The 288,358-nt window shown below is 32.9% G+C and overlaps 12 protein-coding genes and 1 long non-coding RNA gene across 20 annotated transcripts; 6 read left to right on the top strand and 7 right to left on the bottom strand.

The window, feature by feature from the left end:
- Positions 1–106: 106 nt before the first annotated feature.
- Positions 107–57,013, bottom strand: LOC134719048 (aminopeptidase N-like). Of its 4 annotated transcripts, none has more exons than XM_063581983.1 (21): positions 56,512–57,013; positions 34,849–35,328; positions 32,489–32,644; positions 30,925–31,042; positions 29,858–29,978; positions 28,039–28,193; positions 26,169–26,282; positions 25,452–25,586; positions 25,050–25,115; positions 23,830–23,895; positions 22,957–23,135; positions 21,264–21,364; positions 20,542–20,681; positions 19,973–20,028; positions 19,312–19,459; positions 18,637–18,713; positions 18,035–18,148; positions 16,800–16,967; positions 16,043–16,183; positions 2,923–3,004; positions 107–2,004 (listed from the first exon to the last, which is right to left on the bottom strand). In XM_063581983.1, exons 1-21 carry the CDS (start codon positions 56,835–56,837, stop codon positions 1,861–1,863), a joined length of 3,087 nt encoding a protein of 1,028 aa, XP_063438053.1. In that variant the 5' UTR covers positions 56,838–57,013; the 3' UTR covers positions 107–1,860. The 4 variants fall into 4 exon arrangements, with proteins under 4 accessions (XP_063438053.1, XP_063438052.1, XP_063438055.1 ...); XM_063581982.1 differs by having other exon boundaries at positions 34,849–35,332; positions 56,516–57,012; XM_063581985.1 differs by lacking the exon at positions 56,512–57,013 and adding an exon at positions 49,088–49,217.
- LOC134719051 (zinc finger BED domain-containing protein 4-like) lies at positions 11,470–14,095 on the top strand. The gene is made up of 2 exons (XM_063581990.1): positions 11,470–11,620; positions 12,114–14,095. The coding sequence occupies exons 1-2, from the start codon at positions 11,486–11,488 to the stop codon at positions 13,809–13,811; spliced, it is 1,833 nt and encodes a 610-aa protein (XP_063438060.1). The 5' UTR covers positions 11,470–11,485; the 3' UTR covers positions 13,812–14,095.
- Positions 57,014–77,699: 20,686 nt separating the features above from the next.
- LOC134719050 (putative leucine-rich repeat-containing protein DDB_G0290503) lies at positions 77,700–98,806 on the top strand. Of its 2 annotated transcripts, XM_063581987.1 has the most exons (13): positions 77,700–77,813; positions 80,268–80,368; positions 80,608–80,793; positions 81,585–81,647; positions 85,727–85,918; positions 87,586–87,783; positions 88,761–88,835; positions 91,168–91,224; positions 92,026–92,106; positions 93,734–93,799; positions 95,122–95,217; positions 95,544–95,612; positions 97,133–98,806. In XM_063581987.1, the coding sequence occupies exons 2-13, from the start codon at positions 80,275–80,277 to the stop codon at positions 98,446–98,448; spliced, it is 2,493 nt and encodes an 830-aa protein (XP_063438057.1). In that variant the 5' UTR covers positions 77,700–77,813; positions 80,268–80,274; the 3' UTR covers positions 98,449–98,806. The 2 variants fall into 2 exon arrangements, with proteins under 2 accessions (XP_063438057.1, XP_063438058.1); XM_063581988.1 differs by lacking the exon at positions 80,608–80,793.
- A 758-nt stretch (positions 98,807–99,564) lies between these two features.
- Positions 99,565–138,135, bottom strand: LOC134719049 (aminopeptidase N-like). The gene is made up of 21 exons (XM_063581986.1): positions 137,875–138,135; positions 133,874–134,309; positions 131,189–131,344; positions 129,714–129,831; positions 128,361–128,481; positions 127,339–127,493; positions 123,614–123,727; positions 122,888–123,019; positions 121,659–121,724; positions 119,859–119,924; positions 118,995–119,182; positions 117,042–117,142; positions 116,231–116,370; positions 115,285–115,340; positions 114,136–114,283; positions 109,536–109,612; positions 108,176–108,286; positions 105,205–105,372; positions 103,430–103,570; positions 101,310–101,391; positions 99,565–99,899 (listed from the first exon to the last, which is right to left on the bottom strand). The coding sequence occupies exons 1-21, from the start codon at positions 138,023–138,025 to the stop codon at positions 99,759–99,761; spliced, it is 2,868 nt and encodes a 955-aa protein (XP_063438056.1). The 5' UTR covers positions 138,026–138,135; the 3' UTR covers positions 99,565–99,758.
- A 966-nt stretch (positions 138,136–139,101) lies between these two features.
- LOC134719804 (putative cuticle collagen 75) lies at positions 139,102–148,506 on the top strand. The gene is made up of 8 exons (XM_063582762.1): positions 139,102–139,317; positions 141,398–141,469; positions 141,796–141,847; positions 142,155–142,190; positions 142,724–142,938; positions 143,472–143,658; positions 146,499–146,711; positions 148,212–148,506. The coding sequence occupies exons 1-8, from the start codon at positions 139,147–139,149 to the stop codon at positions 148,481–148,483; spliced, it is 1,218 nt and encodes a 405-aa protein (XP_063438832.1). The 5' UTR covers positions 139,102–139,146; the 3' UTR covers positions 148,484–148,506.
- Positions 148,507–150,266: 1,760 nt separating this feature from the next.
- Positions 150,267–200,700, bottom strand: LOC134719046 (mucin-2-like). 4 transcript variants are annotated; one of them, XM_063581978.1, is made up of 10 exons: positions 200,166–200,699; positions 173,479–173,597; positions 172,328–172,535; positions 171,173–171,484; positions 161,398–165,086; positions 160,973–161,040; positions 159,052–159,200; positions 158,393–158,559; positions 157,759–157,965; positions 150,267–152,999 (listed from the first exon to the last, which is right to left on the bottom strand). In XM_063581978.1, exons 1-10 carry the CDS (start codon positions 200,245–200,247, stop codon positions 152,859–152,861), a joined length of 5,142 nt encoding a protein of 1,713 aa, XP_063438048.1. In that variant the 5' UTR covers positions 200,248–200,699; the 3' UTR covers positions 150,267–152,858. The 4 variants fall into 4 exon arrangements, with proteins under 4 accessions (XP_063438048.1, XP_063438049.1, XP_063438047.1 ...); XM_063581979.1 differs by lacking the exon at positions 171,173–171,484 and having other exon boundaries at positions 200,166–200,700; XM_063581977.1 differs by lacking the exons at positions 171,173–171,484; positions 172,328–172,535; positions 173,479–173,597; positions 200,166–200,699 and adding exons at positions 156,861–156,916; positions 166,940–168,198.
- Positions 200,701–206,538: 5,838 nt separating this feature from the next.
- LOC134719803 (shootin-1-like) lies at positions 206,539–209,101 on the bottom strand. Its single transcript, XM_063582761.1, has 2 exons — positions 209,034–209,101; positions 206,539–207,812 (listed from the first exon to the last, which is right to left on the bottom strand). The coding sequence occupies exon 2, from the start codon at positions 207,796–207,798 to the stop codon at positions 206,659–206,661; it is 1,140 nt and encodes a 379-aa protein (XP_063438831.1). The 5' UTR covers positions 207,799–207,812; positions 209,034–209,101; the 3' UTR covers positions 206,539–206,658.
- Positions 209,102–213,118: 4,017 nt separating this feature from the next.
- LOC134719044 (neuronal acetylcholine receptor subunit alpha-3-like) lies at positions 213,119–218,143 on the bottom strand. Its single transcript, XM_063581975.1, has 4 exons — positions 217,976–218,143; positions 214,937–215,070; positions 214,359–214,495; positions 213,119–214,000 (listed from the first exon to the last, which is right to left on the bottom strand). The coding sequence occupies exons 1-4, from the start codon at positions 218,028–218,030 to the stop codon at positions 213,670–213,672; spliced, it is 657 nt and encodes a 218-aa protein (XP_063438045.1). The 5' UTR covers positions 218,031–218,143; the 3' UTR covers positions 213,119–213,669.
- Positions 218,144–234,616: 16,473 nt separating this feature from the next.
- On the top strand, positions 234,617–235,348 carry LOC134718197 (piggyBac transposable element-derived protein 4-like). Its single transcript, XM_063580690.1, has 2 exons — positions 234,617–235,081; positions 235,228–235,348. The coding sequence occupies exons 1-2, from the start codon at positions 234,654–234,656 to the stop codon at positions 235,346–235,348; spliced, it is 549 nt and encodes a 182-aa protein (XP_063436760.1). The 5' UTR covers positions 234,617–234,653.
- An 11,209-nt stretch (positions 235,349–246,557) lies between these two features.
- LOC134719043 (uncharacterized) lies at positions 246,558–256,512 on the top strand. The gene is made up of 4 exons (XM_063581974.1): positions 246,558–247,001; positions 249,259–249,432; positions 252,230–252,520; positions 255,232–256,512. The coding sequence occupies exons 2-4, from the start codon at positions 249,284–249,286 to the stop codon at positions 255,992–255,994; spliced, it is 1,203 nt and encodes a 400-aa protein (XP_063438044.1). The 5' UTR covers positions 246,558–247,001; positions 249,259–249,283; the 3' UTR covers positions 255,995–256,512.
- Positions 256,513–258,465: 1,953 nt separating this feature from the next.
- Positions 258,466–264,653, bottom strand: LOC134719802 (uncharacterized). Its single transcript, XM_063582760.1, has 4 exons — positions 264,455–264,653; positions 263,076–263,262; positions 261,810–262,019; positions 258,466–261,193 (listed from the first exon to the last, which is right to left on the bottom strand). Exons 1-4 carry the CDS (start codon positions 264,626–264,628, stop codon positions 260,922–260,924), a joined length of 843 nt encoding a protein of 280 aa, XP_063438830.1. The 5' UTR covers positions 264,629–264,653; the 3' UTR covers positions 258,466–260,921.
- Positions 264,654–265,191: 538 nt separating this feature from the next.
- Positions 265,192–288,141, bottom strand: LOC134718196 (uncharacterized). Its single transcript, XM_063580689.1, has 13 exons — positions 288,062–288,141; positions 286,256–286,555; positions 276,910–277,184; positions 276,403–276,504; positions 275,616–275,699; positions 274,383–274,442; positions 273,774–273,896; positions 272,698–272,862; positions 271,230–271,271; positions 269,167–269,268; positions 268,861–268,979; positions 267,344–267,439; positions 265,192–265,465 (listed from the first exon to the last, which is right to left on the bottom strand). Exons 1-13 carry the CDS (start codon positions 288,108–288,110, stop codon positions 265,192–265,194), a joined length of 1,791 nt encoding a protein of 596 aa, XP_063436759.1. The 5' UTR covers positions 288,111–288,141.
- LOC134719801 (uncharacterized) lies at positions 284,795–286,061 on the top strand. The gene is made up of 2 exons (XR_010107704.1): positions 284,795–285,701; positions 285,979–286,061. It is a non-coding gene; the product is annotated as an uncharacterized LOC134719801 (long non-coding RNA).
- Positions 288,142–288,358: the final 217 nt, after the last annotated feature.

Below are 288,358 nucleotides of genomic sequence, written 5' to 3'. Positions count from 1 at the left end.
TAGCAACACAAACAGTCAAGTCACAAAAAATGTTTTAAAGTGACTATTACAACGTTTACATTTTGACTTTCAGAAATGTTAATGTTTTAAGAACCAATGCATACTCAATAAATAAAAATGTATTTTTGTTTATTGTATCATGATTATTACAAACATCAACAGTTAGAATTTGGATATAAAAAGATTTTATACAATAAAAATACACAAATTGCTTAAATATTTCAAATAAATGAACAATAAAATAAAATACTAATATATTTACTTTATTTTTAAGATTTGATTAAGATAATTAATTTCAATCATAAAAACTTACTTATTATACCGATAACACATTCATTCTAAGTCTTATATTTTAACAGAGATTGATACTTGCATATTTCTGGTTTGATTATAATGTAGGTTATAGCTATATCCTCAAAGTGCTGATTGCTTTTACTTAACATAAATCGTAGTTTAAAGTTGATTGATTATGCTACGTAATTGCAAGTCTAGTTCAACAGGATAATTTAATTTTGAACAGTATTCGTGCAATTGCAACATTAGTGAATGAAAAGCACTAAAAACATGTACAAAACATTATGTTTAAATAAATTAAAGTAAATATCATCAATTCAAAACGACGTGGTTGTATAATGGCGCTAATATTCCAATAAGGAACGTTAAATAATTCATTTAAACGGCTTGTATGTCGTTTTGTCGATGTAAATAAACGCATAATATTCGATATAGATCATAATTATAAAAAGAAAAATGATGAGAGATTTTTCTTGAATATATACTTGATAAGTTTATGTGACAAATGCAATTTGCAATAATTATAACCGCCCAAACCTCTTATTATTCTTCAGTCAAATATATACCAATGAAAGCAAATTATTTACATTTAGCTCAAAGTATATAAATATCACAACCAAAGTGTATCTCTCTCTATATATATATAACTTTGAAAGTAAACAATGGTCTTTTCATCTTCAAATAATTTCACATGAGACAATTTTAAATGCTTTGAAACAAACAATATACTATCATATAATGGGATCAAAAAACATGATGGATATTTCTTATATATGTTGTGTACAAATTATAATGTTTATAAGGTTTATAAGGTTTTTGAATAATATATCAGTAGTTTGGTACTAGAACCGTACTATCTATTCACCAAACAAGTTTTAATATAGATTGGATTTTCGGAATTATCCAATCGAGATCAGAGTTAAATTATCATTTTTGAAGTCCGAGCTTCGACAATTTAACTATCGAGATTGGATAAATCCTATGTGATAATCTGTTTCTCTAATGATATGAAGATAAATTTCCTTCTTTCCTAAACCAAATCCCCCTCGAGTGCCTTCCACTTTCCATGAAGTTGTCAATGTCATTAACACCTGTTAGAACATTTTGATCATTTTAGTGAGCTGAGAAAGGTTATCACACTTTGACGCTGCCAATCATCTTCTGAGATCACTGGCAACCACAAGTTGATTAAATTGTTTAATACAATGGGTTGTGAAAGGGATATGTTTCCATATAATTAGGGAAGAATTCTTACATGAATTACAATAAACCTTAACCTCATTCTGTTCAGAGTAATACGGATAATTTATACAAAAAATTAGAACAAATGATAATGCGTACAGCATTATAATGAGGTCACAATATATAGTATTATAAAAAATAATACTTAAAATCATATACATCTGTCGCTGGAAAAAGAAATGTCAAATTTATATTGCATGTACATGTAATTCATTTATGATTGTTTTATAAATGTTATCACTAAGTAACGTGATAAAATACATTATTTCTCCCTCTGAGTCCAAGTTTCTAACTGATCCACTTTCTAACATCTATCAGTTTTCTCTATGTAAGTGTCTCTAACCAGTCTTGTACTATCTTAGAGTTTGTAGACATCCATTTTATATTCAGGTTTATTTTCTCAATAGACTGTTGAAAAGCTCTTGCTCCTGATCCAAGATTTGAAATACTATCTTTAAAAGTGTTGACCTGCAACATAATAATGTCTTATATTTATCAGAATTATTAATGTTATATAGACTGTCATTAGTATAGAAATTAAATCTATATAAACATTGATAAAAGAAATCATCACAGATACCAAAATCGACATTTCGTAATTGCGTCAGAGGCGCATTACGTCCACATTTTGTATTTATGTTCCTTAGTCTTTGCAATTTTCTTTATAGCTAATTCACACATTGTTTGTCCATTATCGGGCAATTGGGTATTGTTGTCGTCGAACAGGTAACTAAATATCACTTTAAAAAAATGCTGAGCATATGTTAATGTGGTGCTTATACCGTTCTCAATTTGTACAGACGTTTAAAAATTGAAAACCGTGTCTAAATTTAATCATGTGACACACTGAATCGTTTTCAGGTCATAATTTGGATAACTGCTACTCACTTCTAACAGTTGACATTTTATATGTATTTCTCAGAGTTGATGAATCTTCAAATTCGTTTAAAAACTCTTTTTTTGAATATTTTGTGGAGATGTCTTATCGGCATATATCATACATCTCCTGTTTATATATACAACAATCTTTTGTTCTAGAAATTTATGATTAATCAGATGAACGCTGATAATTCAGAAATTTAATCTTAAATAGAATTATCATTGCTGTAAGTTGTTATACCATTATACTAAGAATGATAATGGTTTGTTTTCTTATATATCCACTATTACTTTCTTATAATTTCATTACTTGCAGTCAGCTAAATGTTGTGATTTAAAACTAACTTAGATTGCAGTTGACCAAAGTCACACTTGGCAGTTCATGTTAGCTTATTAACATCAAAGTACTTTCTAGTTATGACATGTAATGCTATAATGTCACTCATTACTAGATAACAGTAATACATATTTATATTATTAGATATAACATTAATAATATTGACGTACCGATTTTAGGTCGAATTCGGTGTTGAAGTTAGCTGTAATACCAGTTATAAGACGCGAAAAGGAAAACGCACCACCACCATATCTACAAAAAAAAAGGTTTATAAACTATGACATTGTTGCATTTTACAGCCGAAAACAAATTCTGATTGAAAATATAAATATTGCATAACTTCAATTGTTAGCATACAAATAATAAAAAAATATTTGCAGAAGTCGAAACTTTTCGAAAAGATGACTGAGATATAATAATATGACCGTCATTAAAACCCCTGCTGGATGCACAAATTCGCAGGAATGATCTGTCAGAATAAGGATGTGAAATCCAATACCTTGTGTAGAGAGTGTATATTGTCATATTTTTGACACGTTAAGAATCATTGCAACATGTTTTTCAAGGGTTCGTAGGTGGCAGTTAAATTTCTGTTCATGATTCATACATTCTCCGTTTTGGGTTGTCCAAATTGCCCTACTGTTTTTCCAGTTGAACCCTTACCTATTTCAATAAATGTTAAGTTGTTCTCGTTCTGGTGATATATGACCATTGACCGTTAACCAAATAACATTAAGTTTGCATACAATGGATTATTCTACAAAATGTCTACGAGAGGTTTATCGCTATACAACCAGCTTCAATCCACCATTGTCTACACAAGAAGATGCCTGTACCAAGTCAGGAATATAACAGGTGTTCTCCATTCGTTTGATGTGTTTTAGCTTTTGATTAGACATTTGCTTAAGACACATATCTAGAAATTGACTATTACTTAAACATGTTAAAACCTTTACTAAATTTTGTCATAGATATAAAGATTTGGTTTTGAAGTTTAGTTGAACCTGTAGAAACATCATTATTACGGAAATGTTGTAAACAGTTATCAAAAGTACCAGGGTTATAATTTAACACGCCAGACTCGCGTTTCGTCTCCATATGACTCATCAGTTACGCTCTGACTAAAGTTATAAAGCCAAACAAATACAAAGGTGAAGAGCATTGAAGATCGAAAATTCCCCCAAAATGTGCCAAATACGGCTATGGTTAACCGTGCACGAACATTTAGAAACGATCCCAGTAAACCTGTCGATGCTTTGAATAAACTAATTCTAAAAAGTTACCAATTCAACACTGTAATAAGATCATTGAATATTGTTTTTATTGGTATAAATATAGATGTTGTTATCTTTAAATTAAAAGCTAACTAAATATAACTTGTACGTTATATACATATACACATTCATGAATTTACAATCTGTCGATACTTGTATCTTGGCATTGCACAAGGTCATGTTTATCTCTGACTGTTTATGACGTCTTTTCACGAAATCCATTGGACGTTGGATGTGTAAGGATTGATAGCTTTACACTAGCTGTTTATTAACTGCGAGTACTCTCATATATGTATCTAGTGTAATTTTGTTGGTGAACAAGTACCCGTCTACGTCCACTTGTATTTTTATCCATCTGATGAGTTAGGCCTTTTTCATTTGATTGTTATAGTTCGTTCTTATTTTGTATTTTTATACCACTTTCACAGGTAAGGGGAGGGTTGAGATCCCGCTAACATATTTAACCCCGCCACATTCTGTATACATGTGCCTGTTCCAAGTCAGGAGGTCGTAGCTCAGTGGTTGGCGGGTTTTTTTATACGTAAATTAGGCCGTTAGTTTTCTCGTTAGAATTATTTTATATTGTCATTTCGGGGCTTTTTATAGCTGACTATGCAGTATTGGATTTGTTCATTGCTGAAGGCCGTACGGTGACTTATAATTATTAATTTCTGTTTCATTTTGGTCTCTTGAGGAGAGTTGTCTCATCAGCAACCCTATCACATCTACTTTTTTATATGAGGGTCGGTTAAATTAAAATTTTACGACTAAATAGATGATTTCAGCTTCCCAATTGTGATCTTTTGCGTTTTTAGACTAAGAATTCCATTTTGTGAAGTTAAAATTATCAAAACGTACATTTTACGGATACCATAACGAGTTGGTTGACCGTTGACCGCCTTTGTATTAATATTCGCAACACGATGGGTGCCAGATGTGGAGCAGGTTCTTCTTAAACTCCCCTTGTGGGGTTCGTGTTGCTTTTGTGTCCCTAATGTGTCTTTGTTTTGTTCACGCTTTGTTGTCAATATAGTGGAATTTGGTGCGACTGTCATACAACTGAGAGGTTTAGTGCTATAAAACACTGTTCAATCTAACATTTTCAACATTTGATAATGACTGTATTAAGTCAGGAATATGACAGTTGTTACCCATCGGTTTGATTTGTTTTATCATTTAATTTTACCGTTTGATTAGGGACTTTCCGTTTTGAATATTCCTCGGAGTTCAGTATTTATGCGATTTTACTTTATACATTGAATATCAACACAATATATGGTGTGGAAATGTTTTTTGTGTATTTACATTTTTATCACAACCTACTTGGATAAGTAGCTGTTCCGAAAACTGTTAACATTGTCTAATGAGGCAATGTGTAACATACTTCTTCCTTTCATTTTTTTTTTATTTAAACGTTGTAATAATCACTGTATGGAGACTTATAAATTTTTGAAAAATATCTTAAATTGATCACTTCGAATGTTGCTGTTTTTTTAATAACATTGTTATTTTTGCTCTTCTTATATAAGTAAGCATGATGCATTTACAAATGGATTACACGAAATACTTGGACAATTTTATCAATATACACTCTCTACATTGATTTTCCTTCTCATAAAATACAGTTATTTGAATTATTTCATCTCATAGACTTTAAATTATAGTTGACTAAATTAATAGATTTTGCTAATTACTGTTGCCAAAACATCAGCGTTTTTTACTCTTGTAAATAGTTGTAAGATTAGCTTATACTGCGTCTTTTAATTTTTAAGATGAAGCGAAACATTTTATATAAGTTCAGTAACACCGTTAATTAAAATGGAAATGCATCAACATGAACCTAAATGGGTAAACGTAAATATCATATTACAAAACGGCAGTTGCGAGTACAAAGTAACAACCCCAAGTTAGAGAAAATTTGCATATGAGGTATCAGCATACGGACTGTTGAATTATTCTAGGGTTAGTTAGGTTTTTGGAAAATCAAAGATGATCGTTGATAAATGTATTGCAAATAAAGTGCATTTGCTTGATTCTCATTCATCAAGAACACTCATTCCAACACACATTAAAAACAAATATGTGTGTAATGTACGTTATTTACAAAAACTATATGTTATGTTTGATTACTTTGCCAAGGGTTTGCTCAATTTTCTATGATTGTTGATTATCTTTTTATTTCATTTTGATATTTCCATACATCAATATGTATACAAGATATGAACACCACGATAGTAAACTGGGGCCTTTTATACCTGGATATGATTTATTCGTTTTGTTCCAAGGTCGTGCGATGACATATAGGTGCTACTTCAAATGGTAGGGAGTTTTTTTAATTGTCATTTATTGTCATCATTTGATTTAATGTCAAATTACTAGAATACTCAGTTGTCTGGAATGAACATTCCCGAACTTCAACATGTCTTTAGACTTTTGATTGCCTATCTCAAATTTGTTCAGATAATATGGAAGGACACATACAAATCTACTTTTTCATATTTTTATAAAATACACCTTAAGCTGTTCTTGCACCAATATGTATGTTTCTCCTACAGTTTGTACAGTGTTTTTTGTTGAACATGTTTAAGAAACTAGATCGAAATTTACATGATAGTTATCTAAAAAATGTGTGGTAACAACTTAATTTAAAAAAAATGCTTTGTGATAGTAACATACGCATAGAAGCCGAAGCTAAAGATAATATAACAAAAACTCCGAAATCGAGGGATAATTTCAATCGATTATCAAATAAAAAAAAGCAAATCCTCAAATACGTAAAATGCATGGAAAAACTGTCATATTCCTGACTTGGGACAGGCATATCTTAATAAAACACTGATTAAACATGGTAGACATCTCACTTGTATGACAGTCTCAATTATTCAATTATATTGACAAAAATGCGTGAATAATGAAAAGACGAGATCTATATATGATACAAACATGACATTTCAAATATTTTGATGGTACATCATAATGCAGATATACTGACAATTTGTATGTGCATTACGAATAAAGCAAAACTGTAATATCTCTTTTTATTAAAAACTATTTTGTTGAATAATAATACATACAAGACATGTTACATATTTCTATAAGAGTCATTCAATCAATAATTGTTTCTTAAAAGGTAGAAGGACACAAATAATTCAATGAATACGCAGACGAACAGAAGGAAACACTACCTTCTAATCCAACGAAACAATCATAAAAAAACTACACAACTACCTTTAATTTGAGCAAATCGAATTCCACCGAAAACCGAATGTGAACTCATGGGGGAAAACGCAATAATATCGAATGTATTTCCATTTGCTTTTATGCATAGTATACACCTTTATAAAGACAATATAACAAACCCGTACAAAGAGCCAAACTGTTGCTCTCACTGTCGATATTCCATACACATGGCATAACCATTCCGTTATATAGATTGGCCAATTAATATTTAATTAGCGAGGGGAATTAGATAGAACTATTTGTACCATAATAGGACAAGAACTTGATTAGAGGTTATTTCTAAAAATACCAAAAGGGTGAATAATAAAACAGTATGGAAATGTTAGTTTATATGAAAATGTTGAAACAGGAAAAAGGCGGTGATATCATTATTGATCCAACCAATACAACTTCGATGTGTTGCACTAAAAGCTATATCATCTATATTACAAATATAAGGTACATCTGATACCTTGATATATAATAACAGAATGGCGAAAGATACCAAGAGGGATAGCCTAACTTATAATAAAAAAACAGACAGTGCCATAGTAAAAAAACTACCAAAAGACAAACCACAGTCTTCATACACAACATAGAAAACTAAACCACAAACTTGCAATCAACCACCTCATTGGAACTCTGGTGGGTAGTTATCTGAAGGGCAATCATAACACATCTCCTCATTTAAAAATTAAAGACTGAGAAACATGGCCCTCAAAAATCCGTACTCATTATCACTTGTAAAACTCGTCGTAATACTACATTGCTAAGGTATGTAGCTTGTAAAGTCGATTATATTCAACACAATTTTTTTTGTTAAATGTAAGATTTTCAAATTAGCATTTTAACTGTTAGCAATTAGGTACATGTATTTTGGGCGTCTTCACATTATCTGCATAAATGTCTAAGTAGATTCGTTCCATTCATTAAAACGTGAATACTTAACAATTTCGGATGAAAAACAACTAACAAAAAAATAACGGTAAACTACAGATCGCCTCATAATATATCAGAAAAGGCAATGTATATAAAAATATCGGCAGAATATCTCAAGTTGCATCTGATTTATCGTATTTTGATGAAACCATCATTTTGAACGCTCGGCTGGATTACAAATACTTCCACCATGGTACGGATTATACAATAACCCCAATCAATGGTTATTAGCAATTAGCCATTTCTTAATTATATTATAGTTCATGTCCATCCAGCGTATATTACTCTTTGTTTTCTCTATTGCCTGGTAGAACGCTCTGGTTCCTGTCCCAAGATCTGGGTACACACTGACAAAAGAATGCATCTGAAAAAAATATTGTCTCACTGTGTAAACGCATTGGTTTGTACATTTGTAATTCTATATAACAACTTTCATGGAATGTAACGTGAATCAAATATTGCAAGTTAATTTACCTTCAACTATTATTCTTAACACACATAAAATGAAGCAGATGGTTGTCTTCAAATTTAAATATCATAAATAAATACATTCGGTGAACGTCTTTTTTTTTCTTTTATATATTAAAAAAACCAAAAAGGACAACGTAGTGTTTTACTAAGAACGAATTTTTATTATTAAAAAACTATCAATGAAACTAAAACAATGCATTTGCAATTATGTAATTTTTTAAACAAGTTAGACCATAGAAAACAAATCTTTTAAAAAAAAAAAAGGGAAAAAGGAGTAGGTCCAGTAAGAACACTTTTTGGCTCCAAAATATAGCAGTTTACAAAATTGTTAAAATGTAAACTTATAGTTATTTATTGGAAAATAAAATGCTTCTGCTACATACATATGGGCTGTTTTTGATAATGTTATGCACATATATCGGGTACTAGCATCATTAAGTCATGCTAAATTACTGAAATCTTCACAATTTTAGCATTTTAGTTAGATTTTAGACGGTTTCCGTCTTAAATGAAAGTGGCCGCATTTGTGTTCATTCTTAATATTGAAATGTAAGTTGTATTTGATAATAACATATAACATATATAAAGTTTGAGGATGAACACGGATGCGGCCACTTTCATTTTTTACAAAATCCATCTAAAATGTGACATATTTTGGCATATTTGATAGATTTGTCAGATTTAAGCTTGAATCTGAGCGTTTTTTAATGTCTTAAACGTTAAAATCTTTCACTTAAACTAATTGAATCAACTGAAATAGACACTTAAGTGTTTAAAAAGGGTCCAAGATATTTCGTCAAATGAACTTGAAATTTGAGGCCAAAATCGGCCCTTGTCGGACCTACTCCTTTAGTATAAAAGATATATTGAGAAAAATAAAACATGAAAAGACAGAGATTATCTAAAACAATAAATAATTGCTATTATTTGGGTGCTGAAATATATAGAAAAGATAATAATGGGAAAACAATAAGTATAGACAAATATTCTATGAATTTATTTTTTGGGATTTAATGTCAAACATCAGATCCTAAAAAACTATGGAATTTATAAAAAGAAAAAGTAGTACGTCTGTTCTAGGTAGGAGGTTATTCTGCATGAGATGTTTTATCTACATTTATTTCAAAGTGTCCGCTTTTAATTTTTCTCTCATTGGCTTTTAGAACCAAATTTATTAACAAACAAAAAATTATCAATAGTTAATAGAATAACCATAACGAAAATACAATCTCTAAACGTGCAACGTGCAACATTCAACATCAACAAATGAAATTAGTATACATGCAACCACAAATTATTATAGTATTGAAAATGTTGAAAGAAATTTATAAGAAAGTAGATTATTCATATCCATGTAATTTGATGATATCTTATATAATACAATATGCTTACCAAATTTACTAGTAGTTAGAAGATGTAAAATTGAATTGTATCGTCCATCTGTTCTATCGATAAGCGCAATCCCATCGACTTGGATCATACAAAATATGTCACGTTTGAAAAGTCTTGTTCTGTTAATTGTTCCCGAGATATTTTGATACTTCAAATTTACGAATGAACTGATGAATAGGTGTCACATTTTATGAGATTGTGTTTGACTATTAACGTACCCCTACGCTAATGTACATGTAAAAAAGAAATTTAAGAATGAGTTGAAAGTTGAATCGGTGAATTTTCTGTTTATCTAATAAAAGTGAAAATTGGTAAATATAAGTTCGAAGATTTCGATATTATAAAACTGTAAAATACTAAGCAAATTTTGGGACTTTTTGCAAACTTGGTACGATTATTTTAACAAGACAAACACATGTATTTAAAGGCATGTTTAAATGTAATGCTTCTCTTTTTAACTTAATTTATATACCAAAAGATGGTTTTGTAACAGGGGTGGAGTAAAATTTTTAATAAATCTTAGTTTTGTGTGGTTAAGGTAATCAATAAACTCATCACAGATAACACGACTAATTTTAATATATACGCCAGACGCGCGTTCCGTCTACAAAAGACTCATCAGTGACGCTCAAATCATAAAAAGTTAAAAAGGCCAAATAAAGTACGAAGTTGAAGAACTTTGAGGACCAAAATTTCTAAAAGGTATGTCAAATACAGCTCAGGTAATATATGTCTGAGGTAATAAAGCCTTAGTACTTCAAAAATAAAAAAATTGTAAACAGTAAATTTATAAATATAACCATATCAATGACAATTCATGACTACTGGGCTTGTGATCAGACATGGGGTAATCGTAATCAGTAATCGTAATCAGCTGTAATCGATTACATTTTGTCATGTAATCACATGTAATCAGTAATCATTCATTTTCTGATTACAAGTAATCGGAATGTAATCGATTACATTGCAAAAAACAGGTGTAATCATGATTACTTTTAGATTACTTCTAGATTACATTTATATGATTACTTGATGATTACAAATTTTAGAGACATAATTTATTTTTAAAATAAATCATGCTTGCACATTAAACTTAGGTTTACAATGTTTTACATTGTCCAATTGTCATTGATCTTTATTACTGTTTGAAAAAGTTTTGTATAACTATGGTTAAGATTTGAGATTGATTTAAGATTTAAACTATTTAATTAGAAAAAAGTGAAACATGTTTATTTTCTATACTTCAGTGATCACACTGGTTTAAACTAGAATTTCTTAGTATTAACTCTTGCATTGAAATCTACTCACTAGTTATTTTCACTCTTTTTATTGGATATTTAAATTTTCTTTGTTGAAAGATTTTATTTATATTATAAGTCTATAACTAAGCTTTTATCTTTAATTTTTGAATTGGATGTTATGTTGAAATTAATATAAAATGTCTGCTTTGAAACACTTTGTGTTTCCCGATCATGCACCAAATTCTGGGACTGTGAAGGCAAAGTGCAAATATTGTCCAACATACATCTCTGGCAATGCCAAAACAACATCAAACTTTGTGACACATTTAAAGGTAAGTTAGTTTAAATAATTATTGAAATGTTGAAATATTATCATGATTATTATCATTTCTTGAGAGACCAAAATTTAGAGCAAGGGTATCAGGTCTACAATTTGTACTTTATAAATATTACAATATTTTATGTTTTCATTGTTTAAACATCTATATAAACTTTGAAAATACTTCCAATTTTTAGTTTACACAAAATGTTTTTTTTAAATGTTCAATATTAAAATATGTTATATAATTGTGCATGCAATTAATATTAGCAATTCATAACATTATTTAATAATGCAATTAACACAACACATTTTTCTTACACCTATTGATTGTCATAAAATTTTAAATGGGGATTAACACCTGTAAAAACATGTATACATGTCAATTATGTCCTCAGGTCAAACACAATAAGACTACAATGTACTTGATCATTAATTAGTCACTGTCTGTTTAATTCTTTTTATAAATAATAAATAAATAACCATGTTTTTGTTTTCTTTTACAGAGAAAGCACAGAGACATTTTCATTCAAAGTAAATCTGAGGATGGTACACAAATATCGCAAACAAATATAAGCAACTTTACAAAATCTACATCAGTTTCAAAATACTCTGCCAATGATGCTTCTCAAATGCAGATTACAGATGCTTTGGTTTCATTTGTAGCTGGAAATTTAACACCACTCTCAGTTGTAGAGAGTCCCGAATTCAAGACCTTTGTCGAATCATTGAATCCAAAATATCAACTTCCTAGCAGGAAACATCTTTCTACCAAACTATTACATCAGAAAGCAAGCAATATTCAATCAAATATAAAGGAAAAATTACGCTCAGCAGAAAGTGTGTGTCTGACTATCGATTTATGGTCTAATCGTCAGATGAAGGGATTCTTAGGAATCACAGGTCATTTCATACTTGATTGGTGCATGAAGTCTATCATGGTATCTTGTAAACGTTTTAAGGGGAAACACTGTGCTGAGAATATACGCCAGGAATATGAAGAGGCAGTTGCTTGTTACAATATTGCAGACAAAATTACAAACATTATAACTGACAATGCTTCAAACATGACCAAAGCATTTGACTTCAGTCTCCCGGGATATACATGTAATAATGAGGAAAAAAATTCTAAATCAGACAGTGAAGATGAAAATGACGAATCTGAATTGGAACCTATTAATATTGACTTTCCTGAAGATGATTTACCAAAACATGGAAGATGTTATGCTCATACCCTACAACTGGTGGTAAGAGATGGATTAAAGGATGCTAGTCCACATTTAAAAACAGTTATCAGTAAAGCATCAAATATTGTAAGATATGTGCGAAAGTCCATAAATGCATCTGACATCCTAGAAGGGGAGAAAAGGCTACAAGCTGAAAACGCAACACGGTGGAATTCACAAATAACTATGATTCGCTCTGTTCTTGAAGTGTCTGAAGAAAAGTTGAATAAACTAGATACAATTAAACTCACTGGATATGAGCGTAAACTATTACAAGAACTATGCTTAGTGCTTAAGCCTTTTGAGGATGCCACAATAATGGTACAAAAGGAAATTAATGTGTCAGGAAGTTTAGCTGTTCCAGTTACACTAGGACTCGAACACAAACTTGCAGAACTGTCTACCACATACAACAACAAAATGGTTTCAACACTGATGTCCTCAATGACAAAACGACTATTATGCTTTAAATCTGAAGATGTATATCTGATTTCAGCAATATTGGATCCTAGGTTCAAACTAAGATGGTCAAAAGATCCAGTTGCAATGGAGGAGAAGCTTCTAACATATGCAAGGAAGCAAAAAGTTGATTGTGAAAATTACAGTGATGAAAGTTCTCCCCCAAGGAAGATGTCCAAATCTGATGACACAGGATTGTTCAGTTTCATGACACCAACAAAGGGGAGGAAAAAGCATATCTCAGGTGATATTGTTAAAATGGAAATTTCGCAATACCTTCTTGAGCCATGTGATGATGCATGTGATCCATTAAAGTACTGGAATGATCATACTGAGATATACCCAATACTGACAAAACTTGCAAAAACTTATCTCACAATTCCTGCTACTTCTGCTCCAGTTGAACGACTTTTTAGTGTTGCTGGAAAATTCTTTAGGCCAGATAGATGCAGACTTAGTGATTCAACCTTTCAAATGCTGATGATGATAAAATGCAATGAAAAATTTGCAATTGCATAAAGGACTTATGGCTGCATTATCAAACAGTACAAGTATCACTTTACTTAACTTGTATATATTTATGATATTAAAAAAATTCTATAGATTTAGTTTGTTGATGTTAAGTAAAATATACAATGTAATCATAAGTAATCACAAGTAATCATGATTACAATGGAGAAAAGTAATCTAATGTAATCAATTACATTTGAAATTGGGTGTAATCATAATGTAATCGATTACATAAAATAAGCAAAGTAATTGTAATGTAATCGATTACATTTCAAAGTAATCGACCCCATCCCTGCTTGTGATACCCTCGGGGGGGGGGGGGAATCTCCACCAGCCGTGGCATCGACCCAGTGGTTGTAAATAAACTTATCATAGATACCAGGACTAAATTAGTATATACAAAAGACTCATTTGTGCGGCTTAAATCTAAAAAGGTAAAAAAGCCAAATAAAGTACGAAGTTGAAGAGCATTGAATACATAGAAGAGACAGACACATGTGACGAAACAGCCTATACCGGAGATGTCATACATATACATTTGTCTCCGTGACCGCCTACAGTGTATACCGATCCTTAAATACATTCTAAAGTCTTAATAACGTCAATAATATAACCACGGCTTTACTTTGTCTGAAGGTTTAATCACAAAAATATTTGCTGATATTTGCCGGCTACATTGAATTAAATAAGAAATATGGCCATTTAAATTAATCGGAATGTTTTGACCAATACATACTTAGGTAGCTCAAAGTTCAATGCCTTATCATAGTAAGTTTATTTTTATGCCCCACCTACGATAGTAGAGGGACATTATGTTTTCTGGTCTGTGGCTCCGTTCGTTCGTCCGTTATTCCGTCTGTGCGTCCGTTCGTTACCAGGTTAAAGTTTTTGGTCAAGGTAGTTTTTAATGAAGCTGAAGTCCAATCGACTTGAAACTTAGTACACTTGTTGCTTATGATATGTTCTTTCTAATTTTCAAGCCAAATTAGACTTTTGATCCCAATTTCACGGTCCACTGAACATAGAATATGAAAGTCAGAGTTTTTCAGGTTAAAGTTTTTGGTCAAGGTCTATGATTTAGTTTTTGATGAAGCTGAAGTCCAATCAACTTGAAACTTTATACACTTGTCGCTTATGATATGATCTTTATAATTTTTAAGCCAAATTAGACTTTTGACCCCAATTTCACGGTCCAATTAACATAAAAAATGAAAGTGGGAATTTCAGGTTAAAGTTTTTGGTCAAGGTTGTTTTTGATAAAATTGAAGTCCAATCAACTTGAAACTTAGTGCATATGTTCCCTATAGTATAATCTTTCTTATTTTAATGCCAAATTATATTATTACCCAATTCACGGTCCATGGAACATGGAAAAGGATAGTACGAGTGGTGCATCCGTGTACTTTGGACACATTCTTGTTTTCTCAATTACTTTAGCCGTTTAATGTTCTAAAGTTTGAATAAAGAAGCTAATCAACATGCTATTCGGAGCTAACTAAAAACCACAAACTAACAAAAGCAACATAAAAACTTAGAGCACAACATTTACTATTCAACACAAATATAACAACACCATATTACCTGTTTGATATCATAAACAGTATTGAAACTGGAAGTTATTCCACTGAATAATTTCTCAAATTTCAAAACACCTTGACTGAAACTAAGAGTTGTACAAAATGTTGAATATCAATTATTTATGGTTTTTTTTTGTAAAAATCATACAATTACCTATGAGTAATATTCGCATATGTGTAATGCGAACCCGGTGATATCACTCACAAATTCTTTCGAAAAAAATTCGATGTATACCAGGTTAAAATTCTGTTAATGAATTAATTAACTGTTATTAAAGATACGCTTTTGTAAAAATCAAACTGTTCCTAAACACATTGTTATTTAAATTTTTTTTAAATAGCTGTTGTGCAAATTAAACATTTTGAATGCCTCCAATTTTGGCCATGACAGTTTAAATCTATACAAATCGACCGTGCAAGACTCTCAGTGTTTGTAAAGGTCGTTATAAACCACCCACGTCGTTCTATAAAACATCGATATTTTGTATCATACGAATCTTTAGAAGACATAAACTAGTTTTATGTCGATGAAGTGTAGTGTATACTATACAAACGATAAATGGCTAAGTTAATGGTGTAGCCACGGTATTTTATGTTCCCTTATACTCAAGGTATACCGTAGATTGAAGCCACAAGATCAATTATTAAATATTCTGCACTTACTCATTGAAAATAAAATCCCAGTTTCCTCGAACAAAATCCCATACTAAAGATCTACCAATGGTATTTCTAGATATATAAACTATAGTACTAACTGCATCCTGTTTCCGAATTTCCTCGGGTATCAATGTATATTTGAGATATCTATATTGTATATAAAATAGACAAAAACATAAGTTTAAACATTATTTAGGCGTGTCCTGTATTTGTTTTACGTCTTGATTACACGTTAACAGATTTAATAAACTCATTCACACTAGAAGAATTCTAACAATGTTTGAAATTTGTTTATCATGTTTATAGCAAGAAGTTTATTTCGTTATTTTGTTTATAAAAAGTTTTAAATCATTCAAAATCAACATTTTGATTGGCTAATTGAGTGTACGTTTTAACGCCACTTCAGCTTTATTATCTATATTGTTGAGATGGATTTGTATTTATAGCCACAGCCGGGTAACCATAATTATCAAGCGTATTTAGGCAAAAGAAAATGACAATCGAATGTATTAAAGATTTGATTCGGACGTTTCTGTCATGTGCTGGTTTCGAAGTTGCAAGTCAGTCATGACGGGTAAGTAATATAATAGATAAAATAATTAAAACAATCTGCCAGTGGAGTATCCCTGACATTTTTCCAAGTAAATCATTTGATTAAAAATAATTGTTGGTTGATGCCTTCAAAAGTGAGCACATATACATGTATATAAAAAGTAGTCACAATTGTTCAAAATGTAAACTCTATTTTCCTTTCAATACACACCTGCTCAAAACCCAAACATCCCGGCTGCAGGACATCGACAATAACAAAACAGCTTTCTCAGTGGCAACATTCGATGTCTTATATTTTTTATATGCAAAGTCCCATTCTTCTACACCTCCGTAACGTATGGCTGTGCAGTACACAGTGGATCGCAGATTAACATCGATTCTGAAAATATATACGGATTAAGGAAGTTTGCATAACGTACAGTTAAACCTGTTTGAGGGCACACGATACAGTTACAGGGGAAGTAATGGCGTTGCTTACGTAAAATGTTATTTTCGCGACGTCAAACTGTGACATATTGGGAAAAGATGCATTTTACGACTGATTTTTATCATTCAAACGTCGTTTTTTATGTAATTTATACGTGTAGCTCGTTTCTCGTTTTTTTATAGATTATACCGTTGGTTTTCCCGTTTGAATGGTTTTATTCTAGTAGTTTTGGGGTCCTTTATAGCTTGTTGTTCGGTTTTGGTCGGGGCTCCGTGATGGAGGCCGTACATTGACCTACAATGGTTTACTTTTTTTTTTAAATTGTTATTTAGATGGAAAGTTGTCTCATTGGCACTCACACCACATCTTCCTATATATAGTAATTAACTTGAAAACGAGTTCATGGACGCCTCTTTTTTTATAAATTACATTGGTTTGATTAAGTATAGAGATTATTTGAACCAATCTTCATGAAAACGTCAATAGTGCTAAATGTACACCAAAAACAATTTTTTTTCTACACAAATGAACATTTGATAAATATGAGTTGTAAGTAAAAATAAACTGCAAGAATTTATAGGCATTTTATATGAAACAGAAATTACAAATAATTTAACAAAAAACAGCTTGTGTATTTTGTACGGATTTTAAAGATGCTAAGTTTAATTAGATTACCAACGCATACATTATGATATGACTAAACCTAAAAAAGATGCTTGGTTTAGACAAGTTTCGGTTAATGCAAGATTCATATTAAGGGCATACGATACAGTTTTGATCACGTATTTAAATGTTGATAAAAATTCTATATATGATATTTTTACCTGATTCAGTAAACACTAATTAACGTTTCTTTAAAGTTTTCAGTATTACGAAAAGGCAAATACGATTGTAAAGGAAAAGGAATGATGTTTAATTTAAAAGTTTGCTAGAAAAATGCCATACATAATTAGTATGCAATTTGTTTTCTCGTAGAATTTTGTAAACAATTGTAGTATATAAGTGCTTGTTGTACTCACGGGTTAGGTCCGTCGGTCGTGTCCATAAGCTCCCTATATAATTTTGTTGCATTTCCTATACAATCTGTGTTACCATATTTACATGCTAGAGCAACAACAATCCTTCTTACATATCTAAAAATATATAAAAGACTAACTCATATCTCTGATTCTGTATTGTTATCCAACGATGATGTGAGAAATAATTTTTTTATCACGAACTCATCAAGTATGTGGATGCTTTCGTAAATCTTACACACATCAGCTCTTGGAAAGTTTGGATACAAACGGGTTATGTCAAATCCCTTAAACATGAATCATCTTCATCTGGAAAATTGTTTTTTAAACTCAGAAATGTTTATCTTTTTTATTGTTTGATACACCATAAATTTAGGTGCATACATTTGTACTTTGTTTCCTATGTTTCACGTTGTCATCATTTCAAAAAACATTTAAAATAATGCCATCGTTTTTATTTCCCTGTATAATTGGATTAAACGTTTTGTTGATTAGTGTGTTGCTTTTTTGCTCAAGCAATTTTGCAGTTAAGATCACAGTGTGTTCTTTTCAGCTGTAAAACATTTTTACTGTATGTAAAAAGACCAAACATTAGAATCACTTACGTTTCTAAATGAGCCGATCCCGAGTTGTCCATCCCAAACTTATTGAAGGGAATTGTGAACGTTGCTTTCATGAATTTCTGTTAGTATACGAAAGAATAAAATCATTAAAGAACAATTAACAATTACTATGCTCAGTATATCAAACACTTTTACATCACCTCATCTTTTAAACAGAGGTCATTATCATTATGCAAACAGAAATTTAAAAACTTCAAACGATTAACATCAATAAAAATAATCCTTACAGAGAAGGCACAAAAAACGTTAAGAATGTCTTGTTTTAATGCTCTTCATCTTCTTGCTTTTTTTGGCCAAAATAACTTATTTGATTCGAGAGTTACTGGCTCAAATACAAAATATCAATCCTGGTATAAACGATGAATTTATAGAAGGGATCATAAAAGGAAACATCGGAAATAGATAAGGACAGCTTAGACTTATTTTCACCTGAGCACCTGATTTCACTCCCGGTTTTTAGTCGATTTCGTGTTGTTTCTTATTTATTATTTGTAACAGTTGATGTAAATGTCTTTTGGTATCATGAGTTTTTGTTAACTCCTCGGTTTTGATTGTTATTGTCTTTTTCATTTGTTTTGTGTGTGCAAATTTGGCATTTTCAAGTAACAGTGCTAATGTCATTGTTTTATAACGATGTAGATATACATTCGTACTTACAGAGAAGGCTCCAAACAATGCCGTTCTTTCGAGCATGTCTTCAACATAAAGAAGTTCGCCTGAAGCTGCTGAATACGGTAAAAAGTTGTCCTCTGTCGACATGTATTCAACTGTTTGAAGGGCTATGCTCATCTTAAGGTCGCCGGATCTATAAATGAAAAACAACCATTTGAAATAAGTCGACTGACTCAAAGAAACAAAGTGATAATAAGTCGATTCAACCTAAAAAATACAAAATAAAATGAAAATTTACAAAAATGTACTTATTTTGAAATCCCTGATACTTGAAAAGTTATATTTTTCATAAGCAGTAAAGAGTAAATTTTCAAAGAAGGTGTCATACGCTAAAAACAAAAACTAAGGTGCCACATTCCTCGTGCAAAGATGGCCATAGATGAATGTGGTTATCAATTTAATATTTTTGTTAGTTGTATACATGCGTACGTTTTTTCACATCCTTAGCTTTTCAATGCATTATTTGAACGTGTTCGGGGAAAGTGCGTCAGTGCTGCGGGTGCATGCAATTCATAAAATAACACTTTAATAGTATTTAAAAATGATGAAAAACATAATTGTGTTGACCTATCATTATTTTATCAATTGTGTTAGAACCGGGTATTAATGTAACATTACGTCATAGTTTTATATGTAAACGACTTACTTTGCTAAGTTCCAAGCATCGTTTATTATTTGAGCTCTATTTATTGGATGAATTTTCTGGAAAAGAAACAATCGTGAATCAGTATTCCCAGGAATCTTTTGAAAATTCAATATACAAAAGATATAGATTAAAAATAAAGGAAAATAAATGAACACCGGATTGACAATAGGCATTACATGTTTCTGTTTCCATAAAATTGGATGCTTATTATGTGGATGCAAAAAGTTTCACAAAAGAGCTTCCCAACAGGCTTTCGGTCCGATTGATGGGTATGTTATCTTTTGTTGTATATTCACACATGTGTGCTTCAGATAGATTCATATCTGTCATTTTGTTTTGATTTCATTTGTTCAATACAAGACGTTACAGATTGTTGTACACTTCTTTAGATGCTCTGAAATCTTTATGATGTTTAGTTTACAGTCCATTTGATATATGTTTTGAATGAGCCTTCCGAGTGATTTTTGATTCAAGTGCCTCTGATGAGACTCATGTATGCAGCAGGTTTATTTGGCGTACTTATTTTGACATAATGATCACGCAAATGTCTGATATAATGTGTACAATACCGTCAGATCAGTCTTCAGTTGCTGAATCAGTTTCTGCCAATTGCTCTCTGGATAATTAACCCTATAGTAACCATACTGCATAACGTTCCCTATATACCAGCTATCCATTGATCCACCGGACATTGCATCACTAATAACAACTGAAGAAAAAAGTGGATACAGTAGTGTACTTACTGTAATAATACATGTGAAGCTTTATCATCGTGAGGTTTAGTAATGATTCAAAGACGTAACCAGATTGTAAAAGTGCATAAAAAATTAAAATTCAATCTAAAAGCTCCTTATCAAATTGCAAAATCAAACGGCTGAAAACAAATGTCATATTGCTGACTAGGTACATATTTTATATGTATGACGTCGACAGTCCCATAAAATACCATCATATTAACAACAATGCAGGAAAATAGATGACACTTATCATCCCTAAGTAACATGTGTAAGATCAAAATAGTTTTATTTTGTCCAATTATTATTTTCGAAATTCTTCTAAAGTATCGTTTTTTTCTCAATTAAATATTTTTATTTAGGGCTTCATTATATTTAGTTTAGTTAAATGCTCTGACGAAAATAAAACATTTCTTATACATGTATATTTGACAACGAAACAATAATATAATCAACAAAGAAAACACTCGATACACGCACAACACAAGCATTACGTATCAATTCGATTACATACAGTACAAGTTAGAGGAAACTTGAAGAAACAATATCATAGTTACCATCGGTTCCATCTCTCATCATCCAAATGATATCATTGTCTGTTTGGTTGAAATTAGAAATTGATTGAGTGGTGAATGTCACTGGAATTTCCCATTTATATCTATAAAAAGGCAATAATAAAATACAAAAAAAGTCATTAAAACATGTGGTAAAAAACACATGTCCATATATTCTAGTACTTACTGGTATATAAAAATCAAACGCAGGCTACCGTAGTTTACCAGTGGTTTAATCACAAAAAAATGATTTGAAGACCAAATGATTGTTGAAAAACAAACTATACAACTGAGGGAATCAAATTAATTCTATCGCGAATTGCGATTAATATTATCATTCTTCAAACTTTTTTTTCTCCTTTGACATTTTGTTTTACAAGAAAGTTGCTCCTTCTGTTATAACTTGTGTTTCCGTTAATCATCTCATTTAACTGTTATAAGTTTCTCCGTCAAATTGTTATATAACTGTTTCTCTGTTAATAATAATTGAGTATATCTGTAAATTGTTTCGGCAACTAATTTCATTGCAACTTTACATTCACTAATATCTTGTGTTTTTATGCTTTATTTGTTCCTTTAAAAAAAAGTAGGAAAAAAGATTGATTACTTTAGAATCGGACTGGAATATGTGAATTGTATGACTGTATGATGTTTTACAAAGGCAAAAATAAATGTTAAATGGGTAATGTGTTTTTCGTAAACAATTACGTACGCAATAAACTATAAAAGGATCGATGGCATGATAAAAAAAACTCATCATAGATACCAGGACTAAATTTTATATATACGCCAGACGCGCGTTTCGTCTACAAAAGACTCATCAGTGACGCTCGAATCCAAAACAGTTAAAAAGGCCAAATAAAGTACGAAGTTGAAGAGCATTGAGGACCAAAGTTCCTAAAAGTTTTGCCAATTACAGCTAAGGTAATATATGCCTGAGGTAGAAAAGCCTTTGTATTTCAAAACATTCAAAATTTTTTAGACAGTTAATTTATAAATATAACAATATCAATGATAATTCATGTCAGCACAAAAAGTGCTGTCTACTGGGCTTGTGATACCCTCGGAGAAATAAATCTCCACCAGCAGTGACATCGACCGAGTGGTTGTAAATAAACTTATCATAGATACCAGGACTAAATTTATATATATACGCCAGACGCGCGTTTCGTCTACAAGAGACTCATCAGTGACGCTCGAATCTAAAAAAGTTTAAAAGGCCAAATAAAGTACGAAAGTGCTGACGATTGGGCTTGTGATACCCTCGGGGTAAATTGAATTAGTATGTTATGGTCTATTGAAGGAATCATAAATATATAAACAACATAGTAATGCGAGCATACGATGAATATTATAAAACCGTCTCTTAGAGCCTCATCTTAAACGGAAGTAGTTTACTTTAATGTTATTCTCTTGTCGAAATGTAGTAATATATATGCATTGTGAACCTATTTTCAAAAGGTCAATTCTATGTTAAGGTCAACAGTTGGCCAGAGGATGAACTTTATTCGGAGGATAAGAACAGCAATATGAATACCACAACAAAACCTTCTTTCCAGAAACACGTGTCTTTCATATAAAGCATTTGTTTAATTAGGTGTATAGTGCAATTCGGTAAAACCTAAAAAAAAAAAAAAAAAGACACCAGTTTAATAATTATTTGATTGAATTTTTGTTACAATATAAAAACACTTACCCAAACGGTGAAGTATATGTTCCTGGATCTGTGGCATTTTTATCAAGTAAGTATCTTGACTGGCTAAGTCTTAAATTTTGTCCTGTTCTTTCTATGAACACAGTTGGGAAATTCATCTGCAGGGTCCAAGTATCCATGATGTGTTTGACATCATGAGCACTACCATCTATATTGCTTTGCTGAAATAAATCTTTTATTGAAAAGTATACACCTCTTCCGGATAACATCCATATCATATTTGTGCATATACAAGACCGTTTAAACCCTATCAGGGTGTATCTTAACTTTTTTTCGGAACAGAAATCATTGATTCCACAGTCAGGTAGAACAATTCTTGATCATGTTAATATTTATATAGCTGTGTTCATTTTTCAGTTAAATTTGTGGCGAAAGAACCCAAACTTGCAAAATGTATTCAAGTCAATACAAGTTGTGAAAAAAGGAAAATATTTACATATAACACATTGCACATATAAGGTAAACAAATACATACTTTAAAAAAATGGAACATTGAACAAAAATTAGAACGAAATGGTATATATCTTATACTTATCAAATATATTGAAAGATTTGTCTATTATCTGTGTTCATTTTTATAAATTTTCTATTTACCAAAATTTGAATTTTTCAAAAAAAATAAGGATTTTCTAATCCCAGACATAGATTATTTACCTTAGCCGTATTGGCCTAACTTTTTTAGAATTTTGGATCCTCAATGCTCTTCAATTTTGTACTTGTTTGGCTTTATAAATATTTTGATAAGAGCGTCACTGATGAATCTTATGCACAAGAAACGCACGTGTGGCGTACTAAATTATAATCCCTGGTACCTTTGATTACTACTTAAGTATTAAAAAAGTTAAATATTCATACCTCTGACAAAGCTTTCCATAAATCGTCATGAAAGGCAGCTCCGTATGCTTGTTCTTTAAGATATCTCTGTAACAGTTTCAAATAGGATGTTTATTGTTGAATCAATGAATTTGTCCGATTAAAACTGCAACACCAATTTACTCAACTACGAATTTAAGGTCAGGAACATAACAATGCCATTACAAGAGTGTCATGGTATACTGTGACTACATTATTAAAATAGAATTACGCGATGTAGATGAACACATATTTGCATTGAAAATATTCATATATGTCTACTTGCTGAATGCTGGTTCAGCCATGTAAAGCTTTCCAAACAAAATCTGGCTTTGACAATTTGCGGTTTAATATAAAAAAGATGTGGTATTATTGCCAATGACACAACTATACACAAAAGACCAAAAATGACACAAACATTAAGAACTATAGGTAACCGTACGGCCTTCAACAATGAGCAAAGCCCATACCGCATAGTCAGCTATAAAAGTCTTCGATAAGACAATATAAAACAATTTAAACGAGAAAACTAACGGCCTTATTTATGTAAAGAAAAATGAACGAAAAACAAATATGTAACACATAAACAAACGACAACCACTGAATTACAGGCTCCTGACTTCGGACAAGGAATACATAAATAATGTGGCGGGATTAAACATGTTAGCGGGATCCCAAACCTCCCCCTAACCTGGTACAGTGGTATAACAGTACAAAAAGAATGATTGTCGAGATTTCCAAACCACTCACAAAAACGTTTTGTTCAGCTAAAAATGTTATAAACATTGGATTTACAACCAATTTCATGATTGTTATCAATCCATACCCAACGTTCTTTCGAGTCTGAAAAAAGCGGATTTCAAGTTGGTATGAGGAATCGTACATAACGGTTGATTCATTTATGAAGAGGAATACCTAATAATACGATGTAACTTTGTTTGGCTTTAAACTTGTTTTGACTATCATGACGAGATTATGATTCCTTTTACTTATCAAAGGAAGTTGTACTTTTAACTGGTAAGATTTTCTACCAGTGACCCAACCCTTTAATCCTAAGTCCGGTCTATATATAGGGTGTATCAAGTGTTAACTAAAGACTCGAGTGCTGCCGATTTGAAGCGTGACATTTTGTTACGTACTGTTTATTGGTCTATCGTGATTATTTTTGTGATACTGTCGCATTGAAGCAAATCCCGTTACTCCTTTCTTAAAAAAAAACTTACTTGAAGTCCCTTTTGAAATGTTTCTTCTCCTAGAAAGAACCTCATCATTCTTATAATAGTAGCTCCCTGAAATACAGTGATATGTTATAACAGTGTTACAACAGTGTTGCATCAACTGTGCTATTTAATTATAATCGACAATTCTAAAGAAAACTATGTCATTTAAAGATAGACATAAGCGAGATATACTTTCTTTTATCATTAATGCTCCTTGAGTATATGTATGTATTCGTTAACAACTCATTGCCTTTCAGATCATTTTGTTTGAGCGTTTTTTATCAAGGGTCGTATCATTTCAAATTGATGTGAGTCTCGTATGAGATTTCCGTATCAAATATTAAGTTACACTCACACACAACCGTACCCTTTCTCTATAAGATAGGAAGTTAATATTGACCATACCTTTCCGTATGAAATTCGATCAAATATTTCATTAATTTGACTTGGATGAGACACTGGTACATAAACAGGGTGCGAGGTAACCAGACCATCAAAGTTAAAAACGTCTTGTAAATCTTCAACCACAATTTGTTCAAACTAAATAAAGTAGAAAACAAAGTTTATAACAGCATATACATTTGTTACACATAAAATAATGCATCTGATATGTATATATACAAAGCATAAACAAATCCTTTTTGTTAACTTGCATTGTTTGTCTTTTTTCAAATTCCTTATTTTCTTACATTCATCTATGACGAGTTTATTTTCAACCACTAGATCAATGCCACTGTCAGGGAGCGTGTTTATTCCGGGGGTATCATCAGCCCAGTAGTCAGCAAGTCAGTGTTGACATGAATTATAATTGATATGGTCATACTTATAAATAAACTTTGAATATTTTAAATACTTAAGCTTTTTCTACCTCATGAATAGATTACCTTATCTGTGTTTGGCAAAACTTTTAGGGATATTTGGTCCGCAATGGACTTCAACTTTGACCCAAATTTTGCCTTTTAGACTGTTCTTGATTCGAGCGTCACTGATTATACTAGGGGAGTCAATACAAAATTTCAATCCTGGTATCTATGATGAGTTTATTTATAATAATATTCTTTAAAAATTATGAGGCAAAAGGTGAAAAAGATATTATTGGTGTTATATCATCAAACAGCATACCATCAGCCAGTCTGGGTGAACGTGGTCGACTCCCATGTATTCTACAAAGCTTGCAAATCCTTCATTCAGCCATAAATCATCCCACCAAGATGGCGTCACTAAGTTTCCAAACCACTAGAAAAGAAGATTTATTTACAAACTGAAATACAGATAAAAGGACGACTTAAACCAATCGACTTGCATGTAAAGTTCAGCCTTCTAAATATATGATTTACAATAACTGTTACCAATTTTCTAATGTATGTGGCGTTTTTAAAACTACGGGTAAAATAACAAAATACACTTGCACGTTTAACGACGCTCTGTGCTCTGTACATTAATATTTCCAATAGCCTTCCTGTGCTACATTTTTGTCGAACCCATAATATAATAAGAAATCATTACACGTTCGTGTTTAAACATAATAACCAAATATGTCGTAAGTCCATATGTATAAAAGCTCTGCAGCCTTACGTTAGGTAAAATTTACAAAATTCACTTTTGAAACATGCAAGTATTTACACAATGTCTGTTTAACAGATTATATCAATAGGGACTGATACTATACATGTTACGCTACCGTAAAAATGCAACAAGTTTACACCGCTGTTTCAATAGTCACAAATCCGGGTAACAAACTGAAATCTAGGGTAACACAAGTATAAGAAGAAAACAATGGTACAACAGAAAACTGATTTGCAACAAAACAAACAAAAAACCAGAAAAATCGAATTGATACAACCGACATACATAGAAATTGACAGGTCAAATAGGTCAAAACAAGGTAATATTCAGTTATATTTAGATGCTTTTAGCAATACACCATGCAGTAATAGATATACCGTGGTTAGAGATACAATGTTCACGTAAAGATGCTGTCTAGTATGTATTTTAGTTATCAATTGCAAAGTGGTTTAAAAATGAACCGGGTTGACATCAATACAAGGAAAATTGACCAAGCATTTTTATAATCGTGCATACACAAATTATAAGCGCTTATGCAGAAATTCTAAATGAAGACGGGTTAACCTGAATCTTTCCCCCATAAAAGTGAAAACTTAGTGCAGTAAATTGAAATAACCGCACAATTAATATAAAAATAATATAAACACACGCAGAACGGATGCATTTTATGAGAAACCAGATATTTTAAAGATGAGGGATATCCGTGTCATTACTGACTATGTTATTACTATAGAAACCCGGATGTGTGTACTGATTTGCGCACGTTACCTTAAGATTCTGGCAAAAATGATTTGTTTTGAAATATTTGTGGTTGTCAGTGTTTTTTTACATTTTAATAAATATGTTTACGAATTTACATAGGTGTTTTTTTGTTGTTTAAAAGTATACTATTGTAATATGTAATAGGTGCACCCGTAGACTTCCCAATTTAAAGTATTTATTAAGTTTTCTTGTTTAATTTCTTTGGTTGTGAATTGTTTCTAATATTTTGTAATTATATTTTGTAGATTATGCAAGCTGTTGATCATATTTCTAGAGAAAACAATGTGATAAGGACTGGGTTTTTTGGGGGGTAATACCTGGCATTCTAAAGTTGTGTTCAAATGTTGTTATTATGTATCGAATGTATTATTTAATGACTGGAGACTGCAAACCTTCATCCCATAGAATATTTGTGTTTTGTGTCATTGCCTTTTTATAGAAAAAAGAAATGCTTTTTGTGTTCGGTTGAACCCGAGAAAAAAGAACGTAACGCGTTACATTTTTGGTGTTTAGTAAACTGTAGCCTATAATTTATCGGAGACATTCACTCTTGAAAAAGAAAGTATTTAAGTTTGACATATTTAGGAGAATTGAAATGCGGGTGCTCTTTTTCTAAAAATCCTTCAAAGAAATATGTTTGCATACGAAATCTAATATTTCTCACTTGATGTGCCAATTCATGCGAAACGACTACAGCTACTCTCTGTTTGTTTGTCTCTGCTGACTCCATTGGGTCATACAACATGGCCGTTTCTCTGTAGGTGATAAGTCCCCAATTCTCCATAGCACCGGCAGCAAAATCTGGTACAGCTATCATGTCTGTTTATAAACAAATTGTGTATATACGAAACAAAGAAATATAATAAGATGGTTACTGACGTAAAGCGATAGAAACAACATGGTGACGCTAGTCTCATCATAGATTTGGCACATTCGAGTTTAACCCTCCTGTTATTGGTAAAATTATATCCGTGTTAACAAATATCTTAGAATTTTTAAATAAGATTACAGATTTTGGTTGCAGTTTTTGACACTCGTTCAGAAGGTCTAACTGAATGCACAAGTTAAAGTGTGAGCTACTGCTCACTGATAATACCCCCGTCCAAATATTTCGGTACACTGGAAGTTGTTGAGTGATTAATCTGAACACACATCACACGGTACAGCTGACTTTTATAAATCCTTTAACCATCTTTTTTTTTAAATCCTTGATTTGTATTTCCTTGGGAAAATGTGACGAAAATTTTTAAATTTGGCTATCTTGTGTAAAGAAATGTTCTGTAAACAAGAAGTTGTTGAGTGTTGACTCTAAAAATGTATCACATGGTATAACTGACTTATATAAACCCTGAAAAGAACTTTCAAAAATTCTTTATTGTAGTTCCTGAAAAAAATGTAATGAACATTTTCAACTTGGCTATTATTAGAAAAATGATACAAGTGTTCGGTAAACAGGAAGTTGTTAAGTGGTGAATCTGAAAAGCATCACACGGTATAACTTAATATAAAGACCCTGAAACCAAATTTCAGACATCCTTGTCATGTAGCTTCTGAGAAAGATGCAACAATAATATTCATGGGACGTCCGGATGGATGGACTGACGGACAGACAGAGATAAAACAGCATACCCAAATTTTGTTTAAAGCGGGGATATAATTATAAAGTGTGTTAGTTGTTGACATATGTTTTACCGATATTTAATTTATAATTATGACATTATTGACCGTGCGAATTCGGGAGAACGAGTGGCTCATTAACAGTGTCCTTGTAATTTGGTATGGACTCAGTTACTTATGTATTGATAGTGGATTAGGAAACATGTTCATTTGCAACTTTTATAAATCCCATTCCACTTTTCGGGTGCGATCGCTGCCTTGTAGCGGCATTAACCTGCTCTAAAGGAGAGTCTCTTTTACGTGTTAGAGATATGGCTTTCTCTTTAAACGGGTACATCCGTGTGTCGTCCACTTCCGACAGACTATAATCGTTTTTCCAGAACATACTTGCAGATGGTGTCACGGGAGAGCCAAAAATTCAGTCCCTGAAATTTTCTCCCAGGACCAGGGATCGAACCAGGAACCTTTGTGTTAGGAGTCCGATGCGCAAAACACTACACCACGGCTCTCCTTGAAATACTTGCTGTTATTGAAAGATAGTTCAAGACAAACACCAACTAATAAATAAATGACAAAGCAGGCTATCAGTTCGGTGATTAAAATAAATAATCAAAAATACCGAATTACAAGGGAAATTCCAAAAGGGTAAATTCATAAAAACAGACGTCAAACGTTATCGACCGACCGAAAGAATGAAAACAACTGTCATATTCCTGACTTGTGAGTTATTACGACGTCCAGTACGTTTATGTTTAAAATATTAAACGCGTGCCATGGGTATCATTTAGAACAATAATTATTATTTTGAAAAACTAAGTGCGTACAATAAATAAAAAAAACAATGCATAAGATATAAGCTATCATACCTGACTTTGGTAGAGGGAATGAAATATTAAAATATTCTTCAAAATATGTCAGGACTTTTACTCCGACATCTAAGGAGTACGGTGTTTGATCAACCGCTTCTGGACGTGCCCAGGCTCGATACTAGAAAATATATCATATGGCGATACTAGAAAATATATCATATGGCGATACTAGAAAATATATCATATGGCGATACTAGAAAATATATCATATGGCGATACCAGAAAATATATCATATGGCATTAGATCTTTAAAATCTCTAGTTTTACTAGACACACAATCTCTTCAAATAGAGGTTTATGGAAATGCAATGTTTTCTGTTTTGTGTATGCTTATATACAATAAAACGTTCAATACACCAACCAAGAGTGTTTAACAATTGTATTATAGTTCGTATATGTTATTAGTATTTACACACTTTTGATATGATTTTTCATTCTCGACAGACTATGTTTCAGGACCTACTTTCGTGACCTATGGAACAACATTCAAATGAGTATAAATAAAGGCAACAATAGTAGTAGTTCGAAAATCGAGAGAAAAAATCCGGGTTACAAACTGAAACTGAGGGAAACACATGAAATATAAGAGAAGAACTACGATACAACCGAAACACAACACTAAAACGTAACACACTCAGAAAAGAACTACAATTTAACAATGGCCATTTTTCTGACTTGGTACAGAAAATAAAAAAAAATGGTGGGTTGAACCTGGTTTTGTGGCTAGCCAAACCTCCCGCTTTTATGGCAATGTTAATATAATATTAAAATGACAAAATTACATGATAAGACGGGAGAACATATAGGACAGAGAAACACACGAATAATAAATTATTGATGTAAATTGAGCTGAAGATGTTAACTGAATAATAGCCATTTAGGAGCTGTCATTTCGTCTGTTCTTTCATACATTGATGAATTTAAATGCATGCATATAGTTTTACAATCAATAGAAGTTAGAATACTTGAGGTTCGGCATTTTTTTAATTAAAAAAAATATGATATACGCCTATAGAGTATCTTCTTACTTTTGTTAATTATCTGTAACCGGATTACATACTAACCTCTACGTTATTTTTAGTTGTGTTTACTGTGTATTCAAAATCACAGATTATAAAAGCCAATAAATAGGTTGACATCTTTGGTGTAACTGCATAGTTATCAGCAATCCAGCCATTTGCCCTAAAATACGAGTGGTATTGTTATTGAGGCTCAAATGTTTTATATGATTACAGCAATTGAATATTTCAAATATATGTAATACTTATTGTGTTATTGTATAGCAATATCACCTCATCAAGAACGTGACAAAAAGTTAGCTTGCAAAATTGTATCGTAGTACAAAAGTTAAAATAAAGCTTTGTTTGTGACGACATTAGCGGCATCAGAATGTTTTAAACAGCTAACTAGCTTTTGTAGTATGAACATCTAGTCGGACCAATGTTCTCTTAATATTCCTTTAGTGTTACTTATCATGATGCTTATAGACTAAGAACATTTATCATGTTCTTAGCTTTCATTTGCATTTCATTCTAAAAAAAAATGCTGGTAAAAACCTTTGATAGAGAATGTATTTCCAAAGAGGCTACATACGGTTCAAGGGTCTTATTGGTAACGCTTTAAAAGCTAGAAAATATTATTTGATATATCTGTCTATTTGTATAAAAGATTTTAATAAATTCTAAAATACATATACTCTCTACATGTATATGCAAGTAGCAAAGTTCTCAAAATACATTCATGATAATGTCACATCACAACATATATAAAGAAAGAACCGAGTAGCATAATACAGTAAGCGCTGATTATATAAGATATAATATACAAGTTAACAAAGACTAATGTTCAGTTCTCTTATGTGTAGCATTTGTATCAAAGGTAACAGCGGAGAAACAAAAAGAGTCAAGGGGACCTTATTATTTGGAATTTTGCATATGAAGTAATGAAAATGTGTTGTGGCCCAAACTTATCGCTGCTTTAAACTCATCATAGATACCAGGATTGAAATTTTATTTTATATCATACTAATTAAAAGATCATCAAATTATCTTGACTATATAAGTTGATTTTACTCTTGGCCCTACAATCCCTACATACATGTATGCATATTGGTCATGAAACATCTAAAACTATCTGCTAATCCAACATATTAAGCAATTCGCCGTTTAAAATTATAATTAATGCATCCATTGGAAATTGGTTCACGGCGTCATAAACTATAGATATCTTTCATCGTTGGTGTACAAGAAATGAAATTACCCACAAGGCTATAGATTCAGAAACAGATGAATTTGTTAATAAGGTTTTCTTGTTCTAGCTTGATTTTCTCTTATTGCATAACCATAATATTAGAAGTTCAAATCAGGAAAGTCTTTGAGAAGATAATACTTGTATATTCTGATTATGTAGCATTGCACCTATCGGTTTACCTTTCTGTGCTATTAGTAAGAGCTGTATTTGAAATTGAGGTCACGTTAAGCTGTCGAACCAAAGTTACGTTGAAACGAGCCTTCACTGCAGGTTCGTCAAAGCAGGGGAAAACCTTTCGAGCGTATGTTGGTGCAAGAAAGGAGGTAGCCAGATAACTGGAATATTGAAAAGAAATTTACATTATTTATTCTTTCTCACCTCGTCATATTATTAGTAATGGGTGTGTTTGACAGTGAAACCATGTGTTGTTTTCTAACAAGTGTAATTTTAAATTTCGCTTTGACGGCCGGCTCATCAAAACATGGAAATGTTTTCCTTGCGTCTGTTGGCTGCATCTGGGACGTGGTAATATATCTAATAACATAAAACAAATCAATTATAGTAAAACAATTTCTAAAATAGTTCATCAACCTTCATGTATCACGTGTTTATAAACTTATACCTATACATTGATGAGTTCATTTACAACCACTGGGTAGTATAAAAAAGAAGATGTGGTATGATTGCCAATGAGACAAAAGACCAAAATGACACAAACATTAACAACTATAGGTTACTGTACGGCCTTCAACAATGAGCAAAGCCCATACCGCATAGTCAGCTATAAAAAGCCCCGATAAGACAATGTAACACAATTCAAACGAAAAAACTAACGGCCTTATTTCGGTTAAAAAAATGAACGAAAAACAAATATGTAACACATAAACAAACGACAACCACTGAATTACAGGCTCCTGACTTGAGACAGGCACATACATAAATAAAGTGGCGGGGTTAAACATGTTAGCGGGATCCCAACCCTCCCCCTAACATGGGACAGTGGTATAACAGTACAGCATAAGAACGAACAATAAAAATCAGTTGAAAAGGCTTAACTCATCAGGTAGACAAAAAATACAAGTGGACGTGGCCGGGTACTTGTACATCCCGACACAAAAAGACACAATGAACAGATCTGAGAGTACTCGCAGTTTTCTGACAGCTAGTTCAAAGCCACTAACAACTAATAAAAAATATGCCTCTAAGACTAAACACTCGATCCTTACACATCTAACATACAATAGATTTAGTGTAAAGACGTCATAAACAGCCAGAGAAAAACATGACCTTGTGCAATGCCAAGTTACAGGTATCAACAGATTGTAGATCCATGAAAATGTATATGTATATAACATACCAGTAATATTTAATTAGCGTTTAATCTACTGTTAACAAAATCAATATTTATACAAATAAAAACAATATTCAATGATCTTATTACAGTGTTGAATAGGTAACTTTTTAGAATAAGTTTATTTAAAGGAACAACAAGTTTATATGGATCATTTCTAAATTTCCGGACACGGTTAACTACATTTCCGTAAAAATGAGGATGTGCTATCCCGTTTGAAATAAGTTTTCTCAGGTACAACTAAACTTCAAAACCAAATCTATGGAAAAAATTAGTAAAGGTTTTAAGTAATTTATGGTAACGATATCCCTGGTTTAATAATTTACCAGTAATACATAGATTGCGTTCGTTAAAGCCAAAAACGTCACCACAGACACGGGCATAGAGAACAAGCTGTGAAATATAAACACCGTAAGATGGTGCCAAAGGAACATCACCCTCCAAAAATGGAAAATTAACAATAAGGAACGAAAAATCGTCTCTTTTGTCGTAAATTTTAGTGTGAAGTGTCCCGTTTAAAAACCGAAATATATAAATCCAGGAAAGGACAGCTATTACCGAGTACATTTGATTTATTTAAAGTAAGTTCCTTGGGGTAAATTTCAGCAGTATATTGAGAAAATTCTGGATTATTTAACGAAAAATATCATCAAGATAACGGTAAGTGTTGTTGAATTTATCAATTAAATGCAATTTCGCCGGGTCTATACTGAGTTTAGTCATACATTGTGATTCGTAACAGTACAAAAACAAGTCTGCTATTAAAGGGGCACAAGTTTACTCATCGAGTATATCAGCAGCCCAGGAGTCAGCACTTTTGAGTTGACATGAATAATCTTTGATATGTTCATTATTGTAAATAAGCTGAAATTTCTGTTTTTCGAAATACAAAGAAAATAGTACCCTAGCTATAATATTAGGCATAAGCTTTTAGAATTTCTTGTCTTCAATGCTCTTCTATCGTTTGCCTTTTCAACTTTTGTATTCGAGCTTCACTGATGAATCTTTTGGCGACAGAGTGCCCGTTCTCGAGTACAACATTTAGATCCTAGTAAAAATGATGTGTTTGAGCCAGCAATAAGATTCAACAGAGTCCACATTACAGAAAACCCTAAATTAAGAACTCATGAAATTTTCAAAAACATTTCTGTTTAGTTCATTCGCAATTATGCAAGTTTTGAATGCGATCTTTCGGTATTTGACGCTAAACATAACAAAAAATTAAACGATTTGTTAAACAATTATATATAATAAATATATGGGGCTCTTCTCTTTATAAATACAAGCACTTTTTGCTGTTCTCGTTTGTTCTCTGGTGATCAAATTTATATTGGTTTGCCTATAATCTGTGTATGGTATGTGCAGGAAATAGGAAACTTTAACTTACATTGTATTGTTGCCACGTTTATAAGAACTCAAATAAAGTCCTGCTAGATCACCAGTCAAAGGTCCACGAAACTCAATATACACCGAGTAGTTAGACCCCATCATAAACTGAGTATTAGATTTCAGTATCAAAAACTGATTAACTTTGTCAAATTCTACGGAATGAGATATTTGACTACTGCTTCCCATTTGCATAACCTTAATAGTTTGTTCCGTAATGTTGAGCTTATTGCTATGTAGAACGATTTCATTGGTCGATTTAACGCACTGCATCTCAATCGTAACTTTTCCTGTGAAATAAAAGTCTTTGGCATCTCCTTCGTACATGTAGGGTTGAAGTTCGACATCGTATAATGTTGGATACAAGTTAAGTGGCAGCCGAACATTTCTAGTACTTCCTGGTGTGGTCGTCTGTTGGGCTACGGTTGTTGTCGCTAGCAGTGAACTGGAGGGACTAGGTGAAGACGGTCCAGCGCATAGGCTACCTGTAACATAAAATAAATATGGCTTAAAATAGGATTATATTGAAAAAAAAGACTATAGCTAGGAGAATTTTTCTACCAGTGACCGAAAGATGTAGAAGTGAGCAACTAACGATAACATGTATCATATGGTATTCAATAATGAGCGAAATATTAACACATATCAAGCTGAGATAATGAAACCACAATTAATCGTTCATTCATTCATCAATTAATAGATAGAAAGCTACCAGAGGTCCAGCAACGAGTATTGTTCTTTTTTTTTGTATATACTATCGATGAGATATAAAACAACCGGTTTCGCACTTTAGATTTTCATAGTGCATGCGGACAATGGATAGGCCTATAGGAGATATACTATGTGCATATGTTCCAGACCATATAAGTATTTGGACCGTACGCGTACGGTCCGGACCGTATACTCATACGGTCCGACCATACGCGTACGGTCGGACCGTACGAGTATACGCGTACGGTCCAGTACGAGCTGACCATACATGTTATTTGATCATATGGGTTAAATTGAAACAATCTTTATTTTTAGCTTTACAAATTGTTATTGATAATTAATTACAATAAGATAGATAAAACGAACAAACAAACAATTGAAATTAGATATTTGTTTAATTGTATATCTGAATCCTATTTTGGTACTCTTGCCCAAGGTGACACAATTCAAGTAACGTAATATATTTAGCATTTTCATGTATGCAGTTCATGCATGTTCTTTCGCATTTGCATTTTTTTGTAAATTTGCAAAATATTCTAAAATAATTGAACTCCAACATTATATTTACTTCCGATATCTTCAATTTCAGTGTTCATAATACAATTAATGTATTACTGATCGACATGCTTAAAGTCATAAGAAACCTCAAATAAAAAAATAATAATGCATATGTTTTTTATAACTCAATGGATAGTTTTCATTGTAAAACTTATGTACATATACTTTTTTCTGAAGAAAATTCTTTAATTTATTCATATTTAGAAGAAGTTTACTTTATTTGAATTGCTTCCTTCCAGCAAGCAATTCCCCCGATATATTTTCCGTATGCAAGGTGACCTCAGTGTGACCCATCTCGTAAAAATCCGGTGACCACAATACGCATGGATGTCCTTAAAATAAACTATTATCTGAATTTACATGTTAAACACGTCACTGGGGTAAAGCTGATGACCGTAACTGCATTCACGGTCATCCCAAGATGTCAGCTGGAATATTAGGTCAGTATTTTTATTGTCTGTTAAGGTGTTTCTACATCATTTTCTTTACAAAGCATACCTTGATACGATGTAAATTTATAAAAGATTCACACGGAAGTCGCAAATCTCTACCGAGGAACGTGTATAAAACGGGAATTTGGATTTGAAAAATTCGCTAGGATGACCGTAAATCGTAATCGAGATGACCGTAACAGGATTAGCGATTCATAACAAGGCTGACCGTAATTGGTTAAAAGATGACCGTAAATTGTTAAGGATGACCGTAATTTATAGAGAATGACTAAATTTAAAAGGATGACCGTCAATTGAAAGAAATATCCATATTTGTATGCATTGTTTTTGTTGAGTTTGTCGCAATAGGGGCTCGGTTAGTTCTTTTTAACTATTTGGCGTATTTTGATTTTATATGAAAATGATAGTAAATAGTATAATCGATGTTGTGAGTAGTTTTGATTTAAATGGACACTAGAGACAATAAACACTGCAAACAATAGGTGATTTTAACAGTGTAACTGAGTGGACCGTATCAAATGAAACTCGTATGTCTGTTTATTTTGCTATCTTCTGCATATTTAAAAAAAATGCAACTAAAAAACCAGGTTAGTTAGTTTTTTTTCTCGAACATAGACTTTATATAACTTTTACATATCTAAAGGTCCTGCCATGCTTTAAGGTTTATGTACCCTTCTGTAGCCATTTTTGTACGATTTGTTTTTTAAAACATCAATTGTATCAAAACTACAGATATAATGAATAATAGATAGTCCATTTTAAACATATACTTGATGCAAAGCAATATTATTTACTGTTGCATTGCATTTAATTGAAAAAGAGTACTTTGTGACAAATTAATCAAGATTTTTATAGAAAATTCACAGCCTTTAATAAAGAGATTTTTGTTATAAAATTTGAAACATAGATTACTCACTTGCTTTTCTATGATGTGCTAGTGTTTATTTTTTACCAAAAGTTCTAACCAACCTGTAAATTTCAAAATACCTCGTGCAGAGTAACTAAAGTCGAGCGCACCCAAAAAGCTGTACTTGATTTGGTCCATATTTTTATTTGTTCTACCCAATAACTACACTAATAAACTTGTTTTAAGGAAATCAATGCTAGCACTGCATGCAATAATCCTATATATATCGGTCATCAAATTGCCAAATATGATAGAACAAGGAATTTCTATAAAATTTCCATATGTTTAATAGCATTGAATCAACACAAGGGTACATAATCCTTAATCAGTCAGGATCCTACTTCGTCAAAATTATCTCCCCATTACGCCAGTTCGTTTTCACAATCGTAAAAATGGAAGCCATTGTAGCGATGACGCGCTACCAATTTTGCTCTTGGAAACCGATAAATTTATCCACATTGCACCAATACGATCCTTATATGTCAGTTATATTTTAAAAGACAAATGTATCAACTAGCTAATGAGCATCAGTTAATGATCTTGTCTGTATTGATTCAACTTAAAACTATTGTCTGATCGGTTGTTAGGTGGAATTTTCGAAAAATCATAAACATTTAAAAAAAATCTAATTAAATTTTCGTTGAAGGGCAGACTAGATTTTTTTAGTGGTTGAAGACTATAAACCCTAGTTATCACACACAAAAAAATAGATTTTTTCGAAGATATGCATTTTCATCATCCAACTTGTAAGACTGTCGTCAAGTACTTTCAGTAAAAAAATAGCTATTCGAACACACCTTCCCTGTTTTTGTGACTCATTAGATAGGTATTTCACTTGACCCATATATTTCATCTTTTAGTACTGTTATTTTTTTGTGTTATAAAGTCAACCTGTAGCTTTAATATATAAAAATGATAGAATCTGAAGCGAGACGATGTATGAAATATTCTTACTTTGAACGATATCAAGACAAAATATTCAACTCAAACTAACATAAAAAGGTGCACTCGATTTTCTCTTTTCGATACAATTGTAACCTATTTTTTGGATTTTTTTCTTCAGTCACATAATGGAAGGGCAGACACGAAAATTACTGAACTAATAGATTGATATCTTTTCCGTCCGTGGTAATTTTTTCAAAAAAATCGGAGGTTATGCATTTTTGTCATCCAACTTGAAAGATACCCATGTCGTCGACTTGATATCTAATCGTTCTGCTTAACTATGTACTAGATAAATTGAAAACTTATGCAAATGGTGTTTTTGAAATAAAACACCTCGTAATTGAGAAGAAAATTGCAGTTTTGTTTGTTTCTATTAACTTTTTAAAAATTTGTCACTATAGTAAACAATACAGTAAACATTTATCGCCTTCTCTAATAGAGAGCTTCGATTCTTTTGTTCTATTTCAACCTGGTTTCCGACTGTAATACGTTCCTAGATGCATCAGTTTGTCTGTTCTCTTAATAGATGTGTGTGTGTGTGTGAAAATGGCCATATTTTTCAATTCCCTCAGATGAACCTTTAACATTATGAATATCCGGTAATTGAGCCCATCCCAGTGTATGGTTCTAGAGGAGCAGAATAAAATCTTGATATGTCTACATTAGATGAGATGAACTTGCAAGTGGAAAATTGATAACACATGAAATTAAAAATAAACTAACATCTGCAATGGTAGTTGAAACGATACAATATAAATGGGCCATTTGGCTGTACATCCATTGTCTTTTTTGGCATTTTTAAAAAGCTGTATTTATTATATAAAGTTAATAGGAATCTCAGAAATAAAAAAAATATTTTGGCTTGTAGTTGGATGCTACACATGACGAACCATGTATTTGAAGCACGTCTTATTTTTGTCTACCTTTATGATAATGTTGTCTTATAAATACGTCTTACACCAACACGATTAATTATTTGATACAAAAAAGGTAATACAAATACGGATATTTCTTAGAAATGACGGTTATACTATGAAAGTTACTGTCATCCTTTATAAATTACGGTCATCCTTTCGAAATTAGGGTCATCATTTCACCAATCACGGTCATCCTTATTATATGTTACGGTCATCTTGAAAATATTTTAAAGATGATTTACGGTCATCTTAGCGAATTTTTCAAATCCAATTTCCCGTTCTATACACGTTCCTCGGTAGAGATTTGTGACTTCCGTGTGAATCTTTTATAAATTTACATCGTACTAATGTATGCTTTGTAAAGAAAATGATGTAGAAACACCTTAAAAGACAATGCAAATACTGACCTAATTTTTCTCGTCCGACATCTTGGGATGACCGTGAATGCAGTTACGGTCATCAGCTTTACCCCAGTGCACGTGCTCAATTTCCATGCTTTTTTGTTTATTTTTCGTCAATTGTTGACAAACAGGTGACAATCGTTAAACTTCGGCTTCAAAACACGAACTTTAATTACCTGCCATATTTTCACAACAACACTGACCGATTGAAAAAAAAAATTGACGATTATACGAAATTTACACGAAAAAAATGATAAATTTGAGCACAGAAGACTAAGTTTATGATGTTTGTATGCATTGGTTTAATAATTGGAAGAACATTATTTTTCACCGGTCACTCGTTTCTTATGACTTTAACATATTTCATTAGTGTGAATTAAAAAAAGTTAAAATATAAAGTTTATGTTTCAATTACAATTGAACTTTTTTATATTGATTTAATAGTTAAGTTCTGTTGATCTGCTATATGCATTTGTATCTAATAAACTGGACCAACGTTTTAATATTAGTCAGACCGTATGCGTACGGTCCGACCGTATGAGTATTTTGAAAAAGTACGCATACTGTCCAGACCGTACGCGTACGGTCCAAATACTCATACGGTCTGGAACATATACACTATATTGCTTTCTGGCTAAAATCTACAAGTCAAACGATTTGGTAGTTATATAAAAAAAAAAGGGAGATGTGGTATGATTTCCAATGAGACAACTATCCACCAAAGTTCAATGAAATTGGTGTAAATAATTACAGGCGACCTGATGGCATTGAACGACGAGAAAAATATCCTCTATGTTTATTTGTAAAACAGAATGCCAAACAATATTGATATCATATTAAAATATATAACACTTATAGATAGAGCTTCTGTGTAAATGTTTTGTGAACTTTAATCCACTTCATTTTTGTCATAACAATTCTGCAATAAATTATGTTTTTAAAAATGATCAGTTGAAGGAGGCTATTTATATAAAGGTGAACAATGGTCGCTTAGTACAAAGCCTTTCATGTGACAAATGGACCCTTTTCTATGAATAATTTAATGCATGCTATTCACGAATTTGTATATGTACAAGAAGTATGTGTAAATCACTTGTTTCTACTTCAATCTATGCTGAGTTTTGTTACATTTACAAATTTACAAATTTACAAAAAAAATTTAAGTATAACTCGGTCGGTATAAAAGTTCTTGTGAGTAAACAATCTGGTTTAAAGTTATTACCTTGTTTACAATATGACGATTTATCATAATGCCCTTACTATACTACTAAGGAAGAGGTCGACCGATTCCTCTGAAACTGTACAAAGTCAGAAATATTTGTGATATGGCTAATTTATGAAGTGTTTTGAGCTTCAAAGATTTGTCCTTGGAACAATCTTTATTTCCACCAAAAATGCCAATTTTTGAGAAAAATATCAAAATTCGGAGACCGTGCTGGATCCGTGTTAATTTGGATTAGAAAGTAAATGCAATATTTCTATTTCTTGACAGTGTTGGCGCAAGGCACAAACCAAGTTAAGCACAGTACATTTATTTTTAATTCTGGATCGTGTTGGTGCAAAACCAGATCTTTATCAAGCACATGTCTAACAGGGTCAAAGTTAAATTAACATACAAATGTCAATCACTACCAATAATGTTATCATGACCTTTACATAAAGATGACCCAAAGTGACCCATGTCCTTAGATCTATAGTTTGTGTCATAAAGGTGCGTTAATATTTCACCTGCTGTATAGTAGTTAGTTTTAAAAATAATAAATTTCATTGTATTTTAAGAAGAATCTCAGTAATGTATTTTTACATCATTAAAAATAATGTTTTTTTTAAATCACTATCTATTTTACAATAATGATGATAATAATCCATGTGACTTTATGAATTGAGCGATGTATTACACGTACCAATGTTTGGTTAGAATGACGTAAACACCCCATCTTGTTATACTTGTAAACAACTACATTATATGTGTCATTCTCTGATCAATGAACTGTTTGTAGTGTATGTAATTCGATGAGTACGCTACTTGCACTAGTACTGCTACTTACATTAACTATATTGTTCAATGGGAATACTTATGACTAATTATAACAGCAATTATCAAAAATATTGTTTAACAGACACATCGACTATTCCAGAAAAGAAACATTTTAATGTAATACTATGTTTGCCTATAATTGCTTACATCCACTTCATTTGAACTCTCAGAGGTAGTTGTCGTTCTCTCATTAGCAATCATATACCACCTAACTGTTATAAAAACAACATCAACAAACAACACATGGTGCAAATAGCCTGACTTGGTACAAGTGCACTATGCGGTAGGATCTGATAAGTTTTAAGTGTGCACCCTCAACCCAAATATATCATTATATCTAGACTACATGGTGTAAACGTAAAGCACAGTATTAAGGAAATTAGAACAAGATGGCCCTTATTTAAGAAAAGAAATAAAAGACAGAACAGCAGTAGAAAATTAAAGCAGTGTCAAACTGTGCTCGATAGGTGTACTACATGTAGCTAACCTTTGATCGATAACAAGTGCAAGTATGGCTAAATGTCAATCAGTCAAATCTGCAGACCTTATCACAAAGACGACCATGAAAGACTGGATGGAGTTTACATTTTTAGAACAGAGATACAAGGGTAAAAATGGTAGAAAAAATATCTATGCATTTTGTCTTTATGTGTCGGAATGTATAAGTACCCTGCCACGTCCACTTGTCTTATCGGGGCCTTTTATAGCTGACTATGCGGTATTGGCTTTACTCATTGTTGAAGGCCGTACGGTGACCTATAGTTGTTAATGTCTGTGTCATTTTGGTCTTTTGTTGATAGTTGTCTCATTGGCAATCATATCACATCTTCTTTTTATAGGCTCCATCCGGGCCGCCTCTTATGATAAGTAGCCAATAAACATTTAAATATATTTTCGTCTCATACATAGTAGGTTTTCATTATCTTATAATAACCGCTTGTTTTGATAATCAGCTAATGAAACACTATCCATTTCTGTTCATACATATTAGGTTTCATGATCTATCTGTATAAATGACAAATGACCATGCTTAAACATAAAACTAGAGTAACCTCGTGAAATATGCAAGTACTGAACCGATTTAGGACTTCGTTAATAGTATGACACGACATTTTTCTAGTATTCAGAGAATTTGCATTGATGGCAAGTTTTCAAAAGTGTTTGATTAATTTATTTACAATTTTATAAAAACGCTTACAAATACAAGTCATGGCATAAATCCCACTGAAAAACCAATCCATCAAAGAAAATTAAGCAAGGACTTAAACCACTACGAATGAACGTATTGCCTACAATGATAGATTAATACCCTACCGTAAATAGAAAGCCATCTCGATCCTGGAACATCAAAATGTATACCGTTTTAAGGGAGAAAACTACGATTAGATTTTTAAGCTCTTGGTCATATGCAAAATCTAGTTATTGCAGATAAAAAAAAACAACGAAAATTAGACGTTTCAGAACTTGACACGTTAAACAGAAACATGACTATTAGCAAAAACTTTTAAGATAAGTCGAACAAACCTTAACTCAAGGCATAAAGTCTTAATTGGTGTTATGTATATGTCCTTAAGGTGGTATGGGAGTCTAAAATAAAAATGATAGAATTTGTTCATACTTTGCCAAAATGTAGTATCTATTGATACATGTTAAAAAATATTATAAAAATGATAGGTCACCGTGCATTTTATCAAGCTACGGGTCGTGACAAAATGACACATTTTGTATGGATTATACAGGAAAAAACACCATTTTGTGAATAGAAACTAAACGAAATGATAGAATTGTAAAATAAATTAGGAAAATATAGCTTTCAAACAATGCTTTGATAATATCAAAATAAAAGATAGGGTCACCGTGCGTTTTTTCCGGCTAAAATACAAAGTAGGAAAATTCCATGAACAATCCAACAGAAAATGCACTGATTTAGAGTTACCTCCCCTTAAAATGACAATTTCAAAATATTTAAAAACAACCAAAAAAAATCTACACTTGTACATATATTTATATTTATAAGTTATATTCTTATAAATTGGATCTTTTAAATGTAAAAACACATGAAATATCTGCATTCTTGCATCAAATTGTGCTAATTTGATAGAAAATATGGACCTTAGATTCTCTGTTTTTTACAATCCAAGATGGCGAAAGACACCCATACCACCTTAAAGTGAAGATACCAGTCAAAACATGGAGGGGAATAAAACAGTTAATTTTTTTCTGATTTTTTTTCTTTTCTTAATATTTTTTGTGTGATTAAAAGTGTATGCTGAATTGAAACATGTAAAAAAATCTTGATTTATTTGAATATCAATGCAGGAAAGTGAAAGTTATCATGTTTACTGGAAGTGATGCGGCCTAGTAACCAGCAAATAGAAAGTAGAAAACAATTGTTTTAACTTCAGGGTTACGTAACTTTTTGTTCTTCGTGACATGACTCACTTTTTTATCTGTCAAAAAATTACAATTTCAAATCAGTACAAAAAGTCATACAGGATATGAACATGGACATTTTTTTCTATGTAGCACTTTAAGTTTTATTCTCAAAGATCAGCTGTTTAGTATGTAAGTCAATTACAAGACTGCAACCTGAGCATTGCAATAAGAAGGCGACAATTGTATATACAGGGGGAGATGGCAGGAGGATATTTGCCGCGCAAAAAAATGTTTTGCCCTTTTGTACACGATTGGTTTCTGCATTCTGTGTTGCAAACAATCCATTTTTATGTTTGAATTTAATTTGAACTGTTTTACAATAGTCTCAAAATTTTGCTTTAACTTGAAATTTTGACTTTTGAATTTTTGAAAGTTTGATTTGTGTTAATAAAAATATGTTTAAAAATAATTATGAATTAATGACCCTGTGTCTCTTTCGCCAAAAAAATCTTCAGCATTTTATTGAATGCAATTTAGTCCTTTCAGTATATCTTGTTATCGATTTGGTCATAACATATTTTGTGAAAATACCCCTTAATACTACTTCATACTTACAGCCAGTATTATTTAAAAACTTATCAATATTGGTTTACAAGATGCTTGTAAAACTGAATAATAAATGTTTCACTGTTTGTTAAAGTCATTCATGTAACATGAAGCTTGATAAAAATTGTACTTAACTGTGCAAAAACAGAATATTAAAACCGTAAATGAGGTTTAAACTATTTATACTCTCAGCCTTTTATGTCAGAGAAACCTTATAGAACTTTATAAAATTATGTGCATATAAAATAACAAATAAAATGTATAATGGGTTTCATAATAGTGAAATAATACGGAGTTTTTAAACAGGAAAGATCGCTAAAGAGAGATAAGAGGATGTACATGGGGGTCTACTGAATAGAGAATAATGGGCAAAAAAAATAAAGAATAGAGAAAAATAACCTAAACATCAGAGAATTAGAAATCTAGACCCTGGAATGGTGTTTAGTTTCGCTGTCACTAAACCTCATTCGAATTAGTTTATTTTGATCAGCGAAGGAAGACAACTTTATTCTTTGTGTGTTTCTTTGTGTGTTTCTTTATTGGGAGGGGTATTTTCGACAAGAGACATTTGTTTAATCTTTAAATTTTTAATCCCCGTAATATATACATGTAGCCTTTTTGTTCTGATTAAGAAAAAAATGATGCTACATGTAGCTATACTTTATTGTAGTTTTAACATGGATAGCCATTATATTCGTGATTATTTTTGCCACAGCGAAAGTGTTAAAACTACAATAAAGTATAGCGTGCATCAATTATTTCGATTCTGAATACAGGACAATTAAAGTAATTTCTTTGTCCGATAAGTATAAGTGTAAAAGCGTTTGTGTAGGCTCTTCCATGAACCTCCCTTTTTTGTTTGTAAAGAAGCAAACGGCTGGCACTTCGATTTTTCAGAGGATGAGTTTGAACAGCGAGCATGGACGGTTGTCGTATCTAGGTCAAATATGTCAATTTCGGAATGCAACACATTTTAGTCATAATAAATGAATAAGTAACATCGTGTGCACCATTTCAGAGTTAATTAAAAGTGTTTTAAATTAGGGAAATATATTAAGTGCATGATAATTTGATAATATTCATTATTCTGAAGAAGTCAATATAGGCATGCGCAAACAAATGTTATTTGGAATTAATGCATGGGTTTGTTCTCAAAGCAAAAGAAGCACGTCATATTAGAATGCGACGCAAAGCAATTCTTAATCAATCAAACTTTTTACAACTAAAACTTACATTTTAACCTGAATATTCACTAGCTGTTTATGTATATGCTATTGGCATGAAAAATAAAGTGATACATTATTAAAGCACACTAACTTTCAAGATGATGTTTGCATTTCGGAAGGGGCTGTTGACCTCCTCTGTGCCAATTATCAAGTTCAACAGCGTACATGTACAAATCAGCCTGACATATTTCTGATCACCTGCTAAAACCATTCATACAAACCCGACCAAACGTCATTGTTTATATACCACTTGCCTACAATACTTATTGTTTCTAACATTGTAAGCACTTGTTTGTTTAATGATTTACTTTTCCTCGGCATCCCTAATGACGAGGTGATTAACTTCATTACGGGGGTATCTAAAGTTCTTATACGATTTCTAAACAGAAACGAATCTATACTAATGGTAATCTGTATGTCTTCAGAGTTAATCAGTCACTAAACAAGATCATGCAGTTGTATTCTCATTAACTCACGACAGAATGTAAATGTAGCTTAACTTTTAAATCGCATTAAGACATTGATTTTGTAACAATTGTTACAATTGAGTATGAACTTGGGGCGGCTTCGGGTAATTGCAAGTTGGTACATATTTTGCACGTTACGACTCCTACACACTTGGCAAGAAGTAACAAAATGTAATTGAAAGAGAACACAGTGACTATAATCTAAGCCATAAAACTAAAAATCAGTTTACGATTGTTATTTCTTTGACACATTCAATGTTTCCGTTCTCAATATTTGTGGTTACTTTTAGAAGTGTGTCCCCAACTTTTCAGTCTAGGCATTGTGTTACAAAATATCAAAATGATATGTATTTGTTTACGAAATGAACTACAATATGTATATGCGACAACGTTAAAAGCAACACTAGACGAAGTTAAATTTATCCGCATGCTTTAGTCAATGACTGGTATACGCAATGAAGAGTAAAATCTTCAAAATATGTTAACCATGTGAAAGTTATCATTGATTTTGATACATTTGAATAAGTGTTAAATAATAAATTGTACGCTCAATTTGAAATTTAAGGACAAGTATAGTTTTTACATGTACGCATTTAGTCAGTCATTCGGAAAGATTGCTTCAATCATCGGTAATAAAGTAATCTTTCCTTTCTACATCTATAACTGAGAAGACAGTTTTTTTTAGAAGTTTTTAATTGAATTAGAATGAAAGATAAAGGCAATCCTTATCACTACTATATGAAAAGTGGGGGGTGATGACCAATTTTATAACTCTTTTTCAACGTATGTACCTATAAGAAGACACAAAAGTTGTAATGTAATTAGAATGAAAGATGAAGACAATAATTATCATAACAATGAGCAGTTAAATAATTGACCTTTCTTTTTTGGCAGCATCTTTAAAAAATTCAGATAAAAACTCCTACAGGAATAGTTTTTAAGTTAAGTAATAATACTTAAATAGTTCTATTCTCGAACATTATGTTCGTTTCGTCACAAGAATGTTGAGCGTAATGATTTAGCTTGTATGATATCATACGGTGTAAAACATATAATCGTACTTTGTCAGACAGGACGTCAAATCATTCTGTCTTTGTCCTCAGTGTTTTATTACAGCACTAGCAGTTACTTATCTCCCTTTAATGGCAACGCTGGCATTTTATGCGACACAATGAAACTATATATATCGTCTTATACGACTCTACCTTAAGACATAAGTGTTTCACTTTAAAAAGCATAAATTTAAAATTCTTGCAGTATTTGATATCCTAATCGGTTTTAAAAGCTCTTCAGAACTTATTTTTGTACTTGTAAAGCTAATATACCGACTCTAAACAAAGCTTTATGTCTTAAGTTTTATGTCTCATAAGAACTTTTAATGAATTAAGAATGAGTGCATTTCTAGTTAGAGCGCATCATGGAGAGGAGTAGGTCCGGTAAAGGCCGATTTTGGCCTCACATTTCAGGTTCATCGAACGAAAGTTTTTAGACCCTTTTTAAACACTTAAGTGTCTATTTCAATTGATTTGATTAGTTTATGTGACAGATTTTAACTGATTTCGTCATTCAATACGCTCCTATTCAAGCTTCGATATGAAAAATCTATCAAATATGCAAACAAACGTCACTTTTCAGATGTTTTTTGTCTAAATGAAAATGGCCGCATTCGTGTTCATCCTCAACCATTATATATGTTTAGCACTATCATCAAATACAACTTACATTTCAATATTATGAATGAACATGAATGCGGAAACTACCCAACATCTAATTAAACTGCTAAAATTGTGAAGATTTCAGTAGTTTAGCATGATTTTCACGATGATAGTACCCGATATATGTGCACTGTATTGTCAAAAACAATCCATATTTATGTAGCAGAAGCATCCTCCTTTCAATAAATAGCTAAACGATTAAATTTTCAAAATTTGGTAAAACTGCTATATTTTGGGGCCAAAAAGGGGTCTTACTGAACCTACTCCTTTGGGGTATCTGTCTTAAATAACAAGGATCATTTCAAACATACGGCGATTTCTTGGTGTTCTTAGAAACCAGATGGAACTACAGACCGATATTGATATGGTCAAACGAAATCACAATTGGATGTCAGCATTGCTTTATTGACTACTACTATACATGTAAAATTGAGAATGGAAATGGGGAATGTGTCATAGAGACAACAACCCAACCATAGAGCAGGAGGCCACCAATGGGTCTTCAATGCAGCGAAAAACTGCCGCACTCGGAGGAGTCCTTCAGCTGGCCACAAAACAAATATGTATACAAGTTCAGTGATAATGGACGTCATACTTATCACTGAAGTATACACAAGAAACTAAAATTAAAGATCATACAAGACTAACAAATGCCAGAGGCTCCTAAATTGAGGCAAGTGTAAACATGCGACGGGTTTAAACATGTTTATGAGATCTCAACCCTCCCCCTATACCCTCTAGGCAATGTAGAAAAAAACAAACACAAACAATATGCACAGTAAAACTAAGATTAAGAGAAGTTCGAGTCCAATGTCAGAATATGTAACAAAAGAAACTAAACAAAATGACAATAATACATAGATCAACAAAGGACTACTAGCAGTTTCTGACATGCCAGCTCAGGATCTCAATTAAACTGACTTACCATCAAATATCAAGTTATATATCAACAACATATACAATTGTTTCGTCGTTGGCTTAACCCACGAGAAAGCGCTGACCATTTTAAAGTTAAAATGTCTCTGATATATATTACTCTATCCAACAGTAAAGTGGTACAAAAAACTATGAATTTTATATACAGTTTATGTTTTTTCTTTTTTTTCATACCATATTTCCTTTGTCGACCTAAAACGTACTTCCGAACAATGTTTTTCACTTTCTATATCTCAATGAATTATAAATTTTGCGACATAATATACATCACAGCCTTGGCCAAATAACCATAGTTGCTTTGTTCAGCTTCTTTTGGGTTATGTTTGCCGTTAGAAGTTGAATAGACAAACATATTTTCAGGGCATATAGATCTTGACCTGATATACAATTTAACTGGCGTCAGATTTGCTCTAAATGCTTTGGTGTTTGAGTTATAAGCCAAAAACTGCATTTTACCCCTATGTTCTATATTTAGCCATGGCGGCCATCTTGGTTTGTTGACCGGGTCACCGGACACAATTTATAAACTAGATACAATAATGATGAGTGTGGCCAAGTTTGCTTTAATTTGACCCAGTAGTTTCAGAGGAGAAGATTTTTGTAAAAGATTACTAAGATTTACGAAAAATGGTTAAAAATTGACTGTAAAGGGCAATAACTCCTAAAGGGGTCAACTGACCATTTCGGTTGTGTAGACTTATTTGTAAATCTTATTTTGCTGAACATTATTGCTGTTTACAGTTTATCTCTATCTATAATATAATTCAAGATAATAACCAAAAACAGCAAAATTTCCTTAAAATTACCAATTCAGGGGCAGCAACCCAACAACGGGTTGTTTAATTCATCTGAAATTTTCAGGGCAGATAGATCTTGACCTGATACATTTTTTAAACAATAAACCCCATTTCAGATTTGCTCTAAATGCTTTGGTTTTGGAGTTATAAGCCAAAAACTGCAACTGACCCCTATGTTCTATTTTTAGCAATGGCGACCATGTTTGTTGATATATCAAAACTTCGGATACAATTTATAAACTAGATACCCTAAGGTTTAAACATGTTTATGAGATCTCAACCCTCCCCCTATACCCTCTAGGCAATGTAGAAAAAAACAAACACAAACAATATGCACAGTAAAACTAAGATTAAGAGAAGTTCGAGTCCAATGTCAGAATATGTAACAAAAGAAACTAAACAAAATGACAATAATACATAGATCAACAAAGGACTACTAGCAGTTTCTGACATGCCAGCTCAGGATCTCAATTAAACTGACTTACCATCAAATATCAAGTTATATATCAACAACATATACAATTGTTTCGTCGTTGGCTTAACCCACGATAAAGCGCTGACCATTTTAAAGTTAAAATGTCTCTGATATATATTACTCTATCCAACAGTAAAGTGGTAAAAAAAACTATGAATTTTATATACAGTTTATGTTTTTTCCTTTTTTTTCATACCATATTTCCTTTGTCGACCTAAAACGTACTTCCGAACAATGTTTTTCACACCATATTTCCTTTGTCGACCTAAAACGTACTTCCGAACAATGTTTTTCACTTTCTATATCACAATGAAATATAAATTTTGCGACATAATATACATCACAGCCTTGGCCAAATAACCATAATTGCTTTGTTCAACTTCTTTTGGCTTATGTTTGCCATTAGTAGTTGAATGGACAAACATATCATATCGCCTTTTTTTCTTTTTTTTTTTGGTGGGGGGGGGGGGACTTCGAATGATTGTTGCATTTGGAAAAAAAACAGGACATTCCTCCTGGATTTTGTATGAACGTTTTGTTGCCCTAAACATGCATGAAATATTTGCCACTGGACATTAAGCAATCAACATGTAATCAATCATATCCGAGAAATAATATGTCATTGAAAAAAAAACGTTTTTTTTTTTTAATTGAGAATAGTATAGTGTTTCATTGTTTTAATCAACATTCATTTATTCAACTAAAAGAATCATAATGGTAATAAGTAAATTTGTGGAGACGAAAAATCTTAAATCCCGTGACACTTTGAAAAGTCAGCAATTTTCAGTTAATTGGTATTTCATAAAAGTGCCATTTTCAATAATAAAGATACATCCTGCTTAACTTAACCGTTGAATTGTTTTATTGAAAGCATTTTTTAAATACGCAGTGTTACAATGTATGATATTATCCTTCAATCGACCTTGAGCTCATTTGTGTCACAAAAACAAAATAGCTGGTTTGTATTTCGATACGCTTTTATTTCAGTTTATATAAACTAAAATATTTTATTTCACTAGTTTTTAAAGAAACGAATGTTTTAATATCATTTAGTAAAAATGTATATTGTGTCAGAATTTTAATTATAAATGTGTAAAAATATGTTTATATGTATATAATATATCTTAAAAGTCTCTCATAAATCTTTTTAAGATTGGTACATGCAATGCAAATGTTTTAATGTTTTAAATATATGTATGTGAATCTCATTTTATGTTTTTATGTGGTGAGACTATAATAAAATATTGAATCTGAATCTTTAAAACTAATTTTGCAACATTGACACTTAAATGAAAAACGATGTGTTACTTTTTATCCGCCTATGCTGTTCAAAATGTTGCAACGTTTGATTTTCTGGAAAGGTGCAGGGGATTTTTTGAATCTATAACTTGAATATTCTGCAACACAAAATGCAGGCCTCAAACGAACACAAAATACAGAAAAAGCAAAGCGGTGAAAGAAACGCCTAGCAGCAGATAGAAATAAAAGATACATCTAGAAAATAACCTAAACAAATCATGCTGAAAATAAGTAACTTTGGGATTTCATATGCGCTTGAAAAATGATTTAGAAATGTCCTAGTACATTCACTAGGCAGACTGTTTGATTTAGAGTTAGATGATCATTTCATTAAGTGTTATATTCAAATTGCATAGAACTTCAAGTGAGAGAAGAACAAAAAACACCCGTTTAATTTAAATACTAGATGTTATTTTTTTGTATTCATCAGAAATTATAATTACGTATGTTTTTTATATGGATTTATGTATCCGTCAACCTTGAACTCATTGTGACAAAAATAATTCATAAATCCTGGTTGTTATTTAAAAACGTTTAAATTTCTTTTCATAAAAACATATTTTCGTAGGATACTTGCACGTATACAAACTTATTTATACCCGGTCTACTGAACAATAAATGCCCCCTTGTATAGCAATAACACCTGTAACACTTCAAATACCTCAACCCTCGGTCTTGGGGTTTGTCGACTATATTGTTTTTCGTCATTTTGTCATGGCGTGGTCTGTCCATCTTCAACCTACGAATTCCCGCGGCATTCTCCAACTTATACAGAGAAATAATAATTGAGAAAATTAAACACCCAAGACAACTTAATTAGTATATCCATAATGTCCAGTGGCCAATATTTCATTTATCCGAGGCAAATATAACATTCAACATTGAACCCCGTTAGTACATGTAAGTTCTATAAAATTGACCGACCGAAATGATTTGCTGGAAGTATGCAGATTCAGTAACTCCTTCCATGTTCGGGATTAACATAATTATCCCAAATTAGAAACGTTAACTTCCATGAAATATCGATCGCAATCCTGTATTTGAAAATTTTAAAATGTGATTACTTTCACTTGTGTACATTTACCCAACCTCTGACTTTCAGACTAGTTATTGTGTGGTGTCATTATTTTTCACTGCAAACCATGTTGGATATTTTCGTTTTTAAGCAAATGAGTATTTAGAACAGCAATAGCAAAAATCACAAATCAAAGCAAAGTAACATCGCCTTTATCGTAATGTGTTGTCTTATTTACATAGTTCATGACCTTTATTGCGGATTATTATTTCACCACACTAACCCTTTCATTAAAAGGATTTCGTATTACATACTACTAGATTTGTATCAAAAGGCTATGAACCAGATAATTATTGAGATAAAAGAACTTTAATTGTATATTTATGTATCTTCTTCTTTGTTGAATTTTATAATCATTGCCATAGAAGGCGATATAATGGCCTCTTTATCTTAACCCTTATATAATATCATTGATCATCAAAAATGTATATGTGTATACATTGATATATAAATAAGGTATGTGATATGAATGCTAATGAGACAAATCTCCATCCAAGTCACAATTCATAAAAGTAAACCATTATAGGCCAAAGTACATTATTAGTATGGTAGATTTGATATTGATTACATCACTACATCATATAGGTACCACGATCGTTTGGATACTTAAAAGGAATTTCATGACCAACGGTTAAAATATGTAATGTCTCCAGTTCTTATTTTTACTTTAAGTAAGGTTTTATTCAGAAGTACTTAATATTATCATTTGTTACGTTCTGTGGTACATGGTATAATGACTGGCATATCTATTTTTATTATAAGTATGTACACTACTACGAGGTGCAATATCTAATCTGATTTTTTTTTAAACTGGTTGATACTGATCTTCTTCTATTGATGAGCTAGCGGATTTTGATACAAAATGTATGGCTGAAAACAGATGAATCTGTATAGTGGAATTACATTAAGATGACGTAAGATAACTTCAATTCCTAGGATAAATGTTACTATTTTAGATTTACTTGTCGCATTTTTTGTATTTTAAATAAAAAAGATAATTTGTGTTACTGTACATCATCTCATTACCCGAACAATCCAGTCATTGTATTCCACTGCTCTACGATAGCTGCTTTGAGAAAGTGTGAGAGATTGGTCGCAGGAAGGCCTGGATCATTTGAATGAGTCCATCTCTAAATAACTTTCCATGAAAACTTTTTCAATAAACAGATTTTAAATGTATGCTGCTTTTTCAAATTTTTTGAAGCATGACACTTTCACTGCAGTTCTGCCAATATATAAAAAAATAACACAAACTACGTAAAAAGTAACACTATAGCTAACTACCTATACACAAACTATTTAAGAAATAACACAAATTATATATATATCCTAAGGAATAACACAAACTACCTAAGGAATAACACAAACTACGTAAGAAATAACACAAACTACGTAAGAAATAACACATTGTCAAACTACCTAGGAAATAACACAAAGTACATAAGAAATAACACAAACTACCTAGGAAATAACACAAACTACCTAAGGAATAACACAAACTACCTAAGAAATAACACAAACTACCTAAGAAATAACACAAACTACCTAGGAAATAACACAAACTACATAAAAATAACACAAACTACCTACGAAATAACACAAAATACTTATGAAATAACACACACATCCTACGAAATAATGCAAACTTCCTAAGAAATAACACGAACTACCTAGGAAATAACACAAAACAAAATTAAAAGTTTTATCCTTCTATAAACATCGTTTACGGTATAATATTTACTATACAAAGAAGATGAACGCACATCAAAGCAGTATTTTGGACAATCCAATTTAAAGTTGAATAGACTGAGGTTGTCCGATGTTATTATACAGAAGGACATTCATTATCTCCCTTTGAAAATGACTTATATACGCATTATACCAAACAATACAAGACCTTAAATTTGTTTGTGTTAAGTTTGTGGTTTAAATAGACACAATAATTGTTACTGAGTCTTTAAGGTACCAGGTAGTTTAACATAATATGTATTTAATGTCATCATTAACAACGAATTTAAAAATACCATTAAAAATTTGATCAACACAACTAGCTTTCCTTCGTAGCTTCTCCCGTGTTGAGTTCAATATCGTAGCAGCATCAATATTTATGTAGCAGCTAGTCTAAACGTACCAGCTACGACATTGAACGCGGCCCAGGTAAAAGTAATTTACTGGCATGTAATACTTTTAGTTTTAGGGACATATCTGCCCTAAAACTTATCAACTAAAAATCAAAAAATAAACTTTCCTATTTCAACACTATATTTAAAGCAGAAGAAAGTTAAATAAATATTAAAATATGTTTGCTGTTCGAAGAACGCTTGATTTAAACTGTTGTCATTCCGTCAAAGTATTTGATTTTAGACGACATTGCATAACGTCTTGTGTGCGTTTGCTGGACATTAAATTTAGTATATTGTCCAAGAATGTCAAACGGGCAAATCGAACGTGTGAGTGCTAGGATGAAGGGATCAAGCTTATCCGTCAATTATTTAAAAGACTCAAAAAATCAGCATACAACAAAAGAGTTTTCTGGTAACAACATTGACACGATTCTAATGCATTTTTATATAAATTTTCGGTGATTGCAATGCAATCGCAACTAAAGTTACGTCATTCTCAAAACATTTGAATTGATAGTTTTCCTCAACCATGAATTAACACTTGTCATGTTTTAAAACAGAGATTAACATTGATAGTTCATTACCGCTAGTGTATAAAGAAACTTTGATTTATGATATATACTATTGGCAATGGTTAGGCTACTGTAGAAAAAAGTTATAATTGAATATCACAATTTACATGTAAAATTTGTCTGTTGTGGTTATGTTGTTTTAAACATTTATCAAAAGACACTCTTTATCTAATTATTAATATTTTACTAGGGGGAAACCTGATCGAATATGAATGTTTATAGGCTTAGAAAGGTGACGTACATTTTTTTATGAAACCTCAAGACAACATTTCAATATTTGTTATAATCTAAAATATATTGCACTTCCTTATTCACTACCATGCAGTAGATGATCGACCTTATGCAAGTGCACATTTACATGTACATATATCAGACTTTGATTGATAAGGAACATTCAAATACGAAATAAAAGATCACTTATGGTCTGTTTTTAGGGTTCTTAATGTATAACAGCTAATATTATGGAAGAATCAATATATAAACTGAAAATAGCAATGGAAATATTTAATTCTCGGGTCAGAGTAAGAGTTGAGATCGTCTGAAACGTATTTCAAAAATTTATCTTGTATAGTTTTAATTTGAAAACATGATTTATTTCATTAAAAGTACATCATTATATAACAGAAGACCGAGGCGAAATGATTTATGGCAAAACACGTATTTTCTGCATAAAAATAAATTTTGTAAACAGTCTATGATATCCATGTCGTTTACTTATACAGGATATACTAGTCAAGAAAGGTAAAATGTGTGTCAAATATTTGAAGATAAATTAAATATACAAAATATTGCACAAAATTACTATAATATTTGCCTTCATTTCTTAAGAATAAAACGTAAACTGTATAATTTTCGAATTGGAAAAAGTATAAGTAATACTATTTTAAGTGAATTCATATCCAATGAATTATATAAAAAGCTTATGTTATATCATTATTGGTGCAATTAACGGTAAAAGAAAACTTAACGAGAAAATGATTAAACACAGCGAGAAGCTAATTAAGAAGAGTCACTTAGCCATGGAACCACTGACATCGTAATTAGCAAACAATAAATATACACAATTACTTACATAGCTCCTGGCTTCCTGAATTTATAAGATCCTTACATTGATCAAGAATAGGTTTTTGTGGGGAGGGTGTAGTTCCCCCGACCTGACCGTCACTGTTTCCTCCAGAATTTGGCGGGTAAGAGCACTTGCAGTCGATAGTATTACCGGAAGTTGTAAAATGCACTATTATTCCAACTCCGACAGCCAGACAGGCGGCTAACAGTGTCAACACGAAACCAGTCGCAGTGCTTACATAGCACCCGCTCTTTTTCTGTCTGCTCACATCGTTCATACTAGAACTGTTCTCAATGTTGTGAAAATCGAAACTCTCTGACTTCCCCATCAAATTAGCTTACAATACATACAGTAGATAGCTAATATACGTCTTACTCTCAATGTATCGTATTTCTTTGTGATGTTCGTATCAATAAACCCAAGTCTTTTAAATCCTCCCCAGTAAACAAGCGGGTGTGTTCGCGTTATATTTTATTTCCTTGACCCAACATATGAAATTGGATAAGTTTATTTAGGGTTTTTCCATCAACAGGTACAAATTTTAAAACGTATTTTAACCTCAATTTTTTTTTAAACGGTTACCATTATTCTATACTGCGATCTTTAAACTACTATTTTTAATACGGTGATTTAAAGATCTAATTTTAATAAGCGTGCCTTTATTGTTAGACGATATTCTCAAGGTGATGTTGACAAATATTACGAAATATGTGCACATAACATAAAAGGAATGAACTCAGTGCATACAACTGCTAAAGTTGCACAATAATTTTTTTTACTTTTAAAACTTTTTAAAATATGTTCATTTTAGTATAAAAGAAATGTTCAAAAGTTGAAACATTTGAATTACAGTTGATCAACCAATTACTTATAAATGCTTGATCCAATGACACGCCGAAAAGTCTTTTTACGTATGATAATTGAATGTCATCAAGAATTAAGATTTTAAGTCTATGATTTGTGGAGATAACACGAACAGATAGTAAAATCTTTAAACTAAACACACCAAGATGTTTAAATTAATTCGTGAGGTTTTTCCTTTTGAATTTTTAATTGGGAAGTATTCATGTCGCATACTACCGATTTATATATACCTATGGAGCATCAACGTTTATATCTATAACAATCTCTGTGTGACTTAAAGACGAGGATAAAATTGTAAACTTGATGGAATGCTTAGGGTTAAGACATCTTGTCAATGTGACTGTTGTACTTGAACGCATGATAGTAAAAGATCGAAACCCGGTGGGTGTTGCTTAAGTTAGGTTGTGTAGAATTTATAAAAATAAAAAAGACAGCATTTAGTGTTAATTGATGTTAGTAGCTAAACGTCCAGTGGCAAATATTTCATTAATGTTCAGGGCGAGAACGAATTAACTATACATACAATAGATGAATCTTTAATAGGTGTCTACATGGATGAACGCAATGAAATTTGACCTGCCTCTGGCAAAAGGTAAATTGGACAGGTACAACAATTTAGTCTGGTAACCTATCCCCTTGTCCCTTTAAGAGTTGGAGCACAGGTTCTTGTGAACAGAGGGTATGACACTTTTAATTGGCTTCCTTCCTATTCACCAGAAAAGGAACGTACACAGAACAAGTTATTAATTTACAGTAGACATACATTATATTTTATGACAATACATTTTAGAAAGCGAGAACAGAAAGGAGAAGTTGCAATCCAAAGTTAGGAGTCCAAACGAAAAGATGGAATCTTAACATCCAAACACTATTCTGACTTTTGACCAACCAGTGTGGTTCTTATCCCTTAATAACGTGTGATAATTGCAGAATCAAACAATTTAAATTTCCAAGTTCTTGGTATGACCCTACCGCATAATACTACCACGACCTCCTGCATTCGAAGCAATCAAGCTTCCGGGAGACCACGGATTCGATTACATGAACGCAATCGCTGAATTTTCAACCAATTAGATATACCGTTTTTACTGTAAATTGAAAAAGAGGACTTCTTTCACTTTTAAAAAAAAACTTTAATCAATCATTTATTTTTAAATCAGGCACTGAAAATTAGTTTTGCATTTTAATTACTTGGCAACGTGAAGAAACTAGAAATATTGCAACAAATGCTAAGAACATGAACATACAGGAAAAGCGAAAACAAGAAAAGATGAAAGTATATAAGCATTATCATGATTCAGATCGTACTCGTCAGACGATATTTTGTGGCGGGATTAACAATTATCACTTCGATCTCGCGAGCGTTCAACCCCAGACGTTGTTTTAACAGATTTCTTGTCTGTTGTATGGAATTTAATTATATTCCTTCAAGATTGAACATGGATTTTGGAATAAAAACTTGACATACGATGATTAATAGCTTAAAAAACTTGTTTACTTTATATATTTGTTTTAAGTTGCATCACGAAAAGCTTGATATCGATTTTTGCTATATACAGTCAGCAAGGAATTCATAATTCTGGGTTTTTTTTATATAACTTTAAGTGTTCGTCATTATTTTTGTTAATTAACCCTTTACATCATGTTTTTATAATAAATTTTTGATATTGTGAAAATTGATAAATATTCACGAAAAAGAGACGCGAAAAATACCAAAGAGAAACTCTTAAGTCGAAAACAAAATGACAACGGCAGGGACAAACGAATAATACTCAAAATACAAACAACAAGACGAAATACAATGTATAAAAAATAAATACTAAGAAGTTTACTATATAGCTAATATCTTTAAACTCTCCCTATATCCCCTGGATTTTAGTGGGGCTCGTCACGGTTATTTATTCAATATTTTATAGGGTGCTTGTCTTTTGTATTTTTTCTCAAGGAACGATTTTTCCGACTTTTCTTTTGCTAATAAGTTTAGATTCTCAAGCTTAATACATATTTTACTTTAGGCTCAATTTTCGAATGACATATCAAATAAGGTATGTTTCTTTCTTTATCTTTATTGATCACTGAAAATAAAGAGATTCTAATTTTCCTTCAATTATTTGCCACAAACGTTATGGCTCCATAGAAATTTTTGTTTTAGTTTTGAATTATGGCCAAATGAAACATGTTACCAATGAAAAGTTAAGTTTGGCAAAAACGATTTATGTAAATTAATAAATCTTAATCTGCTTTGCGTAATCTCTGGACGAAAACAGTCCAGGTCAGTAAAAAATGTTGAACGAAAAAAGATACAGAATTATTGATAGTTTTTTTAAGCTACAAAGTCCAGCAGCAGTGATTACATGTGTATTACGCTTTCTACACATACTCTGATAAACGGTACTACTTCATGATAGCGTCTCGAGGTACAATCATCTCTTCAAATGACAATTATTAAGACGTGGAATGTAGTGCTAGTATCCGTAATAGTCATTGAAATTTAAAATCCGGTAATAAATGAATATTGTCACGGATTTAAACATGTATATATGTATTTGCATACGTATATTTAATTTATTTTCCACTAATGGAGACAAGTATGTATTCACATGCACTTCTCTCCTTAAATACATCCGATATTAAATTTGAAATGTTTACAGAAGTTTATTGTTCGTATGCCAAAACACGACAGTTGACAATAACGTTCACCCATATTTATGTTTCTTTTCGAGAATACACAAAGAAGTACTCCGGTTTAATCACTTGATGGTCATTCGAGTCTCTGGTGTTCCAACGAATCATATTTATGTTAAAAAGACAAATATACTGTCTTTTCAAATTGTTCAATATAGTGGGGTTTTTTCAAGAAGCAGTATAAAAATAAATTTAGAGACTGGAATCGATTGATCGATCGATTGGTGTTTCACGTCACTGCTATCGCCACATTGTCAGATTTTGTTGCGGTCATTTTCTTTTATGCAGGAAGCCTGAAGATAAACACCTTGATCTTGTAAGAAAACTTACAAACCTAGTCAATTAAAATTGGAGTCGAGCACATAGGTCTGCTCCGCGCAGGACCGGGTTCGAAATTTAACCTCGTTCCTGACAGACTAGCGAAACAATAATTATGGATGCCGATTTGAATTTGCAGCACAATTTAGAATATTCAACTTTAATTTTCATATTTTCAACATAACTATTGTTTAAGATATTGCAAAGTCCATGTTTTTCTTTTGGAAACAAGAAAAAACATTCGGATAAAATAAAAACAGATGAGCAAATTACTTAATTGGTGCAAAACTTGACATAAGAGGATTTGTGGACAAAAAGTAACATTAGAGAAACGGTCAAACCGACAAATAAAATACAAATACAAAGTTCACCAAACTAATGTTCTCCCTCTGTTTGTGTATTCAGTAGGTTAAGTATAACAATAAAACAAAAAGAACTGCAGTGTGTATTTCACTGGTCAAGAAATGAAATGTTAAAAGTGTGTCTTCAACTGTTATTCTTGTACGCCACTGGTAATAGCGACGCTGCAATAAAAAACCAAAAACAAAAACGAAAGCAGTATGCAATCAAGTAGCCGTAACAGATAAAGCATCTCTTATTTAAACGTTATATAATTCTATCTTTGACAGGAGCCAATAAATAAATTGACACATCAGTTTATTTTATTTTTATTTTGATACTACGAAGTCAATCACCTTCTGATGATCTACTTTAGATTATATTATTTAGAATGTGATGTTTAGTTAAGATAGAGTTGATTTTGATAATCTACCGACTTTTTGAAGCTTGAAATATTTTTCGATTGATTTGTATGCGCAATCAAATTTTAAGGCATCAACGTTCTTGGATATTGGTAATGATATATATAAAAAAAAAAACGCTCGTTTTGTAACGTGCAATGTAGTTTTTATTTTGTCATTTCGATTTTAAATTTTACGTTTCTGAAATAACTGAAGGAAATATTTAGTAGGCTAGTTACTAACCTGGATAGAGGGTCCCGCTAACATGTTTAACTCCGCCACATTCTGTATGTATGTGCCTGTCCCAAGTCAGGAGCCTAATATTCAGTGGTTGTCGTTTACTGACGTGTTACATATTTGATTTTTGTTCATTCTTTTTTACAAAAAATAGACCTTTAGTTTTCTTGTTTGAATTGATTTACATTTGTCATTGCGGGGCTTTTTATAGCCGACTATGCGGTATGAGCTTTGCTCATTGTTAGCCGTACGATGACCTATAATCGTTAATTTCTGTGTCATTTAGTCTCTTGTAAAGAGTTGTCTCATTGACATTCATACCACATCTAGTACTGTACCAACTTTAAGAAGTAATAATAACTTTTGAAGAACTATTGTAGTACAGACCTACTGATCGTGAATCAATTTTAAATTTTAAACATGCGGAAATAATCGACTCAGTAAATCCTTAAAAGTGCATTTATACGTCACAGTGATCTCGTACTTGTATGGGACAACAGACCGGACGTCTCCAAAGAAATAAAAACAAAAAGACACCCAGTTGCAATACTGACATTCAAGCAACCACCAAAAACGTTTATTTCAAGAAAGAGTAACTTGATTTTAAATTAAATTGACCGACAAAAAAAATCAAAAGTAGATGTCATGTTGCAATTGGGTAAGCTTGTAGAATACAATATCTTGTCGTTGGTTAGATTCGATTACAAAAATCAGTACGTAATTCCCAATAAATAGTCCATTTAAAAATTAAGGAAATAAATTGCAAATGTTACTACTTTCATAAATTTCTAAATAGTATCTAAGCTTTTTATTTATACAAGTGTTTCTTTAAAAATCCGTATATCTTTTTCTTTTTACTCATTAAACACAAATAAAACACAAATATCGATTATCAGGCCTACATCACACACGCGCATCCTGAAAACTGATTATTGTGTCACTTGGCACGTGAGGTTAGAGCAAAAACTGAACATTTAGATATTATCTTTGACAGTTAATGAATTTACAGTAGAAATTTGTAATTTTGATTGACAGTTTATTTTCTGATGTTTGTTTCGCGTCTGTGGAAGTATTTATGGGTCATGTGCAGTTTTGATTAGAAAAAAGTAGATTATTCATTGACAATTGACATAGATGTAAATAAAAAAAATTACAGAAGCATAGTGTAAAACATTTAAGTATGGGGGTCCGGTTAGGGGAGAGGGTCTTCATTTATGTAATTTTATTTAAAGCCATTTTCTGTATTATATTTTAGCTCTCCGTTATTTTCGTTTCTCTATTTTTGTGCTAAGAAAAATGAGAAATTAAAAGCGATAAACAAACAATGTGTGCGAAATGGTTTTAATCAAAGGAAACTACATGTATGCAGTCAAATATCTTTCCCTATAAGCCAAGTCTTGAGGACATCATAATTCTGTTCACCCCATGTAAGCTTTTTCCGTGCACTCACCAACGCCACTTTCACACGCCATGATTGCATGTTTAATGGAGGTGTCTTAGCAAACTAAAAAAATATAAAAAAATAAAATAAACGGGACACTGAAAATTAATTAAGAGATTTTTTCAATAGTTTTACCTTCAGTTAATTGTACTAAAGAGGAAGTTAAATACATTATCTAAAATGCGCGTCTGATGCATGCATATCGATAACCGTTTATGTTAATGTTATTGTAGTTGTAATTGTTAAATTGTCACTGTTTTATACACTTACAATTTAAATTATTTTATTTTAATCACAACTAAACAATAATTTTATAAAATTATGTGCGTTAAGAACTAGATTGCGCATGCTCATCTTTATAATATTGTTTTCAATAACAAATGTGTGGAAGTTAATATCAGGTGGAGCTCTGCGTTGAGCAAAAAAAGTAACCAGAGAGTATAAGAAAATCATATTGTTACCCCTGGGGTCTGTTTTATAAGACGTTCTCCTAACCCACTGAGTTCAAGATGTACTTTCGTAGCTCAATGTCTTACGGCTGACTTAGTATTTACTAATCAAAGCGAAGTTGTCCCATCACCATAGTAATGATATTATCAATCTTTCCTTCTGAGTCGAAGTTCCCGTAGGTGTTAGTGGGAAAAATTTATATTGACTCTACATGGATAAACCAAGAAGATTCCAAATATCTGAAAAAAGAGGCAAACACAGCAGTAGCGAACATCCTTAGAAATGTATTATATATAAACAGCTAGTATGTTGAATAGTTAAATATTTTACCCCTTCTACTTCATGGTAAGAAGTAAATGTTTCTATCAACTCTGGGAATATTGTATCTGGTTTTATTCCATCCTTTGCAAGTCTAAAAATAAAATATGCAAGCATAGTTTAATTGAATAAACACAAGCGACAACACCCCAACAAAACATTTACCGACATAAATTATATTGTTTACATAATACAATTGTATAACCAATTTTTACTTTACATCACCCAAAATCAGGGGAAAATATTTGAATCAACAAGTATTGATTGATTTGTACTTAACGCCTTGTACATCGTATGCATTTCAGGACGAACATATGTTTATTTGATATTAATACATGATCAAATGTATGAACTAAGATTTGTGCTTGACCGTTGCATGAGCAATATTTTGAATCATACTCACGGGGATAATTTGTTTATTGATGAGACGTACGCAAGACCCGTGCGGTGACGATCAAGGCCGGCAACCTATACCTTCGGTAAAAAAAATGCATATGATGTAGCATCAGACTACACATGAGCCGATTCTACTATAAAACTACAAAGCTTCAATCTTGAGACTGCACATGCGAAAGCTACAACATTAAGATACACAAGATACAGATTTAACCCTAAGACTACACATAACGAAGCTTCAACCACATGACAAGGCTTCGATCTTGGGACTTCACATGACAAAGCTATAACATTAAGATACACAAGATAAAGATTTAACCCTAAGACTACACATAACGAAGCTTCAACCACATGACAAGGCTTCGATCTTGGGACTTCACACGACAAAGCTACAACATTAAGACTGCACACGAAAAGGCTTCAATTTTGAGTTTACATATAAAGAATATTTAGATATTTTATGGCCAAACGCGATAAAGCTTCAGAATTATCGTGGCTTTAAAAAAAAACTTGTTTATCCAAAAATGCTAAACATATATACGCTGTATGCTATTTTAAGACTTATGAATTTTCCCGCGTTTCGACTAGTAATAGCGGGAAAATGTCTGTATTAACGGTTTGTAAATAAGGTATTGTCCAATCAGGATTTGTTTGTAATCAAAATTGATTACAGGTAAAAGGTATACATGTAAATGTATCTCACTTTCTAGCCGTCCTTTGAAGTGTACACATCAAAATTACATTTTTGATAATAGTTATCAATATCTCAAAGCTGTGGGAGTATTGTATATTTTTAATTTTTTGAATTTTCTATTTCGAAATGTTATATAGATTATAAGTGTAGTTTTTGATTAGGAATGAAAGTTCATTATCAATGCAGGTTCTCGTGTTGTCCCTATGAGACGGTCTGTCGAAAGATATTTTTGCTGTAGAACACAGGTTTCCAGAGCTTTTATGACCATCAAAGAATGTATGGTTTTATCTCTGGTTTTTCCTGGGCGTGTCTTGGCCGTTGGTACGGGGAAGAACTTTCTTAAGTTAGTTGTAATGATCAATGATTATAAAATGAATGGATGTCTACTTAAACAATGTTTATCATATTTATTACATGTTGTATATCTAAAATAAAATCCGGCGTCCAGCGTACTTGACGGGCTAGTCGGCAAAATTAATATTGTTCTTAATTTGTATATTAATTATGGTAAACGTACAAAGTGTTTATGTACGATATGGTGTAGGCCGGTTAGTAGGTAATAGAGTAAATACCGACACGTTCTTTAAGGAATATCGATACGGAAACGGTTAAATATTTACCAATGGTTCGGTATAATTTCCACCAATTTTATATTTAATTTCATCGGAAAATCTCTACACTACAGAGTAAATAATTCGACTACCTTTTCTGTACTCATTTTTTTAAATTGATCTACTAAATACGTACCTATCAACCAGATCTGAATTCTCTGTAAGATATTCTAAAGACAGTGACCGTCCAACCTTATTTTTAGACAGGTATAATAACGCTTTGGTAAATTCTCCTTGTCGAATTTCCTCTGAGTTTATGGTGAACTTCATAAATCTACATGTATTTGAAAGATAAGTAGACATTTCTTTCTTTCTTAAATTACATGTTAAATGTAATGTGATTTTCATTTTGGAAAAACAGTTTTAGATGTGCACACTTATACGAAAAGTGCTGTTTAAAAACAAAATAAGAAACCAATGAAAATACACGTTACCAAAAATCAAATGACAAAGAATTGGATGTTAACAACCATTATATGTCATTGTACGGCTTTCAACATTGAGCAAAACTCATTCCGCATGGTCAGCTAAAAAAAAGACAATCCGAATTATAATAAATATTCTCAATCAAATAATATCAAATGAATTTTATCGCGAGAACATGTAGGCTTCAGAGAATACGTCAAGTATTTGTGAATGTCGATTTCTACGCCAAATAAGTATTATATAAGACTGCTGTAACAAATTAATACCGTCATAACAAATAATAACAACAGAAATAAACGATCAAATAGAGGGAAGTAAGAGCTTGGTGTCATTACTGCACGACAAAGCACGGAATAAAACTTTTCTCTCTGGTGGGCTGCTTGACGATTTGAATTTCTTAGGTAACTCCCATTCCTTAGCTCCACCGTGGCGCACTCCAGTACAATAGACAGTCTCTCTCAGATTTACATCAATTCTGGAATCAATAAATGTAGTAATACTATATTCTATAATTGTAGTAAACTAATTTAAGAACTCAAATACATCAACATTTTGAAAATATTTCTCGACTTACTTTCTTTTTTTTCTGCATTTACTGGCTTCAATCATTTTGTACATGTAAGTGTTCTTCACAACAAATAGATTTGACACAGACAGTGTTTTTTTTCATTGAAAAGAAGACATCAGATTCGGCTTTACTATGCATTCACAACTGCATGGGTGTTAAGCAAATACTACGTAATTGTCTTGATATTTGCGATTGGAAGTTTATGAATCAAAAGTCCATGGATGTAATGAATCAAATTGGGTAAAAAGTCCATGGATGTTAGAAAACATTCATTTAAACTTTGTTCAATATTGGTTGCGTGTGTGCTTAGCATGTTCACTTAAATTAACACGGAAAGCATGTTAAATTAAATTTGCATTACGAAATCCATGGTCCAAATTTACAGAAAAATGGATAAAAAAAACTAGAGGCTCTAAAGAGCCTGTGTCGCTCACCTTGGTCTATGTGAATATTAAACAAAGGAAGCAGATGGATTCATGACAAAATTGTGTTTTAGTGATTATGATGTGTTTGTACATCTTAATTTAATAAACATTCTTGCTGCTTACAAGTATCTCTATCTATAATGATCTTGGCCCAGTAGTTTCAGTGGAAAATGTTAGTTATAATTTACAAATTTTATGAAAATTGTTAAAAATTGGCTATAAAGGACAATAACTTCTTAGGGGGTCAATTGACCATTTCCAAATGTTGACCTGATAAACAATTTTACTTCATGTCAGATTTGCTCTTAATGCTTTGTTTTTGAGTTATAAGCCAAAAACTGCATTTTACCCCTATGTTCAATTTTTAGCCGTGGCGGCCATCTTGGTTCGATGGCTGGATGACCGGACACATTTTTTAAAGCAGATATCCCAAGTATGATTGTGGCCAAGTTTGGATTAACTTGGCTCAGTAGTTTAAGAGAAGAAAATTTTTGTAAAAGATAACTAAAATTTACGAAAAATGGTTAAAATTTGACTATAAAGGGCAATAACGCCTAAAGGGATCAATTGACCATTTCGTTGACTTATTTGTAGATCTTACTTTGTTGAACATTATCGTTGTTTACAGTTTATCTCTATCTATAATAATATTCAAGAAAATTACCCAAAACAGCAAAAAATCCTTAAAATTACCAATTCGGGGACAGCAACCCAACAACGGGTTGTTTGATTCATCTGAAAATGTCAGGGCCGATAGATCTTCACCTGATAAACAATTTTTCCCCATGTCAGATTTGCTCTAAATGCTTAGGTTTTTGAGTTATAAGTCAAAAACTGCATTTTACCCCTATGTTCTATTTTTAGCCATGGCGGCCATCTTAGTTGGTTGGCCGCACACATTTTTTTAAAGTAGATCCCCAAATGATGATTGTGGTCAAGTTTGGTTCAATTTGGCCCAGTAGTTTCAGAAGAGAAGATTTTCGTTGATTTTATTACTACCACTGGGTCGATGCCTCTGCTGGTGGACTTTTAGTCCCCGAGGGTATCACCAGCCCAGTAGCGAGTACTTCGGTACTGGCATGAAAATACGGATTTTTTGTGTTATTAAAATTTGCTGTTACAAAATATTAAAAATTATTATAAATTAAGGAATGTATCTCCCTCGTGCAAAGCTCTGATTCCTTTCACGAATTTGGCTATGCTTTTTGGACCTTTTGGATTATAGCTCTTGATCTTTTATATAAGCTTTGGATTTCAAATATTTTGGCCACGAGCATCACTGAAGAGACATGTATTGTCGAAATGCGCATCTGGTGCAACAAAATTGGTACCGTTGATTTTATTACTACCACTGGGTCGATGCCTCTGCTGGTGGACTTTTAGTCCCCGAGGGTATCACCAGCCCAGTAGCGAGTACTTCGGTACTGGCATGAAAATACGGATTTTTTGTGTTATTACAATTTGCTGTTACAAAATATTAAAAATTATTATAAATTAAGGAATGTATCTCCCTCGTGCAAAGCTCTGATTCCTTTCACGAATTTGGCTATACTTTTTGGACCTTTTGGATTATAGCTCTTCATCTTTTATATAAGCTTTGGATTTCAAATATTTTGGCCACGAGCATCACTGAAGAGACATGTATTGTCGAAATGCGCATCTGGTGCAACAAAATTGGTACCGTTGATTTTATTGTAAAAGTTATCGACGCAGAACGACGACGGACGCAGGCTGACGACGGACGCAGGACGCAAAGTGATGGGAAAAGTTCACTTGGCCTTTTAGGCCATGTGAGCTAATAAAAAATAGAGAAAAAATATAGCAAAGAATAGAGAATAACGGATTGATACATTATAAAGAATAGAAATAAAGGGAAGACCCCCAATCCACACCATCATTTTTTTGTCACAACAATACTCATTATAACCCTTACGGATTACTCCCTTTACTCCCCGTGAACAGTTTAAGGGACGACTTTGCCGTGAACAGTTTGAGGGACGACTTTGACATTTCTATACATTCTCCGTCCCCACTGTCACACGCCATGTTAACTATGTTCTTCATTGCAATTCTACAAGTTTAAAGAAAGAAAATAATATGAATAAGTGCCATCTAGATAGATTATCTTGATGTTTTTGTACGGTATCGTTTATCCCCCGATAATGGAGCACTTAAAATAATTACAAATGAGAATAATATAGATTTTATTCGCAAATAAAACATTGTATATTCATGCAAGAATTTAAGCACTGGTTACAAGATTGTCGATGCCACTGAAGAAGAGCTTTCTCACCAACAAAGTTATCAATAATCGGTAGACAGGAGAGACTAAGTTATAGTCGCAACCATACTATAATTGATAAGTAGGTGTTGTTGGTTCATGACTGTCATATTTGTTTTCCAAACATTGCTCTGTTTTAAATTAGGCCGTTAGTTTTCTCAATGAATTATTTCAAATATTTCATGTCGGTGCCTTTTGAAGCCAACTATAAAGTACGTTTTTTCTCATTATTGAAGACTGTAAGGTTGTCTATAATTGCATACATCAACTTCATCTGAACTTTAGTAGATAGTGTTCTCACTTGCAATTATGTCCTGCTTTTCATATGAATATAGGTTTTAGAGAATTGTATACGGTCGAATGTTTCGTTTCGTCATTTAATGTTTATTTCAAATTGGTTGATTTATGAAAAGAGAACATTATAGGAGAACAAAAAGAAGATAAGAAATATCTCATTTACTCGTTTCCAAGAGGTTCATGTTACTAGGCGTTCGATAGCAAATATTGTATTTTTCGAATATTTTAAAATTTCCCCGTACATGGACGAAATACATTGACCTAATAAGCATTTTCATCATAAATTTAAAAAAAATGTGGTATGGGTGCAAATGAGACAATTTTCCATTATGTATACTTACTTTTCTGTGTGATTTTCTGCGGTATTATTAATATACTTTCGAAACTGTCTGGTAAATATTTTCTTCGTGAATTCCTGCAAATACCAAACATGACAAAAAAAAAAAGGGAAAAAATGAATATGAATGCCCCCGCTCAAGCTTTGACAATGGAACGGGCGGACGAAAGGATGACAAGACGGGCGGTCAAGGGTAGCACGTAAAGCCACAGTAGACAACGGCAGGCAATAACAAAATATATTAATTTTGTTATTTTCTTTTTTATTTAATATAAAAGATTATGTTACGTAAGATAACAAACATGATATTCAAAACCTTAAATAAATTCAAAGACCGAAAAGGCTATTATATCTTTAATTTTGAATTAATATTGGTCATTCATACAAATGATGAACAAGTAATTTGTTTTGCTTAGAAAGATAATTGTTTTGCTTTTTTTTTTATTTCGAACTTCTTTTAATTTTTTTTTTCTCAAAAGGACTGTTACCTTATTGCAGAATATACTTGAATGACATGCACAACGAAACAATCAACAATCAACATTGTCTTATAAAACTTTAAATAAAACGGTTTAAAATGGTTATTTGGTACTTAGAAAAAATCCACGGGAAGATTCGTAACTGTCCCTCTTATCCTCTTTTAATAAATAAATATGCATCAATGCCGAAATAACATAATATGTTTACAGAGAAGGTACTTGAAATTTTTGTTCTGTCTAACACATCTTTTAGGTAGTCCAGTTCCCTCATTGAAGCTTTGAGTGGTACATAATCATCTTCATCAGGCAAATACTCCAAGACCTGAACAGCGTTTTCTGTGGTTAAATCACCAAACCTAAAACATATAATTTAATAATTTTTATTTGATAGTTGAAAAAAAGTTAAATGTTTAATTCATTTGCACTATATCGTGTGTCACAAAAACCGTTATGATTTTTCGATTGGAAAACATTCGCACTCACTTTTTTCATTTGCCAATGGTTAGATTGACTGCAGAAAAATATTTCGATAAACAATATTCACCGTCTGATAAGTCGAGCCATTTTCAAAAGTTGTACTTTATCATTGTTTAGGAATTTTAAAAGATTGATTGATTATTTGGCTTATAAACGTATACATTGTAGTTGCAAATATTTCATAAATGTTGATGACGAGAAAAAATCAGCAATTGATACGTTACAAGCACTGAAAATCTAAATTAGTCAATTTGACCAATTTAATTAGTCATTTTGACTGTCCTCTAGGTGACAATGCACTTAATCATTTTGACTATGCTCTTAGTCGTTTGACTAGATGATAAGTCACATTTGACTGGGTAGGGTGGTCATTATGACTATGTTAGGAAGTCAAAATGATCATATGTTATACTCGTTATGACGAATTGGATTGTTTAATTGACTATGCACATTTGTCAGTTTGACAATTGAATGCAGTCCATATGACTAATTGAAATAGTCGGAAGTGACCATGTTGGTTAGTCAACATGATTACTGTGAATAGTCACGACTGTTAGATTGTTATTCTAATTTGTGTTGTGTTTTTTGTTCTACCATTTATTTTGTGTGCGTTTCATTCCGTTTCGTTTTTGTATGGTTCAATCATTCCTTCTGTTATTCTACTTTTTGTTGTTTCTCTTCCATGGGATTGACAAATACATCTGGAATATAATATCATTAAAAATACCACAGCAGCAATACTAACAATGACAATAGTATAGGACCAGAAAGTGCTCAATGTTCAAAACCGTCCTATATCTTAAGTGTCCATGTGTAACCATTACTTAGTGATACATATTAAAGTCTAAAAATCAAATAAAGAAAATAAATTTATTATATCAAAACTCATTGTTCATTAGAAGTGTTTATTTCAGATATTTTGTCGGTATCAACTCAGCATATGTCAGTGTGGTATTCTCTATGGTCAAAAATCTCTTAGCGGTGTTCATACAAATAGTAATGTCTTCATTTGCTGAAAAATATAAATATATCATTTTAGAAGCTAAAATATAACAATGAACAAGTATATCAGTCATGTTTAAAGTTTGAAGAAAAAAAAACCAGATTTTAAAATCTTTGATCTTGTGATTTAATCACTAATCTTATACAATAAATTTGTAATGTAAGCACCGGGATCTTGACAGCCACCCATCTTATACCACAACATTTTAATGTAAGCACCAGCATCTTGACAGCCACCCTGAGTTTTTAATTTATTGTTGCTGATATCGATTGCAGTGTTTGTTTTTAACAGTATTTGCTCAGGTCAAAAACAGATATCGTTAAATACTCTTTTCAATCGACAATGCGTTGTATGTGTATCAAAATTGATATCCCGTATACATATCCCCCCTTTTTTCAACATGTGCCGATATTACTTTCATTTATACTCTTTTTTTCTTAAATTCAATTTTTGTAAGTTAGAAATAAAACAAAAATACATCATACTTACTTAAAACAATTGGTTTATTTGACAAAATAACAGTTTCCGTGCCTTCTGGTTTGTTTACATCTACACCATCTATGGAACAAAGGGAACGCGAAAGAGTGCGCGTGAAAACCGATACTCTACACCACGTGGTACTGTGACCACTCACATAGTCACTTGACCATGCAGGTAGTCATAATGACTTGATGGGTAGTCATATATGCTTTTGACTACCTTTCGGCTGATATTTGACTAACTGAATAGTCATCGTGACTAATTTAGATTTTCAGTGAGTCCAGTAACAAAAGGCCGTCTGGGTTGTTGCAAGTGTTTTAACATTTAGATAATGAGGTATTCTCACAGTGGGTATTCTGAGTTATTGTGAAAGAAGAAACATTGTTCTAAGAAAAGAAAACCAGAAACAATTTGTTGTTTAGAGTATCATAAGTTGGAAGTTGGAATCACTTTGGAATTTAAAACGATCTAGTGCAATACAAAAGATGGACGAAAGATACTAGAGGAACAGTCAATATAATTTATTCATTTCATTTTGGATAAGATAACGTTTGCTGTCAATTCCAAGATTTGAATTTGTGATCCTTGTCAACTTCGTATTGATCATGCATGTACGAGTGTTTTTTTCGAACGCAATTAATCAAAGTGTTTACATGTAGCTGTTTTCTTTGTGCTTTTACAAGATCTTCACTATTTTATTTTCATAAAAAAAGCTTGGACTTTATAACTTGCTTTGCTTTTTATATAAAGAGTATATTTTTGCTGGGTTTGTTTAAACATACATTTTCTCATTTGAGTTGCATGTTTAATATTTGTAAAGTCATGGTGGATACTTTTGCATTGATACATGTAATCATACTGCATTTGCTCAGGTACATATGGTATTACTCTTATGGTAAGGGAAAATTCAACTTACCTGTAGTCCCCTTTTAAACGTATGTTCCCCAAGAAATGAGCGCATCATCCAAACAATGCATGGACCCTAAAAGAAACATACAATAATCAGAATCGATCATTTTACCAATCCTTTCCATTAACATACCAAAATCCCACCCTATATAAACCGGCTTTCTGCAATGTAGATTTAATTGGCATGATACACACAATAGCAAAACAATTATTTAAATGTCAAACGGAAACACAGGTTCTATTGTGTCTGTCGCAGTAATACCCGGTAACAAGGTGCATTACATTTTAACGGCATTTGGTAGGTTCAAAACGTCGATTATTTATATCATTATACTTTCATATGCAAGATTTTCATTGGATAATACGAGAGAATAATTTATTTTATCCCATGGCATAGCGGGAGACAAATTTTTGAATTACACATTCTCGTTAAGACCAATCAAAATTAGATAAGTTATAGGACCATGGATTGCGTTTAAATCAAATAGTTAAAAGACAATGCTTAAATTATACGGGTCTGAAACGAAACAAGGGAAATACTTCAAATAGAGGAGGAAAACAACGGAACAACAGAAACACTGAACTGCTACAACAAAATTCGCCAACATACATAGACACGAACTATTTGAAAACAACTGCAATACTCCTATACTTGGTATGAACACTTGTGGCTATTTTCTATAAATTTGTCACCTTTTTGTTTTTATTTAATTAATATATGAAATTACCGATTTCTGAGTGGCATGTAACTGTATATTTTAAATGTATATGGATATTTTAAAGCTTCTCCGTCTTACTGTAAGTAAGTTTATACAGTGTATAATTTTACCACTGTGTGGAGAAACTCTACAAGAAAAGAGAAAATATTTTTCTAATCTCATATCGAACATAACTGAATTGCTAGATCCAAACACAATTTCTTACTTCTCTGCATTTTTGTTTCCGAAAACATTTGTGTATTTAACTTTGTACCTTTTCATATGAAATATCATCAAACATTCCATCGATCTCGCCTGGAATGAAACTTCTGTGTAAACAGAACGGCGTACAGTCATTCCATCCCACTTTAAACCGCTGTGCAGTATGTCAAAAACAACAGCACCCATCTGCAAGTGTAAATAAAAGGTTGACAAATTTACAAATGATGGCAACAAATATCAAAGAAATACTCATAAGTCGAAAATAAATTGACAAACCCATGGATAAAAAAAACAGACAAACAATGGTACACAAAACATCACATAGAAAAAACGAAATATTGAGCAACATGGACCTCATCAAAACTGGATGTGAAATAAGGTGCTCCGTAAGGGGACGCATAACCGGCTCCATATGTGGCATTCAACATGTTGCTCAAATTATTTAGTACAAAGCAGTTAATAAGTACACATTTTCTATTATATTTACAACTTTTCTTTGTTATGAGATTTTGTTTATGATGCTACATAATTACTGCCTTTTAGTTATGTGAATATGTGGTATTATTAACTTTCGATAAACCGATATTTACTGAGGTAATTTAGTGTTTTATGATGAACCAATTTCCTAAGAAAATTTGTTTTAAAGAATTTCAATATGGAGTAATCCCAAGGTCTGTATTAACCTTCTCTAACAAGAAATGTCAAGGACAACAGAAAATCATTAGTCGAAGATAGACAACCGAAACTTTATACTGTTGGTTAGACAAGGGTCGAATCCCTGGCTTATAATAGTGTACACTAGATGCGCGTTTTGTATTTAGTGATGTTTGAACATGGCCACCTCTATACTTTATTATTATATTAGGAATTTATTTTCAGAGACCAGTGCCTGTGTCAGTGACGCTTAAATAAAACAGAACTTAAAGGCAAAATAAAAAGACGAATATTTAGAGTGACCCCTAGAAGAAAATTATCTAAGAACACTCGCAACGACCCACATATAACTTTTAGATTGGTAAAAACAAAGTTTGCGCCCGTGATCTATACTAAACATAAGGTTAGCATGCGCCCATGATCTATACAAAATAAAAAATTAACATGCGCCCATGATCTATACTAAACATAAAGTTAACATGCGCCCATGATCTATACTGAACAAAAAGTTAACATGCGCCCATGATCTATACTAAACAAAAAGTTAACATGCGCCAATGATCTATACTAAACAAAAACTTAACATGCGCCCATGATCTATACTAAACATAAAGTTAACATGTGCCCATGATCTATACTGAACAAAAAGTTGCATGTTAACTTTTTGTTCAGTATAGATCATGGGCGCATGTTAACTTTATGTTTAGTATAGAACATATGCCCATGATCTATACTAAACATAAAGTTAACATGCGCCCATGATCTATACTAAACATAAAGTTAACATATATTTGTGTTTTGTATATAATTATGGTGTATATAAATATGTAGGGATTCAAATGAAGCAGACAATTGCTTAATATAGTTGAATGGTTCTACACTAGTAATTTTGGGGCCCTTAATAGCTTGTTGTTCGGTGTGAGCCAAGGCTCCGTGTTGAAGGCCGTACATTGACCTATAATGGTTTACTCTTTTTAAATTGTTATTTGGATGAAGAGTTGTCTCATTGGCACTCACACTACATCTTCCTATATCTATTGCAATACTTGATTCCTTGCTGTGACATCCCTAACATAAACACACACAGTACATTTTTGTACACATACGCAAAAACGCAAAAGCTGAAACGGATAACTACTGTTACAAAAATGCAGTTTAGGCATAAGACAATATTTGTAATTTATCGTTAAATTGTAATCTATAATAATTTACCCGTTTGAACAATGCGTTAACGATAAATACATATAAAATCATTCTTTTATCCTTGGTTGTTATGAGACTCATTAATTGTTGCCAGGGTGCTCTCTTTGAGGTCCGCGCTCTTGGTATATAAAGACACCGATTCATTGTGTAAGTTTGTCATTTATTATTTGACTGTCAACGAATAATAATCGCTTTTTAAGGAATACCAGAAACTAAAGAATTAGAATTTGAAGCTGGAAAGTAAGTTTGTAAATCTAGTTGAGTTGAAAGCATTGGGACCTCGGAGTCAGTAAAAGGATTACGAATAAATTGAGTTTATAGTTTTAATTGTGTAAATATCACTACACACCATTCTGAAACAATTGTGTTGACTCCTATCATTATTAAGTTTCAAAGTTCAAAGGTTTGTTTCGTGGTTTTATAAGTAAAGTATCGAAGTTGTATTGTTATAGGTTTTGAGTTTATTAAAAAGATTGATATTGGAGTATCTCAGATTCTGTGAAAACGGAAACGAACATCTAGTTCATAAGCCAAACACGTTACACCACCACTTTATTCCGATGTCAAATGCTTGAGTAAGAAATTATGATAAGAACCTATATCAAACATTTAAACTTTACAGGAAAAGACTATATATTAAAATAATATCCATATAATGATGAAATGATGGGGAAATTAACCAGTCTGAGAGATATTTTACATTTATAACAAAGAGGAGCTAGCAAATAAATCTTAATTTGAGCTTTATTAACGTTAGAACAATTTTCTACTTACTTTTACTTTATTCAATTATAAGGACTGTGTTGGCATATTTGCTCAAATTGTTTTGACAATACGTGAACATGTTACAAGATGATCAATAAATACAACCAATCACAATATTTCTACTTGCAATGCTTACTATCACGAGGATTACCAGTTGTTCAGACACTACACACCATTCTGAAACAATTGTGTTGACTCCTAGTTATCATAAAAGGGGACGAGTGTTGTTTATGCTTTAAATGCTATATTATTAGTTCTGTTTTGTAATGTATTTTTTGTCTTGTAGTGAAAGTCTTGTTTCGTCATCATACAGGCTCGTACAACATAATTTTATTTCAAACAACGTATGGTGACCTATAGTTGTTAATGTCTGTGTCATTTTGGTCTTTTGTGGATAGTTGTCTCATTGGCAATCATACCACATCTTCTTTTTTATACATTCACATAAATCCAATATTGGCGTACATGCCTTTCCTCAATCCAATAAACAAGTGTGGTAGCTGTTGCTCTTTTTTTTCAAGATTTTGAAATTGACATGGTTGATTTTGTTACACAATCATACACATTAAAGTTTTGAAATTGACAATTGTCATCGTCATTGGAATGTAACTGGAATACACATTCTGAGGTCACACATGGTCAAACAATACTCAGTCCGACAGTGGGCGGAGCTTTCAAGCGATATCTGTATAGTATACATATACAGAAAAGCTATATCTGTAGGGCTGTATCTGTATAGTAGGACGCCCAATTGCAGGATAAATACTAATTCTTCCTGTACGTTTTGTATCTTCATGTAGCTCAATCTATCATATCACTCAGTTTACATATTTGTTGGCTACATCTCAAGCATTAAATTTTTCTTCACTCCTTTTTGCCATATGTATGTTTACATGTCTAAAATGGCCATCTTTGCATCTTCTTAATTCCCCAATTTCTTAAGTAATTGAAAATCCAGCTTGTTTAGTCATGAAATTGTATCAGCTGTGATAGATTGATGCAAAATCGGAAGAGTTTTAAATTTCATAACAGTGACAAATTATACATGTTATAACAGTTCTTTTGATAGCTAATAATACCAAATTGTTTCCATTTGAACTAGACGTCTCAATTCAGCTTCAGTAATGTTGATTGCTAGTGTTGTTGGTTTTAAGTGTATCTGGTAATCTGCATTTGGAAGACAATCAACGTAGATTGAAATTTGCGTTTATGCTGACATACATAGTTTTTCATTGTTCTTTTTAAAAGACTGTTTAGATTGATAACACAAACGGCCATTTTATTTTGTTAATAATCCAGGTAAAACCTTAGTATCGAGGTTTGCAGGTAAGTCTTAAACAATCCTACATTTTGTAGCAAATATATTTTCAAAATGTTTATCATTAGATATTAAATGAAACGCTTAAACAGTTAATTATTTTCTCGTTTCTCATTTCACTCATGTTATTGTATATGTTTATCAATATTTGAATTCCAGCTTCACTGATAACTTTGAAGTCCTGCGTAAATACAAAATTTCAATCCTGTTTTATATGATGAGTTTAAATACTCGATTATGATGTTATTCATTTTGCATCAATTCTTTTCAGAATCTGCGCCATATATTTTTTTCGAAATAAAGCAAGTGAGATGTATTTAAGTATCAGCGAGACAGAAATGATACAAAACTATTAAAAAAGACACTTTTTAGACACCCTAAAGATTATAAAATTATTTTTTTATTTTACTTCATTGGACGCAAAAAACTTTAGACGAGTTTTCATGCACGTGTATCTTGTGCTTCAACGTCTGCATATTTGAATGGTGTGCAGTTGAAACCGCTGTTGTAATCAGTAAACATTTCGTTAGCTGAAAATCACATACTAAAATCAAAAATATAAAGAAACGATCTGTTACTTAAGAAATGTAAATTTAAAATTATCTTTGGTTCAGTTTAGCAAAATAGCTAACATTTTTATCCATGCACATTTTAAATATTCATGCACCTATAAAATGTCAAACGTTGAATTTTGATATTATGTTATATAATAGTGTTAAAATATATTTATGAGACCCCTGCATGGATCAATTGTGATAAGTGTATTGATATGTGCGTAATATTGGGTTGTTAACCAAACACAAGTAAATCAATTGTTTGATCTATGAAGTATTTCAACTTATTTACACGATCAAACGATACTTCGGTGGTATGACTGGGTTTTAAAGGTTGATTTTGATCTCACATGCATACATATCGTTCCATTGTTGTCACAGATTTAATAAATATGATTAAAAATAACAAAAACTGATTTGATATAATAGAATAATATTCCTAATAACAAATGAACTTGGATTAATGACAATGATATATTTTATATGTCCATCAAATATGAATGGATTATCAAAGATCTGTTGGAATGCTATTATAATAAAAATTATAATTCTATTTTGTCAATGATAACTTAATTAATAAACTCACATTTGCTAACCTAAAACTGATCCATATTCAGTCTAATGAAGCATGAACACGCAAAGTGTTAACATTTGAATCCAAAAGCAAACATTTGACGTCACTTTTTTTTTTGGTTTCAGAAACGATAACATCATTACGCCGATTGATTGTTTTATGAAATTTTACACCGAAACAATAAATCAAATACACTGAATTGTTTTTTTTTAAAATTACAATTGACCTACATAAAACATAGATTTTATGTCGAAAATTAAGTTTTCTTAGTCACATTATAGGATTGGGGTTTCGGGGAACAGCTAATCTGTGATATTGATGCGTTTTTCTTAATTGAAGACATACCTTGATTACACTGGTTGATGATATATATGACACCATACTATAATGTGCACTTATGGCTGTATCAAATATTGATTTTTGACAAAAATCAGAAGAGTTTTCTACCGAACTAGTATAAATCTTGAAAAGGGAACATTCACCAGCAGTGATATCGAGCCAGTGAATGCACATAAATATGTCATAGATAAAAAAAAATATATACTTGATAGTCAATAGTCCCAATTAAAATGTTCATTTCAAACTGCTGACCTTTTTCCTATCATCTAATTTTTGTTTGGGGCTCGTTTCAATTATGCACTACTAGTCTGTGTCATCCTCGGTGATATCTTGTAAGGTTTATGTTTTATCAAACTGTCAATAGGGGTTGGTTTTTGTATTCATTGTTTCAGCTTTATATTGGTATTTCCTCTCTATTTTGGTTAATAATGAATTCTGTTGAAATCACTATTCTGTAACCAAAATATTTATGAGATCAATGGCGTGGTTAATTTGCGAGTTAGTTTCGAATTATGAAAATAGCACAAAAATCGAAGATCATGTTAGACGGTAATATAACCACGTAAAACATTCTCTATATTTGGGTGACTAAAATCTTGTGATTACCCTTATCTGGGAATAACGAGCAATTGGACTTACGAATGGACGTATAGAACGACAGAAATGCGAACATTCTATAGAATTTTGAGTTAAAATGCATTTGGCTTCGGTGAGAGTCGAATAAATAACAGTTTTCGAGATATATCTTAGACTAAAATCCTACCCTTTGTATGGTAACAGTCTCATCAGGAGAAATAGCAGCGATCTATTTTTGATTGTAGATGACTATTGAATTCAAAAATATTATGCTTTATTATTACTCCAGTTCATTCCAAAAACTGTAAGAATAGTAGTCTCCTTAAGTGAGCATAAAATATTTTTCTTTAATAGAAATATACTCTGTTGTGTTTTTGATGTGTTTATCACCTGTCTTTTAAAGTTGTACACTTTTGTAGAATCAAGATGTGGGTATGTGCAGTTTGTTATTGTCCAAATAAGAGGAACGATCAAGAATGTACAAAATGCAAGAACGACAGAGATTGTGAAAAGATTAAAGGTATGTCTATACCAAAATTGTTAATATTTAAAAAATTAACAAAATAGTAAATCATTGCAAATACTTTATGAGATTATGCTTTAATTCCATTTTTCACTTGGTTTAGTTAGCAATTTTCAAAACAATTAAATTTACCCTTGGCATGAATTCAGTTTTACATGTCAAGTACTATGGTCAAAATTGTTTGAGATTATTAAAAGAAAACACTGTTTGTTAAAGATTATGTTTTATTGTCGAAGGATGGAAAGTGGTTAAAACTTTTGACGATTTCTGTGACAGTGGCCCTACAAAACAGCTGTTTTTAAAAAAAGGAGAAGTTATACAGGCAGCTAAAAAAATTAACAGTGAATGGTGGTGTGGCTTCAGAGATAATGAATGGGGTTGGTTTCCAAAATTGCATGTTGTACGATCGCGAAAATCTCAAGGTTTGTTTTCCAATAATCAGCTTTCTATTTCTAAGCATTTCTATACCATATGGCTCAGCGCAAACCAACTAAATATCTCAGTTTAAACGTTATGTTTGTACATGCAAAGACTAACAACTACTTGAGATATTCCCCATTCCAGTTATCAATATTATTCTGCATAACAACTGAAATGAATATCACAAATAGGAGATTAAGGTATATCAGTGTTTCAGCTCATCCTATACAGTTTACGTATCACTTTGTGTTTCTTTATTCTGCACTGGCTAGATGTATATGGGGGAGAGATCTGACAAAACATGTTTTACCTCGCTGAATGTTTGCGCATCTCCTAAGGTAGTATCTTTTAACTTTTGTTAGTCTCAAATGATTTTTAAGATTATGTTCATTTATGTTTTCAAGTTTATTGTGTCGTTCATTTTCACTAGTACACAATTGTAGTAAGGGGCCGACCAACGACTAACTCCGGGTGCGGAATTTTCTCGCTGCGTTAAAGACACATTGTTGGTCTTTCGGTTGTTGTCTTTTTTCTTGATTATGTATTTTTCACTGGGTACCAAATCGCTTGACGGGTTAAATATTCATAGAAGGGGGAAATTACTATGTAGAAGAACTAAGTATATATGTGAACTGCACCTTTTTTAATCTAGTTACGAGATGTAAAGATCAGTAATTTTCTGTCGCATTAAATAATGGTAAATAAATGTAATTAATTATTAGTTTTCATTCAAATGACAAATAAACTAATAATAGAGAAGACAAAAGGTGTTATCATTAGCAACCTTTTTCAGAGATATCCATTGAATCTAATGTAACCCAAGGTGCAAAATCAGAAGAACCTATTCCGTCATCAGGTAAGCAATTGAACTGACTACTATTATGTTGGATGACTAGTAATGGTCATTTGATTGATCGAAACGAAATATGTTTTCCGTATATATTTTTTAGGAAAAACAGTTGTTACAATTCCGTAGCGATGACAGTTATTACCATTGTTTAGAAATGACATTTCTTATCAGTCTGCAGCAATAACATTTATTTTCATTCTATTGTAATAAGTTGGTATCATTTATATCTTTGTATGGAAGGGTCGGTCGACTTCCATTCGAATTCAATTGTTAATTTTTATAATAATTTCCGATTCACATAGTGGGAGATATTATGGACATAATTTTGCAAATCGTGATACAAGCATGAAATTTGGTATAAAGGTTGATTTAATGATACTTAAAAAAAATCCGCTGCTGGCCAGAATTTGTTTTGCATTTTTTCAAGGTGGCCGCCACATTTTTCGGAAATGGCGTCATTACAAATTGACAATAATTCGTTAATCCTTTAATAAGTGTGTTATATGTAAAATCCAATGTAAGATTTGATAAAAAGTAAATTACAGATCCTATATTACGACTAGACAATACATTTATAAAACAAAAGGTGACTTCCGGTTTCAAAATGCTGGCGAAAAGTCAAACATTTCATTTTTTATACTTTCATGCAACTTTACAAGGGATGTAAATCCTTGAAAGATGTGTTATAGGTATAATCCAATGTAAGATATGCTAACACGTTGATATAAGTTTCTTAGTACAACAAAATAACACACAACTGAAGAAAAAAAGTGACCTCCGGTTCCAAAATGGCGGCAAATACGTAAAAAATATTTTTATAATTTTCATCAACTTAACAAGGGTTAACACTCTTTGGTAAGTTTAAATGCCTAGTTTCGTTAGAAAGACAGGTTGCTTATTGTATAATTATCTGATAGTTGCCTATTCAATAACTCGTACAAGGAAGGCCAGAACGATAGCATCTTCAGTTACAAACACAGCTGGATGTTCGCCTCCGCAATTCAAAAGTTTCTGACACGAGGATGCAACGGCAGTCAAAGAAGTAAATTTTAGTGTCCAACTGTCATTGATTCTTTCTTTCATCCAACCCCAGTGTTGATGACTTGGAACACATACCTGTCGAATACATGAATTAGGCTGAGCCTAAACAACTCCTCCTTGATATACTTCTCTTTTGATGTGCTCTGGAAAAGAACGTCTTGTAGGCGAAATTGCATCACAATGCCGCTGCTTCCTGGCAAACAATTCACATCGTGCCTCGCTTCATACTTAAGCCTAAAAAAACGTCACTTACATCTGGAAAACCTTCCATTATTAGCCAAGCTGACATTTTGCCTTTGTCATGACAATACGACAAAATGCCACATCAAAAGTCGTTATTCCTTCCATAACCTATCCACAATTTTTTCTTCCTAATTTTGTGATTGCTGCAATTCTTGATAGTATTACATCTGTGTCAGTGCTACCTAAAATTACATTTTAACGTAACGTTTAACCATAAACATAAACATCAACTTGTCTTGGTTGCGTATGGTGGTTCGTGTCGTACAGATCTCGTTTACTTTATCAAAGTAAACCAAATTCACTGAAACAAAAACTATAAATATGTTTCAAATAGAACCCACAAAACAAAAGGTCATACAATAGTAAATGCACGGTCTTAACGATAAACCAGTAGAATTGTTTTTATATCAAAATTGAACTCTACTTGCTTTCAAGGCGAATACTCTTAAATTGATACTTTATGTTTTTGTGTTTTTGTTTCCTGCATGTGCGCTGCATGATAATAAAATGTCACTATTCTGTATGGGAGATACTTCATATTTTTTCTTCCAAGTTACACATGTTACAGTTAAAACAAATATTTTGGAAATCGCGAACAACAGACCTATGCATATATCTCAAGTGTCAATGCGATTTTTCCAGTCATATACAGGATATCCGAGTCTGCTTTAGTAATAGCATATATGATATTGTTGACTAGTTTTGTCCACACAATATAACAAATGATGTCATTGACCTACCAATTCAAACGACTTTTAGTCATCATGAGCTTAATGACTGTTTTGTTTTATTAAAAGAACCATGTTTTATATTGAGAGTTATAAATATAGGTAATTGTGTTGTTAATTAAACATTATATTAGTAACGATGTATATACTAGTCAACACAAGAAAGGATACACGACTTTGGAATAAAATTTATCAAAAAAAAGTATAAACATCAATTCTCTGTACCAATAGACCAAATATGAAAAATTTTGGCCAGATTTTTTTTTCGATTACTTTTTTTTTAAAGTTGAAATGGTCCAAACTAACAGTCAAATTAAAAAAAAAAATCGGAATAGTCTGGTTGCCATGGAAACCACGTGACATCATATGTATATATTAGTATAGCAAGGAGAAATGGCAAGGTATTTTATTTATCTCTGTATTTAAAGAAAATCATTGAAGTATCCATACCAAAATTCTTTGATTTTAGTGCCTCTCTATTTCTTATTTTTTTGGTGCAAAAAAAAAATAAATAAAAAAAAAATGGTTTGCATTAAGGTTTCTTATTGTCAACCATAGGTCAGTCAGTTGAACAAACATATTCAACAAAAACCAACCTCAATATAACATGTTAGTTGGTTTAAATGGTTGAAATTGCCTGGTATGATAGCAAACATATGAAAAATTGGCCCGCATGAACAGCTTACACCCCAAATATGACCCAATTTGAATTATCCGCCATTTATTTAAAATATGTTTACCCAGAGATATTTTTTCATAAATGATTAGCTAAATACCTAATCTTTAAGTGTAGTGAGTCAGGTTTTGGCTATTTTTCTACCAAAAAATGTTTTAGGAACCAAATTTGGTCGAATTTTACAATTTTTGCTTAAGATCCACAGTAACTAAAAAATAGCTATTAGCTCTGACATTCTATACTGTATTTCACCGTATATGATTTACTTTGATAATTTATTTTAATAAAGCATATTCTGTTCTTTATTTAATGATAAACTATGTAAAGCTATCTGCCATAATGAATGAGCTTTTTATAATTGAAATTTGGTCATTTTGAGGAAATTTTTTCCTTGTTTACTAAGGAAATTAATGTTCCTTAGCAACCGACAAGAAGGACTTGGATGATTAAGATTTTAAACTGATTTTTATGAATAATGCAACTAAATTTAATGTTAGAGGTAGTTTTTCTATAACATTATTTTTTTATGTGGCCAGCTGTTGGTTTATGCATACAGAAAATTGATGTTAAATATTAAACAAAATGAGATACACTATTTTAAAAAGCTTTCATTTGCAATTTACACGCTTTTGCAATTTACGAACATATGATAGTGAAAATCAAAACCTGTCGGATAGTAATTAAATTCCGTGTAAACGACCATTGGGTGCACAATATTTTTGCGGAAAGTTGGATAAAAATGGACACATAATTTTCTAAGTACTAAATGAATGTTCATGTGTGTTTTAGAATAATCAATATGCTGATCAAGTTATGTTTATGTTGTAACACTCTATTAAATTAGGAACCATTCGGATTAGTTTTAAGATTGTTACCTTTTTTTTAATTCCACTTTACGCATCCTGTCTTTGGTAAATCAAATGATCAGGTTTACATTCTAACGATTTCTTGTGTTGCCGAAATTTGCTTTACAAATAATCGAAGAAACTGTATGATTTAAAAAAAAAAAAGAATTGATGGCAAACTTTGATGAAAATTGTAGCAAAAAAAAGATTCGCAAAATGTTGTCATGAATGCAAAAAAAAACAATTTTAAACGGATTTATTTTTCCATGGTCGTTAAGAATTACTACCTTCAATATTGGTCCTATAAACGGAAAACTTCATCTTTAATTTGAAAAAAGTCGTGTATCGTTTCTTGTATTGACTAGTATATCATAATTATATATGAGGTAGTTTTTCATTCATTAAGATTTATCATAGCTTTCAGTTGATTTTGAATCAACGACTCATTGTATTTAGATTTCATTTAAAACGATTTGAATGTATACGAAAAGATAACATCGAAGATAAAGTATGATTTTAAAATAATATAATCAACAATTGCATATCTTGCAGGAACATTGTTAAATGTTTTGTGTGATTTTATAAGTAAATCTGATTACGACACAGATAATTTGAATGTTAAAAAAGGAGATGTTGTCAAACTTATAGACAGCCGAGAAGGTTGGCACTGGGTAGAACATGGCGATACTGAGGGATGGATCCAGGATAAAATTGTTCAACCAACAGATTTTGTTCCGCTGAAAAGTAATGTAATACAATATTGTTAATAATATCACAATTTCAAAAGACAAAATATCATTGACATATTTATTGTCGAAAATTGTTCTAAGTTTATTGTATACAAACTCTTACTTATGAATTGCGACTATACTCAGTTCAGACTTCGTGTACTGAGATTTAATGATGTTTACTGATGTTTACAACCTATTTACGAGACGTTCCATGAAATTAAAACTGTTTTGATTTTAACTTTTTTTTTTCCCCAAAGAAATTAAAGATGTACGGTATGAAAGCAATTTGTCGGCTTTTTATTTAACTGCACATACTAATCAATTTTTTTTGCACATTGCGCGGTTGTCGTACATTTAGGTTGTCGTACATTTATTAATAACACATTGTCTTTGTACATTACCCAAATTCATGTGTAATTGAATGGTACGTATACATTTTAAGTATTGTACAACTAAATTGATTTACGACTCAACTGATATTAGTATTGAAGTTTTAAAATTTATTATATGTTCTTTTTGATATATTGTTACATACAAATCCTGCTGACACACAAACAAAATATTGTCTTTTTCATCAATATTATTTGTAGTTGATTCAAATGACTTATTACTCATCAGTTCATTTTATGGACGTTGATATCTAAAATTTATGCAGTTATCATGTAATTTTTCATATTTCGTATTTTAATAATATTGATTCACTCGTAGGATCTTGGCATCGGAAATAAACACATTTCTTAAAACCAGTTTTTGGCCTGATACCAGTTGTGTTCTTCTCATATAGTTTATGATGATTTGATACTAAACCAATAACGGGAGGGATTATACTAGATGTTCATGTGATGAAGACATAATATTTCAACCAGTTTAATTAAGGTGTAGAGCTAGCATGCCAATAACTGCCAGTAGTCCTTTGTTCATTTATGTATTATTGTTAGTTTCTTTTGTTACCCTTTTATGACATCGTTGTCGGACTTCTCTTAAGCTGAGTTTTAATGTGCGTATTGCTTTATGTTTCTTTATTTTACGTTGGCTAAAGGTAAAGGGGATGTTTGATATCTCGCTGCATGTTTGCGCCTGTCCCAAATCAGACCTGTGTTTGTCTTGTATGTTTTTTTAATTTTCGTTTATATTCTTGATATAAAAAGAAGGCTTGGTATAATTGACAATGAAACAACTCTACAAAAGATGTTCATGTGATGAAGACATACTCTTTGTATGTCATTTGTTTTAATCTTCTAAACTCGAGACAAACACATTTTTTTTATTCCAATTGACACAGAAATTAACAACTATGGCTATTAACTTTACGGCCTTCAAAAATTAGCAAAGCGCGTACCGCATAGTCAGCTCTAGAAGGCCCCAAAGTAAGATGTGAGTAAGCCTTTGAATTTGCGATTTTATAAGGGACTCCGAATTTCACTGGGCGTTCGGTATCTTTGTTATTAAACTTTTAAAAAAGTTCAACCGTGCGTGTAGACATGCACTCTTCTTAATTAAACCTAATATTGTTGTACAATTTATCAAATGCACTCATTTTGAATATATTGCTGGTCCATTTTTTTTTTAATTTGCTTTGATAGTTGAAGACTTACATAAATAACAAAATGGAAATCAATTGAACATTCTTAAAAGTATTAAATGAAAATGCAAACTATAATTAGGACATGTTTATTAAAGGAAAAGTTTACAAGGTTAAACAATCCTTCAAAAGCAAATCCGAATACGACACGGATAACCTGAATGTGAGGAAAGGTGATGTTGTGGAACATGAGTATGTAACGAGTGATGGGCATTGGATATGGGTTTTACATGGTAATACAGAAGGATGGATCCCAGACTACTACGTTGAGCAAACAGATCAGGAAAGTATTGCAGGTATAAACAAATGAAAAAATTTGACAAACATTAACATTAACATATTTAAACATAATTGCTCAAATCACTAGTTATTTGCCTCATAATACATGTAATAGGTTAGAAGATCACTAGTTTTTCAAGTACTACATATCTCGAGTTTAGAAGATTAAAACAAACAGACAGACAATAAATTTGAAATAAACTAGAGTAAACTAAGAGACCTAAAAAACAGGATTATGAATCCACGTCAATTTTCAATTTAAAAACTTGAACGAATTGTAAACATTTCAGAAAATTTTATTAAAACAATCTCTAACACTAGTGTATTTTTTAGTACAAATGAGAGGTTTAGCGCTATATAACCAGGTTCATTTCACCATTTTCTACTTTTGAAAATGCTAGTACCACGCAGAAATATGACAGTTGTTGTCCACTCGTTTGGTGTTTTTTATTATTTCCTTTTGCCATTTTATTTGGGACTTTCGTTTTGAATTTTCCTCGGAGTTCAATATTTTTGTGATTTTACTTTTTTCAACAACATGTCTTTGAATTATACTTTTAGATAAGGTACAATATATTGGTTTTTGTTGGTTTATTTTTAAGTATTTAATCATGAGTTACTTGATTCTACCAAGTAAACCAACAAAAAATATGAATAAACGTTATAACGCAAGAGTTTGAAGCCTTGAAGAAATATATAAATTCCTGTCAATCCAACATAATATGTACTCCCACATTGCTCATTATATCAGCTATTCTATCATATTCAACGTAAGATGAACACTTTGTGGTCATACTGCGAGTAAGTTTTTTAAAAGTACATTTCTTTTTTTTCTAAATATGAACATTAATTAAGTTTGATCTTCGTGCATTTAAAGAATGGACCATTTGAACACAACAGTCTCAAGTCTGCTAATAAAAATGATTTAATTAATACATTCTGAAGCTTTACCATGATGTCGCATGCTACTTTATTTTGTTTTATAAAAATGCAGCTCAAGCACATATTGAAACATCCCAAACCAGATTTGATGGTAAAGACGTTAACATTGAACAGAAAACAAACGAAGGTAATTTGAAATTTATGAACTCTTATTAAAATATATATATATATATATATATAAATGTTAGCTATAAAAGAGATTTTCTGTATATGCATATGATCTATCTTATCCTACATGTCATATCTAAACTCTTCTTAAACGTTGATTTATAATTTTTTATAATTGAATAACATTGTCTTATTCTTATCTTTAGATAGATATAGAAACATGTGATATGGGTGCTAATTAGACAACTCTCCATCCAAGTCATAATTTATAAAAGTAAACCATGATAGGTCAATGTACATTCTTCAACACGGATCATAGGACCACATTGAACAACAAGCTATAAAGGGTCCCACAAATTACTAAATGTAAAACCATTCAAACAGGAAAATCAACGGTATAATCTCTATAAAAAAACGAGACACGAGAAACATGATTGATTTTACAAATTATGTTTTACTCAGGTTATTTATATTATTCTCCAGGTTGTGACAAATTGACTTGTAATAAAAGAAACATATATTGTAAAAGCATCCGATTCTACAACTATTTAAATTCATTGTCTTTACTTCAGTTAATATGTCTTACCTTGATTAGTTTGGTCAGAATCGAGTTATTATATTTTAACCACTTTTGTTGCCGTAATTCATAGCAAATAAAATTGATCAAATTTAATATTATATTTTCCCGTTGAAAAGAAATTGCAAGTATCTAAAGATATACAATGATATTCAGCTATTAATAGCATTCTCCTGTTTTCATAATCAATCATCCGAACACAGTTTTATATATTTACACGTTCAAGGACAGATTTTATTTAAGAAAATAACATAATATTAAAAACTATTAAGACTATGACGATCCTCCACTAACGTCTTCAATTATTTTCGGATTCTTTAGTCTTCATAGATGATCACATCTATGACAAACGTATGAGATATGAATATATTGTTATTTTGAACGAATTTCATATTGAACAAATACCACTTTAACTACCTGACATTTAAAATGGGACGAAAGATACCAGAGAGACAGTAAAACTCATAAATCGAAGATAAACTGACAACGCCATGGCTAAAAATGAAAAAGACAGACAGAAAAACAATAGTACACATGACGCAACTTAGAAAACTAAAGAATATGCAACACGAACTCCACCAAAACCTAGGAGCGATATCAGGTGCTCCTGAAGGGTAAGTAGATCCTGCTTCACATGTGGCGCCCGTCGTGTTGTTTATGTGATAATAAATCCGGTAAATAGTCCTATTCGGGAGGTCAAATTCATGAAAGGGAAGGGGACTGTATATAACGTAACGAGTTGTCAGTGATTGTAACAATGATGATTTGATGGTTGATCTTTAATCTATATTTTAAACAATCTTCACATTTTTTTACGAACAAGAATCTTGTTATATTATATCAAAACTGGGTCGATCAACAATACATAGTTAGTTCATTATTATGAAGAATTGAGTTCCACTTCTATTGGTGTTTTTTTTTTATTATAAAAAACGTATTCTGAATTATTTGAATTGTTCAAGAACTTCGGATATTACGACTCAAACATAAATAACTGACTTCTTCATCTATCACACATGTCTGACAGTATTATGATTATATATCATTGTGCATTGGCACATGTTTCTGAAATAACGCTAGATTAACAAATGGTTTTATCGGTAATGTCTAGTTCTCACAAAACGCAATGCAAAATACGGAAATTTGTTCTATTTAAAAATGGTAATAGTAAATGTACTTCATCTTTTTGATAATAACGTTTTTTCGTGGTTTGTTTGTAGCCACTGATGAGTCATATTTAAACGTTCCGTTCCGTTCGCCTTTAGAGAAAAAAAACCAATTCATCCGTGTATATCAAAAGCGTTTTTAAAAATGTGTATGCTAACTCAGAAGAATTCAAATATGCGTTTTTCTTGGAAATCTGAAATTCGTAAATTTTTCAGCCATTTAAAAGAATATGACTGCACGAACCTTAGATTTTGTTTCTTGCAATTTAAAATACAAGCATGAAAATTGTCACAAAACATATTCAAAATAGGTATATTTTTTTATTTTCGAAATTTAATCAACCGAGGAAGAACACTCTCTTTTAAATATACTACAGAAATTCAATACTTTCCACCCAAAATTATTCAATAGACAAAATGGTAAATATTTATGTTGCGCATTTCATTTAACTTCTGGTAAAATATGCAGAGACAAGACAAGTGTATGTTAAATGCACACTTTTAAACACTCATTTTCCTCACATTCAATGCATGTCAATATCATATTGTGTTTATCAATTTATATGTATTGTTTTTCTCATGCGTTCAACCTCATAATCTTGTTTTAGGTGATCTAACACCACCAGTTCCGCAACGAAACTACAGAAAATATACGAAAGCTAAAGGTATGTTAGAAATAGTATGATCTATTTTGAGTTAATCAATTGGTTTCAGTTCTTCAATTTGCATATTCTATTTTCGTTTTTTTTTTATAATATGTCAACATATGAATCATCTCAAATGGTCTCTGTGTATGAATGATCTAAACAGTATCCATAGTGATAACTAGCCAGTCAACACTACTGTTTTAAGTTTGAACCCCGATGTGGTTTTATGCATTCGACTTCAATCATTTCGTGGTTCTTAATTGATTGAAACAATTCTTAAAATAAGATTGCTTGTGTACGCTTACAAAAACATAAAATTATATACGTAGTTTGATAGAATGAAACCAAAGTAGGGGTTGGGGGTAAAACATATTCTTTGAAAGGTAAGATGAGTGTAATAGTTCTTTCCTTTACATGAACTCATTATAATTGTAATTCAATATTCATATGCAAGTCGTTTTCAGTAATGACAAGATCATGGACACATTGACTCTGGAATATATCCTTGTTCATCTACGGAACAGATATTCAATAATGGACAACCAAAACATATAAATTATTGCAAAGACATCAATAGACTGATTTCATTATACATTTTGCTACATGTGAAAGATGAAATTCGTATCTGTAACTTATCTTTTTCAACAATTCTAAAAAGTGTGAAGGAAGCTTGTAGCGAGGCAAAGCTACAGGCGTTTATAATATACCTTAGGCAATTAAAATCGTGTCGTTGGTTTTTCTTCCATGCGTTTATGTAAAGTGGTAAAATCTTGTATCATCTTACTAACGTTATATATAAATGGTATTTTTTTTTATCAGAACTGAGTAGTTCACATGCAAATAAGTCAGGAAATACATCAGACGACGATGACGAGGATATATATGACGAATTTGAAAAAGGTATAAATATTGATTGTGTAAACGACACTGAAAAAGAACGAATAAGAAAAATCACATCACTCGGAATGAAGAACGTCAACATCACTACTTGTGTGTTTTAAATCTTAAACACGAAGGAACGAACAAAGTAAACTATATACTCCTAAAAAAATAGTTCACACTAAAAAACTGTAATTTCAAAAAAAATCATTATAAATCATCTATATACACTGTTTACAAACCAGCTAAAGACTTTTTGCGACGTCAAACTGTGATATATCGGGAAAGTTTAATTTTTCGACAGATTTTTATCATTCCATATGATCCGAATTTTGAGAATATGTCTGAAATAGTGACTTCATCTTACTAAAAGTAGTGGCACATAAAGATATATATTTATTACATATTTGATTTATAGCCCATATGCAAATTCTCATCACAATTTTATTATGAGTTCAAAACTGTATTGTATGCCCTTAATTAATACTTTAATACGATTGAAACATGTATGTATCACCGATGTCCAATGATGTGTAAAAATACGGTGTGCATATACAAAGCTAAAACACTAACGCATTCAGTTCCTTTTTTTTTTGTTGTTAAACAAGACGCTCATCTTAGTAATACGTCAACATCTCAATCAAAACTCATTGATGCTGCAATGCACTCCAATTGATAACTTGTCAGTCAACACTGAGGTAGTGAATACAATCCCCGAGTCTGTCATTTGCAATAGATTATCATCTTAACTAGCGTTGGTTGTTTGTTTTCATACCATGATTTGATGGAAAAGAGAAAAACAATAACATAGAAGTCAGCACAGATTACTACCAAACAATTTTGTGAAAGAAACAATGCATGAAGCGGAAAAGTGCAAACAAAAACACCCGCAAGTAATCTCAGTTGCAGTAACAGACCGACATAATATACCTTATGGACTTCAGAACTCATAACAGTAAACAGAAAGAAGCTTCTGTAGCAATAGGGACATATCTCATGAGATTGTAATGCCATATTACATTTAACTTATAAGATAAGTCACATTTGGTAATTACAAATGAACTCATCAAAGATACCAGGATTGAATTTTATTCTTATTCAGACGCACGTTTTTTCTATAATGACTCATCAGTAACGCTCGAATTAAAAAATGTCGAAAAGGCCAATTGAAGTACGAAGTTAAAGAGCATTGAAGACAAAATATTTCTTAAAGTTTTGCCTAATACGTCTAAGGTAATATTTTTCAAAATGTGTAGAAATCGTGTATTGTGAAACATTCATTTCCAGATCAAACATTCAATAAAGGGCAACCAAATCATATGCATCACGGTGTCTTTGAAATTATCGACAAACCTTGCCTCTTGAAATTTATTAAAAGTTCAATCCTTCATGTTTCAAGCCAATGTGCTGATATAAAATTAATCTTTCAATCAAAAGACCTCGTTTGTTAATAACATTTTAGACATTACATTTTTTATCCTGTCGTCGAGTAAATGCGTTTGATTTTTTAAGTCAGATAGGAGGGTTGAGAGTGGTCGTCAAATGCTTGTAACGCGTTTTGTCATGAATGTAGTTTTTATCAAGTATGGTTATAGCTTCCATTGGCTTTCATTTGCCGTAAGTTATAATTATTATGATTCTTTTGAAGAAACGGATAGTTCCGAAGATAAACAATCAGAGAACACATCTCTACACGAGCATATTTATGAAGAAGGTATGATTACAGCTTATATATAAAATACAAAAACAAAGTAATTCATTAAGTGAAATATCATCAAACATTTGAGCATGACGTTATTATTTTGTTTCAACTTTAAACTTTATCCACATAGAAACAAACAAATGCAGGTAAAGAGAGATCGTATGTCGTATTCATGATACTTTAACAACATTAAATATCAGTACTCGATAAGATTTTAACATTAGTAGATGGAACATGACACCTGCAGTAAAAAAGAGGGTTTTTTTATTTTCCAGATAGATTTGTTATTCTAGGTTGCACAGAATGCTAATTAAATTATACAAAATCCACCAGAAGTCTATTGAGGTATATGTAGCACCGATGAAAAGTTTACGATAAGATGTGTATACAACAACTTAACACTAAATATACGCAAGCGGTTTTGCAAAACGAGTTCGAATTCGATCTTTATTGAACAAGGTTATATTTGTTGGGCTGTGGTTTTCTCCTATTCCTTTCATATTATAGCTATGTACATTAAAAGTAGTGAAAACACCACAATCAATCAAAGCTTACACACATCGCAATAATAACGAGGTGTAAACATGGCTAAAAATTAACAAAAGGGTTAAATGCAATTTTTTTTTTATCAACTTATAGAGAAATCTGGTAGGGAAAATAATGTTTAGACTCTTAAGATTTACTTAAGTTTTTTAATTTCAAAAAAATACTTATAGTATTTATTTTACTAAAATGACAAGTTTCAAAATTTTGCCTCTTGTCTTTAATACTGGAAAATATAACTAAACTCGTTTAAACAGCTTTTTTTTTTCGGCTATTGAAGTAATTACACGTAAAAACACATTTTTTTTCCATTTAAGAGTTTTTGCATTATATCTGAAAAACTATAATCGTGATACTAGATAGATAGTTAGATAGAAGCTTATTATATTTTACAGTTGTAGCAATAATATTCTAAAAAAAAGCCATTGACTGATGGGATTTCAAATTCATCAAAAACTACCATGACCAAAACCTCAACCTGAAGCAGGACAGACGGACAAACCCACGGATGAACAGACGGACGCACAGACCAAACATAACCTTATGCCTCCCTTACCTTATAGCAGTATCGTATGTGGGGCATAAAAATGCGAATAGCAATATCGGTCAGAAGAACAAGATCATACAAAAATGGATTTGGTCCATAATTGAGGGTGTTCATTGTTAAAATGCAGATACACCTATGCGAGTGAAACAGACTCGTTGATGACTCTTGTTATTTTGAGTATGTTTTTATACTTTTATCTCTTTAATCTTTCATAAATCTACGAAATGATTATATTGTTTTTCAGAGCTGACAAGGACGTATGAAATACAGCAAAGGGACAACTCAGATGACGATTATGACGATTATGATTACCCACATTATAGACCAGGGATAAGTAACGGTAACATTATAGTATATTTTAAAGTACATCCCTGAACATAGCCGTAATACAAATCTAACTAAACATACGCAATACTTATTATATTATTTTAACTCTTAATTACATGTACCTTACTATGTTACAAACGTTCTTTATTCCAATATTTACAATCGCTTCTTATAATTTACTTCTGTTTGTAATGTTGATACCGTGAATGGTTAAGAGGTTAACATATACATTAGACATAACATAATATCTGCTTGTTTAACATTATACTGTGTCATCATGTGTCATACATGTACTGCAGTAATTCAGGCACAATACTTTAAATTATTATTTTATTTCAGACTATGAGAATGTTCCAAACTATTTGTCTCAGAAAACTACCTACGAAGAACCTATTTACGAAGATATAGGTGGGACAATACTTTTTGTTATAAGTAGTTATGTTGAGGTTTACTTTGTATGGTCAAATTTAGGAATAATGAAGATGAATCAAATCTGTGTAGAACATTGATCGTCGTGACCAGTGAAAACAGCATTTTTTAGTGACTATTGGATTAGGGTTCAACATATATATACATTACTACAGCGCGATAAACATGATAAAACGAGAGTGATATAAAAGGCATGACTGTGTTTATAGATGTGATCAATGTAATGTTGACCTGACATAGGGTTCATACAGTTGAGGTTATTTTAAACTTATATTGCTATCATTATTATGTAAGACATGTAAACATCGTTCACAAAATAATTTTTAAAAACTCTTGTATATGGTACTAGTACTAGTAGTCAGTGTAATAAGCCTCATACTGCAACAACCATTGTGAAATCAATAATGAATATATTAAATGTTTCATAGTAATTATGCTGTATGCAGATATTCTTTTTTCTTATTCGATGAAATTGCCACATTCGAAGTTGAAACAACGAACAAGCAATACATGATAGAATACTTATTTGCAGATTATAATTCAATTGTCTTCCATTTATTGTACTATGTCTAAATAATTTAGAAGCCGGTTTTATAAATCTCAAGTTTACTCAATAAAAAAACCGTATCTAAATAAGCTAAATATGTTAATGTCATATCGGTTCATATCAATATAAACTAATGATAACACGAACTAAAACTATTTTCTAAAACTTGAACTTCAAAAGTTAAGGTGTTATTAATGAAGTTATAAATATATATTGAACACTGCAGCATCTGAAACCTCATGATATGACAATTTTGTTTTTTTAAATTTTTAGGGAATTATTAGTAGATGTTGATCACAATGTTATATATTCTCTATTAAATGTATTCACTACTTCTTTGGTCATGATGATAAATATAGGCCCAAAAAAGATAACATATAAACACTTGTCTATTGCTGGTTACCGTCTGTGCTTATGACATGTTTAAGAATGTTCTATTGTCATGTTCTGGGATTTTTGTCAGATTTTCGTTTTTTCTATGGTTTTATCCATTATAATTCTTAACATTAAAATTATTTTTCAATAGTTTTTAAGAACTTACATTTGTCAATGATAAAGCTATGAAAAAGCAAGAGAGGACATTTTTCCGCCAAAATTGCAATGGCTGCTTTCTAGAAAACAAACTCATTGACCTATATTTTACTTTTTGCCTTTTAGGCTCCTTTATTAATACACTATCAAAAAGCTTGTTATTTTGACACCTAGTAGCTAACCTCCTTAAGCTTGCAGATTTTTTGACCCAAATAATGTCGACGCCTCCTTCACATTATATTTTTCATCTCATAAAAACAACCATGTAACCGGACAACAGACGATTGACGCAGGACGCCAAGTTTTTAGAAAAGTTCCCTTGGCATATGGGCCAGGTGCCTGGAAATGCGGCAACAATGTGTATTATAAAAGTAAACATGACTAATGTGCCTTGTTATTAACATCTAGTTTCTACTTGTAGACACCTTCAAACAACTTAGAATCGTAATGGTTGGAAAAACTGGATCGGGTAAGAGTGCCACTGGGAATGCTATCCTTGGACATAAAAACTTCAAATCGAAGATGGCAGGCCTGTCTGTTACCAAAGAGTGTCAACGCGGTGATATCAAAATTGATGATCGCCAAATTATAGTAGTTGATACTCCTGGATTGTTTGATACCAAACTATCTCCAATAGAAATTGAAGAAAGTATCATTCGTTGTGTTCATATGTCATTTCCAGGTCCACATGTATTTTTACTTGTGTTGCAGATTGGAAGATTTACTCCAGAAGAAATTGAATCCCTAGACCAGTTATTTGCCATATTTGGACAGGAAATGGAAGCTTTTTCGATTATCTTATTTACCAGAATGGACGAATTGAAGAATCAAAATGATACTATTGAAGATTATATAAAAGAATCAGGTACACCATTAACAACGTACATAGAAAAATGTCATGGACGTTATTTCGCTATGGACAACACAGCTGCAGCGGAAAATAGAGCGGAAATGATCAAAAATCTATTGGATTTAATCGACACTATCGTCAAACAAAATCAGAACATGTGCTTTTCAAATAATTTGTTTAAAGATGCTAAAGACAATGCTCGACAATCACGGATACAAATAGAAATGGAAAAACTAAAGGAAATTGAGCAAATTGAAAACATGTACGGAAAACAAGTCGACATAAATAGAGAAATAAAAAAACAAAAACAGGAAGAATTTCATCAACAAGAAGAGCGAAAAATCAAGCTTGAAGAACAGAAGAAAAGAATTAAGTATTCCATAATGTCAACAAAAGGCGATGATGAAAGCAGTACTCCTGGAAACACAGTTGGACCTAATTCAGAAGAAATTGAAGATCTGTATAACGAAATTTTTAAAGCCAATAACCTGCTAAAAGAGAAGGAAAGAGAGAAAAGAGAGGCAGAAGATGCGTATGATACAGTGAAGGGAGATTTACAAGAGTTGGTAAAAGAAACAAAATCAAAACACAATCAGCGAATGTTAGCATTGAAAAACACTGATTTTTATGATCAAATGAACACAGCAGTTGAGGAAATGAAAGCAATAGACGAAAGACTCCAAGAAATTTCGAAAGAAATGAGAGACCAAGGAAATCGTCAAAATATGACCCTCCAACAAGAACTACAGAGAGAGGAAAATGAATTGCATTCAAAAATGGATAAAGTATTCTATGATCATCGTATGTACTTAGAGAAATTGAGAAAAAAGTCGAAGGCGATGGAAAAAAAATTGACCAAAAAAGGGAAATTGTGTCGCGTTATGTAGCTCAATAAAACAAAATAGAGAAATAAAGAAATTTGACTACCAAACCAAAGTAATATTATAGTATAGAGCCAGATAAGAGAACATGTGTAAACTGTATATAAATCTGAAATAAGAACGCCAAACAATAGCATTCCTGACGACACTCCTGTTAACAGTTAATCAGTGCTTTTTGTCACACAATAATAATGACATTGTGCATGTGTCGATAGTTTCTTAAGTCTCTATTATAATCGTTGCCAATTATCACCCTCTGAGAACTTTATCATTTCCAAATTCATATTTTTATACTACAGACTATTTAAGATACAATCAATGATAACTATCCACCAGTCGAGTTTGCATAAAAAGGCGCCTTACAGCGTAAAAGAGCAATCTATTCTTGGATATTTGTAGAATAAATATTTTTGAATAAAATTAGATGCACAATTGCGTTGATAACACTGAAAGCCGACAGTTAGCCCTAATTGTAGATGGTTTGATGACAATGAGTACAAGTAATCAAAATGTAGTTTACAAGACATGCGTTTCTTACGCTAATTTTATACTTCCGGTTTAGTGTAAGGCTTCCTAAATAAGTCAGAATTGTACAGTAGTATGATACTCGTGGCATAAAAAAACCGCAAACCTCGAATATATAATTTACTATAGAAGCTGTGTGCTTTATATCCAGATAAATACTATCAAAATTTTTCAATTCAAAGGATAATTGACTTCAAGTTGACTCTTACAGCTTTGTTTGTTAAAATAGCAAAAATACCCAGCTACATCTGATTGGATTTCACTCGTTTATTTCATGTTTGTACAAAAATTATTAACAAATACCGAACTTCAAAGTCCTTTAAAGAAAAGAGGGAGGTCAATAGACGTGCCAAAATCGAACGCTAAAGACTAATAAGTTACGTTCGAATAAAATAAATGATAAAAAGCTAGAGAAAGTATCAATTTGAAGAGCATTGAGAACCCCAAAATCCTAAAAGTTTTGCCAAAGTTGTAATGAATAAAAAAATCTGTAGTGTTTTTATGATTTATAATTAATATCATGGGTTTTAATACACAAACAGGTCACACCAATTACAAATGAGCTGTGCCAATCAACATAATGCAAATGAATATCAATACATCTGTTAACCTACTTTTCACATATCTTCATTCAATATATAAATAATACAGTACTATTATATTACAATTTATCAATTGTCTAATAGAAAAGCACCAACTTTATCTGCAGACAACTTATTTGTTACTTAAAAGTCAGATCATCGCAACAGGTTAGTTCAAGGGCTGATGAAACACGGTAGAGATATGGACTCTCAAATGTTTTGGTCCAGCAACCACTTTTTGATATTATGATAATTCCTTTTGCTCCATTTGTATCTGCTGTTCGATTGTTCTACCCCTGGCTTATGATTTAGTTTCATCATCGTCGGGGAATCTTTAATCAAGTACGCAAACTGAAAAATAAAGGTGAATAAAAAACAATCCCTGTAACCGGAATAAAATATATCCAATGGGTATGGAACAAAATTATTGTAGGCCTAAAATGTCAAAACAGAAAACAAACATCTCAACAGAACAACAAAAACACTAAATTTGATATTCTTATCGTTTACGAATTTTAATTCAGAGTAAAGATAGGAATTATAGAATTAAAAAAATGGGCAAAACTTGAAAGAAAGAGAGAAAAGTGAGTAGAGTCATTAGGAACTCACATATAAAGAATATGATTTAATAATAAAAAGTTTAGTATTTTTTAAATTAGTAAAAAACAAAACATAAATGAAGGACCCCATCCCCGAATCAAGACCCTCATAATTATATAGAATGTAATCAATAATTGTTTTCTGACGATTTTCAATAATAATTTGAAGCGGCTGTTATTCGGGTGAGAGGTTTTGCTGGTTATAAAATCAGGTTCATCCACCATTTTCTACATAAGAAAATGCCTGTACCACGTCAGTAATATGACAGTTGTTGTCTATTTGTTTGATGTGTTTGAGCTTTCGATTTTGCTATTTGTATTAAAAAGGGAATTTCCTTTTTTGAATTTTCCATGAAGTTCAGTTTTTTTTTTGTGATTTTACTTTTTTAATGAGGCCAGGCACACATTAAAACAATTATGTTGGTAAACACACTAGTAGATTAAACTTGAAAGGAGGTTATTGGTATCCATGATAGAGTTCTTACCATTTTGCAAAATAGGTTATTACATAGCATTGAACAAATTTTAAAGTTATGCAACAGTATAACCCGTACAACACTATAAAATCACTAAAAAACAATCTATTCAAACAGTACCCTTTTTTGTTATTCTTTTTATGAATTTTCATTAAATCGATATGTCCAGACAATATACAATAAATAAGGTGGTATCTATGATTAATTGAACATTACTTTTAAAAAAGTCGATATGTGTTTATGTATAAATAATAAACCGAACTTTGTCATGTATATCGCGTCAAGACATAGTAGCGTGTTGCCGTGAGTGCGAGGGGTCGCAGTCGGAACGCATGCCAATTCAAACAACAGACGTTAAACATTTGTATTCGTTGATTCTCCATTGAGAATGTATTCCCTATCAAAAGGCTTTATATGATGTTGAAGTATTGGTTAAGTGTTTGGTTCTTTTGAAGGTCTTATGTGTAACTTAATATAACTATTTTGGTTACGTATTGTTGATAATATCTGTGTCACTTGGTTTCTTGTGAAGAGTTGTCTTATTCGCAATTGTACCACCATTCTTTTTAGTTATTTATTAAAAGATTAAGAATAATTAGAAAAAAAATTAAACCATCACAATTGTGTTTATGACTAAACTATATACAAACTTAAAGTATTGTAAAATAAATGATATTCAAGGTTACCTTCTTTATTTCCTCGGCTGTCCTCGTCATATCGTAAATACCGGACAATAATTTTTCTTGCTCTTTTGCGCTTTTAACCAGTCTGAAATAGAAGCAAGGATACTTTTATAAAACAAAGATTTAGATATGTTATTTAACTGCTAATTCGACAGTTATCCACTGGTTACCAAATGAAGTAGAAGTTAACCAGTGTCGTAAAGTCAGCCTATTCTTTCCAATTAATGTTATCCTATCAAATGGTTACAATGAAATCATAATCATAAGGTGTATGCTCGGATTATTTGGTATATTTGAAGGTATTAATTGAATGGATAAGATAAAGCAAGATTATAAAAGAGGGACGAAAGATACCAAAGGGACAGTCAAACTCATAAATCTAAAACAAACTGACAACGCCATGGCTAAAAATGAAAAAGACAAACAGAAAAACAATAGTACACATGACACAACATAGAAAACTAAAGAATAAACAACACGAACCCCACCAAAAACTAGGGGTGATCTCAGGTGCTCCGGAAGGGTAAGCAGATCCTGCTCCACATGCGGCACCCGTCGTGTTGCTTATGTGATTACAAATCGGGTAAATAGTCTAAATCGGTAGTTCAAATTCATGAAAGGGAAGGGGATTGTAGTTACGACGTAAGGAACATATCCGATATCATTTGTGAAATGGTTATTCCATAACGGTCAACCAACTCGTGATGGCGTCCGTAAAATTTACGTAGGGATGATTTCAACTTCACCATTTGGAACTCTTGATTTAATAGCTTCCTTGTGAGCAGTAACCCTCTATCAAGAAAATCATGATAGGAAATGCAAGCACGGGAATATCGTATCAATTGAGAGATATATACCCCGTATGCAGGTGCTGCTGGAATGTTGCTACTTAGAAAGTTCACAATTGGAAAGCTGAAATCATCTCTTTTGTCGTAAAGTTTTGTCTTCAACCGACCCTCATTGTCAATTTCTAGATGTAAGTCAAGATATGAAGCTGACTTAACTGTATCTGTAGTATCCTTTATCTCCAATTCAATGGGATAGATGCGTTCCACATAGTCACCAAATTTTGAATTGTTTAGTGAAAGAACGTCATCTATATAGCGGAAAGTAGAGTTAAAGGATATTGCTAACTTCTTATCTTTCTTCCTAAGAAGTTCCTGCATGAAGTCAGCCTCATAATGATAAAGAAACAAGTCAGCAAGTAGAGGGGCACAGTTTTTTCCCATTGGGATGCCGACAGTCTGTTGAAAAACACGTCCTCCGAACGTAACAAATATGTTGTCAATCAAGAAATCAAGCATCTTGATAATATCGGTTTCAGAGAATTTTTTGTTTGAATCAGAGTGATTCTTTACAAAGTAGGATTTATCCCTCCCTAAGACAAGATACTTGTATCTACGTTGGCCATTCTTTTTTTATGAAGCAAAGTAATACCAACTCTTTTAATTTGTCTTTAAGTTTGGAATGTGGAATAGTTGTGTAAAGAGTAGAGAAGTCAAATGTTTTAATACTGTTACAAGATGAAAGAGTGTTAGATTGTATGTACTCTAAAAGATCTTCGGAATTTTTAAGTATCCACATCTGATTCACGCCACCTCTAGAATAGGCAGTTTCACAATAACTTTGAAGTCCGTCTTTGATTGCTGATAAAATGGATGTTAATAATTTAGAAAGAGGTTTTGTGGAGCACTTGGAAGACGTTTTGTTAAGACTCTATAAGTTAAGTGTGTAAAACTAAGTATTTCCAAATTGCAAGGGAAACTGAAGATTTCATCAGGAAAGTATTTGCTCAGTAAGCACCGACAGGTGTCTACATATGTCTACATATTGTCTAATTAAAACATTCATACTGTAGCAAATATTTTTCATATTATACTGAAAAAATACATAACTAACCGGTATAAAGTTACTGAATACAAGTTATTCAATGTTGAATATTTTGAAATGCACTTCGATTCTACTTAAAAACAAGTTATGAGATTTGTAATACAAGAAAGAAAATAACTCCTGAAAAGTTTACCAAGTAGAAGAAACAATGGTCTTGTGCCTGTGTAAAAAAAAATGGTATCTTTTAAAAGTCATGCTACTAAAACACTGATTACTTTCTTAAGTGTACATACCTATTAAAAATAACATCCCAATTTCCCTTGATAAATTCTAACGCTTGCAGACGACCGATTTCTGTTGTAGAAATATGTAGAACAGCTTTTACGGCATCTTCCTTTGGAACGTCCTCAGTATGCAAAATGTTTTTCAAATACCTACAGTAAAATGCAAGATGACGTAGCTGTGTATAAAATAATAATTTAATGTAATGTTCTCTCGTGAAACTTCGAGTATGGATCCATTTGATTTTTCTCATACGTAAAGATAATAATTTTCGAATGTTTTTTTTTCTGAAAAAAAAATAAATAAATCCTATTATTCGAGTTTCAAGTGGTAGTTTTAGCTAGCTATAAAATCAGGTTCAATCCACCATTCTTCTGCGTAAGAAAAAGCATGTACCAAATCAGGAATATGGCAGTCGTTATCCATTCGTTTGATGTGTAAGGGCTTTTGATTTCGCTATTTGCTTTGGAACTTTCAGTATAGAATTTTTCGTGGAGTTTGGTATTTTTATTATTTAAATATTTCTCACTTGTCAAAGAATTTTAATCTTTAACGGTCCTTTTGATCTAATCAAAATGTAAAAAGTCTGCATGGTATGCTTTTTGAAAAGATTCAATGATTTGTCTGATACATTCATACTGTAAATTCGGTACTATTCAGTACTGCTTGATAGCATTTTTAATATATTTTTATTTGTTACATAAAAACAATTAGGTAAATTATTAGGTTAATAACAACAACTGAACAGTCTGAATTTAGACTGAACCTATCTTTATAGACTGCAACGAAATGTCTTAAAAGTACTCAATTTACCGCAGTGGAGAGGTTACAGCTTTTTCAGATTTCGTTTGATGATAAGATTTGTTCTTTTTTTTTGGCCTTGAACAATATTGAATAATAACTTCTCTAATTTTTGTGCTATTTTCACATTTTCTGACCGGTGTGAGAAAAATATTTCTCCTCACTAGTGAAAAATCTGTTTTCGGCAAATGATAAGTCGAAATTTGATGATGACGTCAAAATGTTTTGTTTTCTTCTCAATTTTCCTATTGTGACGTCATGAAAAAAGGCGACATTGCCTGATGATGTCGCTTATAAAGAGCACAATTTTCTGAAAATCTTTGAAAAAGAACGATAAAAACCATTAGAGAAACAGATTCCGACACTATAACTCGTGTACTACGATTTTTCTCCACTCTCGTCAGATAAAATTTTATTATTTAAAGGGCTCGGCAAGCCTCGCGCTTAAAATAATAAAATTTAACTGTCTCGAGTGGAGAAATATCGTAATACACTTGTTGCAGTGTAAGAATCTATATTTCTCAATCGATGTATGCTCTTTTTCATCGGTTAACTAATATTTGCTCATTTTAAACAATTATTCTAAATTCTTCTCATATTTAACTATTGAAGGATTTTCCATTGATCTTCTTTATTAAAATTGGCACGTAAATTATTTTGTAAGTAACACTTTGCGATTATATCAAATGGGAATTTAGCTGTTGGTTTTGTCAGTTTTATCTTTTGATGAAAAAAAATAATCTCTGTTTGAGTTATTAAAAGAAAATTCAAAATGAAGATTTAATATTTGTAACATACTTAAGCCAAAGCTCCGTGTTGAAGGGCGTACATTGACCTATGACGGTTTACTTTTTTTTTAAATTGTTATTTGGATGGAGAGATGTCTCATTAGCACTCATACCACATATATCTATTAATATTATCAAAATAATTAACGCACTTCAAAATTCAAAGGAAAACCTAATTTAGATTATGCATGAATTACCTTCGTATAATGTTTACATCTTTACTGCACGACAAGGCGTAACGAAGTGTAGACTTCTCTGATGAAATATCCGATGCTTTATACTTTCTTTCTAGAAGTTCATATTCCTTAAGACCACCATTTCGAACAGCTGTACAAAGAACAGTCCAACGTAGATTGACGTCGATTCTGTAAAATAAGTTATAAAGTTATACTCGTACAGCAGTCATTTGTCTGTAAAATAGAATATGTTAACTCCGTCAACAGTATTTGTATATAAAATAGAAAAAGTCAACTGCTCCAACAGTCGTGTGTATGGCAAAATAGAATATGGAAACTCCTGCAAAGGAGAAGGTCCAGTAAGACCAAAGGAGAAGGTTGAGTAAGACCCCTTTTGGGCCCCAAAATATAGCAGTTTTACAAAAAAAATAAAATGTAATCGTTTGGTTATTCATTGGACAGTAAAATGCTTCTGCTACATAAATGTGGGTTGGTTTTGACAATGCAATGCACATATGTAGGATACTAGCACCATAATGGCGAACCCAATTGAACCTTTTCATAGATTCACCTGATAATTACCTGTTCATTTAAACTTTTGGCAGTTCTATTGTCCCATCTAACAAATACAACAGGTATTGTTCTCTGTATAGTTTATTCACTCAGACCTTTAAATTTCTTCTAAGAGAAATCTATCACTCCTTGATTAATCTACCAGAGTAAAATGTTTATCTGCTAAATTAGATGGAAATAGCATGTTTACTATTCATAAAAAAAACTGTATATGAGTTTGAATGTATTATATTTTCAATCTGTTGAATATAAACACTTATTCAAACATTAATAAAAGTTGATTTCTAATAAAAAATAAACATTGTTCTTATTTCGAAAAAAAAATTGATAAAAAAACCTAAAAATGTTGATGTTTATACATAAAGGCCTTCTTAAAAGTATTTTATGACTTAACAAAAACTAAAAGATGCAAATTTTCATACGAACAATAGTTTTTTTCTTTAAAACAAACTTTTTATGATTAAATTATTATTTATTTTGAACAGATTGAAAACAATATTCAATATATTTTTATAAAATCAAAATCACAGGCATTTTTTTTTATGTGAAACATGTAATTTCCATCAATTTAGCAGATAAACTTTTTACTCTGGTAGATTAATCAATGAGTGATAGATTTCTCTCAGAAGAAAGGTCCTGGTGAATAAACTATTCAGAGAACAATACCTGTTGTATTTGTTAGATGGGACAATAGAACTGCTAAAAGTTTAAATGGACAGGTAACTATCAGATGAATCAATGGAAAGGTTCAATTGGGTTCGCAATTACTCATGCTAAATTACTAAAATCTTCACAATTATAGCATTTTAGTTCATTTTCAGACGGTTTTCGTGTAAAACGAAAGTGGCCGCATTCGTGTTCATCCTTTGTCTTACATAATGAAATGTAAGTTGTATTTGATGATAATACATAACATATATAAAGGTTGAGGATGAACACGGATGCGGCCACGGTCATTTTTGAAAAAAAAATTAATTGAGCTTAATTCGGATCGTTTTTAATGTCTAAATCAGTTAAAATCTTTCACATAAAGTAAAACTAATTGAATCAGATGAAAATTGCCAATTAAGTGTTTAAAAGGGGGTCAAAATCTTTCGTCAGAGGACCCAAAATCGGTCCTTACCGAACCTACTCCTTTTATTCGTATGTAAGGTAGTATATGTATACTCTACCAACAGTCATTTGTCTGTAAAATAGAATGTGTAAACTCCTTTAACAGTCGTTTTAATTGCAACATAGAAATTGAAACTCTTGTAAACGTCATTGGTATGACAAAACTCCTACACAATTCATTTGAATGGCAAATTAGAATATGGAAACACCTGCAAAAGTAATTCGTATGTAAGGTAGTATAATATGTATACTCCACCAACAGTCATTTGTCTGTAAAAAAGAATGTGTAAACTCCTTTAACAGTCGTTTTTATTGCAACATAGAAATTGAAACTCTTGGAAACGTCATTGGTATGACAAAATTCCTGCAAAATTCATTTGTATGGCACAATAGAATATGGAACAAGTAAACAACACCAACAGTGATGTGTATGGCACAATAGAATATGGAACAAGTAAACAACACCAACAGTCATGTGTATGGCACAATAGAATATGGAACAAGTATACAACACCAACAGTCATGTGTATGGCACAATAGAATATGGAACAAGTATACAACACCAACAGTCATGTGTATGGCACAATAGAATATGGAACAAGTATACAACACCAACAGTCATGTGTATGGCACAATAGAATATGGAACAAGTATACAACACCAACAGTGATGTGTATGGCACAATAGAATATGGAACAAGTATACAACACCAACAGTCATGTGTATGGCACAATAGAATATGGAACAAGTATACAACACCAACAGTCATGTGTATGGCAAGATATAATTTAGAATATTGAAAACAACACGATATTAATTTCTTGCGTCCGAAGCGCTTTTCTGGATTTACCTTCATCAGGAACGCTCAAAGCCAAACATTTGAAATCCGAAGATGTATAAGTACCGAAACCGTTGAAGAGCTATATATATAAAAAAATACCTAAAATAAATTGCCAAATTCATCTAAGACCAACTTTGCCTAAGAAACTATCAAGTCATCAATATGACAGTTGTTGTCCATTCGTTTGATGTGTTTTATCATTTGATTATGCCATTTGATTTCGGACTTTCCGTTTTCAACTTTCCTCGGAGTTCAGTATTATTGTGATTTTACTTTTTTCTCATCACCACTAACACTTTACAACTCCGTACTGTTAAAATAAATCTTAAATTGTTTAGGAATGTAACATGAGATATATTTATTCTAAATATTTCCTTTGACCTCCGAGGCTTTGTTTGGAATAACAATACATGAACACTCAATAGACCGAGTTAAATATATATGGTTATTGTGCTAAGAACTTACGGATTTTCGTCTGGATTGTCCATATACTTTTTAAAGATATCTGTACAGTTTCGAATACATTCCTCGCTCTCATAGAAACATGCAAAACGAACAATCGCACGTCGTGTCATTCTAGAAAATAAATAAAAAAAAGATTGCTGTAAGCAGTCGTGCTACACATGTCCCTTTTATTAAAAAAAATATGCAAGATTTTCGGAATCCTATGGTTTTATTCATATGAATGCCTTTAAAAAATTTGCCCATTGGCCCCCATTATTTTAATTCTTTTACATGTATAATGATAAGCTATCTGTTAAGGTCTCATAAAATTTCAATTCTTTTTTAAAAGTTTTTGAGAACTTAAACTTGTCAATGGTAAAGCTACGAAAAGTCAAGAGAGAATATTTTCCAGCCAAAATTTAAATGGCTAATATCTCAAAAACGAGCACATTGACCTATAATTTTGTTTTGCTCTTTTGAGTACTTTAATAATCGCCTTTCAATGTATACTAGTGGTTTGAAAAGTTAATTAACTTGTCATTGAGAAGCGAACCTTAAACGACAACATTTCTTGTCAAGTCGCTTCATTCATCATTGGCAAAATGGGGAATTGAGGGCAAAATAATAAAGAAACGAAAAATATAGGCCCAATAGATAAAGACAGATATATTCATCAATCCAAATAAACTATGAATACATTTCATCCAGACAAATGATATATGTATAAAAGAAAAAATAGAAAAAGAGGCTATCAAGAGCCTGGCTTACATCTTTACAATAACCCTTTTTTAAATCACGAAAGGGTAGCAACTAAAAGAGTGAATGCCAATTTCAGTCATGTTTACAAATTTACAGATGTAAGCCTGATGATCAATTTTTCATTTTAAGTTTTTCAGATGCATTTACATTTATATCTATTTTTCTTTTAAAGATATAAAGCAACATCTTGAACAAACATGGTAAAAAAATCTACGTTAAAGGGCAACATCTCCGATATCAATTCGATTAAAGATGGCAGTCATGATTTTTTTGTTTTTTGTTTACTTTTGCTATTTGGAATTTCTTTCTTCTAACGAATTCAGCCATGCATACTAATTCATAGATCTTTTCTTGTTGATCATTTATCTCTCTATCTTTGATAATTTTCCAAATAATTGGCACATATGAAACAAAATTATAAAATTTGACATTTAAGGAAAATAACTCCTTCAAGAAGTCATCAGATAGTTTTGACATTAATGGACACAAATAATTCTTGATAAATAATGATTAACGATTTGCAATACCCACAAAGGAAACCTTCGGAGGGCTTCATTATATGTAATCAATATTTCCTTTTTTATATTGATTTTTTCTATTATTTTTCTAATTATATATTTACGTTTCTGTATGCCCAGCACCTGTATTATCCATTCCAATCATATTGAATTGCTTCGAAAATATTCTCTTTACAACTTTCTACAACAAAACTATGAATTATAACTAGGTCATATTGCAACTATAATATTCTCTTTCAAGTTTATATACTGGATACATGTTTTATATTAATATACAGTAATTAAACATTTTTAACTTAACCTATTGAAAATCATTGCTGACGTTATCTTTGGATTGTATTTGTCTTCAAATTTCGGGTTATTCAATCTAAGACTTGGCTCCTTTATACTCTTTGGGAATACAAGAGAAACAAGTGACACCAAAGGAACGTACTTACTCAATAGGAACCTGATTTTCAGTGGTATAGTTTGTTGATGTGGTTCATAAGTGTTTATCGTTTTTCGTACTTTTTTATATAGATTATACCGTTGGGTTTTTTTTCCCGACGTAGTCGGTATAGTTTCGGTTTGTGCCCTTTGAACTGAAGGACGCTTAACTATGGCAACAGAATACGCATGCTCGAGAATCCTTTCTGTGATTAGACAAAATGCTGTCATGGTGGGTGATTTGGTTGTGTTTGAAAAAACGTCTTGTTAATAATATCGTGATGGAAAGCAAGTGAAAAACTATAAATATTTGAACTAGATCTGACTAGGATTTATATTTTTATTTAAATAATTGTTTCTCCAATAGCTTTTTGCATCCATGACAGCTGGTTATTCGGGATAATCATATAATTTTTAATGTAAATAGTTTATGTAAACTTTGTTGTACGAACGTACACCGACTTTAAGAACGCACCTACGCATGTGAGTTTTCCGCGGGGATTTGGTGAATGTAAACAGAAAGATACGAGGACCGAGAATACTCAACACAAACAGAGAAAACGTTATTTAAATGGTGCATCATTAAGTCATTGTGCTTCTGAAGGTTATCGAAATGATAGTTTTAAACATTTTTTAAATACGTCGGATATCTTATTTTAAGATAGTTCTTGTTTTGGAATGGTTTTAGACTAGTAATTTCTGGGGCCCGTTGTTTCTTGCTGTTCGGTGTAAATAAACTCATCATAGATACCAGGACTAAAATATTACACTTACGTCAGACGCGCGGTTTCGTCTGCAAAAGACTCATCAGTGACGCTCTAATAAAAAAAAGTTTAAAATGCCTAACAAAGTACGAAGTTGAAGAGCATTGAGGACCAAAATATTCCTAAAAGTTTTACCAAATACGGCTAAGATGATCTATGATCCACGGCTCCGTGTTGAAGACCATACTTTGACCTGTAATGGTTCACTTTTGTAAATTGCGACTTGTATAGCTAGTTATCTCGTACCATATTTTCTTATATCTATCAAAAATTTGACTTTAGGTATGTCCTACGTGCACCACTTGTACCGATATCCAAAAGTTGTCCCCGTTTAGTTTTGAATTGTAGTTCATTGCAAGACTTGAAAACGTTCCTTTTGAATATCATCTATTAAATAATAATAATAACCCTGATGATATGTATGCTTATTAGGTCTTTCCACTTTTCTGTGGAAAGACCTATTGTTTTTCTTCTGATTATTAGGTCTTTCCACTTTTCTGTGGAAAGACCTATTGTTTTTCTTCTGATTATTAGGTCTTTCCACTTTTCTGTGGAAAGACCTATTGTTTTTCTTCTGATTGCTTTTTTTTTTCTTCCGCCTAATTTTTTTCTTGCGATAAACATTTGTTTCGCAATATGTTGCTTTGATATTTGGTATATGATATCGAACAGTTTATGCGCTTTTCAAATTTACCCAGCGTAGCCGAATACTTTTTTTTGTAGGAGTTATCTACCCAAACACTATTTTTCTTGTGTTCACAACTCCTTCGCAACCGTAAAAGATAACAACAAATTTATTTTACAAAATTGCTTGTTATATCCTTCGCATGATTTGTCCTATTTTGACCGAAGCAATATGACAGCACCATATGAGAGTTATTTCCCCTTATGCATATAAGTGATATGCATTTCTATCTTATAAACCATAAGTGATAGAAGCCTAGTATCTTTTGATTTGAGGTCCTTGGTGCAAAAGAATGAAAATTAGGTCAAGGTCAAAGGTCAAGATCATATTCTAATATTTGAATTTGGCTTATTTTCACTTATATCCAAAGACCGTATAAAATATCAACAAATTATGTTTACTAAATTGTTAATTTCAACATGTCGTAACACATAAATTTTTATTACACGGATACGTTGAACGTAAAAGGGAGTTTTCTCCACTCTTGCATCTAAAAATACGCGTTTGGTGATATAACTCATTAACCAAATATAATTAAGACCTATGGTCTTTTGATTTGAGGTCCTTAGTTCATGACCTTGAAATTGATCTCAAGGTCATAGCTTAATCTGACGTTCTAGATTTTGACCTTTGCTTTTATTTTATATGTATACATGATTAAGCTATGAAACTTTTGGAAAAAGGTATCAATCAGTTTAACCCCTAAAAAAAGACAACCGGAAGTGACCTTTTGTAAACCGGAAGTATGTATTTTTTTTGCTTTATTAATATAAAAGTATATAGAACCAACCAGATGTTTTTGGAATCAGTGTCAATTGAATATTCAAATATAATCGGAAGTAACATTTTTCAACCGGAAGTAACAAATTATCTCTTTTATTTAAAAAAAAAATGTATGGAAACCATATATTTTTAGAATCAGCGTACTAGAAGCTATCATATGACGATTAAAATGACATTTTAAACTTAGTTTCACAACTTGCATATCAATAAAATACATTGTTTTGATTGAAAGACCTTCAATTGTTCTCTGAACAATTGGTTTTTTAATTTTATTTTTTTTTTCTTCCGCCTAATTTTGTTCTTGCGATAAATATTTGTTTCGCTTCATGTCGCTTAGATATTTGGTATATGATATCAAACAGTTTATGCGCTTTTGAAATTTACCCTGCGTAACCGAATACTTTTCTTTGTAGGAGTTATCTCCCCAAATACTGTTTTCTTTGTGTGCACAACTCCTTTGCAACCTTAAAAGATTATCACAAATCTATTTTACATAATTGCTTATTATATCCTTCGCATGATTTGTCCTATTTTGACCGAAGCGATATGAACGCTCCATATGAGAGTTATTTCCCCTTATGCATTTGATATAAGTGATATGCATTTCTATCTTGTAAACCATAATTGCAAGAGACCTAGGATCTTTTGATTGAATCCTTGGTCCAAAAAAATGAAAATTATGTCAAGGTCAAAGGTCAAAGTCATATTCTAATTTTTGAATTTGGCTCATTTCCACTCATTTCCAGAAACCGTAAAAGATATCGACAAATTATTTTTTCTAAATTGTTTGTTGCGACATGTCGTAACACGTAAATTTTAATTTCAAGGGTACGTTAAATGTTAAAGGGAGTTTTCTCCCCTTCGGTATTTAAAAATACGCATATGGTGATAGAACTCATTAACTAAACATAATTAAGACCTATGGTCTTTTGATTTGAGGTTCTTGGTTAATGACCTTGAAATTGATCTCAAGGTCATAGCTTAACTTGACGTTCTAGGTTTTGACCTTTGCTTTTACCTCATGTGTATACATGATAAAGCCATGAGACTTTTGGCAAACGGTATCAAACCATTTAACCTTGAAAAAACAACCGGAAGTGACCTTGTGTTAACCGGAAGTAGCTATTTATTGTACTGTATTAATATAAAAGTATATAGAACAAGATTTTTTGGAATCGGTGTCAAGTAAATAGTCAAATATTATCGGAAATAGTCTTTGTCAAACCGGAAGTAAGATATAATCTCCCTTATCTAAAAAAATATTGTTTAGATATCATATATTTTTGGAATCAGCGTACAATAAGCTATCATTTGACGATTGAAATGACATTTTAAACTTAATTTTACACCTTTCATATTAAAATACATTGTTTTGATGGAAAGACCTTCAATTGTTCTCTGAACAATTGGTTATTAATCCTATATAGTTTCCTTTCTGAAAATAAATAAAACCAGAATAGAACAGAAATTCAAAAAAAAAAATTAAACATAACTTCAAAATAATCACAAACAAAGCATTTCACATCAGTTCCCATGGTATATACGGCATCGTTTGACGATTTGGACGCATATCATTAAAAACGTGGCTCTTTCATTTCTAAGTTCTTTTATTTATTTCTTTAATTGTATGTGATTGAATTTTGCAATTTACCTCTTGTTTCACATGTCAATGTGACAGAGTGTTTTTGAAATAAAGCATATTGTATAATTTTTAATAACTCGATAAAGATAAAAAAAAAAACTTGATGATATGTTTTGCATGCATTGTCAAATAGTGTTAAGGGAGCATGAAATGGTTTATATGAATAAGATTAAGTGAGGTCGCTTATTTTCTCTAAATAGCTTTCCATTTTTTTAATTTGGGATCTTTCAAAGGTCATTAAACACATATTATCTTTCTTAAGAACCTTACAAGAAACATTATAGTTGCTTCTTGAAGTAAAGAGCCTTGTATTTGAGAAGGTAGCTGCTTTGTTTTTGTATTAAAATGACAACATAACTGCCATTTGCTCAGCATCCAAATCGAAGACATACCTATATACTTACCAAAAATGTACTGTTAAGATCTGTTTCAATGACAGCTTCACGTAGATACAATATTTCCGTCCAAGCAGCTCTTAATGGTACATAGTTATCCTCTTTTGCCAGATAGTCTAAGGTTTGCAATGCAATATAAGTATTCACATCTCCTGATCTGTAAAAGACAAAACACAATATCAAAAATAAACTAAATCGTACATTTGTTCAAAATTATAGCAGAGCTAAAAAGCTTTAACATCACCCACGTGTTCGATGATACCTACGCTCTTAAGGCATTAAAAAAACATGCTGCAACTCTTTGTGGGATCCGGCCTTGACCTGTTGTAAGGCTTCTTCCCATATCCAATAAATCTACATTTTAATTTTCAATGTGATACATTACCTAATTCATCATGGACTACCGAAGAACCTACGTACGGTATTGCTTGTAAGATCGACTTGCGTTCTTATATAGTTGTCAATTGCCGATATGCAGATACAAATTAATGAACCTACATCAACTTCATATACTACACAAGTATCTATTAATCGAAAAAAAAAATATAAACGAGAAGGGTAATAAACAAAGTAACGGTAACAATGTTTATGCAACAAATTTGCTTGTTGGCATCAAATTACCCAGCAGACTAGTGTCTAGGTAAACATTGCTGTATATCATATACAACAATTACTTATTCAATGCAATATAGATGTGATGTTTGCATTTCTTTTCGCAATTATTTATTCCCCACCTACGATAGTAGAGGGGCATTATGTTTTCTGGTCTGTGCGTCCGTTCGTCCATCCGTCCGTCTGTTCGTTCGTCCGTCTGTTACACTTCAGGTTAAAGTTTTTGGTCAAGGTAGTTTTTGATGAAGTTGAAATCCAATCAACTTGAAACTTAGTATACATGTTCCCTTAGATGAGAGCATTTTTAATTTAATGCCAAATTAGAGAATATATTCCAATTTCACGGTCCAGTAAACATAGAAAATGATAGTGCGAGGTGGGCATCCGTGTATGGTGGACACATTCTTGTTATTGACTGATTCAACTCAAAGATACAATTCATAATTGACTCAAATATATTTATTTTATATCAAGTAAATTAAATTTAAGATATTGTTAAACACATCGGCAGAATAAGTTGGATGACGATTGACATTGTATACTCACTTAGCAAGATTCCATGCATCGTTTATTATCTGTGCCCTATTAATAGGAGGAATAATCTAAAAGTATATACAGGGTACATGTATTTGACTTAAATAAAACAATATTGTTCTTAAAAAAACAAAAAACAAAAATATCCGATGTCTGAACGTTTTTTCACCATCCAACTATTATTGAATTTCGCTAATTATGAACCGGTTTAATGTTTTTCCGAACCGATTAATTATTTGTTCGATAATATAAATGTTGCTCGTTTGATCTTAGTAATTAATTGATCATCGTTTACTACTAGTGTCAAATGTGGTTGTTTTCTCTTTGTTTGTTTTTATGACTTCACGAAAAAGATATACCACACCCGATGAAATGACATTGAACGATGCAATCTTTGTGTACGTCACATCGTCTAAAAGCATTGAGAAATCGCACAATCAATACTTCTTAATGCTGACAGTTACGTTTTCAGTAAAAATAAGCAGCAACGTTATGAAATCGAACTTGCAGCAGTGATAATATGTCGTTAGCTTTAGAGACAGTGATGGAATCTATATGTACTCAATTTGATTTATCCCTTCTTAACTATATTTTAGTTTGAAACGATCAAATTGATTTCAACATGGTCTGGACAGGATGAACAATAAATCATTCATTCACGGTCCGTCTTTTGATCTATCTTCAGAGTATTCACTGATGTCAGATCCGTAACGTTCAGAAGAATGCGTAGTCAACTTAATACTACTCAGTAGCATTGCAAACAGTTATGTATGATAATAAAATATACAGGTCAATATATAACGTCTATGGAACTGATTGAACAAAGACAAAACAGATCTTAATTTGCTGAAAGTGATTGAAGAGTTTTGAACGCACAGTAGTGAACAAGTCTGAAAACCAAACGAAAGACTAAAAAAATATGTAACTAGTGTAGGTATCGGTTGACCTATACCATTACCGTATGGTCTGTTTTGAGTTGCTGGATAAGTTTGATCCAGTTCTCCTCCGGATAATTCACCCTGTAGTAGCCGTTCTGCATTACATTTCCTATGTACCAATCATTGGACGATGACCCACTCATTGCACTGGAGATGGTTACTGAAAAAAAGTTTCCAATAATACAACTATAACAGAATACTAGCATATTGCCTTTTCTTACTTCTCATTTGAAAATTGCTTAAAAACTATATGTTTGGGAACAAAATCTGAACCATCATTTATTAACATGCTTATAAAAGAATCATGCGTTTTAGATTTCGAACGTGTAAAGCGCTTTTCTGAAATTTGTCCGAGCCAAGCTTATATGCAAAGTCAGGATCGCCACACATAAAAGATACATTTTATATCATATTCAGTATTATAAAATTAAATTGTCATAGTTGCAATCAGACAAAACAGAGTCTTATATAATTTGACATTTAGATTGACACAGTACAACAGGTACATGAAATACTGTATGTATGAATATGCAAAGTCATATTTATACAAATCTTTATTACAAAAACAAACAAAAAAACACACCAAAAGCAAAGAAACAGTGTTTTATTTCTGTTATTTATCTAAAAGTCACAGTGATGTCATGCTAAGTAAAAATTTACAATTGTATCTGCTTTTGTTTCTCTGTACTATAACTTTATGGTTATTAACCTTTATCCTTTTGGTAAGAAGCATTAATCAGTTGTCCTGATGTTGTGTAAATATTGAAACCACAAACTGATGGTATTTCTTTCCTTCTTTGTTACGTATGAATGATAAAAAAAAATATTTACCATCTGAATGATGTATATCCATCCAAGTTATGTCCGTAGCTGATTGAATAAAACGTAAATTAAGACTTGTAGTAAACGTCACAGGTATAACCCACTTATATCTATAAAAAAAATTACAGTTATTGTCAACATATATGATCAAAATACAGTACCCTTGAATGGCTTTGTCTGTCACATTTTTTGTAGACTACGGTTTGCGAATAGGTCTTTTTGGGTGTTTTGTCTTGACGTTCTTAGTTTATTTTCGATTTATGAGATTGAATGTTCTATTTGTATCGTTTGTTTCTCTTTATCACACAAAGTCAATAATGCAAATTGAAATAGAAAGTTACTTCATTTAGCCTTATTTCCTAACTATCCTGCCAATGCACTTGGCCTGGCATTGTTTTATTTAACTTACGTGATTCCTTCATATTTTGCTTTGTTTGTATTCAAATTTATGATAATATACTAAATCTGCAGCTTTATCTGTGTGTAGACATTTGATTTCTTTTCCGAGAATTCTTTTATAGCTTACTTGAAAACACTATATGCTCTTATCGAATGTCTTATCAGCAACACAACCAAAAGAAGAAGAACCAACAAAGTAGGGAACGAACATGTGTTCCAACATTGTTCATGTACACATGATTTGTTGAGCACATTCTGTAATTTCAGTGGAACTTACCTTTTTACAATGTTGTAGACATGGGTTAAGGGACATTTTACCTCCATTTCTGAAGTTATGATAGCTAATTACAATTTGTGTTGCTGTATCAGCCATGCTGAATAAATGACACAATTCATAGGATTTTAACGTTTGTGTATGGATAAAAAAAAATGCTAACTTTGGTGCATAGGGTAAGTTTATTTATATAAGATTCCAGATGAGGTTTTCTACATTTCTTGTTTCTTTAACTTTTATTCAATTTTTCTATATTGCTTATTCATTTGGGCCATATAAGGTAGCACAAAACAAAGATTTTTTTCACTCCCAATTTGATAACTTTAAAATGATGTAATTCATTCCATCCTCCTTATATTTTATAAATGAGGTACCAAAAGAAAGAAGAAAGATTAATCTTTCAAATTGTGATAATTTCATTATGACATAACTATTACATAATCAATTGTTATGTAATTGGTTTCTGTATTGTGATGTCCACACTTGATTGAATTTAGCGTCTTTGTTCTTCATAGCATCCCAAAATATTTTATAGATTCTTGTACAATACAGCTTGACCTCCACAACTGTGTCTCAAATTTCCAAAAACATCAATAGAACAAATAAATTGTATACCCAATTCAATATAGTGGTCTCTTATGAATTGATGTTGCAAACTTCATTAGAGGTTTATGAGAGAATAAAATACAATAGGAGAATCTGAGACACACTTTTTGAGGTCAAGCTGTGTTGTCGAAGAATCTATAAAATATTTTGGGATGCTATGAATAACAAGGAAGCAAAATTCATTGAAGTATGGACATCACAATATAGCAACTTATAACGTAACAATTCAATGTGTAATAATTATGTCATAATGAAATTATCACAATTTGAAAGATTAATCATTCTTCTTTCTTTTTGGTACCTCATTTATAAAATTTAAAGAAGGAGGAGTGGAATTACATCAGTTTAAAGATGACTGATTGGGGATGAAAAATCTTTGTATTGTGCTACCTTAATAATTTATATATACTTCAGCGCATCATAATTTTCTATTTTCTATTTTCTGTCTCTGTTTTTTTTTCTCTTTTCTTTATATTTGTATTGATTATTCTGCTCTTTTTTCCCATTATTCTTTATTTTATATATTTCAGCACCTCTTTATTCTCTATTTTCTATTTTTATGGTTTTCTTTAATTAACTATTCTTTATTGTTATTTTTATTATTATTGTATTCTATTTAGCAATTCTAATCTCCATTTTGTAAACCCTATGCAGACCATCCTATACCGGTGAATAATACATACCCAAATGTGGATTTATATGTGCTGGGATCAATGGCTTCTGTGTCCAAAAGGTATCGTGATTGCGTGAGGACAAGGTCATCGCTATCCCGTTTGATGAACACAGTTGGGTAGTTCATTTGCATTACCCATGTATCCATTATGTGTTTTATGTTTTGAATGAATTTAGGATTTCTGTCAATTTTACTTTGCTGTAAAAAAAAAAAAATAGCATGTACATTTCTTGTTGAGAAGTATTATTCAATGACTGGTTATGTATATTTATGATGCCATACACTGATTAACAAAGAGGTAAATAAAACACATTTTTGTTTGGGAGCTGGAGCCCGACTCCGGCTGCGATATTTTCTCGCTGTGTTGGAGACACGTTGATGGCCTTCGCTGTTTCCTATTCTTCAGTGGGGTTGTTGTCTCTTTGACGCAATTTTCTTTTCCATTCTCAATATTAACTATCGTTTACCATCAAACGTATTAAAAGTTAATTTTGTTCTTCGAAGGATTGAAGAAATTCTATGAATTAATATTTCACTTTTAAAAAGAATATCGAATAGTTTGCCTCTTGTGTTAACCCCTTCAAAGTTGGTATCCTTTGCACTTGTCAGATTTCTTAAGAGCTGTGTCATAATAGGTTAGGGAAGTTCAAAAGCTGTCGTTGAATTTGGTAAATATATGACTTTAAAAGCAGTGCGTGTCTGATGAGTTAGATAAGGTAAAGTAATGTGTTTTATAAGACATACATTGTTCACGAATTTTATAGTAACACATAACCACTACGGGATATAAAAACCATTAATCTTCGTTATTAAATGCGATAACGACTTAACAAACCAACAAGCACACAGACCTGAATGCAAGAAATGAACTTACGTTGCCCAATGAATACCACAGATCATCGTGTGTAGTAACGCCATATAGATGGTTCTTCAGGTAACGCTAAAGAGAAAACAAATACTGGAACAATAATCAATCTATTTATAAAATTAACTGCTCACTACTGGATGGATGGATGGATGGCTTCTAACATCCAATAGCACATTAACTGCGTATACATGACGAGAACATGTTGAATCGTTATAAATATGAACCCTGCTTTGCACTGGTCACGCTTAACCGCTGATTTTTAATCGCTAGCTCAAACTGTAACCGTCCGAAGGAAGTCATACTACAATACCTTTTCTAGACATAGCATTATGACTTCAAGCTGTACCTCATTAACAACAATTAATGCTGCATGTTGAACGAAGAAGCAGCAAAGGACAATTATAAAGTCCTTGGATTGATCCGGCCGTGATTCTAGTTCCCGCCCTCGAGGCAAAAACCTACCATGAGAACACCGATACTGATGTCACAGCATAGAGATGAAGTGTAAGGTAAGGAGGTGACTTAAACATTACTGAAACTGAAATTGATAATAAAATAAAGTGGTGAAAATGTTTGTCATTTAAACAATATATCAGTTTAAATATTTCCAGGTAGGTATGTGTCATTTTATCAAACAGACATTTCTTTTCACTATTGCAAGTTGTTACTTTTTGTAAGTTTACAACGATATATTATACTGTCAAAAGTAAAATAACAAAAATGCCGAACGCCAGGTGAAATTAAAAACGGAAAGTGTTTTAGAAAATGGTTCAAACAATTTTCATGAATGTTTTCAATTGATATATAGCAGTTAGACAAACACTCATTTGGATAATTGAGAAGCTGCTTTTATTTTAGTTTAAAGTATGTGATTAAAACGTATAGCTAATTTTCTAAAAGCATACTTCTTTAAATGTTCTTAATTGTGTATAGAACCTAATAACATTTAGAATAAAAGAAATATATGTGAATATTTTAATGATAGTATTTATGCCATCTTATTTCATATTCTTAAACATGTTAAAGGTTAAACATTTTTCGATAATATCTAGGATGTCAAATTTCACTTAGTAGCATCTGTGTATCAGTCTGTCAGTTATCATTTTCATATGACATAGGGTTGCTGTGGTTTCAGATTCGTTTCCTTCTGTGTTACTGTAGTTAAAAACAAGAATGTATCCCCAGTACACGGATGCCCCATCCACACTATCACTTTCTATGTTCAGTGGACCGTTAAAAGGGGGAAATCATTTGTTTAGCATTAAAATTTGAAAGGTCATATCAAAGGGAACATGTGCACTAAGTTTCAAGTTGATTGGACTTCAACTTCATCAAAAACTACCTCGACCAAAATCTTTTACAGACCAGGAAACATAATGTTCATAAATTGGGCATAAAAATAGTTATTTTAAAGGAAAAGTTCTCATAATAAATATGTTATCTAAGCTGTATTTCCAGATTCCATACAAAGCTATGGTTCCATGCCTGGGTTTGGCTTGATCATTTGTCATTTTAGTTTATGCGCTCTTTCTTTTCTCGTAAGCTTAAACTTTCAAATAGTTTGACCTGTAGTATTACTAAACAGCCAGTGGTTGTAGAACTGTGCTCCTGCTGCAAAAGAAATTGGTACCGTATATGTTGTTTAACTCAATAATAAATTATCTATCAAAACTCTAAAAGATGTTTTGAAGATTGCCATTGTCTTGATATAATTGCCTTTCCTGGAGTTCATATAGTTTCCTCATTTTTTAACGTTTACGGTTTTACCTCAGTGTATGAAAATGCTATGATAAATTCTGTACGTACCTGTAGTCCTCGTTTAAATGTTTGTTTTCCTAGAAAGAACCTCATCATACGAACTATAGACGCACCCTGAAGGAAGGTAAAATATGTCTGAGAAAATTGTCAAATCATTGATCAAACAATACAAGAAATACTAAATATGTGATGTGTTTTGAAGTTTCGGAAGTACTGTAGATCTATTATCTTAATTCAACTAAATTAATTAATGGTATACATACACATTACATAAAATAGCATTTTGATATAAATGGATCAATATAAAGTGGGTTGTTTTGTCAAATGTGGAGCAGAATCATATTATTCTGAATTCATGTCAGGCTTTTTTCGGGTTGTTTTGCTAGAATATGTTTCACGTAGTAGTGTTATGTATTAGTTTTGTATTTGGTTGTTGGTTGTTTTTCTTAACTCATGATTGTCGACACATGGTACCTTCTGCCTATTTGCATTGAAAGATATTGTAAGGTATCAGGAAGGGTCTTTGATGGTACAATTACTTAGTTACACTTACTTCGAGTTAAAAGATACATCAACTACCTACTGTGGATTCATTTATTTTCGTGGGTATCAATTTTCGTGGATAGTTGGAAACTTGCATATTCGTGGATATTTAATTTCATGGTTTTGACCTTCTCTGTATACAAAACCTATTAAAATATACATTTCGTTGACCATTAGATTTCGTGGTTCACCTGTACCAACGAAATCCACGAAAATTGGTATCCAACGAAGAATAATGAATTCACAGTAATTTAAATCTGGCATGTGACATACCTCTTTATCAGGTAATAATGATATGATAATGATTAGCTTTCATTAGGTTTACGGTTAGAAGCAATAAACTTTTTTGTTCGTAAAAGCGAACTCTGATTCCGGACTTTATATCTTTAAGACAGGTAACATACTCTTTGATATGACATCCTGGTACTTGGTCAAGTATGAGAAACTTAAAGATGTAAAATTAATTTACAATCGGTACCTTTTTTCGGTTTTTGTTTTCTATACACGATCAAGTCATTGGAAAACAGTAAGCTTTCCCCAAAAATTGCACCGATTATATGTTCAATTTTACTTCTTTTGGTTGCTCCTACCTGACCGATTACCAGGATGTCCAACCGCAGAGTAGGTAACCTGTCGAAAAATTATATATTTTTTAGTAATCTTGCGCCAAAAGTTGGTTCAATGAAAATAGTCTATATAGTTCTGATACCTTCAGTCAAATATTATATAAAAACCTTGCTATAGGTAATAGTATCAAACATATTCTCGATCCGTTTATTGTCCGACACATTTACAAAGACAGGATGTATGGACACCAGACTATCCATGGTCATAGCTCGGTGAATAGTAGAAGTGAAAAACTCTAGCTGAAAATGAATTAAAAAAGTATATATTATAGGAGAGGCTCGGGATGGGGTTGACGAAATGAAAATAACAATATCAATTTCTTTGAACAATCAGATACAACAGTTACTGTTTGATTTTAAATAACTAAACCTTTTATGTGCTGGGTTTAAATTACAGGATAAAAACAACATATATGTACTGCATCGGAAACGAGCTGTGAGTAACGCCTTTCGTCCCGGATCCAAATCTCAAACAAAAATTTTGATTCTTTTTGACAATGTATATTTTTTACATAAATAAGGCCGTTAGTTTTCTCGTTTGAATTGTTTTACATTGTCTTATCGGGGCCTTTTATAGCTGACTATGCGGTATGGGCTTTGCTCATTGTTGAAGGCCGTACGGGGACCTAAAGTTGTTAATGTTTTGTCTTTTGTGGATAGTGTCTCATTGGCAATCATACCACATCTTCTTTTTTATATATAATATATTGTATATGTATGTACTATATTCATGTCAAGGTGGACAAGATTAACATCAATGTACTCAAAAAGCTACAAATTATAAATATCTTATCCCTGATGAAATTTGTTAAAAACAGTTAATTGTGTACGTACTATGTTCCAGTCTGGGTGAACATGATCTACACCAAGGTGTTGAAAATAACTAGCAAATCCTTCATTCAGCCAGATATCTCCCCACCATGATGGGGTTACTAAGTTACCAAACCACTGAAAAATATCATAATTATCAATTCTATCTAAATAATTTAAACATACAATTTACTGAGTTATATGATTACTAGAATATGTGTTCATGTAAATTATAATTATTTTCTTTTTTGTAATCGATCATATGAAACCTCAAAAAAAGTAATGCATATGTTCTTTATAACTAAATTGATAGTTTGCATCATAAAACTGATGTTCAAATACTTTTTTCTGAAGAAAATTCTCCAATTTGTTTATATTTTGAAGAAGTTTACCTAACTTGAATTGTTTGCTTCAAGGAAGCAATTCACCGATACATTTTCCGTATGCAAAGTGACCTCAGCGTGATCCTCTCGTAAAAATCCGGTGATCGCAATACGCATTGATATGTCCTTGAAATAAATTATTATCTGACTGTACATGTTCAACACGAGCTCAATATCTACGTTTAATGGTTGATTGTTTACTATAACGTGTCAATCGGTACACTTCGGCTTATAAACACGACATTAAAAGTAGCTGTCATACTTTCACATCATAACAGACAGAGAGGGGGAAATGACGATAATACGATATGGTTGCGTAAAAAATTATAAAATCGTGCACAGAAGACTAAGTTTATGATATATACATGCATGGATGAAGCATTATTGTTCACCGGTTACTCGTTTCCTATGACTTTAAAATAAATTTTAATAATTGTTACGTTCATATAAACGTGAAATAGTTTGTCAAATATTTGTCTAATAATCTGGATAGTTCGATATTATAATGTACATAATTAATATATGACACACACAAAAAAAAATCCTCATTATTTTATTTTTGAACTTTATAATAAAGATATTGAGGTTTTTATTGACATAATCAACTTATATACATTTTATATAATAAAATGTAAGTTGGTTTCGTGGTACTCGGTCTTTAATTTTCTATGTTGTATGTTGTGTGCGGTTGTTTGTCAATTTTCATTTTTTAAATAGGTTTGTCAGTTTGTTTAAAGTTACATCTGTATGAACTTTATTCTTTATAGAATTTGATAGCAATGTTATTTCGTTTATCTATTAAGTCTTTACTTCAATCATCATGATCATTATGAACTAGATATCATCTCTTGTGTGTTGTAAAACGTATGATGAATGCTTGGTTTAGTGTCAGATATCATTTCTTTTCTGTTATAAAACGTATGAGGAATGCTTGGTTTTGTGTCAGATATCATTTCTTGTCTGTTATAAAAGGTATGAGGAATGCTTGGTTTTGTGTCAGACACACACGTTTAACCCTTCACATTGTGTACATGACTGTCTCAAGCGAGGTGCCTGTACTTTAGTGGCTTTCACTTATTGCTGTGAATCATAATTATTTTCCGTTCATTTCGTTAGTTTTCTCGTTTGAGTTGATCAATATTTTTCAATTCTAGTATACTATGTGGTATGGGTTTTGCTTATTGTTTGAGATCATACGATAACATAAAGACGTTATCTTCTTTGTTATGTGGTCTTAAGTTGAGAATGGTCTCATGGTCAATAATAGCACATCTTTTTATTTTATTATCTAGATGTCTTCTTTACGTGTCGGTCTGTCAGATGCTGTCCCAATGAAAAATCACCCAACATCTCCTTAAACTCATTTGAATTTTCGAGTTATCTTGAATATTTTCCAGCTTCATATATGAAATTCTGAATGCAGTTAATATATTAGAGAAGTGTGTGCGAGATAATGAGACAAAAAGGTAAAGAATAACAAAAAAGGTGCTAAATAAACAAAATAATGGCCCAAATTAAATAAATAAGGAATGCACCCACCCTCTTTATTTGACCTATTTAGACCATTTAAGTTTGTAAGAACTTGAACCATACATTTATTTACTTACCTTATGTGCCAGTTCATGAGATACTATACTTGTAACCATACATTTATTTTCTTACCATATGTGGCAGTTCATGAGATACTATACTTGTAACCATACGTTTATTTCCTTACCATATGTGCCAGTTCATGAGATACTATACTTGTAACCATACATTTATTTTCTTACCATATGTGGCAGTTCATGAGATACTATACTTGTAACCATACGTTTATTTCCTTACCATATGTGCCAGTTCATGAGATACTATACTTGAACCATACATTTATTTTCTTACCATATGTGCCAGTTCATGAGATACTATACTTGTAACTATACGTTTATTTCCTTACCATATGTGCCAGTTCATGAGATACTATACTTGTAACTATACGTTTATTTTCTTACCATATGTGCCAGTTCATGAGATACTATACTTGTAACTATACGTTTATTTCCTTACCATATGTGCCAGTACATGAGATACTATACTTGTTACTATACGTTTATTTCCTTACCATATGTGCCAGTTCATGAGATACTATACTTGTAACTATACGTTTATTTCCTTACCATATGTGGCAGTTCATGAGATACTATACTTTTAACTATACGTTTATTTCCTTACCATATGTGCCAGTTCATGATATACTATACTTGTAACCATACGTTTATTTTCTTACCATATGTGCCAGTTCATGAGTTACTATACTTGTAACTATACGTTTATTTCCTTTCCATATGTGCCAGTTCATGAGATACTATACTAGTAACTATACGTTTATTTCCTTACCATATGTGCCAGTTCATGAGATACTATACTTGTAACTATACGTTTTTTTCCTTACCATATGTGCCAGTTCATGAGATACTATACTTGTAACCATACGTTTATTTTCTTACCATATGTGCCAGTTCATGAGATACTATACTTGTAACTATACGTTTATTTCCTTACCATGTGTGCCAGTTCATGAGATACTATACTTGTTACTATACGTTTATTTCCTTACCATATGTGCCAGTTCATGAGATACTATACTTGTAACTATACGTTTATTTCCTTACCATATGTGGCAGTTCATGAGATACTATACTTGTAACTATACGTTTATTTCCTTACCATATGTGCCAGTTCATGAGATACTATACTTGTAACCATACGTTTATTTTCTTACCATATGTGCCAGTTCCTGAGATACTATACTTGTAACTATACGTTTATTTCCTTACCATATGTGCCAGTTCATGAGATACTATACTTGTAACTATACGTTTATTTCCTTACCATATGTGCCAGTTCATGAGATACTATACTTGTAACTATACGTTTATTTCCTTACCATGTGTGCCAGTTCATGAGATACTATACTTGTTACTATACGTTTATTTCCTTACCATATGTGCCAGTTCATGAGATACTATACTTGTAACTATACGTTTATTTCCTTACCATATGTGGCAGTTCATGAGATACTATACTTGTAACTATACGTTTATTTCCTTACCATATGTGCCAGTTCATGAGATACTATACTTGTAACCATACGTTTATTTTCTTACCATATGTGCCAGTTCCTGAGATACTATACTTGTAACTATACGTTTATTTCCTTACCATATGTGCCAGTTCATGAGATACTATACTTGTAACTATACGTTTATTTCCTTACCATATGTGCCAGTTCATGAGATACTATACTTGTAACTATACGTTTATTTCCTTACCATATGTGCCAGTTCATGAGATACTATACTTGTAACTATACGTTTATTTCCTTACCATATGTGCCAGTTCATGAGATACTATACTTGTAACTATTTCTTTCCTGGACTCCGAGTCTTCCAGATGATGATATAACATAGATGTTTCACGGTATGTAATAAGACCCCAATTCTCCATTGCACCTGCTTGAAAATCTGGAACAGCTATCATATCTGAAAAAAATCCTAGAGTTTGTTTATACTATAACACAGTTTTAACAGAGAACATAAACAAGGAATAGTTTGACTTTGAATGAGTCACACTTTGTGGCATGATCAACCAAACAGATACATCAAGTTCTGCTGTAAATGGCTCCTAAATTTTATATATGATCAAATTTATTGTGACGGCATTATGAGTAAAATTATCATCCTTTACGACCTGTCAGAATAAACATCTACTTTCACCTATACATCGTGTACTGTGCGACAATCCCAGATAAAACTATGTTGTTGTAAAGCGTAGTTATTCGAGAGGTCTAGGGCGCTTGACACAGTGGAGGCGGTGTTGACATGATGTCTCAGATGCAGAGGATTATATCCAGCTGAGAGAAGAACACAAATTAGCTAACGTTAATTTGCAGATCTAACACTGTAAAAGCTAAACTTAAGTCAAAACTTATAAAGATATGTCTAAGCACTCAACATTTCTTCGATATTTTTTTTCATTTCTCTCTTGGTTATTTTTAAATGGCAAATGTTTTTTTCTTACCCTTCCGGAGCAGCTGGTTATGGAGTTCGTGTTGCTAAGTATTCAATTTTACAAGTTCTAGTTGTTTTCTAGTTGTTTTCGGTTTTTTTGGTGATTTTCTTGTCTTTATGCATTTTGTCGAGTATTTGTAATGGCGCGAACACTTTCTTCTCGATTTCGAACTTTGAATGTCGCTTGTGTTTCTTCTGTCTCTATTTCAATCACAATGCAATATTTAAAAGAGTTTGAAATCGTATATTTTATAAGGTTGTTTGTGTGTCAGATGTTCTTGTTCGCAGACATGTCAGAGCTTACTATCCATATGAGCCCATTAATAATATTAACCTAACCTGTCTTGGCTAGAGGAAAACTGATATTGAAAAAGTTCTCAAAATATGTTAAGATGCTCATTCCAACTTTCAATGAATAAGGCGTTTGGTCCACTACTTCATTCCTTGCCCATGACCTAAACTAAAAGATGAAATGTAAATATTTAGGGAGAGAAATATTTTTCATTTTACTAATGGCAATCCATTGGCCTAATACTTATTGGCCTTTGATCACCAGCCCAGTAGTCAGCACTGAGTCAGTCGGTGTTGACATGAATACCAATTATATCGTAATTTTTAAACATTTCCTGTTTATAAAACTTCTAAAAAAAATCGAAAAAACTAAGGATTTTCCCCCCCATGTATGAGTATTTTCGATAATGCTTTAAACTTCGTGTATATGTAATAAAATTATGAAAAGAAGACTTTTGTGTAGCGGCAATAATGTTTACTTGTAATTTACATGGATAAACTGGGAGCACTCCGAATATCTGACACAAAACAAACAAAAACAGTATCCAACATCATTAATTCAGGATTTAAGATGTATAGAAAGTGTACAGTTTATTACTATTCCGTTATATTTGGGTTTTCCCCTTATCTATTTCTATCTTTAGTAACTGAAGTTTGTAGAACAAGTAGAACAAGTTTGCAAAACAAGTTTAAATAACTGGTTGGATAGTATCTATATACAAGTCTTTAGTGAGTACTGCTCGAGCATTTCATAGGCGTGAATACGGGTGGGGTATATACAAGTCAGATACTTGAATTATTTGAATCGAGGTTCTCACAGTAACTTTAAAGTAACAACACGTTCTGCATAGTATATTATTTTTATATATTTATAATGATTTAGTTTAGAACAGCTAGATGTGTATTTGCTGGAATATATTTGTAATGACATATTATCATAATTAAATGTTGTATCGCACAGAAAAAAAGTTACTGCGAGCAAACCAAATCTACATTTTGACTTGCCTCTTATTTCGCCATGTAGATAGATTAGAAATGTTTTAAATTCGGACGAATTTATCAGGGAGAATTTAAATGTAGCTACATTAGAATAATACTACAACTTGGCATATTTTTTTGTTATTTTCGTTCGATATCCTTGCACAATTTGGTCATACCTTGAACCTAAATGTGTTCAAAATATATACACACATATATATATAAGGTTAATACATGTAACATGTTTAACACCTAGAGCTGTTAGCTTCATATTGAAAAGTGTATTTCACTCCTATGACTTTATGACACAAGATGTGTTTGAACTAGCCCTATTTTGAGTTTTAATTTAATACTGTGCGTTTCAATTAATAATTATTATTCATTCATAAATCTATAGATACAAATGCATTACTATTGACTTACTAGTACATTGTTCTTGGTGACGTCACTGGTGTATTGAAAGTCACAAACAATAAAGGCCAAGAGATAAGTTGACATCAAAGGGGTTTCTTCATAATGGTCAGCAACCCAATCATCCGTTCTGGAAAATGGCAAGTAAATGGTCAAGAGGCAAACTTATAACAAGTGACTATATAAACTTATGGCAAGTGACTATATAAACATTAATTGGTTATTTGCACGAATTGTGTTTTACGTCACTTTCATGATAATTACGTTTGTCTTATTTCGTGGCAGTCAGTTTGTTTTATTAGTAGATGGAGTCAGTGTGCTCGGAGAGAACCATCCTCCTTCGGTACGTAAACTTACAATACAGTCGTGTGTATGTAAAGTGTCAAGGAGTTAATCTAGTGTAATCTCTGGAAATTTGGTACACACAACACTTGCAATTTTTTGTTAAACTTTAAAAAAAAAAAAAAAAAAAAAGGTAACGTATTAATCCATCTGGCCTGATTATTGGGGCGTATGACATTTGCGCCGATTTTGTAAATTTTCATTCTTTCATTTGCGCCGATTTCATTTTTTCATTTGCGCCGATTTTATATTTTTTCCTAATTGAATTTACAGGTAATTTCATACTTTTAATTGGCCTAGGACATAGTATAAAGACAAATCAAGTGACATTGCAATTGGTAAATGGCTATCCCAATGTTTCGGGTTACCATTCCTTTCCCTAAATGAAATCGATGACTTCTTCACGTTAGACATTGTCTGACGCTCCGCTCCTTCTGATGACAAATTTCATACATTCGTAAACAACGTACAAGTACACATTCCATAACGGTCAATCAATTCGTGATGGCGTCCATAAAATTAACGAAGGGATGATTTCAACTTCACCATTTGGAACTCTTGGTTTAATAGCTCCCTTGTGAGAAAATGCGAACTCTAGAAATGCCACAACCAGTACGTATGCCAGACAAAGAAAAGATGGCCTTCTTTATTGACAATTACACCAAATGTAGAAGAGACGAAATCATAAGAAAGGAATATGTTAGATGTGTTGCCTACTATACATACTCGGATTTATGATTTGAATGTATTCCGTTTTTATGGATTTGAATGCTGTATATATATTTTTAATTCGTCATTTTAGTATAAACAAAGTGCTTTTATCTTAAAAGGTTTTTACTTTTTGATTTAAAACAGGAGACAACAGTTATATACATGTTATGATTGACAATTCATAACATATGTACAACTGGCTGACGAAAGAGGTCTTTAATGATAAATGAAAATAACATTACTGGGATGGAGAGTTGTCTCATTGGCACTCATACCACATCTTCTTATATCATTTCACCTGTAATTTACCTGTTATTTACCTGTAAAAGAATCGGCGCAAATGAAAGAAAAAATCGGCGCAAATGAAATGCAGATCGGCGCAAATGCAAAACGCCGGATTATTGTGACTTTTTTTTTAATTTACGTGTACTCACCTATTTTCTTGATAATTAATACGAGTATTTGACAAGGACGTCATATGGTTTTTCCTGACGAGAGTTATATTAAATTTTGCTTTAATTGCGGGCTCGTCGAAACATGGAAATGCTCTTCTGGCATCAGTAGCTTCAAATTGCGTTGTAGCAAGAAATCTGAAATAGGAAATATTATCAAATATCAACAAAACTATCGTCCAATCAAAAACTGCAATAAAACATTTAACCACCAATCTCCCAACCCCTTTGTCTGAAGTCATCAACAAGTCACCCGTTGCTTATATATGGATACTATGTCTAATTTTCATTCTTTCATTGTTGTAGTGCTAGTACATTTATACATATATTTATCATTAGATTTTTCTTCTAAATTGTTTCACATTTTGTCTCTTCGTGAATCTTTATAACAACAAATCTCTATACTAGATACATTATATACTCATATCGGAGGAGGGCCTAAGGCAACATTTGGTGCAATTAAAATCGGCGTTTTGCATTTGCGCCGATCTGCATTTCATTTGCGCCGATTTTTGTTTCATTTGCGCCGATTTATTTACAGGTAAATAACAGGTAAATCACAGGTGAAATGATATAAGAAGATGTGGTATGCGTGCCAATGAGACACCTCTCCATCCCAGTAATGTTATTTTCATTTATCATAAAAGACCTCTTCTGTTAGCCAGTTGTACATGTGTTATGAATTGTCAATCATAACATGTATATAACTGTTGTCTCCTGCTTAAAATCAAGAAGTAAAAAACCTAAGATAAAAGCACTTTGTGACGAATTAAAAATATATGTAGCAGCATTCAAATCCATAAAAACTCAATACATTCAAATCATAAATCTGTTCTTGCCGAGTATGTATAGACAACACATCTAATATATTCCTTTCTTATGATTTCGTCTCTTTTATATTTGGCAAAATTGTCGAAAACGAAGGCCATCTTTTCTTTGTCTGGCATACGCACTGGTAGGGGCATTTCGAGAGTTCTCATTTTCTCACAAGGAAGCTATTAAACCAAGAGTTACAAATGGTGAAGTTGAAGTCATCCCTTCTTAAATTTATGGACGCCATCACGAATTGGTTGACCGTTATGGAATCTGTACTTGGGCATTGTACGTTGTCTAAGAATGTATGTCATTTGTCATCAGAAGGAGCGTCAGACAATGTAAACTGTGACTGTTACCCGAAACATTGGAATAGTCATTTACCAATTACAATGTCACTTGATTTGTCTTTATACTCTGTGCTCAGCCAATGTAAAAGTATGAACCCACCTGTAACTTACCTGTAAATCCAATAAAGAAAAATATAAAATCGGCGCAAATGAAAAAATGAAATCGGCGCAAATGAAAGAATGAAAATTTTCAACATCGGCGCAAATGTCATACGCCCATTAAAATCGACAAGCAGGGGGAAGCAGTAAACACAAATATACAGAAATAGTGTTTTTAATGTTTATTTAAGGTGGTACCTAACACTACAGGGAGATAACTCTGTAATATCAGCTAAACGTTTTAATCACGTTGTGTTGTTAAGGGAATATTAAGCTTTTCAATGATGAAAACTAGTCTTTGTTGAACTGCTATGTAACCAGTGTAATTTTTCTGATAAAATGGTTGGTTCAAATTTTTTGAAACTTTTGTATTTTTGTCAAAGGGTCAAAGTAAATACTTTGTCAAAATTTTATAAAAATTAAACGAGCCAAAATAGTTTTAGTCAAGGTGATGGGTACCACCTTAATTGAAATGAATTATATCCTGATCCATATGCTCGTTGTATTTTTTGACATATTTAGTAGTTTATCGCAAAGAAAAATTGGCATCAGATTGTAACTCACTAAAATGAACATTGCAGATTCCTCATTGAAAGGAGTCTTATATAAAAACTTTTAGGGATTTGGGGTTCTCAAAGTTATGCGACTTTGTACTCTGTTTGGCCTTTTAAACTTTTTTGGATTCTAGCGTCTATGATGAGTTCATTTGTTTATGAGAGCTGTGGTGAAGTGGTTAGTGCGTTGGACTATTAACACAAAGGTTCCTGGTTCGATTCCCCTTCTAGGATAAAAATTATAGGGATTGAATTTCTGCTCTTTCTTGACATCATTTGCGAGTATGGTCTTGCGGAAACGATGATAGTCCGTCGGAAGGGGGCGACAAATGGCTGACCCGTGTTAAGAAAGAGACATATCTCTTGCACGTTAAAGATATCATTGTAGATTTAGAAAAAGAGCAGTCTAATGCAGCACTCGCAAAGTGGAAAGGGATTAATATAAGATGCAAAACTTGTTTCCCATTAATCTTCTATAAATAAAATATTTTAACATCATTTATATGTTAAATTTTTAATTGCAACATGGCGGCAACGGCGAATAACTTCAATTGCGTCAATGAAAAATTATTCATACGTACATCGAAAAGATCAAATACCAGAAGTCCTCTCTAACAATCATATCAACGTATTCCCCAATATGCAAATCATTTAACAATTGGCCTCTTCAGAATCTAAAGCATCATGGGTAATTTCATTGTTCGTACCCCAAAGTGAAAATAACGTTACGTCATTGGTTGAATTTGCATTGTTTATTATGTTTTAAACCAATCAAAACGCTTTGGTGTACGCTTTTGAAAATATTATCCAGGATGCATTAGATTCTGAAACGGCGAATTATTCATACTTACACCGTAGAGTTGTCACGAACATACGAACTAAGATACAATCCAACTAAATCTTCCGAGAAATGTCCATCGAATCCCATCTCTACAGTATATCTGTTTCCTGCTACCATCAATCTACTCAGTTTCAGTATTATGAACTCATTGTTTGTATCATATTCTAAAGTAGAATTTATTGTGTCGTTCTGTCTTCCGCTCGCACGAATTTCGATAGAATTTTCTGTAATATTTAACATTTTACTGTGAAGAATAATTTCGTTTGTTGATGACCTGCATTCTACTTCTATTCCAACGTGACCAGAGAAGAAAAAGTCTTTCAAGTTGTCCCCATAGATAAATGGCTGAATCTCAACGGTATAAACAGTCGGGTACAAGTTGGGTGGTAGTCGAAAATTCCTCTCAACAGACGGCGATTTATGCAGTACCTTCCCATCTGATTCATCTAAAAAGCATCGCATGATTGTAAATGGGTTTTAAGTGTCAGATTAAGCGTTACACTAATATCAATCAAATTATATATGCACTTTTTATTTAAAAACAGGTCTATAATAGAGGTATTCAGAATAACCCTAGAAATAAAAATTTCGACAAGTTGAATTTGCATTTTTTTTAGGTCTGAAATTCACACGTGTATTGAAAAATGCCCGTATAACAGACAACAATATGCATAACCTTTTAATATATTATACACGTACCTGTTCAAGATATTGACAATGAAGCAGCTGTCGGGTCAGGTATTGTGGTAAGTAGATATTCTAATTGTTTTCAACGTTTCAATATTATGTGCGCGTTTAAGGTGTTTTTTTGGGGAGAAAATGGAGGGGGATTAGCAATATCCCACATCCCAAAAGTGCAAAACTGTTGTTCTTAATTTCTCGTCAAACTGTCTCTGGCGAATACTTAACGTCTTTCCTTCTTCATTATGGCATAAAGGGTATATTTACTATATTTACTATGTTTTTATTCAGGAAAAATCTATGTTCTTCAACAGTCTTAGGGCCAGCTGAAGGACGCCTCCGGTGCGGGATTTTTTCGCGACATAGAGGACCTGTTGGTGACCTTATGCTGTTGTTATTTCTATAGTCGGGTTGTTGTCTCTTTGATACATTCCCCATTTCCATTCTCCATTTTATTAATCACAAATCTGATGTAGGGTGACACATGCGTTTCCCCTGACAAGTATTGCCATATATCATAACTTCCTTTAAAATTGCCTCTTCGCTCATTCCAATATTTTGTGACATTCCTAGTTCTTGGAAGTTTTCTGTATTTTAACATAGTTCGTGTTTTTTACCATATCACAATTTCTTGAAGCTTGTTCGCCCTTCCAATTTGATGATATAATAGTATGTAGCTGTTTTCATTAGAACCATTATTTATATATGCACAAAAAGATACGTCATAAGATGTTGAAACGTGATTAATTCGTCACCATACTTTCATCATGTTCTATCAGATATACGTTTTTAGTGTCAATATCAATAAATTTAAGCACTATTCAGTTACGATTATCTTCTCATTTTTTAATACCATAATTACGATTATCTTTTTTCCGAGTTACGATTATCATCCCGAATTTTTCAACGGGAATTTTCAAAGCGGTTAGACAATTCCAGTGCACAGTTACGATTCAGATATGATGTAATGGTATAGAAAAACCTTGCAGCTGAGTAACTAGTGACAAAAACATGTACATTTGAGAAAAATGACTGTAAAGATTTTACCTATATCTGCCGTCGCCATATTGGGATAATCGTAATTGCAGTTACGATTATCTCTTTAATACCAGTGAATGTGTAGAAAACTCGATAATATATAGTTATCTTACCTCCTATACATTTCTAGGAATGTGATTGGTTAAAAGCGTCCGCGTGAAGACCGTGTATATTTAATATTAGGTTAGTAGGGAGGCGGGGCTTATTTCATACACGGTTAGTAGTGGAGTTAAAATGTACGTCCCTTTATATTCAATATTTGGTAGTGAAGAGGCGGAGCTTATTTCATGCACGGTTAGTAGTTATGTTACGTCCCTTTATAAAACCAAAACGGAGCAGAAAAAAATCTTTTTTTTAAAAAGATTTCAACAGACGAAGAAATTGATGATTAAGATTGAAATTAATTCATTAAACACATTTAAACCTAACAAGTTGTTATCGTTGGCTATTCTTGTAGGATCAATAGAAGTAGTTACTTAATGATAACAGTATTGAAGGCTGGATTGCTCATTCTGATAGATCACAAGTCTAAATTTTACACGTTAAGATAGTCGGTAAGATAAATTCGTTACATAGTGTGCTTCTCTCTCACCTCATATGGAATTTACTGACCCAATATATACCGTATAAGGTCGCTAGCACACTATGTAACTAATAGTATCGCGAATGTTACTATCTTTGAAGATAATGGATCATTAGGATTATGGACAACATTTTAAAAACACCGACTTTGAAAAATAAAGAAAACAGAATTGAAGGACCACCATACAGACCCTTGTTTATCTTTTATACGTAAGTGTGTCCTGTGTTTAGCTGTGTAAGGTTTTTACCAAAAACAATTGTTTGTAGCCATGTAAAAAGTTTGCTATTTATTCTAACCAAATTAAAATCGTAACAATTTGCATTTGTGTTTAACCCATTAGATAATGTAACCGAACCTCGCCATCATTATGGCCAAATAAACAAAAAAAACTTCAGACATGTCTGCATCTTATGGTATCTATTTTATAAAAATCGCTCATAGATTAACTTGGTAATATTTTTTTGAAAAATATCGATTTTAGTTGAAATGATAGGAAATTTTTTGAGTGAGAACTCACTTTTGTGCTTTGACTGTATATGACAAATTAATCAAACAAAATATACATCATTAGCTGGAAAATTGTGAAATTATTGTAAATCTGTTTGGTAGATTAGATCTGTTAGATTGTCTATTGTACTGTCTTAGAATGCTGTGTTCTGCTGATTAATAAATGTCACAAAGTGAATATGTTTGTTTTCTTACAATGTGTAACAACTGCTTTACAAAAAAGAATGAATTCATTCTTCATTTATCACTTCGTTTGACATTTATTATTATTGTGTGTAACAATTACATAACAAGCATTTACAATGGAATGATAATTGTACTTGTTGTACGACACTTACATTGCAGACTAGTTTAGTTTACAGATTACAAAAACAGCATCAGAGTCATTAGTTATATATGTTACATGTACTTTCACATATAAATCGGTTTTGTTGTAATTTCGCTGGGAAAATATGAATTAATTAATCATTTAAACTGATCAAAATTCAAGTTAAAACTATAAATTAAAATCAAAATAGATTTTCGTAAATATATATAGAGTCTATACATAAACCTGAATATACTCTTAATATATATTTTATTAAAAATTAAGATTTTATTCAAGGTCATTATTGTTTACATTGATGTTGGAGGTGTGTTGCTACATAGTCTTGCTTAGTGGCCATAAAAGAATTATAGAGTATAGAATAAAAAAAATCGGCCCTGCAGTTAAACAAATACATTGTACTGCATTTGTACACCAATGAAATCATTTAGTCATTGACTTTGAAAATAAGATGTTTACAATACGTCATTGAGTCATCAACCCAACACATCATAGATGTTTATATACATATTGAGGTCTTGAACGATAGCCTTTTTGATTTTCTGTCTTGACTTTTGATTCTTGTCATTCCGTGATTCGTATATTGTTGTCCATGGTGGCGAGTGGTCTGAGTAGTCCAACAACTGTATCACTAGCCTGTCGACACTGACATTGTGAGTTCGTAGCAGTTGCGCTCGACACCCTTCTTAATTGACTAGCTAGTGATTGTTTCAGTGTTCCTATCAAAAGTCGATCGTTATCACAGGACACTCCGGTTCCTCCACCAGGACACACTAACTCCCACAAAGCAATGTTGAAAGTGTCGTAAAATAGCAAGCTATCAAACAATCTTTATACCCTCTCTCTTCATTTTCATTAACTGTTTATATTTACTTACCATTCGACGAAGAACATTTAATATCCAACGTTGTAAAATAAACCAAGACTGCCACTACCACTAGCAGACATATAACCAGTATTACCAACAGAAGTCCTATAAGGTTAGTGACGAAACAACCTCTCTTTCTCAGATCACTGATATTTGCCATGATCCTTACGACATATAATGTTTCTTATGTGTAACATCAATTCATATGGATAATAAAACAACTTGCAGTCGTAGTGAAAACTAAAATACTCTCTCCGATATTACTTTTTGCGGGTTCATGACCTTGACATTAACATATATACATGTATGTTTTTGTGTGACATTCATTTCTTTTGATTAGTGAAAGATACAAGATTAAGAACACTGATGTAATATGCCAACAATGACGAAAGTTATTAGTACATTTCTGTTAGTGCAATTGACTTTCTTTAGGAAAATAGTACAAGTGCTTTAATCTAAAGCGATTGCATGACAATTAGTATGTGTCTATTAATTCTAAAAAGGCATGCGTCGAGCAAACAGGAGATCGATAGTTCGAGGAACAAATTGCATAAAAACGTTTGAAATCATCAAATCGAAATATATGCTATGAGTTTTTTCACGTTGGTGAAGTTTATACGATTGCCTATACATCCTTACATCCACTTCATTTGAGCTTTGGTGGATAGTTTTATTGAAATTCATACCACATCTCCTATATTTTATAATTCATGTAAGTGTTTATCAGATTGAACCGGGAACCCACTTGATCTGTTGGGTTGAAAAAATAATCAACCCAGAAAATAGTTTTGTCTCTGGAAAAGTCATCAACTATACATTATGCACTATTACATAATTCTACTGAGATGTTTTGGGTTTTTTGTTTGTTTTGCAATGTAAGTATTTTCAATAAGCAATATAACATCCCAACAGCTGATTAACAAATAAAGAAATCATTTCGAATGACATTACTTTATCTAGGCGATGTATTTCAAAATCTTTATTTGAAACGAAGGTTAACGTTGATCGAACATTTTTTTAATAGTTCGTACATCATACAGAACAAAAGAGGAGCAGTCAAACTCATAGATCGAAAAGAAACTGACAACGCCATGATTAAAAAGAAAAAGACAAATATACAAACAATAGTACTGAATAGTACAAGAAGTTGTATTTGTACATATGTCGAATTATCTCTATACATGTTCTAGTTTACTCCGGTAAAGTAAATTATTATCATACATGTACATGTTCATATATATGTCAAAGGCCAGTGGTTGATCTTATCTTAACTCTATAATCATGTCTGCCGAGGAAGGTACGTCACCATGGCTGTCATCTTTACTGATATTTACTGTGATCCAAGCCTCTGCTTTCGTATCAGTTACTGTCCTTCAATTTTGTGCTTTGAGTGATATAGAGGACATCGACATTGGTTTGGAAAGCAGAATCAAATCATGGCATTTATCGCAGGTATTGTATCACTCCGTTTTACATATGTACTCTAATTATTTAACGTAGTTTTATACTGATCTCATTCTTGCATAAATAAACTCATCATAGATACAAGGAATAAAATTTTGTATTTGCGGCAGATGTGTGTTTCGTCTACAAAAGACTCATCAGTTACGCTCGAATAACCAAATGTTAAAAGGGCGAAATTTATAAATGTATCTCGACTTGAATTAGGAACGATGGTCTTTGATATTTTTTGACAATCATCATATTAATCATTACGGATCAGAGAGCTACAGATTTTTCCTACTTCAAAACGTTCTGAAATTGAGACCTAGGTTCAAGTCAGATTTATTTGCAAACTTATGATTGTTTATCGCCCTAGTATATAAAGATCGTTTCTTAGATATGTCAAACGTCCCTTTTTAGCTCACCTGGCCCAAAAGGCCAAGTGAGCTGTTCTCATCAATTTGCGTCCGTCGTCGTCGTCGTCCGTCGTCAGCTTTTACAAAAATCTTCTCCTCTGAAACTACTGGGCCAAATTAAACCAAACTTGGCCACAATCATCAATAGGGTATCTAGTTTAAAAAAATGTGTCCGGTGACCCCGCCAACCAACCAAGATGGCCGCCACGCTTAAAAATAGAACAAAGGGGTAAAATGCAGTTTTTGGCTTATAATTCAAAAACCAAAACATTTAGAGCAAATCTGACATGGGGGTAAAATTGTTTATCAGGTCAGGATCTATCTGCTCTCAAATTTTCAGATGAATCGGACAACCTGTTGCTGGGTTGCTTCCCCTGAATTGGTAATTTTAAGGAATTTTTGCTGTTTTTGGTTATTATCTTGAATATTATTATAGATAGTGATAAACTGTAATCAGCAAAGTAAGATTTACAAATCGGTCAACATATCCGAAATGATCAACATGACCGAAATGGTCAACATGACCCCCAAAGGAGTTATCAGTGTCCTTTATAGTCAATTTTTTACAATTTTCATAAAATTTGTTAATTTTTACTAACATTTTCCACTAAAACTACTGGGCCAAGCTCATTATAGATAGAGATAATTGTAAATTGCAAGAATGTTCAGTAAAGTAAGATGTACAAACACATCACCATCACCAAAACACAATTTCCATCTGCTTCCTTTCTTTTAAATACTCACATATACTTAGGTGAGCGACACAGGCTCTTAAGAGCCTCTAGTCATTTTTGATTATTGATATTCTTGACACTATATTTTCCTTTTGTATATGTGTCCGTCTATTTCGTTAAGCCATTTTGAGTCCCGTCGTGACTTACCGTATGACTATGGCAGGTTATATTTTCGCCGGGTGATAAAAATAATTCCGCTAATTTAAAAGACTAGTGTACATACAAAGGTATTGATAAAGTTTTCAATTCAAGAAATTGAGAATGGTAATGAGGAATGTATCAAAGAGACAACAAAATGACAATATGATAAACAATTCAAAACAGAAAACCATGATTGTCTTTTATCGCAGATTGATTACTTGTGAAATGCGGGTTTTGAAAATGATCAACTCAGAAAAGTTGTCAACTACAACAAAAAGTGTTTTGCTTTGATCTAAATAGGCGTACCTTTAAAAATTGTTGCTAAGATTTGTATAATACTATAAATTATCCAGTCGTGTTTGCAATGTTTCGCAATATGTAAAGGAAGTTTGCTACTCTTTTTTTTTTGCCAAGTAAACGGAATCCTCTGGTTTTATCTATGTAGTACCATTTAAAATGTTGCCATTTATTACCCCTACTTTTCTTTTCATAATTGTATTACATATAGTTTTAAAACCCATGTTTGAAAATCTTATAAATTCCATGTTAATTTTTTTTTCATTGTTTTTGAAAGAAAAAAAGTGTCAGTGTTAAATGTATAAAAAGTCTATAGAGAAAGGCTTATTATTTTGGAAACAGAGTAGCGAACATCCTAAACGTAAACCAAACAGAACAATTCCTACCTCATGATTGAAACACTTTTGTTTTATAATAGTATAAACATTTTTATTGATAACAGATGTTGGACAGAAGTCACCTTATATTTTGCCATAGTTTGAAATTTATATTTTCTTATAGGAGAGATATAAAAGGGACACTCATGATAAGAGATTTCTAGATGGTATTTTGACTGATCTTTTACTACAACAGGTAAGGCAATAAATTAGATAGTAAAAGGTCTTATTTTTTTTTTGGGGGGGACCTCAAGTCACAGAGTAAAACAAATGTTGCAACATTTTCTTATCATTTGACGTATTTTATAGTGCATGATACATTGTATATGTACACAGCGAATTAAAAAAAAAAAATCTACTGCTTAAAAAAAGGCGCCACTTTGCACGAATTATTGTATCAATTAAGAATCCAAGCCCCAACATATTTTCGTTTTTATTTTTCATAATTTTATAGTAACTCAATTTGATTTAGTTGTAAACTATAGAATGTAATTTTACGTATCTGATTATCTATTTTTTCAGGAAAAGATTCTTGCTCAGCATTGTGTTCATAAAGACCATCCATGTCAACCAGGTAAACTAAAAAAAAAACCTTCATTGATTTAAACTCAATGGAAAGTAATCGTTTTGTAACGGTTAAACTTTTTAAAAAAAATCTGTAGCACGCAATGATAAGTAAAAAAAAAAATATATATAAAAAAACATAAAAACATGTATATTAAAACAGAGCTGGCAAGTTCACTCCCTCTCTGCTATCCAATAATTCAACGTACACAAAACTAGAGCACACACTTTCTAGGGATACAATCAAACATATTAGTTGTAATGGATCAATGTTTTTGATTTTTTACAAATTAATCAATAATTCGTTACACTTTCAGGAGACCTAGGGGACAAAGGCAAACAAGGAGAAATAGGTATGTTTTTCTTATTAAGGTTCATACAAGGAACGAAAAAAAAAAATCGGACGTGAAAAAAATACTAATCTAGTCTCATGACATGATTTATATTATGCTTGTTGCAGTTTGTTCGTTGTGTAATGTTATTAACAACAATCATGAAAATATTTCTTGAAATGTTTATTCCAAAAAATCTTATAGAGATTATTAAATAGAAAGGGTGCCTTTATGTAACTAAAAACAAGAAGTATAAAAATTGAACCGCCATTTGAGTTCGCAAATTATCGAAATAGATATTTACTACAAAATTTAGTCGATAGTTATATAGGAAATGCAATATGGTTCTATGAAATTAATTTGAATGTTATCATTGGTGTCATTTTCTCATAGTTCATTCATTTCGAAAAATCTGTATAAAACAATGCATTTAACATATTATGTAATCTTTTTGTCCTTGACGAAGCTTATTTTGGAGGCACGTGTTACAGTTGTTCACATGGAAACTAGTATCACGTGTGTTTTCACTTTATTCTCATATTACCTTGAAACAGGCGAGAAAGGACAACCAGGACCAATAGGAAGAACGGGCGACCAAGGACCTATTGGACTTGAAGGACAAAAGGGAGAAATGGGTGCATTTGGGGCACAAGGAGATAAAGGTATTACGGGAGATATTGGAGATACAGGTCCACAGGGACCAAGAGGAATGAAAGGAGATCCAGGACCAAGAGGGATCAAAGGTCAAACAGGTCTTCCAGGATTACAAGTAAATGATAACTGTTTTTGTGTTTCTTTAACTGTGCGTTTTTATTTTTGGTTTATTATTAGATACTTTGTTCATTTCGTAATCTTCTATGTTAGGTTTTGAGAAAGAGAACCAAATATGTTTATAAGCAGAACTAAGTATAAACAAAACCATTGAAACATCAAGACTTGTAGAATAGTCACACTCGACATGTATACTTTTTTAAACATGGTAGATATTCAAACTCGTATTATATACATATTACAGTAGAAAATAAGCCGAGTGACATGATTATATCTAATTACGCAAACTTGATATGAATGTGTGTACATCATGATGGAACCACCACTGTTTGTACTGAATGTCTCCCTTCAATAACAAAAACATATAATTACATTTAAAAAAAAAGGTACATGTAGCTGCCTTTAAAATTGTTTTAATACTTTCACCATTTTATTATTATTATCAGTAGTAGTGGTAGTAGTATTTTATTAATACTATTATTTTCAAATATTTTAATATGTTCCCGGCATCTCTTGTAAATTTCGTTCTAGGGACAAAAGGGCGAGACTGGTTTGCCTGGATTAAAAGGAGATCTTGGATTAATTGGTGAAGCAGGAATAGAAGGAGACAGGGGATTGACGGGACCTAAAGGTCTTCCTGGTTCTAAAGGAGAAGCTGGTCCAGAGGGTCCACCAGGGAAAGACTCTAAGATGTTACAGGATGGCTGTGAATGTCTCAGTGAGTATTGGCGCATAATTTCAATCTTCATGATAAGCCACAACCGCAGTAGCATAGAAGTGTGAAAATTTTTTGAAAGCAGGCATTAGTACTCTCAGATCTGTTCATTGTGTCTTTTTGTGTCGGGATGTATAAGTACCCTGTCACTTCCACTTTTTGTCTATCTGATGAGTTAAGCCTTTTTCAACTGATTTTTATAATTCGTTCTTATGTTGTACTGTTATACCACTGTCCCAGGTTAGGGGGAGGTTTGGGATCCCGCTAACATGTTTAACCCCGCCACATTATTTATGTATATGCCTGTCCCAAGTCAGGAGCCTGTAATTCAGTGGTTGTCGTTTGTTTATGTGTTACATATTTGTTTTTCGTTCATTTTTTACATAAATGAGGCCGTTAGTTTTCTCGTTTGAATTGTTTTACATTGTCTTATCGGGGCCTTTTATAGCTGACTATGCGGTATGGGCTTTGCTCATTGTTGAAGGCCGTACGGTGACCTATAGTTGTTAATGAATTCAGGGATGATTCTACTATATAGTTTAGGGCCGCTTAGCGGCCCTCAATTCCTACAGCGGCCCCGAAAAAAATGGGTAAAAATAAATTCCAAATTGAAAAAAAAAATTAATATTTCCGGAATTTTTTCCGTTTTTGACTTAGGCAATTACAATTTTCCAGCAGTTCTCATCAAAGCGTGTTAAAAGCCGAATAAGAATAATGTCAACGGAAGATTGTTAAGATAAGGTAAATGAGCATATTGTTGTAAGTTTTCTTTCAAAAGTTTAAGAGAATTTTTTCAATACATTTGGTCTCGTAATTTTAAAGCAGAGTGAGGCCTTATAGTAAGAATATCATAAATTTGACCAAAAAATGTTACATGGGAGTATTCGATCTCGTAAAAGCAGATCGCCCAGCAGGTCTATTACAGATGTTTTTTGCCAACATGGGTCTCGTAAAAGCAGACCTTGGCAGGGAGCAAAACTTATTAATTTTGACAATACCTTTGATGAATTTAATGTGCGCCGATCTCGTAAAGGTAGTCCGATATTATTCTGACGCCCAACGGTTGTTTAGCCAGACAAGCTGGGTCGTGTGACCAGCTTGTCTGGCTAAACAGCCGTTGGACGTCAGAGTAATCTCGGACTATTGTCAAAGCAGATCGATTAACAGAACTCGTTATCAAATATATTTATGAAAAATATAAATAAGTATTTCTGTCAAAAGTCCGGCTGTCTAGGCATTTTAGAATAAAGGACGACATAAACAAATCAATGAAGGATAGAAAAAAAAACTTTTTGGGGTTGAGGTTCGGTTAGTATTTTAAGAAGATACAATGCTATTGGGCACAGAAAAAAATTATTGTTTCTTCATGGAGAATTAAACTTAATAAATATTAAATAAATACAGAATTTACTCTTTTTTGTAGTCTAGATGAAAATGATATGAATAGTGGAAATTATCCAAACAATTAAAATTTGAAAACAAATTATTATGGTTCAATGTTTAAATTTTATTGTTCCTTAGGGTTACACCTAGGGTAAAACTATGACAACCTCCCATATAATTTTATCAGCAACAAAATTGCCAAAAATATCTTACCAAAATAAGACTTAAACCATTGTAAATGCTTTCGTGAATTCAACAGAACTTATGTGCTAGTCCAATTTGAAATTAATTTCAAGCAATGTCAATTTATAAAGATGACTAGCTGTTTAAAATTACTCAAGGGATATTTTTATTTGCTATATGTAAAAAGGTTACCATAGCTAAGATGTAAACTACTAAAAGAAGTACAATAAACTTCATGTACATGTAACAACTTTAGTTTTACTCGTCCCAATCGAATGTCAGAATGTCAAGCGATCTGGTAATCATGATATATTTATATACTATTATTTGATAATCCGCTGAGTAGCTCATCAGGATTATTCAAAATGTTACAACTTCTTACAGCAGTCATTGTATATATAAATAAAGGTAAAACTTGATTTTCCGTTTTTATAGGAAAAAAGTGTTAATTCATCATAGATTTTATGCCGGAAAAAAAATCCCAATTGCATGAAAATTCCCAATTTTGATAGTCAAGGGACCCATTTGAAAACACCTGGAATCATCCCTGTAATGTTTGTGTCGTTTTGGTTTTTTATGGATAGTTGTCTCATTGGCAATCATACCATATCTTCTTTTTTATATTTAGAAAAGATGGAGTAAAAGCTACACTTACATATATTTAATGACCAAATAATTTTAAGGACAATACATTGTCAGCAAACGGTTTGATAATGTAGTGGACGATGTAAATCTATGTATGTCGACAAAGTGTTAATTTTGAGGTTCAAAAAGGTTGATGAAATTAGATACAACAACATTTAAAAAGGACATTCGCGCAGATTGAAGTAACTTATATGTCGAACTATCGGATATGGTCGAACATTCAATTTGGTTAATTCCACAAATAACCTTGTTTTAGTATTTCTCGTCTTCAATACCTTAAGCATAGTATCTAGATTTAGTTATTAAGTTATGAGATAAGATAATTACATTAATTTGTACTGTCCATTCTGTCTTTGAGGAATTCATTATCGTTTTGATTCATTGAATTTGAAAGAGTTCAGGGATACATCACGTAGCTCATCAAATTGGTAATAGTCCAACTAATATACCAGTAGACAATTTTTAAGTCGAGAAACCCAGTTTAAAAATTGGATAAAAAACGATGCTAGTCATTTTTTAATGTCACAGTTTATCATAGATATAAATAAATATAATAATAATACATACTATTCACGTAATTTGATTGTTTCTCGTACTACGTTCACTTTTTGAATTTTAATTGATTTTTGTAGAACCGCCAAAATTTACGAATAATTCTGCACACCATGCATACATATATGGTTCACAGAATGCAATTCCATGTTATTTTACGGGAAACCCCAAACCAACATTCACTGTTACCAAGGTTCCTAATGATGGTTCCCAGTCTACTGGTACTCGCTACAGATGTGAAGCTACAAACTCTGTCGGATCAGCAGAATACTATGTCAACGTTGAAATTGGACGTAAGTACCTGTATAACGAGGGTTTGAACCTACATAGACGAAAGTACCTGGAGTACGAAGGTCTGAACCTACATGGACACAAGTACATGTATTACGAGGGTCAGAACCTACATGGACACAAGTACCTGTATTACGAGGGTCTGAACCTACATAGACGTTAGTACCTGTATTACGAGGTTCTGGACCTACATGGACACAAGAACATGTATTACGAGGGTCAGAACCTACATGGACACAAGTACCTGTATTACGAGGATCTGAACCAACATAGACGTAAGTACCTGTATTACGAGGGTCAGAACCTACATAGACGTTAGTACCTGTATTACGAGGTTCTGGACCTACATGGACACAAGTACATGTATTACGAGGGTCTGAACCTACATGGACGTAAGTACATGTATTACGAGGTTCTGGACCTACATGGACACAAGTACATGTATTACGAGGGTCAGAACCTACATGGACACAAGTACCTGTATTACGAGGGTCTGAACCTACATAGACGTTAGTACCTGTATTACGAGGTTCTGGACCTACATGGACACAAGTACATGTATTACGAGGGTCAGAACCTACATGGACACAAGTACCTGTATTACGAGGGTCTGAACCTACATAGACGTTAGTACCTGTATTACGAGGGTCTGAACCTACAAAGACGTAAGTACATGTGTTACGAGGGTCTGAACCTACATGGACAGAAGTACATGTATTACGAGGGTCTGAACCTACATGGACACAAGTACATGTATTACGAGGGTCTGAACCTACATGAACGTAAGTACCTGTATTACGAGAATCTGAACCTACATGGACATAAGTACCTGTATTACGAGGGTCTAAACCTTTTTCTCTCTTTTTTTTTCTTTGAAGACATCATTTTCTCTAACCTTCGTCCATTATTCTCAAATAGGTTAATCCCATCTAAGCCATTGTAAATAGCTTATAAACAGAATGAATGATGTCATTGAAATGTCGTTAATTTTAACAAACTAATTTTCGCCAATGATTTAAGTGTCATGGCTTACGCAAGATAAAAGAATAGCGCAAATACAATCATTGTAATGTTTAAATCGGGACAAATGTTTCAAAATTGGATCATTTCTGTACATGAATAAACCTATAAAATCAAAACAAGACCATATTGGATACTATAACAATCACTGCATAAAAGCGACGACGATACCTAAAGGATATGATTCAAACTAATAAATCAAAAATGATATGGTAACGTCAGAGCGAAAACAAATAATAATTAAAGACAAACAATTGTGTACAAAACATACCATAGAATATGAACGACCAAGCAACATGAGCTTAAAAATAAGCAAAGTTTAGGATTTAAAATTTTTTGGAAGATAAGCAGATCGTACGCCTCATGTGGCATATAATATAGCATACGTACAACTTTTATAAGTAAATCTGAAAGAAGTATTCTCAGAGCAGTTTTTATACTTATTTACTTTAAAACTAATTTCGCTGTTATTTCTTTTTCAGAGCCACCTAAAATGGTGATTACTCCTACCGACTCCAATCTTGTACCGGGTTTAACATTCGAACTTACATGTTCAGCTGGTGGCACACCAAAACCCAAAATGTCTTTCTATCATGACGGTCATCTTGTAAATACCACGAGTCGTTATTTCGTCAATGGCGATCACCTTACAATAAGAAATACCGTTCCAAGTGATAGCGGAAGTTATTACTGTTTGGCTAAAAACGAATTTGGTGATGATCAATCAAAATCTTGGAAACTCACAATTTCCTAATAACAAGAGTGCACACGCTGAAATGTCTCGCCTCCTTTACTTAGCATTGATATTATGTTGATAGTCCTCAATATAAAGCTTTAATACTTATCACATAAACTTACTATTAACCAAGAAAACTAAACATTGGCTGATGAACCATGAAAATGAGATCAAGGTCAGATGAACCATGCCAGGCAAGCATGTAAAGCTAACAATTCTTCCATACAACAAATTTAGTTGACCTATTGCTCATAGTTAAAGAAAAAGAGACCAACACACAAAAACTATACACTGAGCAATACACTGTGAAAATGAGGTCAAGGTCAAATAAAACCTGCACGACTAACATATAGATCATAAAATATTTTCATACACCAAATATAGTTGACCTATTGTATATACTAGTATTACAAAAAAAGATCAAATCTCAAAAACTGAACTTTGACCACTGAACCATGAGAATGAGGTCAAGATCAGATTACACTTGCCAGCTAGTGTTAGATACGTACACCTTTCAATCATTCCATAAACCAAATATAGTAGACCTATTGCATAAAGTATAAGGAAAACAGACCGAAACAAAAAAACTTAACTATAACCACTGAACCATGAATAGTTGGGCATGTACACATTACAATCATTCCATACACTGATTATACTGGACCTATTGTTGATAGTATCTGAGATATAAGACATAACCAACAAAACTTAACTTTGTTCACTGATCCGTGAAATGAGGTCGAGGTCGAGTAACACTGTCTAATAGGCATGATGACCTGGAAAGGTACGCACATACCAAATATAGTTATCCTATTATTCATAATAAGAAAAAGTCACTGAACCATGAAATTGAGGTCAAGGACAATGGACATGTGACAGACAGAATTCTTAACATTAGGTATCTGTATACAAAGTATGAAGCATCCAGGTCTTCAATCCTTCTAAAATAGTAAGCTTTTAAGAAGTAAGCTAACGCCACCGGATCACTATCCCTATGTCGTAGGCTCGACAAAAACTATGTCGCAAACAGTTCATGAAGACCACACAGAACTCTATACATACTTAAAATTAACCGACATGCGTAGCACTGAAACAGAATTTCCTGTTCAGCAAGAGGTACACTTCGTGTTTTCCAAGGTAAATTGATACTGTATTCAGTGACATTGATTCCTAACTAGACAAAGAGGGACCAAATTGCAACATATCAATGTATAGCTGCAGTCTGCATAGTTATTTTAATGAAAAAGCAAAAATCAGTTTTGTAAAAATGTATATTCAATATATAATCTTACACTCCTTAACTACATTTATACATAGCAAATACACCATTAATATACATGCATTTACACATATCAGATACACATACACACATATACAATATAGCATCCGAGTCTAGGAAACATGTTCATCACTCTTCATCACGTGACAATGTTGCAAATGATTTATTTATATGAGTTATTGCCCATGTTAATGTTTAGATGGTCAATATAATATCAATTAAAATAATTTGACATTCAGTCTTAATTTAACGAAGAAGTACGTATTGCATTTAGTTTGAACGAACATCACGTAATATTTTAATGAAATTTATGTTGAAACAAATCCTATATCGTGATATCTAAATATTTCTTACGTCTCTTCTCATATAAATGGAGAATCAGTCGAATCAACCAACACAGAACTTCCATTCAACGTGTTTTGCTTAAATTGCTTTTACAGTTCATAAAAATATTAAATACCTACAAATATGAAGTATGAATAAACATCAAGAACCAATCCCGAGCTCCTATATAATGTCTGAGTGTCTCTTCACAAGAAGGGACTAGTTTATAAATTCGCCGTTTTATATTATCTTGTTTGAATGTTTTACTGATTAATGCATATTTTCATGACTATATTCATACACATACATACACACATCACTAATAATATCGTATTTTATCAATTATATTGCATAGATACACACACATATAATATATATGCATATATTAATGTAAATTTAACCTACTATTATATAAATAATGAATAGTTATTCTACCAGCGACAGATATGGAAATTGATATATTGTTTTCTCTTAATATACATATTCCTAACATATTACAATAAAAATATAAACGAAAGTTCCTCAAGTTAGTAAACTGATTACGACAATAAAAATGAAGTCCAAGTAAATTATCATAAACCTTCTATTTAAATTAATACCTCATTATACAGAAAAATTCATTACAGTTATCAAAATACACATTTTGGCATTGAGCATTTAGCAGTTTAATACAAATTTATTATTTTGATTAATTCAATAAATAAATTGATTGACTAATTTAAGTAAGAATTTAAGGGTACTACTAGACCAAGGTCAAGGTCACTTTGTCATTTTATTCTAAACTTCTTAGTAACCTAGATTGTTTTACCGGAAATGTCGTTGAAAGCATTGAAAGAACTATCTTTTAAAACGTGTTACTGACTTAGATTTAATACCATTAACCTGGATCTACCGCTTAAAATTCTACCAGCTACATGTACATCAGGTGAGACATTTACTTTTTAAAATAAATTGTACGACAATTCAGATCAAATACTTTTAAAAAAATGTTGAGACAAAATAAACAAATTATTTTTTTACCTTACATTCCGTTTAAAAATACCATTGAGATATTGGTATTGAATAAGAGATCAGCATAAATGATTGTTTTATTGTAAATGTGAGACTGGTGATCATTATTGAAGGAACTGTTGTTCATCAAGCTTCCCTTAATGGTGTTTACCTTTTAATATCAATAACACCACAGAGGGTTTGACTAGTGTACAACCGTTCTTGCATTTTATATTAATATACCATCACAAATATCTGAGACATGGTGAAACGGAATTAAATTAAGTTAAACAATTTTGTTATAAATATTGGCTAAATATAATAATGCAAGGTTACACCGGCGAAATAAAGTAAATAGAGACGTCAAAACAGTAGTTACCCTTAAAACTTGTATAATTTTTAGGAATTGTTTTATATGACAAGTAAACATTCAGCAAACTTTACAATTTTCACTTCATTAAACTAGATCATATCGGTAGTAAATAACATTGATTAATTAGACAGACCCTCCCTTTTAGTAAGTATATCAATTTATTTACAAAATATGAAACAGGAATTAAATCCTAAACAAATCATCTTAAATGTCTAAGTACAAAAATATATAAATATATAATTTAGGCAATTTATTGGAATAACTTTATTCTTTATGGAATGTGGGTTTTTTTCACAACTATTTTACAGTAAAGAATAAACAAATCACAAACCTGTTACAGTTTAAATTTGAAAAAGTTTTCAGACTTTAAAAATCAGTAATATTGTCAAAATAGTCCATATAGTCAGGACTGTAAATATGCTTATCATTGACTAATACAGATAACTTTCAAATATATTTCATGAGTCAGTGATTCCTATTGAAGTATCACTATTATTTGAAATTCGTACTGTTAACTTTAATTCAACACCCATCAATGCAAAATATAAGGCTTTGAAAGACACCTTCTTAGCCTGCAGATTCGTCACAAAAGTTCATCAGCTAGCACAAGGTGTAAACCAGACATAACAATAATCACAAATAGGATATAAATGTAAAAATAAAAATGTATAAATATATCAACAAATAATTCTATGTATACAAATCAACAATTAATTAAACTAAATTGAGTTTCCACTGATTTATTAGAGTGTTAGTTAAGGCGGTACCAATGGGTCATTTTCTTTTTCTAAATATGCATAACACTTATGTGATCCAATTATTTTTAGAGGAAATCTATCCAGAACTATATCAAAATCGGATGGCTTATAATTGTTTTAAAGACACAAAATTGAACCATGATGTTTGCTCCGAGTTATGAATTTTACTTCTATTATGAATGCTTACCACAAATGTTAATCATTTCGAATATTTCGCATTTTTCTTGAATTGTTAACAACTGGTGTATTTGAGAATGTTTGGGGTTTTTATTGTGATATGAAACCCAATTCCCCAACTATTATTCTACAACTTAATATATACATAATTCATGATACAAAATTCAATAATAAATACAAAAATTGAGCACGCCTATTATATTGGAAGTTCTTCCAATAAACGAACGTTCCATTTAATGACCGATATCCTTTGTGACTATGTCACAGAATAAACTATCGCAACCTTTTTTCAAAATCGTACTCGGCAAGTCTCGGTTAAATCATGGTTATAATAGCCTATGATAAGACCATTTGATGGTCAAAACCCGAACAAGTACCAGTTGTTCATTGTCCATAACACTGTATGTACGGACCTCATCTTCGTTGTTCAATGCTCTTTTAATTAATCAACGTATCTCTAATTCCAATACTGTCCTATTATAAAATGCTCCACTACAAATGAGTTTCCCATGTGGCAGTGTTTTTATCATAAAATGTTTGCATATGGTCACGTGGTACAGAATTAGCGTTACCGTTACTTGGAAATCTTGAGTATCCATTGTTTGGAGAATCCTCTAAATTGTAATTATATTCCTGAAAAAGAAAAGATTGACATGGTTCAAAAAGAGGTTATGCTGCAATTCTATATTATAAAGTTTTAAAAAAATATTTCTTAAAAAAATCTACCCATTATTCTATATTCTTTATAATGATGCACCATTTTTCTTCTCTTTTAAGTCTGTTAATTCATTTTTCTGCGATATTTATTATTCTTGAAGAAGAAGAAGCAATTCCTTTCTTACATCTTGTTTTTACGGAGTTGTTTTATGTCCCGAAAGCGATATCTTAAATATCAAAAATATTTAGTGCTACATGTATGTATTCTAAAATTATTGTATTTAAAATTATATGTTACTGTTATTTGTCAATCGCTGAAATGTTTTATGCATCTTGGAATGAATTAGATAACTGTTGGTTGCTAAACGTCCATTGGCAAATATGTCATGCATATTTCAAGACGAATGGAGGAATTAACTTCATCTTAAAGCCCCAAACGAGCCATAACCGTTATTATGGTAACAAATATTTCCTACTTATTCCTCTTTTTAATATTCATCCAAATAGACACGCAACATGTTAATGTGCCTGTCCAATTGAGAGTATCCTTCAATGGTTGTTGTTTGTGATTACTGTGTGTCATATTTGCTTTTCGTTTATTGTTTTGTTATAAATCAGGCTATTGTTTTTGTTCTGTTTGGGAAAAAGGGGGAGGATTGAGCTGCTTCATATTTGGTTACGTCGGTGCGTTTTATAGCTACGTATAAGGTACGAGTTTTGTTTATTGTTGAAGGCCATATGGTTTTCTGTAGATACATAACTTTCCTTCATTTAGATAGTTGTCTTATTGGCCATCATACCAAAACTCTTTATTTTGAATTAATAAATATGGTGTGCTCGTATACATATATATATATATCACAAGTGCATAACGGTTGGTGTGTAATTAATGTAACACTAATGTATAAAAAGAAAGCATAAATAATATAAATTTCCTCCAAAAAAAGCTTCCTCAAGCATTCCTGATCTGAAAAGTATATAATACTTAAAATCAAATCTGAATTAAGCACAACGACACTTTGTATCTGTATAATTCAAAGTAACAATATGCATCCATAGTCTTTGAAGCTTTTTCCATTCACCAGCAAAATGCTCTGATAAGCGCATGACAGCCGCGTCTTCTTTTCATCAATTGTACCAATAAACATATTATTTGTTTAACTGGACATTACATAATTGCACACAAAGTAAACTAAAATATATCCGTACCTTTCCACCATGAATAAGAACACACACAAAGGAGTATGTTCGATAAATAAGGTCCTAAAATGGCCCCCTTTTTTAGCGTAAATTTCAAATTCAGATTTATCGACCAATATCACGATAAATTACAGCTAATACATTGACTAGCTAGGATATAAACCATTGTGTTGAAAATTTTACGTTTCTGCGTTTCATTATGACGTCACAAGTTGTACAAATATTGATTTTTCACGAAAAAATCAAAGAAAATCCCTTATTTTGACCTTTTATGGATGTAAAAATCAACGTGTTAGAATCAAACTTTGACAAAAACAGTTCTGTTTTACTTTCTAACATGTCTTTAAGGCAACTTAAAACATTTATTGTCTTGTAACTATGAACTTTATAATTGGGGCCAAATATGGCTCGCACCGAACTTACTCCTTTGTAACAATTATTCCTCCTTTTCATTCGTAAAAAAATAGGTTAAAATGGTCTATTGTCTTAATTTGAAATCAATGGGAAACTAAACTATCAGTTTATTACAAAAAAAGAGAGCTCAAATTGTTTAAAATACTCAGTGTTATATGTATAAAAAAGAAGATATGGTATGATTGCCAATGAGACAACTCTCTACAAGAGACCAAATAACACAGATATTAACATGTATATGTCACCGTACGGCCTTCAACAATGAGCAAAGCCCATATTTCTAACAAAGAATTATTAGATAGTTCTTTTGAATACATATGAATCGTGGACGTCCTTTTCCTTTGTGTTTGTACGTCGACTCACAATCTTCAAACAACGTATTCCCCAATAATTTAATTTTGGATGTAACGCGTCTTCTGATTGGCTGACGTTATTTTGTTATAAGCCCATAGACATAATTTACTCATGTGACCGTGACGTCATCAAAGTTTTTTAATGGTTTTCTACGGTTTAAAATGGAATTTAGAATTAAATTATAAGAAATGACTGTAATATTTTTTCTGTCTTTTCGAAAACATAACATAAAAAATGTGGTGCACACTGTTAAATAACCCGCTACGCTCGTTATTCAGTGTGCACAATTTTTTTTAATGTTATTTCTTCATAGACAGAAAAAATATTACAGTCATTCCTTAAATAATTGTATTCTAATTGAATCATCGTCAATTGTTATTTGCTAAATTCAGTATTTTAAAGCCAACCATTTATAACTTACAGAAAAAAATCGAAAAAAAAAGTGCTCTATTGAAATGTGCTATATGTCAAAGAGGCAGAGAGACTACACTATGATTAATAAATCTGAAAACGGTTAAAATCTATAGTTCTTCTGTGTGGGGGATTTTTTCAAACTAACATAGAGTATGGTCTAAGGCATATGGTTACTTATTAAACTTCACAATTCAAACAAGACAAACGGTCTTTTCGTTACAATTAACAACTTTCTTAACTGCATACATCTTAGAAGCACTCGAAAACTTCACTTTCCGTGCAGTTTAATAAAAGATCATCTACAAGTACTTTTTATTTCAGACAGATATAAGAAGATGTGGTATGAGTGCCAATGAGTTAACTTTCCATCCTAATTTGTAAAAGTAAACCATTATAGGTTAAAGTAAGATCTTCCAACACTGAGCCTTGGCTCACATCGAACAGCAAGGTATATAGGTCCCAAAAATGACATGTGTTTTTAACCATTCAAACGGGAAAACCAATCTATATATATATGAGAAATGAGAAACATTTATGAACCACATCAACAAACAAAACCACTGAACATCGTGTTCTTGACTTAAGACAGGTGAAACAAAAAGTATGTAAAGTCAAAAAGACATTCTTTCTCTTTAAACATTTTGTTTTTCAAATGTTTTTCGGCCTAAAATAAATAGAAAGCCACGTCTATATTTTACTGTTATTGGGATATATTTTACATTCATTTATTAGAACGGAAATGGGGAATGAGTCAAAGAGACTATAACCCAACCAAAGAGCAGAAAACCGTCGATGGCCACCAATTGGTCGTCAACAAATCGAGAAAATCCAGCAACAGGAGGCGGGCTTCAGCTGGCCCCTAAACAAACGTTTGTACAAGTTTAGTGAAAATGAACGTCACACTAAACTCCAAAACCAAACAATGAACTAAAATTTAAAAAAAACCAAGACTAACAAAGCATCAATATTCATAACTTGGAACAGGCGCCAAAATTCGGCGGAGTAAAACATGTTTTGTGAGATCTCAACAATACCACAATATTTGCTTAAAATTGTTAAATTTATGTATTTTTAATTTCTCTTCCGAATATAAGATATTGAATTTCTCTTCCGAATATAAGATATTGAATTTCTCTTCCGAATATAAGATATTGAATTTCTCAGCCAAATATATGAGAATGTGTATTACTTTAAGATACGAATATGGAGGGATGTCTAAGGCTTTATTCTTTCTTCATAACCAAATCCCTTTTAGAGTCTTGTGTCAATAAGAAAAGACATCTATTTTATTATTGAAAAAGTATCAAAAAACATTACAAAAATAATGGGAGACCATTTGTCTTGTCTTGTAGTTAAAAATAAAATGTTAGTTTAATGTTAGTAAAGTGCCAAATAAAAAAAAGTGGTGTTAATCAATTGAACGCTTGTTCAAACAGGAGACCGTCCCATACTTACAAACATGCTGAAGATCTAGACTAAGGAACTGTATATCATAATGCTGTCGTTTTTTGCTGATGATAGAATACAAATTATAACATGACAACGGGAGGATATTAAAGTTCAAAGTTTAAAAAATTAAATGGCATTAATAACAAATATTATAAATCTTCTACCATCACCACTAGCAGATTAGAAAAATTAATTATAAATCAAAATCTAAACCAAAACCACCATTGTAAAATATTGATAAAAACATTTCAAGAAGAAAATGGCAGATTTGTAAACAAAGCAACACATGAGTGGCCAAACATTTTGTTCTGTGATAACAGCTTTCCTATTTGGAGGTGAAATTCCAATATGTGAATATATTCATGACTATATCTCCACAATCTGTTGCACTCTGTAGTATGCGTAGTAATATTGTCCAATTTAAGCATAGAATCAAACAAAGCATAAACACTCAAATTATTGGGTATGAGTAAGAATTCTACCTCCATGAAAAGTTGTGGTATTCTGAATTTAAATGGTACTTTATATGTACAAATCATTTATGGGAAACAACTCATTTAAAGTCAACATAACTTTCTCAAACTTCGGTGTGCTATCAAATCATCTTATTAACATGGAATACAAATTAAAAGCATATAAAATCATCTGGCATGGCTATCGGAAATATTCATAGGAAGACAGTAAGTAAATAAAAATAACCATAAAATTGGGAATTTTTTGAGTTGTTAAAACTGATCAAACCTAGATTCTTACTAAACTAAAATAAACCAGTTTTCCTTTATAACGTAAAATAAGAAGCCTACCAATTTTTAAATACGTTTTTTATCAACCGAATTTACTACATGGAAGTAGAAATTTTACCCATGATTCATTTCTTCTTTCAAATATGCAAATAAGTACTTACTGGATCTAACTCTTTTGTTTCACTATTTTCTATATCGAAAAATGGAACCGGATGTTTCATTTCTTCATTAACTGCCATGGCCTCTTGTTTATTATCGTACGCATGGTTGGTTTCTCCGTTTCCCCAGCTACGGCGATATCCGATGTCATCCGGGTCCATATCATCAGACATTCGATATTTCATCATTCTCGTCTGTCTTCGTGTGCACTGTAATATAATTAAATGTTTATAATGACAGTGTCTGCTGTAACCGTAAACATACGCCAAAAAGCAGTAGATAGGACAGTCTTCTCAAATGATTTCGTTATCATAAATACTTATGAAAGTAATAAGGATAGGCGAGTTCTGGGATGATTGTTGCTGCAATGTATAGGCTGAAAAGGTCGTAAGACAATACATTTTTCTATGTATTGTTATCTCAATTCTAATGAAACCTAAAAAAAAACCAGATGTCAAGTTATAATAATTTGACATTTGTTTGTTTGACGATGTTGTCTGTCAGTTTTATTAGAATTGAGATAACAATATTGTGTATTTAGCTTAACATACATTATATGTGAGGGGGGACATATACATCTCCTTACAGATGTATCAGGTTTTACGAATTTAATTCCATTCATTATATTCTACTCACCAAAATGGCTATCATTGTTAGAAGGAAAATTAAAACCAATGCCCCACATACAATAACAGCAATACCCCATGGCGGTAACGGAAGTTCTGACTTTTCTGTTGACTTCTCCGTTGAAGCTGGGATTGCTTGTGTTGTTGACGGTGCCGGAGTTGATGGTTGAATGGCAACTGAAAAGAAAGTAAAAATGGTTTAATAATAAAGTTAATTTAAAAATAATCAATTGCTTTTAAGAATCTAGTTTAACCCTGTCATATTTTCATTTGACTGTTCCAAGTCAGGAACCATGTCTAGTTTGTTTTTATTATTGAAATATTTTGTATTGAATCGAGATCTTTGACAGTTTCATTTTTATTCTTATTTCAGAGCTCTTTTATTTCATGACTGTGAGCTGTCCTGTAAATGTCTGTTTTTTGTGTTGTTGATTTGATGTCTCGTTGATTCATTAAGACAATTACTGAACACATACTTGTCATTTATAGTTATACAATCAGGACTCAGTAGAATTAAGTAAGAAACATATTCTAACGCATAATTTGTCAATCTAACTGAAAACAACAAGAACAAAATAGCACATAAACTGACGAATAATTTAAGGTTAATATAAAGAAAATACCAGTTTCAGTCTAAAAATTAACGTAGAATTATCGACTATTACTTACTTGAATGACTTATTGCCGCCTTGTCTATAACCAAGTCTCCGAAACTACCACTTTCTACTTTACTTATCATGTGATTGTTCAACTCTGTCATATTAATAGCTCCACTTCCGGTATAATTCAGTTTAAAAGTTGCAATAATACTTCCTTGGCTAAAAACAAATTTACATATTATTTCTTTTGAAGTCATAATCACATTTATAAATGTACATTTGTTGTTACACATTTATTCTTTTGTCATTCTTTTTTGGAAATGTTTTGTTCGTTTATCCTTTAGACAATTGTTAATTCGGTAATTATATAATTATGAAAATAAAACAAGGTATCTGGCATACATATGTGTTTGTTGCTGATTATAATGTTAGGATCACAAATTTTCACCATTCAAAATCTGGTATCAATAATGATCTAGAAATAGTTTCAGCTAGCTTAAATATCTAGTTTGTACACACGGATGTTAATATACTGGTAATGCATAATAACATATATATAACATTTAGTATGGGGATCTTCATTTCTATTTTTTTGGAAGTTGTACTCCATGTTATAATTTGTGTAACTCATGCATCTTTATTCTTTAAACAACAAATAAACATATATGAAATATGTATTAAAAATACCGTAAAAAGGAAAGTATTATGTGTCGAATATAAAAAAAACATAATTTTAAATGCATTATAATTTTTACTAGCAAATACATATATGACATTTCATTCTTACCTTCTGCTATATATTAAATGTCTAACAAGTAAATAAAAAATGGTTGAGTTATCTCTCCTTTGTTACAGTGATTATGTATTTTTGTGTTGTTCTTTTTAAAATTAACACTGATTATTATAACCCTTAACAACAAATGGCTTACGTTAGATTTCTTCTAGTGTTTGTCAAATATTCGGGCAAGTATACAAGCTAAACATATATTGAAAAATAATTTCATGTCGAAAAAATATTTTGTGAGGTTTATTTTTCTAACTTCAGTTACTCACATCGATAACATTGGGCCATTCCAGGTAATTTCTGACAGGTGGGAATGGATGGGGAGATTTTTGTTTATACGTATCAAAAATAAACATCATGAAAAACTACCTATCAGATCTAAAAATTAGGACCTATCAGATGTAGAGTTTCTGTTCATATTGGGTGGATGGGCTTTCATGGGAAAAGATGACCTATCAGAATTTTTTACTGCAAGGATTGTACCCATCAGAATTTTAAATACAATACCAGATAATGCACGATACGAAACTGTTTACATTCCAAAGCACCCCTAAGATCTAACATAGGCATTTTTATAACCCCTAAGATGTAATTATTTTTAATTGTTTACTGCTGCAAGACCCTCAGAAGTTTTTTTGCATATAAGTGTACGTGTCAAATGAAAAAACCAAAAATTTCACCCCTAAGATGTATTAATTTTACACCCCACAGAAAGGACCATCCACCCCCCTTTAGCAGATATTAACTGGAATGGCCCATTATGTACTAGAAGCCAGTGACTTTTGCTTTGAAAATGAAATGTTAATGCCATTGTAAATGCAGTGTATGTCATAATAGTTGGAAATACTACTTACACATAATTTTAGATATTGAAATGGAGAATGAAAATGGGGAATATGTTAAATGGGGAATATTTTAATATTAGAAATTATTATAAATTAAGGAATGTATCTCCCTCGTGCAAAGCTCTGATTCCTTTCACGGATTTGGCTATATTTTTTGGACCTTTTGGATTATTGCTCCTCATCTTTTATATAAGCTTTGGGTTTTTAATATTTTGGCCACGAGCATCACTGAAGAGACATGAATTGTCGAAATGCGCATCTGGTGCAAGAAAATTGGTACCGTTTATTTATTAAAAAGACAACAAACCCACCAAAGAGCGAAAAACAGCCTAACATATTGGATTTATATAGAATCCACTTACGTGAATGTTATCAGATTTACACTGTAGAATCTAGATCCAGATGCACCAGAACCATAAACCTCTTTCAACTGTAAAATAGAAACATGCAACCTTAGTTAAGAATCATGGTTAAATAGGTCAATGATTATAGAACATATGTATTTAGATTTCGGAAGCTTAATGTATGATAATAGAAATTAGATGCACATTCCTCAAAAGAAAACATTACACGTTTTTAAAGTAGGTACATTTTATCATTTCGTGCATTAGTGACAACTCTCAACTTTCTATAATGTTCTACATTTTAAAATATTTGACAGCATACAGGTTTAATTAAAAGTAATACAAAAGATGATATTTTATGAAACTTTTGATAACTTCGACCTGACCTAATTCTGTAATATATTACTTTCCCAAGACTTTTATCAGACAGATACTATACTAACCATTTCGCGCAATTTTTCCTCCAAAGCAATATATTCTGGTGAATTTTTGTTTGTGAGTGCGGCACTCCAGCTTTCTCCGCCTGTTATTCTCAACGAACCATCAATTTGGTATGTAATAACCGGTAGTGGTTGTGTTGTTGGTACTGGCGTTGTCGTTGTTGTCGGTGTTGTTGATGCCTGTGTTGTTGTTGTTGATGCCTCAGGTGTTGTTGAGGGTTCAGGTGTCGTTGATACTACAGCTGCTGTAGTTGTTGATGTTGAAGTTGATTGAGTTGTTGACGCTTCTGTTGTCGTTGTTGTAGGCACTTCTGAAGATGTCAGTGTAAGAGTTGTAGATGGGGCTATACTAGCTGTTACAGCCTCTGATGACGAAACAGCCGGTACATATGTAGAACTACTAACCATCTGTACAACAGAAGACGTTGATTCAACAAGAACATGAGTAGATGTTTGCATTGGGGCCTCTGTTGACGCAACAACATCTGATGATGATGACTGAATATGGCTCTCCGTGGAGGAGGCGAAAATTGGTTGAGATGATGGTTCAACTGCTTCAGACGTTGTAACAGGTGCTGATGATGTTGGTTGAACAGGTGATTCTGATGATGTCAACATTGTTGACGATGATGATTGAATTGTGGCCTGCGTTGATATGACATGTGCCGATGACGAGGACTGCACTCCAATCTGTGTTGATACTACGGGTGCTAAGGATGATGTATCAACTTGGGCCTGAGTTGATGTGACAGGTACTGAAGTTGACGGTTGAACTATAATTTCAGTTGACGTTACAAGGGTTGACGATGATGACTGTATTGGGGCCTGAGTTGATACGATTGGTGATGCAGACGAGATTTCAACTGAGACTTGTGATGACATCACGTGCGCGGTCGATGACGGTTGGACCAACTCTCCAGTTGATGTGACAGGTTTTACAGATGATGACTGAACATGATCTTGAGATGACATAACAGGAGTCGACGACGACTGGACATGATCTTGAGTTGAAATAGCAAGAGTTGACGACGACTGAACATGATCTTGAGTTGACATAGCAGGAGTTGAAGACGACTGAACATGATCTTGAGTTGACAAAGCAGGAGTTGACGACGACTGAACATGATCTTGAGTTGACATAGCAGGAGTTGACGACGACTGAACATGATCTTGAGTTGACATATCAGGAGTTGACGACGACTGAACGGGTGCCTCTGTTGATGTGACAAACGCTGCAGAAGAGGGTCGAACTATAATTTGAGATGATGTTACATGTAGTGAAGACGACGATTGTTGAACTGGTACCCCAGTTGATGTGACGAGTGCCGGTGATGATGACTGAATGTGAAACCCAGTTGACACATCAGGTACTGATGATGACTGCAGATCTGACACCTCTGATGATTTGACGGCTATTGTAGATGTCGGTTGAATAGGGGTTTGGGTAGACATCAAATGTAGTGACGACGAAGATTCAACTGCTTTCTCAGTTGATGCGACAGGAGCCACTGATGATGACTGAACTAAGGCTGATGTCGACATAGTATACACGGATGATGATGATTGAGTTGATGCTTCGATTGACATTTCAAGTGTTGCAGACGACTGTTGCACTGGGGTATCGGTTGTCATCACAGGTTTTGCAGATGATAGTGATGGAGTAGGAGCCATTGATGACATTAAAACACTTGACGACGAAGCCTGCATTTGAGAATCCGATGAACCAGATGTTGGTTGAACCTGAGCCTCTGATGATGTCAATGATTGAGTTGATGATGGATGAACCAGAACTCCAGTTGATGAAACTGGTTGTACAGAAGATGTTTGAACTGGTTCCCCAGTTGACAATACAGAAACTACTGAAGTTTGCGATTCCAATCCAATTGATGTTCCTTGCACTTCGCCAGAAGTTGTTGCCTGCACAAGGCTTTCTGTGGGTGTAACTGGTCTTGAAGTTTGTTGTACTGGGGCTTCAGAGGATGATAGCTGTACATGAACTTCGGTAGTGCTTGATTGAACATGAGCCACAGTTGTTGACATGTGTATTGGAACTTCGGTGGTTGAAGGTTGTACGGGAGCCTGAGTTGACGTGCGTAGTTCAGAAACTTCTGAAGACATTGGCTGAACTGGAGCTTGGGAAGACGATGATTGTGCGAACACCTCAGTTGTCGACTGTACATAGGATTGAGTTGACGTCGGCTGAGCATGCGTTTCCGTAGATGATGGTTGCACATGTACTATAGAAGTTGTTGTTTGAACGTGCGTGTCAGAAGGCGATGGTTGTACATGAACTTCAGTGGATGACCGAGTAGATGTCAGATGCACGGTGGCAACACTTGATGTTTCCTGCAAAGGAGTTTCAGAAGCAGATGGATGAATAGGAGCGTCAGATGAGGTAAACTGAGCATGATCTGCAGATGAAGTTGGCTGAACGGAAGCTTCAGATGACATTGACTGAACCGGTGCTGACGATGACATTGGCAGAACATGATCTGACGATGACATTGGCTGAATAGTTTCTGATGATGACGTAAGCTGAACTGAAGCTGACGATGACATTGGCTGAACGGGTTCTGAAGATGACATTGACTGAATTGCAGCTGACGATGACATTGGCTGAACCGGAGCTGACGATGACATTGGCTGAACCAGAGCTGACGATGACATTGGCTGAACCGGAGCTGACGATGACATTGGCTGAACCGGAGCTGACGATGACATTGGCTGAACTGGAGCTGATGATGACATTGGCTGAACTTGTTCTGACGATGACATCGGCTGAACCAGAGCTGACGATGACATTGGCTGAACTGGGGCTGACGATGACATTGGCTGAACCGCAGCCTCAGATGACGTCAGCTGTACTGGAGCTGAAGATGAAATTGACAGAACCAGAGCTGACGATGACATTGGCTGGACTGCACCCTCAGAAGACGTCAGCTGTACTGGAGCTGACGATGACATTGACTGAACCGGAGCTGACGATGTCATTGGCTGAATTGAAGCCGACGATGACATTAGCTGAACCGGAGCTGACGATGACATTGGCTGAACTTGAGCTGATGATGACATTGGCTGAACCGCAGCTTCAGATGACGTCAGCTGTACTGGAGCTGACGATGACTTTGGCTGAACTGGAGCTGACGATGACATTGGCTGAACCGGAGCTGACGATGACATTGGCTGAACCTGAGCTTCAGATGACGTCGGCTGTACTTGAGCGTCAGATGAAATTGGCTGAACCAGAGCTGACGATGACATTGGCTGAACCGGAGCTGTCGATGACATTGGCTGAACCTGAGCTTCAGATGACGTCGGCTGTACTTGAGCGTCAGATGAAATTGGCTGAACCAGAGCTGACGATGACATTTGCTGACTTGGAGCTGCAGATGACGTCAGCTGTACTTGAGTTGACCATGACAGTTGCTCAACCTGAGATGACGTTGACATTGGCGGAACCTGAGCTGACGATGACATTGTCGGAACCTGAGCTGACGATGACATTGGCTGAACCTGAGCTGACGATGACATTGGCTGAACCTGAGCTGACGATGACATTGGCTGAACCTGGGCAGCAGATGACGTCGGCTCTACTTGAGCGTCAGATGACATTGGCTGAAGCGGACCTGACGATGACATTGGCTGTACTGGACTCGAAGTGGATAGTTCAGGAACGTGGAGGGACGAAGATGCTGAAATAAAAAATAAGATTATATAAATCAATATATATTACAATGACAATGTACTGTGTTATTGCAAAGCTAGCTAAAAATATTCTTTCATAAAAAAAAAAAAGGCAAAATCAAATTTGAACTTATTAACCTCGATGTTTAAACAACATCAAAACATGACGTGATTTATTTTGCTTCTTCTGAACCAGGCTTGTTATTAACACTTTTTGGTATTTCTTTTTTTTAAACGATCTCCGTCGTAAGTGTGCCTTGTTTTTTGTGTCGTGTTTTTCAGTTTTCTATTTTCCATGTTTTTTACATCTATGTACTGTTGTTTGTCTGTTGGTCGTTTTTTTTTTTAAATTTTACCACACCATTGTCATTTTATATTCTACTTATGAGTTTGAATATCCATTTGGTAATTTTGGTCTCTTAAACATTGAGAGTCAGCACGTGAATGGTGTTTGGCCAAACAAATGTAGGAGGTATGGATGGTGGGTCCAACTTTTACAAATTGAAACTTTAAGACATGATTCTCCCTAATAGGTTTTACTCATTATTCTCCATTCTTATTAATTAAACACCTCATTTTTCTATATGCTTAATTTTTCGACATTTTTTCTATTACTTCTTTTTCTTTTAGCTAATTAATCTGTTGTAGAGATCCAATATTCTCTATTCTGGAAACACCATTCAAACCCTCCTTCAGTGCTGATATCAAATTTTCTAAGAGGGTTTCATTTGAAAAATGTTTAACGGAAATTTGAATGAATTATTTTTTAACGCCATTTTTAGTACTGTTGGCCATATCATGGTGGCCATTTTGAAAAAAGATTCATTTAAAAATCTGTCGTATTAATTATGTAATACAGGTATTCTATGATTATTTCCAACGTAAAGTTGTTTTATGGTTGTTGTTTTTTTCAAATGATTGGGTTTTTTTTTAGTTTTTTTAGTGCAGCAATTCAGCATGAAACATAAATGTTGACAATATGTTTAGATTACACTACAAAGGCAAACAATTGTAAAAAGCGAAAAAGCAAAATAATAAGAATGGCATATAAAATAGTTTTCATCTCAACCTGTTGTCCGACCTTTTGCAGATCCAACTGCGTTTAATACTGAAAGGTCAGGTCACATTCATTCGTAAGTGTTGCCTTATCTAATTTAATCAATACTTTGAGTTCAAAAATACCATTGAAAAATCACTAACATGATTACATATGAGTGTTCGTGCTTGAATCATTATTTCAAACGGGTTTTTTTCCACATTTATCGTAGGATCATTATATACTGTCTACTGTTTCGTTCTACACACATTTACTACTGTAAATATTTTTATTTTAGCAATGTTATCATGGTTATGATCAAGAAAAATTTTCTAATAGTAGGATATGTATACAGATCATAGCTGAGTCTAAAAGTCGTGCAGGTAAGATATATATAAGGTTTTATAAGGTTTTACCTTCAAGACAACAGATTGAGTTGATTAAGAGCCTTGTGGAACTTAGTACGTAATTGGTCACATTCTACCAAGATAATCTTCAATATTCTCATGACTTAAACTGCCGTGGAAATTAAATGTTGACCGACATCTTTGATTATATTTTTAATCACGTTACTTAATTTTTCAGTTTTTAATAAATATATTTGCAATTAATAATTTTAAATTAAATTTTCGTATACATTTCGTTGTACGTTAAAAACCTATGTTATAAACAAAATGTAAAAGAAATTTGTTGATGGTGCTACAGTAAAATTAGTATCTTTTTTGAATAGTTGAAATAGTACATCAAAAGTTTGGAACATTTGGTGTTTTATTTTTTTATTTCCACAAGGCTCTTTGAGTTAAAAGGAAAACGCTAAAAACTTACAGTCAATTAGTGCTAGAGGTAAAGAAAGGATCTGAGAAGATACAACATCTAGCGTAGAGGTGGAAAGAATAGGTGGCGTTGTAATTAAAGGCAGAGAAAGTGGTTGTGATTCTGATCCGGAAGTGACGTCAGATTTTACATTAAATGGCAACACAGAACTAGCTGACAAACTAGAGAATGATGATTCCGGAATTGAAACTGTTTCTGCATATGATGAAGTGACATACTCATATTCGACTGACGAATTATCCATTGATACTGATGACGTCATTATAGATTTATCAGATAAAATATAAGCTGAAAAAGGCATTGCGCTTTTGCCGATATCTTTTTCTGTATGTTGTGATATAATAGATGACAACGTTGGTGTTATTTGCAAAGCTTTCTTAGAGATACTTGTTCCGGTGTCATAATATATGCTGGTTTCAGACGATCCTTCCACAAAGGATTCTAGTACCGGAGGATATTGCGATTTCATAAAACTGCTAGAATCTATAACGCTAGAAACGATTCCTGTTAAATGCGAATTATTGTCGTTCACAAATATACTTTTTTTAGTAAGAGATGAAACAGAGCTGGCTTCTACTGCTGTTTCAGCTGGATATATCGTATCCGATATAGAACTTTCCACAGATGAAGAATACACAGGGAATGTAGTTGACCTTTGGGGCGGTTGCTCGGAACTTTGGGATGGTTCCTCGGAAATTTGGGGTGATTGTTCGGAAGATTTAGTAGATTGTTCTATTATTGCTGTTTGGAGATAATTCAATACAGTTGAAGATGGTGTCGATTCTAGTTTCAACAACGACGCTGTGGAAGCTAATGGTTCTTTTCTTTGAACATCGGATGACAATTCCTCAAATATAGAAGAAGAAATGTATAATTTCGACTCTCTGTATGACAATAATGAACTTTTTGTTTGTGTTGTTATCGCCAATGACGCAGATGGACTTATATTACTGAAATCGTCAACTGGTTCAAATATTACAGATGCTGTATCCATGTTAAATGTGCTTGGTGGTAGTAACACTAATGTGGTTGCTGGTTTATTCGAAACAGTAACTGGTGTTGGGTTTGTCTGTGTCGAAACAATAGAATTCAAGGTATCCTTTGAAACAGACCTTTCGGCTTTTTCTGATTGAGATTGGGTTGCATGTGATGGCGATGTCTCTGTTGTAGAAAGCAAAATAGGTTTATCCGATTGCGTAAGAATGTCATTTAATAATGGCGGAGTTATGGGTGCAGCCTCTATTAATGATGAATCACTCGAAACTGTGCGAAGATTATTAGGTGATGAATATTCAGTTGGCAAATCAACAATTGATGTAATTGAAGATGACGTGGCACCAATAGAAGATTGGCTATCTTCCAATGAGATCGATTTGGTTACAATTTCATTTTGATTGGATAATATAGACGTTGAAGGAAATTGAGTAACTACGAATGTTCCATCTATAGGTGAGAGTGACGAAGAACGAATTTGTTCTCCCCCTGCGTAACTCGACATCGACGAAAGTGAAGGAACTAAGGAAAGATCAGAGGAGGATGTAGACGACACATGCTGTTTAGATGATGATGTTTCTGTAGGTTTTTCACTTGCATGCGTGGAATATTCTACGTTAAGACTAGAGGTCACATGCATTTTAGTTACTTTACTAACTGACGTCAGTTGTTCAGCATGCAGATATGAAGAGTACATTTCAAAATTCTTTCCTTCATGCTGAGTGCTATTTACTTTAGGAGTAATAGGCATTGACATACCTGGTGAAGCTGATGCAGCCACTTTACTGTCGGTTAATGATGATTGCATTGCATCGGTAACTGATATCGTAGAACTGGTCTTGCTTTCCTCTACATTCGTACCAGCTGATATTATCATGTTTTCATAAGAAGAGGTTAGCATTTGTCCTGCCTCAGTTACTGATGGTTTTGTAGACTTTGTGTTAATCAATTGCATCTTTTCCACTGGCATTGCTACAGTCGACCCTAATGAAGATTCAATGGACATTGATTGAGCTGCTGAATAGGTATCTGGTTCTGTTGGTATTGAAGATTGAGCTGCTGAATAGGTATCTGGTTCTGTTGGTATTGAAGATTGAGCTGCTGAATAGGTATATGGTTCTGTTGGTATTGAAGATTGAGCTGCTGAATAGGTATATGGTTCTGTTGGTATTGAAGATTGAGCTGCTGAATAGGTATCTGATTCTGTTGGTATTGAAGATTGAGCTGCTGAATAGGTATCTGATTCTGTTGGTATTGAAGATTGAGCTGCTGAATAGGTATCTGATTCTGTTGGTATTGAAGATTGAGCTGCTGAATAGGTATCTGGTTCTTTTGGTATTGAAGATTGTGACAATGAAATATCTGATATTATCCTAGTAGCATCTATAATTGTTGAATATGCTTTAGATGATTTAACAGAAGGCTGTATTATTGCATTAGAAAGTTCCATTGGCGAATTACTTGTTCTATCTGATGCTTCCCGTTTTAATGGTGCCGTAGCTACAATTTCACTTTCAGACATCAGAAAATTGGAACTTGCTGTTTGTTTTATGTTTTTCTTAGTCAATAGTATATTGAACTCATCTAGCTTTACCTCAGACACAGAAACAGTTTTAGTTAATATAATAGAGCTTAACGACGGACTTATTGAAGACACCGCGTCAGATTGTCCATCTATCGTACCAGATAAAAATGATTCCGCTACAGATGAACTATCACTTTGTGAGTAATTAGTTAGACCTACTTCTAAAGGGGTCGTCGTTGTTTTATCACCATTAGCTTCTTCAGATATTTCTGTCGATTTTGCTGAGGTGACAAAGTCGTCTGACTTGTAAGATGACAAGACACCGCCGAGAAAACTTGTTGCTGTGACTTTGTCGGTATTATCTAATCGTTGTGATGATTCCCAATTGAACGACGTTTCTAATAAATTTGAGGCAGAAACTGTCGACGGTGGGACTGATGCTGATTTTGTAACCATCTGTGGTCGTTCTAAAGATTGTTGCAATGATGTACGTGGTAAATCAGAAGATTCCATCAATATTTCAGAGGACTGAGGAACAACTGAATCAAACGACGATGATAAGACGTTTATGCCCGATAACTTTGATATTTTATATTGGTTCTCAAAATTCGGTTGTCCAACTACCAATGAATTATTCGAAGGAATTTGCTGCGGGAATGTTAAAGATACGACACTCTTTGTCACAGACGATTCACCCGGAATTTCAGAAATGTCTACAGATTTAGAAATCGAAAGTGCTGGTGGAATTGAAATAGAAGAAAGTTGATAGTTATTAGAAGCTAAAGATGAAGTTATGTCGATAGAGTTTAAAGTTTCAGTGTTTAGAAGAAGAGCGCTGTCCATAGTTTTTGTAACTTCCGATACAATGGCACGAGTAGGATTCGTGTTAATACCAACAACGTTGGATGAGATCGACATCAATGTCCCTTTGTTGGCATCAGACGCTTCTGTCATATCCAAAGTTTTAAAAAATGATTCCTCTTTAACTGACATAAAATGTGATTCTGAATTTAACTCAAAAGACGTATAAAATATGTGATTGGTAGTTGGGTTAATTTCTTCTGAATGTTGTTGTGACCAGTAACCAGCTTCTGTCGATGTTATATTATCATACAGTCCTGAAACCATGTAACCAGACGATACCATTGCTATTGGTGACATATCGATTGTGGAAGAGTCAATTCGTGTGCCTCTCTTGACTTCCGGTGAACTACTGCTGCCCAAACTTGCTGCATGTGATTAAATTGTCATTAGTTGTTTTTTTTTAAAAGCAAGAAAAAGTAAAAAGAATAGCAAAAAGAAAAAAAGAAAACAGATGCTATGTATGACGAAAAATGTGATAGATGCATCAATTTAAAATTGACACCTTGTGCATTGACCATTAAGTTTTTAGAGGGTTTTGAAGCTTTTTCAGACGTATTAAACTTAAATTTGATATAACAAAAAATACGTTTTTTAATTTTTCAGACTTCCAGTGAATTCTGTTTTATTTCTTTGAGTTTGAAATTAAATTGTCTGTCTCTGCTCAATGTTATTTCTGATAAGGTGTTTCTCTGTGATAGTTATAAATATGCAAAGAGCTATTTACGTATATACTAAATTTAGTCCTAGTATCTATTATGAGTGTATTTACTAATTCAAAAAGCAAAATAGAAGTAAAAAAACTAAAATATCAATAAATGTTGCTACACCAAGAACTAGTTTACCTGTTTCTATGACATTTAATGTCGTGACGATCATTTGTTGTGAACTAGAGACTGCTGTTTGAACTACTGCAGAACTGTCACGTGGAAGTGGTTGTGTAGACACTAACACGTGATCACTAGATGATACAGGTTGGTGCGGAGATGAAGGTGAAATAGTGCTTGACACTTCTTGTGGTGATGTAATAGATGAAGTACTATCTGGTTGTGCTGTTAGTGTTGGTGCTATAACCACACTGGATGGTGCCATTGTTGTAGTTTTAGAGTCTAAACTTGGTGGACTTGGTCCAGGAGGTTGTCCTATTGTTTTGACAGCTGAAGTAATATATTTTTGGTTTGGGTAAATTAATGATTCAAATTAAAAAGTTAATGGTGGCTGTTTTTAACATTAATGCATACTAATGGTAATTGTATTGTGTTAAATTTAAGTATACATAACATTGCTGACTGATAAGATTGTATTCTATTAGGCAATTTCATTAACTTTTTTATACTCCCATTTATTTTTCATTGACATTCGTTATTCATAGTTTCGATTCTATTAGGCGTAGAAAACATCAACTCTTATAAGTCAATAGTCATAAATCTGTAAATATAGTGTATTTAATGAAAACAAGGATTTTGTGTTTATAGTCTAGTGGCAAATATTACATGCATATCATGACTATAAATAGGCCGGAGTAGATGGAAAGATGGAAAGAACTACCTACCCCATTGTTGTCCGACTAAAGGGAGGTGAATATAAATGACCAAATTTTTCATCAATTAATTACCTACAACGTACATAACACAATGAAGACTTACTGATTTCTTTCCTTATGTCATGGTCGAATGGTACATTCAAAGCGAAGTACACACTTGTTAAACCACGCTGCGCTTAAATATACCATTGAAAATTCATAATCTGATTCATGGTCCATTTCTCGTGTGGTTATTATCGTTCCTTTCATTCGTGTTTTATTACGAATCAATGCTCTATTGGGTCACATGAATTGTGACGGTAAGAAATTGCTCAATGCAACCATAAGATCTATTATAGGTAATTTTATATACATTAATCTTTGGTCAGGTACTAAACTTCCAATGGTATTTTACCATGTGTTGTACACACATATATACACACCAACACACGGTTATTGTTACACGTTTGGTACATACCTTGGATTGTTAAGCTACTGGTTGTGAAGTCGCTTGATTCCGTACAGTTTCCTGTAACTTTTTTCATTATATCCAGGATTTCAGAGGTGTTTTTAATTTTATTTAGTTCTAGCTTGAATGTTGCTATGACTCCGCCATCTTGTGTAAAGTTCTGAATATCAGTATTGTCTAGTAAGTCTGGTGTGTTATCAGCAAATGCACAATTGATCTGAAAATAATGATGTATGGTTAACACATGATTTGCTTTAATTGTTCTCCATTTTATATAATCTAGAAAAAATATCGAAACAATTTCCTCAACAACAACGTCTAAGACTGAACATTTTATATAAGGAAAACAGTTGCAAATCTTTTTGCAAGTATACTTTTTATTACTTTTTAGTATCAAAATATCACCATTGGTTTCGTGCATTTTCCTATTTAATTCTGTGTTAAATGAATACATAAGGGACATCAAAAGTTCAATGTAGAATAAAGTAAAACTTAATTAATATACTAGTAGTGTTTTTTTCCACTTTTTTCACTCCACCCCCCCCCCCCCCCCCCTCTTAACCTTATTTGGGAAAAAATGATTGGCTAGTAGGGATATATATAAAATCTACGTCAAGTAAACAAAACTTGCAGCAATTTTGACCCCACTGTAAACTATTTGATTTTTTTTGGTATCCTTCATTGATTTTTATGTCGTCCCTATGACATTGACCGTAAGACCATGGAACCTTTTTTTAATATAAAAAAGAAGATGTGGTGTGATTGCCAATGAGACAGCTCTGCACAATAAATCAAAATGTCACAGAAATGAACAACTATAGATCACCGAATGTTCTTTATAAATAATTCAGACCGGTCACATGCATCTGATTGGTGTTCTCACTCTAGTAAAACTTAAATACAAAACTATAATCTAGTAACAATAAACTTGTTCGGTTATAAATTTATTACAATAAACGAAAAGTAATTAAGTAAAATAGAGGATTCATGGCGACAACATCAATGATAGAGAAAAAAAATAAAAGCGTCAACAAATATTTCGCTTCGCCACGTTTTTTTACCATTTTTTACCATGATAATGCATTAACGTCCCATATTCTACGAAACCTAGATTCGGCCCTTAGTAATTTGTTTTTCTATTGATTTTTCTTTATACTCACTATTTCCACCAGCTTTGTTGAAAGGTTCATGAACTCCTGGCTGTCCCTTATTGCCAGGTTGCTGTTCCATGTTACAGAAGTGATATTTATTCTCCCCTGGAATGTTTGATCTGACTGACCTGAAAGAGAAGAAGACATTATTATAATATGATAGAACTGTTGGTATAACAATCATACATTTTCAATATAAAAAAGAAGATGTGGTATGATTGCCAATGAGACAACTATCCACAAAAAAACAAAATGACACAAACATTAACAACTATAGGTAACCGTGCGGCTTTCAACAATGAGCAAAGTCCATATCGCATAGTCAGCTATAAAAGGCCCCGATAAAACAATGTAAAACAATTAAAAGACGACAAAGCAATCTTAAGATAGTCTACAGAATGTTTCTGAATTGGTAAGTAGATATACTGAAAATCCAACAATTTTGTCGTCCAATAGGCACATATGGGCCTTCAAATAGATGGTTTAAAGGTGTGGAAAGCACAACAAGATACAAAGAATTTTGATGCAAATGCATCCTGCATAACCGAATAGAAGATCCCTCCTCATAGTTTTTACGTCCGGGCGAGATAGGATGAGGCGATCATACTTCTTAAAACCAGACCACCCTTGATTAGATAATGGAATTAACATCATTTTTAAACAAATTGTAAGGAACTATAGATTTCATTGATACCACACAAGGCAACATGAAGTGAGAATTTGTATATTATATATAATAAGTAGTTTATCAACCTGAAGGTGAAGAGGAAATTATCTTTGTCACCCATGGTTAATTACTTTGTACATCACAATTTGTGTTTTATACAGAAAACTGCAATATTCTATTACGCAAAACAAATGTGTATGTAACTCTAATCAGACAGTCATGTCCTTTTAAACTAAAAGTCCTGTGCAACATGAAAATATGTGAAGATAGATGTGTAATGGTATCTTTAGCCGTGCATGGAAATTCAATTCACTTTACATTTTTTATCTTGTTTAACACCAAAGTGCAACCGCATTGTGCATGTTTTGCACGAAAAAGGGCATGTTTAGTAATTGTTTTAAAAAATTCATCATAGTAAATGTAATCTCTTTCAGTAATTAAATCACGTGTGATTTTGTGGTTAAGTTGACATTCATTTCATTATAATCCATTTTTACTAAGCAAAAATGTTTCAATGACTAAAGGTGAAATTTTTAATTTGTAAAATACAAGCTATAAACAACTAATTTGTTACAATTAAGTCAAAGTTAAGGAGCTATTAATATGAAATATGATTAATGATAGTATGACATAGTCTAAATCTGACAGATTTTCAACACCTTTATATAATATTCAATTCTGACTCAAAATAATCATTTTTCTATTTTAAGAGTTTTTGGTGAATAAAACTAGAATCGACTAGTTATAGATCCTAATACTTGTATCTACATGACTGTTTCGGGGGGATGTTCATTGGACGTCTTTCGATGCTTTCTTTTAAAGAACACATGTAAGATGATTTACATAGCATTTTTGTATCCTTTCTTCTTCTTTTTTTTGGAGGGGGGGGGGGGGCATTTTTCTCTTTTCCCTCTTTGTTCGCCTTTCTTTCTCTCTTCTTTAGATTTAAGCACTCTTTTATTTTTTATTACTTTTTGCTTTATTCCCTATCATGTAAACGCCATCATAACCATATTGAAAAAATGCATATATAACTATCCACAAAACAATTTTCATCATGGAATAACTTTTCAATTCATTTGTTTTTATGTTAACATTGACTAAAATCTTCAAATTGTACACACTTTTTACTATTAACGTTATACTAGAGGCTATCTCCTACCCTATTGTTGACCTTTCAGGTTAAACAGTAACAGGGGAAATTAGCCATACCCTTATTGTCATTCAAAGTAAATAAATATTGAGAAAAGTTTGTTACAAGACTATCATTGTGTATATTTGTATAATAACCATGTACTAACACATCTCTAATAGGTTATGATAACCTAAAAGATAACATACTTCAATAGAAAATTTATAGTGCGTAAAATGTTGTTTTTGTGAATGGTCTCCTTCAATCAGGGCCGATAATCCATGACCCTGTTATCAACTTTTTCAAGCTCGTGATAATTGTATCTTTATGACTATTCAAATATTTATATAATTATTACTTCATTCAGGTATGTATTTAAGGTGTAGAAAGATTAACAGATTACTACCATATCTTTAAGTAGTCATTTAAAAACGTCAAATTATTTGAATAATTTTAAAAACGTAAATGATATTTACTAATCAAACATTGATATACCAGTTGAAACCCCCTTCAGCTTACTTTTAAATTGCTTGATTATGAAATATTAAAAACAGTAGTGGGCGACTTCAACTCCACTTGACATGAAACACGAACATAACCAAAAAAAATAGAAATTTAATTTCACCGTCTCAAAAATGAACTGGAAGAGAGATTTGCTTATATATGAAACTTGGACAGTTGCTTTATGGCACTGCATTGCACGACGAAACATGTGCAATAGACTTCATTGGTGTATAAGTATGCAGAAAAACTAGAAAGGACAAACATCTAAAAGTGACAAGCAAAAAAAATCCTATAGCCTTATAGTATAGAAGTAAGTCATCATGTGTCCTCTTTCATTTTCAATTTTTATTTGAATATTTATATTTTCCAAAACGTTTTTGGGCGAACGCATAGTTTCGCCCCCCACCAATTCCTTCCGACGAAGTATTTCAAATTCGAGCACGAAATTCCTATATCAAATATCACAATTACTAACAAAAAGAAATGTATATAAGTAAAAATATCAAAATTTAAACTCCATCAACTTTGCTATTATACATGTTATACTGCTTCATTATTTGAAAAATAGTAGTGGGCGATAACAACCCCATATGGCATGAAACACGAGCATGACTAAAAAATATGTAACATTACAGTCTCAAAATTGTACGAGAAAAGACAACGAGATCGGACTTCTACTCGCCTGATTAAGCATTCGGAGCAGCTTTTAAATACAAGCAAGAAATGCTTAACCAAACAACACATTTACAAATAAGTAGACATTTAAGTAAAAAAAGAGATAAGAAATAACGTAAGGTATGTTCAATATAGTATCTGATTTCCCCCATACAACAATGTTATTGTAATGCTTAAATCAGTCGCAGGTATTAAATGTCACAGTAAAGTGTTGATTATACAGAACAATTACCCATGTGTACACTGACAATAAAACCACACTTTAGTATCATCAAATTACCTATAACATGCAGACTGTTTCATGACAATAAAACCACACTTTAGAATCCTCAAATACTTGTAACATGCAGCCTACTCAATGACATTTAACACACGTAGACTAAACTATGACAATATACCCACACTTCAGTTTCCTCAAATTACATATAACCTGCAGAATAAGTATAAAGGTAACCTCACACCAGATGAACACGTTCCAATACAAAAACAAACACCTTTTATAGCATTGAATGAGCATAGTTGAACTATAATAAATAGATTGTATATCTTACAACGGACTCAGCAATACAATCTAAACTGTAACAATGAGATACCGCTGTTCCGAAAGGATGAGGATGCAGAGAAAGGAGATGCAGTTCCGAAGAGAAGAGGATTCACTTCCGTAAAAAAGAGGATACTTTGCCGACATGAATCTGCTGCCGTTCCGAAGAGACGATCAAATGAAACGTGAGATTCTACATCTGAGAAGTGAACATAGAGTTAATATATCAATATATACACTACTTTTAAATGATATGATATATACGTTCCCCCCGTTGGTTTGCGTCTAATGTTGGGAATTAAGCAGTCTATTCAAATAGAGAAGGAAGATATCAAAGTTCAATCAAAAGTCATACGAATTACTGCTTGCTGTGAATAAGAATGTTGAAGCTATTTTTTATTTTCAGTTTGAAATGATTTTATTAATTGATTAATTGTAAGGTTTATTTTTTCACCAACATCCCAATAAAACAATTAGAGATAACAAAAAAGGCATTTTTAGTATTAAGAACTACATTTATTTGTGCAATACTTGTGTTTAACTATTTTCGAATTCAATTAATTATCATATCAATAGTCATGGAAAAGTATCAAATTTAACTACATGTAGAAATACCATCAAGCCAAGAGTTTTCAAATACATCACATGCATATTTTGAAAATTAAAATGGAGAATTTAAAAGTTCGCTTTAAATATGTTATCAGCTTTAAAATAAATCACAAATCTTCAAATGTATGTGTACTAAATAACTGTAGTCAAATACTTTACTTTTTTGTAAAGGTGACTCTTAATTCCCACCAAGGACACGTTTGATATGACAGGTTTTACCGACTCTATGATGTCCTGACAATTTAAACTGTCTTATATTGTTTAATGGTGACTTTGATTCTATCATTTTGTAATGAGACGAATACAAATCTTCAAAGGAACCAACACTTCAACGCAGGTACATTTGTATAGCTAGGGTGAGCTTGATTGACCTCAAGGTGGCTCCTTACAGTTAACACGGTGACCTTGACTGAACTCAAGGTGGCTCCTTACAGTTAACACGGGGACCTTGACTGAACTCAAGGTGGCTCCTTACGGCTAAGGTGAGCTTGAATTACTTCAAGGTGGCTCATTATAGTTTACAGCTATTGTGAGCTTGAATGACCTCAAAGTGGCTCCTTTCAGCTAAGGTGAGCTTGATTGAACTCAAGGTGGACTAATAGATAAGGTGAGCTTGGTAGACCTCTAGGTGGCTCATTACAGCTATAATGTGAGCATGGTAGACCTATAGGTGGCTCATTACAGCTAATTGAGCATGATTGACCCCAAGGCGGCTCATTACAGCTTATGTTAGCTTTATTGACATAAAGGTGGCTCCGTAGAGCTTATGTCAGCCTAAATAGCATAAAGATGGTTCTGTACAGCTAATGTGAGCGTTAATGACCTGAAGGTGGCTATGTAAAGTGAGCCTGAATGACTTGAATATGGCTCTGTACAGCTATTGTTTACTTGAATCGCCTCAATTTGGCTCTACACATCAGTCACAAAAGTGAGTTTACAGGGATTTGATCTAAGAGCTTTATGATAGCTACAGAAGAGGCGGAAAATCAACGAGTTTATAATGACGATTTCTTACAAAACGGACAACGTTTATCCAAAGTTATGTTTGTATAAGTAGATCTTTCATGTATTGTAAAATATGCATACAATCAATATACTGACCGGGAAAAAATATAAAGTATAGCTTTAAAGCGTTACTTTTCGCATAATCATTTTACCCTACTTACTATGAAAGTGTCATACCATGGTTCTTCGGGGAACTATCCTTGCTGTTAAATGACCAGTATACAAATGGTATAAAAGCTACTTACTAAGACTTTCCCGCCCTATACCTATTACAAAGCAATCGGTGATTTATTAGTCATTCTAATCCTTTCTCTTTTTGTATATTAGTTTACTAATTCCAGAAAGGAATGATATGAATCAGGTCTGATACTTATTCATATGCTAGTAAACGTGTTTGACATGCATAGAACTTGTGCAATTTTAAATACAATTTGTTTAGAGCGGTTATACAATTTATTTAATATATGGGAAAACATTTTATATCCTTATTTAGCATTTTAAAATAAATTGTGACATCTAATCCTCTTTAAGTATTATTTTTACACAAACGGAATTTCAATTATTAAAGTTTAAATAATCGCTAAAATTTATACCTGACGTCATTTTTTACAGCACTAACGCAAATTCTTTATTACGAGAATTGTACACCCAAATAATATATGAAACAATTTGAAATCGTGTTTGATAAATCCTCCATTATCATCATTTTAATTGTGACAACACACCAATTAGATCGGTTGATTTTGCTTTTTTCATTTTGTTATTAGGTCTTTCATCTCACACTGGTAAGTCAAGTCCTCCGTACTGATTTTTAAAGTTTGTCCATTTCTGAGCTGTCTCAAGATCTTCATAGCGCTGAGCGCTGGCAATAGATATAAGAAGGTGTGGTATGAGTGCCAATTAAACCACATCCGAGTCATAGTTTGTAAAAGTAAACCATGATCATAGGTCAAAGTAAGGTCTTCAACAAGTATGTTAGACCTCGCCAAATGGATTGTGTGCATGTCTTGGGTCAATACCGGTATATTCAGTGGTTGTATAAAAATTCGCTACTGTTTGTCATCTGTTTTTGTTTATTGTGCTGCCTTAATCGCATACATCAGACCTTTGGTTTTTTGTTTACAGATTACCATACGGTATTGGAATGCTTGTTGCTGTAGACTCTCCAGTTGTGTGAAAAAGATATAGTCATTCAAACATGAGTCAGTTTGTACTTATAAATTACTGTCTAGATTTTTAACCAGGTGTTATAAATTTCAAAAAGTAGAGAGGTCCTATAAATTATTGTTACATGTATCTCTTACAATCTGAAAGTTTAAACTTAAAACATCCTAAACCGTTTGACACGCAGATACATATACATTACTGTCTAAATCAATGTTTTGCATTGTAGCAGGTGTTATAATTGTCAGAGAGCTGAAAGGCTTTATTAAATTGTGTACATGCATTTCCAACATAGACAAAGATCTCAAACTTTAACAGCCTATACCGTTGGCATATACACGTACATTTTATGAGATATGTGGGTCAAAGGATAAGTAGTTTAATATTATAAATCATAGTGTTACATGTAAACACATACAAGTCTTACTAGAGCTGAAATGTAGGCCAATATCTTGTTATAAGGATTTAAAACCTCTCATACGCATTCATCCGGATATTGATTTACCCCGACCGAACCCGGGATCTTTAAACGTTAATCTCGTGGCATAACAAAATGTTGGGACCCATTTAGATTAGTTACATGTAAAAAAAAATTAAGTAAAGACTTATATTATGGATCATGTTTCAAGCCGAAAGTTTATGAATTTGATTTTCATTCAAAAAATTGCTGGTGAAAATCTCTCCTCTATAAGAGTAGCCAGACATTGGTATGCACAATTACAATGAATTGTTCTCTGCTATCTGTTGTTTTGTCACATTGTATATACTTGTTTATGTATTGCCATAGCATATTATTTATGCTTTCGCAAATAAAATATTCATTCATTCATTCATTCATTCATTGTAGTTTGGACTATCTTACAGAAACCAATATTGCGTCCAATTCGCATACTCTCTAAATAACCATACAGACAAGTTACAATATCTATAATAACCCCTAATTTAATTTACTTCCTGTCCAATTTACTACAGGGCTTCAATTATATTTTAATGTATATATTCTTTTTTATTATTCTAAAGAGAAAGCTATTTTCTGTTATAAAAGTGTCTGTGGGTACTAGGCATGATAAGCGCAAGCTATTTCTCACAAGAAGGAAATCTTGCTCTCCTACTATGATAAATCGCCTTGTCCCTTTTAAGAATGACAGGCTTGACTTTTAAACATTTATAAGGTCAAATGCCAATGAGATACGTCACACACGTGGTGGCGTAAACTGATGGCATATTAATTGCATATATATTACAAAATTTATTACAAACTTAAGTTTATTTTAATGATTTAAACATTTTAACAGTAAATATTGTCATTCTACGTCTTCTAGAGGACACTTATGAAACAAACTAGCTACTGTTAAATATCTCCTTATAGATAGGTGAGGCGCGACTTAAATAGATATGAAAATATTAATTGAATTTTACATTTAATTGAACTACTCGATGACTGAATTTAAAGGTGCGTTTAAACCACAAAGTTATTTGAAAAATTCAGGAAAGAAAATAAAGTTTATCTTCAATGGAATGATTTTTAAGACTTTTATCTATTGGAGTGACACGTATGAGTACTTTTTAGTTCATAGTTGTGGCTTACGTAGATGCTTAAGTGACCGAGTTTAAATTCTACAAGTTGAATAGGCTTTATATGTTCGATTTAAATTTCATTCAAATTTGTGTCCAAATATGTAACTTTATACAATAATAAATATTTGTAAATTGAACTTGACTTAGCGACTCATTGGGACAGATAAAAAACTGATTGTATCAGTATTAATGGCCTTTTCATTTACTGTGAACCTGTCGCAACAAGCGTTTCCGGGTGTAACTGACCTTTTAATGAACAGATAAATTCAAACATAGAGAAAAAGAATCAATTTATAAACGAATACCACTTTATTAGTTCTTCTTATTTTGTGTTAATTATTGGCATTCATTGAAAAGGGAAAGAGTGATATAATGAAAAAAAGAGAAAATGATTCAAGATTCAGTACCCACGTCGAACTGTCAATGTAAAAATAGGGAGACGTTGTATGACTGCCAAAAAGGTCGGTTTGGTCAGACATGTTTAAGACTTTCCAGAGTAAATTCCATGATATCTCAGGGATGAATCGATAGGGGTCAAAATACCAAATGAGTAATACACACAAGCTTAAACTAAAACCAACAAGAATGTGTCCTCAGTACACGAATGCCTCACTTGCACTATCATTTTCTTTGTTCAGTGGACCATGACATTGCGATAAAAACTCTAATTTGGCATTAAAATTAGAAAGATCATATCATAGGGAACATGTGTTTTAAGTTTGAAGTTGATTGGACTTCAACTTCATCAAAAACTACCTTGACCAAAAACTTTAACCTGAAGCGGGACAGACGGACGGACGGACGGACGGACGAACGAACGGACGCACAGACCAGAAAACATAATTCCCCTCTACTATCGTAGGTGGGGCATAAAAAAACAACTGAAAGACAAACACCAGCATGTAAAACGAAACTATGAAACAACATACTGAGGAAACACGAGACCCAACAAAAACTTGGGGTGGTCTCAGGTGCTCTGAAAGCAATCCAAACGAGAAAAGCAAGTTCGAATTTTAATTGTATATTATTCATTTTCCTCCTTATTTATACCTGTTCATTTTGACTAGTATTATATTATAAGATAAACATGCGACAGCATTGTGATTTATTTCTTTATTAAATTACTGTGTTGAAACAAACGATCTATTACTCCAATGAACCTTAAAATTAACTCAAATATTTTGTTATTTGAAAATAAAAATGTCACCGCATTATGCATGATCAAACGTTTGTAATACATTTGTGGAGACTAATTTTAAATAAATCGTTGCATTTCCTGTCGGATTTAATTTAGATATGAAGTATCTTTATTCATGCATTCATCTTTAATATTTTTAAACCGCAGATATTTGAACAATCTGAGAACGAATCTCTTGCATTTGTGTAAAATAACGATATAAATGTCTAATTTACATTTTAATTGCAAATCTGTCTCCCACAATCATTAATTTTTATGTCAACACAATGTTTTATTCCGAAGTTTTAAAATTTCAAAAATAAAAATCGCGTTGGGAATGAGCAATGCAAATAATCCGGAATAAGACCATATTTAGCTTATTTATTTAGGTTAAATACCGACCATTGTTTACGTCTAAAGTTCATATCTTTTATCAATAGTAAAGGATTTAAAACAAAGAATACCAAAGTCAATTCAAAAGTTTGTAATCTAAGCTCTTCAAATATATATGTGTTGAAACTTTGCTTTACAATTTTTTTCAGATATTATATCGTGTGAAATATGAATGTATGAGAATAATTTGACAACTCTACAAATATTCACAACATGGCGTTCTTGAATACTTTGGAACTCATACAGTATAATGTACTTTTAAGTCTTGTTACTTGTCTTGACCATACAGATGCATGCACCTTTGAAAGAACAGTAATATACCTATAGTTCTACTAAAGTCCCAGTTTAAATCTGATTTAAACAACAGAGCATGTGTCCAGCTTCTCGTACATGCATTACGTGTAAGTGGGCCAGTATCTTAATAAGATTGAGTTCCACAAGAGAAAAAAATACCTCATATCTCCATCGATATAACTGGACATAGATTTGTCCATATTTGTTTTTTTCTGACAAGTAAATAAACAATGACAGGCAGATGGATATTGGTATACAAACATTTATACGCTGACAAATTAATAGGTATAATTAAGACAACATGGGCCGGAGGTGTATTTAATGACAAATATGTCTATTAAGGCGCTAATATAATCATTTGCTACATTTACTGGTCAATTGTTTACCAAATAAATCACAAATAAAATAACTGTATGACAATACACACGCGCAGGGGATAATTACCCCGTTACACACAGTAACTGAAAGTGGCAGAAGAAACCAAGGATGTAATCATAAACCAAAATTTGAAATAATAAAAAAGACACCACCATGTCCAAAAAAAAACGACTGAAAGATTAAAACAACAGTACATAAAAGCCGGACAGAAAAGAAGACAAAACACTACACAGAAAGACAAAACACTACACAGTAATCTAAAGATTGAGTATCACAGACAATTGTGGTGGATTAACGTAATCGGTGTAAGCAGTTCCTGTCTGACAACTTAATAATAATAATTAGCGACCTAGTTTTAAATTCAAGTATTTTCCAATTTCTATAAAACGCTTGGTTTCCACTAACGTGATTTTTCTAAACTATCAATTTCTTACATCAGAAGCACGGGTGATGTACATGTTGGGTGGGAGCAAAACAATACGAAGATAAATGTCTAAGTTTTTCTTTCGTAACATTGCACGAGTTCCCTTGACCTTCGTTAACATCTATCGAAAAAATGCTAGGATTTCAAAAAATTAGTTATTCATAGAAAATAATATATTCACCGATAGGCACATTAATACATTAATATAGATAGTAAAATAAGTAACAACTCATTAACGCCCATTTATGACATTTTTACACGACCGCATTACAGACTGATCATAACTAAAAATGTCCTCCAATTATGGAAATTTAGGATGTTTAATGATAAGAAAATAACATCATAAAAATGTGAAGACAATCATCATATTGAATAAATATTTGCGTGGTAAATCAAGATTGTTCGCATAACTTCGTAGAAATATAACAAACGCTGACTGTGAGATGAAGAACCACAATATAACAGATACCTTACTAAGGTGTGATGTGATTGTAAATGAGACAACTAGGTACATGTACCAAAGTCTAGTTAAAATAGATTTAAACCGTGAATTATTTCACTGTACGGCCTTCAGCAATTAGCAAAACACTACCCATCTATTTATAGTTACAAAAGGGCAGATAGGACATTGTCTGCATACACATTTTTTCCAAAGATTTTCAATTTTAAAATCACAAACATCATGTAATTAAATAATTTGTCAACCAATTGTTATCTCGAGGCCAACAGTCAGGAATTTATGCATTATAAGCCACCACATCTTCCATTCATTACAATATAATCCATTGCATGTTCCTTTGTGATACATGCTTTTTTACACAACGAATTTATTTGATATAAATCCGGCTTATTATTTCATTAATTTATCATTCTGCAATCCCTTATTTATCTCCCCTTGTAGCGGTAGTTGACACATCACAAAATTCTTAAGTTGTTTCAAAATCAAGATGGATTGTGCAGTAAAAATGTAGAATTGATTAAATAGCAAAAAAGTCATGAATGATAAACACGCGGTATAGCTGAGAGTTGATTTTCCTTGTAAGGTCAGGAAAAGTAATTAATTTGTAGTAAAAATCACAGATTGTTAAATCGATGGATATTTGTAAGACTCTGAAGTGGTTATTAAAACTTTAACAGGTTAACTAACAAATGATGGATGGTCTTTGCTCTCAAAAAATGTCAGAATAGCCGTGAGGTTGGTCAAAGGAGATGCTATTTATGTGGTCTCTTGTATCTCAATATGTGATTAACTACACCCCAATTAATTATAATTAACAAGTAATTATTCATAATTATGGTGAAAAAAGTAACAACAACAAAAATGATACCACATTCAGTGTGAATTTTGATACCATATTATCAATAGATAATTAAATCTTAAACACTTTCGAAGTAACAAAAACTGTCATAAATTTTATACGTACGAATCACGCCTTACCGTTTACCTTTCAAAAAAGGTAGAAGATATCAAATTGACATTCAAAACTTAATTTTGACGAGCAAATGACATCGGCATGGCCAAAACATAAAAAAACGAAAAAAGTGTCAACCAAATCTACAAACACTGCACGGATAGACTATTATGTATACAGAATCTTTGATTGGTGCTTAAATTGCTAAAACGTTTCCATAAAATGTGTGTAAAAATCATATAATGAATTTTAAATCGCTGATCATAAGGAGGTTTATTAATTTGTATGACACCAGTCGAGTAAACGCTTGCTGGTTCTTTCTAAAGAAAGACAACACAATAAAATTCCAACACACTCATTCGGAACCTTTCTGTCTCATCAAATCTGAACATTTTGTATCTTATTCTAAATAATTCTATTGTGAACTATTACGACCTTGCCTGACAGACAAATAACAGGTTATAGTCGCATCTGCATAGTTAATTACCTATTTTGGTAATTTTATTCAAATTTACAAAACATTTTCCCACGTTAAAGTGAAATTTAAAAAAGTTATTGTGCCGATCCCAGACTGATGAATGGCGAACCACTCAATGAAAAGGTAGTTAACACGGACCAAGGAGAGGTTCACATGCGACGGGTATTTAAATCCTAAACATTTATTTTTAATAGTACTTTTAGCAAGACAATGCTATTGTTCAGTTCATTGTTATGACGGTCTTGGGTTAGAGATCTTCATCTTCCTTCCAACAGTGCAAATCCCAATGTTTCTCTTTTTGATATGATTTCTGAAATTTATGGGCATCTGTAAGTGTACAAATTTATCAAGGATATATGGCTCATGTTAAGGTACGAAACTCATTTCGTTCGATTAAAAACCGCATGATCAGTTTTGCACGAATCAAAGATAGTCGAAATAAAAATTAATTATATACTTAAAGAACATTGAAAACAAACAAAATCACAAAGTCTAGACACAATCATTTAACACAGCAAACATTGAAATGTTGCTTGGTAACCTTTCGTACATCGACCTTAATTTACATTCATAGAATACACACCGACTCTTTCTCATGTCAAATTATAAAGTACAGTTACAGCCAGCAATATAATAAGATGTCAACATAGACACTTTAATGCTTATATATACTTAAGACGTTTTGTTACTGTTATAAATCTTAGGTTTTATTAACATTTTGTAATTTACGTATATGGGTATATAAAGTCGATTTGCTCTGTTCTCAATTTTTGTCCAATCCCACGGTTAGATATAATAATGTACTGCAAGTGTTTTTGACAAGATTGCACTGCAGTTTTTATGTCATTGGAATTTGTAGTTATTTATGGATGGTTAAAAACGCCTTGCGCAAACTAAGGGAAATCGCAAATGTAATAGCAAATATATATATAAAATGGTACACGAGTACTTATGAAGACTAGAGGAAGAGTATACGAAATTATTGGTCATAGGCATTTCCTGTATGAAATTACTCCACATTGGTTAAACATTTTTAACACCTCTTGTAAAACAATCATAAAACTAGATACATGAGAGATATTTCAGATTTAACTAAAAAGACTGCGGAGGCATTGTTTATATAGTTTCAATGAAACGTATTTCTGTTTAAATATAGCCTTGTTCACAGCAGTTTCTATAAAGCACCTGCCCTGATTCATGAATTAAGTGATCACACATACATTCATACATGTGAGTGACTAACTCGATTTTGGTTAACAAAGAAATGACAAAAAAAGATTGAAATGATAATTGAAACTGCCATTTTACAGATTCCAACAAAAGAAACGAACACCAATTGAAAGACAAGTTGTCAAAGGGGTCACATGAACTTTAAACCAATTCAACTTCTCAATTAAAATGTCTAAATTGAAACGATTGTGTTCATTCAGATCAAAGAAACAGTGTATTGCATCAGCGGACATTTTGATTGTGTGTTTGCTACATTAAACATCTTTATCTTGATTAAACATCGTGGTTTGGGCGAAAATGGCGTAATTTATAAATACGTTGATAAGTGATTTTACGGAGATCCACGTGTAGATTATTAAGACACCTTTGTGTATCCCGGATAAGTTGGTCCCTCTTCTTGATAGACTCTCCCAATTCTTTGAGCATTGAATTATAAGGTCTATTTGGTATGTCCTTTGTCTAGAGATTGGTCGTAGTTTTTGACCGTCAGATTAAAAGTATTGATGCCCATTGGTGGCCTCGGGTGTTGTCTGCTCTTTGGTCTTTTGTCACATTCCCCAGTTCCATTCTCAATTTTATTTACTGCATATTTCAGAAGTGTCAGAGTTACTGGTTTGCTTTGTTACAGTTTTCCTCAAATGAATACACGATTTAGTGAATGGGTATTTGGCAAGAATTTTGAGTTATTTGCCTTTTACAAAAAATAATTATATAGTCATTAGAACTTAAAACAAGAATATAATGCTGAGTTCACACGTAATTCGAATTCGATTCGCATTAACTAATTCGAATTAGTTTCATTCGCATTAGAAACGTTTTACGTCCTAACGTCAATTTTAATTCGAATTGCAATGAGCGTCAAATTCACTTCACTGTCCAAACGACGTTAACTTTTGGTTCGTATTAGCAAAATCGTATTTCTATAATGCGAATTAGTTAATACTAATTAGCCAATTCGAATCAATTCGAATTAAAAAAAAAAAGAGTGTGTGAACGCTATTAGCGAATTCGATTCGCATTCGATTCGAATTCAATTCGAATTAAATGTACGTGTGAACGAGACATTAAAATAAGGAATTGTGATATAATTGCCAATGAGAAAACTATAAAACAGAGACCAACTGCTGTAGACGGTTGACAACTCTAGGTCACTATACCCCCTGTTACAAAGCGTTCCTGACTCGGGACATCAACATTAACAGGTATCATTTTTAAGTAATTATGACGAATGCTAGCTCTCCATCGGTATATATTAACCCATAACTATTACAACATGAAAACTCCTACATGTATGCTAATTATAAAGACAATGCCAATTTTTTATTGGACTGAAAAGATATGGTAAAATTATCTGAAAAGAACATACACCCATGAATTTGATCTGCCCAATTAACCTTATTTGCACAAGATTATTTAGAAAAGGTTTGAAAAATAATGATACTAAATGCTTTTAGATACCATTCATACGAAAGTTTCTGCTTTTCAAAGAGCTTTAAAGAGACTTTTGTATAATGGTTCTGAACAATGCAAACTGCATGCACCACGAGTATACATCTAATTTAGAAATATCATTAAACATATAGTATTGCAATACCTATCAAGACTTAACTCTGGAAGTACTTGTTGCCATTTATTTTGCAGGTACGAAATGAATGACATTTCCCCATTCGCACTTGGTATCTAAAAGCCCTTACCAAGTACGAATCAAGCATTATTGATTATCAAACCGTGTCGTAATTGCAATTCAACAGTACTTTTATTATTTCTCGATTCGCTGTTGATAGGGACTTGACAACATCAAGAACAAATTGATAGTTTATTGATTGAGGGCCGATACGGTCACTGGCACTGAAACTGTTTGACTGCTTCACTTCACTAAATCCTTTCACCCTAGTGTTCAAATTAGATAGTTCAAAAAACACAAGTCCCAGACTCTATCAGTTGTCCTCTTATTGGATTGACAGGTATGACCTGTACCATGGACAAAGATGAGCAAATTAGAACTTGGTCGCGTTCAATATCGTAGCAGCTACGTAGTGCTATGTAGATTTTGACTATTGAGCTATAGACTAGCTGCTACATATATCTTGATAGTAGCTACGTAGCTGCTACGATATTAAACTCAACCCAGGTACTGAAGGGGTAGCCAGTAAAAAAGAGAAATTAAATTGGGCGACAATAAACAGATGTAAAACAAAAAAAACTCTATCTTCTTTACTTTTTGTACGTTATTATCAAGGTTTGGTCATTGGGAAACTTGTTGGTGTTCAGATTGATCGGTGACATCATTTTCTTTGCCGATCGGTCTGTTTAATTTTGCAGATTTGTGCAAATATTTATATGAGAAATATTCTGTGTTGACTGTACAAAACAAACTTATAAGCCATATATAATGTGTATTGTATTTGCTTAGCAGATTACATCGTGTGTTTAAATAAATTATTTAAACTGCACGAGTTAGACTGAAAATCGATACTTAAATCCTGTTAGAAAGACACAGTTGATACATGTAAATTATTTGGTCAATTTCAATTTTGTTATGAGTATTTGATAATATTCGGGATCTTGAAGCGGGCTCCGATGGTCGAGTCAGTGGTCAAAGTAGTTCATAGACAGTCTTAATATCGCAATATCGTGCTCCGATTGTACATGTGCACTTCCTCCTGAATAGTTTTACATCTCAAAGTGCACTTAACTTCCGCCCATATATATATTGGTATTTTTGTTTGAAGTGTGGTTCCCACAAAAGATTCAGACAGCATAATCCATTTCACTTTCTCTTAATCAACTGTTTTATGTCGTGTGTGAAATCTTCAGCACATAGAAACATGACAATTTGCACCCCTACACATCTTTATTTAATTTAATTGGACATGTCCTCCCAAACAACAGTGAGGTTTATTGGCAAAACAAACATAATATAAAAGAAAACAAATACTAAACACATTATCTTTATTTGATATATTGGATAGATTTCAGGTTCCATGACTACACGTACATTTTTACACAAAGAAGTAGTTTATGCATGATAACCACCCTTTGATGCGTGGTATTATTCATAATGGTAGTTTTATACTTGAGACAGTAAAAAAGTGGCGAAAACGTTACAAATTTGGGTAAATCCTACTTTTCTCTCAGTTCATGCATGATAAAAATAAAGAAACCTTGAAAATAACTAACACTGTAGGTTTTGAAAATTTCTTTAAGTCCCATAGTTATAAAAGACCCTGCCGTTACATGCATGTGTACGTATAAAAATCGAAAGCGTCCGTCGCCAAATTTATATAACATTAGGATGTATTGCACGGGATTGCAAATGAGACATCTTTAGAATACGATAAATGAAGTAGGTTAATGCAAATATTGGTCGCCGTACGAACTTCGACATAAGAAAAACTCACACCGCATAGTCCGCTATAAAATACCCCGACATTAAACAAGTCAAACGAACAAATCAGTGGCCTAATCATGATTTATTGCGAAACAATCAACGAAAAACAATTAAATACACGTATGGCAGACATTATTCTAGTTAACAAGTGCAAGTACTAGCAGTACTATGTAGAGTATTACACGTTTGTACTAGTTAACCGTGTCTGCGGTTCCTGTCTTCTTCAACAATGCATGTTGTCAATGTTGTAAGCGACAGTCCTTCACTTTTTAATTTTCATTGACGTTAACAGTACAAGTATTTTTTATCTGCGGTTCCGGTTCAATGATGCATGTTGTATTAAGCGACAATACTTTATTTGCAATGACAACCTTACTTTAACAGTGCACATTCCATTTATATATTAATTGTCTTTCAAAAAATAATCCGCATTAAGAACTAAGACTTGTCGTCATTTCATGTCAAAAATAACCTTTACATAACCAGAAATAAGACTGCACTTCCTCCAGGTATTTAAATCATTTCAGACGCTTGTATTTTAAATAATTAATCAATTTGTTTTACAAAGATCATGTCAACATGCATTTAATTAAATGATATGCAATAAACATGCATAACTCGTATCGATTTATCAGTTAGTTATGCATGTGACTAAAAAGTTACTGAGTCAATCATGTTCATGTTCGTGTTTCCTCGGGCTGAAATCGATCTCAGCGCATTCCTAATATGTTGCAACATGCAAGGGAGATTATCTACTCATTATTTTTTTTACAAAATTAGTATTAGGTTTTGTAAGTAGATTTTCTTTTTATAAAAGCAAATGTGTCTTGAATTATCAAGGGAGTACGCATGAACTGGATTAGAAAATCATAAACTCTATGTATTTGTATTGACTCTTCAACACCAATAACTTGTCAAACGAATAAAGTTATTAATATACAAATATATCAATTTATTATATGATACTATTTAAATGTAGATTAAATCGGATACACGATTTTCGATACCTATCACTCTGATGATAGTATCTAACTTCGCCCGCTAGCTACGAAATACATTACAATATTATGATTGACATTTATCTATCCGATTAAACTGAACACTTTATTAATAGAAAACAAATCCATTACGGGGACAATTTAAGGCTAAGTTCCGCACGAATCAATTGTCATGACCTCATAAATATGTAGGTGAATAATTGAATATACATCTTCACCTTTCATGACCTTCTAAAAAAATCAGTTGAAAACTAGCCCATACCATGCATTTGTAGTTGAACTCTTAAAATGATATATTTGCCTATACCGGGTTTTTTCTTTATTTTTCTAAATATTTGATAAAATTATGTGTATTGGGTTCCTGTCACTGCAATCAAAAGAAACACATGCTTCATGTCTGTATCTTGTTTGTTATAAAATATGAAACTTTTTAGTTTGCATAAAACATATGATTGAAAGATACGGATTGATAAATTTCGTGCGTCCGAAACGCTAATTATGCCCCTTCATGTCGTTTTGGAATCTTTAGCATTAGAGCTCATTTTAATGTATCCATCTGATAAAATTCGTGCTTTCGATGTGTACTCTAACTATGTAACGTAATGCTGTTTCGGGATTTAAAGCATTAAAGATTATTTTATTTCATACACTAATAAACTTCGTGCTTCCGAAACGCTAATTATGCTACGTCATGCCGTATCAGATTTTTATGCTTTACAGGTAATTTTATTTCAACCAATTGTTTGGATATTTATTGTAGACTCCGATTATGAATACCGAAGCACCTGATATCCCCTCCCCCGGTTTATGGGGTTGGGGTGGAGCCATGCTCACTATTTAGTTTTCTAAGTTGTGCTCTGTGTATTGTTGTTGACTGGTGTTTGCCATGACATTGTCAGTTTGTTCTCGACTTATGAGTTTGAATGTCACTTTGGTATCTTTTGCCTCTCTTTCACAACCCTTTTAGAATATTACCCACTATGCATTACTAGTATAATTTTAAAATGGAGAATTGCACTTGTATGTGGTTTGTCAAGTAACTAAGATTGATGAACTATAAATTACTTTGGCAAATAATTTTAATATTGCAGTTCATTCATCTTTATGTAATTGTTAAAGAAAAAATATCTAAAATTGATTTAATTTTACTCTTTGTCCGAAGACCTTTAATGATTAATGGGGTCACCTAATTCCAAATATTCCTTCGTAGTATATTGCAATATCTGCATTAAATTTGACTCCATAGATAGCAAAAAATAAGTTATCACTATTTCATAATCAGTTATAAATTATTAATTATACGTAAATAACTAATATTTAGTCGTAAATGAAAAGATGTATACCATATGCCGACCCCATTGATACATTACTTAATCGACCCCATTGATATATTACTTAACTTAGCATGACCAAACTAGTCCAATGCATTACAAAGACGATTAAAATTCACTATCAAAACCTATTAAAATGAGGAATGAATGAACCTGCCATGAGAAACTTTTAAATTTAAGTAAATATTTAAAACAAGATATTACAAGTACACATTTCTCCTATGTTCTGGTTTTAAACTAATTTAATTCAAACGATATAGTAGATAGTTGCATAATGAATAAAAAAGCAAAAACATGAATTAATTTGCATACATGAATATGAAAATTCAAAGAAACATTTATGTTTTTATTCATGAATTCATATCAGTACCACATCTTACAAGAAATGAAAATTATTCGTTTTTACTTTACCATAAGAGTGACAGGGGAATAAAAATATGACCTAATGTTCAACATATTATATCACAAAGTTCTACTGATACATTCCACAAAAGGTATACTTTTTGTGAGAGATCAGAGGCCCTGTCCGCCAGTGTCCCCCTCCCCCGATCAGAATTTTGACGTTTATGCAAAATGTTCCGTTAAACAACCAGGCGAATTAGTCAAAAAATCAATACTTTTTTCTAACTTCGTGTATCATTTTAATTAGTAATTCTATTGATATACAAGGACAAGAATGTGTATGATCTTGCTAGAAAAATCATTTATTATAAAATTGAGAATGGAAATTGAGAGTGTGTCAAAGAGACAACTACCCGACAATAGAACAAAAAACCGCAGAAGGTCACCAACAGGTCTTCAATGCAGCGAGAAATTCCCGCACCCGGAGGCATCCTTTAGCTGTATATTTTAGTTTCCAAGTAGATTGGACCTTCTAATGGCAACGAGCTGCCCACAAGCAGCAGTTGTTTTTTAAATCCGTTTTTCTTACAGTAAATCAAATTCATACATATGAAATATTATATACTTTGTGATGCAGCAGAGCCGTGCATGTGAAACAACCATTTCAGTGCACATTATAGCCACTGCACGCCTAGTGAGACAAACAAACTAAATGCGCACTTTAGAGATGACAACATAGTATCGTGACAGACATGATTTACAATATGAACAATGTATACTTGTACATGTATGTCTTTTTTAATATGTAAATTTAAATGTTTATGATATTGTTAACGCTTTTTTTCATTACATAATCTTAACCAAACCTTGTCATTTTCCCAACGCCTAAAATGTTTATAGCGGTTACATAATGTCTTGTAAAATAAAATTAACATAACACTTTGTAAATTTGGTGCCTCCAATGCCATTTCTGGATTTGCCTCCACCTAGGTTAGCTCGAATCTATATATGTTTTACAAATACTTGCGTATGGATGTTTATCACCAAAAGGGACCCAACTCTAGAATAGTGAACTGTGCTCGAGATAGTCAGAGGCTTATATACTAAATATAGTTTCGATAATTGTTCAAGAAGGGTATGATCTCTTGAATCTATGAGATTAGAGAAAATAAGAGATTTTATGAGTTGAGTAAGGGCGTACGCCTTCTACCTCCCGACCTGAATCCGCCCTTGATATCTTTTTTTCAAGGCTGCGAAATACTTGACAAGATTTATGTATCAAAGACCAGAGTTGAAGATGTGTAAACTTTTTGTAAACACCGCATAATCCCATGTAATAAGGACACGTTAGCCATAAAAGAGATGTTCAAAACAATGTTAAACAGGTGCAACAAGGTAAAAGTATTACAAAAGTGTGATTGTCGTCTGCAGGGAGCGGAAGTTGATATCCCCGCCTGCTGCATACCGGAAGTAAGAACAGAATGCTTAAGATTTGTGGTATTTGAGGTTTACCTAACAGGATTGTACAAGTTTTAATTAGTTTATAGTCCAAAGTTAAACAATGAATGCTTTTTAAAATTTATTGTACACGTTTTTTAATAGCTTTCTCCATTTAAGACGTACAATGTACGTGTTATACGAGTGAAACATCTAACATAGTTAAAAATATAATATTTCCATGAGTGATTTATGCTTAGCTAAGCAGTACACATATCCATTTATCTTCTTCCGCGACATTTAAATGTTGGACCATTGTCTAATTTAAAAAGAAACTTTTGTTGCAATTTTTATCTTAAGCTTAATCTTAAACAGACTCGTTTGTCAATAAAAACATATTGACAGGTTAAAACATCTTATTTGTTAAAGCCATTGTTGTGTCAACTTGACCTAAAAATATATTTTCATTTCAGTCTGCTTTTAATTGTGTTGTATGTGTGTCTCTGTTGTGACTCACAGACCAGCGACGTGTGTCTTGCTGTCCAGCTGAACTGTAATTACGTCCTATGATACTTGCAACCCCCGTGTAAAGCTATTCTGTGAAGCTGTCAATACTTTTGTTCTAGAATTATTATTAGTGATGGACCCCTTACTGATCTGTATGTCTGTCTTTCTGTCTGGAGAAGGTTGAGTCAGATCCGAAACTAAATGTTAATTCCTATTTCTAGACGTTATTGTTTTAAGATAGTCCAAGCATTCCACCAAAGAAAGTAAAGAAAAATATCAAATTCCTGACAAGATACATTTTGTTTCCTATATTCCCGAATCCTATAAATTTACTTGCATGTTGGCTTTCTGGACTTCTTCAGAGGGCATCTTTAGAGAATTAATTGTAAAACGTTAAAAATATTGACAAGAGTTAAAAAAAAGTATTTGTTTTTATTTATTTTTCAAATGTCTTAAAACCATCAGACATGAATATTAAAAAAAAAGAAAAATTAAGCCATCCATCTTCTCAAGGTAAAATATGTAATATTTGTAATATATTTAAGGGAAATGAACAAAATAGAACATGCACAAACAGTGTTGATGTTTTATTCGCTGTATTGGCAGGATCAGTTTGGTTCAGGTTCATTAAAACGTATTACTGTAACATTACTTTTACAAATTGTGACTTGGATGGTGAGGTGTCTCATTGGCACTCATACCACATCTACTTATATCAATTTAGAGTTGTTTCGGTGGCTGGGTGGTCTAAGTTGTTTACTCAACAATGATCGACACACAGTCAACACTAACAATTTAGACTTTCAGAGGTAATCGGCCAAAATTGCTCAAATCCTGTCAGTTTAGCGTATTAAAGTTTGAAACTTCAATAATCCCATAAAGCAGGCAGACCAAACAATTATACCACATCCAGACTAATTTAATATACATTATATACACTTTTCACTTAAGGACATATTTATAACCTTGTTTTAAAATTGTAATTGTATGTAAATTATACTATATGTTAAATTTTTACGGTCTAGAGGTCAACTTCAAAATAAATTTGAAAAGTTTATTAAGTGCAGAATTCTGCCAGGGAAGACCTTTTGGAACAAATACTCAAGAAATTAAAACAACAAGTGTCTGGATAAGTGGTATTTGGGTGGAATCTGATCTTTAAATTCTGACATTTAGAAATAAATCAAGCAGATAAGTGAAATGTTCACAGAAAACGAAACAACTATTCTGTAACGAGGAGCATATCAAAGATGCTGAAAGTACCATCCATGGCATCATTATACCGTCCGTGATCCTATTCTTATTGCTGATGCATATGAGACATGCTTTACATGCGAGTATGTATTTACAAATGATGATGTTCCATTTTTTTTTTCGTTACAGTTAATTCATATTCCTACATCTCAGTGACTAAATTGGGCGAAAAAGTTTGAATAACCAATAGTACATCTTTCGTGAATCAATATTGGATATTGTTGGTGTTAAATCCCACTTACAGCACTCTACCGTGGCGGTCAGTTTTGACTTTTTATGGATACAGGAGGCTGAAGTACCCTGATATAACCTATATATATATAAGACGATGGGGTTCAAGTGCCAATGGGACAACTCTCGAATGCATGAAAACTCCATGGCAATTCTCGTTAATTGAAATCGGAGTCGAATACACCTGCTAACAGTCTATGCATGAAACAAAACTTGTAGCTCCTTAAATGGGTAGGGAACCGCCTCCTAAATCTGCACATGGCTTCTGTCTTCGCAAAGGCTGATTATATTATAGTGTATGTTACATAGAGAAGGAACAAAAGGATGGACATTAAACTTTGTGTTCAGATATAATTTATTTAAGGAATAAGAATGAAATAATGGACATAAAATATTTATGTGCATGTTTAGTCTGGTATGCTAATAAAATTATGAATATATAACTAATCGATGCCGCCAATACACTGATCATTGACAGTTAATGTGTATTGACAACAAAAGAATAATGGCTTTTGACGAGAGTGACTCTTACGTAAGAGCTAGGAATAGATATATAATAAATTTTAATGGGGGTTATGCAATGATTTCAAAAATGTCAGAAATAATGTTTGGTGCTAATGCACCCAAAAAAATATTCTTACATAGATCTTTACAGTTTTCTCTTTAAATGACAAATTAGGTCTCCTTATTTGAACCCCAAATATCTGTAATTATCTTTGACAATTGACAAATGTAAAAATAAATAAGAGTAATTATTGTCACGTTTTGTTATATTGCTATATTTAGTGTTATTCTTTTCTCGTGATTATTATACATTGCGTGTCCACTTTTTCAACACTTTAGTCTCAAAACTTTTTTTCAATTAAGTTTTATTGTTTTTTTGTTGACACGCTGTTTAAAGTGTCCCCTCATGACCTGTATGGATTCATATGGAACACCTTCGTTAGTATTTCTCAGCTAGTGGCACCACATTATGGGTTCCAGGCCCTTTACCGTGTTTCAGTGCTCCAGGCTCCATGCTTATAAAAAATGGTAGTGTGCATATGCCATGCAATTGTCATCAAACACATCATGACCCGCTATACTTCGAGAGTGTTTTGACTTTTTAAGTAATAATACATAATGTAGTGTTTGAGATTATAAATTCAAATTATAATGTGTATTGTCGTATAAACTTCAATCAGTAAGTTTGTGACAAATACAAGTACAGTTACACAGGTGGAAACAGTTAGCTGGTATCCGATTTTCCTATTTTGTCAATATCAATATCGTAATTCGTTTCGCTTGTTTATTAAGGTACTAAATGTAAAAAAAAATGTATATGCAATAAAACGCTCGAGTGACCATGCTTGTCATTTGCGAAGGCACCAGTACTAGTGAAAACCATTATCGATATATGCAAATCTGCTAAAAGCTTTCTTAATAAATTTTTATTCAATAACGGATCGAATTGATACTTTGTAAAGGTGAAATGACAGATCAAATCAACGTTTAATTTCTCTTGTTATATAACGTGACCGCTTTCTTCGGGTGACTAGTTACAAGTACTTGGCCTAGTTATTACTTCACGCGAAAAGTTTATAATTCCCCCAAATCGAGGAAGATCACGTAACTTTTTAATATTTGAGGGCTCTTTCTGACGAAAATGAAGAATGCACTTTACAATTAAATCAATATAAAAACAATACATCAACTGATACTGACTTATACGAGTCCCATTTGAACCATAATCTAAACACCAAAAAATAACCGACTACTTTTAAAATCGTGTACTATTTTAGTTCACTGGGCCTGAGACTACTATAACACAGTGTTATAGTAGTCTCAGACAGACTTGGCAAATCAACCTGCAATTTCTTCCCTTTATCCTGAATAAATGATTGGTGTCTTTTCTTTCCCTTATATTTTATTTATTTTATCTTTTTTTTTCGGCGGATGGGGTCATTTGTAATCAGTTTTGGAAGGACACAATGATGTACAATATGCAAATGTTTTGTCAACAAATGGAAGTTTTTAACGACCTTGAATGGCTATACAGCCCTTGCACGGTCGGTAAAAATGTTTTGTCGAAGGGTTTGTTAGTTTTTATACGTTTGAAAACTTTCTGCTGGACGTAGAGAAAAAAACTCAATCAATAAATCAGCCAAACATTTTAGTTCATAAAAGTCAACTGAAATGCTGCTTTAACTTAATGTGCAGTTGTCTAGCTATCGATATATTGGTGTTTGACATGCAAAATTGACGTCATTAAAAGTTTACAGACTAAATGAAAAATCATTTTGTGCATTAAAACTCAATTCTTGACAAGAACCCATAAAGAACTGACTTTGAAGTGAACTGCATGTCTGCAGATGAAAGTAAAAAGCCATAACGAGTTTAGACAAATGAAATTTTAACGATATAATAAATTAAAAATGAGTTTCAATTTTATTTAAACGACGAATTCCAATGTCAGCTTCGTCGATATATATACGTCTTCTGGAAGGGATCAAATGAGAAATGTTTATTGCTTCTATATTAGGAAATTAAACAACTAAATGGTGATCTTTATAATGCTTATAACATTGTGGAAACATAGTTAGTCTAGGTGGAAAATATCTGTTAGACTGTCTAGTCTATAATGCGGTTGATCAACGTCCAGTGACAAACATTTCATGCATAATTAGGTTATGGAGATACTGTACGATGTTGGACATGGGACAATAGAAAGCGTAGCAGTAAACACAATATATTGCAAATAATTCAATATGCTGGGTGTTAAGCCAAATAATAGACTACAGTTATCTAAGATTTTTGTTGTCACTAATGTGAACATGTAATGCATTCTTGTGTCGGGTTTATATGGTATACTTGTCATTGAATTCTGTCTTATCTTAACGTATAATTTTAATTAGTCATGAACTTTGAATGCTGACGACCGGTCTTTTGGTAGTCTCGGTTAAATCTAGACTTTTTGACGGTTAAAAGCTAGACACCTCGCATAGACACCCGTTTCAAACTTAAGATGTATATCGTCCCCTAGATATCTTTTGATACATGAAATGGTGTGGGGCTGCTATCTCATTCGCATGCACGTATACACCAAACCTTCTTTTTTCACCAGAATAGAAATCGACCCTAGATGTCTTTTGCTACATGTAATCAATGGTGTGATGCTCATTCGCATGCACGTTTATAACCCCAAATCTTCTTTTATTCACATATAGATGTGGTTATCACTTAACTTGCCTGTACCAAGTCAGGAATATGACAGTTGTTATTCATTCGTTTGATGTGTTTGAACTTTTGATTTTGCCATTTGATTTGGGACTTTCCTTTTTGAATTTTCCTCGTAGTTCAGTATTTTTGTGTGTTTACTTCTTTTTAAGTCTTAGCACCGTGTATGTATAACAAGTACTCACACGCTCATGTGTAGAAACTGACCAGTGCTTGAATATTTAAATTAAACAAATTCCAATGTTTTAAATACAAATCTATTTAACAGGGAATAAAAGATATTGAATAAATGTCAAAACTCAATAGAAATGAATTATCATTAACTTACCTTTAACAGAAACCGTGAAAACCATTATTAATATCAATATATCAGCGGTCCAAAATATTGATTGAATCTTTGATGTAAACATGATGTCTGTTTCAAAAACACGTGGATTCCAAATTTAAATGTTGAAATTCTCAGGTATTTATTAAATTCTTTTAAATAAATTTCCCTTTCAGCAGGAAGAGAATTTTTTATTTCCTCGTTAGACAAGAAGTATATTATATTCCAGGTATAATGTATTAATCCTCGTTGATTACGACTCACAAAGTGTAATAGACTTAATTAATATCTCCTCTACACATGTGACAATTCTAATAAATTGAAATATACATCTTTGACGTTCGGATATTTTAGACTCTTTCGAAATTGTATGTAGCCGGGGCGTTGGTCAGGTTGGAACTAATCCCTGAACTACAACCTATGAACACCTTCTGTAATGATCAAAGAATTGGAGCCATTAAACCACGGTTTAACAATTACTAAATGAATAGAATACAGGTACGCTTTGGAATCGTCCACACAGGTAAAACAGGTATACGTAAAAATCGGGCGTGTAGTTTTTTTTTGGAATGTGTCATTTACTATTCGTATTGACGGGGATAGAAATGATTAAATTGTTAAAATATGATTTTATATAAAAGTTGTGTAATATGTATATAATACGTATATATATATGATAAATCGTACCAGGAGTCTAGTCGTGAGAGGTGATTTTATTTTATCGGTAAAAGTTGTATGAAAAGGATTTAATTTATCTAACGTCTTATCAGAGTGCCGGTTACGAATTGGATACATTGATCATAAATAATCGAAGAAAAAATGATGACATACTAAAAACTTTAAAGTGTATGAATAAATGTTAAACTTTGAAAAAATCTAAATAAACTTTGCATTGGACATGTAGATATTTAATTTCAAATACGGAAAAGCGAAATGAAGGGTCGGTCGTTATTTACTTGTATATCTGTAATCGGACTTATGTTGATGCTCTCTATGAGGTCCTCTAATTTTCCAAAGGGTCGATGACACTTGAACAGTCGAAGGATTGTCCACATAATAGAGCTAGTGTGCCCTGTCGTTATATACACGTACATTAGGTCAGACCCTGGTTATACGTACATTATACTAGGTAATAATCGTGATTCATTTCAAGGTTATTTCTCGAGACCTACAAAAAAGAACACACACACACAAACACACCATATTTATAATTTGCGAAATAATCGTTAAATCCAAATGACCAGTTTTATGTAAACATTTTTTTTTAACAAGATGAAGTAGTTGTGAAAAGTCGCTCATTCGTGTATTCTTTTCGCAATGTAAAGGATGAACCTGGTATGATAAGCCACGCCCCTTTTTTTTAACTTGGAATCGTCCGATTCACAGGTGAATTCTAGTAACGGGTCTCATTCATAAATTTGAATTATCTCACCTGCTTACCTACATATAAGGTGTGCTAATTAGACGAAAAGTTATTGTAAACCGGTTAGTTATTGCTTGATGTAACATGTTTAAAATTACCAATATTGTTGACAGTTATTATAAATGAAAATATTTGATAATTATAATTACCTGACTAACTACACGGGTGAATAAACGCAATCGTAAAACGAGATTAAATGTTTTATTACGCACCAGATTTGGAATAAAAAACTTAAATTTTATTGTAGGAATGCGATTGAATTGAATGTTTGTCACTGAAAGAAGGGCTTGACGCGTTTCATTATGGACATTATTTTAATCACTTAATTCTTTAATGAAAAACATGTTTATATTTCTAAAAAAGAAATAATATTTACTTTGTATATAATTTAAATCTTTTTGTTATCTGATTGAATCACATATAGGCATATAGATCATTACAGTTATTTCCACGCAGTAAGCCATACCCATAAATTGTATGTTAACTGGTGCATGTTTTTCTTTAAGAATTATATAAAGTTCCTATGACCAACTACGAAATGTATTTACTGCTACATAAAGGCTGGTACAGACAATCCTTATCCTTATTGTTCAGCAATGGATTAGTCCTTAGAGTTTAGCCTGACATCTTGACCCAAACTTATACTTCGTCGATATACTGTCAGCGTTAGCAATAAGTGAGCCAGGAACAAGGCTACTTGCAGTTCAATCCTTCGAATACTGTTATCCTTTTTTTCTATCCATAATCATAGAATAAGTTAGGCAATTGAATAAATCTCTGTTCGATAAATGTCATGTGGCAAGTATTTCATTTTTATTCTGCCGAGACCAGGAGCACCGCGGATATCAGTGGTTACTTTCGATGATACTAATATAATTTTAGAAATTTAATGTGGCTGGTGGATCTTTTTTTTTAAATTGTTTCGGATTAAGTTATTCACATCTTGTGAACGTTGCAGATCTTGATAATAATAACCTTTGTCAGAACTCGATCTTTAATTTCTGTCATTTCATTGGGTTTATGATATTGCAATCGGTTTAACAGGAGACTCAATATTGGAATACAGTTTCTGCTTTTGTCAGAGTGGTCTATCTCTAACGCCCCAACCCAGAACTTGTTTGTTATATTGGAGTCTTTAGAACCATAATAATTAAATGCCTTGTATGTTATACTGCTCTTAAACATATACGGTCAAATTTGTATAAATGAATAGACTATTATAAACTGCACATTTAAGAGAAATGACCGGTGCTTTGCGACTTTAAAGATTCAAAGGGACAGGTCCAATCTCCAGTGTATCAATTTAACATCAGGATCAGGACCGTTTTCCCGGATAAATATCTATTATCGCTATTTTGTGCATTTTTCCTTTGATCTTTTTTTGTGATAATTTTCATATCATGCTACTCGCTTGAGATGGAAAAATTATCGTTAGAAACTAAGGACGCCACGTGCGTTGTTAACGAAATTGACATTGAAATTGACAACGTCGTCATAGGTAAAATAGCGATAAACAGATTATCATTGGTCATCTCAACTCGATTGCTTTTCTCACTTTCGCTGTTCCAGCTCAAGCGAGAAAATCATTCTCGTTGAGATAATCAACGATAATCTATAATAACATATATATAACATCACCGATCGTAATGGCATTTTCTCAATAACGTATCGACTTTCTAAATGTATAAAAAGCCCCTCCCCTTGATATCGAAACCTGAATATTCGATTAAACATCAAACATGGCGACTTTGGGATCTATTGAATAATCGAAATATTATATATTTATAGGTTGTTTACGGCCATAGATGGTTTAAACCGTCTGTAGATGACCACATCTATAACATTTTGATGGACATTATTATTGTAAAACACCTTAATCAATAATATTGTCATTATAAGTGACTATACATGTAAACAAAAAGATTCCTAAAACCGTTTATAAGGGTCAAGGTTGGTCCTATGATGGCGACGGTGTATTTGGTTATTGTGAAATTTTAATGTATTTTGAATTTTCTTTTTGGCAGGTGACACTATACAACCGCTGTCATTACAGAACAGGGACGATGATCTACGCTATGTACGCCATGTATACCGTATACGCATAACGGCGACGTCGGTTCAACACAGCGAGTCACATAGTCTATATGCCTATGCTGTAGTTAACTCTATAATTAGCGATACATTTGTTGTTGTTTCCCCTAAAATGAACAAACATTAAAATTGACAATGAAAAGAAAGTAGCTTTTTCCTTTGTAAACTTTTTTTTTCAAAGCCTTAACCTCAGCCTAATAATGTTAAATCGGTGGCCGGGTGTTACCTCCCAGAAATAATATAATGAAAAAAATGGAATGTCCCTGCTACCTATCCACTGGTATTGAGATTTATTGTTGCTCAGTTTAAACATATCTTATTTCTTTAAATATGCAAAAGAGGTGAGACACAAGTGAAACTTCTTTTTTAATATTACATTGGAGATCACTTCTAACCTCTAATTAGAACTGCCAGAATAATCTGTCAAAGAACTGTTCTAAACTTTCCTAGAACAATTCTACCTTAGAACTGTTCTTAGTAAAACTGTCAGAATCAGTTGAAGGTAGAACTGAACAAATCAGTTCTAGGTAGAACTGTCAAGATCAGTTCTAGGGTAAAACTGTCCAAATCAGTCCTAGTCGTAGAACTGTCAGCAGAACTGTCTAAAATTGTTCTAGCCGTAGAACTGACCAAACGTGTCATGTGATGATTTTTTTTATTCTTTTGACTTTTTTATATTAAAGGCAAAGTTCTTAAAACTGTTCTAGTGATGGAACTGATTTAATAAGTTCTAATCGTAGAACTGTTCTAGTCGTATAACTGTTCTAACCGTAGAACTGTTCTAGTCGTAGAACTGATTAAATATTTGGCCAGTTCTAGGTAGAACTGACCAAATCGTTCTAGGTTAGAACTGTTCTTGCTAGAATTGTCAGTTCTACATACTGTCCTAGAACAGTTCGCCTGACAGATTTGATGAGATGTTAGAAGTAAGATCCACTGTAGGTATGCAGAAAATACTTGTCGCTAGACTGTTTTCTTTCCATTTAGTGACTGGAGTATTGGGAAATAATAAGAAATAATTTAATTATTGTTGAGTTCGGAAAGTTGATTGTTATGACAATGTAGTATTACATCCATCATATTTGTTTTAATGATCATCATTAGCAATAAACACATTACAGATTGATTTCCACTTCTTTTCCTGTCACGACAGGAATAAGTGAGGGTGAAGATGAGTGGACTACAGAATACAGATGCACCAGCCACATGTGTGCCTGTCCAAAGTCGGGAAGCTGTTAATCACTTATTTTTCTCATATTTTTCATTCATATGTTTCATTCATAGTTTTGTACACCATTTTTTTTCTTTTATCTTTTGAATTGTTTTACGCGTATCAGTTTGGGGCCTTTTACAGATGGCTATGCGATTAGTATATAGGTTTTGCGTATTGTTGAAGGCAGTAAAATGTCATATAGTTGTTAACTTCTATGTCATTAGGTCTCTGGTACAGTGTTGTCTAATTGACAATCATACCACATCGAATTTTTATCAAACAAATCTACGGAAAAACGGACGTACACAAACACAGAATGGAACAAAAAGGGCGTAAAAACAAAGTTTTCAGAATATTGGATGCTAGAATACAGAGAAGAGGGAACGTTTGGCAAAAAGTAAAGTGTGAAAAAATTACCTAAAAATTGAAAAAACAATTACAGACATGGAATAACCCCGTCAACATGATGAAGACCCTCATAAACAATGTATATTTCATGTAAAACACACATTTCTTATTATAGATTTGTGACTTTCGGTGCCGTCGGTTGTTTGTTAGTCATTATTTTAAAAGCATCTATGTATATTTGGTTTTTGATGAAATATGATATAACTGTACTTTTCAATTAAATAGATTTATTATAAATCACTTGTTCCGGTCTGAAAACAGGAAGCCAGCTTTACCAAAACCAGTACTTTGAGTATAACGACGTATGTTTCCCGCGATATTTTGGCGTTATTTGATGCATGCATACGAAATCAACTTTAGAAGGAATTGTTGATGTACGTGAATATACGTAGGTATCTTAGGTAGGAATTGAGAATGCGTGCATACAAATCACCTTTGGTAGGAATTGAGAATGCGTGCATACGAATTCACCTTTGGTAGGAATTGAGAATGAATGCATACGAATTCATCTTTGGTAGGAATTGAGAATGCATGCATACGAATTCATCTTTGGTAGAAATTAGGAATTGAGAATGCATGCATACGAATTCATCTTTGGTAGGAATTGAGAATGCATGCATACAAATTCTTCTTTGGTAGGAATTGAGAATGCGTGCATACGAATTCATCTTTGGTAGGAATTGAGGATGTGTGCAAATTTCATGTTTATTATTGGAAAGATACATGTATAACTACTGACAAATAAACGGACCGACTGGCCTGATCGATTGATAGGTGTTTTAAGACACTTTAGGCATTTTTTTACGCATTTTGACTCTCTCTTCCTTAAGTAGTCATAGTCACTAACGCGTACTGCATGAAATAACATACGCTTACATGAAATATACAAACATCATAGAATCATTTGTTTTCTTTATGACCTTACGAAAAAATCTTTAATGGGCTCAAGAAATAGTAACATGAACATTTATAACCAACGTGCCAAAGAATGCTTATTTTTCTCTATAAACTCATTATAAGTACCAGGATCAAAATTGTGTACACTATAATCGCGTTTCTTTTGCAAAAGATTCATCAGTGACGCTCGATTAAAAAAAGGTAAAAATGTCAAGTAAAAAAGTTAAAAAGAGCAAAAACCTTCAGTTGAAGAGTTTTGTGGATCCAAACTTCTGAAAGTTTTTGCCACTAACAACTGAAGTCTTTTTCTAGGGTAGCCAATCCTCAAAATATCGAAAAATTACTGTTTTGCAATCAGTTAATTTATTAATATGACAATATAAATGATAATTCCTTGTCAACACAGCAGTGCTGACTAGTGGGTTTTGCTACAAGGGAATACTAAGTGTTAATAAATTCTCAAATTATACGTCATTCAATTCGTCTTCGTCACTGCATAGTAGGTCCTCCACCAAAGCAAAACTTGAAGTTTCCGACATAATGATATCATTTTGATATTGTTGTTCAGCAGAGAGCTTCTTTGGTGCTGGTGGGGGAGGCGGTGGTGGATAAACAGTTCTTGACCTCTCGGGCGTTGACATTACTTTCAACTTTCCAGCTCTCGGACTCACCCCACCAGATTTCTGCTTTTCTATTGATGATCTTGAAACAAGCGTATAAGCCCGAACTGGCTTCCTGTCAAGGTTAAAGATATCCATGGTCGAAGCGATTACTTTGATCTGTCCTATTTGCTTTATAAACTCACTGAAGCTTCGTGCATTTTTCTCAATGATCAGATCGAGTTTGATGAATTTGACCTTGTCCTTTAAACCTTGTAAATACCGGTCAGTCTGCAGCAACATCTCGTGCACAGACTGCAGCTGCAAAAACATCTGAGTTTCTGGTGATATTTCTTTCTTCTGTTCTGTTTCGTGCAACATATTTGACAATTTTTCTTTCGTTTCGCTGAACTCTATTTCTTGGGATTTGATAGCGTCCCGATGATAGGAGTATGCTTCGTTAAGCTGACTCAGCAGATTATTTTCAATGGTGTCAAGATGATTTTCCATGTCTAGTCTAAGCTTTTTTATGTCATTTTCTAATTTGTCTCGTTTTTCATCTAAATCAATTATATTCTTCACACGATTTTCAATGAGTTTATCAATGCAATCCGTAACCTCTTTGATTTTATCGGTAGCAGATGAAATGACAGGTGATGACTTGAGACCACGTGATGCGTCATCCATTCTCAAGACTTGTTTGCAATGGTTATGAACGTCACGGTAACATATGTGACAGTGAGTTGTTCCGTGAGTCGTACAGAAAAACTCAGCCTTGTTTTTCATGTGCTTTGAACAGAATATTTCGTGAGTCAAGATAGATGCTGGCAGTTTTAAATACTCCTCAATGGGTAGGGGTTTGTGGTTCTTTGTGATTCCCAACTTCCGGTGGGTGTTGTCACAGTCTTCGCATAAACACTCCTGGCAAACGGAACACCACGACACTGCCTCTTTTTCGTCATCATTGGTCTTACAAGGGTCACAATGAGGTGCTACAGTTGTCATCTCAATTTTATGAACTGTAAAAAGTTTACACAACATATGTAGGACGTAAAATTGAGGTGTGGTGTTGCAATAAAAAAAAAGAAATATGCATTTGCTAAGAGGATAGTTTAAGATATCTATGATAGATATGTATCATGCCATGCACATTGTAACATGGGTAGGTATAACACTTGTCAATATCTTAATACCGAGCGTTAGCTTAGATGTTTTTAACAAAAATACAATACCCAGTGGCGGATCCAGAAATTTTCATAAGGTGGTCCACTGACTTGTTACAGAAACCAGAAACGCTGAAGAAATTTTTGAGGCCGTATGCGACTTCTGGCGCGGAGAGAATTAAGGTTAAGGTAAGGTCCACTGACTGCATAAGAGGGGGCCCGCTCCAGTCATGCTTCAATGGTATCCTATATAATCAACAATTTTTCCCCACAAAATGTAATTATGGTTTTGTTTTATGTTAATTTTTGATACTCTGTTGTGTTAATACCATGTTTCATTTGATATGTATCTCAGTATCATACACACATGTTGTTAAAACCTCAAGTAATATGAAACGTACATTGGTACAGATTAAAAACAATTCGAACTTAGGCCATCGTAAGAAATAAATTAACGTAGGGTGCCACATGTGGAGCAGGATCTGTTTACCCTTCCGGAGCACCTGAGATCACCCCTAGTTTTTGGTGGGGTTCGTGTTGTTTATTCTTTAGTTTTCTATGTTGTGTCATGTGAACTTTTGTTTGTCTGCTTGTCTTTTTCTTTTTTAGACATGGCGTTGTCAATTTATTTTTAGATTTATGCGTTTGACTATCCCTTTGGTATTTCGTCCCTCTTTTAAGGGGAAATTTGCCTAACCTCTAAACAAAAATGGCAAATTTTGATATTATGTGTTCATGGAAATTGTAATGAATACAAAACTGTTAAGGTATTTATAGTCTCGCGATAAAAAATTTCAAACAGTGTATTTTATCGTGAAGTGACAAATATACGACAATACAACATCAGTTGTACAAATCAAAGAGTAATCTATTTTTGTTCGACGCTTCGGTGATTCAATAGTAAAACGGTTAATAGAACCCCAAAGATTTATATAACTTCAGTTTGAAATGCTAAAATGCTTTAATGTTTTATATTCGCTGAAACACTCTTAAATACATTTTTGATATACGTTTAATTTTTGTAATCATCTTACTGATACTACTGATAAACTAAATTAAACAAAATGTAATACTTACACAACTAAAATATACAACTCAATTAAGGACTTCTCGGGTAGATTCTATATGATTTCAACCGAATAAAGTGACACAATGAGTCGTTTTGTGTTTCGTTTTACACAAATACAATTGAACGTGTAATATGAATCGCTGATCATTTATAAGACTTTATATAGTGTTTAAAGGGAGACAACTGCAAATGCAAATTTCAAATGTTATCCACATCCTCGCTGTAGACTGGTTAGATATAGGAATATGGTGTATGAGTTCTAATGAGACAACTCTCCATTCAAGTAACAATTTATAAAAGTAAACCATTATAGGTGAAAGTACGACCTTCATCACGGAGCATAATCTCACACCAAACAGCAAGCTTTAAAGAGCCCCATAAATTACTAGATTAATTGTTTATTTTGTCAATTATTATTGTATTCCTTGACCACAAGAGTGACTGGAGAATAGATACATCGTCACACTTAGTCTCCTTCTGGTCGACAATAAAGCTCACAGCCACGTTACGGGACGTACGGTCAGAATGTGAAGTTAAAGCCGGTGCCTTGTGTCGAAAGATTGGTACGAAAATCTCTTACAGGACATTCGTTTTGTATTTTTGTCAAATTGTTTTTGCCCATAAAATTCTGAAATTTTAGCCATTTAACGTCAAACAGTCAATAATTAATCTAGCTTTTTTTTATTTAGCGCCACATTATCTACTAGTACTTGTGTTGCCTATCTTTTCTGTTTTCCTTTATTTAATTGCCATATACTGTGCACTCTTTGCTCATTAATTTCTATTTGGAAAATCCGTCTAAACTTTTATGTAAAGTCAACCAAGTATAGAATATATTTTGTGAGTCAACTGATTCAGATAAAAAGGGCTACGAGAATTAAGGGGCATCAGCTGTCATAGCCATGCTCACCGATTAGAATTAACTTCTCACATTTAAAGTATAACATACTTAAACGTTTATCCAAATTATAAAAAAAACTCTTCATTAAACAATTCAATTCACAACGCACGACTGGGTTATTTGTATCTGAATTTCGTGTGTATTTAAGTCTAATCGCCAACTGATTAACCACCGGTTTGACCTCCAAAGACTACCGACTGTCGTTTAACCCGATATAAAACATGCATATGGTGGCCTTCGGGTTGTTGACTCTGACAAATGTCATATATTCATTCTCAGTTTTATATAAATCGATACCAAACATATATGCAATTGAATTATCTAGGTCTGTTTGAGTTCATATTATAGGTTAAAAATATATTTAAATCATCATTGTACTTGTATGATAATAAGTTTTTGTGGATCGAATCAGTCAATCAAAACATTGAGTGACCTGAATAACAGACTTTTGGAACAGACATCGGAGGAAAATCTGGAGCAGGAAATCACCGACTCAAATGAGTATATGTACGAGCTTGATTGCAAAATTAGACAAATTTGGAAATTTATTAAGTCCTTTGAAACAAATACTATAATTTCGCATGATACTGTTGATAGTATCCTTGACTGCAGACTTAACCCAGACGCATATAATTTCACACCCGGAGCTAGAGTTGATATGAACATATGTGCAATAGATTCTTATGAACCAGCAGCATTCAATACACCTTATCGCTATTTGTTCGCCATTACTGGATATCACACAGGTTCCCGTAAAATTTTGACGTCATAAAACAAAACATCTGACGTCACAATGGAAAAGTGATTGTTGTGTGCGTCAAAAGGTCTAGCGGCCGGGTCGGCCGGCCGAGTAAGCTAATAGTGATAAGGTGTATTCACGACCCTGCAGTGCATACCCGTCCGTCAGAGAATGTCATGTTTCAAGTCCCGTCAGAACCGAGATCTTCACAAACTAATTACCATAGGCTTCCAAAGTTAGACTTACCCTGTTTTAATGGAGATATTCTCAAGTGGCAGACATTATGGTATTGTTTCGAGTCATCTATACAGTTCAACGACACATTAACGCCAATCCAAAAGTTTAACTATCTTAAAGCCCAGCTAGAGGGAAGCGCCGCGCAAACAGTAGAGGGATTCGCTTTGACAAATGGTAGCTACGAAACCGCCGTCAACCTTCTCAGAGATCGCTTCGGACAACCTAGCAAACTGATACATGCCTACATGAAAGCACTCATGAATTTACCCGCACCGACAAGTGATGCTATTAGTTTGCAAACTCCCCGGCAGTTCCAGTTCCGATCCGAAAACGGGCCCGAATACTACTCTACACTAATTAATGGAGTAAAGGAAAAAAGTTCCGGAACGGAAACGATCACTGTACGGAGTTTGATTAGTTTGATGTCTTACGGAGACAGATTAGAATCATACGTACGAGGATTAGAGTCACGTGGTCAAACACCAGAGATGTATGGTTCGCTTTTGGTACCTGTAGTTTTGGACAAGTTACCGATTGACTTAAGAAAGAATATTGCAAGAGCACACGGAAGAGATAATTTGATATTAGATAATCTACGCAAATCTATAACTAACGAGATTGAAATACTTTAGGCTGGACAGGGAGTCATGAAATCGGACAGATTGTACGCTACTGCATTTTTTATGGGTACGCAATCACATTCACACAAGAGCCAATTCGCAGACACACACCAGAAGAAAAATACGTACATGTATTTTCTGTTCAGGTGAGCACTTTCCGACGGAGTGCTCTGAAGTAACAGACGCAAACGCTAGAAACCAAATTTTAAAACAGAAACAGGTACGCTTTAACTGTTTAAGGTCACACCGAGTGGCCACATGTAAGTCTTCAAAACGATGCAAAAAATGTAACGGAATGCATCATAAAAGCATATGTAAAGGTAAAGAGGTCATTCCAGGTACAATGTACGACACCGGAGCCTACAATACAACAGTCAGCTATAGAGATAGTTGAAACACCAAACGAGACTAGAGTAATGTATTCATCGCAACAGAGTCACGACATTCTGCTGAAAACAGCAACTGTGCCAGTTGAATATAACGACCAAGAAGTAGAATGTAACATATTATTTGACGAGGGAGCACAGCCTTCTTTTATAACTCAGAAGTTAGCTGATAAATTAGAAATAAAACCTACAGAAAAAGTAAGCATTCATCTGTCTGCGTTCGGAGATTTATCTGAGAAGGTTCGCAACTTAGACACTGCAACAATACAGTTACAGACCGACACAGGAGAAAGGTGCGTATTAACACACTCATTGTTCCGGATATTGCCGTCCCAATTAAGAACAATGTTTCCCAGACTATACGGAGCTTGCCACACTTAAGAAAACTTAAACTTGCACATTCTGTGCAAAGTACGGAACGTTTCGAAATTGACTTACTCATAGGCGCCGACTACTATTGGGACATTATCGAGGACAAAGTAATTAGAGGAAACGGACCCACCGCTGTTCAGTCAAAGATCGGATATCTATTATCAGGACCGATCAATAGAAACTTAAACTTAACATGTAAATCATCATGTTTAACTCACATACCAAAATCAGCCCAATATCTGAAGGCATTTAGAAAAAAGTTCCGTAAAACTGATTTTCAACAATTTCCCAAAGTCCAAAGCAAGTAATTTCGGTAAAAATAAGCGGAGAGGAACAAATCTCAATCTTGATCTGTAACTCGATCATGGTTAACTCACATCAGCCCAATTTCTGAAGGCGTTTAGAAAAAACCCTCCGTATAACGGTTTGTTGCGGAATGACTGAATTACGGACAAGGATACGGAGCCATAAAAAATCTGTTTAAGATGAAATAACCTTACAAATGTACACAGAATAACCCGTTACTTGAAATTGTGCACACCATTTTGTTTTAGGTTATTTCAAATAGACAGAAATCGATATTACAGTCATTCGTTATAATCTACTGCTAAATTCCATTTTTAAGAAATAAATCGTGAAAAGAACGTTGATGACTTCATGGTCACATGACAACATTATGTCCACAAGGTGATAGAAAAAAACTTTCAGCCATTCAAAAGACGTGTTACGTGGTAATATTAAGATTTTTTTCTTGTGTCCTGCTGTCTCATTGGTATATTGTCCTATTCCGCTAATAAGCTGACTAATAGCTGGCAAACATAAAAGCGTAGTCTTCAAATCAAGTACCTAATATTTATTATAAACATAGCAAATATCTAATAATAAAACATTCAGCAAGATATAAAGTCTATATAAACAGAAATTATTTAACAAGATCAATACCGCTTGTCAGAGTAAAAAGTGTTATGTAATGTGTTAAGAAAAGTATTGATAAAATTTAGCAAAATCGGTTGTCAAGGAAACCAATTTGTTATTCAATTTCGGTAACCGCTATAGATTTTTACAGCGTAACAACATTGGAGGTTCATTATCCTCAGACACTTCTTGTTTGTAAGACATTGGATTTTACAATTATATAACGCACAGCTCAAATGAATTTGCTAATTTCTGTTTGCGCTATTTAGTAAAAATACGTTTTTCCTAAAAATTGTTTTTTTTACAAAACACCAACTTTCAAAAGATTTGAGGGTTTTCTTCAACATGAACAAAAAAGATAATATAATCAATAAGCGTTACCTGCAATGCAACAAATGATATATACACATGTAACGTTTGTGGGTTCGAAGATATAATTACGACATCGTTGAAATCATGACACATTTAATAAATTCACTGACGACGTTTAATTTGTATAGTGTAGACTATGTCATAGTACATTTCTGGACAACATGAATACTTCTGTTCATTCCTAACAGCACTTGAACCGACTATCTCGTACTCGGGGTTTTCCCTGTAGTTGTCAAGCATCATATGAGGACTGAAGACTGCCAACTCAATTTCACTTCCACTGTACGTCCAGGATCCGAACTTAAATTGACATTCGATAACATCGTCATTCTTCGTGCAGTTGTCAGTTTCATACTGGTTAACAGGAACGATAAGAACGTCCCCATTCTGACTTACCACAGCATTTGGCTCGTATGATGGCTTTGGAATCACACTGCAAAAAATCAGCATATTGTTAAAATATTGTCAGTCAAAATGTATTGCAGACCGAACAGAAAATAAGTCCCAACGCAACGGGACCTGGTTTGGCGACAAGGTAAGATTTCGCGAACAGCTTTCGTCTGCTATATATCACGTGATTTTAATCTATATTAAGCAGCTAATGTCAGACACGCGTCAGAAACAGAAATTTGAAAATTGGTGCAGGGAAGATTTTTCGGAAAGAATTTGCATATTTACAATAGGGTCTATGTTTTGCACTTTTCCTTTTTTACCCACGAGTTCTAACCAGGATGCACAATCTCTAAATCCAGACACTCATAACCAACGGCACTTTTGCTTATAATACTTACTTGTTGTATAGAACTAGATCTGGTGTCCATATGAGAGACATTGGAAGGTGGATTTTCGCTGGTGGTCCAGACCAAGTCAATCTAGGGTCATTCCAGTTCAATTGTGACCAAACCTGAATAGACATTCCTTTAGGCTCCTGCAAATGACATGAAAAACTTTTATTAGAGAATAGATATAAAGATGTGGTGTGAGTGCCAATGAGACAACTCTCCATCCAAATAACAATTTATAAAAGTAAACCATCATTCATAATGCTTTTTGGATAACCGTTCTCAACTTTGATGATCGCGAAATAAGCGAAAGTACCCCTTTGCGAAAGACAATTCCGTCTTATCATATCAAACGTTCTTGGTTAGGGATAAGATAATTATTAAGTTTTCTCTGATTGACAATTATAATGTTGTGAGAGAAGCGTGTAACCATAGTTTCAACTATTCAAAACCAATATCATTTAACTTCAGCAAATATTCAGAAAACATCATGCCCTCTTTATATCTTAATATAAAATTGTACAAATAAAGAAGAAAAAACCTCTGTTTAATAAAAAGACGAAATAATGTGGTCGTCATGAACTTACATAATCCATCTTTACGGGACTCAAGGCGTGTGTGATTTTCACAGTTGGATGTCCAATTGTTCCAGGGTAGGCATATTTGTTGTAATCCTTCAACACCCTTTTTATGGCTCCGTCTCCAGTGACATTCACAGTCCCTTTAAAACAATAAAAAAACAATATATTCCTTGTTTTGATTTTTTTTCATAAATGCATAAGGTCAACAACCCGGGTCTCGATGGCCAAGTACAAGTAGTTCATCTGTTTCTTAGTTCGAAACCCGCCTATATCTTAATTGACAGTGATTACCAGTTTTTTCCGTCGAAGGCTGTGTTAATTTTTGAAGGCCGTACGGTGACCTTTAGTTGTTAATTTCTGTGTTATTTTGGTCTCTTGTTGAGCGTTGTCTCATTGACAATCGTACCACATCTTCTTTTTTTAGTATATAATGTCAAATCATCACAAATGATGTGCATTCCGTATAGTAACGCAACTATTCTACTAAAGTACCTGGTATGCGATTTTTTAATATATGACAAAACATTTAAATACAGTGTTTATCTTACATTTTTGAACTTCTGTTAATTCAGACAATGCAATTTCCTTTAGAAACTCCCTTTTAGCGGTCAAAACTGGGACACTTTTACTATTAAGTTTCGTGCATAAAAAATATTATCCCACAACAGAAAGTTTATATGCACTACTATTTTATTCAAAAGTCAAAATGTAGGGATTAGCTGCATATTTTCAACATGTATATGCCTAGAATTTTTAAGAGTTTAAACTTATACTAAAATGCTATAAAACCCTAACCTCAATTTTCGGACCTCCTAAGAACAACATTAAGGCCCACCACGATTTTCTAAACTGGTTGCATTCTCAAGTGATGTCTTTATGAGATGAAACACAGAGATCATAAATGAGAACCAGGGGCCGTGTAAACGAAGCTGTCCTAGGACTAAGGACTAAGACATGTCTTAGGATGGTCTTAGGACACTTCTTAGTCCTAAGTCGGGTTAACGAAAGTCTCCTAAAATAAGATATGTCCTAAACTTGGTTCTAAAGTTAGGATATACAATTAGGTGTCTTAGGATAGTCATAAAGGTTACATCGTGCTAAAACGTAATAAAAACAACAAATATGGCATAATCTCAATACTAAAAATACTAATACAATATTAAACTATCATTAGATAAAATATTAATTAAAAAAAAATATTGTTTAATGTTTGTATTATATTAAATTATTTCATGCTGCCTTTTTTGAAGCCGAAACAAATTCAATACTATCATCATAAGCAACACATTTTTTTTAATAATTCAAATATGGGGAAAAGTTTACCTCTTTTTTTACCTAATCCTGATTCGATACATGTAATGAAATCGAGTGGACCTAAGGACAAAACTAGTTTATGAACTAAAATTGCAGCACGAATATCACAAAGTTTTGTGACCATTTACCTTTGTTTGCGTATTAAATTCATTTATATCTTTTATCATATTTAATAACATATTTATTAGTATTCTGTAAAAACTTTTAACTTTTATTTTGCGTTAATTGTTTTTTATATAAGAGTCATCTTCCCTCTCTTTACATATAGGTTCTAAAATACAATTCAATCTATGTCATACAAATCTCTACATATATTTTCAATTAAATAAATGTGTTAGGATGGTCCTAGGACCATCGTAGTTAGGACAGTCCTAAGACAGCTTTGTTTTACATCCTAAGACATGTCTCAGACACGTCCTAAGACCATCCTAAATAATGTCCTAAGACCTATCTTAGGACATATCCTAGGATACTTTCATTGACACGGCCCCTGTACGTTAACAAATTAACATACTTATAAATATTATATATCTCCCCAAAAAGAGGCGGGATTGGAGAAACAGCTGTATTTACTAAGTCCAACCTATAATTTTGAATATCCTTTTTATATCTTTCGTCTGTTTAGAAACAAATACGCATTTGTTAAAGGCCAAATTCTACCCGCGTTATTATCATCGTTTAATACATGTTTTAGTGAAATTGCCTTAATACCAAGCAGATCTAAACAATCAGGCTATTGTGGTAGCTTTTGCATTACGCGTTTAATACAGGCAAATATTTTAAATAGGATACAAATAAAACAGTTGCGCCAGACATGCACGAAACGGTATTTACATATATAAATTATTAATAATTTATTGACTATCATATAATGTCCAGTGGCAAACACTTCATGCATACTAATTAGTGACAACCTATGAATTCTCCTCAAAGAAGTAATACTATGAAGACAGCGTGCAACTCTGTTTGAACACGAGTCGTCAGATTAAACGACACTTATTCCAGCTAATGACGTGGTAGTGTGTTTACGTATTGATATTGATGCCCTTATTACCAGGCATTTAGCTGACAAGGGTTAGAAGCCAAACAGTTTTGTGCGACGCTGGACAAATGAGTATTGACCGATAATGATATTTTACCGACCCGTTTCTTGTTTTAAAACTAAAACATGCTTTCTTATCTAAGATTGTTTTTTAATATTAAATATTAAAACCAAAATCATTCTTAGAACTTTTGGAAATGGCTATATGGTGCAAGTCAACGTTTGTATTAAATCATTTATTTTCTTTTTTTAATATTTTGAGGTTCGCACAAATAGGATTTTTTGTTCAGTTTCTATTTTTATTAAAGTTTAACATTCCATATAAAAGTTGACTCTACGACGTCTGATCTTACAAACAATCAACAGGTTAGAGACAGGTGTCTGACTGGTGTCTTCAGGTACCCCCTCCCGAGTGATTTTTATGCAATCATATATACAACAAATTGATTACAGATGTCAATTGTCCAACATGACTGTAAATAACAATCACTTATGCCTTTAAATTCAAATATATTCTGCATTTAAATCGTTTGCAATGCTCAATTACAAATACATCTGAGAAATTAATCAGTCACACTTTTAAACAATGCTTGCTTACAGTCAGAAAATTATACTTTTTTTTAATATTGAATAAAAATATGTGTTAATATATCACATAATATCTACAAATACATAAAATATTTACTTACCAGAAACTATTTCAGAAACGCACAAAATCAAAATTGTAAAGTAAATCATTCCCATCTTCCTTGTTTGATCGCCACACAAAAGATGAAGTCTGTATATGATTCTCAAAATGCCTAATCCAAAAATCGATTCTGCCGCCGACCTTGCTGAATAAATTTGGAAGCAGCTGATTAAATACACTGCCGACCTTACTGTTATAGGGGAAATACATTCGGAGGAGCAAATCAAATTTGTTTATTGGTGAACACGTCAAACAATCGAATTTTATAGAAATCTGCATCTAAGACGACTCGTGAATTGTGTAATTATATTTATTCAATTCAATATTTTCTTTCACTCACAGTATTTCATACTATTAATTATATATATAACTATCGCAAAACAATAAAATTGAGAATTAGAATGGGGAATGTGTCAAAGAGACAACAACCCGATATAAGAGCAGAAAACCGCCGAAAAAAACAAATGGAGCTTGAATACGGCGAGTAAATCCTGCATCAAGAGGCGTGTTTCAGCTGGCCCCTACACAAAAATGTGCACTAGGCCAGTGTGGACGCCATACTCAACTCCGAATTTTATAAAAGAAACTAAAATAAAAAAAAAAAGGATGTTATCTAAAAGTCAGAAGTCGTGAATAATTGTATGACCATATGCGTATACTCATACGGTTCTACCATACGCGCAAGGTCCGACCATATGATTAATATGAGGAAAGCGCTACCTTAAATGCCAGCTTAATAATGTCCTAGATATTGATTGGTTGTTGGTTGTTTAACGTTCAGTGGCAAATATTTCATGCATGTTCAGAATGAATGTCCAAGGCACTTATAACAAATAACATTTTGTTTATGTCTAAAATAAAATTATAAGTTCAGATGGAAAATGCTATTTTTCTTGAAAAAAATATTCTGATTCCCAAATTCATGAATAAAAAAGCAAAGGACAAAAAAATATTTTGAATCCAGATCTTTGCCAAAAATGATTTTATCTTTCAGATATGCTAAATAAATTTAACTTTTATATATCTAAAAACATAAAAACTTCCCAAACCGCACATGTCAGTCTGTACACAGTATTTTTTAGGTGATAATAAGACTGTATTTGCCAATTTGTTATGATAAACCTTAATACTAGTGTTAAATTTTGACTAAATAATTTTAAATGATAGCGCTGAAGGGCTTCGGTAAAAAAAAATCTGAATCAAATAAAAAAAAACATTTGTATTTCTACATCAATATCCTGTACTATTAATTTCAGAGTCGGGTTTATGTCATTTCTTGCATATTATTTTTTTTGTTACATGTACATAATGTAGCTTACTTTTCAAGTTCTTATATGACAGCAAAAAAAAAATTGAGAATGGAAATGGGAAATACAAGCATGTTAAAAAAAACCACATTTGGTTTCAGACAATAACTTGAGTTAAGTAAATGGATTTCCATGAAATTTTACCAGGGGGATCATACACAAAACTCAAAAGGAAGATAAGAATTGATTTTGGGGTTATAGTACATTATAGGGGGTATTTTTTTTTTTATTTTGGGTTTTTCTTCCAAAAATTATCTTATTTACATCAATTATACTCATCTAGTACAGATTTGGAAGGAAATGCACTTTAAATAGGGTGTTTTAAACATTTTATCTGTAGTCTGTGCATTTTTTCTATGATGTACATGTACTTCTTGATAATGTTGATGTGAGTATCATGATAAAGAAAATATATTTTGTTATATATTTAGATATATATGTTTTATATATGTGTAATTCAGTTTTATATGTTTTACGGAATTGTACAAGTGATGTCCGGAAACGCCTTTTCGTTTTACTCTCTCTTTTATTAAATGTCGTCAACGTAAGACGTGTTTTTTATTGCTTGAGCTAGTCACAACCCAAAACCTATAATTACGACGAGGCGATATCGTTACATGGTGGAGTGACCATAAAAAGATTATTAGGAGACAATTTAATGAGAATATTTGCTGTTTTTAAAAGACATTTTAATTATTTTTGAAAATGTGACTCCCGTTGATAGTACATGTAGACCCCATACACGAGGACGACACACGTGGTTGATTCGTCAATATGAATACATTATGAGAGCATTTAGACCATTGAACTATTCGAACAAATATTCATTTTAAAACTATATATCCAAACAAACATAGAGACATTTATTTTAATACATTGAACCGCCATTTATTCATAGATGATTCTTCCCCGTGTCAGAAAACATCATGGACGTCCGTGGGTATATTCAAATATATATGGTCATGTATAGACGGATTAACTTGGAATAATATGAGATTGCAAAAATAAAGATTTATTATAGTATGCATTGCCTGTATTTATTTTCATTTATGTAGAATGTGAGATTGATCTCATTTCTGCTCGTCTACTTACAGCTGAGCGTACAGTATGTGAGATTTTTCTCATTTCTGATTTTTCCGTGTGATATATATATAAAACTGTTTTAAACGTTGTATTTTTATTTGGTAAATGTCGGAATCTGACAACGAGTCTGTATTTACAGACGATTTTCTATTGTATAACCAAATAACAGATGACATAGAACCCGATATTGGCTATTTATTGCAACCACCGGCTTCTCCACTACAATTAAATACTTCGTTCAGTTTGCTAAATGTAGAGACGCCAGCTACCCCTGTCTGGACAGCATTTGATCAATTTCAAACCTCAGAATTTACCAATTCTAGTACGCCAAATACCGTAGTTTCTTCAACACTTGACGACGACGTTCAACCTTCCACATTAAACTTCAAACATAATTCTTTACACAAAATGGAAAAGTTAGCCAATTGCCGTAAATTTGGGGGATACCCACATGAAAATGCATTTCAGTTTTTGAGTGAGTTTGAGTCCAATGCCGTGTTACATCATATAGTACCGGAGGAGGATGCTAGAAAAATTGCCGCTTTTCATTTACACCTTTGTGGCCCAGCTCTTACTTGGTTCAATACTCTTCCAACCGACAATAAGCAAGTATGGCAAACTTTTGAACAGGTTTACAAGAAGCATTATATTGATATTGATTTTCGAAGTCCAACTATACTTCTTGAAGGTGAAATATTTGAAACATTAACACTTTCAAAAGGTCAATCAATTGATGATTTTTACGCTCAACTACTTGAAAAAGCAACAATTTTGCACAAAAGTGATCACGAAATATTGATTAAATTTATAAAGGGTTTGCCTGATCAACTCGCCTTTTTTGTTAGGGCAGGTCAACATAGTGATAGCGCGAATTGCCTAGCAGCTGCCAAAATGGGCGAAGCTTACGGTTATCGAAAGGACGATGCACTACATGTAGCTGCTGTTAGTAAATCTGCCAATATGATACCCACTGTGGCGAAAGATGTAAACAATTATAACACTGATGTGCTGAGTGAATTACACGGTCAAATAAACAGTCTAACTCAAGCCGTATCAAAACTTGCAACTAATTTTTCTCAGCAAAAAGACAATACTCGTGATGTACAAGGAAATGATAATTTTTCTCGTTCACGAAATCGAGATCGTCAGGTATATCAATCTGACCGTGGTTTGTGCCGTAAATGTCATGCGCCTGGACACTTTGCGCGTGCTTGCAATTGGAATGAACAGGGTAATATAGATTTCTCTTTTATATGTCATATTTGTGGACAAACGGGCCATAAGAGTCCACAGTGTGTAAACAGTTCGGGAAACCGGATGAACCCGGGGTTCACAGGGCAGGACCCCCGGGGCGGCATGTAGATAAAATTTCTGTACACGAGTCTGCCTATGTTAACATTTCTGATAAATCGGTAAATTATTCTGAATCAACTGAATCTACAAGTGACGACGATTCAACATTTGTTAGTAAATTTTTGTATATGCCTGTGCGAATTGCAAATCTCGAAATTTCAGCATTAATTGATACAGGTAGTTCAATAAATGTCATGTCTTCGCAACTTTTAAATTCAATACCAGATTCAATGAAGTCCGAGTTCAGTGCTACGAGTGACAAAATTACTTTAGCGAATAATCAGACAGTGCAAATTTATGGAACTGCTAAGGTTAAGATAGCTGTGCCTCAAGGAAAGCACTGGATTCATGTATATATTTTAGTGCAAACATCGCATCCTTTAATTTTAGGAACGAATTATTTATATTCCAAGAAAATCGTTCTTGACTTAAGTTATTGTCGCATAAGATCTAAACATTTCAAGATTTTAACTCAAAGTCCTGCTTCTATACCTCCGAATTCAGAAGTCCTTATTTGGGGACACGTAAATGGAAAAGTGCAATATGGAATGCAAGGTATATGTACTTCCAAAATATCTAAAGACCGAGGAGTCGTAATATCAAAAGCTGTAGTGACAGTAAATCGAGAGAAACAAGTCCCGATTAAAATTTTGAATTTTACTAATGAAACTGTACATTTGAATAAAGGACAGATTTTAGCGGAGCTTGACCCATTTTCTAAGGATCATGCATGTATGCCTTTGAGTGAAAATAATGACAATCATTTTGTTCAAAATATTCAATTGTCGACAAAACCGGTGAATAAAGATACTGAGATCGACTCTAAATTTATCTCTTATTTTAATATTCCCGAATACTTAACTGAAGTACAGAAATCGACATTGATTGAATTTTTACATTCTAATAAAGAATTATTTGTAACCGAGGAAAACTCTGACTTAGGCTTTACCAATGTTGTTCAACACCAAATATGTTTGAAGCCCGACTTTAAACCGAAACACCAACGTTCATATCGTTTAACTCCGGAAAAGAAGGATATTCTAAGACATCATTTAGATGAACTTTTGCGACAAGGTGTAATTGCACCAGTAGAGGAAACAGAAGATGTTCCTATTACAAGTCCGGTGGTACTTGTGTCGAAAAGAACGTATCAAAAAGACAAAGCAAACGCTTCAGCGAAAGAGACTAGTTTGTCAAAATTTCGTTTCTGTTGTGACTTTAGGTATTTAAATTCCATGACTCAACACTTTTCTTATTCAATTCCTGATTTACAAGATCTCACTGAATCGTTTTCTACAAAAACACCGAATTTTCTAACTTCAAAAGACTTATCATCTGGATTTGTTCAGTTACCGATTTCAAAAGACAGTCAACGTTACACAGCCTTTAATACCTGTTTTGGTACTTTCAAATTTTTAAGATTACCGATGGGACTGAGCTCATCCCCAGCATCTTTTCAACTGTTGATGGATAAAGTACTTAAAGGATTAACTTTTAAATCATGTTTGTGCTATCTTGATGATATCCTTATTGAATCCGAAACATTCGATCAGCATATTGAAGATTTACGGAACGTTTTTCAGAGACTTTCGAGTGCTGGTTTAAAGCTGGGACCCAAAAAGTGTACCTTTGCTCAGAACTCTTGTATATACTTAGGTCATAAAATTTCAAATAAGGGCATTGAACCGCCACCGGACCGTGTTCAGTCCATCGTTGATAATCCTATACCAATAAATGTTAAAGAGTTGCGCCGCCTTGTTGGTTTATTTAATTGGTGTCGGAAATACATAAAAAATTTCAGTGCTGAAATGGAACCTCTGACGAGACTTTTAAAGAAATATGAACGTTTTAGCTGGACCGATGAACAACAACGTGCATTTCAGAATGTTAAATCACTTCTGCTAGATTCTCCTATTCTGGCCTTTCCAAACTTCAATTTACCATTTAGACTTGCTGTAGACTCTTGTTGTAAGGGGATTGGTTACGTGCTATATCAGAAAATTAGCGAAACTGATGAAATCCGTGTTATACGATTCGGATCTAAGGCACTTAGTAAATGGCAGAAATCATATGGCCCAACAAAGCTAGAAGTACTTGGCATGGTTACCGCTGTTTAAGAATGTTCATCATACCTACGAACAAAGCCTTTTGTTATCGAATGCGACCACCAAGCATTGAAACCGCTATTTAGCAACCAACTGAAAGGCGCCATTTATGACCGATGGATTGCTATTTTGCAGCAATATAATTTTGAAATTCAATACAAACCTGCGAGGGAAATGCAAGTTCCGGATGCTTTGTCACGATGCACGCAAGAGACTAGTAACGCCTTCGAAAGTCCAGACGAGCAAGATCCGTACTTCCCATACGAACCGGAAAATACAGGTCAAATAGTTGTTCCAGGAGGTATTCAATTGACCACTTTATTACATGACTCGGATACTAGCGACAGTAAAAATTTACAATTGAACAATATTGGTATGTCTGTGACAGTTCCGATGTACACCGTCGATAATAGTGTTCCACGCAAAAATGTATTATTACAGCCACAAAATGAATATGATGCCGACACTGAAGACATTGATCAACAGTTTGCACGTGTAGCAAAGAAACGTAAACCGCGAAAAACGATACAACTTTACCCACGAAAGAAATATAACGTAGTGAAAACATCAGAACCTTTGAATAAACTGACAGATTGTGACTCAAAGCATACTCAAATATCGATTTCTGATCAGTTGAACCAGTTTGAAAAAGTTTATCAACAAATCACTCAGTCGACTAATTTACCAAAATCGAATAAAATATTTGATCATAGTACTGATAGTGCTACTTCTCAATGTGATGCAACATTTTTCAATCAAAGCACTGAAAGTTCTTAAAATGAAAAGTCAGACAAAATATTTAATCAAAGCACTGCAAGTGATAATGTACAGGATTTAGACAAAATATTTGAGCAAACGACTGACGTTAATGAAACGCAGGTTACTTATATTAGTGAAAATGAAATCACGAACAATTATACCAACAAACGAGACTCTGATACTGGTATTGATAGTGATCCAAATGTAAATATTTTGAAATCGATTGACATTTTTAGGGAAAAGGGATTTAGTATAGAGTCGATACATGAATTGCAGCGCAATGACACAAACTGCAGACCGTTAATTCAGTATCTTGAAAGAAACGAACTACCAAAGCTGCAGAAAGAAGCCCGCAGACTTCTTTTATTAATACCAAATTTTCACTTGATCAATGGAATATTATTTCATACACGAAATAGGAAATCAGTGCGTGCAAAAACAATGAATAATTTTCAGCTAGTTGTCCCGGAAATTTCACTGAAAACAATAATTGCATTACATCATGATTCGACATTAGGTGGACATTGTGGTATACAAAATACTCTTGATTTAATCCAAGAACAGTACTATTTTCCGAATTTGAGTGAAAAAGTAACTGATTATATTCGTTCATGTCATGAATGTCAAAGCAGGAAAAATACCACACTAAAAACAAAAGCGTCCATTACATCATTTCCTACGCCGTGTGCACCATTTGAAGTTTGGGAAATGGACCTTCAACATGGACCCGTCCCTGTCTCTCGAAGTGGCAATTCTTACATTTTTACTGCAATTAACTTATTTAGTAAATACATGTTTGCAGAGCCGATACCTAACACTGATTCGTTAACAGTCGGAAATGCTCTTTTTAAATTAGTCAAGCAATTTGGAGTTTGTCGAACTATCGTTAGTGATCAAGGATCGGAATTTATTGGTAAATGTTTCCGAGAAGTTTGTCGTTTATTGGATATTATTCAGGAATATACCCCTAGCTTCGCTCATCATTGTTTGGGAGCATGTGAGAGACCTCACAGAACTTTATCGGAAAGACTAACACCGTTTATTGTAAAAGGAAAACCATGGGAGGGTGTATTACCGGGAATAGTATTTTCGATGAACAATACGCCAAACAAAAGTGTTGGATTTTCGCCTTTTGAAATAGTGTATGGGAAAAGACCCCAATTTCCGTTGTCTTTGCATATTAAGGACACAGACTTTTCGTCTGTACCTAAAGATTGTCATGCGTATCTCAAACAGCAATGTGAAAAGTTGAACCTTATACGTACTGAAGTCGAGAAAAATGCTATTAATTCACAAGTTAAAATGGTTGACCGAGTAAATAAGGACAAAATACCAAATATTTCATTTAATGAAAACGACTATGTTTATTTGTCGAAAGAACCAACCGGGTCAGGACAAAAATTTAAGAATAGATTTGCCGGTCAATATGTGATCTCAAGAGTAAATAGTCCTCATATGTACACCTTAAAGGACCCAATCACGAACAAAATGTTATCACAGCCAGTGCATATCAATTGACTGAAATCTGCGTATGTGAGAAAACCAAATCCGTCAAAATAGTTTATGGACCCTGTTCATACGAAACTAGACGATGTTGAAGTGCAAGATTATACATCATTGAATGAGGATAATACGCCTGTTCAGGAAAACCAAAACACCAACTATGACAATTTATCTGATAATACTCCCGATTCTGATAATACAGGGCCAATCAGACAATATTTTGATTGTTTAAAATAGTACAACCATGTCTCGCCCAAAGCGCACTAAGAAATTACCCGCTAGGTTCAAAGATAATAATTTCATTCATTTTAGTGAGGTTGACGTATCTAGCGATTCAAAGTCTGCAAGTCAGTTAAAAGTGAAAAGATTCCTGGCGCCCAAAATAGTGAATGGAAAAAGAGCGTTTCTTGCTCATATAGTTGGTGAACCAGCCCAACACGCTATGTGGCTTCAAGAACATCAGCTTGGACCGAAAGCCAAGGCCAAATTAAAATCTCGACCTCCGCCAAAAATTTAAACATAATTATTGTCATAACATCATCTTTATTTAATTAGCGTCCACCATTTATATACTCGTTAGATTTGTCTCATGAGTACACGCGCTATATATTTATATATATATTTTATTCGGAAGAACCTATGTTGATACAATGGTATACAGAAATACATAGACATACACAATAATATTATAAAACATGGTGAGGTTACAGCAAATAGAGAAGAAAAGAATGCATAGTTTGGAGGCTTCCATTTCATCAGAGATAATATATATAATATATATTCACAAGTAGACTATTTGTCTGTGAGAGTTTTCTCATGACTACATGCGCAATATAACGGTATATATTCACAAGTTACTATTTGTCTGTGAGATTTATCTCATGACAATTTAATTAAGTAGCTATGTACAACGTAACATTTATCGAAATTTGGAACATCGACTCATGATATTAATAATTCGTCAAGGATCTGTGTGATATTGGTAGTGCCGTCTGTATTTTATTCTACCGCAAACTTACTTGTGAGATTTATCTCATAGTAAGATATCCGTTTACTGGATATCCGTAAATGAAGACCAAGAGGCAAAAGAGAAAGATTAATATGAACATTTATTGCATGTTCCCTTTTATACTTTGTATTATCATGCATTGATGTGTTTATTATATATGATTCCGGCATCACTTACATTTTTGCTACTTAAATATGATTATTGAAATATCGTTTTTTGTATTCATTATTGATAACATGAATAATATTGTTTGATATATTAACATGTTTTTGTTTTGTATTGAAGCTTTGATTAGACTTTAAGGGCAGTTAGCCTGAATAACTTTTGAAAGGCAAATTCATTGACTTTAGAACATGTAGCTAGAAGATTTACTTGTTGTTTTTCACCCTCCGTTTTGAATTTAGAATTATGACTATCGATTTGTATGTAATTTTAAAAGTTCGAAAGTTGCAAGGATTAGTTAAAGACTTAATCGAATTGTCAAAACTTTAAAAAGGAAACTACACTTTATTTTATGAAATGAACATTGTTTTTTCTGTAGTGCTGATTGTTAATGAAATAAGTTTAATAACTCCAAAACATGGAAATTGGAATAGTAACCCATAGCTAACCAAATGAGATTGTATGAATATCTGTCAGTGACCTTTATATGTTAATCACAAATAACCTGAGTAGTATTGCTGCGAATAGTATGGTTCACGAGAAATTCAGAGTGCATGAGAGTAGTATGAGCTGGTCTTGTATTGTATTTTTGTGTGAGACTCCTTGAATGTGTGCATATTTTATCTCGTTTAACATTTATCTACAAAATAAGAGTAAGGACTCCGGTGATTTCAAAGTATTGTATATCATATGATATTTAACTGTCGCGTTTATGACGAGCAAGATATTTTTATACATGTAGTACTCCGCAATTTGTTACAAGATGCTTATTCCACCAAGTTATCCATACCAGTTACTTGTTCGTAAAGATATATTTTGAAAGATAGAGAATTTTGAATATTTTGAAAGATAGTGTTGTAATATTGATCATGTATTTTTATTTGATTGTGAATCTGAATTCCATATATGCAAAAATTCATTGGGAATTTTCTTTCTGCCGGGGGATGTTATATATTTAGATATATATGTTTTATATATGTGTATTTCAGTTTTATATGTTTTACGGAATTGTACAAGTGATGTCCAGAAACGCCTTTTTGTTTTACTCTCTCTTTTATTAAATGTCGTCAACGTAAGACGTGTTTGTTATTGCTTGAGCTAGTCCCAACCCAAAACCTATAATTACGACGAGGCGATATCGTAACAATTTGGTTACCGTAAGTATATATTCACAATTGACATGAACCAGAGCGAGAAAAGGATCTTCTTTCCCTTTAATTCCAAAAATTGCACATGATTTTTTTTTCTCTCACAGAAACACATGAGTTATTTGGTAAATAAAACATTTGTCAATGTTTGAAACTTTCAGTAATAAAAATTCAGTTTAGCTTGTTTGAATGTTTCACTGATTGTGTGAAAATTTTAACAGCAATGTACAAAACACTTGAATAAATTGCATTTAATATCTGCAGAATTATTGATAACTTTCCTCATAATAAATTCACAAGGACATAAAACTAACATATTGTCCATGCTCTTCTGATCTGAGTTTTATACATACATATACTGGCATGGCTGTGCTGTTTCAAGTTGTCTTCTTTTTTTGATTTCTTGAGAAGTATTTGTTTAACCTGTTCAGTCACTATAAAGTGTTACAATTCTTATTTAGACGCAACACAGTAATAGTGACCAAAAAGGTACTGCTTTCACATGAGAGAAGCTAGAAAAAAAAAATTAAATGTACACATTTTCAATATTTTTGTAGGACTTACTATTATATGAAATTAAGGAGATATGTAGTTAGAGACTTCTGCTGAATAGAAATATGTGGGTCTACCTGCTACCTGTTTTCAAATTAGTTCATATTGAAGTTTAAAGGATCCAAAATTAAAATGTTTGATTTCAACTGACAAAAACAATTGTGTTATTTATATGCTCAATATACATCTGCAGTTGTATCAGGCTATGCATGGCAAAGCATTTTATTGGCTTTAGGTTTGTACTTTTTTGTTTGTTTTGGTCATGAAAACAAATTTGTAGTTCTGTTGTGAAGTTGCTAACATGAGAGTACACAAATTGCACCTATATTGTGAGTCTTTTTCACCAACTTTTTCTATGAACCAGACAAAAGTTTACTCTGTGCTCATTTTTTAGACTATCCTTGTTTACAATAGAGTTACACGGTCACCAATTTAATTTTGAGTTCATCCAGAGTAATAGAAAAATGGGTTTCAACTGACCTCCAAACAATCCATGATTCTGTAATGAGGTCAGTACCCAAATTTCATACATCATTACATTTTATTTCAAATCCTTAGAACTGGAATTAAACAAATGTCTTGTTTTATTTCTTCAAATATTTCAATAAATTTGACATTATACCATGCTTAAACTTTATGTTTTGAAGAAAAGGATGCTGGTAACAAATTTAATTTACTCATTTTAAAAAGATGATAATTAGATAACTTCACATGGTGAAAGAATTTTTGTAAGATTTGCAGGTTTTTTTGTTGAATAGGTTCAATTTTAGTTACTGAGACAGAGGTTCAAATGTGAACCTGATGGTGATATAGTGATGAAGTACTTGGAACAGTAAAAATGTTTTTTGATCAGGTTTAAACTGATGCATAAAATATACAGGTGACTGTTGCAGCTTGAATGTTTAAGGATGTAGCCCACAAATATGATAATCTCCCAAGTAATGTATGCCCTGTACATGTATATACCTATCAAAGTCATGGTTATATTATAAAATTAACTCCCATTGCACATTTATTGTCAGTTTTTTAACCAACTTTTTTACTAAAAACAGACAGATTGTGAATTAGGGGGGGGGGGAGGTAATCATAAGTTTTGAATTAGTCTGTGGGTTTCATGACTTACCGTGATCACATTCAACAGTATAACCAACGTCATTATCACTGTTCTTTGGTATGGGGAATTATGTGGCAGGTGAACATAAGTAGTCATGGTCAACCACAACCGGTGCACCGGAGTTTACCCCGCATGCCGCATGGCCATTATAAAAAAAAAATCCGAAATGTATTACTTGCAGAGGTTTTTACTGTGTTCCCATGACTGGACGGAACTTTTACACTAAATATGTTATCGTTTACTATGATTTTGTGACTTTTAAATGCAGTACCTGTGATTATTTTGGTGATTTGTTTTGACCTCACTGATAATGGAATGTTGTAGCAGACGAAACATGGCGTCAGATGTTGTTGTCCTAACTTCGGTAATTTCCGTGGTACGATAAAATTTAAATAAACTACACAAGTTACCAAAATTTCTGAATTCTGGTTTTTGCAAACAAATAAAAATTCATGACGTATTAAACATCGAAATTATTCCGATCTGTCCCGTTTTTTCAAGATCGCGTTGAATTTTGGCAGCCATTAAAAAAAATAATCGTACGAGATTTAACGAGAGTGACGAAACTTTTCAGATGGGTCGTCTAGAAAGAGTTATCGTTCTTTGTCCCAAAACGATGCTTCTACCATAAGTGCAAGCATAGCTGGCATATTATACTCGTTTGACATTTAACGGGCTCGACCATATGAGTATTTGGACCATATAGTATAAAAACGAAGATGTGGTATGATTGCCAATGAGACGAACTATCCATAAAAGACCAAAATGACACTAACATTAACAACTTATCACCGTACGGCCTTCAATATTGAGCAAAGCCCATACCGCAAAGTCAGCTATAAAAGGCCCTGATAAGACAATGTAAAATAATTCAAGCGAGAAAACTAAAGGCCTTATTTATGTAAAAAAATTTTTACGAAAAACAAATATGTAACACACAAACAAACGACAACCACTGAATTACAGGCTCCTGACTTGGAACAGGCACATACATAAATAATGTGGCGGGGTTAAACATGTTAGCAGGATCCCAACCCTCCCCCTAACCTGGGACAGTGGTATAACAGTACAACATAAGAAGGGACTATAAAAATCAGTTGAAAAAGGCTTAACTCATCAGATAGACAAAAAAAAACACAAGTGGACGTGACCGGGTACTTACACATCCCGACACAAAAAACACTGAACAGATCTGAGAGTACTCGCAGTTATCTGACAGCAAGTTCAAAGCCACTAACAACTAATAAAAAAATCATGCTTCTAAGACTAAACAATCAATCCGTTCACATCCAACATACAATGGATCATAAACAGCCAGAGAAAAACATGACATTGTGCAATGCCAAGTTATAGCTATCGACAGATTGTAGATCCATGAAAATGTTTATGTATATAACATACTACTAATATTTAGTTAGGTTGCGTTCGTTAAAATCGTCACAACAGACGCGGGCATAGCGAACAAGTTGTGAAATATAAACACCGTAAGATGGTGCCAAAGGATTGATTGATTGTTGGTTGCTTAACGTCCAGTGGCAAATATTTCATGCATATTCAGGACGAGAACAAGTTCACAATAAATACAATAGGTAGGTTGATACAATAGTGGCCATATGGGATGATGGTCGGAGAAATTTGGAATGCCACCGGAAAATGAGGGTATATTGGATAGGGACAGAAAATTTGCCTTGCAACAGGCCACCTACGGACCCCTCAAAGGGTTGTTGCAAGGGTTCTTAACGTACAAAGAGCGTGGCACTCTCTTTACACGAGGCATCGGAGTTAACGTCCCCTTCTGACCGGACGTGACTGCGAACTTATACATCCCGCACAGCCAAACGGACGCCCCACTTCGGCAAGCGTTTTACTGCCGGTCGGGAGACGACCAAGTAACCATATTTCTATACCCCAGTCACCCTTGGGGGTGGTGCCAAAGGAACATCACCATCTAAAAATGGAAAATTAACAATAGGGAACGAAGAATCGTCTCTTTTGTCGTAACTTTTAGTGTGAAGCTTCCCGTTTAAAACCGATTGATTGATTGGTTGTTGGTTGCTTAACGTCCAGTGGCAAATATTTCATGCATATTCAGGACGAGAAGAAGTTTACACTAAATGCAATAGGTAGGTTGATACAATAGAGGCCATCTGGGATGATGGTCGGGATAATTTGGACTGCCACTGGAAAATGAGGATATATTGGATAGGGACAGTACTTTTGCCTTGCAACAGGCCACCTATGGGCCCCTCAAAGAGTTGTTGCAAGGGTTCTTTACGTGCAAAGAGCGAGGCACTCTCTTTACACGAGGCATCGGATTTAACGTCCCCCTTCTGACCAGACGTGACTGCGAACTTGATACATCCCGCACAGCCAAACGGATGCCCCACTTCGGCAAGCGTTTTACTGCCGGTCGGGAGAAGACCAAGTGACTATATTTCTATACCCCAGTCACCCTTGGGATCGTTTAAAACCGAAATATCTAAATCCAGGAAAAGACAGTTATTACCGAATACATTTGATTTATTTAAAGTAAGTTCCTTGGGGTAAATTTCAGCAGTATATTGAGAAAACTCTTGGTATTTTTTCAAATATGCATTAGGAACGTTTGAATAATACAATAAACTGTATTAAACGTGTTAATCACCCCGACCATACGCGTATAGTCCAAATACTCATATGGCCCGTAACAAATATATACGTCGTGTCTTATAGAAATTGTTGGTCTGCGGACGACCTTATCATATGTAACGATAGTTTTCACTGCTACTAGTGATAATTATTAAATGCTAACGATATTGTTTTGTTGGTCGAACCGAGTTGTTCAGAGTTGCAAGTCTTAAATGTATATAATGATGAAAGTGCCATTGTCAAAATTTGGAAGTTTGGTGAGCTGGAGTTTGAATATTTAAATTAATCGTTAATTGTTGTAATAAGAACTTATATATATGTATAGGAAAAAAAATAGAGAAGCATGAATATATTACATAATTCTTTTATTTTTACCGTGACAATTATTTCTATAATATATTCTTTTTTTAATAGAAATGGCGTGAAACATAATGTTTAATCTCACTTGCTACTCCAAGAAAAGATGATATGATGCACCACACTTATGGTCAGATTGTTAATGCCCTGATTAAACAAAATGTTTACGGAAAGCATTATACAGAGCTCAAGGAAGAACAATTCATTTAATAACTCATTCGCCCTAAATCCCGCCTGTAGTCGTGATAAAAATATACCACTCACAGGCCGATAACGACTACAGTCGTGGTTTGTTTACAAGTTCAATGGCCGATCCCGTCTGTACTCGTGATCGACACCACTCTGAAAGAACCGCTCCGATTGGTTATATCTTGGGGGATTTCCAGTATTTAAAAAATACTGTCCAATAGAAAAGGGTTTAACATTGCATTGTGTGAAATTTGTTTATTTTAAGTGCAAAGGTTACGCCGTATTTAGACATTCTTGTTACACGTGTGTACGCGAGTTTTCAATAAAAATGTTAAAACAATGGCTGAAATTTTAGATAGTAGCGGCGAGAGTGAAAGTGACTTTGATGGCTTTGAATTACGTGATATAAATGCTGCAGAAGAAAGATATTTGCAGCATATTGATTCATTGAATGATATTGATTCTGATATCGAATTTTCAGACATCGATTCTGATGAAAATGAAGGTTTTAATAGCGATGATGACAATGTTGCACTTGCCGAAATTGCAAAATGGGGTGATGAACTTTGGCCGCTTCAAATAAATGATTTTACAGGTCCACGGCCCGGTCCGACCACGCAAATGGACAAGGAAAAAATTGAGATAGATTTTTTTCATTTAATTTTCCCGAAAAGACTTTATTCGGAAAAAGCAACGCAAACAAAAGCTTAGGCAAATGGGAGGCAAAATGAAAATTGGACTCCCAACTACTAGTGATGAAATCAAAGCAAACATAGGGGGTCAGATTGTTATGGAAATCGTTCCTGTTCCCAACATGGATATGTATTGGTACAAAGATAAACTTTTTCATTCTTCTAGTCCTGAGGAAATTTTTTCAAGAAGCAGATATGAGGAATTACAAAGATATTTACATGTGGCAAACACCACACAAAATCCACCTCGAGTTCAACCCGGACATGATAAACTGGCCCATGTAAGACCGATACTTGAAATAATTCGTGATAAAGCCTTTCAAGAATACAAACCAAATATGGAAGTATCCATTGACGAAGCAATGATGGCAGGTTGGGGTTCAAACAGTATGTTCCCTTGAAGCCTACAAAAAGGGGGATCAAAGTTTGGGTTCGAGCAGATCCAAGAAATGGGTACATACATGACTTTCAGGTCTATACTGGAAAGTCAGCCAATAACCCAGAACAAAACCTTGGCAAAAGAGTGGTTCATGATCTTATGACCCCTGTGTTTGGGTTGGGTCATCATCTTTATTGTGATAGTTTCTTCACTTCACTTCCAAGTTTATGGGATCATTGAAGCATTAGAGCAAATTGTAAAGGATTACTAGTACCTGCTGGTTGAGACCGTATCAAACCCAAAAAACAAGGCCAGTTTGTTGTCAAGCAACAAAATTATATGCGAGTCACAGTTTGGAGGGACAAGAAAAACATTAACTTATTATCAACAAACTGTTTTGGTGAACCCGACAAAGTCAATCGTAAGCAAAAAGATGGTACCATCAAAGAGGTACCTTGTCCTCTGTCAGTCAAACATTATAACATGTTCATGAATGGGGTAGACCATGCAGATCAGTTGAGGTCTACCTACAATATCTCCAGAAAGAGCTTGAAATGGTGGAAATACCTCTTCAACTTCCTTGTGGACATCAGTATTGTCAACGCATACCTTCTTATGAGGGAGTCTGTCAATCACCAAATAGTGACAAAAAAGAACAGGCCGCGTCAAATGACTAAGCTCGAGTTTAGAATGAAACTAGCTCACCAAATGCTAGGACCATTTCATAGGAAAGGAAACAGTCGATCCAAGACCAGTACTCCAACCACGTAATCATTGGGTCGAATAAATAAAGGCAACAGTAGTATACCGCTGTTCAAAACTCATAAATCCATGGACAAAAAACAAAATCGGGGCAACAAACCAAAACCGAGGGAAACGCATTAAATATGCCCAAGAAGAAGACATGCAAATTGTGCTCACAAAATATAATTAGAAAGGAACCCAAAACTGGGTGTGCTCAGTGTAATGTAAATTTGTGCATAGAATGTTTTAGGCCATATCACAGGAAATTATTCCCACAGTTGTTTGTGTAAATAGAGGCTATATTCATGGAGATTCATACATTTTTTGGAATATTTTTGGAATTCTTTTACTTACCTGGATTGATATCTGATTTATTCTGTATATATTTTGATAAAGTTTATATCGGTGGAAAGACAATTTTTTCTTCTTTATTCACTGAATTTTTTATGGATTAATGTTGGATAATTACTGAGCAATAAAGGTAAATATTATGCATGTGCACGTTTCATAGTAGAAAATGTAATTAGATAAAAATGTTCTGGGGGCACAGCCTGATAACTGATACTGGCTTATTGCAGAGTAAATATAATGTTGGAGGTGAATGAGTTAAACACAACAACATGTGTTCTGAGGGTCAGGCAAATGGAGGATTGTTACAGAATTACTTGTATCACCAAATCGACAAGGTTGTGTCATATCTTGCATCTAATATAGAGCAAGCAGTCCACCAAATCCTCATCATTCCGCTTCCACCGACTCGTAGACCTAGAAATCAATCACGTTACAGAAGTGACCATATTTCCATACCACAGTCACCCTTGGGGAGGGTTTTGTTTTGTTAAGATAAGTGAATTAGAATTAGTTTTTGGCAATCAAAGTCATTGCAGTACAACGTGTGACAGGTTTGTTTCTGCTCTCTATATTAAACATGGAAGCTTCTCCTGATAGAGATGCATCTGATACTGAAGAACAAGAACCTAGACACAATTCCGATCATAAAGAAACGGACAAGTCATTAGCCGATTCGAGTGCGTTTGCGGCCATGGATTTGTTTTAGACTTATTAGACAATAAACTTCATTCACTGAAAAGGGAATTAAAAGAGAATACAGCTAATACAATCGATGAGGTTGTGAAAAAAATGAAAACTGAACATTCATATGAGTTCAAGTACAATGGAAATAAGGCTCAATTCGATTTTTATAAACCAATATGATGCAAGAGTTCCCATAAGAGAATTAAGCGCATGCGCAGATAGAGGTCACTGCGTTAGCAGATTTTAATATGTTAAGACGTGGAAGATTTCAGAAACTCATTATTGATTCTATTCTTATTAATTGGATTTATTATTATGGATGAACAGTGATATCAGCAACGTTGCTGTTATAGGTCCTTGAACATATAAGACTGACGACTGCGGTCGAGGTCGTTCTTGTGACAGTCATTTTCATGATTTTAATCAACAACACTGCAACATTGATAACGCTTCCAATGATGAACTTGTGTTCGAAGCTAAACTTGAAAATGTAGACAATTTGTGCGTAGGGGGCGGAGCTCCATTGTCACATGTGTCAATCAACCAAACACCGGATCTGTATCGGTTACTGCTACAAACTAAAAGAATAACACAAGCATTGTTGAACAATAAAAGAGCCAGTTAAGAAAAACAAATGTGGCAAACGACGTACAACATGTACTGTATCTGCCAGTGATGATGAAGACCATCAAGTTCTAAAAAACAAAGATGTGAAACTGAAAGTGGCCACGGACATGGATCACGAGTACAATCTGAGTATTTGACACAAAGTTACATGAAAGAACTTCAAGAACTTTGCCAATCACAAAACAACAAACAAAATCAAAGGGAAGCAAACCCTTTATCTAATGTATCAAGTGAAAAAGTGAGTCAGAAAGCTCAAATAGTTCTGACAATGAACTAGATCAATAACAAGTACATACTAACATTAATAGTACTTCTATTTAAACAATGACACTATGTCTGTAATTGAAATTATGAAAGGCTTCATGGTAACTGAAGAGAAAGCTGGTCCAAAGATAAATGATGAACTGGTATCTGTTGTTTAGTTTAATTTTTAGTTTAAACATATTTATTTATAGTGGATTGGGAAACAAGTTTTGCAACTTATATTAATCCCTTTCCGCTATCTGTTGTCAATGATGGCTTGAGAAAAAAGGCCAAGCAAAAAGTTAATGAGCTAACCATAAAGTATGCAAAGTCAGAAAATGTACACAGTTTGACAGTCCCAAAAATTAATTTGGGTGAGTGTATTTTAAGTAAATATACAATTAATAATATGATACATGTACATGTTAAATTTTAAAATTAATTAAAATTCAATTCTTTGAAAATAAATATATATTTATATACATGTATATGTATTTTCTTAAATTTAATTCAAACCAATATAAATGTTTTGATTGAGGCCACCATAAAATTATTTTACAATTTTAACAGTGAGATAGATTCTGAAATCAAGAAGATAAAACGGGCTGCAGAAGATGATGATTACAGAACGATTAAGTATATTTGTTATACCGTAAGGGATAATCGATAAGCGTTGCTTCTTGTTTATGACATGATAAATACTTTATTCCCTTCATTTTAATTCAATGTATAAATTTGTACATAAGGGAATTTTTGTACACTACTAACTAAGTTTATTAAAAGAATAGAAAAAAAAATCAAAATCAAAAGTCAAGGACACAAACAACTGATTTAACTTGACGACCATTTAATCAAAACTGATAAATACGATTTTATTTTGCTGAATCACACATCGGATAAGAGTCCAACATTCATAGATTTATAGTAGGTAGACCTAAAACTAAGGCAAACGCTTGATTTCTTTGGTTGGTTGGCAGTCTTAGTTAAACAAAAATATCAAAACGTATGTAAAAATTCTCAAAAACACATAGACTGAAATTATGTTGACAAAGTTAGAATTTTTTTAGGGTTTTCAAAAATCTTGCATGTGTGTGTTGTGTATAACCCACCTTCAATGTCATCATTTACACATGGACTCGACTAGAATGTTAATTTGAATGATTAGGACCGGAAACTGCTAAAATCTGAAAATGGGTATTATTTTACTGTGTGTGGACTGCATTACCCCTAATTTAGATTGATTGATTGTTGATTGCTTAACGTCCAGTGGCAAATATTTCATGCATATTCAGGCCGGTCGGGAGAAGACCAAGTGACCATATTTCTATTCCCCAGTCACCCTAGGGGGACCCCTAATTTAGAGGCAAGGGTTAGCATCTCTGGATTCACCACAGTTTACACATTTAGAAGATTCAGAGCTCCAGGTTGTTTCCTCGTGTATTTCGTCAGAACACTAGAAACATCTCTAGATCTGCGTACCACAGCATTATTTGCTTCCATGACCAAACTTTTAACAATGAAGCATCGAATTGGGCTAGGGATAAACATGTCAACTCTGATTTCGAAGCAACCTAAAGTAATAGAAGAAGGAGGAGTTTGAGTTCTAAACGTCAAAAGTGTAACAACAAAAGTCGCACCTTTGCTTAAAAGTTCCTCGTTTTTTTATGAATTTGTTTGCATGGAAGTAGATCTTATATTGAAAAGATTTGGACCAATTTCGAAAACATCTCCCTTTGACCACACAAACAAACAACACGACAAATAAGGCGTCGAAACTGAGTTGGTGATCCTCAGGAATTAGACAAAGAAGTACTTGCACACAAGAAATGTATTGCAGATAAAGTTATAAAGGGCCTGTCTTGTCCTGATGTAATACATAATATTGTAACAATTCTTACTGGAAAACTAAATGATTGAGTACTATGACTTGAAAGATTGTACAGACAGATCATAGGTCATTTCATTTAAAGCTCCTGCCATCTTCAATATTTTCCAAAATATACTATTAACAAGTTTTGACCAAAACAAATTTCAAGACAGGGAAAATAATAGTCTTGTATTTTACACCATTATCAATGGACAAATTTTTCATATATTCAAAAGAACCATATACTTTTTTTGTCCTAGGAAAAGGTAGCAAACAGTGGATTGCCACTTATTTCAACAACATTACAAAAATGTTGATTGAAAAGGTTAATGAAAACACTGAGATGCTAGAAGCTGCATCTCAACCAAATATCAATAATGCTCAAGAGCTCACATTGGAAAGTTTCCAAATAGAAATGAAACATGAGTTTAACATAAGTAAACACTCATGTATGGTGTCAGCTACAATGTCATTTAATGAAACTGAAGTAAAGAACATCAAATTGAATCCTAGTGCTGCTTTTCTACTGACTTCAATACCCTGTGCTAAGCAGTCTCTGGACTAATGCTAAGATCGGAAATAGTTCAATTAAAAGAACTGGTGTCGACTCTTATGGAGAAAGCGAATAACACCCCAACTCTTATTGATATGCAAATTATGCAATATGCAAATTCAGTGCTCAATTGAAATGACAGACTCTGCAACTCAAACAGAAATAGCGAGGCCTAACGAAGACACAATAATTATGAGTAGGCATGAAATATCAGTACTGAGCACACAATTGAGGAAGCACTAAATGTTAAAAGAACCAAAAGCCCTCAACAGCAACAAAAATCAGTACCAAGTCAATCAGTCTGAACTTCAAAAGGCACAGATGAAAATGGAAAAAAGAACAAACTTACACAGTTACAATTGGCAGTTCTATCCTGCAAAGAATTATCTTGAGAGGATTGGACCGTAGTATCAAAGCCTCAACAAACCAAGGTGCAAATGTTAGGAACATTAGAACCAATCTGCAAAATACCAACATTGAAAACTACAGTGAGATTATAATAATGATGCCAGTCAAAAGAGAGATCTTGTTTCTGTTCAAGAAGATTTAAAGAAAATTGTAATGAATATTCATGAAAGATCCCCCGACACAAGTTTCATAGCAGAAGCAGCACCAAGGATAGATTGTGATGTGGAGGGTATAAACAAAATTATTAAACATGTGAAAATTATGATGCCGTTCACATCAAAACAGAAAAAGAATTCGGAGTGAATCGACGAAAATAATTTTGGTGTGATGGAATACACTTGACAGACTTGGAAACTTCTGAAATTTTATAATAGTTAGTTTGCTTCTGTTTTATGATTGGAATACTATCAATAGAAGCAACAAGTAATACTGTATGTTTCTCTGTAAACTTGTATTTAGATTTTTATGAAGTATCTATCGATCTAGTAGATAAGGTGAATTATTGGAAAGGAGAAACTGGATTCATGTGTGAAAAATCCTACAAACAAGAAGGAAATTTAAAACCAGGAAGAAAACGCATTTTAAAATCATTTGATGAATTCTAATGGTTTTATGCGGTTGTGACTAAGATTTTATATATTCTAGAGTGTATGAATCCACTGTTTCTCGTATAATGAATGGACGACTTGGTCTCAAGACAAACACACTATCAACTCCAAAGTATTTATTTGTGTAACACCAAGTAGCAAAGGTAACTTTTATTTCTAGACTGTGGGGAGGGAAAGTGTTAGATTGTCACATTTTGCAACATGATGATGTTTTGCCAAAACTACGCCCCTTTAATGATAGCCTCTTGGTGCTTTCTGCACTAAACTCATATTAATACCCTTTATTAAATATAATTGTTATTCTCAGTATAACATATAGTCATATGTGTGAGTGTTTTTGTTGTTGTTTGTTTTTATATATTGAGATTGCTTTACACAAACTATCAATGCCTCTTGTTCCGTCCTTTTTATAGCGAAACTTCACTTACCTGGCACACTTAAGTCAGTGTCAACATAGTTAATGCTATTATTTTGTTGAGTGAATTTCCTGTAGTAGAATTTTAGTTTTTTTTTATTACGCATGTTACATATATATTGTCTGTATATTGCATATGATATTGTTTATTATAATATTATTGGTATGTAACATGCCTTCCTGGGGCCCTAATTTTATTTATTGTATTATATTCTTATGCTCCCCATTATTGACCGGTCTTTATTCTCGAATCCATATTTTTGGTTGGACATTCGTTTTCTCTATGCGTTATTACTTTGTTCATTATAGTATTCAGGGTTACAGAAAATCCTATCCTGAACTCCATATATTCAACTTTACCGTGACTCGATTTGACATTGACCGATAGAGCGGTATAATTTTTGGGTAAATTCGCTTTTACGAAGATCCGAGACGCGTCCATTCCATCATTGGGTTGTTGTTTAATTGTTAAATGTAGCATGACTGCGTCCAGGTATTATATTTTGTATGGCAATATTCAAAGCAATTTTTATAAAAATATGGACAATTTACTGTGATAAACTCACATACTATGCAGCGAACACCTAGATCAAATGCAGGCAATAGACACAACTGAAGGATGTTCTTCGAGCCCTGACAGGAAGTAGTGACCGCATGATGAACAAGCAAACGTTGACTTTCAGTTCGCCTTCATTAGTTACTGCTGAGGAAGCTCCGGTCAGCCAAATGTTACTTGACCCATCTCCTTCTCCTATAAGTGACCAGCGAGTACATGTACGTCGAGAAACCCATCTCGGTCAAGCTGTCTAGACACCCTAAAGGTACTTCAGTATTCAGTCCGAAATTGAACAGTTAGAAGCTCAATGTGAACATTTGAACCTAGAGTAAAGCTAAGCTAGAGAAAATCAAAGAGCAGAATGCTCTGAGGGATACGATTGCCATAGTTTTCATTGACACATGTATAGCAGTTCTGCCAAATTTTCATTAAACAAATGCATGAGATTTGGCCAAAATTGAAAAGATCAAAGAGGTAAAAAATAAATCCAAGAATACTGCCGCAAAAAAGCATGAACATGCGTGAGTCTCGAGCATTTTTTGCCAGTAACCTGGTATAGCTGGATAGTATTATTGTCTTAACTAATTCAACTGCACATGCAAAATGTAACAATCTAAATAGTCACTCAACTTAAAGAATAGCCAATCCCCGTTACAAGTGTATGAGCCATGTACTTATTGTGTTTTATCGAATTATAGTTATCCTGTACCATTGTAAACTCATACCACTAAACAAAAAATTGTACCAATGCAAACTCGTACCATTGCTAACTGGTACCAACTTATTTAAATGCATTCAATTGGTTTTAAATGATGAATATACATGATATACGTTACTTTCACCCAATACCTCTTAAGTCTGTAAAATGTATATAATTTGAAAGTACAATGACCAATTTGTAGCTAATGTTCCTTGTATATTGGATAGAAAATACTGTGGCAGATGTAGATAATTAGGCAGCAACCATTTGATTTTCTGGGGGGTGGAAGGGGGGGGGGGGGGGGGGGGCTATGGTTTTTTCTGGAGAAAAAAGTTTGTTTCAAGGTTTTGGTGAAAAAAATAATTTGTTTTGGACCCTGAGAAAAAAAAATGTTTGTTTCACCCTCAGCTGCCACTATATGTAACTAAAATTGAAAGAAAAAAATAAGTTTTCGATTTGTCGCTTAAAAAATAGATTGTTCTTCGCCGAAGGCGAAAGAAAACCCCATAGCCCCCCCAGAAAATCAAATGGTTGCTGCCTTAAAGAAAAACAGTTTCACCCGAAAAAAAATTTCATGAATAATTAAATCTTAGCAGTTAGTCAAAATGCTTGCCAAAATTATTTTTACTGTCTATAAATAACAATGAAATTTTACTGATTCCTGTTAAGGGGGTCCGCATTTTCCCCACAAAAAAAGCACATGGCTTTCAACAATTGTAAACATAGCATTCAATTTGTGATCATGGATTACAGCTTTAATTAACTTAAATTGGATATATATATATTTTCAACATGTTCAATTTTAATAAGGTACAGTTTAATAAAGCAATGTTTTAACTTTCCTCTGGATTAAGTTCTACAGTGGCGGATCCAGAACTTTTCCTAAGGGGGAGCCCGCTGACTGACCAAAGAGGGCGCCCGCTCCAGTCATGCTTCAATGATTCCCTTTATAATCAATCAATTTTTTTCCACGAAAAGGGGGGGGGCTGGATCCGCCTATGTTCTAGTTTGAAAGATCAGTTAAAACATAAATGCTTTAAAACATTCTTTATTTTTGTCTAAGTTTTCATTTAACTCCTGTGTAAAATTCAAGTAATTCAACTTTATTTCTATTAAGTTTACAAACAGAAACCCATAAAACATCATATTTTTTAATATATTTTTCTGAATGGTACGACTTCCCAGTAGTACAAGTTAACTTTTTTGGTTCCAATGCCGTGGTACGAGTTAACTTGCTTCCGTGTCTTATCACCGTTATGCTAGGAGGAACCCTAAACTGGACCCCTGTTTTCACTTATCGCTACACTGACCTTCGGTGCGAAGCTATATATATAGAACGGCGGACCAGTTTAGGAGGAACCCCATTTCTTACTCTTTAATTATTGAAGTTCCTTTGGGTGAGACGTGTTTCTAAATTTATAAAAACACTAAATATAAATACTGTTTAATTCTGATTTTCCGTATTGTTAAAAACACGCATATAAGTCAAGGAAAATATCACACATGAAGATTATGAGTAAAACATTACAGGAAAGTTGTTTATGTTCAATTGTTTTGCTTGTTTTTACCTTTTAAAGCAAGACAATCATAAGAATCTGAGATGTTGCTGAATGTTTAGAATAAAACGAATGACGTGAGGGAGTGTATCATAGGGTCAACGGTAAAAGTCTACAGATTGCTTGACAGCAATCGTATCCCAAAAACCAGTCAAACCTCACCAAAGCTTTGGTCGTAGAACTACAGGCACTCCCATCAAAGGAGGCAAAACAAACCCTAATCTAAGGTATACAAATTAAAAGAGCTAAGCAGACCACTGATTATTTGTTTCTTAAGTCTCTTGATTCGATTGAAGAAGAGGGCCATATAGCCGAGATAGGGGTGGAGCTCGTATTCAAATTGATCATAAGAAAACGCCTGTGAGTCACGTCACCTTAGAACAATGGGGTTTTACAAGCTTTCGTATACTCCCCAAACTAATTTGTACTGATTGATTGTTGATTGCTTAACGTCCAGTGGTAAATATTTCATGCATATTCAGGACGAGAACAAGTTGTTTACAATATTATATTACTTTGATACTATTTCTTATTACAATTCGAAATATTGTGATGTATTAGTGAAAACTTTATTCAAGTTACTTTATATTAAAAATTGTATTGTTTCCCCCTCTAAATAAGCAATTAGGTTACACATATGAAACCATATGTAATGATGATATAATTACATGAGCACTTGTATATGCATTCATATAATTTAAGCACATATAACTTAGGAACATTTGACATGTCTGAAGTGTTGCATGTTTATATATATATCAACCTATTCTCATTGCACCAACTTATTAAGCAAGACTTGTCCTGATACTTGTAAGTAAATTTATTTTTTTTGCAGGGAACCCTATTCCTGGTAAAATGGAAAGGCTATCAACTTGCTGATGGTATACCTGGGAGCCAATCACTCACATTCCTAAACCATATTTGGAATTATTTCTAGGTTGTGTCGGCAAATTATCCGCATATGCTAATATTCTACAAGAGGCTGTACAAAATCGCCTTTCATCTACAAATTCAAAGATCAGTATTTCATTCCCTACAGATGTATATAGGTATGTCCTCGGTGCTGATGCCAACACCAGTCTACTTTACCTAGAAGATTTCAGCAAACTACTTTTAAGTAGTATCTGGTATTTTCAACTTTACTGCCACGGTCAAGGTACCAAACTTAACTTTCCGGTAAGAGTGAATAACATTGTCCGGGAAAAAACATCTTCACCTTATCAGACAAGGTTATGAATAAGAAGGTACCATCTGAAAAACCTCAGATTACATCAGATACAGTGGTATATAGTGTTTAAAGAAAAAACTAATAGATTCTACTGTTGTATATAATGTATGTTTAAAGACTAGAAATTGATAGATTCTACTGTTGTATATAGTGTTTGACTGTTCATTTATAATTAAACAAACCATATCAGTATGTATTTGAAACATGTTAATGCTGTATAAAATTTTTACATGTACATGGGTTTATACAATGTCTTCCATATTGTCACCAATTGATAATTTTAAATTTCAAGACAATGTTAGACTTTCAACTGATCTTAGTCCTTGTTTTAGTAACAGGAAACATATAGATACAACTGCTTTAGCATTGACACTACATATATCTTGTAATTTTTTAATAAATGTTGAAAAATGTACATATAAATATGACCTTTCATTTGTTGAAGTGTTCAATACAGTTTTGCATATTTACAACTTAAAACATGTAGTAGGTTAGAGGTCAGATTTAAATCTGAGTGCTCCAGATATATCAGTATTCTAAGTGTATATGTGAGACAGAGACAGTGTTATTTTAAAAAGGACAATTAATTGTTTTGTTTACAAAAATGAGTTGTATGATGTACACGAATTTCAAGTTACGTCTTTTAATGACAAAACAGGTTGTTTTAGAAAAGAAATGTAGAGAATTATTTGATCGATTTAAATGTGAAAACAATTATCTGAAAGATGAGGTCACCACATTAAAAGAAGAAAACACATACTTAAAAACTAGGAATAAATCACTTTTACAATATATTGACAATGTAATAAATTAGTTTGAAAGTGAAGGAAAAATGTTTGATGAAATTCATCAAAGGCAGCAATTTAGGAAATTAAAAACATTCACTACATGTTCTGAGCAAGCTTTGGTATTGCTGAATCTTTTGGACTTAACCCACTTAAAATAGACTTAAAATCTGATAAGGGTAGACTTTGTCTCTGATGTATTAGGTGAAGTTACAGCAGAAAAATATATATAAAACTACTTAATATGCAAATATAAAATCTGAGGATAAAGACTTATTAAAGCAGGTTGTGTTTTTACTTGATAACTTTTGCACAAGTGATGCAGCATATCATGAGTTTTCCATGATAGGTGATGATCTTCCCAAAAAAGATTTGGTAGTTCCGTGTAGGGAAGACATTAATAAAATTTATCAAATCGAAAGACTTCTAGGAAAGAAACCAGGCGTCAAGATAAACTTAAATATAGATATTGAAGACTTTTATAAAAGATAAAATCAATAAGGACCAAAATTCCGATAAATTTCAAATTAAATTTTCAGGTGATGCTCGAGTCTCTAGAATTTCTTATTATGTAATTTTTTCACTTGCCATTTTAAATGATGATTTAAATCTCTCATATAATCAGCTAAGAACAGTTACCATAGTAAGTGTGATGTATGGCGCGGAATCGAGGTCAAAAATACTTATTTCTGTATATACATAATTCGATTTACGTATATACAGAAATAATTCCGTATACACAGAAATCGAATTACGTATATACGGAAATAATTCCGTATATACGGAAATAATTCCGTATATACATATATCGAATTATGTATACACAGAAATAATAACGTATATACAGAAATATTTTTGTATACACAGAAAGATTTTTCCACGTGCGTTATTTAAATTATTTATTTTCTTGTTCCAACGTTTCAACCAATCAAATAGTGTGTAACAGAAGTTGTTAATTTTTTTTTTATATATATTTTTGGAGTGTTGTTTTTGTGTGTGGCGATGGAGTAATTTGAAAAAAAAAATTCATTGTATGTAAATTTTAAAGATCATTTTTTGTTTGTTTAAATAACATTAGTAATTCACTCCGACACTACATTTGGTAAAAAAAATGGCGGATAGAGAGCGACGAACAGATCGACATTCCTTTTTGAATTTTCTAAATGTGTGTGATGGCATAGTTCAGGATGTGGTCCGTTTGCTTAAATCAGACTGCAGGAACACAGATTACTTGGAATCTGCATTGTTACGACTCCAGACTGTAGCGACTAATGTTCTACGAATATCACAGAGATGGGCGGCTGTAGAAGAACTGTTAGATATGGTGATTGAACTCATTGGAACTGTAAAATAATTAAAAGGGTAAAAAATGTTACATTATTTTCTATGCCAGAGGGTAGGAATGTCCTTTATGATTTATCGCCAGCGTCAAACGTCAACGTCCCTTTTGCAACCCTTACTTTAGCTTCAAAATGCCCTATAAGGTTCATCATAACATACGGACAAGTAAGTTCATGGTCTAGTGGTTAAGACCGATGGCTACAGTGCTGAAGGTCCCGAGTTCGAATCTGACTCGGGATGCTAAAAATATCAGTACATCGGGCCACACTTAAAAATATTTTGGTTTGCCCAAACCATTCCCAAAGGTTGAGACAGTGGGTAGGTAGGTAGGCATTTTCTTCTTTTTTTTCAAAAGAAGAAATTGAAGTATCAGGTGTTTATTAGTCTTCATGCCTATTTGATTAAAAAAAAACTTTTTCAAATCAGGACAATAAAAGAATTTAAGTAGGCAGCTTTTTTCTGGGTAGGTAGCGTTTGGGCAAACAAACCTATTATTTATTATGGCCTCGGAAGGGTGATTTCCACCGTCTCCCACACATCTCTGGTACCCAGACCTGAGTTAAAACTAGATTGTGTACTTTGGGGGCCTAGGTTGGTCAAAGTTGTCCCCTGCTTTGGCCTGGAGATCAATCAGGAATCCGGGTCTGTTGGCGCCCATTCACATTCGCACCCACTCATGTTTGCCCCCTATCACTTTCGCACCCTACATGTTCGCGCCCAATTTTAATCGGTTTTGTGTTTACTTTGTAATCAAGTTTTGGCAAGCGTATTCTATAAGTATATTTGTTGTCATTGTCTAAAAATAAAGTGAGACAGCATTTTTTTTGGTGTTGAATAAATCTTTATCATGTTTTGGACAGTGTTTTGTAAAATAAAAAAAACCAATCCTTTCTAAATAAAGTGAGATTCTGTCAATGTTTTATTATGTGTTGAATAACTCTTTATCATGTTTTGGTTAGTGTATTGCTGTAACTTTGTTTCATTGACTTGTTTCAAAATAAAGTGAATTTTCTGACTACGTTTTTTTTTATGGTGTGTTGATTTTTTTTTTTAATTATGTTTTGATTATAATAGTGTATTGCTATATTTAATTGTTTCATTGTTTCAGATCAAAGGGACCAAGCTGTTAAAAACAATTATCTTTTGTGTTTTTTATTTAAAATCTTCAATGTTTTACTCATACAAAGCCAAATTCAATCAGATAAAGCAATTTAAAACAACAATCATGATTTTCCAATTATTCTACTGGAGTTTGAATTAAAATTGGGCGTGAATGTGTTGAGTGCGAATGGACCTTGGGTGCGAACGTGTAGGGTGCGAAAATGTATTGGGCGCGTTTTTCGGTTTATCTGTTTCTGCCGAGTGCCCAGGTGGTTCTCTCAGAGGACTTTAGCTTTCTCCACCATAAAAACAGATATCCCGTGTCCTAGCACTCCCTTTGTGTTGGGATGGGGATTGTCCTTGTAAATATTGCACATTGTAAATAAGTTAGTGACATCTCCATTAATCCCGAAAGTTTGTTTTGTTTTCATTCTAACAGACTTAACAATTATAGGTAACAGTACAGCCTTCAACAATGAGCAAAGCCCATACCGCATAGTCAGCTATAAAAGGCCACAAAATGACAATGTAAAACAATTCAAACAAGAAAACTAACATATATTTAAAAAAATGAAGGAAAAACAAATATGTTACATATAAACAAACATCAACCATCTTACGACAACTACTGCATTGGGACAGGCACATACACACATAGTGTGTGTGTGTGTGGGGGGGGGGGGGACATGTAAGGAGGATCTCAACCCTCCATCTAACCTGGGACAGTGGTATAACAGTAGATATCATAGATAGGTAGATAGATACTTTATTCTCTATTAAATCTCTTATAACCAATTAAATACAAAATTACAGAAAAACATACAATATAATAACTACATTTTTTGTAATTGTACAGCATAACATGTAACAGTATTCGTTCGTTATGCATATTCTCCAACAAATCAGAAATTGTTGCATTGTGATAAGATTTAATATTGTCACAATGCAGTTTAGATTCATTTCGTTTGGATGTTTATTTCTACTTAATCCCTGATTTGCACCTGTCTAGAAAAAAAATTGGACCAATTTCATTAATTACAAAAGGAATGTAAAAGTAGATGTGGGCTGATTTTTTTTGGATGAAAGTTGTGTCTAATTCTTTAAACAAAAATCAAATAAAACACAGTGTTCAACAAATTCATGATCATGATGATAATAAAAGTCTTTTTTTTTACAGATCTGAAAAAGATTTAGCATATAAAATGGTTAAGATTAATGATGGTAATCGTGGTCGTCCAGTATACGACATAACCAAAGATCAACTTGAGTACCTTGTAGATTTAAGCTTCACAGGAACAGAGATGGCAAAACTCCTTCAGGTTTCTCATTCAACAATTAAAAGAAGATTAAGGTCAGTAAATTTTAATAAAATCCTATCATTATCTTGATTCATAATACTCCATTAATGCTCAGGATGTAAAACAGTTACTTAATATTTTAATAAATATCTGTACATTCCGTTATATATTATATTGTTTAATATGATACACAGATATAGTTTCCATATAGATCGTTTAGCCACGTTCCTTCAGAGTTGTTTCATTGACTTTGAATATTTACGAAACTTACATGTTAAAGTGTTGCTTTTTAATTTCAACATTTACATCATTGAAATTACAAAAAAAAGCCAGACATATCTCTGTTAGCTGAGTTTATTTTTATAGGACAGCTAAAATATCTAATGGTACATGTATGATGTGGTCCGTAGACACGTTTGATTTATGTCAAAAAGAATAATGGCATTTTTATACAACTGCAATTTTTTTTCTTCATATATTGGTTATGCTGGTATCAAGTTGTATTCAGCGTAGTCTGAAGACACTTAGTCAGGGATGATTCCACTATATAGTTTAGGGCCGCTTAGCAGCCCTTAAATTGGTCAGCAGCCCCCAAAAAATGTATGTGAATATAAATTCCCAATTCAGGAAAATAAACTAAAAATTGGTATTTCCGGAAAAGTTTCTGTCGTTTGATTACTGCAACTATAATTTTTCATAGTTTGTCGTCAAAACGTAGTAAAATCCGGATATCATAAGAATGTTAACTACGATCACATTTTATTAACAACGATTTAATTATGTCAACATGAGGTAAACAATTTTAGCAGCCGGATTCAATTGGTTAAAATATTATGGCAGTATTTGATCTCGTATAAGGCCAAATAAAAAAGCATGTGTGTTTCCTGTTTCCCTACCTACCCTATATTTTAAGCTTAAAAATAGCCTACCCTAAAGTTTTTTTGGTCATTTTTCAATAAGCACTGTTAAAGTCAGGATTTCTCTCCCATAGACTCAATGTAAAAAAAAATGGTAAAATAAAAAAAAATCCCTACCTACCTACCCTATTTTTTTCAAAGATGAAACAGGAAACACACATATTATTTTAGTTGGCCTAAGTAGATCTCTCAGCAGGTTGATCAAAAACATGCTTTTTGACAAAACAAGTGTCAAAGCAGACCTCGACAAAGAGCAAATTCAAATTTTTGTATAACATTGATGAATAAATTTTAATGGGTGCCGATCTCGTAAAAGCAGATCGCCGGTTATGTTTTTGTTGAAAATAATGTTGATGAAAGACCATTCATGAAATGAGCCTAATGATGAGATAATTTGAAATTCGAATAAATAGCTAAACGGCTGGCCATAGGTTTATGTTAGCTGGTATATTTGTTTTTGTAATAGGCCTCGTTTACCAAAGTTAAGATGATAGTGAATCATGTGCAAAGATACTCATGTATTACAACTTCCCTGGCTGATCTTAATCCAATAACTTCTTCAATCAGTGTACACATGTACAGGTGAAACTAAATAATACATTTTCCGTTTTTACAGGAAAATGATATTATTTCGTCTTAAGATTGTATCGGCATAAAAAATCCCAATTGGGATAAAAATTCCCAATTTGATATTCAAGGCACCCATTGGAAAACACCTGGAATCATCCCTGCTTAGTAATAATCTCCATGGGGCCAAGTTTTAAATTGGTGGTCCAAAACTTAACCTTGTTTGAATTCAACAAGAATTGAATATATGGGGTTCTTTGATATGCATGCCTTAAATATCCATGTTATTTGATTTTGGGGCCCTGTTATCATGGTTATCAAATTGGTCCACATTGGGTAAAAAGGGTCCAAAATTAAACTCTGTTTGATTTCCTCAAAAATTAAATTTTTGGGATTCTTTGATATGCAGAATCAATCCATACCTTTAGATTTTGAATACTGTACCATAATAGACCGGTAATTTCAAAATGTTTAAGACTTAAATTGATTAGACCACATTCATTCTGTGTCAGAAACCTATACTCATTACTGTGTGAAATTTTTAATCACAATCCAAATTCAGAGATGTATCCAGCTTGAATGTTGTGTTGTTACCTCTGTGCATATGTCTGTGGTTGTATGAAGCCTTGCAGAGCATTTTATTGTTCTTGATACTGACTATATCTGCAAGGATATCAAACGAGCCCTGATCTTTGTTAAAAGTCAAAAAGTAGACAACCCAACGGCAATTTGTCTGAACCAGTTTGCACAGTTAGCCACTAGTCCGATGCCCCAGACTAGTAAAATTTCATTGGGACTAGTAAGTTTTTGCAAAACTTTGTTTGGCCTTTATATAAGAAAAAGGTCAGAATATTGGTCTAAGGACTAGTAGTTGAAAAAGTTTTTGGTGCAGACTGCTGAACTGAATATATTTTGGTTGAGAATATAAAGTGAAATAAAAATAATTTGTAAAACTATTTTTACTTGTACAAAATGGTGCAATAGTTGTTTTGATTGTATGAATAAAGTCTCAAAGGGATAGACTTGCATGTAATGTTTTACTGCTCTAACCTGACTTCATTTTCCCATAGGAACCCCCATTATGGCTAAAACTGACTGTACCATTTAAATTTTTAATATTGAGTTTTAAATAAAAATCATACCCTAGAATAGAAAGTTCATATGCATTAATATTTTTGTCAAAGGTTAAAATATAGGGCTGTGCGGCATATTTTCAACGTTTATATGCTCTGAACTACAGATTTATATAAACTCAGATAAAGGGTCAAATGTAACAATTGTCAATATTAAAAATGGAAAAAACAAAATCTTTCTTTTTGTTTTTTAAAATTATATATTGATTCCTTAGAAATTTTTAATGTTTCAGGTTTTATGGTCTGTCAACAACAGAGCAGTATAGCTCAATATGTGATGATGATTTAGATGAGCTACTGCAGCCAATTATAGATGAAAATCCCCATCTAGGCTACAGGTCTATTCAAGCAAGATTGAAAGTTTGTGGTCACTATTGCCAGGAAACCAGAGTGAGAGAGGCTCTTGTTAGGCTTGATCCAGCAGCTGTGGCAATGAGATGGTGTGACACTGTGCAAAGACGAAAATATCGTGTTGCAGGTCCTAATTCGTTATGGCATATAGATGGGAATCATAAATTGATAAGGTATTTATTATTGTTACATCTCTAGATCTAGTTCTGTGAAATTAATACAAATTTACATGAGAGCCATTTTTTTTCATCATGGCCTAGCATTTTTGTCTTCCCTACCCTAGCTTTTGTAACAATTTGAATTAGAATTTCTTAAAACTGCATGCAGTCTTCTTGTCATGTGGAGAATTGCATATTATAATGGCAGTGTAATTAAACCATTCTGAAGGAGTTATTGCTCTTTTTGACTTGAAATATTTCAATTTTATGTGAAAGTGGAATATTTCAATTTTAAATGAAAATTCCTCGAAACTGTAAATGCTTGCTTGCTTATTACATTGATCTACCATATGGAGATTCACATTTTTCATACTGGCTGTTGGATTGCACCATTTTCAAAGAAATTAAATGTTATTGACCTTTTTTTTTAGAATATTGCATCAAAAAGTTTGTATGCATAACTTCTACATTTTATGCATGCTTTCTTATTACCTAATGGAGATTTGCAAATCATAACAGCAGTTTTTCTGACCATTTTTGAAAAGTAAATTGCCCATTTTTATGCCCAACCTACAATAGTAGAGGGGCATTATGTTTTCTGGTCTGTGCCTCCATTCGTTCGTCCGTTTGTTCGTCCCACTTCAGGTTTAAGTTTTTGGTCGAGGTAGTGTTTGATGAAGTTGAAGTCCAATCAATTTGAAACTTAGTACACATGTTCCCTATGATATGATCTTTCTAATTATAATGTCAAATTAAAGTATTGACCCCAATTTCATGGTCCACTGAACAAAGAAGATAGTGTGAAGCTCAGGTTAAAGTTTTTGGTCAAGGTAGTTTTTGATGAAGTTAAGTCCAATCAACTTGAAACTTAGTACACATGTTAACTATGATATGATCTTTCTAATTTTAATGCCAAATTAAAGTATTGACCACAATATCACGGTACAGTGAACATGTAAAATGATAGTGCGAGTGGGGCATCTGTGTACTATGGACACATTCTTGTTATGATATATTAAGGTAACTTAATTTCATGAAAAAGTTGCATGTTTGAAATGACAATTCCTCATCATTATTACTTTGCATTCTTAGTTCGCTTATTATTATATGGATATATATATGTCAATTATTTATGGTATGATGTGCCAGATAAAGCAATGGTACATATCATTCCAATTGAGAGATGAATTTCAACATATGCACTAATGACTATATGTACTATCAATATTGGACAGACCAGAACTATTTCTGTGTCAACAGTTTATTTAAATCATAGGAAAGCTAAGATCATTAAGATACCATTATCGCTCAGGAGTTAGACCAGTTGAAGAGAAATTTCGAATTATTTCACAATCATAGACATTCTTTAGAATTTGACTTGAATAAGCACTTCAACAGCACAAGAAATATTTATATATTTTTGTAATAGATAATATTATAAACATGTATGGTTATCCTACCCTATTTGTAATAAAAAAAGTATAAAATCATTTTTATTAGTCTTATACCCCATTCCACTGTGACATTAGTGGGGGTATAAATAATTTTTTTTTTATGTATACTGCTACTGAACTGTGGTCTGTCCCCCTGTGGTAAACTTTGATCTACACAAGAGGTCTACTTACACTTAATATTTAGGTTATTTGCCACAAAAGGCAGATCACATTTAAATTTAAAAAGCCTTGAAACATGGTAGTCCTTTTTATACCCATTCTAGTGGTGGGATCGTGATGTTTGTCCTTCCGCCCAAATGTCTCAGGAAGACAACTAGTCATTTTAGCTCACCTGGCCCAAAAGGTCTGTCGTCATTAACTTTTATAAAAATCTTCTCCTCTGAAACTAATTTAAATCAACATGACCAAAATGGTCAATTGACACCTTAAGGAGTCATTGTCAAAAGTCATTTTTTAACAAATTTAGTAATTTTTTACAAAATATTTTCCAATGTAAATACTCTGCCAAGTTCAATAATGATGGAGATAATTGCACGCAGCAAGAATGTTCAGTAAAGTAAGATAGATCTACAAACATCACACAAACACAATTTTGTCATGAATCCATCTCAGGGCTCACGCTACCAGGCGACTTGGGCGAAGAAGTTGCTTTCCCGACCGTCACTTCGCTTTCCCCAACCCCCAAAAGCGAAGACAAGTCGCCCTGTTGTTTACGATACTCACTTTCAGTCGCTTCCGTCATCGGACATTTTCAATTTTTACCAAGTTCACTTTTCATTAATAATTAAAGAAATTAAGACATAAACGATTAATTATCTTATGAAATGAGGTTAAAAGCATCGTTTTTGCATTGTGTAGCATGTTATTTGACAAAAATACAACTTTTTATCACTTCGTGCACTTCCGAAAGTTGCGGTGCTTGTTACTCGAAAACATACATCAACCTAACTTTCGGCTGCGAAATAAGTTTGTTACTTCATTTGAACTTGATAACAGTTGCCCCCAGTAAATGTTCAATCCATTTATTGCATTAAAAACGTCATGATCCCTTCCCAATAACTTGTCAAACATCGTTTATTTTTGTAAATTTTCAGATCTTTCCTTTATGCTCTGTATGCCCCTTGTGGGCCCTTAATTGGAAATAAAATATGTTCTGTTCTGTTCTATAAACCCAAGGTGAGCAACACAGACTAGAAAATGAGTCTCTAGTTACAGCTTATGCATCCCAACATTAAATAGAAATAAACTTAAAAGGCATTTCTTTTTTTTCAGATGGCGTTTTGTTGTACACGGAGGAATTGATGGATTCAGTAGGCTGATAGTTTTCCTTACCATTTCTACAAACAATAAATCAGCAACAGTTCTACAATCGTTCTTAACAGCTGTTCAGAAATATGGTTTACCATCAAGAGTAAGAACTGACCATGGAACAGAGAATGTAGATGTGGCCACTTTCATGACCTTACAAAGAGGACCTTACAGAGGAAGTATCTTACAAGGCAAAAGTGTCCACAATCAACGAATAGAAAGACTTTGGCTAGATATGTATCGTGGATGCACCAATATATTTTATGATTTGTTCACTTTTATGGAAAGGGAAGGCATCCTTGATATGGAAAGTGAAATTCACTTATGGTCACTGCATTATGTATTTATGCCAAGGATCCAAAGATCTCTGGACACGTTCAAAAAAATGTGGAATAATCACAAAATCCGAACAGAAAGAGGAAAAACACCAAAGCAATTGTTTTTACGGGGTGCATTACATCTGTGCAACAGTAACAATGTAGCAGTTACAGAAATGTTTGAAAATGATATAGAACAGGAAGAAGACTTTGGTATTGATTGGGAGGGACCAATTCCAGTTGAAGACATTGATGGAACTGCAGTAAATGTACATACCACAAACTGTCCAATTACACCAGAAAATTTTAATGAATTGAAGAGGCAGATTGATCCTCTTTTGGACAGAAATGACTTTGGAATTTCAAATTATCTAGATACATTGCAATTTATTGATCAACATGATCAATAATAACATAAATGTGAAAAATACTCATAACTGTTTCCTATGATAAAATTAGAAGATTCATCTTACTCATGTAAAAATTTCCTTTCATTCAATAAGTAGATCTATATCTTTATAGCCAATGTTTTTTAAGTCCTTACTAAGTTACTTTGTTAACAAAAAGTATATTTATAAACATCCCACAGTTGTCTGTATGTAGTCATGTGGCTGGATCCATTAATCTATTATAAAAGTTTATGAAAAGTTGATAAACACAGGTAATTCTCTGGCACCCAGAAATATCAACTGCTAGATTTTGTTATTAATTTTTAAGGAAAAAAGGGCCCACCAAAATTCATTGTGTATGGGTTTACATTGGTATCCACTATCAGTGCTCTAGCTAGAAATCAAAAGGGGCAGGGTGCCAGTGGAGGGCAGGGCACTTTTTATGATAAGAAAAGGCACTGCTCATTTTTTTGTCTACGTTTCTGTGTGTATCACGAGTTAACAAATCTTTTTTTTTTTACTGTATATGTTTTTTTTTTTTAAATAAAGATGCTGTTCAACTATAATAGTCTTTATTTCATTGTTTGTGTAGTTATGAATAATATACTAGTAGTATATCTTCAACATATATTTGGTTTTTACAGTTTAACTTCACACTACCCATTATCAAAGAATATGTTTCTTTTTTTTATATCTATATAGGAATTATAGCTCTTAATACATCAGTTGCCCTATGACAAATGGAAGTTTTTAACGACCTTGACTGGCTATACAGCCCTTGCTCGGTCGGTTGCCCTATGGTCAAGAGCATTACTCATTTAACAATGTTTAGAACATGGATTGCTATGGTCAAGAGCATTACTAATTTAACAATGTTTAGAACATGGATTGCTAAAAGTGTAATTATCAAGTAGAAATTGCAATATATTTTTTTTAATATGTTCAAAGACAGTTAATATCTTTAAGGTAACATTATTATGATATTATATATTCAATTGGTAATTTATTCCTTTTTTTGATACTAGATAATATTTTTAGAGCACAAATTTGTAATAAGCTAAAACAGGGGAAGTAACTGTCAGAATCAATTTCCACTACGTGTGCGTTATTTAAAAACTGTGCTTGTCGCTAACAAGTTGAGATGAAAGGCATTTCTGTAAAGGCATAGTTTTATTTTTATGACTTAAATTCAATTCTAAAGTCATGAAAGTCTTCATTTATACACTCTTCCATTGTGACTTTGAGATCGAAATGCCGGCCCAAGCTAAACACACTCGCTGACACATTTATCAAAAGTATGACAAAAAGATACATTGTCCTAATTAAATTACCTAGTTATTAACACCTTTGAAGTTCTTTATCATTGTAATTGATTGTAATGACATGATTAACCTGGGGGCAATCACACAGGTGTCATATATGTAATTAACTTGGAGATCAGAAATCGATGAAACAAAATTTTATCAAAACGGCAAAAGATAATTTTGGAAAGACGTCAGGGCAGAAGGGCACAGCTGAGGACACCCAGGGCGCGGCGCCCTTCTATTTTGGGCTAGCGAAACCACTGCACCATGCTTTTGTCCCGCCTTGTCCAAGTTAAGACACTTGACATATAATGTCGGTCCGATGTTTCCAGCGGAGTGAACAATGTATTGGTTTGCGATTAATAAGTTTTGTGTGGAACCACTAGTGGTAGGTCAATGACATTAGATACTGGCATTAGCTCATCTCATTTCCATAGAGATTATTTTGTTATTCCCCTTCATTCGTGGTCTATTTAATAACTATGATTTTTATACGACCGCAAAATTTGAAAAAAAATTCGTCGTATATTGCTATCAAGACTGTTAAGACTTTTCATAGATGGCTTTTACTTATACATGTAAAAGATTTATAAAAAGAAAAATGCGGGTCAATGGGCATATTTTTTAGGACATTTAAATGGATAAAACCAGAGGTTTCCGAAAAAGTGAACATCCTTAAGTTTTTATGTACTCTAAGTTTAAGATAATATGAAAAATTATGTAATATAATAAAATATAGAGTATATTTTGTATATAAGAACTGTCCAAACTCCATGGATACAATTCCTAGTCTGATCAAAAATATTGGCAGTATCAATTTGATTCGGATTCATGGATTAAATGATATCAGTAGAACTTCTATAATGATATTCCCAAGATTTATGATTATAAACCAACCCAAATATGGTATGAATCTGTGATAAATGTAATGATACTCAGCAATTCCAAAATATCCAATAAATATATATGAGGACAATCTCATTAAATTATAAGATGCCACAATTATGAAGTGTGTTGATTGATAAAATCCTTTTTTTGTGTCAATGTAAAATAGTAATGTTTGACGTGATATATATCTATGAAGACACAAGATAAGGTTTACATGTTTTATTAAACTTTATAAAACAATTTGCATGCAATCTTGGATCATCAACAACAGAAAATCCAAAAAAATAACATATCTACAAAATGAAAAACAAAAACACATCCTTCTGCAAACCTCAAAATTGACAAAAAATTGTAGAAGGTAATTATTAAAATTAACAATATCATACATAAGTGATAAGAACATTCGCTTATCTTTCTTTTCCAATAAATGTACATTAACAAAGGAAATATTTTGCAACATGTACCAATAAAGCCTATTTTTTTTCCCTGAAAACAAGAAGTGTACTGAAGTATTTAAAGCATCATGCAACCAAAAAAATAAATTCTCATAAAAAACAAAACATATGAAAAAATGGGACTAGTACATGTAGTATAATTAAATATAACTTCATGTCAACAAAATGAAAAAAAATTGGCACAACTTTCAACACATCACAATAATTTCAACATAAACCTATTAGGTAAATACATACTACTAAAATGACAAGGTTAAATTTGTTAGTCTGCATGACGTAAAAATGAAAAATCAAGAATTCAACTTTATCATGTTTATATACATAATATAACTATTATCATGATTATTGGACAAAATTATTGATTAAAAATTGCACTATTTCAGGCCAGTTGTTTTCCACACAAGAAACTTTACCAATAATTAACAAGTTCAGATACTGATAAATATAGTAAATCTATATGTCATATACATGTAGTTTCCCATTGTAGAAAGGAAACCAGGACAGATTTAAAAAGAACGATTTTGAAAACAGAGATTCAGAAAACTGTGACAAATGACAATATGAATACTACAAATAAATGTTGACACAGAGATATCTCACCTGTTGGCATACAAGCGTTATTGGCTTTGCTCATTGTTGCAGGCCATACAGTGACCTATATGTGTTAATTTCTGTGTCATGTTGGTCTCTTGTGGATGGTTGTCTCATTGGCAATCATACCACATCTTTTTATATATATAAAATTCAAAAAAAAACTATCGAACAGCAACATTGCTTATTATTTCAAAGTCACTGGACAATGATCTAGATCTGGTGGACAGGGCTAAGGAATGATTGACAAAGTAACATGTACAGACATTAATGCAACTTTATAAAAAATATTGTTGCTTGTAGTTCCTATCAATCCAACTTAAGAAAACTTACCATGGAAATATTGTTACTGGTAACTAATTCAATGTCACTGGACCATGTCATACATTGTATTGAACTGATCATAGTAATGCAACATAATAGAAAACATCATTGACCTATCACAAGTAGTTCCTATTAAATTTACTGATTAATTACAAATGGCTGAACCATGACCATGGGGCCGGGCCTCAACATAGTTGCAACTGTTAAACTGTAAATTGAAAAATTATTGCATGCATTTATTATTGTGATTTTATTTACACTAAAATGAGATTGCCATTTCTACAATTTTGAGAAAAATCCTGTTTAGTTCATATAAAATATTTCAAAATGCAATTTAAAATTATTGCTTTTACATGTCACATTTGTTGCCATAATAAAAAACCTCCCTCCCAATAATTTTTGAATTTACAGTTTAAAAAGTATCATTCATCTATCGCAAGTAATAGATCCTTACCTATTAAACTATAATAAGCAGATACTAACATTAAAAAAAGCTCATTCATGTACATTTACTGAACCTTGACCTAGAGGTTCAGGCCTCAAAATAGTTGTATAACTGATATGTACTTCCAGTAATGCAACTTTGTATTAAATATCAATGAACTATCACAAGCAGTTCCTAAAATCTAACTTATGCTGAAAACTAAATAACAATTGTGGACATCATCATCGCAGGCAGGACAGAAAGACATAGGTACATTAATTCAGTCACAAACCCGCAATGTTGTGGGTGTGTTCTAGCCTAGCAGTAAAAAAACATAAAAAAAATCTCATAAAAATCATAACATATTTCAAAAAAAAAATGAGACTAGTACATGTAGTGTAAATGAATTAAGCTATATGTCAACAAAATGAAAACAGTGGCATAACTTTTAACACATCACAATATTCAAAGTAACAGGTACACTAGTACTGAATTCAATTAAACATGAATGAGAAGACAAAATCTCCCTTTACCAGATATGACAGGTAATCAAATTACATAAGTTCGATTGGTTTATGAAGGTTACAAGATAGTAATTATTTACATAAGTAACACATAAAAATATTGTTTTATTTATCCTTTTTTAACTCCCTGATTATCCGTGCATAAACTATTTAAATGTTTGAACAAAAACCTATCCACTGAATTTTACATTCAAAAATGTCCGAGTTTTGTGATTTTGATTTCTACCATTTGTTTAAGACACTTTTAACATACCACTTTACATTTTGTAAGTACTCAAAATTTTGTTACATTGCTTTGAAAATGAAAAGGTTATAAGCATGATCAAAAGTCATTTTAAGTACATGTTTTACCAAAGAATAAAACTAATGTATCTACTTCAATATATATGTACAGCAAGATCAATATTGTTATGAAAACTTCCAAAGATATATATGTTCTTATACAAGTCCAAACCCAACACTGTTTGTTATCCATTCTGCTATTGTTTTCATTACCATTTCTGGATCTGAAAACTTGGATAACAATGGCATATATAACTGCAGAGAACAAGTATTTACACGAGGTAGTACAGCTGTAGGATCAAATAGGACTTCAATTTTTGAATCAAGTCCCACAGCTGGAATTCGGGTTGCCCCAGTCAACCACTTCAGAATGCTTGACAATGTTACGTTTAGTGAAGTTTCATCAACAAGGAACTTTGCTTCACCAGCTGAAAAAAAATAAGAAAAAAAAAATAAGTATAAAGTGCATTAAGATGTGAAAGATTCTCCAACTATTCCTGCTGAGTGGGGATGAGTTTGGTTTGTATGGGTGATACTTATCTATTGTTTTGGGATATTTTCTTGTCTGGACTATACTGAGCAACACATAAAGTTTATTTTAAATGAAATGAATTACGATAAAACACAATATATAATATTACAAATAGAATCCCACTTTTCAGAATTTCTATGGCGACATATTTACACCTGTCTACATGGTTAAATAGTCACTACTCTGATGCTCAAACTAGTAAAATTTCATTCGTACTAGCAAGTTTTTGAAAAACCTTGTTTGAACCAATGAAAAAAAAAGTCAAAATTGTTGGTCTTCAGACTAGAAGTTGAAAAAGTTTTTGGTGCAGACTGTTACCCCTATGTAGACAAAAATATGTCTAATGTGTGATACCAGTAAGGGCTCTGCCTTTAAAAATAACAAGGGCTTGAAACTGCCCACAGTATGTACTTATTCACAGTAAAGATTGACAAGAAAATCAGGCCTAAGAAAATGACCTTTTTGGTGGAATGAGACAATCAAATTTACAATGAAAATACTTGTATACTTACACTCAGCTGCCTGCAAGAGAAGAAAGCAGCCTTGCTCTATAGCTTGGGCTATAGCCATGTTGTTTGATCCAGGAATTATCATATCATATTTAAATTTTAGCATGTTTTCAAATACATCAGCAGTCAAGTGTACATCAGATCCCTTAAATAAACTGTAGGACTCCTTTTGATGAGATCGTAATACTTCTAATAAGCCTCCTATTTGTAAGCCTGTAAAAAAAAATACATTCGAAATAGAGTCTCACCTAAGAGTGCATGAATCACTTGAGCATTCACATAGTTTCCTAGTTGATTCATGATAGTATTTAATTTGACATGCCATACCAAAATGAAAGTTTGCAGCAACAGTGTGCATTATTTCCATATTCATAATGTACCGGAATAAGAAGACTATGTCAGGAGTCTCTCAACTTTTGATTTATTTTTTTATTCACCATTTTCTGTGAGACTGAACAACATTATGTGTCACAAGTTAACTAGCCAATGAGTGTCATGTTACTCATGTCTTGTTATTGGAAGTTCAAAAATACATCAGTATTTTCAAATATTTTTTCTGTGTTGAAAAAGAAGAAAATATACATATATAAACAATTTTGACAATTATAACTATGTCTTTTCGTTTGCTGTATATTAAGAATGAAGTTGCAGGATAAAGCTTTGAACACTTTATAAAATATGACCTTAATTTAAAAACAATTGAACAATTCAAGTTTATTAATATATGTATATAAACTGGCAAACTTCTGGTACTCAGTGGGCCAAAAGTGTGCCAGAATTGCCAAAACAGTGCTGGAAAACTAGTTTACATACAAAAAATGTGCTTGCTGCAACTGACAGACAGCAAGCTTTCCACTACTGTGTACCAGAAGCCCTTTATTTCCATCAAGGACAGTGCTTCTACAGAAGACTTCAATATATGTGAATGTCATAGTAGTTATTATAATGAATGTATCCAAGAGATGTAATTGTTGTTTCAATGTTGTAATCTATTCCAATGAAGAATGCTATAATGGCCGAAACGTATATGACTTTTTTTTTTTTATTATACAATCATTCTTTATATATATATATTTCTTATCATCAAAGCAAAAGTACTGGAACATTTTCTGGCAAAGGGGATGAAGGTTTAACAGGAATGTCAAAATTGCAATCACCTTTAACTGTTTTTATCCACAGAATTACTTTTAGATGATATTTCAATGAACAAAAAAATGTCTCCAATTTCCCCTTATTACAGCTAATGTTCTGTTATTTAAAACAAATTACCCTGTAAAAACTGATCTAGAATCATTTTCTGTGGCTGGATGATATGATGGGCTACCATAGCTTGTATTATCCTAGGAAGATGGGATTGCTCAATCTTACAGGAAGGAACACTATATCCTTCCTCAAATCTGTTTGGCAAAAGGTCATCAATACATCTTGATATCTGATTATTTGACATGTCTTTCAACTACAAAAAAATACAATCAACATTTAATATATAAAAGGCTATGGACCCTGATAAAACAATTAATTGAAAAGACAATTAATTGAAAACAAAATTAATTGAAAACAAAATAAACATTCCCTTCAATTTAATCGAGTAAGGGCGACACCAAATATGTTTCTGTTACTCTTAAGGGCATACAATACAGTTACAGGGGAGGTAATGAAGTTGCTAAGGTAAAATATTATTTTCGCGACTTCAAACTGTCACATATCGGAAAAAGATGCATTTTTCGACTGATTTTTATCATTCAAACTGATTTAATTTAAAACAAATTCATGAACCCCTATTTTGCAAAGAACCTTCCAAGAATCAGAATTCAAACACTAGTACTAGTACTAAATTATTTCGGAGCAGAATATGTGATAATCTGTCACCATAAGTTTGAGGCCGACGCCTATGGAAAGTAGCAATAGCAAAATTTCCAAAAATGATTGTCAATGTTACACTAAAATTTTGTAGCCAATATTGATTTATATACTGTATTGTACTGACTAGAACTTCTGTGATTATTTAATGAACATTTTCTCTTGTTTTTTTGTTTTTTTTCTTATGTCACACTTAAGGTGGTATGGGTGTATTCTGCCATCTTGGATTGTAAAAATCAGAGAACCTAGAGGTCCATATTTTCTATCCAGTTAGCAAAAATTGATGCTGGAATGCAGGTATTTAATGTGAATTTTCATTTAAAAGAACAAATTTATAAGAATATAAATATTAATATTTTTACAAGTATTGATTATTTTTTGTTGTTTTTAAATGATTTTAATTTGGCATTTTAAGGGGAGTTAACTCTTAAATAGTGCATTTTCTGAAGGATTCTATATGGAATTTTTATATTTTGTATTTTATTGTTTGTTTGCCCTTTTTGGACCCTATGTTTTGAAACAGGGTAGTAGGTAGGTAGGTAAAGTATTTTATTTTTTTCCCAATTATATTATATTATTTGTTAAAGTATATTATTTGTCATGGGTAGGCAGGAAGGTATAATATTTTATTTTATAGATACAAAATAAGCATAATGTCAGTTTTGATATATGACAACGAATTGTCTACTACAATGCTTTTATGATTGCTATTTCTAAGTGCTTCTCCACAAGAAAAGTAAAATAATACAACAGTTGATACAATGTAGGAAAAGACATTATAAAGATACCTGATCAAAAGCTTTCCTCATGTTCTTTGGTAAATCTTCATGACAGTTGGTAATTTTTTCATATATTATGTAATGTGCCACACTATGATTAAATATTGGCAGTCCTTGACCACCTTGTAGTAGGAGTATGGCTGTGAGTTGACCAATATGCAGATATTTTTTAGTATCGTACATATTGAAATCGTAACGTAACCTTTGGTTATTCTCTGGACCTAAAATTAATTTAATTCATTAATATAAAATGAGGTTATGACAAATTAGATTAGTTGTACAAAAAAAACCATTAAGATTTAATTTGTCTACTCTTATCCAATTTCAATATTTATACAAGCCATTCCTATCATCCTATACACCCAATGTAATTGCAGAAAGTAGATGAATAGAATTGTAGTCTCTTATTGCATCCATGATGATGAAGATAACATTCAAGACTTTATCCTGATTTAATTAAAAATTTTCAAAAGTCTATCATGATTAGGATCCAAACTTTTTGAGTAAACTAAGGCGTAAAAATAAGAGTAAACTTCTCACTTTTTAATCATAAGTGTTTTGTCAAAAAATTCTTCAAACAATTTCATAATAGCATGTGCACAATTTAAACATATGTGTTGGCTTAAAAAATTGAAGTATGAATCAATATCCATCTTCATTTAAGACTGATCAATTAGACAAATTTTATGAGACCTAGCCTATGAAAGTGAACTCCTCAAATATGCAACAAAGCAATTTAGCGCAACTTAAATACCTTCGACACATGATGAATGTTTTATCTGCACTACAATTTCTGAAGACAACTCTCTTGAAGGGCCTCCTTCATCGACTGCAGATTCCCCAATGAATCTAACAGAAATTGGCTGCAAGAGACGATTTTGTGCCCTGGCAACATTTTGTAATGCATCATCTAAAGCAGTTTGTCTTCTTATAACCATTCTCATGCTGCCATCAACACGATTCCCCAGAACTTCTTTTGCAAATGACTTTAAAGCCATCTGCAATTTATCTGTTGATGGTCTATGTAGAAGAAAAACAGAATCATTATTCCAGGAACTAAAATTAAGAAAGGAAATGGTGAATGTGTCAAAGGGACACCAACCCGACCATAGTCTAGAGCAAACAACAGCCGAAGGCCACCAATGGGTCTTCAATGTAGCGAATAACAACATACCTGTAGGTGTCCTTCAGCTGGCTCCTTAATAAATATGTATACTAGTACAGTGATAATGAACGTCATACTAAACTCCGAATAATACACAAGAAACTAAAATTAGCAAGTGAAACTGCGAGATACTGCTCACTGATGATACACTTGCGGCAAATGCATAATATTAATAGTGTAAAAATATGCAAGTATTCGGTAAACAGGAAGTTGTCGAGTGATGAATCTGAAAACGCATCACACGGTATAGCTGACTTATATAAATCCTGAAACCAAATTTCAGAAATCCTTGTATTGTTGTTCCAGAGAAAAATGTGACGAAAATTTTCAACTTGGCTATCATGTGTAAAATCATACAAGTGTTCAGTAAACAGGAAGTCGATGAATGATGAATCTGAAAATGCATCACACAGTATGGCTGACATATATAAATGTTGATACCAAATTACAGAAAGGGTGGATGTGTAGTTCCTGAGAAAAATGTGACGAAAGTTTCATTGGACGGACTGACAGATGGACAGAGGTAAAACAGTATACCCCCCTTTTTTGAAAGCGGGGGTATAAAAATCATACAAGACTAACAAAAGCCAGACTTGGGACAGACGCAAATTTGCGACAGGGTTAAACATAATTATGAGATCTCAACCCTCCCCTATACCTATTAAATTAATATAGCATGTCTAATGTCTGTTGCATTCAAGTCAACATGATAAAAGATATAAGGCTGCATTTATCAAATACCACATTCATCTCCAATGTAGTTATCTTTTCAGGAAAATATCTATCTACATGTAAGAAAAAAAACTTGGACTCACTGATATATAAAAAAGTAAAATCACAATACTTCATCTATGGAATTGGAAATTTCCAGCTCCAAAAATCACATGTTTAAATTCATCCATGTTCAATGTGTATCATTGTACAGCAGATATAGATACTAACCAAGTAGGCATGATCGATTTTGAACTGACACGGTAACAAAAATCTTTGTTTTGTTTTATCAACATCTGAAATTCCTAATTTTCACATGATTTTTTCCTATTTATACGACAACTTTTATATTCTAATAAGAACAATTAACTTATTTATGTGCAAAAAGTTGTGAATGTCAACACCAACTTCCAATTTTGATACAATTGTCATGTTTTACCTGAAAGAAAGTTAATACAGGGCAGAAGTATTAGTTACCAATCATAAACCTACCTGTGATTACTCATTCCTAGTTTTTGGGTAATAAATGAGTATGAAAATTTTGATTTTGTGTACGGTCTATACAGCAACTTAACTATGCACAATACAGAAGGATTTATGTGGTCAGCTTAACACTGTACACAAAGCTTCTTTTAAGAATAAAATATCAGAAAAAACATATGCCTGAAAGATTTCAATGCCAATTATTGATACACACGCACAGTGGCCTTCCATCAGAATTAGAGTTGCAATTAATATAAAATAAGATATTGGACAATTGTCAACTTGTTTGACAAGTATTTGCACATGTTTTTAGTAATTGTTCGTGTTCTGAGAAAATAATGAGACATCTCTAACCTACGACCAAATCATTTCTTAAAACAACAGTTATGTCCAGATTGAGGTACACAGGGATATTATGTGAACAAAACAAAGATTTCCGTTACCATGTGAGGTTAAAATCAATCACACCCACTTGGTTAGTACCTATTTGCTGTACTGATGATACACAATGATGTTCTCGTGATAATAAATTTACTTACTGTGGCAGCAATACTGGTACTTCAGCATTCATTGCGTTTTCATGGACATTTTCAAACTCAACTTGGAATTCCTGGTTTGATACTTGTGGAATGCCACTGAAAATAGACGCATAAAAAAATCATAACAGGATTCACAACCTCAAATTCGACAACACAATCTAGTTTTTTAATCACCTATATAAGTATATTTATTATTATGTATTAAATTTTGCAAACATGGTTCCATATATTTTTGATTTTTTTTATTAAGTTTGGAAGAGTTAATATTAATTGAGATTGTCAAAAGTCAAAAAAATTGTAGATGGCATCAAAAATGCACAAGCAGAGTTGCTATGTTGGTTAGTTGTTTAACCAGTGATTGGGAAGGATGTGTGCCCTGCGCCTATAGCGCATATTGACAAGAAATGGCACATACAGTGACAAATGTAAGTGCCCACGTGGCGCACGATACTTTTCCGCCATGTGTGTGTACACAACTGTGTAATCCTCCCCAATAATAGGAGCACCTATATATTTTTGGGACATCTCGGGTGTTTTCCTATGATAATAGAACCATGTGATTTTACGTCCCAGGTGTTTTCCTTTTGTAATAATAGAACCATGCGGTGTAACCGTTAACCCGAAAAACGTAATTAACCATCATTCATGATATTTATTTTTTTTATAAACAACTTTAAATTTGTGAAATTTGGCTAGTACAGACGAGATTTAACCCTTATAATAATCTCATTTAGTTTAGCTTGCTATTATTTTGATTGAAGAACCCCAGACTTTTTAGAAATATAGTTTTTGTCTCCATAAAAGACGCTTAACTGTCCTCGTCATTTTTTGGTCATTTTGACATTTTGTAACAAAGAAGTGTGTAAAGTTGTAAGCAATAATCATAAATTGTTATAGAGATACGGCACAACATGTAAAAAAAAATTCCCCCTTTTTTACAAAATACTCAATAACTCAAAAATGAAATTTTGAATCATCATCAAAAAGTATACAGATCTTAAGATTAATATAATAAAGACCTGTGTAAAGTTTGTAGCAATAATCATATATGGATTTTGAGATATGGCGCGACATGTAAAAAAAAACTCCCCCTTTTTTACAAAATACTCAATAACTCAAAAATGAAATTTTGAATCATCATCAAAAGTATACAGATTAATATAACTAAGAAGTGTTTAAAGTTTTAAGCCATAATCAAGAATCGTTTTTAAGATACAGTGCTACATGTGAAAAAAACACCCCCCTGTTTTAGTTACAAAGTGCCGTAAATCAAAAAGTTTAAATCTAATTTTTAGCAAAAAGTATACAGATCATTTGATCATCATAAGAAACAACTATACTAAGTTTCATGAAATTTGGATAAGTCGTTTGATTGGACTTCAACTTCTTCAAAAACTACCTTGACCAAAAACTTTAACCTGAAGCGAACGGACTCACAAACGGACGAACGAACAGAGTCACATACCAGAAAACATAATGCCCCTCTACTATCGTAGGTGGGGCATAAAAAGCATTACCTTTCACCAATTTCTTCATTTCCTTGATCTAGAGGCAAAGTCAAATTTGAACTAATAGCTGGATTGGAACCAGATGCTTCCTTATCCAAGACAATTTCTTCATCACTTGAAGATGTATCCTACAAAAAAATTAGATGTTAGTCTTCCATGGAAGACATGTGCCCACTATATTCATTTAACTACATACTTAAATGAGACACATGCAATGATCAAGTCCATGTGTGTTTCATTAACTATTTTCACCCTTTTACTTTTATTAGAGAAAATATATATATTCATTCTGTACAGCCCTTTTAAAAAACATACTGCAACTCCGATATCCACACATGCCCTGCTAATTATCTGCTCTGCATGCTGCGCTGCTCTTCTTCTTGTTCTTTGTTGGACAACCAAGGGTGGTAACAAATCCTGTAATATATGAAAATTAAAATGAACGTGGTCTAATGTATTTGTTCCCGACCATTTAAGTATTTGGACCATACGCGTATGGTCATGACCATATGCATATACTCATATGGTCCGACCGTACGCGTATGGTCGGACCATATGAGTATAATACTCGTTTGGTTATTAACGGGCCGGACCATATGAGTATTTGGACCATATAGGTATATATATTTTTTTCAAATTACATTATAAAAGTTTCAATAATACAAAAACTTTATCTAAAAAAACAGTGATGGTTTAAAACATGACAATTTTTTAAATTTTATAATAAAAAAAACTACGTAAAAATTTTATATTGATGCCAAATCGGTAATGACCATCGGTATAAAATGTGTTTACTTTAAATTTGAAAATTAGGTAAAATTAAGTAACTATGTGAAACTTCTTATTATTATTTAGCTTATCTTTTTATTATAATATAATGATAAAATTACCTATATGATAGCGTATTTTGAATGAACGGTCATACCATATGAAGAGTTTAAAAGTATGAAAAGTAAACTGTAACAGAGTGTTAATTACCCCGACCATGGTCGGACCATATGAGTATATACCCATATGGTCATGACCATACGCGTATGGTCCAAATACTCATATGGTCCGGAACATATGCACATGCTAAACCAACTTGTTTCATATTGTTTGATATGCAAATAGAACAACTAATAGTACAGTGGCAGACAGGAGATATTAACAAGTTTAATAGGCCTAACGGCATATCTCTGATTTTTTTTTTGGTCATGTGAAATAACATTTTGAATCAAAACCAAAAAGTATACATATCTTTAAATTGATATAACTTATAAGTGTACAAGGTTTTAAGCAATTATCAGAAACCATTTTGAGATATGTTGTGACATGTAAATAAACGGCTGCGCTTTAGCGCATGATACGCCCGTTGCTCTAAAAGACGGGCGTATAAATTGGAAAATCCCCCCTTCTTTAAGCATAAAATTCATAACAGGGAAATGTAAAATCTGAAATTTATAAAAATTGAAAGGGAGCTTACATTAATAGATATACACAATTCACCAAAGTTTCATGGACATTGGTGAAACCCTTTTTGAGTTATTGTCCGAAGTGTTAAAAATCCCCCTTTTTTTTTTATGAATAAAGCCCCATAAATCCAAAACTTAAAATCTGAAATTTATAAAAATTGAAAGGGAGCTTACATCAATAGATATAAACAATTCACCAAAGTTTCATGGACATTGATGAAATCCTTTATGAGTTATTGTCCGAAGTGTTGAAAATCCCCAATTTTTTATGAATAAAGCCCCATAAATCCAAAACTTAAAATCTGAGAAAAAAAAAAAAAACCCAAAGGGAGCTTACGTCAATAGATTTAAACAATTCACTTAAGTTTCATGGAAATTGGTGAAAGTGTTTTTGAGTTATTGTCCAAAGTGTGAAGGACTGAGGGACAACGGTATACCATAATACGTCCCGTCTAAAAGACGGGCGAAAAAAAACCCTTCCCCCTTTTTTTACAAAATCTCAATAACGCAAAAATACAATTTTGATCATCACCAAAAATTATACAGGTCTTTAGATTAATATAACTTAAAAGTGTGAAAAGTTTAAGCAATTATCATAAATCGTTTTTGAGTTACAGCGTGACATGTGCAAAAACACCCCCCTATTTTAGTTAACGAGTCCTGTAACTCAAACAGTTTTAATCTTATTTTCACCAAAAAGTATACAGATCATTTAACTATTATACGGAACAACTGTATTAAGTTTCATGAAATTTGAAAGAGTCATTCTCAAGTTACGATGCAAAGTTTACGTGGGACAGACGGATGCCCGACATTTGTATTCCACAACACTCAGCAATTAAAATTTTGAACTGGTGAATTTCTTTCACAACAAAAATTTGAATATCCTTTTAAAGCAAGGGAAAATCAACAGATTTTACTTACATCAAGCTCTTCATTTTCTGGAGATTCACCTTCCATTACAACCTGAAAATGAAAAAGATTTTTTTCCCTTCCATATCACTGAAAAGCCAAGAAATTTTGTAAAATCTGCTATGTCTAACAGCACATACCTGCCAACTTTCATGATTTAGGCGTGTACTACACGATTTTGACCCTTTGTCACGATTGCACAATATGTTTAAAGGTGCTGCCCAATTGATATTTGTCACATATTTTTAGAATTATGCCTTCAATATATTATGACCCACTAAGTATAAAGTATGAATTATTAACGGTTCTCGAGAGGTAGAGCGGACACAATTTGTTTAGAACAACGAACGGATGGACAGACCGACCGACTGACCTTTGACCTAGGATGCATACATTATGACTCATTCTCTGGTGTTGGTTAATATATATGTTAAGTTGAAAATGTTTGTCAGGTATAAAGTATGAAATAATAACAGCTGTCCTCTCAAAATATATTGTGGATCAAATTTGTTAGTGATGGAGAGACCAACAGACAGACAGACCTTTGACCTAGGAAGTGGTACATACATCATGACACACCCTCTGGTGTTGGTTAAAATGGATGTCAAGTATAATATTTGAAATCATAACGGTTCTCAAGATATAGAGCGGACACAATCTTCACAACAGGACACAGGGTTGTCAACGGAAACCAAAGTTTTTTTTACGTTGACCTTTGACCTAGGAAGTTGTACATACATCATGACACGCCCTCTGGTGGTGTTTAAAATGGATGTCAAGTATAAACTTTGAAATCATAATGGTTCTCAAGATATAGAGTGGACACGATCTTCACCACAGGATACAGGGTTGTCAAATGAAACCCAAATTTTTTTACCTTGATCTTTGACCTAGGAAGTTGTACATACATCATGACACGCCCTCTGGTGGTGGTTAATATACATGTTAAGTATAAAGTATGAAATCATAATGGTTCTCTAGATATGGAGCGGACACGAAAGTGTTACGGACGGACAGACTGATCACTATAGGGCGACCCGCCTAAAGGCGCGGCCCTAATAACAGGTGGGACTAGAACCCTAGAAACCAAGATTTGTCAGCATTTTGAGTATAGTAACATTTTCATATGGTAATAAGCAAGCAGGGAAAGTTTATTACAACTCTCAATTCAGAGTTTACAATTTTACTAAGACTATTGTAGGATAATATTGTTCTAAAAGAGAATCAAAATACATAAACACCATAGGCAAACAATAAGCAGAGGGTCTGTGTGAAAACTGGCACCAAAGGGGCTCAGACAAATCAACTACTGTCTCCTCACTAACTTAAGCAATAACAAACAACTATGAGAGTAAAGCACCAAAGGAACATCCACCATAGCATGTTTTTGAACAGAGATGGTTATCATTTTTTTTCTTTGTTCATTTAAATTAGTCTTGATTTTGCTAGCCTGAAAAAATATATATCTAACAAAAAATACCTTGGAATCATCTAGCCATTGTATTTGTATGAGGGTATTTCCACTTATTCCCAAATCTGCAAGAGTCCCATGACAGAAACTTGACTTCATTGGTGGTCTGTTGGGAATTGTTAGTACATACTTTTTTGAAGAATCCTCTAAACTGCAAATAAAGTCTTGCAACACCTGAAAGTATACAAAATAAATTTCTAACCCATACATATTTCAAAATAAACATTCTAATTGTGTAGGCACGCAGACCAACAGTTCAGAAAGGGTAATATATGCCAGACATGACCGATTTGGAAACAGAAAAGTCCTAAATGATTTATTGGGATCTAGACCATGTTTTGCCAAAGACCTATTTCAAATTTGCACTTATTGTTTGGAAATACATAGAATTTAGATAAATGAAAAATATATGAATTTTTACACGATGATGTCACAACTATGTCATAAGGTGAAAAATACACAATATGTGCAGTTTTCAAACATTAGACTTTTGGATTTTTCTTTACATTAAGAAAAAACATTGTACACAACCAAAAGACAACAAAAAATTTCAAAAGCATTATTAAAACTACTGACATAATCATACCAAATATAAAGTTTTTTCTTGTATTGCGCACATACTTTGCCAATCTAAAATATACTTAAAATTTAATGAAAAAAGGAAAAGAAAAAATATTTTACATATGATAATATCCAAATTTTGTCAAGGTTTGTTGCCACGGTCACTCATTTAACATGCTATTTGCTTTTGTTTTCTGTATACCTGATACCTTAGTCGATTTATGACAAATTTAAGTTTATCTTTGATGACTTTTAAATTTGAAGTTATATTTGGGCCTAATAAGGGCCTTATTGCCCTTCTCCATTAGTATATCTTTAAGATGTGATAGGGGTTGTTAAGAGACATATTATAGCAGAGCAGGTAAGATTTAAAAGGGACACCAATTGTGTCTAACAGACAAATGGATAGACATACTGAAACCAGTACACCCCCTCACCACTTTAGTTCCCTACAGGCCAAATGATATAATGATGAAGCTTTACTAGAACTGTTTTTGAAAGCTAACTGGACATAAGCTACTGACCTGAACATTATCCTCTGGTAGAAATTTTCTGGTTGTATCAAACCAACTCGTGTTAGTTTTAAATTTCAGTTTGATACCTTCCTCTGGTTCTTCTGGCAGATTTCTTTTTTTACCATTTCTAAACTAAATTTTCAAAAAAGAATGTTTTAAATTATTTTCATGACATTACCCTATTTCCTTTAATTAGTCACTCCTCTTGTCACTAATGATTGGATTCAGTAGTTTGTGTTTTGAGATATAACATCCACAAAACCTTACAATAATTTCAAACTTCCTAGTAGTATCTATCAGGACATTTATGCAATCTCTAGTCAATTCATATGCATCAAATACTCATGTGTGACTTATATATATTCTTTTAAAAATTGCTATGTGTATTATACTTATATGTGACTTCTAGTCCAGAAAATATGGTACTATAAACCACTAATAGAATTTACTTCTGGGACAATTTAATTTCATGGTATTTTTTTGTCCTTAATTAAAAGAATTGCAATTAACTGAATCATTGAAAATAAAACTTCTGTGATTGAAGATTGATAATTTTACCTTTTAAAAAGTTAAAAAGGCATAGGAATATCTCAAGCTGAATTTTTGTTCATATCTTACCTCTAGCATTTTTTTCTCTTTTTCTTCAATTTCTTTTCTGGCATTTTGAAGTCTTCTGACCTGAAATGATAATCATTATAAACTAGGCTGTTGCTGGGACAAAAAGGGTGTCAATATATTCGCATGAAAAGAGAATTTCCTTCCATTTTGTCCCAACAGGAACTGTTGTAATTTAATGTAAAACATAACAAGTGAAACTGTGAGCTACTGCTCACTGATGATACCCTGCCCCATCCCAAGTGAATAATTTTTAAAAGTGTATAAATATTCCAGTGTTCAGTAAACAGGAAGCTGTTAAGTGATGAATCTGAAAACGCATTACATGGTATAGCAGACTTATAAAAACCCTGAAACCAAACTTCAGATATTTTTGTATATTAGTTCCTGAGAAAAATGTGACGAAAAATATTTATGGGATTAACGGACTGGCAGATGAATGGACAGACAGAGGTAAATCAATATACTCTCCCTTTTTCAAAGGATATAATTAGAAATATTAAAAAGACAATACATGTACCGGTATATGTTTTCCCCTGCATACAAAACTTTTATTGTTAGGACAATTTTATCAGGTCTTCTAAAGACTTATTTAACCTTTCTCAACCAGTTAATAGCTTATAAGATTTTGATGGTTTAGTAAAATAAAACATTTGTCATATTGACTGGATATTCAGGGAATAGCACATTTGTCATGTTTGTTGTCCCCTTAATACCAAGTATTGCTCTTTATTTGTTTGCATCTACAGATAAAAAACTATTCCCCCCAATCTCTATACAGAGCCATTTTGTATTTACCTTTATTGATTATGACCACATATGAACATGATAAAAGAACATTTACATATATACAATGTACAATCACATGCAGGACCTTCATGACCTTGGATCTATACATGTGAGCAAAGATTAAACCAAGTTTAATGATATTGGAAGATTTTTTGTGAGTTTGAAAGAGAACTAGACATGTCTGGAAGAACTGTGACCTAGTTCCTGCAGCACCTTGTAGTACAATCCAAAATCTACTTGTGAACAAAGTTTCATTGACATACATGTATCATATGTAGGTTCTAAGAAATGAATCAAAGGAAAAATTAAACAGTAGTCAATCAAGCAGGAAATGAGTGCAACTTTTGTCTATCTGCAATTATGTTGTTGAAACCAACACATTATTGTAGAGAGCATTTAAGTCAGGTGAGCTGAAATTTACTAATTTGTTTTCAAAGATGTACTTACTTTTTCCTGATCTGTAATTAAACTTTGCTGGAACTCAGCATTCTGAGTTGCCACAAGTGCCCTTTCCTCCAACAGAGTTTCTTTCTACAAAATAAATGTGATCAGATTTACAGAAGTGGTTAGGCATTTTTTATCAACTAAACTGAAAAAGAATTTTATTTGTTAAGGTATAAAAATCATAAGTGGTTAAGGAGTCCCTGAGCACTGTGTCTCACTTGCTTATCAAAGAATCAATAAATAGAATTGAATGCAATATTCTTTTTAAAAGATCTGCATTATCATAGATATAACTTGTCTTGGCAAAACAGGAAAAAATCCTGTCAATAAATCAATAAGATAGTATTAAAACATGTTTTGATGAAATCATAAAAGGTTTGATGAATTCCAGTTTCACACAAAATGCGATATGCTTTGCCAAATTGAATAAAGATAAACCGTCACATATATGATTTATTGTTGAAAACAGAAAAATTTCCCCTTTAGTAATGAATATAAAATTTATAAAAAATGAAAGGGAGCTCAAAATAGATATTATTATTATATATATGGCAATCATACCACATCTTCTTTTTTATATATAATATTATTCACCAATGTTAATGATGGACGGGGGGACAACAAAGTACCGTAATACACCTCTTCAACAGGCCTATAAAAGCTAGTTTATTTTTTTTGTTTTATTAGTGCATATTTTGAGTTTGAAGCAACCTCTGTTCAAAATACATAAAATAATACAAACATTGTTCAAGACTATCTGGATTAAGCAACCCTCAACAAATCAAATTACCTGGACTACAGAAGTGCTAGTTGCAGCAGATGACCTACGACTGGAGGTCCCAGCTGCTTGGTCCACAAGAGGAACAGCAGGTTGAGCATTCATGTCAAAATCCTGTAAACATAAATATTTAAAGTATTAGTTTTCTGTCAGCTAAGGGGACAATCATATTTGATATTCTGGGGTAAAAAGGGGGGTGTTAATGATGAAGCAGGATTTTTCATTAAAAACAAGAGACTGATTATTTATTTTCAAAACAATATTTTTATTTATGTCTCACCCTTTTGTACTTTTGATTGTGCAAACATTGAAATCGAAATAGTAATATTCTAACATCTTAAGCAAGTTATGCAAATATTCAGTCAATGAAACATGACTGAGTTACATGGCTTAATAATCTCCATGTAAATAAATGTGCCAATGCTAATACAACTGCATACCAAATACCATTGACTTACTATAAGTCATTCCCAAACCTAAATACAAACATGAAAATGAGCTATAAACTTATAAACATACCTGAAGACAACGTGCTGTTATGTCTGTGAATGGTCTTATAAAAAGACAACCTGACCTCCCTTCTTTGCTCATCAACTCTTTTATCAAAGCTGGCGTGTTTACAGAGCTTGGAAGAGACTCCAGCTTGGATTTTCTTGCAGTCATCAACTCAAAAGCCACATTTGTCAATATAGGGAACATATTGCATAACTTTTGATTAAAGTCTGCACTAGTCATGGACAGGTCCAGCTTTGTTGGAACTCTCCCAGTAAGTTTTATTTCGGAATCATGGTAACCTGAAAATATGAATATCATAGTATTGGTTCATTTGGTTTGTTTATATTTTGGGGTAGAAATTTAAGCTTTGTTGTGTACTGGCCAGCCGGACCAGTGGACTGAAAATCTACTGATCCGGTTCCATATCTTCTGGTCCTGCAAAAATGAAATTAATTTGACAAACACTTATTTATATAAATGATAGATGTTTTCTTGGACAAGGCTTTCTTTTACATAGGTTAGTCAAGAAAGTGTTTTCCTCTCCATTAATAATGATGTTACAAGACATAAAAATATATTTCTTTTCCCACCTTAGAATTTCAGGCCTAAAATCCCCAATCCCGACCAACCATGCAAAAATGTTTTGACTCGCAAAAAAAATTAAAAAAAGGTACAATCACAGGACACTTCGAGATATAAGCTAATAAGCAGTCTAAACTAGCATAATTTAAAAAGGACAAAAATTTCATGTTTGTATGTACCATACAGTTGTATATGAAAGCATATGACATGCAGAGCGCATGGTATTGTAACAAAATTTGTAGTTTCCACCACCCTCTTTTGGGATCTGCCACTGCAAACTATCTATGTGTTTTGAATGTATAGTAAAACACAGCTTTGTACAAATATACCAATAAACATACTTAAACCAGCAACTACAATCTTTCATTCTGAAGTCAATATCTTACAATGATGATAGTGAGTAGATTTACAAAACTATGTAAATGAGCTACAGCTAGTCAGCCAAAACATACCAATAGACTAATTACAGGATTACTCAAGTTGTAAATATGTGCTAAATTGGATATTGTATAGAAAGGTATATGCTATGAAAATAAGAGCTTGGGGCAAAGCCCCGTGCTCTAATTTTCATAGTATATACCTTTCTATACAATAACCGAGACTTTGCTTTACTCTAGGTTGATTTAAATTGGCCATGAATGTTTACACTTTTTGTGTTATTACCTTATCAATATAATACACGTTTTTATAATGACTTTAAACTCACTGATGACAAGTGCTTAGTATATAACATAACTTGTTTAACCAGTGGAACATATTTCACCACGTGAGGAACAAATCTCACAAATCCAGAACTTATTTCACCAGGTAAGAAACAAATCTCACAAATGTGGAACTTATTTCACTAGGTAAGGAATAAATTTCACCAACCCAGAACTTATTTTACTAGGTAAAGTGTGGAACTTATTTCATATAGATGAACAAATTATATAGAAATTGTCTGTGAAAAAAGTTCTCCCAGAACATATTTCCTGTGAAATTAGTTCCACAGGAACAAATTTTGGCTCACAGTATTTCCTCAATAAGATTGTATTATGTTATGAAGAATTTTGTCACTCCCTGATTTAAATTTGATAAATAAATACACAGAACATAAAGAAATGCAATTGGAAAACACACTTCCCTTTTATCAGAGACATATATGTATCTACTTTCTGCAATCTACATTGATATTGGACTACTTGTAACACATTAATTAAAACAGCAAGGATTAATACCAGTTCATGAAACAATCTGCATACATGGTTATAAGTATTGTAAAGGCCAATTTCTTGTTTTGAATTTCGTTTTGCTAATTTATTAATTTTTGATGAAACTAACCTAGGTACATTGGTTACTTTCCCCATCATATTTTTCCCTGAAAATTGAGAAACGTGTCACGACAATTTTGAACCCTTTAATTTTGAATTATATAGAAATATCAGAGTCAACAAATAAGGTATGTTGATTTTTACATTTATTTTATGCATCTTGTGATAATATGAAAGTAAATTTAACTATTTCAATGCTGTTAATGTAAACTTGAGACAATGACAAATATTCCCAATCTGATAATTGTTTATTTTCGAAAATACGAACTTTATTCATTGCTTGTGTAAATCCTAGATGTTACAATGACTGTTTACTATATTTTCACACCTATGTTTATATTTTTGTGAATGTTTTGAACATTGTTTTTGGTACAAAATCTTATGATGATTGCATTTTCTTTGTAGTCAATCTCATCTTACTGTTTATACTTTGGATCCAGTCACTTCACTGTAACTTGGAATATTTTGGAATAAACTTGAGGTGTGAATTGTGTTATATTCATTTACGACTGATATTAGTGGGAAATATTCATTGACTTATTTGACGAATATGAGCACGTCACAGAAGGAAGAACCCAGTCTATTAATAGAATTTGAAAGTGTGGACACAGATAAGGTTGGCAGCAAAATAGATCAAAATGTAATTTTGAAAAGTGTGGACACAGAGTTAGGAGATTTTGTACAAACAGAATCAAATATGGACAAGAACTTTGAAACAAATAAAACGGATGAACAGGAAGCAAAGAAGACCTCAGAGGCGACAGGCGGAGCTAGGCCAAGAAAGTATACCGATAAAGGTAAAGAATTTAGTGAAGAACAAATAACCAAATCCTATGATGGATTAAAAAGATTAAGTGAAAAAATAATAAGACTGATTTCTGATAACGAAACATTCGAGACAATAAGATTGCGCTATGGAAATTGGATGCAGGAATATGAACAATTTCATATCCAACATAGAATTCATTTTGATAAACTTAATGCCCTTGAGCAGGAAGATTATATGAAAATTCATACTACAAGAGATACTTTTCTAATGAACAGTCAATTCAAGATTCAAGAATATCTCAATGCAAATCCAGTGAAAGTGCAGGCAAGTGTTCATGGGAGATCAGTAAGAAGCGCGGGTAGCTCGTCCGTATCTTCAAAACGACTTGAAGTCGAGGAAAAAAGGATTGAGCTTGAGGCAAAACGACAAGCAATGAAACGTAAGCGAGAACTTGAAATGGCAAAAGTGGCATTACAGTTAGATGAAGATGAACTGCAAATGCAAACTGAAATAGCTGTAGCTGATGCAAAAGCTAAGATATACGACAAGTTTGAAAAGGGTGAAATTGACCATGTTGAAACTCCGAAAGTAAAACTTGAAAATGTTGAATTGAAATCAAAACCTTTGCAAAGTACAGTACAGCCAGCTATCGAAACAGCAATTTTAGATCCGATGGCAAAAATATTTCAACCAGTTAAAACGAAATCAGACATTTTAAAGGAAACAAGTAAGTTAGATTTCGTTAATCTACCGTCCGTCAACATGATCAAAAACAATATTAAACTTCCAAAAGAGAATGTTCATGAATCATACGGACCAACTCAAAGTGACGAAATAACATCTGCGCCAATTCAAAATTCGGCTATAAATACTAACAGTAGTGTAGAAACAGCCTTTCAAAGTATGGTGCAGCATTTGAGAAAACCGACACCGGAAATAAGGAAATTTAGCGGAAATCCATTGGAATATAGGAAGTTTTTAAGACAATTTGAATCAAAGGTTGTTTTGAACTGTGAACAAGATGATGAGAAGATGAATTACCTCGAGCAGCTGACATTTGGAGAAGCACATAAGGTAGTATCTAGTTACAGTCACCTGCCAGGCGATAGAGCATATAAGGCATCAATGCGTCATCTTGAAGAGCGATATGGTGATACAGATGTGATGGCCTCAGCCTTTATTAAAAAGGCATTGGATTGGCCAAATATTAAATCAGGAGAAATTCAATCTTTGGACGAATTTGCATTGTTTTTGGTTGAATGTCAGTATGGCACGGAGAGTATGGAAGCCGGAAGTGTTTTAGAGTATTCTGAAAATATCAAACGTCTGATGTCAAAATTGCCCTTCCATATGCATGATCGCTGGAGAAATGTTGTTTTTCGTGTAAAAGATTCACATAGAACAGTTAAATTTAATGACTTTGTGAACTTTGTAAAAGCAGAAGCCAAAAAAGCTACAGATCCGACATATGGCAACATTGCCATGAATTATTCAAATTCTAGAAATACGAATCAACAGCGACAACATGGACAAAAGGTTTCAAATGTATGTGATGTGGCAAAAAAGGCACCTAGTACTGAGATGCGCTGTTCCTATTGTGAAGGTACACATGCTTTAGACAAATGTAAACGACTTACAGCTCGTCCACGTGAAGACCGAATCGCTTACTTGAAATCTAAGGGATATTGTTTTGGTTGTCTTAAGAAAGGCCATATGAGTAATAAATGCAATAGGAGACTCAAATGCTCAATATGTGCGCGACTTCATCCAACTATACTTCATATTGACAATCAAATTAACAAACAATCATCGTCACAGCAAGAGCCATCTGTTAAAAAGGATGATCCTCAAATACCCACAAATCATGAAGGCTCACAGCCAGTTGTAGTTAGCTCCATTAGTAGTGATAAAGGGGCTGGTGATGTGAATTGTGCTATGGCAATAATCCCTGTGCGAGTTAAATTGAACAATAGATCCTAGAGTGTCGAGACTTATGCTTTCTTCGACTCAGGCAGTAGCATAACATTTTGTAGCCAGAAGTTAATGCGTCAACTTGGAGCTAATGGAAAGAAAACTCAGATAACTATAAGTACAATGGGAAACACACAAACTATTAATACATGTGCAATTAATGGCCTTCAAGTGTCTAGTCTGTCAATGGAACACATGGTGGATTTGCCTAAAGTATATACTAAGGAAAACCTGCCCGTATCAAAGGAACATATTCCTACTCAAAGAGAAATCAAGAAATGGACTCATTTGGAATCAGTGGATATCCCAGAGATTGATGCGGACATAGGAATTATGATAGGTAACAACGTACCTGATGCTTATACACCGTTGAACGTATGCACGGGACCGAGCGGCTCCCCACATGCCACAAAAACGAGACTTGGGTGGATATTATGGAACGTTATAAGAGACAGTTCAAGCTTTGAAGTGAATAGAGTTCATATGCAAAATGAAGGATGTGATGAAACACAGTTGAACTTATTAATGCAGAGCATTAACTTAGACTTTCCAGAACGAATGAACGAAGACAAAAGAGAGAATTCTATTGATGATAAAATATTCATGCAGCAAGTTGAGAGCTCTATACATTTAGAAAATCAGCACTACTGCATAGCACTTCCGTTTCGAGACCAGCATGTTGTTTTTCCGAATAATTCAGTACAAGGCATAAAAAGGCTAAATGGACTGCGACACAAGTTTGCCAAGAATGATAACTTCAAACAACAATACTGTGATTTCATGTCAAAGATAATTGAGAAAGGCTATGCAGAACCTGTACCTACTGAAGATGTAGATAGAAACGATGGCAAAGTTTGGTACCTACCGCACCATGGAGTCTACCATGCGAAAAAACAGGACAAAATACGAGTTGTTTTCGATTGTTCTGTCAAATACATGGGCATTTCTTTGAACAGTCAGCTATTACAGGGTCCAAACCTTGCTAACAATCTTTTAGGCGTACTGATCAGATTCCGACAGGACAAAATAGCAGTCTTAGGTGACATCGAATCAATGTTTTACCAGGTGAAGGTTCCAGTTGAGGACAGAGACTTTTTACGTTTCTACTGGTGGGAAAACGGAAATGTTGATACTGAACCTAAAGAATATAGGATGACAGTACATTTGTTTGGAGCTACTTCTTCACCGAGTTGTAGTAATTACGCTCTACAAAATACGGCAAAAGAAAACAAGGATAGATTTGATTCTTTAGTGATTGATACACTGACAAAGAACATGTATGTAGATGATTGTTTGAGTTCTACAGATACAGAAGAAAGTGCTATATCGCTTATTAAGAATGTAACTGAATTGTGCAAAGAAGGCGGATTCAATATGACTAAATGGACAAGTAACAGTCAAAATGTTGTGCAATCCATACCTGAAAAGGATTGTGCAAGAAATATAGAGGAATGGAATTGTGGAGATGATAGTCTCACCGACCGTGCACTTGGAGTGTATTGGTATATAAAAGATGACAAACTTGGATTTCACATAAACATTAAAGAAAAGCCGTCAACAAGACGCGGAATTCTCAGCATAGTCAGCTCAATCTATGACCCTATTGGTATTGTTTCTCCGTTTGTTTTGACAGCCAAATCAATACTACAAGGATTATGCAAGAAAGAAATTGGATGGGATGAAGAAATTCCCAACACAGAACTTTCGTCATGGAACAAATGGCTCAGTCAGCTTAAAGGATTGGAAAACATTAAAATAGATAGATGCTACAAGCCTCAACACTTCAAGGCTATTGTTTCATGCCAACTACATTGTTTTGCAGACGCAAGTGACAAAGGTTATGGTTGTGTATTTTACATACGGTTAGTCGATGAAGAAGGTAGTATACAGTGTTCCTTTTTGTTAGGAAAATCGAGAGTAGCACCGCTTAAATCGATGACTATTCCGAGGATGGAACTGACAGCTGCTACTAGTGCCGTTAGGCTTGGAAACATGATTATAAGAGAGATAGAATACTCATTTGATGACATTTATTACTATTCAGACAGTATGTCAGTACTTCGATATATAGCAAACTCAAAGACACGTTTTCACACTTTTGTAGCCAATCGTTTGGCTGTTATTCACGAAGCAACTAAAGTAAATCAATGGCACTACGTAGGCACAAAGGAAAACCCGGCTGATTTAGCTTCGAGAGGAGCGACTATTGAACAATTTAACAGAAATCCACAATGGCTTCGTGGGCCAGATTTCTTATGGAATAAAGACATTAAATTCCCACAGTGTACCGAGGACACTAGTTTTATCGGCAATGATCCAGAAGTTAAGAAACCAGTGGCTGTTTGCACTGTAGAATCATTTGAAGGAATGGAACGTCTTATTTCTTACTTTTCGAATTGGGAACGCTTAGTCACCATAGCAGCACGGTTCGTACTTGCAGCCAATCACTTTAGAAGTGTTAAAGACAGTATTGAAATCGATGGAAACGGAAAAACGAGTATGAAGATGTCTGATACGCTTACGACAAGTATAGTTGAGTGTGCAGAGAGGTCCTTGATTAGTTATGTGCAACATAAACACTTTAATGATGATATACAGACTCTTGAAAAGAAATGTCCTCTCAAAATTTCTTCTAAACTGAGCAATCTGGATCCATTTGTCGACAAAGATGGATCGCTTAGAGTTGGAGGACGATTGGAGCGATCGGATATTTCGTACGAATCAAAACACCCTATCGTCTTGCCTAAGGACTCACCGATATCAAGACTTATTATTGAGAACATTCATCGTTCAATTGGACATTTAGGAAAGAATTCAATCTTAGCCGTTCTTAGACAAAAATATTGGATTTTAGGAGCCAATTCTATTATTAAAGGCTTAGTGTCTAGATGCGTCAGATGTAAGAAATATCAAGGAACATGCTCAAAACAGAAAATGGCAAATCTTCCGAAAGAAAGACTTCAGGCTGATGATCCGCCTTTCACAAGAATTGGAATAGATTTCTTTGGACCCTTTGAGGTAAAGCAAGGAAGGAGTGTAGTTAAAAGATATGGTGTGATTTTCACATGCCTGACTATTAGGGCAATACACCTCGAATTGGCATATTCATTAGACACTGACTCTTGCATAAATGCTATAAGGAGATTTATTTTGAGAAGAGGAGTGCCAGTCTTTATAAGGACAGACAATGGAACAAACTTTGTTGGTTCAGAAAGGGAACTAGGAGAAGAAATAAAAAGATGGAACTTAAATAAAATACAGGAATTCATGATTCAGAAACGCATTCAGTGGGAATTTAATCCGCCGTCTGCATCACACTTTGGAGGAGTATGGGAACGCCTTATTAGATCAGTGCGTAAGGTATTCTATTCAGTCATGCACGAACAGAACATTCGACTAACTGATGAAGGACTTATGACTCTATTCTGTGAAGTAGAAAGTATTCTTAATGGACGTCCGATCACAGAAGCGTCAGATAGTATCACAGACTTAAATGTATTGACTCCGAATCACTTGATACTTCAACGTGCGGGTGAAAGCTTTCCACCTGGTGTGTTCTCTAAGACAGACAGCTATGTCAGAAGGCGATGGAGACAAATCCAGTATCTCGCTGATTTATTTTGGACTAGATGGCGAAAGGAATACTTACCTCTATTGCAGCGCAGAACAAAATGGACAAAACCGACAAGAAATATGCAAGTAGGAGACATAGTTCTCATTTCCGACAATGCACCGAGAAATTCGTGGAACATGGCTCGTGTGATTGAACTAATCAAAGACAAGGACAATGTTGTTAGAATTGTCAAAGTGAAAACCGCAAATTCTGTGTTAACGAGACCAATTGCGAAACTGTGTCTTCTTGTAGAAAGTGACTAAAAACCCACAGCTGCCACCAAACTCGTGGATATGATAGACATTTATTGAACATTATGATATAATTGTCCTTTTGATTTATTTTTGATAATTGCGTTCTAGTTAAGAACCCAATTTAGGGGCTGGTATGTAAAGGCCAATTTCTTGTTTTGAATTTCGTTTTGCTAATTTATTAATTTTTGATGAAACTAACCTAGGTACATTGGTTACTTTCCCCATCATATTTTTCCCTGAAAATTGAGAAACGTGTCACGACAATTTTGAACCCTTTAATTTTGAATTATATAGAAATATCAGAGTCAACAAATAAGGTATGTTGATTTTTACATTTATTTTATGCATCTTGTGATAATATGAAAGTAAATTTAACTATTTCAATGCTGTTAATGTAAACTTGAGACAATGACAAATATTCCCAATCTGATAATTGTTTATTTTCGAAAATACGAACTTTATTCATTGCTTGTGTAAATCCTAGATGTTACAATGACTGTTTACTATATTTTCACACCTATGTTTATATTTTTGTGAATGTTTTGAACATTGTTTTTGGTACAAAATCTTATGATGATTGCATTTTCTTTGTAGTCAATCTCATCTTACTGTTTATACTTTGGATCCAGTCACTTCACTGTAACTTGGAATATTTTGGAATAAACTTGAGGTGTGAATTGTGTTATATTCATTTACGACTGATATTAGTGGGAAATAAGTATTGTACTATAGAGTAATGTCATTGTTTGGTAAAAAAAACCAGTAGTAATTCCATTTTTTTTTCCTCCTACCCTATATTTTTTAAGAAGACAAACTAATAAAAAAAAAGTGGCCTTATCACTAGGCAAAATCTTATATATAAAACATTTACCAAGTCCCATTCGCTTTAAGCGATTAACATCCAAGTTGCTGGTAATTTTCGTCTCTGGAGACGACAGACAGGTCAGTTTCACTGACAATATGTCTGTTGGCCTCCCTCTGCTAGCTTTTTTCTTTTTTTTGGAGCTTGGGCTGCAACTTCTCTGGGTTTGAAAAGTTGATGACAGCCTACGTACAAAATCATCATCATCATCCTCTGCTTCATTTAACCCTGTCCCCTCGTTCCTCTGCCTCCTCACAAAATTGTGAACATGACTGGCTGTCCTCTCCAGCCTGTTCAACATACTTCTACCTGAAAATTATCAATATATGTAGGAAGAGTACAACTTTCATTTGTTGTTCAGTCTAAAAGTGCAAATATCTTGTGTTCTGAAAAAGATCTAGGAAAAGTTACTTCCTTTAACACTGTGTATCATCAGTACACCGGATATAGGTACTAAGCAAGCGAGCATGATCGATTCTGTCCTTACATGGTAACTTATTTCGAATATACAGAAAAAATGTTAGTTATTTCTTATTAATTCTTAATTACATTTTAAACCACAGAAAACCATGAAAAAACATTGATGACGTCAAGGTCACATGACTTAACTAAGTCTTTGTGCTCATAACAAAATAACGTCAGCCAATCAGAAGACCCATTAGATCCAAAATTACATTATTATATCATGCCTACAAAAGTCAAAATAAGAAAGTGGCTTCAGTGCAAACACATGGCAATTTGCACGAAAATAACACTAGGACCCTATGACTAGTCCGAGATTACTCTGACGTCCGATGGCTGTTTTGCCAGACAAGCTGGGGCCGTCAGAGCTTGATCCATATCAAAAAGTGGATATTTGCCCACCCAAAATAGATGCGCTGCTTCCTCGCTTCTGGAGCCGACTCGTAACTTAACTCCATTTGAAAGTGAAAGTCAAAATGCTGAATCGATGGCTCACTGTGAAAACTGTCTTATAATGAGAAAATAAAAGTTGGCAGGTAGGTAAAACTTACAATGTACATAAATGAAGAGATAAATGAAAAATTATGAGATTGATGCCCGATTTAAACAATTCCAAAGCCCTCAGTCAGCTCCAGAAGCAACCAAGCAGCGCATCTATTTTGGGTGGGCAAATATCCACTTTTTGATATGGAACGAGCTCTGACGTCCCACGGCCCCAGCTTGTCTGGCAAAATAGCCGTCTGACTACCCTATGACCAGATAATATCAATGTAGCTGTGGAACCATAGCTCTTACAGTTGCTTCTGTTAAATCAGGCCTGTAGCCAGGAATTTCCAAAGGGGGATTCGTTTGACTCACAAACACGACTTTAACAGTCACAATTCGAACAGAACATCGACTTTAACAGTGCTTCTTAGTTTTCAAGGTGGGGGTTCGTTTGAACCCCCCCTGGCTACGGGTATGGTTATTATTTTTAAATGACCATGGCACCCAATAGTAAAAAAAATAATATCAAGGATGCAAGGACCTAAGAGCTACAGTTCCGCAGCTAATCAATATATAAGCATCCTATGCATGATTTTTTTTTTGAGGGCATGGATGTCATTTGCTTAACACTGTTAATTAACAGTTTATTATTATAGGAATTCTTTTTTTCGGATTTCGGGACTTCGGAATTTACTTTATTTAAATTCGGGACCTCGGGATTTCATTTTTTAAAGTCCGGGATTTCGGAATCATAACCACTCCTATCCCCCCTCAGAAATTATAGACCAAATTAAAAATTGTCGATTTTCTACCTTAGCCCTTGACTTTTGTTGATGACAAGTATATATTTTTAGCACACTGCACTACCTGAAGCTGACGCTGGGGATGCTGCAGGGTGATTTACGTTGGACGCCATGCTTTTTTACAAGTCTCGATTCAAGTTAGAGCGGGAGCGCGTGCATTATATAAATTGCGAATTGAAACATGTGAAACGAAACGAACAAACCATTTTACCTATCCTTTTCGTACGCGATTAGTTTTTTTTTATCACATCTCACCGATATCACCTGATTCACCCAATTCACATTTTACAACATGTCACGGTAAAAGTAAATCTTTATTGTTAGGAAATTGAGTTAAATCATTTATGTAAATGCCGAAACT

Source organism: Mytilus trossulus, chromosome 5 (genome assembly GCF_036588685.1).
Source record: "Mytilus trossulus isolate FHL-02 chromosome 5, PNRI_Mtr1.1.1.hap1, whole genome shotgun sequence".
NCBI lineage: Eukaryota > Metazoa > Mollusca > Bivalvia > Mytilida > Mytilidae > Mytilus > Mytilus trossulus.
This window is presented reverse-complemented; position numbering and strand designations above follow the sequence as displayed.

Excerpts from the sequence above, each read along its gene's own strand:
- LOC134719050 (XM_063581987.1), top strand. The coding sequence starts at position 80,275 with ATGTGGGTATGTGCAGTTTGTTATTGTCCAAATAAGAGGAACGATCAA. Across the intron at positions 93,800-95,121 it reads CGAGCATATTTATGAAGAAG|AGCTGACAAGGACGTATGAA; the intron begins GTATGATTACAG and ends ATTGTTTTTCAG. Across the intron at positions 95,218-95,543 it reads TAGACCAGGGATAAGTAACG|ACTATGAGAATGTTCCAAAC; the intron begins GTAACATTATAG and ends ATTTTATTTCAG.
- LOC134719046 (XM_063581976.1), bottom strand. The coding sequence starts at position 167,942 with ATGGATACAGCATCTGTAATATTTGAACCAGTTGACGATTTCAGTAAT. Across the intron at positions 165,087-166,939 it reads ACCTCTAGCACTAATTGACT|CATCTTCGTCCCTCCACGTT; the intron begins GTAAGTTTTTAG and ends TTTTTATTTCAG. Across the intron at positions 153,000-157,758 it reads AAACAAAAGAGTTAGATCCA|GAATATAATTACAATTTAGA; the intron begins GTAAGTACTTAT and ends TTTCTTTTTCAG.
- LOC134719803 (XM_063582761.1), bottom strand. The coding sequence starts at position 207,798 with ATGACAACTGTAGCACCTCATTGTGACCCTTGTAAGACCAATGATGAC.
- LOC134719043 (XM_063581974.1), top strand. The coding sequence starts at position 249,284 with ATGGTTAAGATTAATGATGGTAATCGTGGTCGTCCAGTATACGACATA. Across the intron at positions 249,433-252,229 it reads ACAATTAAAAGAAGATTAAG|GTTTTATGGTCTGTCAACAA; the intron begins GTCAGTAAATTT and ends TTAATGTTTCAG. Across the intron at positions 252,521-255,231 it reads GGGAATCATAAATTGATAAG|ATGGCGTTTTGTTGTACACG; the intron begins GTATTTATTATT and ends CTTTTTTTTCAG.
- LOC134718196 (XM_063580689.1), bottom strand. The coding sequence starts at position 288,110 with ATGGCGTCCAACGTAAATCACCCTGCAGCATCCCCAGCGTCAGCTTCA. Across the intron at positions 276,505-276,909 it reads TAACAGCACGTTGTCTTCAG|GATTTTGACATGAATGCTCA; the intron begins GTATGTTTATAA and ends TTATGTTTACAG. Across the intron at positions 269,269-271,229 it reads CAGAAAATGAAGAGCTTGAT|GATTTGTTACCACCCTTGGT; the intron begins GTAAGTAAAATC and ends CATATATTACAG.
- LOC134719051 (XM_063581990.1), top strand. The coding sequence starts at position 11,486 with ATGTCTGCTTTGAAACACTTTGTGTTTCCCGATCATGCACCAAATTCT. Across the intron at positions 11,621-12,113 it reads ACTTTGTGACACATTTAAAG|AGAAAGCACAGAGACATTTT; the intron begins GTAAGTTAGTTT and ends TTTCTTTTACAG.
- LOC134719802 (XM_063582760.1), bottom strand. The coding sequence starts at position 264,628 with ATGTACGATACTAAAAAATATCTGCATATTGGTCAACTCACAGCCATA. Across the intron at positions 263,263-264,454 it reads TGAGGAAAGCTTTTGATCAG|TTGAAAGACATGTCAAATAA; the intron begins GTATCTTTATAA and ends ATTTTTTTGTAG. Across the intron at positions 262,020-263,075 it reads TCTAGATCAGTTTTTACAGG|GCTTACAAATAGGAGGCTTA; the intron begins GTAATTTGTTTT and ends TTTTTTTTACAG.
- LOC134718197 (XM_063580690.1), top strand. The coding sequence starts at position 234,654 with ATGCGAGTCACAGTTTGGAGGGACAAGAAAAACATTAACTTATTATCA. Across the intron at positions 235,082-235,227 it reads AAGACCAGTACTCCAACCAC|GTGCTCACAAAATATAATTA; the intron begins GTAATCATTGGG and ends GACATGCAAATT.
- LOC134719049 (XM_063581986.1), bottom strand. The coding sequence starts at position 138,025 with ATGGCAAATATCAGTGATCTGAGAAAGAGAGGTTGTTTCGTCACTAAC. Across the intron at positions 127,494-128,360 it reads TTTTCCTCTAGCCAAGACAG|ATATGATAGCTGTTCCAGAT; the intron begins GTTAGGTTAATA and ends GATTTTTTTCAG. Across the intron at positions 105,373-108,175 it reads GACAATCCAGACGAAAATCC|AATCGACGTCAATCTACGTT; the intron begins GTAAGTTCTTAG and ends CTTATTTTACAG.
- LOC134719044 (XM_063581975.1), bottom strand. The coding sequence starts at position 218,030 with ATGGGAATGATTTACTTTACAATTTTGATTTTGTGCGTTTCTGAAATA. Across the intron at positions 214,496-214,936 it reads GTCCCGTAAAGATGGATTAT|GAGCCTAAAGGAATGTCTAT; the intron begins GTAAGTTCATGA and ends TGTCATTTGCAG. Across the intron at positions 214,001-214,358 it reads GATCTAGTTCTATACAACAA|TGTGATTCCAAAGCCATCAT; the intron begins GTAAGTATTATA and ends GATTTTTTGCAG.
- LOC134719804 (XM_063582762.1), top strand. The coding sequence starts at position 139,147 with ATGTCTGCCGAGGAAGGTACGTCACCATGGCTGTCATCTTTACTGATA. Across the intron at positions 141,470-141,795 it reads CTGATCTTTTACTACAACAG|GAAAAGATTCTTGCTCAGCA; the intron begins GTAAGGCAATAA and ends CTATTTTTTCAG. Across the intron at positions 142,939-143,471 it reads CAGGTCTTCCAGGATTACAA|GGACAAAAGGGCGAGACTGG; the intron begins GTAAATGATAAC and ends ATTTCGTTCTAG.
- LOC134719048 (XM_063581983.1), bottom strand. The coding sequence starts at position 56,837 with ATGGGGAAGTCAGAGAGTTTCGATTTTCACAACATTGAGAACAGTTCT. Across the intron at positions 25,116-25,451 it reads ATCGAATTTCATACGGAAAG|GGAGCTACTATTATAAGAAT; the intron begins GTATGGTCAATA and ends ACTGTATTTCAG. Across the intron at positions 23,136-23,829 it reads TATGGAAAGCTTTGTCAGAG|CAAAGCAATATAGATGGTAG; the intron begins GTATGAATATTT and ends GATTTATTTCAG.